Consider the following 259681-nt stretch of genomic DNA (forward strand, 5'->3'; position numbering starts at 1 on the left):
GGCTGGCACCTGCCTATGTTCTCTGCCTGGGGAAGCTGGGGAAAGTCTCAGGAAGGAGGTGAACCTTGAGTCAAGACTTGCAGGATGAGTGGGAGTGTGCCCAATGGGCACGTGGTATCCACGGTTCTTAACCTCAAGGACTTTGCCCTTCAGTGGAGACAGATGTATTCATAATCTCAGGACTTTGTGGTAGCCGCTGGGTTAGATGTACCGCCTTCAGTACGAAGGCAGGGGAGGAGGTCCCTGAGTATGACACCTTTTCAACTCAACTTAGAAAAAAGAAAGGGCACCGCCTTATTGGCATTGACAAAGCCTCTAAGCCAATCTCTTGACCCATAGGGTCTAACAGGGTGCCTTGCACGTAGCAGAATAAATCGAAGTGGAACAAAAAAATGGACTTGGACAGTGTGACACGCCTGAAGGTAGGGAGTCTTTCTGACCACACTCAAGAGTCTCTCCATGTTTTATGACATTCAATGGACCTCATCTGTCCCCCCCTCTCCCTTCCCCTCTTCTGAATGATGGTGCTGCGGGAAACTGAGTCAGGCCTGCCCTGTATTTCTCGGTTCTGTGTCGCTGGGTACTCCTATACAGTCCCAAGGTTCCAGTTGTTACCTCTGGGGAGTCACTCCCAAATCCTCGTCACCAGCTCAGGTTGGTTAATACAATTGCTCGTGAAACCTCTCTGCTTGGAAATTTCACAGGGATCTCCAATCCTGTCCAAGAGTGAATTCATCACCTTCCTTACCTCTTCCACCCCTTTCCAAGCACCCCTAGCTCTTCTTTTTTTTTTTAAAATACTTTTCTTTATTGATAAGGTATTACATATGTGTCCTTATCCCCTCCTTGCCCCTCCCCACCCCCCAGCTCTTCTTTTTATGTTCATTTTAGTAAATATTAGCCAGTCATCAAACTAAGGAACCCGAGAGTCATCCTTGGTTCTTTAATTCAATCTACAACCAAACCTTTTCAACTGCACCTCCTAAATCGAACTCAGTCCTGTTTATCTCTGCCTTGTTACCACCCACCCAGGCTACATGACCTCAGTCCTGTAGAACAACAGGGAGTATCTCACTGCCTCCCTGCATCTATTCTACTAACCCTTCTTACCGCCACTGCCTACATATTCTCCAGTGGATCCATAGTCAAGCGAGTTATCCTTTAACAATACAGACTGTGTCATCCCTCCCTAAAAACCTATGAATGCTAAACGCAATGTGGAACCCTGGGTTGCATCCTGGAACAGAGGAAGAAAACCTGTGAAACTGACTAAAGTACGGAGTTAAGAGTAATGGACCTACCCTGACAGATTTGGCTCAGTGGATAGAGCATTGGCCTTTGGACTGAAGGGTCCCAGGTTCAATTCCAGTCAAGGGCATGTACCTTGGTTGTGGGCACATCCCCAGTAGGGGGCGTGCAGGAGGCAGCTGATCGATGTTTCCCTTTCATCGATGTTTCTAATTATCCCTCTCCCTTCCTCTCTGTAAAAAATCAATAAAATGTATTTTAAAAAAAAGAGTAATGGACCAGTGTTGGTTTCTTGGTTTTGATAGATGTACCGTTATATAAAACTAGAGGCCTGGTGCACAAATTCGTGCACAGGTGGGGTCCCTAGGCCTGGCTAGCGATCAGGGCCAATCCGGGCTGACTCATGCAGTCCCGATTGGGGCTGGCCAGTGGTGGGGAGGGAGTGTGGGAGGTTGGAGGGACCGTGGGAGGCTGGCCAGCTGCGGGACGTTGGCCACTGATCATCAGGGGGTAGCTCCTGCATTGAGCATCTGCCCCCTGGTGGTTTGTGCATGTCATAGCTACCAGCTGGTCATCTGGTCCTCCGGTGGTAATGGTCACTTAGGCTTTTATATATATAGATAACTAACATTAGGAGAAATAGGTAAGTAGTATGCAGGAACATTCTGCAGTATCTTTGCAACTTTTCTGTAAATATAAAAATGTTTCAAAATTAAGTTTATTTTATAAAACCACATTAGTAGCTTTCCTCTCCCTTAGATTAGGGTCTCAAATCTGTAACATGACCAGCTTTCTCTCTCCAGCCAGACTAAACTCATTCTTTCATTTCTTCAGTGAGATAAGCTTCTTCATTGATTCCAAGTCTGGCCCATTAATAAGTGCCTGATAAAATAGACATTACATATTTACACTCAAGAGACTGAGTCTAAATTTGGAGGTTGATAGGGCTCAGGAATCTCATTTGGGTTTGCCCAAGGAGTCAGGACAGCCCAGGCAATACTTCAACTGTGTGGCACATACTTGCCTGTACTCTCCTTACTCCCCTGACTCTGCTCTGCCCTTGACCTTCTGCACCAGCCCCCCACCAGGTGCCCACTTATGGTAATGGGAGAAAGAAAAGGGTCTTCCCCCACCCACCCTGTCCCTGTCCCACCTCCCACAACCCACCCGTGGATGATTTAACAGTGGGCTTCTGGAAACGATACTGACTCCCTCCAGATATAACTGCTAGAGTTGTCCCAATGGCAGGAGTTTCAAGCCAGGTAAGAGGACACGCCAGGCTGCCAGATGGCGGGGAAGATAGGCCTGGGTGAGCAGGCTCAAGGGGAAAGCAAGCTCGAGGGGATCAAGTGTTGCCATCGTGTTCAAGAAAAGGAGTCAAATGAACCTCGTTATACATCAGAGAGCCCTGTTATAATACCCCTGTAATTACCTGGACTTGGATTTAATCTGGGACAAATCCTTCTCGTCTTATGCTTCTTCCTTCCCCTCCTCCATGTTCTATCCTTTCTCCTTCTAAGTCATCACTCTTAAAATAATGATAACAAGAAACAACTATTACTAATTACTTTAGATCATCATTTCACCCAAGACATCACACTCAGAATATTTCCCCCCGTTTTTTCAGGCGAGTAAATCCATTCCCAAGCTCGTACGCATGCAGCGGATAACAGGCAGAGCTGGGATTTGAACTCGAGTCTTTCTGGCTCTAAAACTTTTGTTCTGTTCTTCAGCAAGTGGCCTGGAGTGATTGGCTGTAAAGGTCCTATCTCTCAGTGAATGAGTGGGCCACTGGAATTTCATCTCAAGCAGGCTCTATAGGGGGAAGCTGGTGAGGGAGGGGGCAGCGAGCTAGGGACTCAGTGGGATGTTTGTGTTTGGTGCGAACAGAAACTTCATTGCCAAAATTCATCTGGGAACAACGTTCCCAGAATATTCTCTCTACCTCCACCCCCGCCACTTCCGGACGCAGATTTCTTATGCATACTCCAAAATGATAGACAGAAGAATTTAATGCATTTAATTCCTTTCCTTCCATTTACACGATCATAAATTACAAAGTATTGTCCACTTCACAAAATAAAACCATTTCCAGATAATTTTTGACAGTATCAAGAAGTACATCAGCTACAACAAACCCATCTGTATAGCTGGGAGGAACCAGGAGAGCAGGGACTCAGCAGAAGTGCTTTCCCCCCACCAAGTGCCCAGGAGTCCATCGGGGACTCGCCCGGCGACTGTGCTGCTGCCTCCTCCTTCCAACCCCCTTGTCACAGTAATTCCTCCTGGTCACTCCAAAACAACACAAGTGAGTAACTGCATCAATCATCTCAGACAATCGGAGGAAAAGACTGAAGGAGGAAAAAAGTCTGGATGTACAGTTTTTGATGTTTTAAATATTTCCCCTATGTTACAAAATATAGAAATCTTGGTGTGAAAAGCTCATGCTAAGATAAATATAACCAATCAGAACTGTAGTAATAAAATCATATTAAATTATTATCCAAACAGAGCTACTCTGATCAAAGAGGAACAAATACTCATGGAACCCAAACTCATTCATTCTTACTTTGAAAAACAGGCTTGTTTATAAAACAAAAATGAAAAGAAAACCAACAATTATTCTGCAGATTCGCTTTTCACAAATGCAGAAATGCGGCAAAAATACAATTTGGCATTAACAGACGAACTTTGAGTGCTTGCCTGCAAAGAAAAGAGGAAAAAGGCTAACTTTTTATACAGCCCAGATGCAACCAGGGTGGCCAAATGACCTGATGTAAAATGACCGTATTCTGCGTGTTCTGGGATATGCACACATGATATGGAAAGACCATGACCAATTCCAAACAGACTTGGAGACTTTACGAAATTTTTATGGGAAGAAAGCTTGTAGACGTTCCAGACCATTCTACAATTGCTATAAACATATGCCATAAGATAGCACAATGCCAAGTGCTTAACAGCAGAACGGATCAAAAGCAGGGACACCGGCGGCAGGTGAAGTTTCACTGGAAAGCACGGATAAGGACGGAGGTATGTCAAGATAATACTGCATTCATGGCAAACTTCCCCAGGGATCACAGCACAGAGGCAGGACAAGGTACACAGGGTGATAATCAATGCACTGCATTGAGTTCTATTTGCTAAAATAAAGGAACATTCTCGCAGCTAAAATAAAAATCCATTTTACAATATAAGTCTCATTTAACATTTAACATATAGAGTTGTCTTTCTTTTCGTAAGTGGGAAATGTTTAACTGTATCAAGTACCTCTATGAATGAAGTTCCCTTTCATTACTGTATAAAGGTCTACACTGGTTTTTAATAAGTTAAAGAAAGATTTATTAATCACTCTTCCGGCAAAACAGACACACACACGAGGCACGGCGAAGACCCCAGCGAGGGCTTTCTCTCACCCTCGCCCATGCTGTGCTCACGTGGAGGAAGCGAGTGTCTATGAGACACAGTAGCCGACGTGGCCATCCACTGCGGTCCAGGAAACTCCGTCATTTGTTTGGAAAATCAAGTGTAAGAAGAGTTTTTTTTATTCCTTGAGCCTTCTGAACTTCCATGGGCCTGGGGCCGTTCAGCCCATCTCCCTGGTGGGTTAAAACAAAACATCTTCGTTTTCTATTAGAATCTGCACAATCAGCTTCTGGTACCGCATGTCATGGAGGGTGGTGAGCATGCTGTCCTCCGGCGGCCTCATCAGGGTGGGCCCAAACACGATCCCCAGGTTCTCGGCGTTCATGAAATTGTCCTTTTCATTCATGGTCACCCTGCAAGGCACACACAGACACAGAGACATCCATCATCCCAACTCGTGCACATATTTTAATGCTGACGATGCACGTATGCCCCCAAGAACTTCTCTGGTTTGGAAATTTGCAAAAGAAAATTATGAGAATGACAGAAAAGCATTTTTAAAGAGAGAATTTTCTCATTGTTTGTTCTTTTTAGATTATGGACATTGCCTCAGCCAGTGCAAGTGAATTACCAAGTGAGTCTGATATAGACACAATCTTTAAAATCAGAAAAATCGATCCTTCTAACTGAAGAATGTGGGTTTGAAGGGGCGGATTGCTAGCTGACCCGCAGTGTGCGGAGGTTTTAGTCTAGGCGGGGTTCGCGGAGGCCGTGTCAGGAGGCCTGAGCTTACTTCTTCAGGTGGATCATCAGGTACCGGAGGGTCTCATAGTGGGCGGGAGGCAGCAGCATCAACACCTCGTGGACGGCTTCCAGCCTCTCGTCTGCACTGGAGATTTCTGTGAGGGTCACACAGGAGGAATGTCAGTGCAGCCCGCGACATTCAAGCTTGCAGAGATGTAAGAAGTTAGGCTACCGACAGAGGGGAAGTCTAACAAGTTCATGCAACTTCAGGCAACATTTCACTGAAAGTGATGAATTTGTTCGTGTCCTGCCTTGTCCCAGAAAGGGTTTGAGGCTGGGCACCACGTGGGCATTGCATGCCCACTGGGTGGGGGGGGGGGGGGCAGAGGCTGGCTCTCCTGGAGTCTGCAGCCTGCAGATGCTTACAATTGGCACCCGCACAGATGGGGCTTTGCCCAGCTTCTTCTCAATGGTGGATCTGCCAGAAATCTCACCACCACAAGCTTTAATTTACACCAGATCTCACTTGGTAGCGTTCCCGTAACGTTGTCTAATTAAGTCTTCCCTGGCAGGCTTCCAGAACTGAGCAACTTTATCATCGGCAAGGGTGCTGGCCGACGAGCCAAGCAACTCAGCCTGCGTTAGTGGCGCTTTCCACCAAAGTGTTGGCATGGTGAACCCTGGTGTGCAGTCCAGGCTAGGACGTGGATGAGGCACATGACCATGGGAGGAAGCACGTGTGCTCTGCTTGTTAGGTCTCTGGCAGCCACTCACAGGAAGCTCTCATGTCATTCCTCCTGTGACGGAGGGCACCCACTGCTGGAACCTTCTCTACTCAGGACCGCCAGGACCCAGGAAGAAAGGATGCTCTTACCAGGAAGCGGGGCCACAGCTCCTCTGCAAAGTGCACGAATCCCTGACTCATTACATACTTAGTAGCACTTACCTCTCAAGACGATACGTTTTTATGAAACTTCTTCAAAATGGGGCTTGGCATCTATGCCATGCATCCCAGCATCTGAACCCCTTTCTCACTACGTTCCAAGGCAAACTGTAGACCCCCTACTCCCCCCCCGCCCCCTTCACCACTGTGGTCCTCTCTCTCTCAACAACAGTGGGCCAGCGCGCCAAACATAGAATGAGCAACCGTGGGCTGACGGACGACCGAGGCTGATGCTCCATTCCTAGACCTGTGAGCCTTGCTCTCCTCTGTAAAATGGAATTGTAATATTGGCTTCATCAGGTAGATAAGATGAGACGAGAGGACACTGATGAGAGCTCCTAGCATAGCACGTGGCCTGTTGTTAATTTTGAATAGCATCAAGGGGAAAAAGTTGGGGTATGACTACAATCGATTAGCAACAGCATTCTCCCTGATGATGAAAGCAGCTAATCTCCACAGTCCTCACTGAAGATCACCTAATTTTTTCTACTGCAGACACATTCTTGCTTTCAGCGTCTAACAGAGTAGGCCTGCACAGGTTCCCGGAACAGACGGGCTGATGGGCAGAGACAGCTGCCTGGCATGTGGCTTCAGCTCAGCCGAGTTGTCCTGGTACTGGCTCCACGCAGCTGGGGCCCGGTGCCTGCTTTCCCACGAACTGAGCCATTGTGGTTAATTGCAAAGCAAGCCGCTCAGGCAATAATTTCAACAGCTCTGTGTTTGAATGCTCTTGAATTCAAAAGCATTGTACTTAAACATTTGATACGAATGAAAAATTGGTTCTTATTACTTACTTGCTGCTTCTATAAACTTGGAATAGGTGTCATAGGTGATGACAGGAATGGGTAAGTCTCTGAAATACAGTTTCAGGGCTCCAGTGATGATGTTTATGTCTGGGTAGAGGTTGGCAGATATGTCCACCTTTTCACCATCTGCAAAACAATCAATGGCCCAATTCCTAATGAGGAGCTGATCTGACCAAGTTAAAGCATGCCCAGGGAGGAAAATAAAATCCAACGAATGCTCCCTTACAGTCTCAGCTGACTACTTCCAATCACGCTGAGGTGCCGGGAGTGACACAAAGGAGTTTGGTGAGAGGGATTTTGGGTTTGAGGGTTAGTGTAGCCAGAAAGGGTAGTGAAACAGACTTACAATGGTTATTTGGGTCCCAGCTCATGGTAATTTGGTAAGTAGAAATTTAGCCCAAAATTCATATTCTGGATTGTACCCAGATTCATAGTAGAATACAGTAACAACCAAATTTATAATTAAAAAATAGTAAGTCCTTAAATAGTTCTACCAGTATTTTTTGAAGTTGGATTTGAAGATGATATACACGTAATAATTGTTGAATATCTTCAGTTTCTACTGTCTCTTTCAGGCTCATTGAAGATGCTTTTAGCTTGATTCCTCCTCCCAGTCCCTAGGACTTTATGTTGGGAAACCTTGCCCTTCCCTCATGTACAGGCAATATTATATTTCTTACCATTTTTACAATCATTCTCAAAAATCTTTGACTTTTTGTTTTACCCTTCGTCGCTCTCAGTCCAATTTAATTGGCACATACTAGAATATGTTTTTCAACAAAATCTGTTTTATTGAGAGACTATTCGCATCTTCTCTTATACAGAGAACTGAAAGGACAAATGCTTGAGCAGATTTGGTTCTGAGGATTAAAAAAGCTGAAGCCCAGAGAACAGTGAGAGTGTAGCAGGTAGGCCACACGGTCCCACTTACATATTTTACAAACTTGTACTGCGAATCTACCGTGTGCCAGGCACTTGAAGCCCCCGTGAGTCAGCGAAGAAAGGGCACACTCACTTTAACAGCTCTTGTCAGATTGGGAGTCAGGCATGCAACTCAGCAGCTCCAAGGAACTGGAAGACTGCTGTGCTGGAGACGTGGAAACAGGGAGGGGGGCAGAGGAAAGGAAATGGAACTCGTAGGTCAGCGTGGGGCGGGCGGTCAGCGAGGATTCAGGGAAGAGGAAGGACAAGCGGACACCCGGTGAAGAGGGAGTGGTTCCAGGCAGAGATGTGAGCGCATTATGGATGGACAGAGCGACGTGGGCCGAGGGGCTTGTCCATGAAAACGGGAAGGTGGGTTTCCGTGTTGCCGGGGTGCGAAGTGTACAGGGAGGAGGAACTGGCCATGAGCTTGAACAGACGGGGCGACCAGATCGTCTGAGACCATGGATACTATTCTGGGGTGTGGAGGTTCTAGCTAGCGGGCTAGGTTCCACCCCTCCTCTGGCTGCACCAGTATTCACTAGGTTATTCATTAGAAAAACAGAATTTTGGGCTCACCCAGCTTTCTGAATGAGTCCCCACAATGGGCCGTGGTGAACTGCATTTTTAAAAAGTTCCCTTAGGACTGTGTCACATGGCCTGGGGCGCATATGACACAGGCATAAGGAACAAAAGGAGTTACCTCCTGCACTTCCACTGGCTTCCCCAAACTCACTGCGTGGGGGACCCCACTCCCTCCCTTCTGCTCTCTTGTTTGGAGCTTCGGGAGAAGGAGAAGCGCCAATAGGATCCTGACATGGGGAGACAGAGCATATCCTGGTGCTACGGGAGTAACCATAAGTGTTGGGCAACCAACACAAGAATTTAATGGCACCAAATGTTGGCTGCCCATTCATTCAAGGAGTATTTTAAACTCACTTCCTTGTGTGGTCACTTGTCCACACTTAATAAAAGCACCCCCCAGAGAGGCGGAGAACAAGATTACTCCTTGGCTTCCTGAAGAACAGCTCTCAGTAGCCCCGAAACTCTGGGTTCAGCTTGAATAAAATCTGGTTCCCAAAGACAGGGCACTAAAAAGTCATCTGGCTTTCAAGCTCATGCTATGGCCAGTTAGCTCAGTAGTTAGAGTGTCAGCCCACGTACTGAAGGGTCACAGGTTCCATTCCCGGTCAAGGGCACGTACCTTACTAGTAGTTGCAGATTGGATCCCCCGCCTGGTCGGGGCTCATAAGGGAGGCAACCAATTGATGCGTTTATCTCACATTGATGTTTCTCTCTCTCTCTCTCTCTCTCCCTTCCTCCCTCCCGCCTCCCTCTGTTCCACTCACTCTTTAAAGATCAATGGAAAAAATATACTCAGGTGAGGATTAAATAAAAAAGAAGGCGCAAGCCCACCTCTATCAAATGCCATTTTGACATCCTCGATGTGTTCGGTGAACCCGGAGACCCTGTAAAGACCTTCTGACTTTAATCCTGTTAAAAAAGAGACAGACTTTAACCAGCTTCCAGCAACATCTAAGAACCACTCTAATTTCATATCTGCACTGTGTGCTCTCAGGAAATGAGCAAAATCGTCAGTGCTTTTACACCATCCACTGTTCCATCGGCACTTGGACTCGTCCGTCTCCATTTCTATGCACATGTCTTCATTTGCTGCGGGACGGTGGAGACCTCAGTGATGGGGGCGTCTTCCTGTCTGGCTTTGTAAAGCGAACCCATGTTTACGATTCTCATCCACATGATCTCCTGCCTGTTTTGTTCACCAGCCTGCTGGATGCGATTTCACTGCCTCAGGCAGCTACTTGCTTTCTCTTCCGCATCATCTTAGTCCATGTGCCACACACATCAATGGACGCAGGTGTGAGATACATATTATCCTGATTTTGTTGAAACAGCCCAATTTTATAGCCTTTTACAGTTACCAAATCCTCACAGGGAAGTAAAGTACAGCACAGGGAATATAGTAAAAAATATTGTACCCCAGCCAGCATGGCTCAGGGGTTGAGTGTCGACCTATGAACTGGGAAGTCATGGTTCGATTTCCAGTCCTGGGTTGCGGGCTCAATCCCCAGTGTGGGACATGCAGGAGGCAGCCGATCAGTGATTCTCTCTCATTATTGATGTTTCCTTCTTTCTCTCCCTCTCCCTTCCTTTCTGAAATAAATAAAAATGTTTGAAAAATATTGTAATAACTGTGTATGGTGCAGGTGTATAGGTTGATTGGGGGAATTACTTTGTAAGGTACACAAATGTCTAATCACTATGCTGTAAGCCTGAAACTAATGAAATATTGAATGTCAATTGCAATTGAAAATTTAAAAACAAACACAAATTTATAGCCTTTATATTATTTAGTCATAAATATGATAATATGTTAAATGTTTAAATATGATTAATTTAATTATATACCTTCAAATAAATGTGCCTTTTATATCTTCAATGTGCAGCGCATGATAAATGCTCGGCAAGTATATGCTGAATGCATACATGGAAGCACTGTACACATGAATAGTTTATGAATGAAACAGAAATTGATTTAGTTCGTGTGTGTGGGTACACGCATGTGCACGTGAGCCTGTGCAGACCATTTTTCCTACATCAACAGTGGAGAGTCAATTTAACGATTCTAAGAAGGTTTCCTTGGCAATAGTAAAAATCAAATCCTTATATCAAGGGGCCTTTTCCAAACCTCTGGCTTCGATTTCCCGAATGCAGATGTCCACCACCATGGGCCGCTGGGCGTTGTGCGCCTTCACCAGGGTGGTGAGGTCACAGCAGTACACCTTCTTGATCCTCTTGAGGTCCGGCTGACAGTCGTTGGGAACATGCTTGGAGCACTGCTTGTGTACGTTCAGCCCGCAGTCTGGAAACAAAGAAGCCACATTAGATGGCCCTGCCCTTTGGCCAAAGCCCAGCACAAACGACACGTTACCAAAAATAAACGGCGCAAACAGCCCAGGGTTTGCCGCATCTCCCTGGAGCGTCCACCCCACTCAGAGGTGGTCCTCTCCATCCAAGGAGTGTGAAATCTGAATGTATTCAGGAAACTCTTACATAATCCATTTGTTCTCACGAAGCTTTCTCTGCTGCTGGACTAATCTCACTGGGATAGTCCTGGTCAGTAGCCAGGTTGTTTGTATGTTTCTTTCCCTTTCGGGCCTGGGACCTCTGTGGCCACATGTGGGCTTCTGGGTGTGGCGTCTCAGAGCTAGTCGTGGCTCTTAGCGGGCACGTAGGACTTCTGCTCGGTTGTTTCTCTTGAATCCTCGATGCTCCTCTTGTGGGGGACAAGATTACTCTCTCTGCGAACCCCTTCCTGGAGAGGTGCCCGCAGTTCCCACTCTCTTCCTCCTTGTGGGCAGTGGGGGCAGGCCATTTTCCTGCCACTTGCCTCACTTTGACACCTGCGAGTGGGAATGATGCCTACCTGGGCACCAGTGGGAGTACCTGAGGGCTTACAATGCAGAACAATGCCATGAAATGTGATGATGCAAGTAATTATTTATAAAGCTCATATCAAGATCTAAAGCTGAAAAGGGGCTTTCTAGTTCACTGAATGCATTGTGAGCATGGCAAAGCCTCGAGAGCAGTTGGGATCCACTGATGGAATTTCTCAAACAATAACGGAGTCCAGTCTACATGCTGGAAAATAAAAATTTAATGTCGAAGTTGTTCACAGTTGATGTGCTGCTTATTCAAAGTGCCTTCTAATATTACTTGTCTTTCTAGGTATAAAGAAAAACAATAATAATGATATACTATATTCTAAGATATATACATTATACATATGACAAATATTATAATCAGCTACTTTGCAAAAAAAAAAAGAAGCACTTAACCACATTAAGGATTTGAGAGGATCTAAACTTTTGTAAAATCATCAAAAAATTATTTTTGAAAATCACTAGATGATCTTTATGTAATGTATACCGGCCAAGTTCTCTCTGCCTACTCTCCTTCCAAAGGCAAAACCGTTCTCATTCATTTCAGCTTCATCAACATGAGAAGGTCACCAAAGCTCAAGTGAACTTCAATAAGATTTTGATAAATTTACTTAGTAGATGTAAATTTTGGCCAACTGAACTAAATAGAATTGGTTGGTCTTCTTGCTTGGTTCCTCTTTTATAAAATGAGGATAAAATAGATCTAGTTGTAAGGTTATCATGAGGATCAGATAAGCTAATATATGTAAAGACTGGGGTGTGATGGACACCATGTGAGAATTCAATCAAAGAAATCGCAAATACGGTGATAGAAAACACAAAGATACCTGCTTAGCTGTTCTTCAATTATTTCATTATTTTTACTATATCTTTACAAACTTCATTTAAAACAATTTGGAAAAACTAGGGTAAAAGATACAATACACAAAATCCACAATTTTAACCATTTTTAAGTGTACAGTTCAGGGGTCTTAAGCACCTTTACATTGTGTGCCATCATCACCACCATCTATCTCCAAAATGTTTTTCATTTCCCCAAACGGAAACTCTGTACTCATTGAATATGAATCCCCCAGACCCTTCTTCCCCTGGCCCCTGACAACCACGTTCTACTTTCTGTCTCTGAATGTGATTACTTTAGTTACCTCACATAAGTGGAATCATACGGTATTTGTCCTTTTCTCACTGGCTTATTTCACTCAGAGTAATGTCCTCCAGGTTCATTCATATTGTAACCTATGACAGGATTTCCTATAATATTCCCTTGTATGGATAGACCACATCCTGTTTATCCATTCACCCATTGCTGGGCCGCTGCTACCTTCTGGCTATTGTGAAAAATGCCGCCCTAAACGTGGGTGTGCAATGACCTTTTTGAATGGCTGCTTTCCTCTCCATGGGGTATATAGCTAGAAGTGGAAATGCTGGCTTACATAATAATTCTATTCTCAACTTCCTTATATACTTCGTGTTAATATCTGAAGCAACAGTGTTTATGGAAAATGAAATCCTGACATTTTATTAAAATGAAGATGTTTTATAACAAATATAAAAATATTCAGGTTTTGCAAACTAATACATCTCCATATACTAAAAATGAAGTGTGTTTCATTTAAAAATGTTTAAAATATGTAAAATATGGGGAGTGGAGAGGCAGGGATTGTTCTTTTACCCTTTAATGATCAGTTTGCAGGTTTCCTGCTGCTCAGGGGAATATGAAGCTATATGGTGGCCACTGGAGAGAAACACCCTCTTATCCCCGAGAAATTTGCTGTTCAAAGCTAATCCGAATCCCAGAGTTTTGTTTTCATAATATTGACTTTGGACCAATTTCTTGCTGAAATTGGATAATACCAGCAATTAGGGATCTTTTTGGTGGGTATAAGCAGGCAGGCTGAATTCATACCACTGAGTACTTCAGATAGTCTACCACTTTGCTCAGGGGTTCAGCTGGGAGGTGCTCTGTAGCTCTCGCCTAGTCTGTTGTGTTAATGGGAGTATCTGGATCATTTCTGGAAAGACTGCTTTGAGCCTATGTTTGCTGCTTGTTTCATGGATGCGGGGCGGGGACAGATGGAGTTAACAGACACACATGAGCATCTACTTGAACCCTCCAGGCATCACTACCGGTGATTGCTGTGTCTACACTAGAAGCTAAGATTGCCTCTTTCAAGTGGAGAAAGGATTTAAAATCCCATGATCCTGTGAGCCCAAACGGACAGTATGGGGAAACAATAGATAATCATAATGTAGTGTCATTACCTTATTTTATTTTAAATGCTTCATAAGAATTCTGTTTGTAAATCTCACCCTAGCAAGGAAAATATCAGTCCTGGTGTTGGTGGAAACCCAACAGATATATCACAGGAGGCTGCTCTTGCTCCCGACCCGAACTGCTTGCCAGAAAAAGCATGGCAAGATGACTTAGGAAGCCCAGTTACACATTAATTTGGCAATTCTTTGCTATTTTTTGTTAGATGTATCTTAACAAGATGTGTTATGTGCTGCTAGCAATGTGTGTGTGTGTCCAGTTCTAGGTAGAAAAACACCTAGGGTTTCAAAACGCTTTGAAACTATGTGATATCAAATCAAGGTTTCATTGTTATCTGATGGTAGAAAAGTTCTGAGCATGGGCTCTGGCGTCAAATCAATGTTTCACGGCTTAGTATGTGGCCAAGGGCAATTAACAATCATCTGTAAGCCTCAGTTTCGTCATCTATTTAATGGGGAGAATAACTGCATCTCCCCCAAGATCTGTTGGTGAGGCTAATTGGCATGATAAAGAGAAAATGCTTAGCTCAGTGCCTGGTATGTGATCAATGTTCTCCAGGATTATTATTTTCATGCCCTTTCTTTTGTAGTAAAGTGGGGATGACAAAGAAAAGTGGTTTTTCTATCTATATGATTCCATTGGAATTAATTTTGTTTCCTTTTAAGGAATCCTGCCTATTTGGGGAGGCAGGTAGGTGCCTACAGAAGTGCATCTGCTTGCATTTTTCTTGTCTTACATAAACAAGCCATTCCTCTCCACTCTAGCAAATACCTAGATGGATGCCTCGAACCTTCCAGAAAGCTAGACTTTTGAGCTAATCTGGGCCTATTTCCAAGCTCTGGAGAGTTGCCCTCCAGCTCAACATGGTGGCACTTCATATAAATGGAAGAAGGATAAAGAAAGTTCCGTGTCTACCTGAGCACCGGACCCCTTGGGCGATGAGCCCCCACATGAAGTTGGCACAATATTCACACCAGTGCGGGCCTCGGAATGTGTGGACCTGTGATCCAAAAAGAAGAAGAGTGTCAGAAAATTCAGTCATTTGGGAGTAGATGGCCTCAGTTATGCAACAAATGCACGAAGTCAAGACACAAAGGCCTTAGTGGCATTGAGCATCCCTTGCTGGGCCTGTTCTCTCCAGGGTGGCAGAGTTGCAAATGGACCAGAGAGAACAGAGATGTGCTTTGATCTTTGAACATCCTACATGGATCTACCATGCCAAGGGCCGGAGTCTGAAAGGAATGAGGAGAAACAGCAAGATTATAGGGCCATGGCATCAGCTGAAGAATGAGACTCACCACCCAAACAAGGTACTGTGTGGACCAACACAAGGTGGCCCGAGCTGGTCGCTACAGCTGCATTAGCTCAGCTTTTGTCCTTTTGACCAAAGTGGCCTCCTGGCAGTAAAATCATAGATCATTCCAATTATGAATATAAATATAAACATTCTTTATAAAAGATCCTACTGAATATAGCTTTATATTTAAAAAAATGTCCTGACCAAGGATAGTTTAATTTCATGAAATTAAGGTAGTTGACATATTACTAGAATTCACCCCAATAACAAAAGAAACCACATCAGCATTTCAAAAATTAGAATACCAACAATCAAACACAGTTCATCAATTACTCTTAATAATAGGATTACACATGCTAGGAATAGAGGAGATTCTCCTAAAAATAGCTGATTAAAGGTATTTATGTTACACATAATATTTAAGATGGAACATTAGGATAATTTCCTTCAAAGTCAGCAAAATGATAAGGCTGCCTGCTATCAATGCTTCTCTTGAGTATTATTCTATAGAGTTTAGCCAGCATAACAAAAGAAGACAGGAAATATAATATATGATTGGAAGAAGAAATGAGGCCAAGTTTGCTTAATCAAAGAGTAATATGAAGAAATCAGCATTGCCCTGGCTGGTCTGGCTCAGTAGATAGAGCATCAGCCTGCAGACTGAAGGTCCCAGGTTCAATTCTGGTCAAGGGCACATGCTCGGGTTGTGGACTCAATCCCCAGTAAGGGGGTGTGCAGGAGGCAGCCACTCAATGATTTTCTCTCATCACTGATGTTTCTCTCTCCCTCTCCCTTCCTCTCTGAAATCAATATATATATATGTGTATATATATATATATATATATATGAAGAAATCAGCATTGCTCTATAGAAGTAACACCATTTTATTAAATAGGAAAAAGCAAAGGCTCCATTTACAACAGCAGCAACACTCTAAAATAATTAGAACATCCTATATAATAAAACCCTAATATGCAAATTGACCGAATAGCAGAACAATCAGTCACTATAATGTGCACTGACCACCAGGGGGCAGATGCTCAATACAGGAGCTGCCCCCTGGTGGTCAGTGCACTCCCACAGGGGAAGCCGGGCTCATGGCTGCTGAGTGCAGTGGCGGTGGCAGGAGCCTCTCCCGCCTCTGCGACAGCCCTAAGGACCCTTCAGGGGATGTCTGAATGCTGGCTTAGGCCCACTTAGGGGGGTGAGAGGGCACAGGCCTTTAGTGATTTAATAAATGACACTACGGACACAAATAAGGAGATATTCTATACTCATGTATGGCAATGCCCAATGTTATAAATAGGTTAATTAGCCTCCAACTGAATTGAATAAATCTATAAATCCAATGCAATTTCAGTAAAAATCTCCATTCTGTGGTGTTTTCCACAAAAGTTGACACGATGACCCTAAATTCCATACGGAAGAATAGAGAAGAAAAGAATAGCCCATGATAATTTCAAGCGAGTAGATGAACGTAGGAAAACACATCTGACCATCTAGCAAGATGTCTATAGTTACAAAAGGAAAACACCATGCAGGATGGACAAACAGGCCAGTGGATTCGAGTGGAAAGGTCAGAAACCAAGTCGCATACATAGGGAGACTGGGTATGTTTCAGAAGTGGCATTATATTAGGGGAAGGATGTCAGAGAGGCGAGTTAGTGTTATGTCATCCACCTGTCACCCTCTCATTCATCATTCACTCATTGACATGCTGACCGCCTATTTTGAACCTGGCACTGGAGAAGTCCACAAAGAAACAAAGTCAAAACAGATCAGAGGAGCCCAGACCTCCCTGCCCTCAAGGATCTCATCTACAAGAATAAATAGGCCACAGAAACAATTACCCTATGGTAGTGTCCTGGAGAGAATAACACATGCTTCTAAGAAGGCTGGGGAAAGTGATATTTGAACTGGGTTTTGAAGGATGGATAGGAGTTCACCAGGCTGGGAAACACTGAGCTGCTGGGGAAGTGATAGTGCTGACTGTGGAGGCAGAGCACTTGGGAAAACATTTCAAGAAGCGAAAACAGCGTAGCCAAAAGCCAACGGCGGTGGGCTTTATTTTTGAAAGATATTCTTTTCTTTTAGGTCATGCAAAAAAAAAAAAAAGTGACCAAATTCTTCTCTGGAATATCTCTAGTGGATAAAGAAATTGCATGGGAAATACCTCCATATCTTGGGGTCAAAACGAAAATGCAATGTTTAGAAATGAGGAGAGTAACTACCATGTTTACTACACATTGACCAAGTGAAAAACTGGCTGACTCAATGCTCAGGAAATATATGATATGCTAATCATAGATTTTCTGAAATTTCCCTTTTTGCCAATATTTAAAAAAAAGAATTAAACATCAAAATTACATTTAATGCTGATTAGCCTCACCCATAACTACCAGCATCCTTTCCCGTCAATGTATCCCCACTGCCTGCGATCTCATTTCTCCAGCCAAACAAATGCAGGCAGGCACTTCGGAATAGCAACTCGCTTCGTGTGTCCACACATTCCCCCAGAGATAAACAAAAAGGGGCGGAGGGGAATGTCAAGTTAGTTCAACATTATTTTAGGCCCACTGCCTACTTTCCCCTTTGTGATGGGCCACTGTTTGTTTTCACGGCTGATAGAGTGTCCGGTTTTCTTTTGGGTCCACAAGGACACTCTCTGAATAGTAGCCTACATGTGAATGCAGGGACACTCTCCGAACCCATGTTATTTCGGGCTGAGTTATTATGTCAACCGTTCCAACGAAACACCCCATATCTTGAAAAGTCACTAATCAGCCTTTTCCATTTGCTGAAGTTTATTGATTTTCAAGAATATCTTTTCAGAAAAAAAAGAGAGAGAACATTTTGCAAACTTTAGGGCAGAACCGAAAATACCCCAGACAGGAAGAAAATACCCTAGACAGGAAGAATGTCTGCCCAAGGCTATTATACTGGGCCTGGTCTGCCTGGAATTCAAAAACCACACCAAACAGAAGACGATGATACGCAGGAGATAAGGGATGTTGGACAAAGAGCCCAGGAATGGCCATTGCATGGAAACAAGAGCAAGAGGAATCGCCAAGGAAAAGTCTCGGCGCTGAGGAAGTCCCCCTGACATGACACTGTGTGAGAGAGCAGGGTGATACCTGTCTCACATCTGCGGGGCTGGAAGGCATAATCCCTGCTGGTTTCTATAACAAGTATGTTTCGATGGGTCAAGGCAGGGGCCGCCCCAGTGGATAATCAGCTCAGCCCAGGTTGTAGACAGAGCTGCTTATGATGTGCAGCAGTTGGGACATTCTGCTTTTTCTTCTCAGCAAACCTCCGGGTTTCTCAGCCCTGGCACTCTGGAGGTTCGGGACTGGGTAAGTCTGGGTGCACTGTAGGCTGTGTAGCGGTGACCGTGGCCTCTGCCCACCGATGTCGGCAGCAACCCTGGGCTGAAACCACCACAGATGTCTGCAGACATTGCCAAATGTGCCCCTGGGACAAAGGAACCCTGGTAGAGGACCACTGGTATAGACAGAAACCCTATCACCTCAGTCTGTCACTGTTATCATTTACATGAAAAACGAGAACTTTATTCTCTTATTTGGGTTTCAAAGGACCCTGGGTCAAAGGCAGTTTTTCCTTAGCTGCTTGATATGCACAGAGGAGGGGGCAGGAGGGGGCGGGAGGGGGCTGAGGTCACTCCCAGCTCCACGTCACTGGGTGTGGAGGTCACCCCAGCAGGTCAGGCTTTGGCCCAGGTCACTGAGGGAGGTGGAGGGAGGCAGCCTGTCGCCGTCAGAGGCGCTGGACCCCCAACCTCAGCCAAGGGTTCCTTCTGCGTTTCCCAGAATCACGTGACATTGAACTTGGGAGGAATTAGGCTAAACTTGGGACTTTTCTGTCTTGCAAGGTCAGATGAAATGCTGGCCTTGACGTGAACCTTTTCAGACGTGAGGAAACCCGCCGAGGGGCGCCAGTCGGTGGGACACAGAAGATTCCCGTGTCCCTGCGGGGCCAGCTGCGCAGACGCAGCCGAGAGCCTGTTTCTCAGCCCGGGCACCGCTGACGCCCAGATAACTCTATTCAGAAGCTCTTCTCATGCATTTAAAACAGGGTTCATTTCTAAAACATCCACGACCACACAGCTGCTGGGGAATCGCCCCATTGCCTAAAGCGACACCTTCATTTGGTAGCTAATTTCCTGTCAGGAATAGAAGGGCAACAGTACAACACTTTTTTTTTTTTTGACACTTCCCTGCTCAATACCCTCCAGCCCCCCTTTCCCACCCCCCATTGTCTGTTTCAAGTATCCTCAATCTTAGCACTATTGATATTGGGGCCAGACAACTCCTGGTGGAGGGGTCCCGCCGGGCCTGTGGCATGCTCAGTTATTGGTAAACCCAGTCATGAGAATCAGAAATGCCGGCACACAATGCCAAGGTCCCCCAGGAGCAACTCCCGCTGGGAGAGAGCCACCCAGGAGAGGACAAGGTCCCATTCTTATGTCACATCCATCTTCCTCGCACCTGGCAGTGCCTGGCGCATAGTCAGTCCTCAGTCCATATTTGATGACTAAAAGTTACATGTCTAAATAGTTTCTTCTCATCAGAACTTTCAAAGACACCCAGCTAATATGACAGCAATCACTGGTGCTGTTTTCCCCTCCCAACAAAACACAAAAAGAGTGTTCCTATGGCTGTAACATGGCAGAGTCAGACATTTTAGTCATTTCGGATAGCCTCTTTGGATTCTCTGTTCTTTGGAATAGAAAAAACTCAGTGTGAAGTTAATAACCAGGAGGGAAAGGCTATAGCCGACTTCCCCAGGCCGTCTACACGGGAGGACTCCTTCCTTCACTCACCACCTGGGCACTGAACGCCCCAGGCATCCTGGACCCCACCTGCCAGCTTACGGGGCCAGAGGGACCTGAGCAGGGCAGACACCTGCTCCAGGTCAAGCTATTCTGACTCTCCCTGGAAGCTTGGGGCTGGGGCTTTATTGCTGGTTTGGTAACATATAAACCAGGGAGTGGGTTGGCCGGGTGGCTCAGTTGTTGGAGCATCATCCCCTACACCAAAAGGTTGTGGGTTCCATTCTCGGTCAGGGCACAGACTTAGGTTTCAGGTTTGAGCCCTGGTCGGGGTGTGTACAGGAGGCAACCAATCGATGTTTCTCTCTCTCTCCCCCTTCCTCCCTCTCTCTAAAATCAACAAAAACATATCCTCAGGTGAGGATAAAAACAAACAAACCAACTAACCAACCAACCAACCAACCAACCAACCAGGGAGTTATCATCAGCCATATTCTGCACACCATATGGACTAAGGCATTTTTGTGCAGGGAGAGATCAATGAAGCTGATATCCAGAGAGCAGAGAGCAATGAAGTGGTGGGGAGGGAGGGAGGGAAGGAAATGAAGGGAGGGAGGGAGGGGGAGGAGAAGGAGAGGCCGGGTCCAGGCACACTCCTAGCTCCTGTGTCCTACCTCCTGAGTTCTGAGTGGTCCCTGGGGGTGTATGAGCCCCTCCTGCACCATAGCCTTGCATTTAGCTTATGACAGTTTCCAAGGGTTCTATTCCTTGAAAACAAGGAGTTTCTGGTCATTAAAATGGTAGGGTCAGGCTCCAGTAGGAGGCAGATAAAAAGTGGCTCTTCCTCACTGCACTTTGGGAGCAGACCCCGTGTTTTCTTCATAAAAACACAATTTCCAAGCCCATGTATGCCGGCCTCACGGCAAGTCCCTCAGTTTATATTCAAGGCGATGAGTGTGCCTTTCCTGCCAGTTGTTCCAGACTTGTTTCTGCCCAAACAGCCTTTTATGATGATTAAATGAAAGAAACAAAATAAAGCCCACAGCCATTGCTGAAGCCGATTTCTGCCTGTGCCCACGTGAGGCAGGCAGATGACGGGACGAAGGGCTGAGCATTTTGATGAGATCAAGGAGGGCGGGAGAGCGGGGTGGGCATCTGGGAGGCCAAAGTGGCTCATCCCAGAGCAAGTGATCACCAGACTGAGCAGAAGGAAAGCCAGTGCTGGGCCCAGAAACCGTAAATGAACCCCCAAACCCAAGGCGGGTGGTGGTGGTGCCGTCACTCCTGGTCACCCTCAGCCTCCTGACTGGTCCTGTCCTGGCACCTGATGGGTGGGAGGTCTGTGAGCAGGAGCACATGGCAGGGACCACCATGGGGAAGGGGTGCTGCTGGAAGCCCTATCTATCAATAGTGGGGGACATAAAAGGTAAGGTGGGCAACCACCAAACTTCTGCCTGGACAGGGCCACTCTAGAGAGTCAGCACAAAGGCAGCTGGACAAGAGGAGTAACCGGGCATGTGTGTGCCACCCCCAGTTCCCCATGAACCGAGCAGCACTGCACAGCCAGGCCCTCCGGCCAAACGGGGAAAGAGAGCTGGCCTCACGCCCCTTGATACAGTCTCCGTCTCCTTGACACAATCTGGTGACCCAGACAAGGGCTACATGTGGGGAAGGATGAAGCACAGCTAACACAGGTGCTAACACAGGTGCAACAAGCCACGGACGAGGCACTTGTGGGCGGGGAGTGAGTTATCGGCCACACGTGGGGATGGGGTGGATGGTCAGGGGTTGGGGGAACATGGGGTAAGGTTAGGGTGGAGTGGTTTGCTCTTAACCTTTAGAACTTTCTGGACCTCTGCTCTCCATCTGTATCCCATACAGGGTGTTCCTGCAGTGCCTGGTGGAGGGAGAGAATTTGGTGGAAGGAGCCAGTGATGTACACACACATGCAGGCCTGGGAAGGCTGCTAAGAACCCGAGTGGGCAGAGGAGAGACAGAGCCCCGGGTAGTGAGTCCGCTATGATTGGTTGATCATCCAGATGAGCTGCGAGCCCCTCTCTCTCCAGGATGGGGTCCTCCCTGCACCCTGTTCCCTCCTGGCTCCTTTCTGACTCTGAGTTTCCACTCCTGCCGCTTGCACTGCCTGGAATACAGGAGGAGGAAAGAGATGACGGAAAGAAGAAAGGCATGCGTGGCCAAGTCAGGATAGAAAATACGAAATACAGAGAGTGCTCAAGCTAAACACAAAAGCACAAGAGAAATGAGAGACACCAAAAGATGATAATAAAATAATGAGAGCAGCTAACTGTACTGGGTACCAGAGACCATAAGTGATATACAGGTATTCTAGAAACTTTACAATGCTCCCATTTTATAGACGAGGAAACTGAGACTAGAAGAACTAAGCCCTTGGCCAAAGCTCAAGTCACGGCCAGAGCACAGAGCTGGTCACAGCTACCCCATCACTGTGCTAAGTGGGGAAGGAAGGACAGTTAGCCAGATCTGGGGGCTCCGGGGCCTGCCAGCCTAGAGATTTTTAGTGCTCAGCCAGTAAGTATTATGAGGATAGACCACCTAAAAGCGAGCTATTCCTTTCATAGGAGAATGCCTCCTAAGTCAATCAGATGAACAGAGATGCAGACGTAGTGCGAGTAAAGTAATAGAGTGGTTTTCTGTGTATAAAACGGTTCGTTTTTGAGGAGTCTGTCAACCTCATTATTCCTTCAACAAATTCCTTCTAGGCCCAGGATGCACAAGTAACCCCAGGGAATTTAGGATTTAAAATAGCATCATCTGCATACAAGGTGGCAAAGTACAAAATTATTGCACAAAATGAGGCACAACTTGAATTTGCCTCCAAAAGGTTTGTTTCCAGAGCCGAATGGTGGCTTTTCCTAGACACGCTTCCCAACGCCAGGACAGTAGCTATGGCCTCAGGAGCAGGACTGGGGACTTTCTGGAAGAACGGAGAGGGAGTTCCCACCCTGGACCTGCTGGGTTGGGGGCTTCCATTCATCCCTCTTGATGAGGTACCTGGGGGAGCCAGGGGACCGCTTTTTAGCTGGGGGAACAGTCTTGATGGGGCAAAAATTGCTGTGGGTGAGGCATTAAGATTGGCAGATGGGAACCTCTGCGAGGAAGCCGCTAGACCAGAGTCCTGACAGGGCCTCCTGCGGCTCATTCACTGATCAGCACGACAATGTGACTACTTGTCCCTTTTACTGAGCACTTGCTTTGTGCCGTACACAGAATGCCTTCCAGTAACAACCCAAATTACAAATTATGGAAGTTTCAGGATAAAGCCTATGAGAAGTCAACATAAATAAAATGTTTGTGTTTTACGTCTTAATTTTACGCTAATTCCAAGCAGATGGCAGGGGCCTTCGATGGGAACTTTCTTCAGGTCTGTTCAGTGGCCTGTTACTAAAAAACCCTGGTTTTAGAACAGCGGTTCTCAACCTGTGGGTCGAACAACCCTTTGGGGGTCGAACGACCCTTTCACAGGGGTCGCCTAAGACCATCGGAAAACACATATATAATTACATATTGTTTTTGTGATTAATCACTATGCTTTAATTATGTTCAATTTGTAACAATGAAAATACATCCTGCATATCAGATATTTACATTACGATTCATAACAGTAGCAAAATTACAGTTGTGAAGTAGCAACGAAAATAGTTTTATGGTTGGGGGGTCACCACAACACGAAGAACTGTATTAAAGGGTCACGGCATTAGGAAGGTTGAGAACCACTGTTTTAGAAGGTTCTTCCAAAGACAATGGGGGTGGGGGGATGTGAAGAGAGGCTGAACGAGGATGGAGGGTGGGAAGGGCAAGGAGTGACAGAGGGAAGCACTGCTCCAGCTCCAGCTCCAGCCACTCATTCTTAAGGACAGTGGCACCAGCAGTACCATTGAAAGCCACAACCAACTGACACAGCCACTCAAGTGCCTGCTGCGTCTCAAAGACGCTATTTAAGCGGCGGAAGAGCACTGCTCCTGTCTGGCTCAAGCAGCCTCTCTAACAACGGGCCTGCTCCCCACTTTTACGTCTCTCAGTAGCTGTAAGTAAGAAGTCACGTGGAGCAGATACGTTTTAAGCGAACATTTAAATAGCGGTTGGTGTTTTTCAGTGATAAAGCAATTGATAGTGATCTTGTTGCCAACAGGACTATTTAAGAAAATAAGACTCAACGATCTTTTTGTTTTAAATGTCATTTCCCATTCATAGACCTAAGACTAAAACACTGAAATTAGTTTTGAAATTATCAATCAACTGTCTGTGCTCATGATGTTTTTCAGACAAGCTAAGGTCATATATATATATATATATATATATATATATATAGAGAGAGAGAGAGAGAGAGAGAGAGAGAGAGAGAGAGAGAGATAGAGAGACAGAGAGAAGCTGCCCCATGCAAACACACCATATAAGGCATAACTCCAATTGTCTCTGAAAGCCAGAAGAACTGGGATTTTCAAGAGGAAGGGAAAGAATTTGCAAGTCCAAGAGGATCCACCCTCCCACCCCACGGTAGTGAACCCACTAGATGCAAAGGATCAGGATTTCTGCCCAAAGTCAGAAAGATTCCTTCTTAAGGCAACAACATCAATGAGGGTTAAAAGATAGAAAACAGGAAAGGAAAAAAGCAAAAAGCCATAAAAGCTTTTTATACCCCAAATTAGACCTGCCACTATTCGGTGGTGGGAGAAATGTCAAGAGCCCTGCAATGCAGCTCTTCCCCCTCAGGCTCAATGCGGAGGGCTGAACTATTCCAGCCCTCATTCAGTTATAGCATGCAGAGGCCGAGCCTCTCGCTTTCCAAAAACAGAAGCACAGTGAACGCACCACAGCGACGCGAATGCAGATTTAATAGACACACATTTGTCCTCATGAAGGACCAGAGAGCAGCAGAACAGAACAGCTTTCCCGGGCCAGCTCCCACAAAGGGCTGTGCCGGTTCCAACAGCCCCCAGGCTGCTGGCCCTAAAGGAAAGGAGAGTTAAAAAAGGCAATTCACAATTAGCCACTCCTGCCTCTTTCATCCTGGGTCTCCCCGCTCTCCAGCCTCCAAATCGTCAGCCCCTTTGCTGGGGCAGAGCCTCCAAGGCCACCGGCTCTAGAAGCACCGAAAAGCAGGGCAGGCCGTCTGGCACCAGCCTCCCCCGCCACCCTTCTTGGAAATCACCCTAGGGCAAAGGAAACTAGCCATCATTTCCTGAGGGCAGGCCATGGCCACCAGGGCCGGTCTGAAACGCAGATAGCCATGTTCCCAGTCTGTAAATACACGTGGGAAAACCCAGTTGAACTCCCACCAACTCTCCGCATCTTTTTGTTCGGTCTGGGGAGCAGGATCAAGGCTGCGACCCCAGGGAGCTTGGCCAGGCGGCCGGGGTGCTGCCCGCACGCAGAGGACAAACAGAAGCGACTGGGCGGTATCGGCCGTCATCGCCTGCTGTCACAGCTGTCTGCACACAGACCGAAGGAGGGACGACAGAAGACAAAACACAGAATGTGAAACGGGCCACTGTGCCCACTTGCTCGGAGGCAGCACCGTTCTCGCGGCTACGCTGCGGGGAAAAGCACTGCCCGGTGACACCAGGTCTCAGAGGCCACCGGGGGCACACTCTGCTTTTCCTTCCCTGGACACGGCAATCTGAAGCGGGAATGGGCCCAACTCTGCAGGACTCAGTTAATGTGCACAGAGGTGTTTGCAGGCATCCCTCAAGCACAGGCGTTCTGAGGTCGCCCATGAGGTTAGATCCAAAGCAAGTAGCTACATGCGGGGAGCAAGGGGCAGCCGTCGAGTGACTTTAGCACAGGGGTGGGCAAACGTTTTGACTCGAGGGCCACAATGGGTTCTTAAACTGGACCGGAGGGCCGCAACAAAAGCATGGATGGAGTGTTTGTGTGAACTAATATAAATTCAAAGTTAGCATCATTACATAAAAGGGTACGGTCTTTTTTTTCAATAGTTTTATTCATTTCAAATGGGCCGGATCCGGCCCGCGGGCCGTAGTTTGCCCACGGCTGCTTAGCATCAGAGACTAGATGGAATCACACACTGTCCTGGTCCCTCGCCCGCTCAGAACAGAAGAAAGAAGGCAGAGGCTGGCTTACCTTAAAGTTGTGTGTCTTCTCATAGTTGAAGTGGTTGTCGTTGTGCGTGAGGGCGGCCCTCCTGACCAGGGAGGAGATCTGTGGACAGGCAAAGAGTTTGAGAGGGGGCCAGAGAAAGCCGCCCTTCACGCCCACCTTCACCCCCCAGGCCACGGCCAGCAGTTCCTGCCGCTTCCTGCCCGGCTTAGGCTTCCGAACCACTGCACACTTTTTCTCATTTTCCAGCCACAGTTCCTGGGAGAACATCGTGTGTCCCCCGTGGAGCTGGGGAGCGGGGGCTTGGGGAGCGGGGGCTAATGTTAGGCAGCAGATTTGAGGCAGCTGCCTCTGTCCCGTCTGCAGTGGCCTCGGGCATGTGACCTGGAAGGGCCGGACTGCGGGATGGAGCGGCTCTGCCTCTGAATAAGGACGGGCCTGTTTTGTGCTATTTCTTAAGGCCGACGTGTGCCTGGGACAATAGCACATTCATGTGCACAGCAACCCCCAGATGCCGCAGCCAGGCAGCCACTGAAGAATCAATGGAGGAGGCCGGGGCAGGCGGCTCTATTCCTGGGGCCACGCACACTGCCAAGGAGAGACCTCTCCTGCTTGCTAGCACATTTCATACACACACACTCACACACCACCACACACACACTCACTCTTACATACACACACTCACACACACACACACTCACACACCACCACACACACTCACTCTTACACACTCACACTCTCACACACTCACACTCTCACACATAGACATTCACACACACACATACATACTCACACACCACACACACCACACACACACATTCACACACACACTCTTACACACACACTCACACATAGACATTCACACACACGCTCACACACTCACACACACCCTCACACACACTCACACACACACACACACACTCACATAGATATTCACACACACACTCACACAAACCCTCACACACACACTCACACACACACTCACACACACACTCACACAAACCCTCACACACACACTCACACACACACACTCTCACATAGACATTCACACACACACACATATTCACACACACTCACATACACATTCACACACACACTCACATAGACATTCACACACACTCACATACACATTCACACACACTCTCACATAGACATTCACACACTTACATACTCACACACTCACACATGCACACATTTACACACAATCATGCACGCACACTTACACACACAACTGGCTCTGATGTTCAAAGCCTGAGGCTACATCTAATTATTTTGGGGCTCCGAACCCCATCCTGGGCTGAACTTTAAACCTTTAAACCTGATGATTTTTTAATTATTTGGGATCAAGCTTGAGTCTCTTTTTAAAAAGAAATCTGCTCCAGTACTTGAAAGTCCAGTTTTCATTCACATGCACGCCTTAAATTAGAGCAGTCTGAGTGAAAGTCCACTTTTCATTCACACACGCGCCTTAAATTAGAGCAGTCCGAGCAGAACGGGGCAGGGAAGAAGGCATAGCATTTCAGCTGTGAGGTTTACAGCCAGAATTTCAAAACAAGAGGTAGGATGTCTGCTCCAGGATAACCCCAGTCTCTCCTCCCGCCAGCAACAGGCAGCCCCCCCACCCACACAGACAGCATTCCTTCACCCAAACCAAAACAGCATAGCTGCTTTTCCTTGAAATAAGACGTCTTCCATGTCCATTCTGTGAGTGCACGAGCCTGAAGCCTTCCTTGCTCTTCAAAAAGCATCATCTATTTGATGGTCTCTCTTAGGGCCACGGTTTTTTGGTCCCTGATCTATCTGTCCACTAACAGAAGTGAGAAAGTCATTACGTCTTGGGAGAAGTCCTGATCTGTTGGCAAAGTTTAATGCAGCTAATGCCAGGCAATGAAATCAATGCCTTTGCAACTAGAAAGCGAGAAGAACATAGATGGCTGGACCATTACATGGATGGATGGCCCATGGATTTCAACCCTTCCTCTACTGCAACACGGCTCCATGTTCCAGCCCCTGCAAGTAGCTTTGTGGAGAGTAACAAAAGATCAATCATTTCCTATGGAAGTCTTTACTCCTGGCCATCACACTCATTCCAGCTCGGTTCAAAAGTGAACTCTCCCATTTCATCCTCTGTGACCTTCAACAACAGCCAGTGTTTACATTGAGCTATGGAGCAGAATGACTTATATTGTGCTAGACAATCTTTAGACTGTGTTGCATGCACTTACTCATTTAATTTCAGCTCATGTGTATGAGGAACTGACTTTTATTCCCACTGTTCAGATAAAGATATTGAGGCACTGAGAGGTGAAGCAATTTGCCCAAGAACATGTAGCTGGTTTAAGTGGCTGAGCCAGGAGTAGAAACCAGAACATGTGTGTCCATCACTCAAGTTCCTGAACACCAAGTCCTGGTGCCTTAGTCAGCCTGTGGTACCACATCCACCAACCTGTCCCACCAAATGCTTTATATGAAATATTGGCAAAGTCTTCCCCTCCTTACCATGCTTGCCCCGCAATGACTTAGACCCTTCATATCCCTCTGGTCCACCGGCACACACAGCACAAGAATCTCCTTAATCCAGTCACTGCTCCACGTGCTCAGAAGATGCCAATGATTCTCCATGACTTACCCATGCCCTGGACTGCCCCAATCTATCCAGCTCATCTATTTCCCTCCACCCCCTCCACAAATCCTATCAAACATCTTCTCTGACATACTCAACTTCTCACCTCAGTAGCTTGCCCTGTCCTGTAGAATATTCCAGCATCATTTCAACATGTCTACATTTTCACCAACATTCACATCCTAACTAAAGTGCCCCCTTCTCCAAAAAGACTTCTCTCACCGAAGGCAAACTCTCTCCTCTGAAGTCCCATTGGGTTTCCCCACATTTTCCTTTTTTGTGCTTATCACTTTCTATCTTCTAGAGGGGTGATCTGTAACAGGTTTGGTACCCCTGCCACACTGAGAACTCATTGTGACATGCTCTGTGTCTAATTCACCATTTTCTCCCTACAAGGGTGTCTAATAAAATTCCTTGCCATGGTAGCACTGACTAAATATAAGTTGCCAGAAAGTACCTGTACTGTATAGGAAGCCAGAGTTGTGAAGAAAGGTGTGCAAAGGTGTATGGGGTGGGATCTCCTGGCCCATCCTACAATCACCCATTGCGATGCTTTAGCTCCCAAGGACCTGAACCTCCAGGGGTCTGCCCTCCTGATGGGCTCCACTGGATTCCTTAGCCCTCTTTCCCAACTTGAGATTGCCCAATCTCAAAGGCCATCTGCCACTCACAAGATTGAGTGAAGGTATGGCACACCTTGGAAAGGCTTCTAATCCTTAGCCAACAGGCAAAAAGACACGAGGGAGGAGGGTCTCTTGCCAAACATCCACAGCTAGCAAATCAAGAGACCTTCTGATGTTGAACCATTCTGTGGAAGAACAGATTCTGTGATCTGAAAAAGGCTAATTATATGGATTCATGGTTTTAGAATCTGATAAAATAACCCTTTCAATGGAAAATGGGCCAAAGGGTCTCCTTTTCCTCTTGGTATACGGGTGGTTGAATATAAGGGGATTTAATGTTTTCTCTTGCATCACTGAGAAGAGAACAAGTAATTTTTCATTTCTCTTTGTGACAGTGATTTCTTTTTCAGATATGTGCTCAATAGAATTTACCCAAACACAGGACACATTCAGACGCGTGGAGGAACTAGACACTGTTCATTTAAAGTGTGTCTTTGCAAGGAACCAGAGTGTTGGCATTGAGAAAGCATTATTGTGAGGAGTGTGGGTGACCCCAGATCACCCTCTTACTAAAGGAAAAATGATTACAAACGTCTCTTGGTGCAAAGGTCCCTCTTCAATAACTCCACCACACAGAGCTCATCTTTCCAACCTTCTCCAGGACAGTGCCTGGGTTTCTTCTCCATCCCCCACAATGACTAATACATCTTCTTATATGCATGAACAGCTGCTAACAGTAGCTTTTCTAACAACATTTTCTATCTGACCTATCTTTAAAAATCTATACATTCATTAGATCAGGGGTGGTGAACCTTTTTTCCTGCCAAGGGCCATTTGGATTCCTGTAACATCATTTGTGGGGCCATACAAAATTATCACCTTAAAAATTAGCCTGCTATATTTGGTCAAGCATTTAGTTAACTCACCCCTAATACCTTGGCAGGGCCAGACCAAATGATTTTATGGGCCTCATATGGTCCGCAGGCCAGACATTCCCCACCCCTGCCCAACATGAAGCACATTTCCCTAGATGCTCTGTTTAAGTCAGGGAGTCTCAATTTTGGAACTATGGACATTTGGGGCCAGATGATTCCTTGCTGTGGGAGGCTGTACATTGTAGGATGTTTAGTGTCTCCCTTGCCTCTGCTCACTAGATGCCAGTAGAGCCCCCCAACTATGATAATAAAAAATCTCCCCAGACATTGGCAAATCTCTCTGCTGGGGCAAAATTGCCCCCAGGTGAGAATACCTGGGTTAGATGGATAGCACAAATATTTCCTTCTGATAAGTCAGGTATTTTATGAAGCACTTTGAATATATTAACACATTTAAGATTAATAACCCTATGAGGGGGGTACTGTTATAATTATCCCCACTTTACAGATGAGGAAATGAGAACTGAGGGTTTAATCAGTAGTTCTCAACCTTCTGGCCCTTTAAATACAGTTCCTTATGTTGTGACCCAACCATCAAATTATTTTCATTGCTACTTCATAACTGTAATGTTGCTACTGTTATGAATCGTAATGTAAATATCTGATATGCAGGATGGTCTTAGGTGACCCCTGTGAAAGGGTCGTTCGACTGTCAAAGGGGTCTCGACCCACAGGTTGAGAACCGCTGGTTTAAGTGATTTGCCTAAGGTTACATAGCTAGTATGTGGTAGGGCTGAGTTAGAACCCAGGCACAGCTAACTAATTGTATGCCCTCTTCTCCAAGAACAAGTTTCTTTAATTTTATTGTGATAAAATACACATAGCATTCACCATTTTAATCATTTTAAAGTGTACAATTCAGCAGTTTAGTGGCATTAGGTACATTCACACTCTCTAGTCCCCGAACCCATCACCCCAAATAAAACCCAGTACGCATACCCCTCCCTTCAGACCCTGGAAACCACCAACCTGCTGTCTATCTCTGGATTGGCCTATTCTGAATATGTCCTAATAAGTGGAATCACACAACATATGGCCTTTGTGTCTGGCTTCTTCCCCTTAGCATGTTTTCAAGGCCCATCCATGCTGTAGAATGCATGAATACCTCACTGCTTTTATTGCCAAAGGGTAATCCATTGTATGCATAGAACACAATGGATTTGTTCATCCGTTCAGCATGTGGGCATTTGGGCTGTTTTCACCTTTTGGCTGTTGCAAGTAGTGTTGCTAAGAACATTCTTGAACAAGTGTTTGTTTGAACACCTGCTTTCAGTTGTTTGGGGTGTACACCAAGTCTATGCTTTTAACTACCCTCTAAACTGCCTCTCATCCAAATAGCGTTCACATTAAAAAATGTCTAGGGGTTCGATGCCAGGATTATTGTCTTCCCCATCGTCAGCCTGTGCGCGGCTGGCAGGGCTGGTGTCCCTGTCTGGTTTTAAGGAGGAGACTTGCGTTCTCCCTGGCGCCTCTTCCAAGGCCTGCGCTGCTTCAGATACTTTCGGGAGCAGGTGGGGCTAGAAATAAATGGTGAAATAAACTCACCACTTCCCTCTCCCTTATAAACTAGGGGCCCAGCACGCGGAATCACGCGCGGTAGCCTGCCGCTGCTCGCAGCCCTGCCCACCCACCGCCCCGCTGCGCTCACAGCCCCGCCCACCTGCCTGCTGCTGCTTGTGGCATTCGCCACCCCGCCCACCCGCCATCCGCCTTGTGCGATTGGAGCCTATGGGCTGTGGGGGAGGGACCGAGAGGTGCCCATTGCACCTCATGGTAACTGGTCATTTGGTCGTCCTGGTTGTCATGGACACTGGAGATATATATATATATATATATATATATATATATATATATACATACATACTAGAGGCCCAGTGCACGAATTTGTACATGGGTGGGGTCTGGCCGGCCCATCCCAATTGGGGTGGGCAATCGGGGGCCGGGCCGGCCAGGGGGAGGGGCCATGAGCAGTTGGCCGCCCAGCCCTGCCCCCTGGTTGAACTCCCGGTTGAGGGGACAATTTGCATATTAGCCATTTATTATATAGGATAAGGTTTGGGATTCTATTTTCCATGGCCTCCTGCTATCCTTCTTTCTTTGATTGGAATCCTGAATCCAAGAAGGAATCAGGTAACCAGAAGGCAGTGCAAGGCTGTCAGCTGAGGACAAGGAGGCAGGGTTGGGTCCGTGGGCAGGAAGCCATGGCAAACAGAGCCAATTGGTGACTGCAAACGTGCAAAGTGCCCAGGAGAGAGAGGCAAGGGGAGAAGGAGTGAGCCTTCCCTCTGTGCTGACACTAGAACCTAGGACCCAAAGCCAAGAAGGGACCTCAGAGGTTCACCAATGGCCCCTTCTCCATCCGGCTCAGGCAGGCCCCTCTCTGGGGATCATGACATTCTGCCTGATTAGGACCAATTTCCAGAAAAGGTGATTGACCATCCATCTGCAAGTCACCTGCAGACTTCAATAAATTCTGGTTCTGCGTTTTAAGGAGGACTCATCAGTCCCTGGATGGTGTCTCTCAATGCTACACAAAGAAATCGATATCTATTCAAATACAACCTGTGAGCATGCTTCTATTCATGCCCCCCCCCTCCCCCCCGCTTTCTCAATGTGCCACTGAAACCTCCACAGATGCATAAGCCTAATGCAAAATTCCATACCATGTCCTATGGGGGCCCATGTGGCCTAGCCTCTGCCGCCTTTCCAGCCTCACCTCCCATCCCTTCCTTCCTGCCACCTTGAGGATGTATAACCAAAGCCCAGCAGTACGATTTCCACAGTATTATCTATGACCCCCGCTAGACTGCTGGCTTTATGAGCTCAGACATGGAGTGTCATAACTAAGAGCCCGGTGTCATACCTCTAACCTGGCATAAAGTAGGCGCTTACTACATTTTTTCTGAAAGAATGAGTGTCCATGGCTATGAAACACCTTGAGGTCAAAGAACCATTATAGAGCTTATCATCATGGCTAGCCATTATCTTATCAATTTACTCCTGTGAGTCTGATATAAAATCCAGGGGCCATGTCCTGTGGCATTTCCTTTTGGCCAGAGAATTGCATTTCTGATATCACAAGAGGGGAGCACTGAAAACAGGGGGAACCTGCCCCCAGGCCGGGCCTTTAGGGTCATGGCCAGGTTTGGGACTAGAATACTATGAACAATAGCACATTGTATCTATGGAGTGTGTTAATGATATATCTTTCCTCTATGAGGGAGGTCGAGCAGGTGTCTTTCTCATCTTACAGGTGAGGAACTAGGTCCTAACAGGCGTGTCCTGGGGAACGGAATCGTCTCCTGATTGTCTCTCCATGGAAATCCCTGGCGCTCGGCTGTAGTGAATGTAGTGGTGGCCGCTAACGGCCCACTGACACGAGGACCCATCCCCCCCTCTCTTCCCAGGGGACTTTTTAAAACCTTTGAAATGGGGTCCTCCCCACAGTTTGTGCATTAACTATACCTCTAGTGACTAGCGTGAGGCCAACACTAGCTTGGCACTCAGGAAAGTTTTGTGGCACTTGGAATAAACAGACCCGCTTTATTGCAGTCCCTTTGTTTTCCTTGCCACCCATCAAAATGCCTTCTAACTTTAGCCACAGTCATGAGGGCCATGTTTTCCTAGTCCCTCACTGCTCATCCCACACATACATCTGGGGCTCTGGGCTAGGTGATGAGTCTGGGATGTGTGTCCTTTCCCCAAAGCCACAGAACATTGAATCCTGCCCAGAAACACATAAAGTGCTGCAGGCATTCATTCAACCCAGAACTGTGGGGGGAAACCTGTTTTCTCCTTTTATTTTCACTCTCTGTGGATGACGCTTAAATACTTGTAATGGCTGGATATGGGTTTACTGAATGCATGCTTACTACTTATTTCAATGTCTAAAAAAATATATATTGAGAGAGGGGCAGGGTGAGTTCCATTATGGTCTTGCTGTGGGATCCGAGATCTGGCATCCCTGTCAGCAAGTGAAAAAACTGTAAATACCAAGGGAAATAAGCCCAAGTTGCTGAGTGAGAATCAAAGGGGTGGTTTTCTCAATGCTGCTAAGCCCAGCCTGTTTGATCCTATGTACCCTGAACACTTCCTTCTATTAACAAATCTTCTTTACGGGAACACCTCCCTAGTGTCTGCTACAGTCTTTGCTTGTGGTTTCCAGCCCTGAAAGAGGAGGAAGAGAACAAAGAGACACGACCGACTGCAAGCTCATTCCCATGACTGTTGAAATGAGAGAGGCCGGGTGGGAGCTGGCCATCTTTCCCGCCCTGTGCTAATTAAAGCAGAATAATCCTGGCTTGATTTGCATCCATCCAAGAAGCATCAGGTTATCAATGGCTGACCAGGCAGACTCCTAAAACCCCCGGTGACCTCCACACTTGCTGAGTCCGGGTCCAAGGAGGAGAGACCTGGTCTCTGATGGCACAGCAGGCCCAGCTACATCCAATTTCTCATTGGGGACAGATGGCCACTCTCAATCCAGAGACACAAAAGGGCCAGGTACTGGTCTTCACTGCTTCTCTGATGATTCATTTCCCTTCATCCCCAACACTCAGCATTCATCCCAACCTGAAGGGCCTGTGTGGTCTTGATAGTGGACCCAATGACCTTATTTAGAAGCAAATCATCTGATACGTCTTGGGTTGATTGGCGTAACTGTGGTCCCGCCCACCTCCTTTCTCCAGTTGTTGTATTGAGACTGACAGTGTTGGCTAACTGCTGATGTTTCTCACAGTCTGCTTAGACGTAGACACAAAAGACAATCCACGTTACGGGAAAAGACGTTTTAGGTTGTGTTAAGCACCTCACACATTTCTACGTGTGGTCGTCCGCTTTTTGTTGTTTTGTTTTTGTATGCAGTTTTTGGAAGAGCAAAACAAATTCACTTAAGTGAGAACTTTAAAAAAATCTTGGTCAAGTTTCCCAAATGCCAAGTTTAGGAAAGTATGGCAGGGTTATTTTTGAGAGGGTAGACCGTTTGTTGAGTCAAGACTCTTAAAATTGCTTTACAATTGTCTAGGTAAACACTTGTCAAACTAGGACCTGCGTAAACAATGCCAATTTTCAGGGAGCCTCAGCTATGATGAAGTTCTTGGCTGCCATTGTCTTTCTTGCCCCCTGTGCCTCTCTTCTCGGATTCCGTATTCATCTCCCTTTCTTTGTATTTTCCTTGTTATCCTGGGACTCGCCCCTTCTAGCCAAAGAGCTAGGTGCCCAAAATGACTGACTTACGGGTTTCATTACAAACGCCAGAGATCATCCATTTCTGGTTTAAGGCTCCTGACTGTATGGTAGAACCCACGTGTACTTCTCTCTGACCCCCTCTGCCACTGTCGCTCCCTCAGCTAAGAGATACCTCTGCCAGAGGCTATCACTTGCTGAACTACATTTTCTTGGCGCTCAGCAGTTTGGCGATTTGCAGAGCAGAGTGTACCAGACAGAGCCTCATGCTGCCATTCTGCAGGCCCTTTGGTCAGCAGTTGGAATAAGGTGCATCTTTATTGAAAGAAAAGCAATCAAAATGGTTTTGTCCAGCTGTTTTCTGCGTGCACACTGTTGTGCTGGTTTCTGCTCCCCATGTTTTTTTAATGCTTAGAATCTGGGGACCCCGTTTCTTTGAAAATATGCTATTCTTTGGGGGAAGCCGTGCCTCAGCACACATGGTCCCTAACACTCAAAACTCACCAAATATTTTAGAATCACACCAGCGACAAAATGGAGAAAAGTAACCCTAACGGTTATTGTGCACATACTGTGCCAGGCACATGCACCACTGTCTTGTTTATTCTGCACGGCAGTCCTGTGACATAGCATTATTATCCCCAGTTCATATGCGAGGAGACCCGGGCTAGGACAGCTCTCACTGCTCCAGCTCGCTCCACCGACACGCTGGACTTGAACACAGGATCGGCTGCCTCCATAGGTCCTACTCCTAAACTTCATGTGATGCTGCCTCCACAGATCTGTCCGCCAGCAGGCCGTCAGATTCTGAGAAAGGACCCGGCATTCACATCTTTTAATACCTTTGGCACCAAGAACCATCAAGAACACTCAAATGTTTATAAAGAAATGTGTCTGGTTTGGCCCAATCTCCCCATTTTACAAAGAGCAGCATAGGAAGTTAGTTGCCTGGGCTTTCACAGCCAGTCAGGTATAGGGCCAGGCCAAAAGGCCAATCTTTGGGCTGCAGGTCCAAGCTGTTTCCACCATGCAACACACATCTGGTCAATGTCCACCCCGCACAGGCTGCACAAGTTAGACATCATCTCCGCCCCCCTCTCTATCCCATTACAAAGTACATCAAACATAGGCAGGAAATTGGTAGGCAGTCTACATTGTTAAAAGAGTCTCAGAAAGTAATTTGCCCATGTATATCAAGAGTTTCAAAATAGTAATATCCTTTAAGATTCTGTAATTTGATTTCTAAGAATCTATCCTAAGGAAATGATCCTAAATACAGAAAGACATTCATAGCAGCATTATATCTAACATAAAAATGGAATGCATGTCCTAGCATCAGGAAGTAACTAAGTAAGTATGACGCTCATGCAGCAATAAAAAATTATGTCTGTGAAGTGCACAACTGTAATAATTACGTGGCTGTAATATGCCATGTGAAAAAAGCAAGATGCACATTTATAAATGTATTATGCTTATAAATATAGTTAAAAATCCCAACACATAGGAAATCACTGTAAAAAATAGATAAATGTCTACATTTTCTTTATTGTCCAAAATTTCTTTAATTATATTACCTTCATAATTGGAATGAGAAAAAAAGCGCAAAATTTTGCCACAGGGAAAAACATTTCCTACCTCTGGTCTGCTTCAGCTGTGCTCTATACTAGAAACTTGTTACCTTAGAGGGAAGATTAGGTAAGTTTTAAACCGAATTGGACACTGGATAAATCTAAAGTATTATAGTCTTCTGTGGTCTGTTCTCACAGCTATAATATAATTAAAGGAAATCTCAGATATGCAAAATAAGTGATTAAATAACATTATTGGAAATGAAAACTCTTAATCTAGCAAGTATTAATGAAGGATTCATTTTCTGTGGGGCCTAAAACACACCACTTTATGGCCTTTACTGATATAAATGAAAACCTTCCCAAAATGCCAAAGAGAACACTACTCCATGTAAAAACATGATTGGGGTTAAATCTCTGAAGAGATTTTAACCTTGAGCCAAAAGAAATAAAAGCTTTAAAATAAAAATACTGTTTCTATCACAATAGATTATTGTTAGTCAGAGTCAGGAGATAAAAGAATAAAGGTTTTCTCTAAATAAATTTATTCAAACCCAGAAAATTACATGTTAGCATATAAGGTATAGCTATGAGAATTGAGATTTTGTGATAGTTCAATAATGATTGGGGATAGAGGAGCTTCCATTTTAAATAACAAAAATTTTCTAGCTTAATTTTTTAAAACTTCAGTCTTTTAATAATAAAAAAGAAATATGGCTTCCTTTTTCTAGTTTGATCAATAACTGAAGGGTTACAGCCATCCCCTGAAGTGTGTGCAAGAAGTTACACTGTAGCCCTAACTGGTTTGGCTCAGTGGTTAGAGCGTTGGCCTGTGGACTCAAGGGTCCCAGGTTCGATTCTGGTCAAGGGCACGTACCTTGGTTGCAGGCACATATCCAGTAGGGAATGTGCAGGAGGCAGCTGATCGATGTTTCTCTCTCACCGATGTTTCTAACTCTCTATCCTTCTCCCTTCCTCTCTGTAAAAAATCAATAAAATATATATTTTTTTAAAAAAAGAAGCTACACTGTAGTTGGCTGTGTGCTCTTTCAGGGGAAAATGCTGTAGCTTATCAAACCCCTTGGCCATAGGGATGTCAGGTAAACTCTAAAAATGGTGAGACCTTTGTTTGCTAAGAATGCCGTGTTAAGAGTAAAGACTCTGGAGCTAAGTTGTCTGGGTTCAAATTCCTGCTCCAACCCTTCCCAGCGGAGGGACCTGCTGAGTTACTTACCCTCTTTAGGCCTCATTCCCTCCAGTGTGAAATGTGCATAGTAATAGTCGGTGCCTCTCGATAATTAAATGTGCAATTTAAGTTGTAAGTTGTAAATTGCTCAGCTCCATGCCTGGCATCATTTTATATGTATGTATGCGTATATAATTTAATGAATAAATTAACGTAACGATCATGCAGGCGATGCTTTTAAAATAAGGCCTAATCTTAGGAAGGTGTTGACAACCGAGTTTCACCAAGACTACCTTTACTTGACGTGATGTGGGGGAAAATTCTCTTTTCTGACCTGTCACAATGAAAAAACATTTAGTCATTTCAATTTGATCCGAGAGTTGAATAAGCTGGAGGCATTTTAACCACAAATGGCAGGTCTTCGGAGGCCAAGGGCAGAGCAAGCATGAGCTCACACGGAACATGTGAAATGCTGCGAAGCTGCCTCGTCTCCTGAAATATCCTCATGGTACCAAAAGGCGAAAAAAAATTAGAGGGGTGTATTTTAGGGTCTGCATAAAAAACCCCAACAGAATGAAGGAATGGGAGCTTCTAGAGGTCCTGGGATGAAGACATGGCTGGTGGCTTCAACCTGGGCTCCAGCATTGCACCCGGGAAGGAGCCTCCCAGCCTCTTGGGGGAGTGTGTGCACAGCAAGGCAGCCTGGGAACACCTGGAGAGGCACCTGTAAAATCTCCACTCCGACCTTCCTCACCTTGCCCTGGGACGGGGGAGGGCAGGAGATGAGCTCCTGGCTCCTGGGCTCCAGCAGACATTTTCGGGAGTGTGTGGAGCCGATGACACAGCTCTAAAGACAACCCACCAGCTACTTTCAGGAGTCACCCGGCCGAACTTGGCATACAATGAGTAACCATTCTCAAAGACGGTCACACCAAACCCAGCTACGGTGGTTTAGATGCACGCCTATCTCCCAATGTTTCCTAGACTTCGTAGCCCACAAAGCATGCTTCCTGCTGACCCACTTCTATACTACCACCCACTCAGGTTTCAGACTGGTGCTCCTTAAAATATTGCTCATCCCCAGTTGTTCTATGACAAGATTGAAAATTTCTCTCTATATCCCTTTCTTGAAATTACCATTTACAATACTGTTTAGAAGTATCGGCACTTTCCAGACTAAACTATACCATGGAAGGCCAATGAGGAGCTATTAGAACTAGTGTTTGGAAAACTAATACTTGACACTTAACCTTGGGATGGCTCTGAGAATTAAAACAGAAAATCCACATCGTTTGCGGTGCCAAAAACACAAGGGCCCAGTGGAGGTTAACTGTGGTTATTATTAGGGACCAGTTCTCTTTAAATAAGCTTAGCTAATGGTGCCGCTGTGCCCTCACTGGTGCACACATAAGAAGTCTGGTTGTGCCAACTGGTCTGGGCGACGCTGTGGGGAGAGGGGTGGTCATGCTGTGCTCTTTCTCTTCCACATGGCAAGCCATTCGGGGCCAGCAGAAGAGGCCACGTGAGGTGAGAAAGAGCAGGATGACCGGCCACAGGTGATGGCCTACAAGGCCCTTTGGGAACCTGGGTTGGCAGGGCAGGTGGCATGGCCTCAGAGCTCTCATGCCCAGGCGTGCACATCAGCAGAACTTGGACACAATGTGCTGTTTCTTGTGGGTCCCTCCGAGTGGCTGTGATGTCTCATGGGACAGAGCCCAGGGCGTCATCTGAACCCCAGCATTCCACACCCTGACCTCTCAGCTCCCTGGTGCCAGTTAGTCTGAAGTCCCAAGATCTCTGGGCCCTGACACAGGTCCTGGCATCCACCCACCTTGTTTCCCTAAACCCCTGATGGACAAAAAACAGTCTCTCAGCCCCAAAGGACATGTCTTAAAGAGGATGAATCCCCAGGAAACTGCCACTGCCGGGTGTCCCGAGTCCTTTTGGAAAATTGCTGCAAAGCCCCCAAACCGGCTGCCAGGATCCCAAGGAGGAGGACTCCGTCTGTGGGGCGGTGGAAGGAGAAGGGATGTCACTGCTTGGGGCTTGCCTGCCTGGTTGTAGGCAGGGCTGCACATGGTGGGGGGGTTTATGCATAGTGCCTTTGTGTCAGTTTCTCTGCACAAATAAAACACGTGAGCCCAGCCAGCGTGGCTCAGTGGTTGAGCATTGACCTATGAACCAGGAGGTCACAGTTCAATTCCTGGTCAGTGCACATGCCCGGCTTGTGGGCTCCATCCCCAGTGTGGGTCATGCAAGAGGCAGCCGATCAATGATTCTCTCTCATCATTGAAGTTTCTATCTCTCTCTCCTTCTCCCTTCCTCTCTGAAATCAATTAAAAATATATTTAAAAACACACACATGTGAAACAACGGGTATTTTTCCCATTATGAGAAAAACACTGTGCCAAGTCCAGTATTAAAATAGGTAAAATAAATGGGAACTTATAGGTATAAACATATGTATTTCTATGCTATAGGACAATAAATATAATGAACTATAGAAATGATCCCTGAAAGTATAGTCTTAGGACAATAAATATATATAATTGCCATTTATTATATGTATGCATCAGGCACTACTCCAGACACTTCATATCTCCTCTCTCCCATCCATCCATCCATCCATCCATCCACTCATCCATCCATTTATCCATTTACCGAGTCACCTCTCCATTCACCTATCTAGCCAGGTAGTCAGCCAGCCCACCATATATCCAACTACTCATCCCTTGATCTATTATTCTTCTATCTTCCCATCCATCCATCCATCCATCCATCCATCCATCCATCCATCCAACCATCCATCCATCCATCCACTTACCCACCCAACCAATCAACCAACAAATTCATGAAACAGCCAACATTAAGCGAACACCTCCTGAGTACTAGTCACTGTGCTAGGCTCTGGGCATCTAAAGCCAAATAAGAGCCAGTCCATGTTCCCTCTTCAGGCAGTTCACACACTAGGACAAGTGTCTATAGCCCAGGAAGGGCGACATGAGCAGGGCTTTGCTGTTCATTACAGTTGTATTTCACACCTCAAAGTTTCTCATGGCTACTTCATAGTCTGTTTTTCTTTTTTTTAAATCCTCACCCGAGAATATGTTTCCACTGATTTTTAGAGAGAGTGGAAGAGAGGGGGAAAGACAGAGAGAAATATCGATGTGAGAGAAACATATCCATTGGTTGACTTCTGCATGCGCCCCGACCAGGGTCCGAGCTAGGGAGAAGCCTGCAACTGAGGTATGTGCCCTTGACTGTAATTGAACACGGGACCCTTCAATAAAAGGCTGATGCTCTATCCACTGAGCCAAACCAGATAGGACCCTATTTCATAGTCTTCACTAACCTCTATGCTTGGCATTGTACTGAGAATACTACCCTTTATTGCCTCAAAATAAAGAAATTCTTCTGCTCAGTATAACTTAAATTTTGAGTTTATCTAGGAGTATGCATAGGAGCCCAGTAATCTGGGTGCTCCACCGTAAACTGGGGCCTCCTCAGAATATACTCCATTTCCTCCAATGTCATTCTTCTTTGTTCACCTCGATGACTCCTATTCTTCCTTCCCACCTCCCCTGGCCTCCTGTCCCCTTCTCCAGGAAGCTCGCCTTTGAGTCTATCTTAGCTCCAACCACTCTTTATGTAACCGTTTCCCTTTTGGCTCCCTGTGACCCTACGTTCTATGTGGCTGTGTCCGTCTTGCCCATCACTGCGTCCCTGTCTTTAGCACACTGCCTGTCTGTGCAGCACTCAGTAAACATTTCTTAGATGAATGAGTAAACTTAGGGCAGGTTCTTGGAAAATGGATATTTAAGAGGCTGCTTAACACATATGATTTTCCCTGCCATTTATTGCTTTGACCAGGCGTAGGGAGGGAGCGCATGGCTTTAGTTGCCCAATGAGAATGAGCATGATTTTTTCTACAGCACAAGGTAGAGTAAGTCAGTACCATAAAGTGGAACAACACAGTGGGCCGAGATCAATGACTGCTTCTGGTGAGCCCTCTCATCTTACAGAGGAGGAAACTGAGGCCCACAGAAGTAGAGTAGCTTGTCTCAGCAAAGCAGCGAGGAATGAAGCTTCTGGAATCCCATTTACTTCCTTCTGCTTCATCTACCTTCCACCAGCGGCCACTTGCTTCCTTCCACTGTCAGCGAATGACCCTCTCCAAAGGAGCCACACTGGAAAGGTTTGGGAATCCAAGACCAAAGCTCTAACCAAAAGTCCTGAAGCCAAGGTGATGCTCAAAAAATCATCATTGATCTTGAAAAAAACCATCAAATCATGACATTTGGAGCTGCAGGCCATCTCCCCAGAGCTTCAGATTATTACTCTTAGGCCCAAAAATACAAAGGAGAGAATAACAAGGGGGTCTCACATTTTTGAGACATTCCCCCACCACACATTAACCAGATGTTTTACTGGGTCCTGAGGCAATCACATCTCTCTGGCTGATCCACAGAGGTGTCATCTCATGAAGAACCTGGGTGGGGAGGGTGCTGGAAAAGTTGGATCTGTGGGGTTGTGGGGAGGACTAGCCAGGATCACCTCACTTGATTTATCCAGGCTGTATTCCTCTTGCAATGGAAAAAGAGCCCAGCTGGTGCGGCTCAGTGGTTGAACATCGACCTATGAACCAGGAGGTCATGGTTCAATTCCCTGTCAGGATACATGCCCGGGGTTGTGGGCTTAATCCCCAGTAGGGGGCATGCAGGTGGCAGCTGATCAATAATTCTCATCATGGATGTTTCTATCTCTCTTTCCTTCTCCCTTCCCCTCTGAAATCAGTAAAATCATATTTAAAAAAAATTCCAAATTCCATGGGAAACCAGAGTATAGTGAGAAAGAGAATTAGTGCTGCGTAAAAAAGAAAAAATAAAGATAAAAACACACAAGGGAAGAAATAGGACAACTCTTCCCCCAAACCTAAAGGTCTTTGAAAAGTCATCTGAGAATAAATTTTAAGAAAATTAAAATGTGTGGACCTGAGCTTTCCGGGGGGCTTCCGAGGGGGAGAACCTGGCCCCCGCCCCACCTCATTCCTGGCAGGCGCCTTGCTGTGGGAGAGGCTGCAGGATTCCAGAGAAAACCTGAAACCACATAAAAGGGATCAGGGAACTGGTCCCTCCTAGCTCAGTGTAACTTAATGCAACAGCAGGGCAGACGTTTCTGTGAAAGAATCCCTGTCAAATTCAAGGCAACAGAGTTTCTGGCTGGTTGAATTTCACAAAAGTGTCCCCTGGGCATGACATCTGTCCAATCCTGAATTCTGATATTTCGTCACAACCTCGGATCATTACACAAAGAACTCTGCAGATGAGATGGGCGAAGGGGAGGCCAAAGCAGAAGGACTTATCTTCCTGGGTGGATGTGTCACACCGAAAGCACGTGCCTTCACAGAGCCGAGTGACTGAGGGAAACTAAGAATTTGGATAGGAGGTATTTGATACATATTCTGATTTGATTGAAAAAAATCTCCCGCTTATCACACATATGCTTGTGTGTGTGTGTGTGTGTTTTCCCCCACCTCACTGTTGGGATCTTGGCCAAGTAAGCAGGTCCTTGAATAACGTCATTTTGTTCAATGTTTCTATATAACATCCATGAGTGAAAAAAGTCAATTTCCAGCCGGAGCCACTGTCTGCGTGGAGGGTGCAGGTTCTCCCCAGGTCTGCATGGGTTTTCTCCAGGGACTCTGGGGTCCTCCCACCTCCCAAAGATGTGCGCATTAGGTGGACTGGCCAGTCTAAATTGTCCCAACCTGAGTGAGCATGGTTGTGTGTATGTGGCTGGCCCTGTGGTGGGGGGCCTTCTGGCCAGGGTGGGGGTCCCACCTTGCACCCTGAGCTGCGAGAGAGCTCTGATCACCACTGATCCTGAACTGGGATCATCGGGTTCAAAAATCATTCTTTTACTTTTTAAAAAAAAATATATTTTATTGATTTTTTGCAGAGAGGAAGGGAGAGGAATAGAGAGTTAGAAGCATCGATGAGAGAGAAACATCAATCAGCTGCCTCCTGCACACCTCCTACTGGGGATGTGCCCACAATCAAGGTACATGCCCTTGACCGGAATCGAACCTGGGGCCCTTCAGTCCGCAGGCCGACGCTCTATCCATTGAGCAAACCGGTTAGGGCTACTTTAAAAAATTCATCTTACTTAAATGTCTGTCTAGCTCACATTTCTTTTAAGGTCTAATATTACAAGTGTTCGGAGTCTTTATTTAGAGGTTTGGTGATGTTTTAATGACCAGAAATAGGCTGTAGGAACTTGATTTTTGTTGGTGGATGGTAAGGTTGGTTTCGTTATACATCATTTCCCTTAAAGTCTCAGTTTCTAAGAAGCTATTGATGTCGTCAGGTGAGGATTTACTGTAATCTGACATAGTAGGTCCTGGCTAAGACCTCCAAAATGAGGTCTTAGCCAGGACCCCTTTCCATCTTCCAATGTTCACATTCACTCCTGGCCCTGGGACCACAGATGCCCTTGAGAAGGTAAAAGTTGGGGTAGGGAGTGGGACAAGTAACCAGATAATGACATAATATTGGAGCCATGGGAGTGCAGAGTTGGGACAAGCCACATTAGCATCCAATGTCTATTTGTGACATGTGCATGGGGTGTATGCCTTGTGCCATCGGCCACAGTGACATTCCCTTAGGAAGCTAATTATTTAGTTGTGCAACTTGCTTCACACTTGAGAGATTCAAATAGAACCAACCTAGCCCACTCTTTCTAGAATCTTCACCATCTAAAAATACATGGGGACTTATGCTCCAATTATGCAACAAAACACCCCTAATCATAGCCTGTGAAAACAGCTCCTCGCTGCATCTGCCTTTCACTGTGGACATTTGGAATTAAGCAAGAATGAGAAAACATATCGCTGCCTTTTGTAGCCCATAATAACAGGGGCCTGGGCTCCGAAAGGTCAACAGGGATCTATGAATATAACACACAGAAATTTTTTTTAAAAAGCGTGGGCAGTTAAAATTGTAGCATGATTCCTATCTGCTTGGAAAGTTTAGGCAGAGTATGTGTAAGATTTTAAAAATATGTGCTTATTCATAAACAGAGGCTGCTGAGTCACAGGCCAGCAGCGTGGTAGCACTCCAGCCCTGAGCCGGAGGTGCATCAGGGCACGGCCGCGCCATTCAGCACCGCCAGGGCCTCTCCCCGGGCCGCCCAGCCCACTTCCCATGCACCGAACTGGAACTGGGCACCACCGTGCCAGGATGCCAAGCCCTTCCGAGCTGCCCCTTTCACCACTTGGTTTCTCCTCATAATGACTTCTCGTGTTTCCTTCCTGGTCCTCACGTAAATGCTAAATAAAAGGCGAGAGAGATTCGTGGTTGTAACCCGGAGCCACCTCAGAATGGAAATTAAAATCAATTATACCCCATGTGGGTCTGATGACAGTAACATAATGTAGGATTAGCAAACACAGTCTTCTGGGAAAGAAATACACTTTGTTATGTGAATGAGCGTGACAGGGACCACTGAGTGCTTGTAGATGTTTCCAGTTCGGTTCGGAGGCCGGCTCAGGAGGGTCTGCAGGGCGTGAGGGCTGGGCAAAGAAGGCCTGTGGGGGCTGAGGGTGCGGGGAGCGGCCCTTTCCACAGAGGTGACAACCTGTTATTACGCAGCCTCCAGGACAGAGGCGGCTGCTGGTGCTGTGTGTGTGGCAGCTCCAAGGGCGGGTGTGACTTGAGGAGAGGACACTGTGCTATTATTGCTGAGCCAGGGCAGCCCGCTGGTCTGAAGGAGGCCAAGGGCAGCCGGGCAGTGCTCTGACAAGTCGTTGCTTTGCTGGAGGTCTTCTAGCCCAGGGCCCCATCTCAGGTTCCTGGGCCAGACCATCACGAGTTCTAGGCCCCTGTGTGGCTCTTCCACAGCCCAGAATAATCAATAACTGAACTGGCACTGAAAATGTCAGATGTGCCCACCTTGTGCCAAGAGCCTGTCAGGTACCCTGCAACATGAGGGTGACCAGTATCGCCTCTGTGTGATGTGGCCTGAGTGCGGAGGGACGGGGTGTGGGACACCTGTGATGCTCCAGCTCCCTGTGAGCCCGAGAAACTGCAGGCTGTGCAGTGCCCTCTGCAGCCCAGCAGGTACTTTTGACCTGAGCCTGCCCCCTCCACCTTGTCTGCATTCCTGGACCCATCTGATCTTGCCTTGCAAAAGCACCCTGCAGACCACTGATCAGTATATCACCTGGAGTGCTTGTGAGAACACAGAGTCCCGCTCCCCTCTCGGACCTAAAGGTCAGAATGGCGTGGGGAGGGGAGGCAGGAGTCTGCATGTTAAGTACATAGGCCTTGGTGGTGTTCATACAGCAAGGTTGGGACCTGGTGCCCTGGAGAGCGCGTAGCCCTCTGGTAACTCAGGGCATGAGCAGGCGCGGGAAAGTTCGCTCTCCTCAGCGACATCGCTCTCCGTCCACATGGTCCTTCCTCTCTCCCTCTGTTCCTGGCTCCACTGTCTTCCCTCTTTGCTGTCTACTATGGGCAGGGCCAGGACTATGGTGGGTGCAATGAACTGAAGAAGAATAGGAGATGGGCCTTGATTTTGAGAGGAAAATATTCCATCTAGCTGAGAACACAGGCATCTGAACAGATAATCACAAATCACTGAAAGAACTGCAGTAAAGGTAGATGCCAAGTGCACCAGGACCAGCGCAGAAGAAATGCTGCATCAGAGGGAGGCACTCCAAGATGGAGGTCAGAAAAGTCTTCAATGAAGAAGTGACATCGAGGTGGGCCTTGAAGGGCAAGAATTTGTCAGATTGAGAAAAAAAGAAAAAGACATTTAAAATGTATGACCAGAGAGAGTCTCACAAGTTTGAAATATATTTGGGGATAAGTCTGGCTTCACCCTCAACTGGTCATTACTATGTTTTGATTATGATTGGTTTTGACTATACCCGGACACCTGCAGAATAAACTCCTTCTCCCAAAGACTCTTCTTGGCTGCCCCAAGGTTTGGTTGAGAAGGGAAATGCTTAGTGGTCTTATTCTGAACACACAGCTATCGCTACTCTTCTTGATGTGGGGTGAGCCGGGGGGCTGGACAGCGAAAGGCCCCCAGAGAACGTGGCCATGAAAACTGGCTGGCCTCAGATGAGGTATCCGGTTGTCCTTTGTCTTCCCAGGGCAACATGCATTGCACAGATCCAGGAGCTATCGAGTAACACCTGCCCTGCCTCCCCACCCTCGGAGCTGCACTTGTTCACCACAGGCACGGCTTAGCTGAATGCTTGACCTTTTCAAAAGAATACTTGTAAGACGGGTATCTGAAAGTGAGCTGGGAACAATGGTACACACGCAAACACTGCACTCCCACAGCCCCTGCAGCGCTGGGAAACCACGCACGGACATTCAGTAGGACGTCAGGAAACCTGGGTTTTGCCATCAGCCAGCAGTCTTTTTCGCTGAAGACTTTTTTGACCTTGAGCTTGGGTGACTTTGGGCATGTCTATTATTTTTCTGAGCACCCTCAATTGTGACAGGAACGTCAGGATCTGATTGGCATTATTATTATTGATATTAATATTAATGCTCCATAGGTATCATCGCATCAATAGGTATCTCCTGCCACAATTCTGCATTGCTAGCAAACTGGAAATTTGTATTCAGACATTTGTGGAACATCATGAAGAAGCCATCACCTGGCTGCGTATTATAATGCCAAATATAGCATCTATATATATAATAGGGAAATATGCTAATTAACTGGGACACCGTAAAGGGTTGACTGGACAGGAGGAGGTTGCACGCACAGCATCAGGGGTGGGGCGGCAGGGGCCTCTGCACGCCTGTGCTGGGGGAGGGCCTGATCAGCAGCGGCTGTGGCTGCTTCAAGGGCCGGAGAGGGAGTGGGTGGCACCGTGCGATTTCGAATCGTGCGCTGGGCTCCTAGAATTTTAATTTCTTTAGTGGCGTACTGGGATTGGCTCAAATGTGTGCATCTCTTCCTAGCTCGACTCAATGACATCACATTGGCAGCTTGAAATCTGCCACAGTAGGAGTATTTACACCATGGACATAGGCAAATACCAGAATTCCCTCCCCTCTCTCAGAGGGAAAACATTCCTGGCTGCTAAATATTTGGCAGCACACCACAGGTTACAATGCTTCTAAAAGGATCAACAGAATTACTTTGGAAATCAAATAACATTTAAGTAGCTGTTTGGATCATGATTTTAATAAGGCTGGATGTTTGAAAATATACTGAAGTGTCTTTTAAAGTCACTTGCAAAGAACTTGTATACATAGATGCATAACCCAGGACAATTTCCATGCTGTAAAACCCACTCATGTGAAGCATCCGGTTGTGAGTTTTGACTAATGTGCACAGTCATGTACCCATTCTCGTGTGGCAGGACTTGCACTGCCTGTGCCTTTAGCAGTGAGGTGTGGCCACGTGATGTGATTTAGCCAATGAAATGAAAGTAATGGTGGGTGTCACTTGTGGGCAGAAGGGGAAGCAGCAGAGTTGTAGAAGATAAACTAGGCAAATATTCTGATGAACACAGAACATGGGTAAGAAATTAATGTTTGATGCCTTACGCCGCGGACATCTGGCGGTTGTTTGTTAATGTATCCTAACCTAAGCCATCTCCATGGAGACAGTGACGATTGCCAACAAATGACAAAGTTGGCTAAAATGTACTGCAAATAAAAAATATGACTCCCTTAGTACACGGTTCAAGGCCCTTCATGAAAAGATCTCAAACCACCTCTCTGGTTTCATTTCCAGACCTTCCCTTCCTGGACTCTTGCCATCCTGGGTATTTGAAATTCCTTGAACATATTACAACTACGACTGCCACTCACTGAGCGCCCACTATGTGCCACACGCTGTTCTTAATGCCCCACAGGTATCATCGCATCACAAGTACCACATCTTTGCTCCGTTTTCTCTACTTAGCATGCCCATCCCCTTTCTTTGTCCTAAAATACCCTACTTATCCTTTATGCTGCAGTTCAAATGTCATCTTCTGAAGGGGCCCTGACCTTCTCACAGATTAAATTAATTGCTCCACTACTAACTTCCCAGAGCACTTTGTGCAAAGTTGCTATCATGCTATTATTATGTCTACCTTGGAGTTTCCCCGACCCTGGATTATACACCTACTGTGGCACTTACACAGGTAGGAGTTCAGGCAAGGAAAAAAGAATGAGTAAAGCTGGCATTTTGGGTGGGCAAGGGCCAAGTAGAAACAAGGCTGGTTAAAGGAATCAACTGTGACTTCATTTTAGACCAAAAGGTCCAAGTGTATCTTTCAAAATGATGCAGAAGCCTCTTAAAATAGTTCCTTAGTGGACGGATCTGGATTTAGCCCGGGTAGACTCTGATCTCTCTACCAAATCTAAACCAACCACAAACCAACCTGACCGGACCTAGTTAGGTTTTAACACTGGGGTTGCAGGATGGGCTCCTTTGCCAAGATGTCACGGTGCTCCTGCGGCAGAAAGAGCAGAAGTGTCTAGAAGCGCCCTAGGTTCTCCCCCTCGATGATCTGCTTAAACAGCCATGGGGGTGGGGTCACAGCTGGAGACACTGGGCCCAAGATCCTCTTCCCATGAGACAAAGGTGCCCTCCCTCCAGGGTAACATTTCTTGGGCCTCATGGTCCCCGGGTGCTGAGAGCTTGCGATCCCAGACAATTCCTGTAAACAGCTGGCACCCTGATCCAGATTGCCTGATGCCAAAGTAGTTTCGTTATATCCACACTAAGAAAACTGCTCTCCCACTTGCCCCATGAGCAGGGAGAAAAGCAGTGGTGGGGTGGGTTCCTCCCCCGGAGCATAAATCCATCCTGCAGAGCGTGTAGCCCCAGCAGGCCTTGCCCTCTACTCTTATCCGGCTGGCCCTGGCCTTGGCAGTCTCTTCTTTTCCTCAATAATGCCTTTTTCAAGGCCCCGCTCGTATCGTGTGCTGGTGTGGAATTCACTGCTAAGCTTGGTGGACGACAGGTGCACCTCAGAATGGACCCACCTTGCACACAAATTCCCCTTTAAAAATTGAACAATAGTGTCAACAAGGTAGCATTTTGTAATCTGCAAAGGGTGTTCAGTTGCATCAATTCTCCATTTATCGCCCCCCGGCAATAATAGTGTGAGATACAGATAGCCTTGCTGGCCCTGTTTTGACAGGTGAGGAAACTGAGGCTGAGAGGGTACAATGCGTTGCCCTGGTCACACAGTGGCCTCAGGACAGACCAGGTTTCCGACTTCACACCGCCCGCTCTTGCCCTCCGGTGACACAATGCATGTGACCATCAGTGCCATCTACTCTTTCACTCTTCCCATAACACGTCTCTTAGTATTGACAATACAGCTTTATATCGAATTACATTTACACAGTAGAGAGTGTACCAGCCAACCATGGCCAGTCTTGCAGAGAAGGAGGAAACAGGATTCTCCCTCCACAAAGACTGAATGAATAAAAACACTTCCAGAAAAATCCAAGAAAAAGTCAAATCGGTTAGGTTTCCAAGTGCCAGCTGATCTAGTTGATGAAAATGCAGTGACTGTAGAGGCACATGCTAATTTCCAAAGACAGAGAAAGCAGGAGAGTATAGGGTACTGCAGGTGTAGTCCAGGTAACTGCAGGTGTACAGCAGATAGGACCAGGATGAGGCCAGTGAGGGGCAACATTTAAGGGGCACTCACTCACAGGTGCTGACCTTGCATTTGCACAATCCTAAGCATGAGCATCTCCTTAAATTTTGCACGCTTGCCCCTCCCTCATCTCCCCCAAGTGCCAGTATTGGTAGACCAAGTCTCCTTATCCCAGAGCTGATGTCTGCCAGACCCTGAGGAGCCAAGTGAAGGCTGTATCTCCAGAATGAGATCAGAAGCAAACTAGAAATAAAACAGTTACATTCAAATTGTTTGGCAGTTGAAGAACAGGCTACATCATTTGCGTGGCCCTCTGTACAATGAAAATGTGTGCCCCTTTCCAAACATTCCACCTCCTCAGTGGCACCGGGCGTGCAGCACGAGAGGCGCATAACATGTGTCTGCTGACTTAAACACCGCCTCAAAGAAGCAGCACTGAGGAGAGCACAGCTGCCAGAGGAAGAGCCACGTCTGTGCAAGAGCTGCGATTCTTCCCGGTAACCAGTTTCTGGGATGCCTTTTATTTACTAGGCCAGTGATGGCGAACCTATGACACGCGAACTCATATTTTTGGTTGATTTTTCTTTGTTAAATGGCATTTAAATATATAAAATAAATATCAAAAATATAAATCTTTGTTTTACTATGGTTGCAAATATCAAAAAATGTCTATATGTGACACGGCACCAGAGTTAAGTTAGGGTTTTTCAAAATGCTGACACACCAAGCTCAAAAGGTTCACCATCATTGTACTAGGCCTTACGGAGCTGTCAGCCAGCAAAGTGGTGTCAGCCACGGCCTCAAGTTGTCGTCTCTGATTCCACATAAGCCTTTTTCTTCTGATTGCAGGAGCCAAATTATAGCTCAAGAGAAAAACATAATTATATTCCCAAAGGCCAGGGATAGCTGCTGAAAATACCCTCACTACAAACAAAACAACAAGAAGCAAATGAAGATTACCCATGATGCATAGCTAATCCACAAAATTCTTGGAAACATGACTATATATATTGTCTTTTGTTCTCCAGTTTAAAAATATTAATTAAATATAGGTCTGCTTGTTGACAGGTACAGATAAGTCTCTCATATTTCCATAAGTATTACAATAATGTTGGTTCCTCCCAGTACATACCATGGCCACACTCCCAGACCCACATCCACATGGGTAGCCCTCCCCACCCTCTGGTAGGCTCCACAATTAAAGAGCAGAATGCATTTACCCATGTATGTTTCTGTTCACAAGGATCTTAGGAAAATTCTTGCTGACCTATTTGCATTTTGGGCTGGAGGGAAAGACTTAACTCTATCTCAGCTTCGGATTTTCTACTATTATTCAGGACTGGGAATCCTTGTTATTAAACATGACTGTGCTTTGAGACTGACAGTGAAGGATAGGGCTTTCTATCAACTGCAAGTGGCTGGAAGAGTCAGGGGCCATAGCAGAGGTGTTATCCCAGGAGCAGGAGAAAATGTCCCCAGCCATAAGGATGGTAACTGGGCAGGGGCACTCTCATCACCTTCTGTGCTTCGTGCTTGTTTCAAACACCACACACGCCTATGCTGGCCACCCTCCTACCCCTTCGTCTCACTTGCCAATAGAACCCTGATTTGATTTGGGCAGCAATGTGCCCAGACCCAGAAAATCAATCAAGACTGGTCCAAGTCAGTCCTGTCGCCCTATTCCCTTTGGTCAATGACCCGTCTACTGGAGGGTCTGAGACTGTCCTGGCCAATGAGGTGTGACGGAAAGTCTGCTGGGGAGATGGTTTCTCCTGTAAAGGGAGGACTAGAGAAGTCCCATTTTGCTATCACTTCCCTTGCCCTCTGCTTTGGGCATTGTCATGCGATGCCTGTGATGGAGTAGTGATCTGATTGTGCACTTTTGACCAGATCGAGAGGGAAGGCCACATGGTGAAGTTGGTGGAGGTGGAAGAAAAAGAGGCCGCTGGATCCATGGTGAAAACATCAGCCCCAGGCCATCCTGAAACCACCTACATTGGCTTTTCTCTTAAGGACACAATCAATGTCCTAAAGGTTGAAATCTGTTAGCTGAACTCCGTTACTTACAAAGAATTGCTGCCTTTAAACCCTAAAACAATATTAAGCTATCCATCCTATGCAATGTTTATTTCTTTTTAAACACAATAGAAATAATAAAGGGACTCTAATGAAAAAATAAATAAATAAACTGATGAACAAAATAGATCCAGAGACATAGAAGCATGGAATAGACTATTGAATCTCAGAGGGAAGGTGGGGGTGGGTGGGTGGGAGGAGATTAACCAAAGAACATGTATACATGTATGCATAACCCATGGACACAGAAATAGTGTAATAAAGGCCTGCGGCAGGGGGGAGGGAGGGCTAGAAGGGGTTAAATATTGGTCTGGTTGAGTGAGAGGTACAAAGGGGACATCTGCAATACTTTCAACAGTAAAGATTTTTGTAAAAGAAATAATAAAGGGGAGAATCCCAAAGTGGATTTACTTTCTCCTAGAAATGGTGTGCTTATATTTTAAACTGAGCTCTTAAATTAACTTCAACAAATTATAGCACAAACCATATGAAAGCGAGGTTACAGCTATGAATCATTACACAACATGCCAATTATACAAAGACCTCTACCACATGATAAACTTCACACATAGCATTAAAGCCTATCATGTTGTTACATATACATTTTCAAATTTATGTGTAATATAAACATCTGAATTTAACCTAGTCACAACAAATTTAAAACTCAAATTTCCAAAGCACGATTTTGTGTAAGCCTATGCTTATAACATAGAAACCCACACCTGAAATCTACATGTTATGTTGACCAATGTCACTCCAATCAATTTAATAAAAAGATATTAAACTGAAAAAAAATAAGCCTATGCTAATACCCACCCAAGTCCTGATCTCAAAGTTTTAGTGTTATAGAACCCAATCACATACTCCAGGCAACTAAACCCTGAGAAAGGTGTGTGTGTGTGTGTGTGTGTGTGTGTGTGTGTGTGTGTAAGAGAGAGTGTATTTGTATGTGTAACTCATGCTTTGTTCCAAAAGGTGTAAGATGGCTGAGTTATGATGTAGGTTGTCAAAGATCATCAATTTCTCAACTTATAAAGTAGATTTTGTATGAATGGTGTAAGATATCAAAGCAAAAGTCAAACTAAAACCAAACAACAAAACAAAAAGAAACTCTCAATCTAGCTCCAGCCATCCCTCTGTTTACAGAACATTTCATTGTTTAATCACCTGATTGGGTTTGGTTCTAAAAAGACTGATATCCCTGCTTTGACTTCTTTAGCCAAATGTTTTGCTCGTTCAGATAAGTTTCTGCCAACTTCTAAACTACTAAGGCAAAAAGTAGTCTCATGTTACACTTCTGACATATTTTTGAAGTTGTCTGAGTCTGTTTAGCCAAATAGTATTGCTGTTGGAAAACACTAAACTCGACATTTGTGATACGTATGTGGGACAGCGTTTTTGATGTAAGAATGGAACCTAAAAAGCATGAAATAAATGCCAGTATCACGGCCTTCCTCTCCGTTCTGCGTGCTGAAGGCCTATTATTCTGGAAACGAAGGCATTCCCTTGTGCTCCTATTTCAGTACCATGATCGTTCCCATCGCATTTTGTATAACTGAGAGCGGCGGCCTGTTGTACGGACAGGCCCAAGTCAAGAACGTGGCCTGCAAGCAGACCGAGGGAGGAGTGGAAGGAACAAGGCAAACATGTAAAAAGGAACCATACAGTGCAAGTGCCGAAGCTGACTCTGGAACATGGAAACCTTTCCTCTCGTTTTCATTTCCTTTGGTCCCACTTTCCCCAGAGTGTGTTCTCAGAACACCAGTCCTGAGAGATGCACAGCATGGAAGGGGTCTGTGGACGAATGAGGGTGGGGACCACGCAGCTCTGAGCCTTCTGGGAGAGTCCTGGCCTGCAGAACCTCACTGAGAAATCCTGCACAAAGGGAATCTATTCATCTTGGTAAAATACACATTTATTGGACCACGGGGAACAGCCTTAACATCTCATGAAAACGCTACATGATTCCAAAGGGCTTATCTGGATCAAGCAAGCAGTTTACTAATTTGTTTGATTTCTCCTTTTTGAAAGCATCAGTAAGTAGTATTTTTCCCCCCTTCAATCTGAGGAGGAAAATCCCAGCTGAGACCATTAATCTAGCAATGAAGAGTCACTTACATTATAGCCACAGCCAGAGAGAACGGCCATCTACTAGACGTGGAAACACCTTTCAGATTGGACCTGCACCACGTGGGAAATAGCACTGTCAGAGACCTCATTGTTTAGTGGATTTTGGAACTCCCTTCTAAGCGAGCAATGCCCCCGGGGCTGGGATTTTTGCACACCTGGTAGGTGCCCGCTGCTGCGCCTGAATGTACTTCACATACATCGTGTCACTTTATTATTTTTTATTTTTTAATTTTTTTCATTGTGTCACTTTAAAGGGATGCTCAGGCTGGGAAAGGTTAAATGGCCCACCCCAGGCCATGTAGACAGAAGGGACAGAGCGGGCCTGGGCAGGGAGGCCCACGCTCTTTTTAAAAAAATTAAATTGTGATTTTTTTTGCTTAATCCCTTCACCTTTTGCATCCAGCCCCCCATCCCTCTAACAGCTGTCCATGCTCTTAAGTGTACTTCTCCATCCCCACTCATCACTGCACCTTTCTTTTAAAAACAAATCAATAACAATGAGGCAGGGCTAGAATCATGTTTAAAATAAAACTATGCCCTGGCTGGTTTGGCTCAGTGGATAGAGCATCAACCTGGGGACTGAAGGGTTCCGGGTTTGATTCTGGTCAAGGGCACATGCCTAGGTTGTGGGCTCGGTTCCCAGTGGGGGGTGTGCAGGAGGCAGCCAATTAATGATTCCTTCTCATCACTGATGTTTCTATCTCTCTCTTCCTCTTCCTTCCTCTCTGAAATCAATAAAAATATATTTAAAAACAAACAAACAAACAAAAAAAAACTAACACACATATCCCCAAAGAGAAAGCCACTTCAAAAACCCTCACGTGGGAAACTAATACAAAGAGAATAGGAACTTTCACCTTTACTCAGTGATTTAAAAAGAAACTGCATATAGACATTTCAAAGGAGAACTCCACACATTCTTCTATGACAGTAGGGAATTTTATTTCCGTATGTGGCATAAAAATATACTCCGTGTTCACCAAACATTGGACTGCAACTTCTGTTTTCTGCGCATCACACAGAGCTTTGGTTAAAAAGTTTTCTCTTAGATCTTCCCTTTGAAAAGGAAAGACCAGAATGTGGGGTGGTTTTTAAATAGCTGCTTTCTTTTTCTTTCATTTTAAAAAAATTTATTGGGATGACATTGGTTCATAAAATTATGTAGGTTTCAAGGGTACAATTCCATAATACATCATCGGTACACTGTATTGTGCGTTCACCGCCCTAAATCAAAGCTGCTTTTCTTTTTAATGTGGCCTTGGTACAACAAGAGATGCTCTCATATAGACCATGGGCCAGCAGTTGGACTCACCCGCTCCGATGACTTTCCCCATCACCTTCCCACGGGGTTCAGACGCACAGCCATGTACCTGCCTTCACAGGCGTTTGCATGCAGAATACCCATACACACTTCTGAGCATTTTCTCCTCAAACAGCTATTTTTAACTTTCAGCTCACCGTCTCGGAGCCGGAAGGTTCCTGCCAAAACAAGTCGCTGGGCGACCCTCTACTCTGGAGACGAGGACATAAAGCTGGGAAGGCACCATCACCAATGAGCTTTGGTCGTCTCAGCAGTCACTTCCGAGTGGTCAGGGCGCTGGGAGCGCAGCTGCTTGAAACCCAGTGATTTTAACCATTGGACTCAGCTTCCTCTATGCACAAGCCCAGCTCTGTCTTGACTTTCACTTCCTTCCAGAGCTTTCTCTCACGTGACATATCTAAGATGCAGTAAAGCAGCCCAAGGGCAGGAAGATAGGGGGAGGGGTTAACTGAAAACTCGGGGAGCCTGCCCTTGAATAGACTGCAGACCTCCTGAACAGCCAGCCCTGAGCGCTGCTTCGGCCAGGGGTCCTCAGGCTGGCACAGCCTTGAGGGACAGCGGCAGAATGATGACTATGCATGAGAAATGAACCCAGGTGACCTTGGCTGGAAGCCCAGGAAAGGTGTTGGACCCATCGGCTTCACTACTGAGCTGTAATTTGGTAGGGGGTTCAGAACACTGTGCTGCATGCAGAATGGGGGAGATTATGTCAAACTAGCTAACCGTTAATAAACAAATCCTCAAGGTGTCTGCCCCTGACAGTTGATATGGGGTTTGCTATGGACATCACACACACACACACACACTCACTCACTCACGAATGGTGTAATAGTTACCAGTTCTTAGAAAATTTACAAAGACCTGCCACCTAGTGCCCATGTATACTATTACTCTGACAAATAGCCCTGCCTGGCCCTTCAGAATCTGGGTTCCTGCCCATCGGCATCCCTGTCCTAGACTTTACTGAACACCCATAGTGTGCTGAGTGGGTGCTGAGGACTCATATGAAATAGCTGTTAGGTGAACCATATGAAATGGCCATTTTTGTAGGTAAAAACATACAAAACTATCGAAGGTCAACAGTTTCATTTGGTTCAGTCTAAATCATTTCTATGTTTCCCACCTAATGGATTTTCCTCTAGTTCCAAAGATTACAGTAAAAATGTTACACAGACAACGAGCCACTTGGGACAATTCCTTCCTTCCTGCCACCCCAGAGGTAGGCCCTGAACGCTGGTCTTCTTTGGGCCACTCCCTTAGCCACGCCTGTTTCCTCATAAGAACAAATTAGCCAGGAGCAGAAGATGGTTAGGATCACGCCACAGAGAGACTGGGGCCTGATACTTGTACTGTTTTGTTTAGAAGCTTTTGAATTAGAGGCTGAGCAAATCCGTTTCCTTGGTCAGCGTGGGAGGGTGGGAAGGCCAGCAGCTATGAAGCTAAAGGAGTTACTAGCGGCACGACCTGCAGTTACTAGTTCTGTGGCCCTGGGCACACCACCGGGCCTCCGGGGCCTCGGTTTTCTTGCTTCCTTGCTGATAGAGAGTAGGAACCCAAAACGTAAAGATTATTACCAAGCCGAATAAAATGATGTAGGATTATAATGGATTACAAACTATGCCATGTTTGATACGTGTAAAGGTTTTTTAAGTGATAACTTTCCTAAAATCATGCAGGATTCAAAATAATAGAAGTCCCTTTATAATGAGTTGCCTCCTGTGGAATTATGATTTCTGTGATAAGTATAGCTGCCCTTACTCTGTTAAAGGCGTGCTGGATCTTGCAGGGCTCACACGTCTGTCTTATTTCTGACTCTCAATGTGAGTATTAAAGAAGGATCTATTGCAAATGACAGTGGTTTAACTTCTTTGTAATTTCTTTTTATCCCGAGGATATTTTTTTCCATTGATTTTTTTCAGAGAGAGTGGAGGGAAGGAGGAGGGGGGAGATAGAGAGAAACATTGATGTGAGAGAAACACATCGATGGGTTGCCTCCCGTTCACACCCCAACCTCGGCCAGGGATCAAACTTGAAACCGAGGTATGTGCCTTTGACCGGGAATCGAACCTTCAACCCTTCAGTCTGAGGGCCAACACTCTAACTAACCACTGAACCAGACCAGCCAGGGCTTATTATTTTTTTTAAGCCACCCAATCACCTGAGAGCAGTAAACGCTGCATTTGTAAACTTGAACGCACTCTACAGCTGGTTGGACTTTGTTAGCTCCACGAGTGGGGAGGGACTAAGTACAAAGTGAAATATTAACTTTCTGGAAACTTCAAAGTTCTGTGTAAGGAGAGACATTTCTAAGCGATCATCATAAAACCCAGCCAGACATTTCATTATTGAGGGATGAGTAATGCCAGATCTGCAACCTGTTCCAGAGGCAACGAAAACAAATCACCTCCTGGGTAGCCTTGGCAGTCTCATTTCCATGAATGTCAAAGGCAATTACTCAGAAAACAAAACCCTTTCTCTTCCCACAGCTGACCTGGGGTGGGGGGAGGGGGAGACCCACAAATTCTTGTAGATGAAGCTTTTCATTCATGAAGGTAGCAGGTGGGATTTTGACCTTTCTTTCTTAATGGTCTGCAGGTTCCCCACTTATCTCACCTGTTTCCCTGATAACCCGGGAGGTCCCTTGCTGGAACTTGGCCAGACCCAACACTGCAGATGGGGCGATGCTTCTTTCCATTTTGTTGAGAAAGGTTTCTTGGCAATATCATGAGTAGACACAGATCTGGGTTAACAGGGTTCATAGGACTCTAGTGTATATTCTCTTCATCTTAAGTAAGAGAATACAATTATCAAGAGTCTACAAACACACTTGTTCTAAGCCAGGGGGTAAGAGAGGGAGAGGTATACACAGAAGCAGTTGGGGGGCTTCCCATGTCTTCCCAGATGCTCCTTTTCCTACTCACACATCACTGTGTTAAAGGGGGACAGTGTGGCTTAGTTAACGAAAATTGAAATGAAGCCTAATCAGAATATCTGAGCCTTCTCAATCATGGGACAGGTAAGGTGAGCAGGGAGCCCAGGATAAGAGGGTGAGGGGAAGTCCTAACTAGATAAGAGGGTGAGTGAGAGGATTCAGAGTTGTTCTGATTGTAAAGACAGCAGGCATCTAAACTGAACTTGAACATTCCCATCACCCATGTTGAAAGCCAAACAGGAGTTAATTGACTAACATCACGGAGGGAGCGGGCCCCAGCGGCAGCTTCCTTAGAGGCTCAGACAAAGTCCCCGGGACTCAGTCTCTCTTCATGTCCAGGCTGCACTTTCTCTGCTCCACGTGGGAGCGAGCAGGCTTCAGCCACCCAGACTCTACTTCCCGCTGAACCCAGCCCAGCAGACAAAGGGCAAGAGGCCTCTTTCCTTGACTCACAGTGAACGTCTGTTGGTTTCATTGGCTCTGACATGACCACATCCTGGAACCAACCACAAGTGGCCAGGGCACATGACCCATGGGGTCAACCCTGAACCACAAACCAACCTCTGGTGTTACGGGACAGGTTTGACTCCACCAGAAGCACATCCACTAAAGGAGGGAGGAGAGGGAGGGAGGGGAGAGGGCTCTGAGGTCATTTCCTGAAGAGGGCACATGGGTTCTAGGGGCAAAAATGACAGGTCTTCACTGTGAGGGGATGGGGAAGTCCTAACTAGATGGACACAAAGAGGGTGGGAAGAGACTGGAGAAGTAAGCAAGGGGGTGACACCCTGTGCTGGGCCAAGAAAGGCAGACATGGGGTTCCCTACAATTGTGTCTCATCCCAGTGTTCATTGCGGCCCTGTCACCTTGAGCTTGGGGCCTGTTTCTCATCTGCATGGGGGAAGAGAGAGGCCAGGCCACTGGTACCTTATTGTACGTATACATCAGAATGGCCTGGAGAGGTATTTTCAGTCTGCAGGCTGACGCTCTATCCACTGAGCCAAACCGGTTAGGGCTGGAGAGGTATTTTCAAATGACACAGGCCCCAGGCTCAGTGCTGGCCACCCCCAGCGGGAGGTCAGGTCATAACCAGGGCCAACTGCAGTCCCTGCATGCAGACAGATCATTCAGCTCCCACAGTCAAAGGAGATAAAAGGTGGCCAAATACTTCCTCCCAAGCATCTCCCTGAAGACATGCAAACAGAAACGTCTCTAAAAAGGGTGCTTTACACCCATCAAAGGTCCAACCAGAGTGCCAGCTCACCACAAGGTGTGGTCCACCAATATTTGGGGCACCCCAATATCTTTCCAGAGAGGCCCCGAAGTCAAACTATTGTTATTAATTGCCTCTCCTACTGGTTGGCATTGCAACCGGCCTTTAAGAAAGTGCCATTTGTTATATTTTCTTCTGTGATGAAAAAGAATTACAACCACATTGACCTAAAAAGGCTATAAAAAACATTCTTCCTTTTCCCAGTGACACACCTGTGTGAGGACAGAGCATCTTCCTATACTACAAACCAAGCGATATATTAGCAGTGACTGAATACAGAAGCAGATGTGCGAATCCAGCTGTTGGCTATTAAGGGAGACACTAAAGAGATTTACACACATATAAAACAATGCCACTATCCTCAGGGATTTTTTTCATTTTGGAAAATGGACTCATTTTCCACAAAATATGTTATTTACATAAACACATGATGGATTTAATACTGTTATGTTTAAAATGATAAAAAGATATTTAATTTTTTTCTCAATTTTACTTTCTATTACATTAAATACCAGCATCTGTATATGTAAAAGCTATGTGGAGTCTCAGTCATCTTACAAGCACGAGGGGGCTCAGAGACCAAAAGGTCTGAGAACCTCTGGCCCAGAACTGCAGTGAATCAGATCAGTGGGACCATATTTATGTACAAGCAGCCAGGCTGGCAGAACTGCCCACCTGCTTATGCAAAGAATAAACTCAAACCACAAAGAGACACCCCATCGCCATGGCACAGCCTGCTCGGCGCTATAAAACCCAAGGAAGCGGGGACGATTCAATGGCTTCATTGCTGGAAATTTGTTCTTGCTCATTACTCCCACATCTGTGGTCCTTTGAGAGTCGCCAGCATGTAACTCCCTTCCCTGCCACTAGATGACACTACTCGCATAGAAGAGACCAGCAAGGACTGCGTCTCAATTTCCAGAGAGATTTTGGAGGGAAATGAACAAGGAAATCTGGCCTATCTTATTCAGACACACACTGGATGTATTAAGATAACACTCCTTTCTGTTCCACTGATAGTGGGGGACGGGCCAAAAGAGAAGCTTTCTGATCAAAGACAACTCACTTTTAATTACTCTTCTATAGGAGGGTCCTCAGCATCAGGTGCGTATCAGAATCACCTGGAGCACGTAAAATCCAGACACCCAGGCCTTATCCCAAGTCGTTAAGTCTGATTTTCAGCGGCAAGGGTGGGGGGCAGAGGGGGTGCAGTCCAGGCATCTGCATTTTTGAAAACTCCCCAGTAGATCCAGTGGGCGGCCAAGGGCGAGAATCACAGCCCTGGAAACGGTGTCACGAAGAGCCACCGGCTGGCCCCGAAGAGACACCAGCATTTCCTTGTTCTTTCACGAAAGTCTCTCTCTTACTACAGTCAATGTCCCCTGATTGCTTCAGTTTTAGCCAACAGTCTTGGAAAAGCAGCCAGGAAGAAGCCATCCGCTGACCCCATCTCGGGAAACCTGCCCCACCAGGTCCGCTCTCTCAACAGGGTTTTCTTGGAGGGCTTAGGTGACGGCAGCGGGAGGGAAAGAACGCCAGGGCCTCAGTTAGAACATAGAGGGCTCACAGAAAGAACAAAAGCATGCAAGGAGGGGGAACAGGCATCCTTAAAAGAAAATGCTCCCCCAAGTGTCCGACAGCCTTGCTTCCCCGTCCGACCTTTCCTGGAACCAGGGGTTGAGAACTTTGCAATCACCTGGGGAACCTTAAAAATCGCACCTCCTGAAGGTGGCCAGCGGGGGCTCTGATTCAATCAACCAGGAAGGGCAAACCTGGGTATTTCTTAAAAGCTCCCAGGCTGAGTCTAGCCGGCAGCCAGTCTGGGAACCTCTGACCTAACCGAAGCAGCTATTTTTCTCGCTGCATGATAAATCCCACACCATCAGGGGATACTGGTGCAAGATAACGCTCGCTTGCTCGGTAAGGCTGGTTTCATGAGCAAATGTAATCTAAGTTCAAAGCCATTCCTACAGCATTCTATCCCATTCCATTTTATGACCCGTGCGTGAGCCGGGAGATGGATGGGCAGAGCCATTACTGCACCTGTCACACTTACTAGCAAAGTTATGCTTATGGTCATTCATCCTTGACGCCTGTGAGCAGGCCGGTTATGTCGGTCACATGGTACTTCCAAGGGGCCTCCCGAGGAGCAAGTCTACAGGTTTTCCCGACCCTGTACTGCCAGGGGTCTTTTTCAGCTCCTCAAGGCTTTCTGCATGCACAAGCCGGCTCTTCTTTGGCAAAGGAATGTGGCACCTCTGCTTGGTGCAGGGCAAGGGGCAACACCAGGTCTGAATCAACTGCCCTGAGTGAAGTCCCAAAGCCTCTCCACCCCCAGGACCAAGATCCCCTCCAGCAGGACACACCGCAGAGCCTCCAGGAAGAGCTGCCTCACCATCACCTTGCATTCATGCCAAATTTGGCTTCTGAACCCAGTGACCTTGACATCTGAACAAGGCTAACACACACAGCGGGAGAACTGCTCAGCACTTCCTGCCTCGGTTACTCTCTGCCTTGCTCCCCCGCCCCGGTTCATGTTCCACCCACTGTCCAGCTTCCACTGCATCCCTGCTCCTCTCCTTTGTCCTCTGGCTTCCAGGGCCTTTGTGGGTGGGAGGTACAGGCAGGAGGTCAAAGGGTGCAAGGAAGGAAGAGTTAGACTATTTCTCCCCTGCCCCTCCCTCTTGGGTGCAGGTCAGTGGCTACAGGGCTGGAACCTTGCTTGACTGAGGGGCCCTTTTCCTGTGAGAGCCTCTCCACCTGTATGGGAGCCCCCATTCCAGCCCTCATCAGACTCTAGTAATCCCAGCATCTTCCCCCAGTCCCTTCAGCACCGGGGAGCTAACTGCTTCCACCACTGCCAGCCCTGGGGAAATCCCTATTAACCCAATTCTCTGGGAAATGCCAGTGAATGTGTGTCCATGTTCTGCTGGGCCCTGACTGCTGGGCCACCTACTCCTCTAATTGCTGTCCGAATGCACTTCCCACGTCTCAGTCATGCACACGAGAGTCCTGCATATAACTCGTGTTTCTCCAGTACCTAAACTTTCAGAGGATGTCTCAGCTGCAGGTTACTGTAAATCATTTTCCTATCCAAGCTGCTGTGACCTCTAGATGCCTTTAAAATACAGCAGACAAATGAGCTGGGTGCCTCAGTTTCCTGTTGTGCAGAACAAAGGGGCTGCACACGATAGTCTCCAAGACCCTCCTCCCCGGGCTCCAACTTCTCAGGACGCCACGGCGAGTCAGACCTCAGCTCAGGGAGGGGTGCACTGCACGGGGCGGAGGCTGCAGGAGATGCTGCCACTGCCACAGCTTCGCGGTGCATTGGAGATGCACTGTTCTCAGGGTGGCTGAGGCAATCTGCTCTGTCAATGCTCAACCACTGAGCCACACAGGCCGGGCCTGACACTTCTTTAGTGCCCCTTGCCACCTGCTGGTCCACCTCCTACCCTGGCTTGTCTGAACCAATGTTAAACCCTGTGATTCTTAGATTGCTTATAGTCCATGTTTGCAGGTCAGTATATAATCCATCTATGGAATGAACTTTGACATGCATTTCATGAAAGAAATTACACTGGGCAATGGAATTCTAATTAAACATGCCAAATGGTGGCCCTTATACATCATAATGTTTTTGAAAGATCAGATGGAGGCCTAAAACCAGGACTACAGGCTTTATTAGAGAAGAAGCACCTGCTGGGCTGTCTCGCAAGGGGAGGACAGCAGCACGTGCAGGGTGGGCATGCCTTTTGAGGGGCAGAATGGGAAGGGGTGGGGGGCTTAGTGTACTCGGCGCACACTGATTGGTGGCTTACTGCATTGTCCATATAGGACAAGGGCTTAGGGTATTTGGCAGGTGTGGATTGTTGGTCCAATGTATAGTCCATATAAGGTACCTGGTTAGTCACTCAGGTATTTCTGGGCTGCAGGTCACATCATACCCTGCCCACCAGTTGGGGGAAGGGAGGATCTATCATTCCAGGCTTTTGATAATAATAAAAAAATTGAGAGTCCGGGCAAGGGCAGGGGGCGAAGGTCTGTCTTCCGTAGCTACTTCCTGCTGAGAGGGGACATCGTCAGGGGCATCTACCCGGGGTCTCAAAGATTCCGGTGACATAGGTGTCTCTAGGTTCTGACTTCAAGGCCAGATAGATTTCTCCCACCTTCTGGTTGGCGAACGCCTGCATTCTGTTCTGCAAAGAACTAGTGAAACAGCACATGAGACAGGGCCAAAGAGCAAGATTAAAAGAACAAACACCAGTGGGCCTAATAGTGGGAGGAGCCACGGAGTAAGTGAGCCAAAGATGGCATAACCCCCTTCTAGCTGGTTACTGCGTCTGTGGTCAATCCTGTCCCAGGGGGACTTAATGTGATCTCTGACAATTCCTGATTCATTTACAAAGTAGCAGCATTCTTCCCCAAGAAAGACACAGGTACCTCCTTTTTCTGCTGTCAAGAGATCTAAAGCACGTTGGTTCTTGGGGCTACTGCTGCTAAGGAGTCTACCTGCCTTTGAAGGGATTCAAGGGAATTGCTAATGATGGAGATATCCTCTGAAAATTCAGCAGACAATTTGTGGTAGAAATGAACAGAGGAGGAAATGCCTCCTACGCCTGTTCCTACTGCAGTGAGGACTCCCGTACCACTAAGAGGGGAACAAGGGCCGCCCTTTTGTGGCGAGACCTGAGAAGACCAAGGGAGGATTCAAGTTCTCCCTCTGTTCTGATAGAAATATTGGGGGTGAGGAAGACATAAAGGTAGAGCAAGTGTGACAGGTCCTGGGGAGCACAGGTGTAGGCTGTAGCCCCACAGAGGAGAAAAATACCCAGTGGAGGGCAGGCTAAGGGAGGGGGTAAATTTATAGATTGTGCACAGTAGTAAGGTATAGTTGAGGTAGTGGTTTGAGAGGTATTTGTTAAACAGGTAGTGTTTTCCGTATTATAAAGACAGAGATGTTGTATAGGGTGCGTTGAAGTCTGGTCTAGGTAAGAGTTAAGTTAGTGGTCTAATAGGTTGGGATTGGAGTGGCTATGATGAGGGTTTGAGCCAGTGACAGACAAATCCAGCAGGATGTAGAGAAGGAGGGATTGATGTTAGAGAGTAGATGGAAAGTTGTGTTGATGAGGGTGGGCAAAGGAGTAGGTCCAAGGTTTGCAGGGCGAGAGAGAATGTCCTTTAATGGGAGAGGGATAGGTCGGGGATTAATAAAGACAATTATAGTAGAATTGATGACTCCCTCATCATCCCAAGTCCGTTTCACCTGAAAAGACCAAAAACCTTCGTTGGTGCACTCATTGCTAGCTGCCTGTAGGAGGATTATGGTGAGGAGACGAGACATATAGAAGGAATTCGAAAACCTGAGCTTCTTCCAGAGTAAAAATTGGAGGGTCCCTTGCCAGGTAAGAGCCTGTGAGGAGTGATGGGCCATCAGGCCCTGGATGGTGCCGCTGAGTCTTCTTCGGGGATGGTGGGAGGCATTTGGTGAGCCTGAGAGAGGTAGGTATTGCAGTGAAAGTGGGAGGGAATGTTAGAACGAGCTGTATCCAAGGGAAAAGAGAATAGGAAGGAAAGGAGCAGTGGAAGTCGGCGACCTGGATGGTTGGGTAAGAAGTAAGACACTGTGCTGGCTTAACTTCCTTTTTTTACTGATCCTTAATCCTTGCTGTTTTTCTGAATATTCTGGTTTAGCTTAAGAAGTGTCCAGCAACCTTGTCCTGCCAGACTTGGAGAATGAAACCTCACTTTTTTGCTCAGAGTAAAATGGCCCTTTTACGATTCTTGAAAATAGTTAATTTAGAAGCTTGCTTTCTTTCTTTCTTTCTTTCTTTCTTTCTTTCTTTCTTTCTTTCTTTCTTTCTTTCCTTCTTTCTCTCTTTCTTCATTTCTCTTTTCCTTCTCATCACATACTCAACCTTCAGAAATTTCACTTTCAGATTAGCCTTCAAACCTTCTTTCTATGTCCTTCAAAAATGCATAACCATGCCTTAGACCTTCCATTAAGTATTTCTCTTACTTTCAAGAAAGTATACATACTAAGAGCAGGCGAATTAAAACATGTCATTTAACCCAGCAATGCCCCAAAGTCTTTAAGTTAATAAATACTTTGGAAAATTACGTATAGGTACATGAGGCTGGAGAAAATGCAGGAGGAGGGAGCAGGCCGCGCAGCCTGTTCCAGGCCTCCAGCCGCTTGGATTTTAAAACAGCCGCATTTTTCCTAGAGATAACGATCTCAGCTTCTGATAATAGCTGGACTGTTGAGTCCTTTGGAAAGGGTGGAGTGGGGGAGAGTGGTGGGGTGAGAAGGCGCTGAGGTCAGGGGAGTTTTCAGAGCATTAAAGGGGTGAGAATATTGGCCTTGGGATCTAAAGGCTCAGTGAGGGGGTCCCTTCACCATGTCATGTCATAGAGAAGCTTTGCAAGAAGACTATAGTTGTGAACCCGGAGGCGAGAATACCCAGTGAGCCTGAGAAAGAAGAAAATTTCTTGTTCAGAGGAGGGGACAGTCTTAGATGAGATAAGGAGATAAGGTGTTTACAGTCCCAGGAATGGCGCGGCCTTGTGGGGTGAGACAGTGAAACTGAGGTAGGTGACTGTGGTTTGGGACAACTGGGCTTTATGAGGGAATACATGGTAGCCCCGACTGGGCACCGAGGTAGAACGGGAAAAGAGGGAATGGGGGAATTTAGTAAGATGCAGTGTAGAGATGAGGTGGCTAATGGCTGTGAGACTAATCCATCAACCCCCATAATAGAGACTAAGGAGTGGACTAGGGTCCCAGCAAATTTGGAGAGGGCAGAATAAGTGGCCCAGTGTCAATTAAAAAGGAGATCGGCTTACCTGTCGCCACAGTCGTTACCCGAGGCTCTGTCCTGTGATGTAAGTCTGTGGGGCCCTGTCAGGGCCTGGGCAGCTTCTTCGGTGGCCAGTCCCAGGAGGTCTGGGAACTCCAAACCAGATTCAGAGGGTGGCTTCGCTGGACTGGCTGAGGCCTGGACCGGAGGGCCAGATTACAGTCTGATTTCCAGTGGCCTTTCCTTCCTCACCTTGGGCAGGGCCCAGGCGGGGGTCTTGGGTTTGAGCAGGACTTGGCTCACTGTCTTTCCCTGCTGCTTTTGAGGCATGGGCCCGGAGGAGGCTTAGCCCCTGACTTACCCGCAGTTGGAGGACCGGCATTTCGTTTGGGGTTCATGAGAGCAGTGGCTAGGAGCTGGAAGGCTCCTAATGGGCCTCAGCCTTGGCCTGATCTCGTCTTTGATTTTGGATATGGGTTTCCTCGTCTCTATTATTAAAGACCTTAAAGGTTAACGAGGTCTTGAGGGGTTTGTGGAAGTTTGCTGCGCATGTCCGGGGAGTAAAGGTGGTCAGGGACTGGGGAGAAGGCGGCTGCTGGTTAAGAGGGTCTGAAGGGAAAGATCTGAGGTGTTTTTCGATTTGAGAAAGATCAGGGAGTGAAAAGGGAATGGCTACCCATATAACACCCTCCCCGCTGCGACTTTGGAGCAAAGGGAACTGGCCAGCCACCTGAATTCCGGTTGCTGGCGGTCACGGGGGGGGGGGGCGCGGAGATTCGGCAGAGAGCGCCCAAGGGAAGGCGGGTGGTTAGAGATCTCGGAAGGTAGAGCGTGGGATGCAGGGTTCTACGGCAGGCTGTAAGGTCAGAAGACAGAGAAAGGAGCTGAGAATCAGTCTGAGACGGCAAAGAGGACTCTGCGAGGAGGATCTGATGAACGGAACATGAGGAGTAAAGAGAGGGGTGAGAGCGGAGGGAAAAGGAAGCCTGTTCGTAGGGATCTCGAAAGCTTTCCCCGTCCGGTGGCAAAAATTATCTCGATCTCGGAGGATATTGGAATCAAAAGTGCCATTTTCGGGCCACTGAGAGAGTTTACATTGTGGCCAGGTAGAGCTTCTTTGGTTTGATGTAGCCAGAAAGACCAAGGGTCGAGAGATTGGCGAGAAGACACCCTAAGGGTGTGTTTCGAGGGGGTTTGGACTGAGAGGTCCCTATGACCGGAGGGAAGGGCGAGCGGAAGTTGGGGAAGGAACAAGGAGCATCCTCCTTTTCCCTCAGCCAACCTGTAGCGAGGGAGAGACGAGAAAAGGTTCCAAGGTCGTCACCCCGAGACCTTTCCCGCGGAGTAGAAGAGAATTCCCGGCCAGGTGCCTGGGCTTTCGTAGAACGCATGAAACGTGTAGCCGAGTAGACGGGAAACTCTGTAGGCCCTAATGCCCCTCCAGGTCACAGGGAGCGAGAGACTAAAAGGAGGGGGGTTGGGAAAGTCCCTGAAGCCTACCGGTGGAAGGGAAGCGACGAGATCCCCACGTGTCCTGGTGCGGCAGGGTTCAAGAGGTGTCCGGAGCGGGCCCATCAACTCAGAACCGTACCACCGAGCAGAGCCAGAGCGGGAATCAGAAGTTCGGGCCTAGGTTCGAGGATCGTCCACGCTCCCGTTCACCTCTCCCGGGTTTTGGCACCAAAATGAAAGATCAGACAGAGGACGAAAACTAGGACTACAGGCTTTATTAGAGGAGAAGCACCTGCCGGGCTGCCTCACAAGGGAAGACAGCAACACGTGCAGGGGTGGGCACGCCTTTTGAGGGGCGGAATGGGAAGGGGTGGGGGGCTTAGTGTACTTGGCACACACTGATTGGTGGCTTACTGCATGGTCCATATAGGACAAGGGCTTAGGGTATTTGGCAGGTGTGGATTGGTGGTCCAATGTATAGTCCATATAAGGTACCTGGTTAGTCACTCAGGTATTTCTGGGCTGCAGGTTACATCATACCCCGCCCACCAGTTGGGGGAAGGGAGGATCTATCAGTTTTTAAGATCAATTACAAAAAGATCAGAGAGAAAACAGATCGATATTGGCTAACTACCACCACTTTTTCTTCATTTGCACCCTCCCCATCTCTCTACCTCATCTAAGTTATTAAAGGCCAGTTCACTGCCAGCCACCTTGACAGGAGAGAAATCTGGAAACCACTCAGATCCAAGGAGTCAGGTGGTAACTTTCTGCCAATTAACGCTTAACATTCTCAGATGTACAGGGAATCTGGTCTCTCTGGATTATTTGGAAATGATCAATAAAATAAATGGGCAAACCACATTTAAGAACTCCGAAAAATGAAATGCGAGGCTGTCCGAACCGGAGAACTATTAGAAAATGTACACACGTCATTCATTAAAACCTCCAAGACGCGCCACGACGGAAGCACCCAGGGCCCCAGGCACTTCCTCGTCAATCCATTCAAGTTTCTGCCCCCGCTCTTCTAGTCACTGCCTCCATGGCAACAGTGCACTGACCTGCCCTTCAGGGAAACAACTGCTGGCAAGACTGAGGCTTTTAATAATTCCACTTGTCAATACAGATCAGAGAGAAATGGGTGTATCGGTACCAACTTACTTAACACGCCCACCAATACAATGAGTGACCCCCTGCGAGTGACCAGCCCAGTGCTCGGAGTGCCCCCTGGAAAGCCACACGTTGCATCATTAGCGTCCAAGCAAATCCACACACTGACACCTGTCCACCAAACCCTTCCCTGCGTGTGGACGTCTTTCTTCAGCATTTCCTTACCGCTTCCTGGTGGCTCATGTAAAGGGATTAGTACCCTGATTATTAATGTCCTCCAAATGTTAAAATTAATAAATACATACAAGATGATCTATATTAGGGGTGGGAACATCTGGTCCATGGGCCGTGTGAGGCCTGCGAAATCATTTGGTCTGGCCCTGCCAAGGCATTAGGGGTGAGTTAATGAAATGTTTGACCAAATACAGCAGGCTAATTTTTAAGCTGATAATTTTGTAAGACCCTTGAATGATGTTATAAATATCCAAATGGCCCCTGGCAGAAGAAGGGTTCCCCACCCCTGATAGAGTGAGGGGCGTATTTTGTCACACAAGTTTCCTTATAGAAACATCATCTAGAGAGATAGGTGTCTATTGATGGAACTTCCTTCTCAGGGGAGAAAAGGATGGAGAAATAACCCCAATACCCAAGCTCTGGACTCTCCCCCGCAGTGCGAGCTCCCACTCATCTCTCTCCCGGACACGTGCCAGTGCACAGCCTGCAGTTGTAACCAATTGCTTTCTGGGTGGCATTACTCTCTGATTCAGAAATATCAACACGGCTTCGGAGATTTATTTCACAATCCATCCTCTGATTTTTCACGGCCGGGAAGGTCAGCGCCCAGATTTTCTATTCTAAGTGACTTTGGAACAGATTTCCCAAACAGACTACGAAATGGCTCTCGCCCAGACAGGCACAGACTCTGAACGCTGGGACTCAAGTCCTCTCTGCACTCTGTTAAAAGGTAAACGATCAGAAACCCCGACATTTCCCAAGTTAATTATTTAGGAAAAAACACAGAGCACAAAATAAGCAGGTGCTTTGGAGACACTGGCGTGATCCAAAGAACATGGCAAATTACTCCCCGCCTCCCCCGGCCAGCTGCTCTACCGATGTGATTCTGGGAAGGCTCTTCAAGGTGCGCAAACTCAATTAGCAAATCAATTGAAATCACCCCCTAGCCTGCCAACAGGATGTGCTGCCCCCTCGGCCCCTGGCCCCTCCCCATGCTTCCCACTGCCAAGCCAAAGCCCACCAGCCCACCTGAGGGTCCCTTGCCTTTGGCTGACACTGGACAAGGGGGCGGTGGGGGCTCCGTTCTGGTTTAATTAAGGGTTAGCGACCACCACAAGGAGCCGCGCCAGGGTCTGCCCCCTTATTTATATGTGCCCCGTCCCAGCTCCCCTTAGAAGCTGCATCCGGCACAGACTCCGTGGGGGCTGCTGGGCGTGGCCGGCTGTCACTTTCTGTCAGTGGCAAACAGACGGACCGGGCAAAGCAGATGGTTCTGAAAGGGGCGCATCCAACAAGTCCCCACACACACCGCACGGTACCGGAGAGGAAAATCCCATCTCCCTGCCACCTCCCGCAGGAACATCCAGCTTGACTGCTCACCCGGGGGAGTTTCTATCCTCTTTCTTTGGGGCAAGAGACAGTCTGTCTTTCTAAGCTTCTGGGAGGTAGCCAGCGTCACCCACAAGGCTCACCAGTGTCAGTACAGTCTGTCGCCGAGGTAGGACCACCTTTACGAGCCGGCAGGCCCGTGGAGCGTGTGTGCACACGGTCCTCCGAGAAGCTGCCACGCACAGCACGGGTTTGGCCAGCTGGGTGCAATCTAGACGGAGCCCGTAACGCCTCTCATGCAATTAAAAGCAAGTGACTTGTCACCATGCAACATTAATGAAGGGTTTTTTCCTTTTAAATTCCAAACAAACCCACAGATAATTATTTGTGGGAGTGCTGGGACTGACTGTCTGAGTTTGAGCAAATCTCTGAACACTTCCGGGTCTCAGTTTCCTCATCTGTAAAATGGGAGGGTTGAACTGGAAGATGTCTAAGGTCCCCTTAAGCACTCACATTCTAGAGTTCTTAGGGTGGCGGTGGGTTTCCTCCGATATCTTAGCAAACCACACATACGGTCGGCCAGTCACCCGGCTTTTCAGCATAAAGACACAGACCCTGTCTCCGCCACAGGCGCCTCTTACCTTTTCAACCGTGGGGTGCTCTTCACTCGTGACGCTCGCTTTCCGGGCCTCGTTCTTCGACCGGCTCAGCCTCCTGGATACCTTCTCTCTGAGCAGTGTGGCGTATCCGATGTGCTCATAGATGGGGTTTGTGGTCATTTTGGAAATGTACTCGGAGGCTTTTGTCTCGATGTACAGTGTTATCAGACCATCTGTGACCAAGTCGTGAATGGACTCGAACCTCTTCTCGCCCACGAAGTGTTTTCCATCGTAGAAGAGCCTGTAGTTTAAGGTCTGGTTTCCAAACCTGCGAGGAGGGGGGCCAGGGGGCATCGGGACAGGGTTAGAAGTAAGACTGGTGAATAGCAGCAGCCAGCATTTTCTTTGAGCGTGTCCTATTTGCCAGGCACCGGGCTGAGCACTGGCCGTGGTTTTCCCCCCCATTGGTTATCACAGAGACCCTTGAGACAGGCACAGGCGTTCTCCCCGTTTCACTCCTGAGAGCACTGAGACTTGAAGAGATGGGGTACCTGCTGGAGCCTACATGCCTGGAAATTTAACCCCAGCTCACACACGGTGTCATTTAACCCTAGAGACCACTAAGGCCACTGGGGCCCTTATCATTCTCATTTGTAAAAGTCAGAGGGTAGCCACTGATCTACAAATATATCTTACTTACAAAGGTTCTTCATGGGAAGTAGCCATGCCCCATGCTCCCTCCCCTGTACTGCCAATTGCCTCTGCAAGGGAAGCTCCACGCCTGGCCCCGCGGTCCCCTTCCTATTTCAGCTTTGACCACCCCGCATGCCTCCCAGTCAGTCCAGCTAAGAAAACAAGGGGCTGTGTGCTGAGCTCCCTGCTTGCAGCACCACTGCCGGCGCCCCTGGGATCTCGCTTAGAGCATCCTCTCCCTTTCGGACTGGCTGTCCCCCTGGCCTTGGTCCTACATCTCACGGCTCCAGCCTGGTTCACACGGGGCCTGCAGCTCCTGCTGTAGGGCGCTGGGAAGACAGGCAAGGACTGTGCACACCCAGCACTGGGCAGCTTTGAAGTGCTTCCTCCTATGGCATCACGCACGACATGCAACTAGCCACCCCCGGTTGCAATGTGGGAGGGATCTTTCCATAGACAAACGATCTAGAAGATGGAGCACGGAACAATGGCAGGCTGGCCGGGAAGTGTCTCCATTGATACCCTTCCCTCCATGGGGAAGGTCTTCCCAACTCCAGAGTTCACAGAATGAATTTTTTGAAAGATAATCCAATTCTGAAATTGGGTGCTTTCCCCAAATCTGAGAGGCCTGCTATGAGGACAGATGACATGACATACAGGGATCTAGCTGAGGAGAGGGCGGCGAATGCATGTCAAGGGCTTTCATGCCTGTGATTTTGTGGGAAAAGGCTCTCGAGGGCTTGGCTCTAAGGGCTCGCTGGCATGGAGCATCATTAGGGCCACCAGGAGTTCTTTGGGTCCGTGTGGTTCCCAAGACAACGCCATGGACAAACTGCAAGTCTGCTCAGGAACACGCGCGCACACACGTGCGCACATGCGCACACACATGTGCATACACACACACGCACACTCATGAGGTGAAGGCTTTTGACCAGGACTGCTGGGGACCCGCTGAGCTGAAGTCTTTCTCCCTCAGCTGGCTCAGCGTTTCGGGCAGATGGCTATGGGAGCACCGACCTTCGGACAATTCTCCCATTACTGTGGGTCCAGAGCCTCGGTGTCCATCTTGCTGGTAACACCCGGGGCCCGGAGTGTGTGAGCCTCTGACACACTGCGGGTGCATTGTAAACCAAGGGAAAATAAAGCATAAGTCGGGGGGGGGGGTGTGTGTGCAATGTGATTGCTAAATAGGTTCAGAGTTTCTGCTCGGGATGACCAAAAAGTCCCGAAATGGATAGTGGAGATGCTTGCACAACATTGAAAATATCCTTAATGCCACTAATTGTACGCATGAAAAGAATTAAAATGGTCAATGTTATGCTATGTACATTTCACAGCAATTTAAACATGGGAAAGGTGAAGTCACCCGTAAGACAAGTGTGACAGTGGGCACGGTCATGCTCACCGCAGAGCTAACGTGTAGCATCCCGGCTGGCGCTGGCTCTCTCTGAGAATGTACGCGCCCTCCACGCCTCCGAGAAGCTCGTCAGCCTGCTCCCGCGAGATGATCCCGTGGAACCTGAGGGCAGAGGAGACCAGGGCGCTCTGAAGAGACCACACACAATGCATGGACCATGCAGAGATGGCTACAAAGATGACGGGGCCACCGGGATCTCTACCCCCCAGTTGGGTGACTACTGTGCATCTAGGGAAGCTGAGCAGCCACCCCTCAGCATGCACCCACACCCATCATACACATTCAGGAGGCCAAACACAATGGTCCCGCAGTCCACCTGGCTTCCTGCTGTTGCTTTTGCTCACAAGCTGAACATTGAAATGGAAACAAATGCCAGGTTATGGCTCCTTTGTTTACCAGGGGGAGTAACAGGAGAGCAATTACCAGCTTAGATCTCTGCTCCAACACAGAGACTATGTATTATCCTGATTGCAAATGAACACTATTGATTATCCACCTGCTTACTTCAGGGGAGGCTGTATGTGTGCGCGTGTGTGCGTGTTAACATTTGGTAATATTATAGGCTCATTCTCTGGAAAGGATGGCCAGCTATAATAAACATTTCTCTATTTCTCTAAATTTAAATTTTTGGAGTAATAGTTTAGTGATATGTTTGCAAAATGTTCCTTCCTGGAAAAGAGCAGGGAGAGAGGGAAGTTGGCTAGAAAGATAGTTTTGGGTTTTCCCCCAGGAATGCAAAGATTAAGTTGGGGGACAGTGCATGGTCTTGGAGCACTGCTTTTCAGTGTGCTGTGACATAGAGCCACCCTCCTGCCCTAAAGGAGGCTAGTGTCGCCAGGTCTAGCGAGAGACCTGGTGGGGTCTGTGCAGAGCTGAGCTCTGAGGGTCCCAGTGGCCCCTGCAGAGCACACGTGGGGTTGCAACTGGTGGATCAGTTCTCCAGGCTCCTGGAGCTGAGCAGCGAGATTTGGGGCCTGGATTGTGAGTGTGACCACTGGACCCTGCCAACCTCATGGGGAAGCCTCCTATGTGGCATGAGCTGGAGCCAGCAAGGGCTGGACAGACAGACAGCCTGAGCAAAGAGACCTGATACCGGGCCCCTGAGGGTGGGAGAGGGAGAGGGCAGAAGGGACCCTGGGCATCAGGAAGGTTCCCACACCAGAGTCAGAAAGGGCAAAAGCGGGTGTCACAGGAGGTTGGAGGCTGGGCTGTCCAGAACACAATCTGACCATGTGACTGACCGTGGTCTGGGTAGGGCAGGGCAGGGCAGGGGTGACCAGCACAGGACAAGGCACACACAGAGGGCTCAGGGACCTGACGCCCCTGCCCCATGTCTCTTTCAGGGGTGGAGGAATATACCGAATAGGCAGTTAACCTGAAAGTAGTAAGTTTTAATGCCCTTGACTTGATGTGTTTAAGTGATGACCAGCAGCCTATGCAGTGTCAAAACCAAATTAAATTCCATTGTTCCACAAAAGAAAATCACAGGTCTGTGAATCTGAGGACCCCATCCGTGGCTCCTCTTCCCCTTTATGCATGGAATTTAAAATACCCATGACGTGTATGTCTCACTTTGTGAAAAGAAAGTGAGGCCAGAGGCTGGAAGGAGGAGGTAAGAAGTCCACATGGTCTTGTTCACGGTTAGCTGATGGGTGTTGTACACCATCTAGAGTCCCATAGTTGCTAGCTTCCCCAAATTAGAAGGTATTAACTTACTAAAAACTTGAAGAACAAAGATAATATCTATGCACAGTGAAAAAATTCAAAAAAGTTAAAGCCACTAACAAAATAAAAATAAAATAGTACATAAATATTCTCTTTCCCTAAATGTGCCATTGTCAGCAGTTTTCGTGTGTGATTCCTTCTAAGAAAAAAAAACATACCTGTTTCTTGAATAGAGCATGTGTTACTTTTGGAATGGGACAAAAACAACAACAGAAAAGCTTTCATTTTGAAAAAAGAAAAGAAAATACAGAACCTTAAGTTCTGAAGTGAATCTCCCTCTGATACATGTTCCTTTTATGTGGTCAAGGAAATGTGCCCTGGGCCTCCTCTCACTGCAGAGCTTACAAGGTTTGGGGGTTGGGGGCTGAGAATGAGAGGGTTATTCAACAAAACTTTCCTGCAAAAGATAAAAACTGCAAAATAAATGGAGGTCCTTTTGGAATTCATGTCGGACACTGTTGCATTGGAGAAGTATGCAGAGGTTTTCATTTTCTCTTGTTTTATAAACTGTGCTTTCTGGGAGCAAAATCCAGATCAGCATATTGAAGTGGGGAAAAGGCACGCACACATCTAACAAGGCTGGGCATTAGGGATGTGAGGGACGTGGGGTGGATGAGAGCGGAGGCCGGGTTCCCGCAGGTGCTCCAGAGGGGCCGCTGAATCCCCAAGCTCGGGGAGGAGGCGCAGAAATGCAGCCGTGGCAATTAGCAAGTGGTTGGGGGCCGGTACAACTAAGAGGGCCATTCATCACGAAGAGGAAGCTCTGATGGTAAGGGGATGGAGGAAGAAGGTGTAGGATTGGTGGGGAGAGCTTGGGAGGTGGATTTGAAGGAGACTCGGCCTCCTTACGGCCTCCTCCAGTTGGACGTGGGAAGGAAGAGAGTTGATAGCCGCCCTGCTCAGCCTGTGCTGCCTGCCCTGTGAGCTACTCTCGAGGCCTCAGACTTAACCACTGAATAATGATGTTTGTTTGCTTTGCAGTGGGTTTCTGAGAGAGTAAAGCAAAACAAGACTAAAAATGAACAGGAAAATGGGAGGAAATAATGAGGGTATTAAGGCAACTTAGCTAATATAGCCAGGTCAAGGGAAATGATCATTTTGGTTTTATGAGACTGCAGGGACGTGGGGGTGACATTCCTGAGTATTGCATTTACTGGGGTGCATGAAAGATAGGAGTTCAGCCACAGTTTATGATCTTTGACACCCTAAATGTTTACATAACATTGAGATAGAAAGTGAAATAAAACACAAAGTCTCGATTATGGAAAATGCTGCCTCACGTTTCAAACACTTGCCTGGGCCTCACTGGCTGCTTCTGTGGAGAGGGGTGTACGTAGCAGGAGACACTCCCCCTCCCACATTAACAGAAGGCAAGCACCTGAGTCTTAGAAAGAAAATGCAATACAAAGGGGTCCCATTACATTTATCATTCTTATTAGACCCCTGCACAGTGGATATTTGATGAAGACCTTATATTAGAAGCTTCTTAATATTTATAGTTAAATGACATATGAATTGACTCATTACTACATTATTAAAACAAAGAATAGCATAATACATACTCTCTTCCGTAATATTTTGGTCTGTTTTCCACCTATATTAAAAAAGAAGAAAAATATTAATAATGCATTTGAATTCAAATCAGATAGATAAAAATGCTTTTCAAACAAACAAAGCTGGAGTCCTGGTCGGAATTTTATTACAGTTTTTGTTCCTAAAATTAGAGATCCATGAATCTGTGGAGTTAACCAACACATTCCCCTGTCTGGGGTAGGAAAGTTCTAGAATCATCATATCGCTCTAATCATTTAGGCTTCTTCTTCACTCAAACATAACCATCTAATAAAAGAATTTCAAAGGAAACAAAGTGGTGCTTATTTTAATATTAGGGAATTTATAAAGATATTACAAGGCTTCATTCTGAAGGATACAAGGAATATTTTTAGCATGAATAAAACATAAGCATTTATTTCAATCTTCACCCACTTGTTTCATTATGTATTTACAATAAAGATGAAGCGTGCATCTGGGTTAAAAAATAACTTTCATTTGGTCCCTTCCCATGCAAAGTCAATATTCTAACATTCTTATTTTTTCAACAAATGATTAATGACTAAAATTACTTGACACCAGAGATATAGATGCAGAGGACAAGATTTATGACTCGACCAAACATCACAAGCCTTTCAGAAAAGATTTTCCAATCACAGCATCTGCCTTGGGGTTATTAACCCAGGGAATTTTTATCTCATAGAGACTAGTCTACTTTCACAAGAACTTTGCTTTCCGATGTTCTTGGTGTTGGAGTTGGGGAGAAATGAACAGGAATTCTCATGATCAGCTTTTGTTCTTCTAGTCTAACTCCAGGGACTAGAAAACAGTGGGGCCACATTAAGTTATGAATTTCCATTGATGTTATGACGGCATACAATATGAGCCTGCAGCTGTTTTATTTATAGTTATTTCTGTCTACAGTCAAATGGGGAGGTTTTTTAAGAATTATTTTTAATCCTCACCTCATTGATTTTAGAGAGACAAGAAGGGAAAGAGAGAAACACTGGTGTGAAAGACAAACATTGACTGGTTGCCTCCCATACGCATCCTGACTAACGATCAAACTTGTAACCTTTTGATGCACCGAAGATGTTTCAACTAACTGAGCTACCTGGCCAGGGCTCATAGGTAGGGAAAGAGGTGGGATCTCAAGGTACTGTCCTACCTCCACCCCTCAAAGGATGCAGGGGACCCAAAGGGGTAGAAGGGAGCTAGAGAGAAATGGTCAGGAAAGGGGAGCAAGAAATCTGAGGGCCACATTCACAATCCTGCGTGGACAAGTTTGACTGGCATAAAACTAATCATCTGGACACTTCTAAGTAGGTGCTCACTCACCTGTGCATTTTATACTTGAAAAGCACTGAACTGAGAGGGGGGCATTCATAACTCTCAGTCTTCACAGTGTGAAGCCTGCTCAGTGTCACTTACAGAGGGAGATCTAAAACATGTCATTAACAGAAGCACGGAGTGCGAAACGGCACCTTGTTATCGGATGTATACCATGACGCTACGTAACGGAGAGCTTCTCAATATGAGCTGAACATTTTGTCATTCATATCATTCTATTGGCTTTCAAAGTTCTTTCTTCCTGTTATGATACCGTAGGTATCTGAATATAACACCTAGATGGCATAGAAGAAATTTAGTTGCAGAAAAGCCAGTGGAGGTAGACGAGGCATAATGGGCAAGATATCTCTGCATTCTTAGAGAGAAGGATTAAAATGATTCCCTATGTAGAAGGACAATTTTATTTCCATCTCTTTGGTTGAGTCATAACACACATTTGCAAATCTGGGGGTAGCTTCCAACCCATTTTTCTTCTCTATCCTATTATCTCCCCAGAAGGGAAGAGTCATCTAACCTCCCTGATGGGCAGCATGGTAGAGAGAGAGCCTACCTCTAACTGCTGGCATGCAGGTAACTAGCTAATCAATGTTGAATTTAATTGACTCTTCAGACAACAAATTGCTTTCAGTTCATTAATCCATCATAAAAACTTACTGTGTTCAGAACTCTGTGCTAAGCCCTGCAATCGTTCGTGAAGTGATGACCTCCCAAGCGTGAGAGGAAGGGTCCGAGGAGCTCAGGGGTGCTCTGCATGTGCAGCAGGAAGACATACTAAGAAATCTAATGCAGCCTCTGTCACCTCCTCCCGTGTAGGGAAGCCAATAGTTATGGTGCTTTGAAGGAGACCAAATAAGACCCTGCCTAGAGGACAGTTGGATCTAAGTGAGGGGCAAATCCGAATATGAAAACCATGAGCAGATAGAACAAGAGCATTGAATTGTGTGCGGGAGGTTACACCTAGAATATGGTCATGGAATTTGTCCCCAATGTTGCAGGAGATGTATACTAAAATATCCTTTATTTGAAATTCAAATGTACTCAGGCACCCTGTTTTTATGTCTTCTTTTCTAGGTCTGGCAACCCTTCCTAGGGGGAGATGAAAGGTAGGAAAGGGGCGAGAGGAAAAGACAGGTGTGGGCATCCATCTGACCCCTGCTCTCCTGGTTGGACTCGATCTCTTTTCCTTTTGTTGTACAGCTGTCCTTGTTAACTTAAAGAGAGAAATGCTGGCCAGGATCAAAACCAAACAATAACACTCTCCTTTTCCTAAAGTTTTTGCTCACAGGAATGGAAACAGTCTCCATCTCCACACTTCACTGAGCTTTTAACCACACAAGAGCTTAAATTGAACTACCCTAGAAAAATCATAGGCATCCACATTTTTTTTAAGGTGCCCTTAGGTGCAGACAAAACACTCAAAAATATCAATATCCAAAATATTACCAAAATGCCTTTAAAAAACTATACAACAATCTGATAAGATTTTCTGCCCGTTATAAACTATTTAAACACCAATAACATAATTGTCTAACACTTAAAGGAGTCATTCATAGGAGTTGTGTGTAGTCCACTGCTGAATAGAATAGGGATTGTTTATGCTTCTACACTGAGCATCTATATATATAAAACCCTAAGCAACTGGTCGACCAGTTGCTATGATGTGCACTGACCACTAGGGGGGGCAGATGCTCAATGCAGGAGCTGCCCCCTGGTGGTCAGTGTGCTCCCACAGCAGGAGAGCTGCTCAGCTGACCAACGGGTGCCAGACACCGTGCTCACGGCTAGCGAGAGCAGCTGTGGTGGCGCAAGCCTCTCCTGCCACTGCAGCAGCACTACTGAGCAGTATCAGGTACTGCAGGGCTGGGATGAGTGGGAGCAGCATGCAACTGGCCCAGGCTCGGGCTCCTCCCTGGCCACCTACCGCTTCGCACACTACTATATCCCTCGGGGGATGTTGGCAGTCCAACATCTCCTGGGGGTCCTGTATTATGAGAGGGCGCAGGCCAGGCTGAGGGACCACAACTGTGCATGAATCCGTGCACTGGGCCTCTAGTATACTATGATAAAAACCAACCATGAAATAATATTGCCAAAGATTTGAAAAATACTCTCTAAATTGGACCTGCATTGGTAGTGCCCCCAGGTACCAGGCCTGAACAAATACTAAGGGGCTACATCCTCAGGGGAAAAGGCAGGAAAATATGTCCAGTAGACTTAAGTATGAGGCCAATCAGAGCACTGAGATATGAGAGAGACCCTCTTCCATCTCCTGGCAGCCCTGCCACTCAGAGTGTGGCCCGGGGACCCGCCTCCAGCAGCAGGGGCGCTACCTGGGAGCTGGTCGGAAATGCTGAGTCAGCATGTCCAAGGGGTTGCGTACACACTAAAGCTTGAGCAGCTGCCACAGGAGAACTTGTCATCGCAGGTTTTCAACTGGAAGAAGGATATGGGCTAAAACTTTTTGTAAGTTGTTAGAGCAAACATTCGAGATTTGCGGTGGGGGCTGTTCTGAGAGCAAAGGCTGCCCGTGCTGACTGTTCGCAGAGCGAGGCAAAGACTATGAATGCAGAGCCCTGCTGTCAATTTAATTGCTGGGTGACCCTCAGTAGGTTATTAAACTTCTTTGCATCTCATTTTCCTCCATTTTCAATCAAACTGGAGTTATAAAAATGCGCTGCTTTAATAAGGCTGTTTTGAAGACTGGGTGAGATAATGCATATAAAAACGGTGAGGCTTGGAACACAGTCGGTAACAGGCTATCATTTATTGAGTAGCTAGTCTGTGCCAGGAATGTCCTTAGGGTTTCCCATGTTTATCTCATTTAAGCCTCCCAACAACCCTGGGGGGCACATGAGCTCTCTTATTCGACAGAGAGCCGCTAAACAATGAGCATGAGGTCACAGGACTAGCAACTGGCTTCACAACCAGCACATACCCTTTCACTCCAGGGTGCTTCTTCAGAGCAGACACCAACCCGCGCCAGCGACCTCATCGCTAGGGCACAGTGCTGCCCTTCGCTTAAATACTGGACTGTCCAAATTGTCCTGCAGCTTTCTTTGCCAGGACTGAACGCCTTAAAATCTCTTTGTGATGACTGAATTCTGTCCGTGAGTTAACAAATGAGAACCAGGGATCAATCTGCCTCTCTCAACTGTTCTCCTGTCATTTAGAAGTGCGTGTATTTCAAGCTACCTGGTTAATTTCCAATGCCTCCTTCTAATGTTAAGGACATATTCTCAGCACTTTGCAAAGCTTGAAAGAAACAGTAGGTGACAGCTGCACAGTGAGAGACAGGAAACATAATCCTTAAATGAGTTTGCTTTATAGTCAGATTATCATTGCCTAGATAAACACAAGTTCTTTTATACTCAACACAAAGACATCCAAAGAATATTGTGAGTCCTCTGTAAACAAGGTTTCCAATTATTGAAAAAACAAAGCTCTTATAATCTCTCAGCAGCTGGTATATGTTAAGTTTTTGCTTAATAGAAATAATTTTAAAATTCAATTTAGCAACCTCCTAGGCAGGGCAGCTAGACGGCTGGATTTTCTGAGCTACTGATCCAATGTAGAGAAATGGGTTTTGATGACAGGATTTGTATTGGTGATAGTGAGACGATTTCATCCAGAAAAAAAATAAGTAAATAGGGCTAATTCCGTTCTAATTAAAAATGAAAGTTCTCTATTGAAAAGGAGAGAAGGAAAGTGCAAGTGCTGAAATGTCCACTCTCCCAGTCAAAGAGCATAGTATGGGATGGAAACTGAGCAAGCTTTAAAATCTCCTGTTTCTGTTCATCTAGAACCTAAGGCCTTATTTTTTCTCGTGGCATTCCTTTAAAGCTTCCGGAATTCTGATGGGCACTGTGAGGTGAATCCCTTCCTGTCTTGATTAGGATGTATGATACAAACAAACAAAAAACCTACTGGCCAGTCTTTCTGCAATAAACCTCCTTGCAGGGTTACCCAGGGCTTTGCAAAGTTCTGTGAGTGCACACAAGTCAGGCACTTCAGTGACCTTCCAGGTCTCCCTGTCTGACCTTTGACCACTCTCCAATCTATCTTTCACACTGAGGTCGAAAAACGCAGACCTCATCACGTTGCTCCCTGCTCTAAATTGTTCACAGGCTCCTCACTGCCATGTGGTCAAATCTATTCAACTTAGTGCGTCCTTCCAGACTACCCTACCCAAAAGTGGTATTCCCTCTCCTCGGTATATCCCATCTCTCTTCTCTGGTTTGTTTTTCCCCTACTACATTTATCATCACCTGATACTACATATTTCACTTGTATGGGTGTTTTTAATCTCCCATTCAAATGGAAATTACACAAGGGCAGAGATTTTTATGTTTTGTTTACTGTTGAATCTCTAGCATTTAGAACAGAGCTGGCACACAGTAGGTGCTCAGTAAATATTTACAGAATGAATAAAAGAATGGCATACAGGGTCTTCCTAACATGGCCTTGCTTGGGCATCCAGAGTATGTCCTTAGCACACACACTCTTGGCCCCGTCACATCCTCATTCCCCAGTTCTTTATGTCCCTCATACAGGACTCCTTGTGGTTCCTGAAACACACCCTGGTCACTTAGGCCATTCTTTGGTCAGAATATTTCCCTGCATGCCATTCTAATACTTGGTCTCCAACCCATCTATGCCCAAACCTGGCAAAATCTCACTGATCTTAAACATAAGAAGTAAAATAATGCCGTTTTGGGGAAATCTTCTCTGGCCGCCTCACACCATCTTAGGGATTATTTCCTACCCTCCTGAACTTTAAAAAAGCTGAGTTAGGGCCATGATCTTACTGCAATTTGCATTGTTGGCCTTTAGGACATCTAGACGTGAGCTCCTGCAGGGATCGACTCCTCTCTTTCTGTCTCTGTTGCCCAGTGTGCAACCGTGTGGTTGGTACAGAGCTCAGTTTCATGGAAGCAATAGATTGTTTGAAAGATAGACCTGCTCATGGCCCCACATCCCCTTTCTGGGCTTACTGAAATTTCAGAGGGAGCCTCTGTGAAAATATTGGCAGTCCTGGTGCCTCATACTTGATGCTTTATGCCCCTAAGCCAGTGGTCGGCAGACTGTGGCTCAGCAAACCGTGGCTCGCGAGACACATGTGGCTCTTTGGCCCCCTGAGGGTGGCTCTTCCACAAAATACCGGCTCTTCCACAAAATACCGACTTCTGCGCATGGGCCATGAAGTTTCAATCGTACTGTCGTGCGCACCCGCACGTGGCATTTTTTGGAAGAGCCACACTCAAGGGGCCAAAGAGCCGCATGTGGCTCCCGAGCCGCGGTTTGCCGACCACAGCACTATAGGATAAAACTAGCTCCCTTCCCCGTTTCCTGCTGTCTCCAAGGAGTGAAGACTGGAGACCACAGGGAGTGACCTTGACTTGTAGTCAGTGACTCTGCTAATCAAGGTCTCCCCTATTCTCCAGCAGGTGTGGACATGGGAAACAACATAAGCCACTGGGATGCTCTAACTCTTGAATTTGCAGGAGGAACTATTAAGAGAAACGGAGTTGATTCACATGCATGGCAGAGACTAATAGTGAACTGTAATAACTGCCAATAGTTATTAAAAATTTACTATGGGCCAAGCATTGTTCTAAGCACTTTCTTCCCATATATTAATCCATTCAATCCTTGTGACTACTCAGTAGGTACAACTCGATCATACCCACTCCCAAAGGACCAACTGAGGCACAGAGCAGCAGAGTATAAAGGCAGACTCTGCCATTCTAAAGCGGGGGCCCCTAGCCATCACACCCTGCAGCCCAGAGGTGCACCCATCCTGCTTCCTGGATCCCCGGAGATGTCCTGCCTCACAAGCCCATCCCAAAGGCCCTGACTGTTCAGCTTTCCTCTCAGAGAATTTTTTTCATAACCTTCCAACCAACCTCAGACATTTTTGTTACTGTTGTTGGTTTGTGGTTTTTATTTTTGCTAAAGTTAGCCAGATTTGGTTTCTGTTGTTCACAATAGAATCCTAAGTGATATTCCCATTAAACCTTCATCTCCAGGGCCAGAGCCAGGGTGGCTGTAAGGTTTAGCATGCTCCATAGAGGATACTGACATACAACCAGGACTGGGAATAACTTTGGGCCGCAGTTCCAAAACAGGGAGAAGATGAACACCTTCCTAGGAGCTAGGCACACCATCTGAGGACCTCTTTGTGGCTTTCGATCCACTCTCACAGCAGGCTTTCAGAAACACCCAAAAGCCTCTCCAGCTGGCCCAGACCACCGCCTGGCAGCTCATGTGGACCCAGGTGTCATGGCTATGTCTTCCCTGGCACTGCCTCCTTGACTCCATGTGTTGGCTCCCAACACCCATCTCAGGCTCTCCTTGTTTGGACAACACAATTACGTGTGCTGCTCTGGCTCTGCCCTGACACTTCCTTGCCTAGCACTTTACAACCATACTCTGGCATCCTGAAGCCACAGCTCCAGGTACAATGGCTCTTTCCTCCCATCCAAGCCAAATCCCATGGAGGCCATAGTGGCCAGAGTGGCTGGTTGGCTTCCCACCAGGCAGGAGAATCAAATGGAGTCGGTCAACCTGGCCATCCTCCTGATACTTCCTACAGACAGGCACCTTATTAAAAAAAAAGAATCAAAACCAAAAATTTAATCAAATCTTTTAAGAATCAATTTTATCTTTCTATCTAACTCATATCACTGTTGTTTCAAAATATACTTTTGTACTTCCTTTGGTCTTCAGTGCAAATGAGAATCTGAGAATATTCTCCACAGGGTAAGTTTTCCTCTATTAAAAGCCATTTCTGTGCCACCTGGTTGCCTGTTCTTCTTCACACTATATAATCCTTGTTCTCTTAAACCTTTTCTAATAGAGCCTGATTTCCAGTCCTTAATTCATCTTCATTATTCTTCTTGGAAGTCTCTTTAAATTCTCCATATACCTGTTAAGCTCAAAGAGCTTGAAGTACCCAATAGAATCGAATCAAATCAAGAGAAAACTAATGTTGCTGTTAAGATTCTAGGGGACAAAAAGATTGTGTGAGTACACTCATTTAATTCTTCATTCTTGTTAGTAAATCCCTCCCTTTAAAGCTCAATGGTATCTGCGTTAAGTGATACTCTATAATTTGGAAAAAGCAATCAACGTCCATCATTCTCATTCTTCTCCCCTGTTCTTTTCTCCGTCCTCCTTCAGAAATGTACGTGTATCCAAATGTAAGTGTTCATTGTAAGTATTCAAATGTCTGTGTTCAAACTGATGAATAAAATTAATCAATCAAAAGAAAAAGAAAGAGGAACAGAATGTGGGAGGTGGTAGAAATTAAATATTGTCTGGAGAAATATTCTCAATAGTTTTTGCATTATAGCCTCCTATGGACCCTTTTTACACAATTTTTTTCTCCTCTATCTTCTCTTCCCAATGAAAAATTAATACTATAGGGAGGCTGAATATGTGTATCTGTGGTTTATACACTAAGTGAGTACTATTTTGTTGCCTGCCCCTTAGGAACCAATTCCCTTGCCTTCGGGGTAATATTGCTTCCAACGAGAACTCAAGGTCTGGAGAGATTGTCCTGGCTTTCAGAATGCTGTACCATTTATTCTTCCACCAGGAAGGAGGAAGAAATACCTTTGCCCTCTTCCTACAGATGAGAAAGCTACAATTCCTAGTGGTAAATTCACTTTCTTGTAGTCCTGCACAAGGTGAGCTGCAGAGTCAGGGTTGAAACCCAGTTTATGATGCCATAAGATCCAGAATCCTGTTCTCTATTCTTTAAAAACATTGTCTAACTTGGCAGTTCTATAACAGGCACTACCCCAGAATAATTCCCAACATGGCAATAAATAAGACTGAAAGCACCTTATTAATGTTTGTTTTTACTCTCAAATTCTTTTCCTGACAAATTATTCCTTGTTAAAGATTCTTGAGCCAGCCTTGCTGTGCTTCCAGCAGCACTGACACTGAGGCACCTTTTGGCCATTTGAGACTGTGCACCCAAGAGATGGCTTTTGTTCCCTGGGTCAGAGCACATCCTGCCATTGTTGTTGTTGTTCTTCTTTTTTTAAAAAAAATTGATTTTTAGAAAGAGAGGAAGGGAGAGTGAGAGAGAGAAACATCAATATGAGAGAGAAACATAGATCAACTACCTCCTGTCTGCCCCCTACTGGGGATTGAGTCCACAACCCAGGCATGTGCCCTGACAGGGAACTGAACCCGCAACCTTTTGGTGCATGGGATAAGACTCAACCAACTGAACCACACCAGCCAGGACCTGCAATTGCTCGTCTTACACAAACAGTCTTTGCCTTTTTTTCTTGACATTTTGTTATGATAATTTTCATCCAGCAGAAGGAATGAAAGACTTTTACAGCAAACACCCATATCCACACCACCTAGATTCTGTAACATTTACTATACTTGCTTTATGAAATAACTATTTATTCACCCCTCTAGCCACCCATTAACCCAACACTGTTTGGATGTATTTCATAGTAAATTTCAGACACAGCCCTCTTTCCCCCAAATTCGATAACATATAGGCTTTTAAAAGGAGAGTAACACCAGCCTTGTTCTTGACGTTAAAGTGAGCTTAGGTCACAAGTTCAGATGGTGTTTCCAGATAAACAGGTTCTACCCACCTCTTTAATGTCCCGCTTGTGGAGGGCTATGCCACCTTTTCCAACAGGCCACTGTTTCTTGTCAGGAAGAAAGTAACCAATTCAAAGCAGTTGAAAGAACACTTGCTTATTGTACCTGCCATGGCCTCTTTCATCAATTTATGTGTTAAACATGAAGGTCAAAGCATTTCTTAAAATGGGATCATATGCGTCCTAAATGAAAGGATTAAAATTCCCTTTTTTCCTAAGGTTTTTATAGTGTTTTGGAAAAGGTAAAAATTAAAGACCAATACTTCCAACCTATAAATGTCAGGCAGTATTCTGAGAGCTTTGCATGTATTAACTCACTCTTCAAAGTTACTTCTAGTGCAAGACTAGGGGTCAGCAAACTTCTCCTGGCAAGGGCTAGAGAGTAAACACAGGGTGGGCAAAAGTAGGTTTACAATTGTTCGTATGGAAAATCATACAATAATTAATAAACAAGGATACAAGAATAAACTGTGCTTCATGTATCAGAACTGTACACCTACTTTTGACCCATCTGGTACTTTAGACTTTGAGGACGTCTGACTCAAATACTCAACTTGCTGTGGGAGCACAAAAGCAGCCACAGACAGCATGTAAAGGAATGAGCATTGCTGTTTGAATAAAACTTTCTTCACAAAAACAGGTGGCAGGCTCTTGTTTGTCAGCGCCTGTACTGGACTAACAAAAGTTAGAGACCATTCTCAAAAATCGGTTTCAGGACGTCTTATAGTCAGCTCAGGACCGAGAGCTCGCCAATGCCTCAAAGGCCTTTTAATTGAATGGTGGGTCACATCAGCTCTCTGTGTGCCTGCCCTTCCATCTCTTGCTGTACCGGGAGAAGACCATCATTAATTTTTAATCTATGGCATAACAATGCCAACTTAAAACATCAAAATGCATGAAGGCAGGAAGCGTTGAATTCTATTGCTGCACAGCTGAGAATACTGAAATACTATAGCATCTGGCCTGTGTCCTTGAACAGTAAGGGGTTGCTGAAGCATCATTAAGCCTGGTCTCTGAGAAGTCACAGAACCCTGAGGACCACAACAGAGCAAAGGGACAACCAGGACAGTGTAATTACAGACTTGGTAGATATACCAGGGAGATACTAGAGCAGTTCATCAAATAATCAATATGTGATTACCTAGAAGGACACGAGATGCTGATGGCAACCACTATGCCTTTGCCGGGTTGTGCCAAGGCTATTTAATTTCCTTCCACAATGCAGAAGGACACTGGCCATGCAAATAAGAAGGAAGAGCTACCATTGCTAAAGCAAAGCTTGCTCTTTTGTCCAATGAGACGGAGATACGGTGTATTAGAGCTAATGTCAAGAGAGACTATGATTTGTGAAAGGATACAACCAAAGGTGATGGATTACCAATGGCTCAGTCAGTGTAGACCTGGAGACAATGAGGGGAGTGGTAGACTGAGGTAAGGATGCAGGACCAGGAGAGCACCTGGGCTGGCTTGGCTTTTATTGGCAAATTGGTCACCTATGATACTGAACTAAGGAATGCTCATGAACCACACAGATGATCTACTGAATGAAGGGACTGTCACTTGGAAAGCAGAAATATAAAGTATTCCTGTCATAATGACAATGGATCTGGTATTTTTATTAATGCCAAGAACCATTAAAAGCAACAGTAAATCTAGCAAGAATTTTTGAACAGCCACAAGATAAGGAGAGCCTCTTTAAAAAGCTGGAGTTCATTAGCGCATACACTGAATATGAACGAACATGAGTATGAATCATCTTAGAACTGAATTTGAATATTTTTGTTAATTAGTAATGCAAACATAACTCTACGAAGTGCAACGAATTGGAAGGTGGGCGTAGTAAACCAGGATAAATTAGGCGCTGACCATACTTGTACAAGGATACAGAGTTGGCCCCTGCAACATACGAGGGTGTGGGAAAGCCAGACATAGCAAAGAAGGAAAGCAAAGGCAAACTATTTGTAAAGGATGGAAAATAACATCTGGGAGGAAGTACAGCTAGAGAAATGTATGAGGTGAAGTGGGGTGAAGCCCATGAAAAGTCTAGCACAGCGCTGGGCAAACAGTAAGCATCACCAGGAGATGGTGTTTGGGTTCTTCTATCCTAGGGCATATGGAAGGGAGTAGGAAACAGAAGCAGGAGTGAGAACAGTGGTTACAACCATGGTCCTCACACTTGGACAAGTGTCAGGCGCACCCACAGGACTTCTTAACTCCCAAACTACTGGGCCCCCACTCCGAATGTGTGATTCAGCAGGTCTGTGATGGGCCAGAGAATCTGCATTTCTGACGAGTTCCCAGGCGATGTCCTTGCTGCTGGTCCCAGACTCCAGAATCACCCAGTTAGAAGCCCAGTCCTGGATTCGCTCTGGGTTTGACTCCGGCTCTACCTGTCTGGTGCTATTTGTCCCATTTTCTCTTGTAAAATGAGAGGGATAACAACCCCCACGGGACTGTTGTGAAGAACAACATAAGTAAAGCTCTTCACCCAGTACTCAAGGCACATAAGCACTCCCTATCTGTTAGCGCTCATTACAATTAAAAGGCTGATGACAAGGCGATAATTAGGCAACAACACTCAAGGTAATCATATTGTAACTGGGTTGGTCTGAGATTGCACCATTCACATTTTTTTCTGATGGAAAGTCAAGTCAAGGTTACATACAACTCTGTTTTCAAGCGTCTCAGTGCTCGGTCAGCCAGACCATGTTACCCTAGGAGACATGGCTTGCCTGGGATGAAGTGGAACCGGCTTTTATCAGCATTATTACTCAGTTACTGTTTAACCAGGTGAGTAAAAGGTGAAGCATGTCTTTAAAACCTCACCAGTGTGTGCAGGCTATCCACCTGTTTCTTTTCCTGGATGGTCCTGACCACACCCGAAATTTTACTGGACCTGACCTCTGAGTCACAGGCAGACATACTGGAGATATCAAATTGCAGTCGCGGTGAAAGTGTGGTATTTGCTTCCTGTTTGGATGTGTAAGGTTGAGCTCCTCATAACCACTTGACCACAGTCTAGACCACTCGCATCTCCTCCCCCATCAGTGAGTGATGGTGGCTTGGGTGATGGCTGTCAGAGGCCAGGTAAGGATAACAGAGCGAGTATTGTAATCCACGATTCTATTGGCTGTTCTTGTTTTTCTAAAGCAACTAACCACATAATGCATTAGTTCCTCTCTAGCAATTCTATAAAGAAATGCATACCCCATGGACACGGACAATAGGTGGTGAAGGTTTGGGGGTGGCTAGAAGAGGTCAATGGGGGGGAACAGGGGACATGTGTAATACTTACAGCAATAAAGATTTTTTTAAGAAACAGATTAAAGAAAAAAAAAAAGAAATGCACATTTTCAAGTTTCATTTCAAGAAATAAAAATCACCCAGAAAGATTAAAGAAGATTCTCAAGTACTTTTAATTATCACTGTTGAACCTCCTTCATTTTCCTTATTCTGTTTTAAGGAGAAACCGTCCACTTCTGCTTCATATTCGGTTTCAGCTTATACACGGCCCCTTGGTGGCCCTCCCACTTCAGGCTGTCTGTCCTTTGATTCAGAGCCTTTAAATTCTACAGCAGCTTGTCCTCGCCCAACCAGCATGGCTCAGTGGTTGAGCGTCGACCTATGAACCAGGAGGTTGTGCTTCTATTCCTGGTCAGGGCACATGCCCAGGGTTGGGGGCTTGAGCAGGTGGGAGCAGATCAATGATTCTACCTCATCATTGATGTTTCTACCCCTCTCTCCCTTCCTCTCCAAAATCAGTAACATATATATATATATAAAAGCAGCTTGTCCTCAAGTGCCCTTGCTCACTGTTGAAGACATCGCCTTGGATGCAAAGTCTATACTACCTTAGAAGTCGTTCAGAGTACTCCAAAGAGAGCAAATTCTTTTTTGGAGGGTTATGCATTTTGATAGGTCACAGCACTTGTCAGCAAGAAGGGAAATATAAAAGCACAAAACTTTGGAGAAAGAAAACTCATGTGTCTAAACATTTTTCCTCACACTGGCTTTACTCGCCTCCCCCTTGCGGAATAGGTCTACAGCCAAAGCAAGTCTCGCTGGGGACAAAGCCAACAGCCTGACTGCATTTGGGAGTGAGAGGACAGCCTGGGAGAAAGAATGATGGGCAAGCCTTTTATCCCAGGTTGTGTCAATATTAAGGGGGGGAAAAGAAGAGATATACTTCTTCCCAGGGAAGAAGTAGCCTTCTGCTTACTACACATGAAAGCCAATTAAAAGGCAATGGGATTGATTTTTGTTCGGGGCTTGCAGAGTCGATCTCATTACTTCAGAGACATACCGTGTCTCAATATCTAGAATTAGTAGAGTTTTCATGTTCCCCCACATGCATATTTCCTTAAAAACAGTTATTTTTAATAATTAAAAAGATAAAAGGGGAGGATTGTGAAATAGTGCAAATCTCCTCAGAATTTACTTCATTTTATTTTTTATTGACTTTATTGGAGGGACACTGGCTACTAAAATATAGGCTTCAGGTGTACAATTCTCTAATACATCATCTGTATCTTATATTGTGTGTTCGCCACCCCAAGTCAAGAGTTTATTTTAAATATGTGACTCAAAATGCACCAAGTTAATCGAGGATGATATGGTCCATCAATGCAGCTTGTTAAAACCTTCCAGACATGTCTGAAGCTACAAGACTACAAGGCCGTGGAGACTAGATACGGCAAATCAACATTTTCAAAGCATGCTAAAATGAAATGCTCTTGTAGGCTTAAAAGAACATTTTTTACAAATAAAGGTAGGAGAGAGAGAAATCAGATGATATTTAGGAAACCCAAAAACTAGAGAAAATGCACAGGAGGGGAGGCATTTAAAGTGGTCTTTTAAAAAGTGAATACAGCCCGGCTGGTTTGGCTCAGTGGTTAAGTGTTGACCCATGAACCAAGAGGTCCTGGTTTGATTCCAGGTCATGGCACATGCCTGGGTTGTGGGCTCAATTCCCAGTAGGGGGCATGCAGGAGGCAGCCAATCCATCTCTCTCTCTCATCATTGATGTTTCTATCTTTCTCTCCCTCTCCCTTCCCTTATAAAATCAATAAAAACATTTAAAAAATAAAAAGTGAATAAAAGTCACTAGGAGGTAAAATATATTACTTCAGCTTAAGATAGGCCACTATCATCTGACCTTGGCTTAACCTCTGACAATCAAGAAAAAATGCTGACCCTGCTCATGAATGCTAGCAATCTCAGTTCTACTGTTCGCTTCTGCATTAAAAAAAAAAAAAAAAAAAAAAAAAAAATTCCAAGGTAGCTTATTCTCTGGCAAGGAGGGAGCAGCGAATCTGCATAAAATGGAGAACAATTTAAAATAATCGTGCCAATTTATGTCTCTTTTCTGAAATTGCTTTGTACGATGGTCACTATAGCAATTTTAAATAAGGCAAATGATACAAAATCACTTACAGTCTCAAAAGAATTTCTGCTTACGGTATACACTCTAGGTAACTGCAGTGGAACTTGGCTTTGCATTAGCCATGCAAGTGAATCGTGACCTCTGGCCTTCCCAAAAGGCCAAACAGAAATCTAGAATATTCCAGGAAAAAATATTAGTCTGTGTTGAAGAAGCTTACCTGCCAAAAGTCCAATTCACTGGCGTACTAACAGCACTGAGTAAAATTCCGATCTGCTATTGTAATGGCTTGAGAATTCTAAATTTCTTACGTTCGTGGTCTCTATCCTTTTTTCATAATTTTACCATATAGTTTACCATACTGATTGCTCACTGCCGCCAGGCACTGTGTTCAATGCCAGTGAAGGAGGTACCCATGACTAGGACTGATGAAATCTCTGGGGCTTGTATTCTCCCAAAGAGAGATGGACAGCAACAAGTAAACAATGAAAGATGACAAGAAAGTATACAGAGGGGGGCAAAAGTAGGTTTGCAAAAGTAGGTTTGTGAGTACATGAAACACAGGGGTTTAGTCTTGTTTTATTACTTATTAATTATTGTATTGTATTTGTACATACATTTGTATATATAGGATGCCTCCAAAAATGTATACACTCACTTTGAATAATTATAAGGGGAGTGTTTATGAAAATGTATTTCATTTTCAAAGTTGAGTTATCAGCTGTTAAAGTGTGTATACTTTTTTGGGGTCACCCTGTATATTGTATTATATTATATATTGTTATTATATGTATTATATTATATAGTACCTATTGTATATACATTTGTATATACAAATTATTTATTAATTATTGTAAAATATGTAAACCTACTTTTGCCCCAATCTGTATTAGAGAGTGTATTGAATACTATAAACAAAATACACAGGGAGATATGACAGATGGCTTCTGTAGGTGCTAATGCTTATGGGGTTCAGGAGGGCCTCTGTGCTTAGGTGAAATATTATCTGAAACCTGGACATGCAGAAAACAGGACGACAGGAACTGCAGGCCGCGAGCCAGTGCAAAGGCCCTGCGTGGCAGTGCTGCGGTTTGTTTGATAAGAGCCACGGCTCGTGGGGCTGGAAGGCAGCACACTGGGAAGAATGGCATCGACAGGGCAGTAACAGGTAAAGGCAGGAGCCAGCCGTGGCTCATGGCACAGAAGACGTCTTACTTTTGTTTAAAGAGCAATGACAACTGCTTTTTAAATACACTACTGGCTTTATAGTTAGCAATGATGATTTGGACTCCTGTTTGGTGAGTGGCATGTGTGTGTGTGAATGTGGGTGGCAGGAGTGGAAGCAGAGAGATAGGGCAAGAGACTGCCGACCTGGGATAATCCAGGCAAGAAAGGAGAATGGCCCAGCCCACGTGACAGTCACAGAGATGGAGAAGAACGGGCAGATGCAAGATCTGTTTGGAGGTGAATTTGATGACTGCTAAGAGAAAAGGGGGCGGGGGAGGAAGAGGCGCCCAGGTTTCTGAAGGTAGGAGCCATGGAATGGAGTGGGGTCCTATTCTGTTTTGACCATTAGGCTAGAGAGGGCCTGTGGGGCATCTCCATGACGAGGTCGAGTAGACAGCTGGATGAGGTGCTCGGAGCCAGGGGAGAGGTCTTGGGTAGAGATGCAGACTGGGGAGAAAAGATGCTGCCCGGGTCCTGGCAGACCACCCAGACACACATGTGGTAATTAATAAAAGCTTAGGAGATGACTGATGGGTCATGACGAAAAGGGCAAGTGAACGTTGTGCACGCTGGAAGAGTCTGGCTCTTGGCAAGGAGCCCTCAGGAAACGCCAGTGGAGTGCCAGGTGCCGGGCTGCTCAGTGACTAGTAATTGACAGCGACGAGTCTCCAGAAGGCAATGGGCTGCTGTTTCAGGCGCTGACCCTCGCCGGCTGCTGGTACCTTCTGTCCCCATTCTCCGTATCTTTCCTCCTGGTGGTTTAACGCCCGACTCAGGCGTCTTGCTTTGTCCTTGATTACCACCGTTTTTGACCTCATGCTCAGAAAATACTGTCATTGCTCTGACTCTGCCGGAAGGACAGTCTCCGCACCTGTTCTTTCCAAGTTTCTGAATCTGCATGAATCATGAACACTGGGTACCTGTTAGGTGCCTGGCATGTTCTCGACACGACACATATATTCCATTTATGGCGCCCTACAAAGTCGGTGTCTGCCCTTGGGGTGGGGGGAGGGGGACCTTAATTCCTTAATCCCTCTGAAACAGAAAGTGCTTGGCTCCAGGCCAGGGGCCTAGAAGGGGCTGCAGGAAGGACTCAGAACAAGGCCTTCTGGCTGCAGCCGGCTCCCCTGCCTGGGTGTGCAGAGCTCACTGGATTTTGCCTCTGGAATCAGTCTGTACCCTCGGCTCACCGAGTCCCCAGCAAAGCCCGTTAGGTGGTTGGTAGCTGCTGCCAGCATCAAGCATCCAAGTCCGGTGGCTGGTGTCTGTACCTGGAGCGACAGTGTGTACCTCTGTGACTGCGGACTCACGTGGGGCTCTGGTGAGGGCATTTCTCACGTCCATTGGGAGATTCCTGACCACAGAGGGGCTCATGGCCTGGGGGGGTGTCAGTCATCAGAGAAACAAAGAGATGGGGGATGTTGGGGCATCCCAGCTGGGCAGGCTTGCCAGGGGCAGGAGAGAGGCCGAGGACTGAGGCGGGGAGGGGGGTTGGGGGGAGAGCAGGACTGTGTATAAAAGGAAAATGCGGGCTGGTAACAGCTAGCTAAGGGATGAGATGGCAAAGACAGGGAAAAATCCGAACTCACTGCTCGCAAGCAGCAGCCTCCATGGCTTCACGTAACTGTTCATAAAGCTTCAATCTCCCTGGCCACACGTGCGAACCGAAAGGGTTCTGTCTTCATGAGGCACATCCCCCGAGTAGGCGGGTGCATTACCAGGCAGAGGCGTTCGCTCAAACACGTCCGCAGCAGGATCAATGGTTTCCCCAACATCCAAGAAGAGGTCGTGCCTTCGCCGAAGGAGGCCATGTCCTGGGAGGCCGAGCAATCGGGGCAGGAATTGTGTGCCGTTCATGCCGCACAGGAGGACAAAAGGAACTGAAGCCACTCCTGCAGGCACTGGGCACTCATGTAAGCAGTGAGAACACTCGCCCCTCTCTAGCTGGCCCCCTGCCTGGCTGGCTGGGCCTCATGCTGCCACCCAGGAAATGCAGCCAGTGAAAGCCCATCTCAGGGTCGGTTTCCCGGCAGGAAGGGGACGCGGAATTTCTAGGGGCAAGCTGCCTAGGAACCCAGCCTCAGCCAGGCTGACTCGTTAAGGAATGACACTGATACAGGTCCACAGGGGGAAAGCTTGGTTTCAAAGACAGACAGGAGAATAAACAAGCTGCACACACCATGGCCTTCAGTCACAGCGAACGGTGGCGGCTGTGGCACACGGCTCTGCTTTGCTAAGGCGTCCACGGCATCTCCTTCTGACGCAAGTGCATCATGAAAGACATGAGGTGACCCGCAGCCCGCTGGAGGTCTGAAGCTTCAACTGAACCCAGGAGAGCTTCTGTGAAGCTATTCTGAATCCACCCATTTCCATTACACCTGCTCATAGGACTACTGATGTGGTTCCAAGGATTCTGAGAAACAAAGGAGTTCTCTCTCTCTCTCTCTCTCTCTCTCCCTCCCTCCCCCTCCCCCTCCCCCTCCCCCTCCCCCTCCCCCTCCCCCTCCCCCTCCCCCTCCCCCTCCCCCTCCCCTCCCCTCCCCTCCCTCCCTCTCCCTCTCCCTCTCCCTCTCCCTCTCCCTCTCCCTCTCCCTCTCCCTCTCCCTCTCCCTCTCCCTCTCCCTCTCTTTAATCTCCCTCTCTTTTACACACACACACACAGAGACACACACGCAGGTAAACTCTTAAATATATCTTTACTACATGCATCACAATTTTCTTCTCCTTTAATATGGCACGCAGAGTACCAACAGACAAGTTCTTTGCTGCGTTCCCAGCACCTAGATCAACGTCAGGACAGTAGGCTGCCCATATATGTTTGTTGAGTAAGCGAAGAGATGAATATTTGCTCTACCCTGTGGATTTAGAACCTACCTGGCCTTGCCTAGAGATTTTTTATTTGAACTCCCAGGAAGAGACCTTAGCTCTGTACTAAATGCACAAACATGCTTTTCATGGAGACATTTCAGCTCCTCTAGTCCCCAACACGTGGCTATATTTTTTCTGATGGAGCAATACTAGATGTGAAGTAGGACCGAAGGAATTTTTAACACCTTGTTTCTTAATTCTCCCCCAAAGCACCTTATTGAAAGCATCTCATCAAAATTTTTGTATTTATCCTCCTCTTCTCTGATTTGGTTATTACTGAATAACCAAAGGCCAACAGTCAGCAAGGTGAGTGCCAGGCCAAGGTCAGACTACCCGGTTAAGATGTACCTTCATCCTGAAGAATTCCCTAGAGGTCAGCTACTTTCCCCTCTCAGGCTATAGCCCTTGGATGCAAATTCAGATTACTTGATGAATTTTAATGCCTTTTCAACAGAAGTAAAACTTTATGTAGAAACATTTATTAACTAGTGAAAGTTGGGCGTGGGTATGGGTACCTAAGTCAGAGACGGGTTCAAAACCAGACCGGGTCAGGCTGCCACAAAGCACTGATGCTCAAGAATGAATCTCAAGAGGTTGGCCTTGGAGCCCCCACCCCATCCCCCATAGCGCAGATGTGACCCTTTTAAAGAGATCAGCTACTCTCTATATTTAACCAAAATCCCAATAACAAAAATACGCAAGGACCCGGGACCTTTGTTTGAAGGGTATTAGTCTGGTTGTTAAAGAAACTGGTCTGAATGAAAATAGAAAACAAAGCCTGAGTCTTGCCTTTCAAGTCCTGCTGGCATCCCAGGTGATAAGAGATTGAGCAGCAAAAATGAGAGGTAGGGAGAGTTCTGGGGCTGGTCAGCATTTTTATGGGTCCACATACTGCTTCAACCTCTCTCTGAGAATGAAGACACAGTCACTTTTCTTGTAGAGATTTTAAAAAAATGTCAAGTCAGTAAAACAAAGTATAAAGGTTAGTTAAATGTGGGTGTTGAGAGTACCGAGAGATTTATTATGCTCTGTCTTGTCTCTGTTGGAAGCATTCCATAATAAAACATATGATAAAGGAATCAGAATAGCAGGAACAAGGAAAACAAGCCACATGCATGTTTGGTGGGGGTGTTATAAAGGATGCTCGCTCTGCCTCTGCAACGGTCAAAAACATAAGACATTCGATTCCAAGTTAGTTAGTATTTTTAAAATAACACCTGTCTTCAAAATATAGATTAAGATGTTGCTTTTGGTGACACTGTAACAAACGTTAATAGAAACCAACTCCCAGGAAACCTGAAAGCCGTCCAATATCAACCTCGTGCTGACAATTCATCATATTTAACAAGACGTATTGGAAAGAGCCGAGTACTGACCTCCCCAGGACAAATGATCCTCTTGGGACGAGGGGCCTCTTGCTGTAACTGATACACTGCCAGAAACAACAACAGGAAAGTTAATTACAATTCGAAAACGGCAACCCATCCCAGCATGCCTTCAAAGAGTGCCACCTGAGTACGTCTCCAAAATGGCAAATATTTCAAACCAAACACACAGAGGAGACAGGCCTGCTTTTTACACTGAATAAAGTCAGATCATTTATATGGAAATTAGTCACTGGGAATGTAAACTGGCAAAATCGATTTTTTTATTCTTATCAGGCCAATTTAGTCTCCTAATTGTTACTGGCATTGTTCATTTTATGGCTTTCTTGGAAGAGTAGATAGCCACTGAAATTCTTGCGACTGTGGCAAAGATGAAATTCTACTTGTGAGTATGCCAGTAGTCAGATCCTGTAATAATAGGTTCCTGGATTTAAAGGCCCACGGCTCCTGACATACCAGGGGAAGACTGACCTTAGGCAGGAGTGTCACTCTGAAATGCTACAGGAGCGGACAAAGACACAACTGCCCCTGTGACTGAATGGAACCCCGACTCACTGCTCTCGTGAGTTTTGTTTCTGCCCTGCCTGTCCCCATGCGTTCTCATCTGTTGGACTATTTCCCACCCATTGTCACTCCTTTTCCTTGGGCTCTTTCATATCTTAAATAATAATAACGCTCACGTATCCTGTTCTAACGACAGACTTCCAGGCGTGGGCATGGAGGAAAGCGGGTAATTAAATAGAAAAGGACACTTTATCAGGCGGTTCTTTGTGATTCCTTTCCGACTGGAACGAATGCATTTCTGCCGTGCGGCTAGCCTGGTTACGTCCCTGAGAGGGAAGCTGCCCGTGCAGGTTCCACTCCCATGAACACAGAACTTGAAAACAAACACAGTTGCTATTATCTTCAGAATCTTGAGAGGGAAGAATTTAAATTTTAGGTGGAATAAATCTTTGAAAAAGTTAAAAACTCAATCATATAAAGCCCAGAAAATGTAATAACATATGCAGAAATTCCTGATTTACTCCTAGGTCCAAAAATAATATTAAATTGAAGGGCAGATGACTATGTGGAAACAATGATAGCACTGATGGGATATATGTTGTAATCATGTCTCCCCAATGCCGTCGGCTCAACGGTTACTTTCTTGCCTAATTAAGTGTAGACTACCCAACGTCAGCACAGAGAGGGACCTATCTAACCCTCTCAGAGATGTGTAATGCACCACATTTCTGAGCTTAGGTTGTCCCTTAGGAACCCACATATGGAGACAGAGCAGAGGTGGCTTCTTGGCAAAGAGAAAATGTGGGGAGGAATTGACCAAAGATACAGAACGAATAGTGGACATGCCACCACTGTCCCAGCAGGGCCCAGGCTCTCCTTAAACCATGAGAGAGGCTCCTTGATGCCTCTTGAACCAGCCCCTGCACCAGCTAGCTGCTTTTTAGGGGGATGCTGCTGTTAGTGAGTGCAGTGAGAACCAGAGGCCAGTTCCTGCAACCACAGTGCTCCTGATCCAGAGTCCTGTGTCCCCTTCTCTCCCCACTGCCAATGCCTCAGTCACGTGTGTGGGGTGTGGCTGGACAGCTATGCGAACTCCATTTTTAACGCCTCCCTTGGAGGTGACAAAGGAAGGACATCTATTACAAAGGAAGCATTTTCAGCTAAGCATGCCTTTGCAAGTCGTATCAGGACACATTTGAACATGTGCTATGGCCAGGAATCATAGTCAGCATTCTGTGGAGGCTTAGCAGATGAATGGAGAGGAAGGGAGAAGAGACAGAAACCAGCACTCTGAGTGCCTGTCATGTGTCAGGAACAATCTTTTATTAAATCTTCCTGGGAACTCAGTAAAAAGAACATGGTATCACAGCCATTCCCATTTTTAGTGAGCAAACAAGTGCAGAGAAATTAAATATTTGTCCCAGAGCATCCAGCTAACATGCATCCTTTTGATTCCAAATCGCTGGTTTGCTTTCTTACACCTCAGGGCCTTTGCCCGTGCTGTTTTCTCCACCTGGATTGCTCTTTCCGAAGATACCACATGGCTCTCACTCCCCCTCCATTCAGGCCCTCCCTGGCTCGCTGATTTGGGATAAATTTCCATCCCATCACTCTGCTCCCTTACACTGTTTTCTGTTTCTTTACAGGACTCATCACCATGAACACACTTTGTTCACTTTGTGCCTTGTCTCCCTTGACTATAGTAAGCTCTTTGAGGGCAGGGACTTTACTCAGTACCTAGAACAGTACTTGGCACATAGAAGATGCTTAATGCATATTTGATGAGCAAATGAACTGTGTCCGATGACTAACAGGTCACCATCCATGCCCTCAGGGAGGCTGACCCAGTGAGGGAGGTGTACGTGGAAAAACAAGACAGGGTGAGCCAAGTACTTTCTGAGGGCGAGGCATGGGGCTCTCCTGAAGGATTAGAGGGGTTTCTGCAGGTAGAGAACAGAGAAGGGCTTACAGGTGGAGGAAAGAGCCCTGGAAGGGAAAGGGAATGACGTGCTGATTGGTCAGTGAGAGTCCAGTGTGTCTACTGCACCAGGTGGGCAGCTGTGGGAGGAGGCCACATGGAACAGAGCCTTGCACGTCACACTAGGGAGCACAGATGGCCTTCTCTCTGCAATGGGGAGGTAGGTGGTAATGTGTTTTGAGTATGGAAGTGACATGAGCTGGTCTGTTTCTGAATAATAACAATAAGACTATTCAGTATAATAGAAGCTGCCATTTTCTGGATACCTACTATGTGCCAGACACCTTTATCTACATCTTCTCATTTAATCTTCCCAACAAACTTCCAAGATAACTGTTATTCCCTTCTCACTGATAACATAGTAGAGATGCCAAGCTTTGAACAAGTTCAAGTTCACACAGATGATATGAGGAAATCAAGACTTAAAGGCCAATTTCCAGATTCCAAGGTCTGTATTTTTTTTAGCCTCACCAGCCGTTCCTTAAGGCAGATAGTGGAGGGGTCCCAAGTGGGCTGATTGCATTAGAATCTCCAAGGAGCTGCTCTAAAAATACAGATTCCCAGAATCCATTGTCCCTGGCAATGCTCACTCTGCCAGTCTGGAACGGGGCCCCGAAATACTCTTGTTAAAGCCGTGCAGGAAATTGTGATGCACAGCCAGGAGTGGGGCCATTGCCCAGTGCCTCGCTGGGGACCTTGGAGGCAGGGAAGCAAGAGAGACAGTATTTTAGACGGACACACAGGAGATGGCGGAAGTGTGAGTTAAGCTAACACCGGTGGAAAGACAGGTGGGAAGGTGAGCTGATTGCAGAGGAGGACCGACTAGGCTTGATTACAAACGGAATGAGTGAGAGACTGAGATGCCATTAACAATCACACAGGATACGGCTGAAGGGACATTACAGTTCCTCTTCTGTGTCAACAGGCAAAGCCCGTAGCTGTGTCCTCCAGGGACCCTCTGAGATTCAATAAAGAGAAATGCTGTAGCTCACCAGTCTCACAACCAGAAATAGTCCACGCCAGGGGCAATTTTGATAGGTCCCCTGCAAACCCCTCAAGCCAGGGACGCCACCTCTCCTTCCTGGTCCCCAAGTAGCACACATCGTTAACCGATCGCCATGTCTCAGTGAGCTGGTCTCAGGACCCACAAGATCTGCTCCGTGCTGTTCCGAGCAACAGAAATGGGCAAATAGGCAAGAAGCCTGTTTGCCATCTGGATTATGTGTCTCTATAAAGATAATGAGATGGCAACCAATGGCAACGGTGGCCATATAAGATAATGGGGCCCTGAAAGCTATCTCAGCTTCGAGGGAAGTCCCCAGTCCCTCATTTTCAAGGTTAGCTATAACAAAACATCTGAGAAGAAATCTCTGAGGAATATTTCATAAAACTGATATGCCAGGTAGTTTTAAAGAGTCGTTTCTAGAATTTTCTTTGTTCAACAAATACATTTCACAAGCAAAATGCAACACTATATATCACTTCTTGGGTCATTCTATGGGCTAAGGGACAATATAATGGAATTTGCTTCTACTGCAATATTCCAATTATGTTTCAGGTACTGTCTAGCCCTGGGCCTGCTGCAGCATATGAGAGAATTCTCATATGGAATAAACTGTTTGGTAAACATGGGGGTGGTCACTGAGGAGTATGAAAGTGAAAAAGGGGATTCCTGTCTGGCCAGTGTGGCTCAGTGGCTGAGCGTCAACCTATGAACCAGGAGGTCACGATGCAATTCCCAGTCAGGGCACATGCCCAGGTTGTGGGCTCCATCCTCAGTATGAAGCATGCAGGTAGGCAACCGATCCATGATTCTCTCTCATCATTGATTTATCTATCTCCCTCTCCCTCTCCCTTCATCTCTGAAATCACTAAAAATATATAAAAAAGAAAAAGGGGATTCCTGTTCTCCAAGAAACTGGAAGTAGATTGAGAAATCCAGAGTTCACTGACAAAATGTTGTACTTTTTCTTCAATAAGAAAACTTGACTTACCCTCCTTGGGTAACTGAATTAATCCAGTCCCTGTGAATGCCAAAGGATGGCTGCTGACCTGGGTGGTGATGAAGTCCAGTCCAGACACACCGTCTCCTAAGAGACCCTGCAGGGATGTCCTCTAACTGTTACTTGTTTCTAAAGAAGGCTGTGGACCCACGAGTTGAACCTGGTCCCTTGGTTGTGACACTGAGTCCCTATCACCCTGCTCACTGCTCATCTTCCTAGTTTTCATGGAAGAAGACTCCTGGGTGTGAGTAAAAGATGGTAGATGCTTTAGATATTTTCTTAGCTCAACCCCACCTCCAGCCTACAGTGTGAAGGCCTCCTTGCCAACAGAATGCCCGGTGTTAATGGGGATGGAGTCCTTTCCTTGTCTAGTGGCACTGCAAAAAGCCCAAGGAGGCTGTGTCCACTGGAACCCGGGGCTCTCAGGTAGTAGTGTGCCCAAGAGCCTCTGTGGGGCCTGATACATCACAGATTCCTCTCCTTCTCCACTCTTCTGATTCTGGTACCTGAGGGAGGGCTGAGGAATAATGATGATAAATCTGCTCCCCAGGCAAGTCTGATGCAGGGGGGTGTGGACCAGGGTTCTGAGGTCCCAAGCTCCTTGTTAGGAAAACAGGCACATGCTGTGGCTGCTTGACCTGCTGCCCAGGAGGGTGTCCTCCAAGAGCTGTTGGCCTCAGCATCTGCCGCTTAATTGGCACTTCGTCTTTTACAAAAGAAAATCTTTCAAAGTATAGCCATGGTGGCTGGCTTTTGAACTTATCAGATTAAGGCATAGAGTTCATACCATTCTGGCTGAAAAGTTTAGAATATGCCTTTTTTTTTTTTTTTTAAAAAAAGCAAACTTGAAAATAGCTTTTCTTTTTTGAGAATTGAAACCAATAGCTTTCTTCTCAGTTACTTCATTAACATTTTGGGGTTTGGTCTTGAGAATAAAGAACTAGCTGCAGATACATGACACTTTGGGACAAGGTTATTCTTATGGAAACAGCCCAGTGATACCATTTGCTTCTAAGAAAGGGGGTAGAGGAGGCAGGAACTTAAGGGACATCATGTGACATCCTGGCAAGACCCAGTCTTATCCATACTTGTGGCCTCACAGCTCTAAGTCCACTGTCTGGCTTAAGGCAAAGATTTAATAGGCACTTGGTGAAAGAATGAATGATGTACGAGTGAATAATGAACAATCTACTCTATATAAAGTATTGAGAGCTGATTTCTGAGGTTCCCGACTCTCCTAAATTTCTAAGTCAGACAGTTGTAGTTGTCTTCCCAGCATCCATTTCCATCTTCCCTGTTTCAACAGTACTACTCCAAATTTCCCAGTCATGTGGACCATACAGGACTGGTCTCTCCCTGAGTTTGACTGGTTTAGGGCACAGAGCATACCTCACTCTGACTACAGTGATGGAGTCAGGACTGGTGCCCAGTCAATCAGGGCTGAGACTCGATTCTAATGCTTTGCTTAAAGTGTCTCTCTGCCTGCTGCTCTTAAATGGCAGTGGTCGCCCTGGTGCTGTTGGCCGCTCTCTGGGGATCACAAAGGGAGGACTATGAGTTGCGGAGCCAAACCTAGGAGAGTGGAGCCAAGAAAGGAAGAGATACACGCTGGGTCCTGGTAATATCCTCGGAGCGACGGGAACAAATCATGCCTGAAGCCGGTTTCTCTGAACTTTTTGCTAAAGTCAATCAACGTGATTGAGTTGTTACTTGCAACCAAGAGCATTGCAATCAGCATGAAAAACAGCTACTTCAAGTGGGTCATTATGAAGTAGACTAATTTTCTCCTAGGAAAAATATCGTGATTGGGGCTATGCTTCATAATAAGAATCTGATATCAAATAAGTCAATGTTATGACCCGAAACAGGTGATGGATGAAAGCAAGGATATACTACATAATTCTAGAATCATTGCAAGTCATCAACTTTTAAATCAGGTCCTATCATAAGACAAAGATGTACTGAATCCAGTAAATATATGAGAGATTTCCAAGTACTAAATAACCACCCGAGTTTAAAAAAAATATATGTGTAATGAAAAAATGTGAATTCTATAAAAAATATGCTAATGAATTTAACATTGATATTTAAAGTTAATCTCTCAAAGGATGGTTGGTGCACGTTTTAAAGAGAAAGGTTTGGTGTTTCCTGAGGTTCAGAATGTGTTTACCAAGAGGTTATTTTTTAAAAAAATGAATTTTACATTCTGATAGGTTTGTTGAACTTTCATACTAGAAAAATGATAGTTTTAGCATATTTGGAGATTAAAAAGTATCTCATGTAGTTCTACCAGGCCCTCAGATTCCTTCCCCTATTTATCCTTCAAGACCCACATGCAAATTTGGCCTCCTCTATATAGTCTTCTCTACTTGCAGGAGGTAGGGAGTAGTATATTATTATGAAAATCCATTTGCATTTTAAGTGGTTTACATCTGTCTCCCTTACTAGACTGTAAATTGGAGGAAAGTATGAACCACATTTTATTCATTGTTGGTTCCCAATACTTACTGTGACATTCAGAGGTGCTCATTGCATGTTTGCTGAAAAGATCAAATGAGTGGATGCTAATTTTGGGAGTAAGATGGAGCATGAGTTTGGGAATATTTCAGGAGAGTTAATAAGTGGTCCAACACCCAAACTCAAACAATTCATGGATCCAGGACAAATAAAAGAAAGTTCTTTTTAGTGGTGCTCTGTAGGCCTTTGGTCAATGAGTTTTGATGACATGGATGGCACCGCTGATGGCATACTCCCTTGATTTTGGAATTCTAAATCACTAGACTCCCTCAAATAGAGCCTGGATGACTAATAGTGGGGTGAAATAAAGAGGAACTTCATATATGTCATTAGCTTTATATTAATTGGCCTCAACCATCCCTTCTGCATCTAAAGTTTTATTATTCTAGCGCAAATAAAAACCTAACTTGGGTTAGATCCAAAAATCAAACTTAAAAAACACTAAAGTAAAAGTTGATATTGTGAACATGTCATTATTAACACCTCTTCTAGCTTCCTTAGGACATAGAAGTGTTTTTAAGAGCTATATTGGGTGGTCCAAGGCCTCTTAGCAAAAGGTGAAATGCAATTGAGCCAATGCCGTCTTTTCGCTTCAGTAAAGTTCTCTGCAGTGGCATTCACTCAACAAATGTCTATTGGGTAGTTAATGTTTGAAGGCAGTGTGCAAAGCACGGTAAGTCATGGAACATCCAATACCTCTCGCTACAGATATTTTGTTGATTTATTGTCAGAGCACTTCACACTCCATTAGGGAACAAACAAAAACATCCAATTACTAAGTCATTAGCACTGGCTTCTAAAAGAGAAGATCAAAATACAGAACAGTAGGTCGGAAGGGCCCTTGGAGACCCAGCGCAAGCCCTTATTTCACAGATGGAAGAACAGACTCATGTAATAACGAATGAGATGCCTGCATATATGCTGACATGAAAAGATAAAGACGAGATATTTGTGAAGTGAAACGAGCAAGTTGAAGGACACCCATTTTGACAAACGGAAGCAACAGCAGCAAAAATGCCTTAATATTGGGCATGTGCATTTCAAATATACTTGGAAGGATATGCCTTTCAAAACAGAGGGGGTCAGCTACTGGAAAGGGGAATAGAATATGGGGAGAGGGTGGTTGGTGGATGATGGGAAATTTTTATGCTTAGCTCTGTGTATTTCTGTAATGTTTGCCTGTTATGAAGCTTTGTATTGCTTTTGTAACAAATATATACATAGGTATTGCATATATGTGTGTTGTGTTGTGTGTGTGTGTGTGTGTGTGTGTGTGTGTGTGTGTGTGTGTGTATGTATATGTATCTGCATAAGATTTGAAAAAGAAAGAAAAAAGTCTTGGAAACTGGTGGGCTGTGGGTTCCACTCTGAACACCATTCCAAGGCTTTTGGTAAAACCTTTGCCATGTTACAGAACCTCCCTGAGCTGTTCCTTGTATGAATGGAACAGGGATAGTAATGGTGCCCGTTGCTTAGGGCTGCGGCGAGAACTTGGGAGTTCAGGCACGTAGCTAGTGCAGCAGCTGACCCACGGCAGGTCTCCGTGGGCAGTAGAAACAACAGCAACATCAATAACAATAGTAATAATTATGTTTTATTGCTGTCTGGAAGCAGGGCCAGAACAAGAACCTGTGTCCCTGGCTCTCCGCACAATGGGCTTCCACCTACCGCACTCCTTCCTCTCTGACAGGGGACACACTTAGCCGGGTGGATGATATCAAGGAGACAAGGAGCTTGCAGTGATGACAACTGTCTGCCTTCATGAGGGAAAGCTGCACGGTGACTGATGATCAGACAATGATCTCTTTCTAAGGAGTCACCCTTAGTGACCCAACGTTATTCTTTGCTTTCTGTTTATCTGTTTGTGGTAAATGTCATAGGGTTTTATAGCCACAAGATATTGGCCAAGAACATAATTCAAGGAACTCAACATTTACCCTTGCTGACCAAATGTGAAGAAAAAAAAAAGAAACAAAGAAGAAAGAAAGCCCTAAATCAGAGGCATCTTTTTCTAATAAGGATCCCCGAGTGGGTCGCAGGCAGTGGTCCTTGGGGGTCCTGGCCGGGGGAGAGTGCTTTTCCAGACCTCTCTGACCACTCTCTCTCCCTAACAGAAAAACAAAGGGCTTCCGGGCCGTGAGATGGGGCTGCTTGCTGCACTAAATCAGCGGCCGGAATGGCTCTCCAGGCAGGCCTGCTGCAGGGTCTGGGGAGATCCCCACTTCAGGTACTCACAGTAAGATTTCCATATCGGAGGCTGGTATTCTTCAGCATCTAGAGTAAAAGAAAAACAACCATGCGTCAGCCTGACCATCCAACTGTCAACATGTACATTCTCTGGAGGAACAACAGTGTGTCAGCAGCACTTGCACTGGGTCTCGGGGCCCCTCCACTCATTTCTAGGCAGTCCCAGGCATGAGGGACGAAGTGTGCATGGCAACCTCACGGACTCAACACCCCTTCCTTCAGATCACTTACCGTGCAGAATCAATTACTTAACCATTTTCATAGAGCCCAGTAAACCCAAAAGGGTTTTTAAAGCAATTAACTTGATTGTACCCTCCAGTCATCCTTTCAAACAGTATTTACTTAACTTGGCATAATAAACATATAATTTATCTCACAGTTTCCAATCAGACCTTTAGCCCATTTATTAAGACTTGAGGGAAGATGCAAAGTGGCAAGTATGTTAAATATTAAATCTGGGAGGTTGTGTGACTCAACCAACTCCAAAAAGATTGGGTCTGACAGCGGAGACACTGACGGTTCAATTGGAATCGCATTATCTCCTTGAATTGACTAGAAATTTCGAGAAAACCTCTCCGCCATCAGAAGTGTCAGAGCGAAAGAGTTACGACAAAATGGAGAGGATGAAATTGTTATTCACCAGCTTGAAAAACAGACAATGGAAGAAAATCTGCTTGTTCGGTTGACTCAACAGTCCCAGTGCTGACAGCTGAATTTATAATTCTGATGGAATTATTAGTGTCCCACTCCCAGAGAAGGCCGAGGTGGAACACGCTCCAGCTTAAACAGCCAGAGGGAACATCTTTCCCCAAATCAGACTGTTGAGCTGAGCTGGGGGAACCTGCCGAGTTCTCTCATTCACACCTTTAGGTAGGAAGCTCTGCCTTCATCGTCCCACCCTCCCACGGCATCCCACAACCACCCTCATGCTGTCCTTGTCCTTGTGCCACCATCACATACTAGTTTGGTGCAAAGAAACAGAACTCTGCTAACCTCAGGCATAAGATAGTTTGAGTATTTTTTCCCCTGCTGAGAAACAAATATGTTACTTACAAATAAAACCTAACTCAAGAGTGGTGAATGTTCCCCAATCCTACTCAATTACACATGGGTAGCTTCAATTAAATTCTTCCACAATTAATATCTTGTTCTCTGGGGCCCATCCTATATCACAGAGGCAACTAAATGCCTCCAAAGGTAATTTCATTCAAATAAATGTGTACTATTAGGCCTGCACTGCCAGAAACCTACAGATAGAGAAACAGCCACACACACACACACACACACACACACACACACTGCATTCCTAAGGGCTTAGGTTGTTATTCAAACTCAGTTTGCTGAATAAAAGCAAAGCTATTAATTCTTTTGTCAAAGTAAGCACAACTAAAGAGAACAGTACCTTAAAATAGTGAGCTTTTGACCTATAAAAGCAAGTAATCTTGTCCTATATGTTACATAAACCAATTTAATGGGTTATCATGAGTGTTTGTTTATAAAGAACATTCAAAGAAAATAAATTAAGTTTATAAATTGAGAATAAAAGTCTAGAACTATCCATACAATGTCACCTTACCAGAAAGCCAGATCTTATATGTTAAAATGTTGATGGCACCTTCAAAAACATTTTTCAAAGATAAAGATTAACATACACACACACACACACACACACACACACACACACACACACCAAATGACATAGGAATCTAAATCCCTGAGATATCATTTATGCAAAGCTGCAATGTCTTGTTATTTTGGATGAGATTTATACCATGAGGCAAGCACAACCCCTGACCAAGAGTGGTCAAGAATGGTCAAAACCTAGACTGCAACTTCCTGCATTTTGAGGGATGGTCCCCCAAATAAGAGATAGTTTCCTTATTCAGGGTTGAAAATACAGTTCAGATGCTCAACTTGGATTTCCTACGGTCTCCTTACCTAAAGTCATAGGTTCGGATTAGGTGACTGTCACTGCCCATTTCTGTCTTGCTGTTCTGTGAAAAACCTAGACTTTTGCTTCATCTGAAACACTGGCTCCAAACTTTCTAACTTTCCTTTAGACTGCCCCTCACGTACACAATTGTCACCTTCCAGTTGCTCTTCGTTGGCAACATATCTTAGAGGTGAAGAAAGCTGCCTATAGAGACTGGAGAACATAACGCTCCCTTGCTTAAAACCCTCTGCATCTGGAATAAAGCGCAAACATCACACTGTGGCCTACAAGGCCCTGTGCCATCTGGGCTTGGTCTACCTCTTGACTCCATTGCAGACATCTCCCCCTTTTTCATTTATCACCCAACCACTCTGCCCTTCTCTCTGTTCCTAGAACAAAAGCTCTCTGAGCCCTGCCTTTGCTCTTGTGGACCCTCCAGGTAAAATGGTCTCCAGCAGGTCTTTGCATGGCTGATGGGCTCCACTGTGTAGGGCTCAGCTCAAATGTCACCTCCGGGTGGTCCTTCCCTGTCATTTTGTGTAAAGTAGCTTCCCCCCAACCCCAGTCCCTCCCCGTCATAGCACTTATCACCAACTGAAATTACTTATTGATTTGTTGACTTGTTATTGCTGGTCTTATCCCACTATTAGACTTCATACAAGCAGGAATTTTGCCTCCTTCCCTTGTGCATGACCAGCCCTTAGGTACTTGGCATATACAAGACATTCAAAAGGTGTGTATTAAGTAAATGAATAAGCTTTCAGAGTTCAAATCTTACCTCTGACAACTAACTTGGAGCAGGTTACTTAGCTCCTTTTAAGAGTCTCCCAATACTCATCATTATAAAACAGAAAAAAATAAAAGTACTTGCCTCATAACCTATCTCTTAGGGTTATTATGGGATTAAGTGAGATCATGCATACAAAGTTTTTGGGACAGTACCTGGCAAATAGCAAGTTCTCAATGAAGTGCCACGAATGTTGTCATTGTGACATCACCCCGTGCTGGCTCTTGCCAGGTGAGCTCATGCTCTTGTCCTCGCTCCCTTGACTGCAGCCCATGACTATCTCTATTCTTGCCTCCAGGTCTGGGGCCTGTAATTAAGTTCCAGTGCTGTTGTCATGGAAGGTTTTTCTCTCCCATAAAAGAATTCACAGTCAGAGGCCATTTGTCATGCGTCAGTGGAGCAACTATAATTACCTTGGTCTTGGAGGCACGTTTCCCAAACCACTAAAGCACACTGTTAGGAGGCCTTGGTCCAGGGACCAGGCACAAGTATTTTTAACACGTTGAAACAAATCTTTCCTGCCTCCAACACCACCCCACCAACATGCACATTTGCTCCAATTTCACACAAAAATTTTCAAAAAATCTAGTTTACTCCTGGGTAGCCCGACACTTAAAAAAAAAAAAATCCTGGAATAGGTTTTCCAGACCATTTGGTTCACCTTCCTCATTTTGGCAAATAAGGAAAAGAAAATGCAGCCGATGAAGCAGCTTTCTCAAGGTCATAAAACAAGAGTAGGGAGCCCCGCCTTCCAGGTCTCCGACACATCAGTCATCCTTGCTAGGCAGGCCACCCTCATTTACATATATTGAAATCAGAAAAAAATACATGACAGATTTGTTACTCCAACTCTTGTGAAGTTTAAAAGAAAAAAAATAAAATGGAAAAAGCAAAAGAGAATTAATAGCATAGAAAATTGACATTGAGTCAAATGAATAGCCTCCCATTTGTGCTTATACCCCCATCTAATGGTTAAATTCCGGGAGGTGCAAGGCACTGGAAGTCCTGACAACATCAGGCCTGATGCTACCGGAAAAGGCATTATTTTGTTAAAATTTTGAGAGAAATGGGTAAAATGCAGAAGGAAGGAAGAGGAGGTGAATAAAGTTCCATGTTTTAAGAAAAAAAAAGATCATTAAATCCAAAAGACAGTTATACATCTTTTTAAAGAAACAATGAATGATAGGGGTTCAAAAGGCTTAGGAAAGACATTGTTTAAAAATATTGACCAATATGCATCCAAACTTTAAAAAATATGCAAACTCTTTGACTCAGCAATTCTACTCATGGGAATTCAACCTGAGGTTGTAAGGGAACACATGAACAGAGATGAGCAACGAACAAGCTGTTCATGACTGTTCTGTGTCTAACACTGGTTAGATAAGCGATCATATACTATCGCCATGAAAACGATGGTGTGGATCGGAGCTGTGTGGTTGAGAGCATGGCCTCCGGGGCTGGACTATCTAGGACCTAGTTCTGTCACTCACGAGCTGTGTGACCTCAGCAAGTGATCTCATCTCTCCATGACTCAGTGTTTTTTACCTAAAACTGAGATTTATAACACTACCCAACATATAGCATGTTGTGAGGAGAGGATGGGTTAATATATATTGAATAGTCTGGTGTCTGGCATGTAGTAAACTCTGCTATTTATATTATCAATATGTGATGGCATAGAAAAATATTCATGCTATATTAAATATTAAACAAATCAGGTCACAAAATAACTGATTACATATAATGCCATTTAAAAGAAAAGGTAAATAGTTATATACATAGAAATGAACTACGGGGCCATAAACCCCATTATTAACAGCTGCTATGTATACCTGACAGTGAAAATAAAAGAGTTCAAATGTTTTTCCTCTTTGCATTTTAAAATTTTCTGTTCAGATTATTTGTATAAAAATTAAAATGAATGAGAAATAGATTAATGGGAGTGCTAGGTAGTTTTATTTTTAATGTGCTGTCTAAATAAATTAGCGCCTTAACAATAAAATATAAAAATGCCCAACAAAAATAACTCTCATGTAACACAGGCAGTGTTAGTGCATGAAGAGCCAGGGAAGGCAAGAAGAGACGGGGTGGTTTCTGGAGCAAAATGCCATGCGTGGCTCCCTCGGCCCCTCTTGATAATTCTGTGATATAAATGTTAAAGAGAGACTCTAAGCAGGCTGGGGGCAGGATCTCCTCTCATCAAAGAGGGGGGAAAGGGAAGAAAGACAGAGGTGCTTAGAAAATGATCAAAACATTATAAAAATGGGTAACAAAACCACTCACATTAAATCATCCATAAAGAATCTGAACATAGAAAACAAAAATAAAAGTTAAGTTTAGTTCAGGTGAAAACTTGGAAGCAATCCTGAGCAAACCCTACGTGCAAAAGTGTCAACCCTGAGCAGACAGAGCTACTGTTCCGAACTGGGGGGAGGATGGAGAATTCTGGGGTCAGGACGTGGCAAAGCTCTCTAGCGTCTGAGCCCCAGAGAGAGGACAGAAGGGGCAATAGTGAGCATGTGTCCCACAGAGCATGACAAAGACCAAGAGCATGACAAAAATATCTGTTTCTTTTTAACTAAGCATAAAAGATGAGAAACAGAGAAAGCCCAACTAAAAAATGTATGCCTTAGGAAGTCCCCAACCTCAGAAAAAAAAGTACCATTAATAGATTTGCATGAATCTTTCCAGATTTTGTCCTATCAATGGCTAGAATAAAAATCTGCTAAAATGGCCTCATAATCATATACACTGTCCTGTAATTTGCTTTTAAACTGAATGATTTCTCTGGCATCTTTCCCCGTGAGTACACATAGACCTGTGTTTTGTGTTAAACTGTGGCTTGGTCTTCCCTTGTCTAAATACACCAAAATGGATTTAATTCATTTATGTAATAATTTCCAACAGAGAGACATTTAGGCAATTTTCAATTTCTGAGAATAATGCTTCAATGATACGTTACATGTGTCATATAGATTATGGGAAGCTGAACTGCTGCGTGAACCGTCTGTGGATTTTTTATTTTAAAAGCTATTGTTAAAATGGCCTTCAAAAACATGTATCAACTGAGCCTCTCAACAATGTTGAAGCATGCCTGTTGTCCAACCCCCTCCCCCGCCCCCTAACTCTGGCTATTATAAAAAAAAGTTTAATTTCTGATGGCTTTAAGACTCGACTAGCAAATGCACCGATAGACTAAGTATGCGCCTGCAGAGTGGGAGATGCATGCGCAGAGGCTCCTGGGAGTGCACGTGGAAACACATGGCCTCGGAGGAAGGTGAAAGCCCTCAGTCCCTGCAGTGTAGCGGTTGCAGCCGGAGGCTCTGTGCCTCCAGACATTTCCAGCTCCAGAAATATGTCGATTTGCTGGAACCACCTGAGGGGCAAGTGTGAAGGAATTTGGGGACTGATTAATGAAGCAAAATTAGAGAACGCGCTGTGCCACACTTGGGTAAGTGGCATCCAGACAGGAAATGCCTGTCAACATTAAGGGGAGCCGAATTCCTCCGCCTGGCTCAGCGGAGTATGACTAGATGAACGGAAAAGTACGCCAGAGCTTTGGTAACTGAGGCAAGTGAAAGATTCACCGACTTAGAGAATGATCTACCAGGGAAGCTGGCGATGCCCCATCTTGAAGGAGATTTCAAACAAAGCTGCATGGACCGCCCCAGGGGGATCATTTGGGAAACAGGTGCAAGGGCTGGGTCCCACCTCTTCCATCTCTTCTCCGGGAGAGCTGGGTCACTGCTGTCACTTTTGATTTATTGATGCACATATTTTCAAATGGGCTGCAGTTCGTGGTCTCTTTCCAGGGCAGTTGGGTGGAAAGAGGTTTTCAATCAGGCAAGGGACAGCCTCACAAAGAGGAGATGACAGTTCAGGATATGTCGGCTGATTATGGGCCCAGTGGGTTGGAATCCAAATGGAAGTGAGGAACCACAGCACGAGTAGCATGTTGCATTTATGCAGGTGCTGCAACGTGTCCTCGGCACACACATAAGCCCCAGCGTGGGTCTTCGGAAGCATGGGAGGGTTCAGAGCGTGCAGCCTGTGGCTACGGTCTTGCCAGGCCATTCCAGGCAAAGGGTGCCCCGCTGGAGGGTGAGATGATCTGGAGGTCGTCCTAACTGCGATGTTAAGGCTGTTACAGAGTGTTCTTGCCGTCACACTGGCTAAGGAATACAGAAATGTGTTCCAATGCTTGTCACCTCCACAGGTTCCCTCAAGCCCCCTGAGAAATTAGACCTCCATGCGTTCTCTTTGGAAACTGCTGCTTGAGCGAGGAATGGAGGCCTGAAGTGCATCTGACTGGGATCTCGTATCAGGGATTTCTGTAACCGCTTTAGTTTTCCGTGCAGAGACTAGTTAATAAGACACATTCCAGGAACTATGGACCAGGCTGAGCAGAGATTTTTCTGAAGGCGATGAAGCCGTTAAGGGCTTGGGCTGGGGTTTATGGTCACTAGAGGGCACTGGGGCCACATGGCATTTCTGTTCTGAGTCACTTATTCCATATGCAGAGGCATGATGAGGTTCTTCCGTCCAACAGGTATTTATTGAATAAACACAAGGAGCCAGGCCCTGGGAACACCTCAGTGAGCAAGGCAGGTAAGCTTGCTCCTCGGCCACCTCTCCCTGTCACCTCATTTGTCTCTCCTCCTGCCCACTCTGCCTCAACCACCCTGGCCTTTCTTTGGATCCTTGAATACATCCTGATCAGCCTTAGAGCTCTTGTGGTCTCTTCCCTCCGATTTCTACACGGCCTGCTGGATTGTCATCTGGATCTCAGCGTCAGTGTGCTGGCTGCTCAGAGACACTTCCTGGACCATCCACCATAAGCCGTCTCCCCAATAGCCTCCTTACCGCTTTGCAGAGCTTTTGCACTCTCTGAACTTTCAGACTATGTGCTTGTATATTTGTTTATATTTTGTCTCCCCAGGCTAGACAAAGAGCACTGACTGCAACAACCTCATCTATCTTTTTTTTCCTGATATCTGGGTCTCCCCTAGGTTACTGAGTACCTTTTATGAGTTATGCAAAGGCAACCCTTTCAGGCAGGTTCACAGCTTTGCAAGTGGACAGCACTTGTGTGTGAAGAAGATACTTCCTTTGGGAGATAGAGCCTGGAGCCAGAGCATATGGCCTGGGGAGAGAAATCCAGGCTGGGTCCTACCCCCACTCATCCCCCCAGCTGGGCACAAACAGTGCAACTGGAGTGACCCCCCCCCATTTTATTCTATTCTGTTATATAATAGGTGCTCAACAAAGAGTGGACTATTGAAAGATAGATCTCGTTCCCTGAATTAAAAATTGCATTCTATTGAGGGATATAAACAAGTAAGAAGGCAATGGGATAGCAAGAGGGTGTAGAAGAGGAGGGTTGATGACAGAACTTCCCGAAGTTTGGATAGCTGAGTGTGGTCTGGGGCAGTTAGACCCTTCCCCTGCCTTAGTCAGTTACCTCTAGCCTTGAGCAGCCTTGTCCAAAGCTCCTTTAAAAGCTGTTTCAGAGAAGTGGAGTCTAACAGCAAGGCTTGTGGTCCCCAAAGTCTGAAAAGCATAAGCAACTTCCAGTACCTATAGCACATTAAGCCTAGTCAAAGAGGTACTTTCTCACTCAGACGTCACTACAGCAGCCAATGGCAAGAGTGCTTTTGTGGGCAAATGGGCTCATGGAGCATGACTCACGGACCAACAGGTGGCCCATCAGAACTAACAGCAAGATAAAACATGGCCCTGAGAACTGGAAGGGTTTCAGCCTGCTGGCTTCAATAAAAAGACGTGTGTGTGTGTGTGTGTGTGTGTGTGTGTGTGTGTGTGTGTGTGTGTAGGTTTCAGAGTAGCTAGGAAGCAGGGGCAGATAATTAAGGGCTTACTTTTGTTCTAGAAGGAAAGGGAACTCTAAGCAAGGAGGAGGCAGCATCCAATTGTATTTTACAAAGAGCACTCCAACTGCTGTGTAAAACTGGATTGGAGAAAGAGAAAACTGGAGGGAGGGAACATGGGGAGGGGTGCCAATCGGGGAGCTGGGCAGTAACCTAGGCAGGTGATACTAGTGATCTGAACTCAAATGGAGGCAGCGGAGAGGGAGAAAATGGGATGAATTTGGAAGATGCTGAGAAGATAGAATTTGCAGGACTTGGTGATGAATTGAGTACGAACAGAGAAGGATAGGAGGTAAAATGACATATGGCTTGGATAGAAGAAGACGAATAGTTTTGGGCATCAGCAACTAGATGGATAGTGATGCTATCCACAGAAATAGGACAGACCAGAGGAGAAGCAGGTTTGGCAGATGGTGATGTACTTGGCTTTTCCCTGTTGGAAAGGAAGGTCTATGGTACGGCCAAGTGAACATACCTAAAAGGCTTAGAGTTCAGAAGAGAGATCTGGGCTGGAGATCTAGAAATGGAAGCACTAACATACAGATGGTGACTTTGCCACTAAAACAGATGACGTGGTCCAGCATGGGTTTCAGAGTGAGAAAAGAAGGCCTTTGACAGAATTCCCAAGAAACACCAACATTTAAGTGCTGAGAAGAAGAGCAGAATGAGTAGACACCAGAGCAATAAGAGAAACCATGAGCTGGGCTGACATGAAAGGCAGGGCAGGAGACAATTAAAAAGAGAGAAATGGGGAACTGTTCTAGAAGCTGTTCAAGTGAGGTAAGCATAAGGACCCACTGCTTCAGCAACAAGGAGACTTTTGATGACCTTGCAGTGGAGTGTGGGTAGAAGCCACAGCTAAATGAGATGACAGGTACATGGAAGTTGAGAAAACAAAACTTGCGAGTCTAAACAACTCTTTGGGGAGGTGTGGCAGTGACATGGAGGCGAGTAGGAGCTCTAATTTGGACATCGTTATTCCTTGCCAAACTACTTGCCTTGCCCCTGGTTGCTTACATTCCCAGGGCTGTCTCCCTGTTTTACTGGTCCAGAGTTTCTACAAAATGCCTGTTCCTCGCAGCATGATGGATAATCTCCTTCTTTATCATTCACACATTTCCTCCAATGCTATTTGTTTAAAGACAACGCACACCTACTACTTCCATTCAGCCTAGAGCGCTCTCTTCCTCCCCACCCCCTTCACCCTATTCTCCCTTCTAGCATTTGCCTGCCTCTTTACAAATTCTTTTCATCAGAAGAATGTCTTCCTGGTTCTCCTCCAGAAGCCTTTTGGGCATACATTTATTCATCCAACAAATATTTATCTAGAGCTTACAGCCTACTTGGCATCAAATATTGCAGTAGACATGGGTGTAGATATAAAGGCAAGATGCAGAATCTAACCACAAGGAATCAGTTAGGAGAGTAAATAAAGATATCAACCCATTCATTCATTCATTCATTCATTCATTCATTCATTCAACAAACACTAATGACTGCCTGCTGAACATCCCACTCCTGGCCACCTGTGCATGCGACCAGAGTATGAGGTAGAAAGAGGCATAGTATATAGCAAGGTTAGACTGGACGGAGAGGAAAGAGATTATTTTACTCAGTTATTTCTTGATAATTATTTTTTCATTCATGTCCTTCCTATAGAAGGGGATGTCTTCTTCCTTAGAGAAGACAATGTAGGTGTACCTCCAGTCAGCTCTCTACTCCTGCCACTGAGAAAAGCCCCTTTCTTCTCCTATATCTTTCTGTGTCTTGAGTCTACTGTGGGCATCTGTGTCTCAGGATATACAGGGGTTGTGGCAGGGAGAGACTACATTCTCAAGAAAGCAGCTCATAAATCATGGTCCTGGCAATGCTGCTGCTGGCAAAGAAAGGCAGACTATTTGGCTATATTGCATTCAGAGTCAAATAGAGGGAGTCCTAGTGTAGAAATAGGAGAGAAATTCCTTTCCTACCAAATTAGAAAGGAATTTTAAAGTGTCTGGTACATTACAGATATGCATTATCACTGATCTTCACAATTTTCCTGAATTGTGTCTCCACATATTCACCTATTCATCTCTCCATCCGCCCATTCATCCATACTTATCTCCACCCATCCATCAATCCACCCGTCTCCCCATCCACCCATCCACCCACCAACCCACCCATCCATTCATCCATCCACCCACTGACCTATCCATTCATTTATCCATCCATCCATCCATCCATCCACCCACCCACCCATCCATCATTTCAGGAAATATTTACATGCCAGGAACTCTGCTACATGATAAAGGTATAGCCATGAGCAGGGAAAACCAGGTCCCTGCTTTCAAGGTGTCTTCAGTCCAACAATGAAGGCAAATAAACATTAAACTAGTACAATAAACTAGGAAGTGTTATGATAGACAAAGTTCAGTGTGCTAAGGAAGCATACAGTGTAGGTTATGTAAGGCAAGTATTTTTATCTCCTAGAGATGAAAAAACTAAAACCCAAAGAGATGAAGTCATTTGCCTATGGTCACATAGTTAGTGGAAAAGTAGAAGTCAAGTCCAGATCTGGTTCGCTTCAGAACCAATTAATACCCCCCCCCCCCCCCCCGCTCCCAATGGCCTCAGTCCCACAGGGGAATCAGCAGTGCAGAAGCTAAAGGGAAATGTTTAGCTCTTTCTTTTTTCTGTTTTGCTTCAGTGATATAACATGGTTTGAACATCGTAGAAATAGCACTAGCGAAATGGGAAAACTCATGACATTATTCAGTTTTCTGCCATTTTTTTAGAACAAACAAAAGATCTCACTACCTGAACTTCCCTCCCTCCCTTCCTTCCTTCCCTCCTTCCCTTTCTTACTCTCTTCCTTAACTACCTTCTCCCTCCATCTGTCTGTCTCTCTCTCCATCCATCCATCCATCCATCCATCCATCCATCCATCCTTGTCCTTCTTCCTCAATGTTACTATGTATGAATGCTCTTCAACTTCATTATCAATAGAAATATTCAGCCCATGCCTAGGCCTGGCTTATCAACCAGGTACCAGTCTGGCAACAAAGGTAGTCTAGCTCTGTGATACATATACTTAATTCTGAGGATCAATGGTTTTAGTAAGTTCACCTAGCTAACACCCCTCCCGTCTGCCCTTGGTAATAGAGGTAACCTTTTAGTCTATGCCTGCTTTACTTGGTTTGATTTCTATTTGTTTAGGACTGCTCAGTATTGGAGGGTAGGCCCTAAACAACCCCCAATCAGAAGGCAGACTTCATTCTCCTAATGAGAAGATCACCCCAAGAATATTTTTGAATATGTACACCTTTAGGAATATTAATGAAATCAGAGATATTGACTCATAATATTTAATTCACTTACACATGCATATTTAAATTCCAGCATAAAATAATGCACACATTTAGAGATAGTGCTTTCATCACTTCACACACATTTAATGGAACAACTTGATTTAAATTCTCTATGTGTTCTCCTTCTCACTTCTGGAGTCATTTAAGACATTGTTTTCCCAAGGCACATTGTACTTGCTCCTTCCTTAGCCTTTTCAGAGCAAACATGTTTAGCCTCTGAGTACCATGCTGTCACTGAACATCTTCTCCAGCCCCAGACACGTGTTCATGTCTCAGGAGGGCAGCTGGCTAGTCACCGCCCTGCAGGTGGCCTCCACAACACAACCACCGGCTATACTGCTTCTCAGAGTGAACTTTACGTGGAATCACTATGCTGCACACCTGAAACCCACATAATATGGTATGTCAACTATACTCCAATAAAAACGTCAATCACAGAAAAACAGTCCCAAGCAGCCAATCAAACAGTTCCAAACATGTCCTGCTCCGTCGCTTACATATATGAATAAAATCAACTGTAGACACAGAGAACAAACCGAGGCCTGCCAGAGGGGAGGTGGTTACGGGACTGGGAGGGAAAGGTGAAGGGATTAAAAAGTACAAATTGGTGGTTACAGAATCGTCACAGGGGTGTAAGTACAGCACAGGAAATACAGAGAATAATATTGTAATAACTCTGTATGGTGCCAGGTGGGTATTAGACTTATGGGGGGATCACTGCATAAGTTACATAAATGTCTAACCATGCTGTAAACCTAAGACTAATATAATATTGAATATCAACTATAACTGAAAAAAAAATCAACTGTAAACTGCAAAAAAATTAATTTAAAATTAATTAATCAAATAATAAAGTGGCCTTTTAAAAGTCTGCTTAAAAAGTGCTGAAAGGAATGAGGTGGCTGGTCTAGAAAGGCCTCAAAATGCTAAGTGTTAAAAGCAAGGTGCTGCCAGCCCAGTGTTTGCAGAGTCCAGGCTGCCTGTCCCTGGCGGGGTAGGGGGTGGGGGTGAGAAGCTGGGTGCCCAGGGTCAGGAGAGGCAGGGAGACTTGGTGTCCTCTGTCCTTTTACATTATTTGAAAAAGAAAAAACTTCTAAAAGGATTGTTTACAATTACATTTCACACTTGTAATATCTGGGTTACATTTTGTAGCTTCCTTTTTAAAAAGGAATTCTATACAAGGGGGCAAAACGATCATTAATTAAGGTAATTCCAGGTCTGTTGTGCCTTTTCCAGAAAGTCGATAACTGAGGTTTGAAAATAAAGTAATTGAGAGATCCAACGATCTGAGAGATTTTGTAATAAAATAAAATTGAACATGATACCCTCCTTTCTGAAAGATAATTTGGGGCATATATCCTCAGTGCAAACACATCTGTTGGCAAGTTTTCATTACACTGTGTTCTTAGATGTTACAGGTGCAGTCACTGCGTGTAAAAGGTATTACCAATCCCTTTATACAGGTGAGCACACTGAGAAATAGTGAAGGTGTCCAGAGTCACCTAGTTAATAAGTAACAGAGATGAGTATTTACATCTAGATCTGTCCAACTCTGAAAAATCATGCTTTTTCCGTTATAAAGTTTCCCCTCTCCCACTGAGCTCTGCTACATCATGGGCCTTCATGTACATTGTCACCTGGGATCTCCAAACAGCACCCTTTCACACAGCGGTCGCCAACCTTTCGGACCTCATGGACCACCAGTGGTCTGCAGACCACCAGTTGGCGACTGCTGCTTTCACAGATATAGAACCCGAGGGCCAAAGAGAACTATACCTTTGCTCAAAGTTGGCCAGCTCACCTGTGCCCTATAAACGTAACAACATGTCATCTGGGGGAGGCTGACCTATATCACCACACATTATCACAGGGTCTCAGTACACTTGCTTCACAATGTGAAGCCTGTTTGCTTAGATCCAAGATTATATTAACTCTGCCTTCATCTAGAACCAACCTAAACCTTGCCTGTTACTGTCAGTCAAGTGCATGTTGATGGGGCTCCGTCAGGTTGTCTAGCAGGGCTGCAATGGGTGCTGAGCCTAGAGGAGCCTCAAGGTTGGCTTTCCTGTGCTCTATGGTTTCTCGTCACTTGCTTTAAAAATAGCTTCTTACCGAGAAGATATTTCTAAAGATCACAAACACATGCATTAGCAACACTTCAGACATCTCACCACCCACACACCACAAAGCAACAAAAACAGCACAGGAAGCAGGAGAAACAGGGTGAAGACTCGCCCTCACACCCATCCTTCTCGGCCTGCAAGATGCTAATTTAAAGCTCAGCATTAATCTCCGCCTTACATGTATTTATCACTTTTGTGCAGAATGCCCGAACAAACGTATGCAGGAAGGAAAGCCTTCCTGTCACGGCTGTGGCAGGGCGGTGACAGCATCAGCGGATCTACAGTTAAAGGGTTAAGAACGAGGCACACAACAAGTGGTCCCCAGGATTCCTGAAAGAGAAAGTATTTATATTACATAATAGAGCAAGAAGAATAGCCCCCTTCCTGTCCCCCGCTGTTATCTTAGTGTTTGCCTGTTCACAGCGCTCAGGACAGCCCTACCACGTGCCAGCCGGAGACTCCTACCCTCTTGCTGTTTGCACAGTGGTACATTCGTCTTCCTAATCGCAGCGTGTGAGAGTGTTCCTGCTTCCAGAATCAAAGACCAGATATTAAAACAAATCTTTCCTTAATATTATCCCCTGGCAAAGGCCGTTTGTCCTTATAACCTGTTTATCCATTTCCAGCAGCATCGTCATAAGGAGGAAGAGTATATTTAAACACCTGGGCCTCCATGAAAGATCATTTGTCAATTTCCTAATTGGCCCCTTTACAAATATTTACCCGCCACCCTATTTCTGAGCCCAGGTTAGGCGCTGGGTACACAGAGATGAGTAAGAAAGTTCTTGGTCTCAAGTAGCTCCTGCTTCTCGAGGGGATATAACTGAATGGAGTCCATGGGAGGGGTGCATGCGAGAGCTGTGGGCGCCAGAGGTGGGAGCCAGGGCCCTGGCAGAGGTGAGTGGGAAGGTGACGAGGAAGTCTGCACAGAGGAGATGACACTGGAGCTGGGCAGTGAAGGATGAGTAGGAGTTGGCTAGGCTCTGTGTTATGGGAAGGGAGAAGGAGTTGAAGGTTAAAAGAACAAACTGGGACACTGAGTTCACACAAGCATTTTGAGAAGGAGGGAGACCTTTTGGTTTGTACACTGAGCGCTTCAGACAAAAGAGTGTTTTCTCCCAGAGGCCAGCTAGTCATTTCCACCGCGAGTCTGGGCCTTGACAAAAGCCACCTTTGCCTGCCAGTAACGTACAAACATAAGAAGGACAGGCCAACTTTGAATGAAGGGCGGCTGTGATTTGTCAAGGGTGTCGGGGGCGAGCAGAGGGTCACAGGGGAGTTCTTCAAGGGCAGCCTGCCTCCTCACCTTCTCTTCTAGGCAGGAGCTGCACCCTGGCTACTCCCTGTGAGCATTCTCTGGCTTTCAGTGCAATGAAAGCAGGGGGTGAGTTCCAGAGAAAGCCTCCCCCATGACCCCACGCCCCAATGCTCCCCTGTAGCGTTCCTCTCTTCAGCACTGCTCAAAGCAGAGCTTTATACACACCAGGTGCTCAAAAAATGCTTGCTTGAGTGGCCACTATCAAAGTAGAAGAAAAAAATCAGATTCTCCTTAAGGATGTCTATTCCAGCACTGTATTTTCAGTTCAAGGTTCAAGCGAGAGGAATCAGCCACAGCGTTCGTGACCAGTCACAGGCTGGCTGGTGGGAGGAAAGGGGGAAGAACAACGGAGCACATCGGAGGTCTCCTCCCCAGCCAGGATCTGCAGAGCGCCATACCTGACATACCTACACTCTGATCCAGACCACTCACTAGTGCGCCTACAATTTGGCTGTCAGCACTCAAAGACTGGAAAAGAGGAAAGCAGCCAGAAACGACTAGACTTGGGGCCCTGAAATAACACAGGTCCTTTATCTCCAGTGCCTGGGTAGAGCACTTAGGGGCTTCCCACATCCAAGGCAGCGAGTCCTCTGGCAGGAAGCGAGTATTCCTCTGGGCACCAACAGACCACAGATACCGAACCAGTCGCTGGGTCAAGAGGCTCAGCCTTCAGCAAGAGCTGTTTGTAGGGCTTCCATATGCAACCTGTGGCTTCTTTAGAATTGGTTCTATGTTCAGAATTCAATTCATCTGTTACATGGTGATAGGCTCTCCTCACCCGCCCACCACGGAGACCGAGAAGGCTGGACTGGCTCCCTTGTTCCACTCCTGTGAGCACACTGTACTGAATAGGTGGTTCTGGAAAGCAGGCATACTCTGACTGGACCATCACTGAGAACTTTCCTGTGGAATTTTATATGCCTTTCTAAACGTATTTTATTTTATATCACCACTGTTTTTAAAGCTATTACACTCATGTATGGTAAAGGTATCTACCGATTAAGATAGCTTATTTCAGTCATAGTAAATGACCCAAGGTATCAATATTGACTTGGAGATAATATAGCCAATATGGACATAGTTATCCCCACACAGGCTCCCTGTATCCACCTACTGGGCTATTTCTGCACTGGACTTTCTCATTCCACTCTAGCCCTTTGACCCTAATCTTTACACTTAGGGGACAGTTACATGACAAACCCGCAATCTGATGGACATTCTCTAAAACCAGTTATTTCCAAATAGGATTATAAGAAGAATGTTTCTAATTCCTCACCATGGCAGTTTTGTGATGGCAAATTGCTACAACTCGATCCGTCAAAATTTTGTACATTCATCTTATGCGGTGAAATAGTGACTATGAGATGGAATACATTTATCATATGGCTTTTTAAATGGGTTTTAATTCTTCCTTATAGCAGGGTAGTCAAATCTACTGATCATCAAAAACCAGGCAATCTTCCAAATCTCAAGGACTGCCATCCCCATAGTGCAGTGTGCCTGTTGTTTTTATCTAGTCCTTTCTCCCCAGCTTGCACACTCATCTCGTGCCTGATTCTTAACCATGGTTGCTGAAAATCCAGAGGTCACTGCTATCAAGGGCCTGCCTCTGCAGCTGCTGGCTCATGGATGGGTCTGGGATAGAGCAGGGGCATAAATTGAAAAACCAGAAAGAAGTCTAGAGCTAGAGAAGAAATCAGTCAGGAAAATGCTAGTGGTAGAAATAGAACATGCTCAGTATAAGCGGTGCCAGGACTTCATGAGTTTAGAGCAGAATTCTGCCCTTAGTTCCTAAGTAGGCTACTGCCATCATGCTCATCCAACTTGTTTCCACTTTTGATTTTAAAAACTACACAAATATCATGGAAACCCAGCCAACTTAGAAGACGCCAGTCTTCTTTAGATTCTTAGATGGCATCTTTGCTTCTCAAGAGACCTCAATTTCTTCTTGATCTGCTCTTAGCTGCTTGGATCTCTTCCACTCACTGTGTCATCTCTCCTCCCAAGAATGGTCATTTTGCAAAATCAGATTCTGAGGAGGACCTTTAACTCCTTCAGCAGCAGTCCCAGCGTGAAGCCATGGAGGCTCAGGGAAGAGGGGTCAGGCCCTGGTGTGGGATGGCGGTGGAGAACGTGGACACAGAACCAGGGCGTGCCTCCTGGTCTGCTGTTGCTCTGAGTACCTGGCCAACCCCTGACCTGAGAGAAACTAGCACACACCCTTCTTTAGTTACTTTCTCTGCTTCCTATTTCCCCTACTGCCATCCGAGACATAAGCAACACCCCCACTCAGCTCTAAGAAGGGAGGGGAGAGTGGGCGCTTCTCAGCCCAGTGTGGCCCACGCTCCCTTTTAATAAACACAAAAACTCATGCTTTATCCTCACCCACATTCTGACCCTGGTGCAGAAGGAAGGCAATCTCCGGGGATAGGACCACAGCCAAGATGGAGCCTTCCCCTCTGTAAGATGGATTAGCAGTTAGCAGCTCTATTTCCTGAGTGCTGATTATGTCCCAGGCCAAGAACTTCACAGTTACAATTTCATTTCAGCCCCTCCAAAACCCCCACAGGGTGGGTATGATCATTGTCCTTACTTTAAAAAATACAAATGGAGCCTCAGGGAGAAATTTGCCCCGGACAGCCCAGCTGGTAAGAGGCCACTCTGGGGTCACAGCTGGATAGTCCCACTCCAGTACAAGGCTTCCTAACCACTACTCCCACTGGCTGTTTACTTTCTCCTCTTATGGATGTAAATCATATTGTACTATCCATAATATTTTTTCACATCGTACAAGCTGACTCGCCACCCCAATTCTGATTTCTTAGGGGGACATCCCCCGGCCAGTCCATTGAACAATCACGGTGTTGGTAACCCCGATTTTGAAGAGAAGAACTGACTCTGACACTCTGATAGGAGTGTTCTCTGCTTCTCCCAGGGGGACCCTCAGTGCATGTGTGAGGAAGTTAACTTATACAGACTACACTACTTACACTCCTTTGCACCTGGCTTCCAACTGGGTCCAGTCAACCAGAGGTGTGGGCAGGATATGAGTAGGCAGCAGATGGGACCCTCCATTGTCCCATGACTACCACTGTCCCAGCTTTTGTCCTGGGCTCTAATTGTCCCCAGACTCCAGTAATAGTTTCCTCCTGTTGCCCCTTCAGGCCCAGGAGTGGTCCTAGCTTCCCACCGTGGACAACCCCTGGGTGCTCCAGAATTTCCTGGTTCAGTTGGCCTATCCACACCTCTGGAAATAAATCCCTTCATTTCTTCTTTTCAACATCCCAGCTGAGTGTCCCTTCTCTCCCTGTCAGGACCCTGCCCAAAATCCTTTAGCATCCCCCAGGCTATAGAAGAAGGCTAAAACACCGTGAAACAAGACCTGAACAAGGCTAAGGTCATTTATTTCTGTAGAGACTTTTGACTCGCTTTTTATAAACTGGAGCCAAAAATGTTGCCCAAAGGAGAGGAGGGAGCTTGGGTATCTTCCCACAGTTTCCATAGCTCTGCCTCTGATCCCCATGGCGATGAAGAGAGGAGTTCATGCCCACAATACCAAAGAGCAAATTCCCTTCCAACGCTTCAATGTCGGTGGGTTAAATTTAGAGTAAGAATAAACATTTATGCTTGCTATGCCCCGCATCATTTCACATCTGTAACCAACTTCCATTGCTCCACCATATGCCCCTCTCAACTGACTCAGTGTAAGGACGCTCTCATCTGAGCCCTTGGTTTTTCTAAAAATAAAAACGATATCAACACTCGCCCCTTCACTCTTTGGTGATGTATTTTGAGCATAGCAAGGCCTCATATTTTATTGGGCTATTTTCCTTTTCTTCATATAATATGCATGCCACAAACCTACAATTATGGGGTTTCTAAGAATTTAAATGATACACCCTAGATACTAAATTGATTCCTTCGTTTTTCACACACATGCAAACACAACAACAAAGAACATGAGTCTGTCCCTTGAAAGTCAATCCGTGACCACGATTAAATTCCAAAACCAAGTTTCAGAAAGGTCATCTTACTTAACCCTGTATTACGTAGAATAAATGCATAAATATACATCTGAGAGGGGTACCCCCTCTTTCTGATGTTCTCCAATTGTGGGAGGGTTTCAAAGTGGTAAAAATTCCCAATTTCACTCACACAGAAATGAGCCAATCTGGCCTGGGCACTGGGATAAAGACCATTCATTCCAGTAACACAGGCTCAAATCAGGCGTTTTAAGTGTAATACCCAGGTCCTCTCATATCTCAAGAGCCCAGCACTGAAGTATTTGACTAAAGGCCATTGTGCTGAATGAGGTCAGGGTCATTTCAGAATAGAGACTGGCACGCATACTAATTTCAAGATGACTTTATGATATTCAAGGAGAATGAGTTGGAACCTACTATTTTAATAAGAAATGGGTTAGATCATGAAATGTGATCACATACATACAATCTGTTACAATTGCCTGACCAGCTACTGAGAATGAAATAAATAGAGAAGATGATGCTTACCTTCAAGGAGTTTATAGTCTGGTCAGGTGAGGGCATAGAAAGAGAATGAAAGTAGATGCTGAAAGGTGAGAAATGAGTAGTCTAGACAGTGAAAGCTCAGGGAGTTCAAAAAAGAAAGGAACCGCAATAAACTGCCATCCAGATCCCTGAAAACAAATGCTTCTTATCTGAAAAGCAACAGTTCCTGTTTTAAAATTACAAGAGGAAACTTTAAATTGCCTAATTCAATCAAACGCCATGTTTTCTTTACTACAGAGGTTTGCCGACTAAACATTATAATACTAAACATGCTTTAGAATCATCCAAACAATGATTAAATGCACTTATTTCCTGATAAGCTTCTGCAGATTAAATCCACGCTGTACATTAATTATTACCGAGCTGGCAGGAAGCACACACCATGCGGGCATAGCTGGCTTTCAGAGAAAGGAGGGAGGTGAAATTATATTCTCTTTCCTCACCTCACAGCTATTGATCTTCTTAAAGCCCTTTCAGAATGTTGAAAACGAATAATTTACGCTTAATAAGAAAAGACAAGCCCAGAGAAGATAGGTAATCAGAAAAAATGAGGAAATATCTCTGGCCGGATCCTCTTCTATTATGAAGGGCAGGCTGGCCATTTTTCTTGCCTTATCTGAAGGCTTAAGTGCCAGCGTGGGAGATGAGGAGTTAACTCTTCCTTTCGGTTTGCTGACAGCCCTCACAGTTGGCTGGACTTGCCACTATTTCATCTCATTGTGGTGCGTAGCAAATGGCCATCAGGCTGTGATGGCAGCAGAAGGCATTCTTGGGTTCCACCAGCGCTTTTCAAGGAGAGGGAGGGGCCCAGTCCCTCTCCTCTCTTTTCCCCCTTCCAGGGAATTAATCCTCCAATTCATTTTGACTTATTTGGACCTGAAAAGGAAACACTTGGATCGGCAATGAATAACCCCAAGCAGCTGTGAAGTTAGACCAGCTTCTAAAAAGACTCTGCCCTGGAACTCCTAAGCACACACACAGCTTCCCAGGTAATTCACGATTAAAGGATGGTACCCCGAGTGATGATTTAGCACCATCGGCACCATTTCTGCCTCCCAAAGAATTTAGACCTCTTTCCTCAGAAATGACAGCAGCTGCTCGCTTTATTGCAAAACTTTTCTTCCCATGAGCAGATGGCGGAATGTCTTTCTTATTTCCAATGAGGAAAACATGTCTGGACTTGTTATTTTAGGCTATTGTAAGGTTTGACCCCCAGCATAAGGCACTCGGAGAAACAATCTTGTTTACTCGAAACTCCGTTTATAGATGAGGGAGTTGATTCAGGGTCTGAACGATCCCTTTTCTGCTGCTCTTTTTATTTATTTTTTAAATTCGGTAATAGTGTATAATTTAAAATGCCAGGAAATGGCAATAAAAGGGTGGAGGTTTTTCCCCCTTTCCAGTTATTATGCTCTAATAGTAAAGTTATAATATACAAAATGAAAGCTACAGTTAGCATTTTAAATTTTTTTCCTTCAGACCACACTGTTGGCATAAAAGCCTCTTTTATACACATATCTTTGCTTATATACCCACATGTGTATCCCCCACAGAAATACAGCCCTTGTCAAACTCCCCAAAGAAATGCTTTTCCTGGGTCTCCATCTGGGTCTTTTTGGCTGTTCATCTGCTTAAGATTAAGGGGGAAGAAGAAACTTTACTCCAGAGTAAAACAAACTATCCTGTAGCCTTGTAAATCTAATCTAAAATGAGTGTATACTCAGGACAAGCAGTCTTGCCTAAAAAAGGAAGCATTTGCCTAAGCTGAATAAAGAATGACCACATAGAACATATTATTCAGACTTCTAGGGTCCTGAATAGGAAAAGGAGGGTTACTGTCAGAAAGATGAGCAGAAATGAAAATTTTGCACAAAATGAACCACCTCAGCTTGGAGTCTCAGAGAACCAGCATTACCATAGGCATCTCTGTGATTATGGGGTCTCTCTCTCTCTCTCTCTCTCTCTCTCTCTCTCTCTCTCTCTCCCTCCCTCCCTCCCTCCCTCCCTCCCTCCCTCCCTCCCTCCTTTCTTCCCTCCCTCCCTTCTTTCTGCTCAAAATTTCTGTAGAATCCTTGTCTGACAGTCAATGAAGTATTATGCTTTAGAGAGTTCATTTTCTCAGATGGGCCTGATTTTTCATTTTGTTTTTCTTACCCACTTTCTCGGGAAGGTTGAAGGAAGCACATACCTATACTCAATTTTGGGCTAAAGAATGAATAAAAAATAAGTGCAAATATCAAACTGTTAAATGAACTCTAAGCTTTACATTTCAGGGAAGAAATGTTAAATGTGTCAGGTTGTAGGTGGCATTTGAGGTCATAAACTGGTTACTAATATGCAGTATTTATGTGGTTCTCTGGGTTCCAGGGCCGCACAACCTCTAATTATGCCTTTCTCTGGACGTCCCAGTAAGTCAGCAAGGCATCATTAACCACATTTTACAGGCAAAGAATCAAGAGTTAAGGGATGAGCCTCAGGTTACAGACTAAACAGAAGGTAGAAAAGGAATCTGATAGTCTCTTAGTCGAAGCAAACATCTTGTCTAGCCTCATCTTAAAAATATCAAACAGGGACATATTGATGTAAATTGAGAACTTTTATTCCAACTTTTATTCCAACTTTTATTCCAACACCAGGAGCTTTTCTATTCGTCAGAGGCAAAACCAAAGTTACTGAAGTTGGTCCACAGCCATGGTTCTCAAATGTTAGGGTGCATCAGAATTCCCTGGAGGGCTCATTCACACACACACACACACACACACACACACACACGCACACTTCTGAGCCTCCCCTCTGGCTTTTCGGATTTAGAGGTCTGGGATGGGGCCTAAGAATTTGTATTTCTGTAAAGTTCTTGCGTGGTGCTGATGCTGGTGATCTGGGGAACTCACAGCTATGGACTTCATCTTCTACCTTGAACCACAACAGCTCCAACCCCCACCCTGGTATTATCTTCAGATTGACACTCACCTCCTGTTGGCCTGGCTTTTCAGATTCTTGATCCCTGGTCTCACTCAGTATGTCCCATAGACAGAAACAAGGCCAAGTCACCAAAGATTAAAAGCCTTGGTTTTAATAGATATCCCATTACCTTTAATCAGTTCAAGTCTTAGTCCCTCCAGTAATGCATCTGCAAAATGAGGCAAAAATAATATCTACTCCATAGGTTTAATTTAAGGGTTAATTGAGGTAACCCACTAAAGCACTGAATGCCTGGCATGGAAAAAGAGCTCATTAACAATGATCATTATTATCATTACATATTTATGCAACAAGCATTTGTTAAACATCTACTACTTTAGACTCCATGAAGGGTAATGAAGATAAAATGGCAAGTCCTGATCCCTGCTCTCAAGGAGCTTTAATATCACATTTTTTAACTAGATGGGAGCTTCAGAGTCACTTATGATAGCATGCTGTTTGGACATGTACTAAGATGCATTGATTAGTAGGAAAAAAAAAAAAAGAAAAGCAACAATAAAAACCTTTCTCGGAATGAAAGCTTATGCCAAAGACCAACAGATAAATATTGAGTTGTTCTGGTTGAACAGGGAAGGAGGAGGACAGGAAGTCCCTTTCCACACCCCTCTCCTGCTTCTCCCCAGGCTTCTGTGAGCCCTGATCATTTAAGAAACCTCAGAACTAATCATCCCTTTCTCTACAACTGAGGAAAGAAACTGAGACCCGGGGAAGTGATGTAACTTGAGCTAACGATGATGGAGAAGGTGGGATTGGATTAGGATAAAGTATCACAGGATCGTTCTGGGAATGACATTACAGGTGAATGTAAGTTGACCCAATGTTCTCATTTTATAGATAAATATACAGAGGTCTCTGAACCTATCTAGAAACTGGTCCTGGGAATATGACCCAAGGCTCCTAACTTCCAATCCACACCTCTTTATGCTGCACCTCTTCTCCCTTTAGTTCCTGCAAACATTACTCCAGGAATGGAACATTTTCCCCAAAATGAAACAAACTTTGGCCAGGACCACCGTCCCAGGAAAGTCCAATGTTTCAGCCCAGTCATAAGCAGCAGCTATAAGTGTTTTCCCTTAAAACCCACCCTACCCCTGAAACTCCTTAGGTTTAGTTAGCTTAGCAATCCTTTTCAAGGCTATTTACATTTTCATACGTGTCTCTTAAAGACGGCAAGTAGCATTTAAAAGAACTTGGTGTGGCTCCGAGCCAGGAGAACATCTAAGAAGGCCTGAGTCAATTGCCTGGTACCCATGGTGTGATGCTAACTGACACCAAAAAGAGGCACAATGTCTTTGCCGTTTTCCACTGGTTTCCTTGCCAAGGAGAACAGTCTTTGGATTGCAAAGGACAAAACAAAAAGTGCAAAAAGGAAACAATCTGAGGTGGGACATTCTGGGTATGACAGATCATCTAACTGCTCCAAATGAATTGAAATATCACTGGGGGATAAACTGCACCGTGAGGTCAGAGGAAATCTGAAAATAAGTGAACAACCTGCTGGCAGAGGTCTTTGAGGAAGGCATGTTCCGTGAGAGAAGCAAGGCATTAGGCAAACATCTCAACTTTTCAAAGAGAGAAAAGGAAAACTCTCTAAGACATAAGTGATTGAACTGAAAAGAGATTCCAGAAAGTATAAAGGGATGAACTGTAAAAGTATTGATAATGGTGGGGCCATAGGAGTTGACCCAGTCTCACTAAGAACAACTCACGTCACACTAAAGCCAGTGATTTTCCAGAATAAAGTCATAAGATGGGGATATCAGAGAAAGTGAAGCAGGCAAGAGGGGTTTCTGCAAGAATTTTGGACAAGGTTACAAAACACGGGCTAGAAACCAGATAAATAACTTGATGACTGACAACTGCAAATGGCACAAATTAGTTGATAGAAAAATATTTCTCGTCTTTATCCTAGGCAACATTTTTACTAATGGCTTAACCAAAAGCAAGAGCATTCTTATCAAAACTGTCCACGTACAAGAGATCTAATTAAATGTAACATAGTTTCAAGAAGTATGCCCTTTACCCTTTTTGGAATAAAGATCCAAGAGCTTGAATTGCCACCTGGGAAGGGTAGATAATATACTAGATGGAAAAACGTGGATTTTTAAAGATCTATATAGGCTGGCACTAAACTCAATAGAATTTCATTTAAGAAAAATAAACGTAACATTTTGCCAAGAATCATTTTGCCAAGAATTAAAGAATCAATCCAGCAGGAGGACATGTGACATAGATGCAGAGATGTCATTGGTGTAACTCCAGCAGCTGTGATAACAAAGCTACCAGAAATCTCTGATCTTAGGCTGTGCTCACAGTGCTAGGAGGCCGTCTGCTCTGGTCAGACTCCCCGGAGCATTGTGTGTATGTGTGCGTGCGTGTGCGTGTGTGTGTGTGTGTGTGTGTGTGTGTGTTTCTGGGGGCCACGCTGTACGATATTAGTGAAGAACTGCAGTGAGTCTGGAGGAGAATGAGTAGAATGAGAGTATTCCAAACCTCACTGTGTAAGACGTGGCTGAAGGAAGTGGGGTTGTGGCCATGTCTCTGAGTGGGTGCAGTGCACATCTTCAAACAGCTGAAGGGCCAGTTGTGGGCATGCCCTGGGTGCAGGCAGACCTGAGGGACAGTGCAGGGCTGTCCCTGACCACCGCAATAAAGTGAGATCACAACAAAGCAAGTCACAATCTTTTGCTGGTGGAAGGTCTTGCCTTCCATTTGTAAAAAAAGAAGACGAAGAAGAAGAAGAAAGCAACATCCGTGAAGTGCAACAAAGCAGAGAACAATGAAACGAAGTAGACCAGTAGTTTGGGGCAGCAGAGAAACAGAATCAGTGCCAGTCCGAGGAAAGCCCTGTCTAACGGTCTCCAATTCAGGAGGCAGGGAGGGCCCCATCACAGGAGGCTTTCAGGCCTGGCAGACAGTGCTTCCCAAATGGGGGCACATCTATCCCCTGACTCCAAGCTGTCCCTGACTTGAATAGTGTTAACTCAACTTTGTTTCCAGTAAATGCGCCTTTTCTGGAATGAAGCCCTGAGACTTCATACTACCTGCTGAAAGGCCTACTTCTATGAGCCATAGAACTGTATCGAAATCCCAATAAAGCCAGCTTAATGATACCTTAGCATTACAGAGAGCTTTCATCTATGGGGCTAGTGCATTTTCTCATCAATTATTGCCTTTTATCTTCAAAACACTCCCACCAGGTGAGGAGGAGGATGGAGCACGTTTTGTTTTGCCCATGCTGCAGCTGCAGAAGCTTAAGCAGATCTGCAAAGGCTATTCGGTCATGACAGGAATCGGGAATTTGAAATCTGGTCCTTCCCAGATCTCCATTTTAATGGAGATCTTTCCACACTTCCCAGATCTCCATTTTAATGGAGATCTTTCCACACCACACTTTCCACAGGGCATGGTCCCTGTTACAGAGTGCTAGAAAGCAGCAACCATCAGGGATTGACTAGAACTGTTGGTTCCAGGAAAGGCAGGGACTCACTGGTGGAGACCAGCAGAGCAGATAGGAAGCAACATGAGAAAAGCCATTTGACCCTCATTAGTGGTGAATTATGAGGAAAAGATGGTTGGATAAAACACTTATCCTCACTTTACCTCATTTTCCTCAATTACCCGAGGGGTTGCTATTTCTCTGGGATGAAAAGCAGTTCCAAAAAAAAAAAAAATGGCTTTTAACATCACAAGAAAAGATGTAGAGCTTAAGAGCATTCTACTTTATGTTTCTGCTGTGGCATTTAACACAGCATGCCTTAAATTAGATTGGCAAATGTCTCTCTGAGTAGTTTCAAGTTCTGTAAAGGAAGTGCTAACCCTTCCTTGTCCTTGTGTCGAGAGGTAGAGAAGCGGGGGTGGGATGAGCAGTCTCTGAAACTAGGGCTAGTGGTTCAAACCCTGGGTTCAAATCTCGGCTCTACCACCTTTGAAGTGTGTGACTTTGGCCAAGTTAGTCCACAGCTCTGTGCCTGGTTTCTCTCTATAAAATGGGGATCATAAGAGTACCTCCATCTTCAGAGGAGAGCTGTGGGGACTGGATCAGCTAATCTGTAAATGCCTGGTCCCTGGTACGTGCTTCATGGGTTAGCCTCATGACCATGGCACTGTCCGTACACTGCAGAGCATAGAGAGCCCTTAGCTTGGTGGTCAAAGTCAAACTGCTCTCTCTGTTCACTTGCCATAAGATGTTGGGCTGTCCACAACAGAAAGCAATATGAGGAAAGCATACATAAACGAAATGCATAGATAACCCAGGAACCTAATTTCTATAGAAACATTCCTCACTTTTCCACCAGTGAAGCTTGCACCAGATCTGTAGGAATCTCCCCTGGACTGCTTTGTAGAAAAGATGATGGTGTTTTAGAGCAATGTCTCTAGCAAGTTTTAAAAGAAGTCACTTTCTCCCGTGAGACAGAAATGTACCTAATTGCTCCCATCACTGGGTCTAATTTTAATTGATTAGATTCTGGGAAGAAGTTTGAGAAGAAGTAATGATAGAGCCATTGTGGTCCCTATGGCTTCAGCAAATGCACCCCTGCAAATAGGATGTGAGGTGGCAGGAAGAAGGTGTGCCTTCGAAGGCTGGAGGAGAGGGCTAGATGTGGACCACCCAATAGATCAAGAATTCCTGGACCTGGGAGGAGCAAATGAGGGAGCACCGGAGATAGAGAAATAGCTGTCAAGAGGAGAGAACCCCAGGGAAATGGGCAAGACTGTTTTGATAACTAGTAAAAATTACTCTTCCAATTGAGGTCTGGGATACCTGGCTGCTAGATGTTAGTGAGGAAAGTGGCCGCATTCTAGCAGTTGCTCTGTTGGTTTTGATGTTTCCTGACTATTTACTAGACTTAGCTCTTTCAAAAATGAGAATGTTTTGTAATAAAATTGCAGAAAATGTACAGTCACACATCTGTGGGGATGCCGGCCAAAAGCTACCTTGGCAAATCTTTGTGAGGATGCCCTTGTTGTTCAAAACCACAGGGTTCTGTCACCCCCTGGTTAGCAGTGTGTCTGAACCATAGGGGAGGGGAATGACAATGGATACCTCCTCTTGAGGCAAAAACTGCAAAATTCAGAGCAGTTTGGTGACTCTGGGACTCAAATCTCCGGCATGCAAAGTTCAGGCTGCTGATTGGCATGGTAGTTAAGAGCCCTGCATCTGGTCTGACACACAAAATGTGGTTCTAATGCAGCTCTATTGCTTTCTGGCTGTGACTCTAGACAAATTATTCAACTTCCCTAAGCCTCCGTTACTTCCTGTTTAATAGAGAAATCTATAGGATCTATCCACCATGGGGACTGGAAGGGTTCAGTGAGCTAAGGTGAGCAAAATGTGAGTCCCATTCCCCACTAAAATTTCTTTCATTGTTTAAACTTTTCTTAATTTATTGCCAATAATAAAAGGGGGTTGCAAGCGTTGAAAAATTGTGGAAAGCATAGCTACAAACTCAGGAGAGCCCTCAAAGAGCCACTGGGATAGATGCCAAAACCAGGGCTTAAAGCCTGCCTCGTCCACTCTTGATACTAAGCTGACTACTATTTACTTCATTCTGCCTTAGTTTCTTTCTTTAAATTTATTTTTCAATTATAGTTGACATTAATCTATGACAAAGAAGGTAAGAATATACAATGGGGTAAAGACAGTTTCTTTAATAACCAATATTGGGAAAAGTGAACAGATACACGGAAAAAAAAGAAAAGAAATGATACCACCTTCTTACACCATATACAAAAACAAACTCAAAATGGATTAAAGACTTAAATGTAAGACCTGAAACCATGAAACTCCTGAAGAAAACATTGGCAATAAACTCTTTGACGTTGGTCTTAGAAATATTTCTTTGGATATGTCTTGTAGGGCAAAGTCAACCAACTAAAAATAAACAAATGGGCCTACATCAAGCTAAAGGGCCTTCACACCACACAGGAAACCATCAACAAAACAAAAAGGCAACCTATTGAAAGGGAGAAGATATTTGTAAATGATATATCTGATAAGGGGTTAATATCCAAAACATATAAAGAACTCATATAGCTCAATATTTAAAAACAAACAATCTGATTAAAAAATGGGCAAAGGTCATGAATAGATATTTCTCCAAAGAGATCCTACAGATGGGCAATAAATCCAAGAAAAGATGCTCAATGTCACTAATCATCACTTGCTAAATATTGATTTACCCTCTATGCAGATGTAACCTAAAGCTAGGGGCTGTTGAGGTTGGGGAGGGCAGATCACACAAAGAAACTGGGCATTGCAACACTGGCTCATTCACACTGAGGAAGAAGTGACAAAGAGTTTGGTGCCATTCGGTTCCAGAATAAACAAATGCCCAGAGGAGCCATGCCCTACTGTAAACCCCAACACTGCAATATTGTGAACAGGCACCCGCAGGGACTGCAGAGAAGTGCTAAGAAGAAAGGTGTTTGTGGAAATGCAGACAGACTCAGTGCCTCTGACCTAGACTACAATATAATCTCAGGCTAACCTAGAGCTGCCAGCATTGCTCAGAAGTAAGCACCTTACATCAAACAGAGATCAATAATTTCTGCAGCTCTGTCATATCTGAGTGTCCACAAGGATGCGAAACTAGGGGATGCCTGTGAAGGCACCATCCACCATGCCTGGCCCCAGAGAATACAGAGCACACCTTCGTACCAGTAGAACAATGAGGCGACATGTAATGTCTGCAGTGACCGTGATGTTGCAGAGCTGATTTCCACTGGCACCCTCGTCCTCCTCCTCACCTCAACATACAGAAACCACCAGCGTCCACGCCGAGCCCCGCACTGGACTATCACCGTGTGATTTACCTAATAAAGTTCTTTACCTAATAAGAACTGAGGCCTGAGGCCTTTTCTTTTTGTTGGAGATTCTATTAGACTATTTCACGCACAAAGACCTACGCATTACTCCTGAGACGAACACAAGAGTTTATGGCACTGACTGGCTTTTACACTTACAGAAGTCAAACACACACATCCGTTTTCCCGCCCTAAACTATTTCCTGCTCCAGAAGCATCCTGCATTCCCTCTCCAGCCACCCTCAGCCTCACGCTCCTCCCAGGAACCTGAGGCAGAGCCCGGGGAACATGCCAGCTGTGGTGACCACTGCTGTGGGACCGCATGGAGGGGACAGGGACTTTGCAGGAGCTGAAGTCACCTCAGCACAGCCCTGACAGTCACTGGAGTCTGGCAAACCAACTTTATGAGGAAAGGACATTTTTCCTTTCTATTTCACAAGAAGATGGGATTCTTCACTGTTAATTACAGCCAGACTATTATGTTACTCACAGCTTTTATGGAAAAGTAAAAGTTCTTTGTTATGGTGCAGAATCCGCTAAATTATTAGGATTACAGAGTGGTTCACTGAACTAATGCACGTTTCTTGGCTTAATGCATGTGTAATAAAATAATAACTACTGCAAAAGTCATCAGGAAAAAAAGTAAAAGCATGTGAATGGCTATGGAACTCCTGGAGACACAGGAAGCACACGAAGCAGTGTCTGTCTCCGGGTCCTGACCTTGACCTTTTCTCTCCTCCCTACACATCCGCCCAGGATGGTCTTGCCCACCCCCTCGCCGCTATGAATTCCTCATGGCTGCCTCCAACCCAGACTTTCCAGAGGCTCTGGGAAGGAGTTGGCAAACTTCCCTGGAGAAGGCTGGAGAGAAGACATTTTAAACTTTGTGGGCCACACGGTTGCCCACACCTACTCAACTCTGCCCTTAGAGTGCCAAGGCAGCCACGGACAATGTGCAAACCGTGAGTGTGGCTGTGTTCCAATAGAACTTTATTTGTCCAAACGAAGGGAGGGCAGGGTTTGGTTTGCAGCCATAGTTTGACGACCCCTGCTCTGGACTCCAACTGCCTACTAGTCATCTCCACCTGCAAAGTCCACAGCTGCCCCCAGAGGCAATGTTGCAAGGCTAGCCACGTTCCCTTTTCCTCCCAGTCTGCTGTAGGCACACCACCAACACTCAGGTGCTCGGGGCTAACACTGGGCATCGCCACCTTCCTGGCCCTGGCATCCCTCAGTCAAGCACAAACCCTAGCAACTCTTTCACTATATCTCATATGGTCCACTGTGTTGCTGAGCACAGGGCCTGCGTCTTATTCACAGTTGTAGCTATCTCATCCTCCTTTGGTCTGACCTAATGTTTGGCTCATGCAACCGGCTCCAAAAATGTTTAGTGAATGAATGAATGAGTAAATGGATGAGTGAACTGTTATAACAACGCTAGGGGGGCGCTTTTTAGACTTCAATATGCATCCCATCACCTGTAGACTTTACTACATGCAGAGTCTGACTCAGCAGGTCTAGAGTGGGGTTTAGCATTTGTGTTTCTATCCAGTTCCCCGGATGCTGAAAGTTCCTGGTCCAAAGACCACACGTTGAGTAGCAAGGATCTAGGAAATACCCTTCGGTCCCAAAGTGCCATATCAAAGAGATTTCTTCCCTAATTTTGATGCAGATATTGGTTTCTTTACATGGTTATTTCATTGCATCATTACTTGTGCTTATTCAAGACATCAAAGAAATTAATAAAGTAGTTCATGGCGCCAAATGACTTTTAAATTTGCAGAGTTTACGCACATTTCTATTTCTATGCCTCAGACTATTTGCCGCTTCAATTACCCTCTCCTTCCCTAGCTACTCCTATCCCTGGTGCCTACTTAATTTAATTTAAACGTAACTGTGCTCGTTATCTGTATAGTGCTCTTTCTACAGATGCTCTGCCAATGCAAGGCTTTCTTATCAAGATGTGTAACTTATCATGATTGTGCAAATGTCTTAAACTAATTATTATTGTTTAGAAATTCAAAAGAACAGCCTGTTTTCCCAGAACTCTAGTACAATGACCAAATCGAAACCTATTTTCAGGCTACCTACACCCCTTTTTTACAGCAACAAAACACTTTTTTATCAGCAGAGCAAATAATTGCTTACAGAGTTCCAGGGATCACATGACCCCCCCCCCCCACACACACACACACATAACCTGGCCCCTCCTCCCTCACCCCCACAAAAGAGAATATACCAAGGTTATCTGGAGAACCTTCATACTCCATGAAAGCTGAGCTATTTGCTTTGGCAAGTTATAAGCATGACCCCAACATTGTAGCAAAAATCGCATTTCTTTGTATGAATTCAGTAAGATATCACATTGGGGCAGCCCTGGCTACATTCCACTCTGCCTGGAAACTAGCTTTCAGTATAAAGATGCCACAGTAGTCTACTTTATACCAAGTAATCTCAGCATTTTGGATAATTACACCTCCCCCAACAATTTCTAAGGATATTGAATTGCATCAGAAAATAGGTGTCATAGTGAATATGTGATTTGAACGAGGCTTTTTCACTACCAAATTATAGGAAAATGCACTATAATCAACTCATACTATATAAACTGCTCTCTCCCTATATTTATCTCCAATGAAGAGAATCAAGTTGCCTTACTTGAAATTACAGAAGAAAATGATTACAAAGGTAGGGCAATTTAATAACTGTTAACTTGTAATACCCATGTCTCTGTCCATCTGGGCTGCTCTAACAAAATATCCCAGATGGGGTGGCTTATAACCAACAGAAAGTCCTTTTCATAGTTCTAGAGGCTGCAAGTCCCAGAACAGGGTGCCAGCATGCCCAGGTGAGGTCCTCTTTTGGGCTGCAGACTTTTCATCCTGTCCTCACATAGCAGAAGGGGCTAGGGAGCTCTGTGCAGGCCTCTTTCAGAAGGGCACTAATCCTGTCCATGAGGGCTCCATCCTCGTGACCTAAACACTTCCCAAAGGCCCCACATCCTAATATCAGACACACTGGTGTTAGGATTCTAACATGTGAATTTTGGAGGACACAAATATTCAGATCATAGCAACCTGATTTTATTATATATACATATATCCAAAATCTAAATGACCAGAAAGGTCAAATAACCTGGGCTTAATAGTAATGATTTTCATTACAATTCTGGGGAACTAACAGATCCCAAATCTTCTAAATCATCAAAGAAACAGTAACACTTACAGAATTTTAGAGCTGAAAGAGATTTGCAGTTCATGTGGTCCAATGTGCACATCTGGCAGCTGTGTGCTGAGTCCCATTCATTGGGAATAACTTGCCCATTGAATGAGTAGCAGAGCAAGGCCCTGGACCCAGTTGGACTCATTCCCCCACAAATGGCCTTTGCACTACACTGATTGAATAGCGTCCAGCATAAAGTGAGAAGTTGATAAATATTTGCTGAGTGAAAAAAATGGATCATATACAACCACTCTCAAATATATCACTACCTTATCAGAATACCCCATTTTTTTGCCATCTATTTGTCATTCCCCCAGAACCTCTGATATGCCAGGCATTTCACAGGGCTGAGGCAAACCTCAGAGTAATAGGTTTATTTTATTCATTCCGAGAACTTAATTTAAGGTGATCCCATTATTGTAACCTCCTAATGCAATGTCATCGCTTATCAGCTTAATTCTGCAGACTGTATGTATGGATGACTCCCTAAAGGAATTATTTTCACCTTCAGCCTGAAGGTAGGACTCTTATGATTCAGCACGCTTCCTCCTAGGATCGAACAGGGGAGAAATTGCCATCTTTGTGTTAGCCTGCCGGGGCTGAGGAAGAGGAAGCAGGTCCAAGTATGCACACTTTGCCAGGCAATTTGGACACATTCTCTCTTTCAGATATACTCGTCACAAAGTAAAGCATTTCAGAACGATGGGAAGATCCTTGAATTAGAAGCACACATGGTTCAGGTATCTCAGCCACAATATTTGTTTTTGAGGCATCAAAAAAGTAGAAATGAGCATATGGCTTTGTTTTTTAAGAATATGATAAAAACATAATTTCATAAGAATTCAGGAAATTAAGCAATACTGTCACAACTGAATGCTAAATTACAGTAAAGTTAACTTCTATACTGCAAATGCTGGTGTTTAAAATTGTAATGAGCTCTGAGGGGATGGTGGCTTAGCAATCTCTTGCCCATGTAAACTCACAATATTGTTTTAACCAAGTGGCACTTTACGGTGAGAATGCCTGGGATTATTCCATCTCAAAACAGTTGATAAGAATCCAGAAATAAAGGGAAGTAAAGTCTTAATTCTTTATCCTTCGATGCAAGGGTGGGTAATTGGCTTTAGATTCCTCCATATCCTTCTCAGTTCACCTTAAATGATCAGCTCAAATGCTATACTTCCCGCCTAATGTAAGCTTGCACTTCTTGGAATTTTCACTCAATCATTATTCTGCATGTGTCTCATCTCCCAGACCATACCGACTTCTCCTTAGGGACAAGAATCATGATGGAGTCATCTTCATTATCCTTCTTGGCTCTCAGCTCAGGTATACTGTACATAGTAATCACTGAGAAATAATTGTTGACAGTGAGTTTTTAGAATTCTTTTCGTTGGTGTGGATATAACTTTCCAATTCCTCTTCCTACATTAACAGTTAAACTTTTTTCACTCCTCACCCGAGGATTTTTTCCATTGATTTTTAGAGAGAATGGGAGGAAGGGGAAGGGGGAGAGCAAGAGCTCACAGCTCTGAGAGCTCAACCACCAAGTCATCTGCCATACCTGCTTTGTGAAATTTCCCACTGTTCTAGCGTCCCTCTATTTCAGGGGGATCTCCCAGTTGGGGTTCACATTTGGGAGAGGCTAAAGCTTTGGATATTTCTCCTTTAACCCTTCTATTTTTTACTTTTTGTTCATCTTCACCCGAGGATATTTTTCCATTGATTTTTTAGAGAGCGTGGGAGAGAGAGGGAAAGTCAGAGAGAAACACTGCTGTGAGAGAAACACATTGATTGGTTGCCTCTTGCACATGCCCGGACCAGGGCCTGGGCCGGGGAGGAGCCTGCAACCAAGATACGTGCCCTTGACCGGAATCGAACCCGGGGCCCTTTGGTCCACAGGCCAATGCTCTATCCACTGAGCCAATCTGGCTAGGCCTTCTTAACAACTTGTTCCTGGGGGGAAATCTAAATATAAGTATTAGCCCAGCAACTGCATTTATAGGGTGTCCCCCAAGAAATGTATACATGCTTTAACAGCTGATAGCTCAATTTTGAAGATGAACTGTATATTTTAACAAACACTGCCTTTACAATTATTCAAAGTGTGTGTATACTTTTGGGGGCACTATATCTATATATCAGGAAGGCTGAGGAGCCCTGGGGCTGAGGGAAAGACTTGCTTGGCCTCGGCAGTGAGCTGGTCCTTGGTGACTTGTGAGCTGGCTCATCCTGGCACAAGTCCAACTGCAAATGGTCAGAGAGCCAAGTGGACTAACAGAGATATAGGAATACTGACTGTATTTTGGGATAGAGTTTGACAAAAAGAATATCTGCAAAAGATAATGTTCTGGACATCAGGCTGTGTAATTGCTCAAGATACAGGAAAGCCACTGATAAACGCAGAGGCTGTCCTTGGTCACACCATAGCCATTGGAATCTAGGACCTAAGGAATGAGGCATTTCCATTTGTGGAGACTGGGGTGTGGGGAGGAAAAAAATGAAGAAACAGCATATTCTGGTGGTACATTTTTAAGTTGGCGTTTTGCAAGTATAATGGGTTATTTCTATTCCTGTAAGACTCCATTTGTTTTAAAGTAATGCCATTATTTGGGAATGGTCTGAGTTTTTAACACTTCAATTGCATTTTAATAAATGAAACCCCAGAAAAATGCATTCTTCAAGCAGGAGAGGAGAATTTTTTTCGGTGTTCCCTCCTATGCAAGGGCGTAAGCAACACGGTGCTGAAGAACATGTTTTTTCCACACAGTCTTTATGACTTAGGTGACTTTAGACAATTAATCCTTTTGAAACTCTGCTTTGCTAGTAATAAAATGAAAATAATTTCCACACTGTGAGGTTGCTCTGACCTCTAAAGCTAGGCTCTCTGCTTTCTGCTGCTCCCAAATGAGATCTATCGCCCTCGGTGACATATATTTTGCTCAGATTAATTGCTCGCCACCTTTACCATACAGGTTGAAAGAGAAAATTATATTATCTCTATGAGTTTTGATCAACTGTTCAGAAATGCAAAATTGGCAAGGTAGAGGGATAAGGAAATGCAGAAGAAGAGGCAGAGATTGCAGGAGGAAGCAGCAGGGGACTCTGACACTGTTTCACAAGAGAATAGGAGGAGAAAAGCAGAAAAGTAAAAAAAATGAGCAAGAAAGAAGAAGATAAAAATGAGAGAAAAATTATATTTTCAGATTTGCATTGAAGTTTCAAAAAATATGTTTCATAGCATTGTGAAGCATGGGGCAGTCATGATTTGAACGCTGACAGTTCACTTGCACTGGCTCCGGTGCAGAGCTATGTGATGGCAAATGAAGGATTGTATTAATTTCCAGCACTGTAGTTGCCTCAAATTATACCCCAAACTGAAAATGTAATTCCGTGAGGCCCAGATACAGAAGAAGTAAAAATGTCATCTAAATAATGCCTGAATTATTTACCCAACTTGCCCTTGACATTTGTTCTAGAATCTAAGTCACCCTTCCATTCCCCATCGAGGGCAGGAATCCTGATCTGTTTCATTATTTATGTATTTCAAGTGCTTAAAAACAATGCTTGGCATTTAGCAAATGCTCAATAAAAACTTGTTGCATAAATAGTCATTCAGTCAATACTTATGATGAGATGGTTATATGCCAGCCCCCAGGCTTGGCATCCAAGAAATAAAGATACATTGACATGATCCTTCCTCGATGTGGTGGGGTAGAAGATATGTAAAAGGCCATCGGAATATAAACAGCAGCAGCAGCACATAAATATGTTAAGGGCAGAGATCCTAGAGCCACACAACCTGGGTTTGACACCATTCTTCCAGTGAGGCCTTGGATGGGTTACTTAACCTCTCTGTGCCTCTGTTTTCTCACTTGTAATGTGGGGCTATAGCCCTCAAGGGGATTTTGCAAGGATTGTATGACTTACTATAGAAGAAGCGTAAACTACCTGGTACAAAATGAGTATCAAGTTCCATAGAAAAATAATAATGAGAGAGGGGGTGGGAGGAAACTTTGGGAGGTGATGGATATGGGTATGGCCTTGGTGGTGGGATGGTTTCCCTGGAGTATACTTATTCACAGACTCATCGAGTTGTATACATTAAACATGTGCAGCTTTTACATGTCAATCATACCTCAGTCAAGAGCACTAGAGAAGTAAAACTTCTATGAGAGCATTTAGAACAAAGAGTGAGGCATAAAGATGGGTCAGTTCTGGGCAGAGAAGTGGTGACTGTTAGGAAAGACTCCAAGGGAACATGTGACCTTGTGACCTTTGAGCTGAGTCTCCTAAGATGGGTCCCCATTTGCCAGGATACGGAAAGGAGAGGACAGCACAATGAGCAGAGTGTGAACAAAGGCCTGGAGGCCTGAAGTCCCTTCAGAAGGTGACAAAGTGATGGAGATGGGAATGTGATGGAGGGAGTGGAGACCAGAGATGCTAACGACCTTCTGTTGCTTATTCCCTTCGATGAGAGGAAAAGGAGGAGAAAGGTCCAGGATGAGGATGGGGGATAGAGACAAAAAAGCAGGTCAATGAGCTTTTTTATTACATTTTAATGACTCATTTTGTTCTTTACTCTTCCATCACTGGTCATTTTTTTTTTTTTTAATAAACAAGTATTTGTTTTAACATTTAGTCATCTGATTTGTAAAATAACACTTTAGATTTTTATGTCCCTTTTCAAAAGAAATATGTTTTCATTATAGGAAGTTTTAAGAATACCATTGGACACTAAGAACAAGAGACACATTCACCTATCACGCCATTTACCACAATAACTAGCCCATTGGGATCTTTATCCTTTTCATTGTTTATATATTACTAGAGGCCCAGTGCACAAAATTCATGCACAAATAGGGTCCCTAGGCCTGGCTGGAGATGAGGGCTGATCTTTGGGGTAACTGGTGGGGCGATCGGGGGGTCCCCAGTGGCAGCCGCCTAGGCTGGCCTGCGGCTTACAGGCTAGGGGCAGCTCCTACATTGAGATCTGCCCCCTGGTGGTCAGTGCACGTCATAGCCACCAGTCGTTGGTAGTTCTGGTAGTTCTGCCATTCGGTCGATTTGCATATTGGGCTTTTATTATATAGGATAGATTTAAAAAACTTTTAATTGCAAAATGGTATCATGTGGAGTATGTTGTTTTATAGCCAGATTTTAAAAAACTAAATGTGAATATACTTATATGTCGTTTAACATTCTTCTACATGATCAATTTTAATGATGTTCAAGTACTTCATTATATGGATGTATCATAACTTATTTTTATCTGCTCCCTTATGTGACCATTTAAGTTGTTTCCATTTTTTTCTGTTACTGAACATTTCTGTTGCTACATCTTTGGTTTTAGTGTTCATGTTAATGTGTTTCATCTGCACAGTAACACTGAAATGAGGGAAGAAAAGTGAAGTGAATACACAAAGTAGTTGATGTACTTGTCACAGGAATTACCCCAAACACACACCCTTGGGCGTTCCCCCCCCCCACCCCCCCATAAATGCCTCGTGCCTGCCTGATGGGAGATGGGATGTGGTGGAGAAGCTCATTTGAGGGAGGGGCATCCTGCCTGGCTGGTGGTTCCAGGAATGGGCACTCTGGCCCCTCACTCTGCTACAGCCAACAGAGCCCAGCCACTTGAGGGCCTTGCCAGAGCAGCTCCGATGAGCCAGGTAGGGTAGGCCTCCACTGCGTCCACCTGGGGTGAGCTGGGAAACCTTGAGTTGAGTATTTGGTTTATCATCCTGGCTTATGCTTCTAGCACAGGCTCAGTCAAGAAAGGACAGAGACAATGAGAAGAAAGAGGGGAGTCAAGATAAGAATCTCAGTCATCTGAGATGGCATTCTCTGTCCCCTGGGCCACTATGAATATATTGATAGAGGAGGGTGAGGGGGCAAATGGTTTGGCTTCTGAGGTAGAGAAGGGGCAGATGAATTAGGAGGGTGTCTGAAGGGGTCTGCACCCAGCTCAGAAATATAGGAGTCAAAAAAATCAACCAAATTTAAAAAGAGCACTACTCCTCCCCAGTCTGGAGAACTGGACTTGAGCTAAATTGGGCTAAAATCAAAAGAACAGTGCCATTCCAAACACTTTTTGAATCCTCATCCAAGCCCAATTATTTTTAACTCACAGAAAGATTTTGGCTGCTTCTTTAAATATATTTTTGTAAAAGACCATGAGCTATTAGCCCTTTCTTTGCTGTAATGGTGGGCACCCTCTAGATAAAGTCTCTGCTTTCTCTTCATTCATTTGTTGGGTCATTGGCTCAGCCATTAGCACACATTGATTAACTATTATGGATTGGTAATCTACTCTGCACAGGACATGGCTTTGCCAGATATTGTGCATATATGGTCATGAGCAAAACAGACATTCCCTGTCCTTCTGCAGCTCTAGAATTGTGGGGGAAAACAGTCAACAAAGAGGCAAATAAATTATTAAGGATTAAGTGCTATAGGGAGGAAGGCACCATTCTGAGACTACCAAGGCAGACCTTCTTGGGGTAGTTACAAGAGGCATCTTTGAGAATGGGCACGACAGGACCATTAGTCACCCAAATAGTGAATTTTCCTCCTGCCACACAGGAAAGCTACATGCCCAGCCCCTCACATCTAGGTGAAGTCCCATGGGATGAGGGCACAAGTAATGCTTCCCACTTCCAGGCCTGGTCTAAACAGTCCTCCTGACATTCCTTCTTTCTCATCAGGTTAGAGCAGATGGTCCTGTGGGGGGTTCTGAGAAGGTCGAGAGAATAGAGGGGTCACGTGCTGGATTGGCTTGGTGGCCACGTGGAACATGGGGGGCGGGAGGTCCCATTCTTATCTCTGATTCATACACACACATACCAGCCACATTGGGTTGTGACCTGCGGGGCAGATACATTTTACTCCATTAATCTACGGAGAGTTGGAGTTGCAAGTGGTAGATTCTCTGACTAACAGAGGAGTACAGGATACACTAAGGCCTGAAGGATGCAAGAAGTCACCTGTTGGAAGACCTGGAATAAGAGCATTCAAGGCAGAGGAAACAGCGTGAACCAAGGGGCCAGGCAGGAAGTCTGGGAAACTGACAGTAAGCTGGAGGGGCTGGAGCCAGGTGAACAGAGAAGTAACAGGAGCTAAGGCTGTAGTGATGGGAGGGGCAGATAAGGCAGACACTTGTAGGCAGTGGCAAGGAGCTTGGATTTATTCTCCTTCCTCCACATTTTTTTTACAACTCCTCCAGCACAGTTATTTGTATGCCAGGGTATCCCGTAGCTAAGGTTCAGTGATTTATCTAAATGACCAAAATCCAGAAAGATATAGCACTAAGCATATTAGTTTCTTATTGCTGCTGTAACAAATTACCACACATTTAATTGTATAAAACAGCCCTAATTTATCCACCTTATAGTTCTGGAGGTCAAAAGTTCAAAATTAGTCTCCCTGGGCTGAAATCAAGATAGCAGCAGGGCTGGGTCCCTCCTGGAGGCTCTAGGGAAGAAAGAACCTGTGCCCTTGCCTTTTCCAGCACCTAGCGGCAGTCGGCATGCCTTGGCTCATGGCCCCTTCCTCTATCATCAAAAGCCAACAGCAGAGCATCCTCAAATCTCTCTGCGTCTCCTGCTTCCCTCTTTCACTTAACAGGGCTCTTGTGATTCCATGAGACGGAACCAGATAACCTAGGATGATCCCCCATCTGGAGGTCAGTTGATTGGCAACCTCAATTCCATCTTCAGCCTTACTCCCCCTGACCATGTCACATGTTCACAGGTTCCAGGGATGAGGATGGGAGCATCTTCAGGGGAGCTGTTATTCTGCCCACCACACTAGACATGCCACTAGTTGTGAGTTGAGGCCAACTAAGCCATAGTTATCAACCTTGTAACTCATAGACTCCTTCATTATTTTCCTGAAAACAGAATGTTTTAAAAGATTTGATTTCTAAAACAGATTGAATTCATTATGTAATTACATATAATGATTTCCATTTATATTTTTTTATTAGGCTTTTCAGAATGTATAAAAGAGGCTGCAGACCTCCCAGAAATATTTGAAGTGATTCTGGATTGAGGGCAATTAGAATGAAAGAAAACCGGGCTTCTCAAATCTCAGTTTCCTAGGTCTGGTGAAACCTGTCATTGTTCCCCCTTCGCTGAAGAGCTGATGGGGAAACAATGAGCATTGGTATGATGTACTTGGGTACACCCCACTCCTGTTGCCTCCAAGATAGGGGCTTGGGGTTGACCCCTTGAAAATATCATCACAATGAAATTATATTCTTAACACTAAGGGGCTTGGATATTACCAATCACATCTGAAACACAGGGGACTCAGTGTTACACACACGCGTCATACCTCTGGAGGGAAAAGCTCATTATTGTGTTAGAGGACAGGAATCTGGCAACGCTGCAGAATGCAAATCACGCAGAGCAATTCCACTCGAGTTCGCCTGATTACATTCCCATGTCATTCCTCAAGGATGCTAACAAAGCTACTGGGACAGGAGGGAGTTTGTAGAACTCTGACATATCAATTATCCTGGATTAAGTGGTCTGCCACACATTTAAATAATGAAGAAAACGCTTGGAAACATCACCTTGGATGCAAGATTCCCTGGAAGTTTGCTCTTGGGAGTTGAATCTGTCACGGGCCAAGACACAGCAGCTCATGTGGCATTAGATCTACCACTTTGTTCTTTCTTTTAGCACCAGGATCTCCTCTTCCCGCTAAGTCCCTGAGTTTATACTCACTTTCTTGACAATCAGCACTCTCTTTAGTGATACATCATACAGGGGTTTTGTGAATCCCCTTTTTTGTTTATTAAACACATGACCTAACCAGAATATTTGCCTTTCATTTACATGACACTGTATTCCACTTTCAGGAGGTGCTGATAATTAACCTCCCAGGAAACGCTACTTGACTACAGTTTTTAAGCCTAAAACACCCTCCCAGGAAATTGATAAAGCAATATGATGCTTTCAAATCTGCTTCTTAAGACGCAGCCAGTTTGGGGAGGAATGATTTATTGGCCCTCACTACTGACGACATCAATGAATACTTACATACCAGCTCCCTACCAAATCCTAAAGGAGGCCTAACGCACAACGGGACCCAAAGCAAATCACAGCACTGGGAACATTCTGAGATATTTGCTTGCTTGACACCGATTTTGTCTACTGATATGTGAGCATTTTGAATATGGAACACAGGAATCTAATACACAAATAAGATCCAAGTATGTGTCTAACTTGATTTGGGGAGGTGGGGCTGGAGGAGGAGGGAGAGAAAGAAGAGAGGAAGAAGAAAGAGGAGAAGAAGGGGAGAAGGAGAGGAAGAGCAGGAGGAAGGCAGAGGAGGAGGAAGGAGAGATGAGAAGTCAAGAGAGATCCATATTAAGTTCATGTACTCTCTCATTTAGAAGGACAACCTTTGGCTGTGAAGAGTTGCTTCCTGGGCAGCCCCTGTGGTTTCTACACCAGAAACCTTTATCAGATTTTACATTCTGTGCTATGCAAACCAAGTAGCTAACAATTGCTTTGATTACTCGGTCTCTAAAAATTATCCAGCTAGTGACTCAACTTCCCATTTTATCATGCCTCTAAGATTTAACACATGAAAATTTTTTTCTTACAAATCACAAGCTTTGTAATAAATCAGGGTAAGTGGCAAAACAAACAAAAAAACACACAAAATTTATCTTTGTCAGAGAAGAAACTATCCGTGCGGAAATGCTGGGTGCTGCATAAATAGTTTTTGATTTTCAGCTTATGGAAAACGAAGAGCAGATAAAGGGATGTTCTTTTGATGCCGTTCGTCCCCCATCGCCTGACAGGATTGCCTGAGAGTAAGAGCTCAAAAATATTTGTTGGATACAGACATTTTATATCTCTCTGAAACCTTAATATATGTAACTGTTATTCCGAATAAGCAAAATCCAAGGGCTATAAGCAGCTTTGTTTTTGTCTCCCATTGTCCAAACTGTAAATTTGTCCTGGTTAGGTTAATTCTTCCTTTTCCCTGAAAGAAATTTAGGGCAAACCCCATGTCTTTCAGATAGCAAGACTGTCAGCAGCTCAACTCACAAACACACAGTGTAGGAATTAATACGCTTAGTCCAGTACAATAATATACTAAACTTGATTCCTGGCTCAGGCTGCTCTGGCTGGTGCCCGAGGTAGGAGAGCCCTCTCCTCCTGCCCTTTCCTCCTTCCTTCTCCACTTGGTCCTGAGCTGTTGGGTTCCTCCAGATGGGGTGGAGGGTAGAGGGAGGTAGGAAAGGATGACTTAGGGGCTCTAATTGCAACTGTTTAAAGTTCAGTTGATCCTTGAACAACACGAGGAATTGGGGATACTGAGCCCCCCAGCACAATAAAAAATCTGAGTATAACTTTTGACTCCCCCAGAACTTAAGTACTATTAGCCTACTGCTGACTGGAAGCCTTACTGAGAACATAAATAGTTGATTAACACATATTTTCTATGATATATCTATCATATATACATATATGAAACATTTTCATGTTATATATATGTGAATATATATATGTGAATATATATGTGAATATAGTGCATCTTACAATAAAGCTAGAGAAATAAAATGCTATTAAGAAAATCATAAGGAAGAGGAAATAAATCTATAGTCTTTATTGAAGAAAAGCTGTCTATGTGTCCTCTGCCCTGACAAATTCTAAACACCCAACGCGCCCCCAAGGTGACAGTCTGAGAGCAACCTGCCCTTTCGATTTTCAAGGAGTTAGACCCCAGTCCACTGTGTCCCCCAAATGCAGAGGACGCCTATGAAACCCTCTAAGAAGGTCCAGCTGAGGCTGCTCCAGCTGGGCTTGAAGAGAGGCAGGCTCCCTTGGTATCTTTTGGGGAGGGCGTGGTTTTAGAGTCTAGCACATGGTTTGCTCCAAAATTCTAATTCTTCACCTCTTTACACCTGCAATGTAGGGGAGGGGCCAAGACACAAACAAGCTTGTGCGCATGTCTTCTTCAATCCTGTGTGGTGGTCTTCCCCAAATTCTGAAAAGCATGTTTACTGTATTGGGGACTCAGCTAACACTGAGATGAAAATGGTTCCATTTTCACACAGTATCATATATGAATATTCCATTTTACCCTAAAACATGAAAATCTTGGTTTCCGAAGTAAATTAATCCAGACAGTTATTCTTCACTTGATCACATTTTATAATTTTTCACTCTGTTGAGTTATAAGGAATCTCTCACTGAGAATACAGCTTGGCCAACCAAGCCTCTTTGAATATGGTTTGTTTTTTTTAATTTGCTCTGTCAGTTATTTTTGGTTTCTTAACTCTCAGCTATGCCTCCCATCATATACATCTCCCAGGGCCAGCAAGGGACAAGGCTGAGTCACCTGCAGCTTTGGTTTGGTTCTCTAATTTATATCCTTCACTCTCTCCCTGAACTTCTGTGAAACCATGGAGTTGAAACATTAGATTTAGGAGAATCGTTTGAAATACTAACCCCAGTGTCTTTTTGTGTGTTTGTTCTGTATTTTGTCCCTGTGCCCAGCAACCCTTGCTCATTCCATCAACTACTGCTTTCATCACTTTTGAGAGAAGGGATCACACAGCTTAAAGAAATCAATTCTTTTCTATTTCAAAATCGTGGGTCCTGGCATGAGCTGAAGATTGGAAAGAATGGGCATTAAGTAAGTAAAGGCTCTGATAAAGTTCACTGGCAGAGGGAAGCCAGCAACCAGTGGAAAGTGGTAGAAAGGTGTTGGAGGCTGGAGGGTTCCTGAGAAGTGGCCCCAGTTCCTACCCACCTCCAGGCAGAGCCCGGAGAGCAGTGGATACAGGAAAGCCTCACTTATGAGCGCAAGGCATTGCCTTTGCCTTTCAGGGAGACTTGAGGGAGAAGGGGAGATGTCAGGGTGGAGACACCCTGGTGTGCCTGGGCAGGTGACTGAGGCAGCCCCAGGTGAGCCCTCATGCCATAGCACGTCTTAAGAACAGGTGAGTGATTCCCATGCATCCCAAAGCTAACACATACATGGAGCAGTGGTAACCCGTAGCCCTAAGGAATACCATGCTTTATGCAACAAGCTTGTTTCTGTGTTTTATCAAATACTTCCACGTAAATCACATTTCAAATGAGTGTAGACAAGATGCTTACTAATTAAAGAATCTATGGAGAAAACCTTTGTTAAAGATTCCTTTTGTTATTTAAATAATTATCTGCTAATTTATCTACTTCAGAGTTTCAGGTTTTAGTGATTTTTGAAAAGGAGAAGCTCTTCATGTTTGAAAAATGAATCACTGCTTTTTTTTTAACTCTTCCAATTTGACTCATATTATTTTGTTGGCTCAAAATATTACGCTGCATCGCTCAAAATTGAGAAAGAATGTAAAAGGGCACTATTTCCCCAAGATTGTACACTCAGAAGCCAGAATCAAAGGCCCAGGGAGACTCCACACACCCTAATGAACCACCTTCTCCCTACTTCTCACCAGCTCACCTTCGTTTCTCATATTTTACTAATGGTCAATTCCTGTCTCTTCTCTTTTCAGGGTATTTCTTGCCTCACTCTCCTCTCTGGTTTCTCTAATATGCCCTAGCTCAAGTCATCATCAAGTTTTATTTGGTATATTACCTCCAGTCTCTCTCATCACTACTTACCAGCACCTTTGCTCTAAAGTGCACCCTCCTGAGCTTGACATGCAAGACCTTCCATAATCTGACCCCAATCTTTATTCCTAGTCTAATATGTGCTCTTGTCCCTCATGTGCCCCAAGTTCTAGTAAAATCTACTCCCACTGGTAGATTTACCTCCAACTCTTCTTTCCATTCTATTTTCCTTGTCTCCCCTGTTCCTCCTTCTTGGAACCTCAGATTCTCATCTGTACTCTCATGGAGAGCTATTGATTTGTCTCTTAAAATGCTTGTCACTTTCTGCTCTGTGTATCAGTTATTTGTGTTTATATCTCAGTTTCCCTGCCTAATAAAAGCTCAATGAAAATACAGGAATTTTATGGGATACCAAGAAGTATCGGCAACATCATTTCACTCTTATAAAAAGGCAGAGTTTTTAGTTTTGTGCAATAACAATAAAATACATTAAATACATGCTGTGCTTGCCGCATCCATTCTCTATTGTCTCAGGACTTCTGAAAAAGGTGACATCTCCATTTTCATTTGACATCTGATCAAAATGAAGCAAAGGTCTAGCAAGAGGCAAAACCGGTGCTGCTCTATCAGGTAAACAGGAATTCCTTAAAGTGCTCACAAAAACGAAACTCAGCCTGATTATGCACATTTACTATGGTCTCCAGGCAGCACTACCTGTGAGCTCAGGAGTGCCTTCATTTATAAGGATTATGTCAAACACAGCCTTCAGGTGAAACACAAGAGTGAGTGTATTCTCCGTGACAACAGACATCCCCAGGGATCCCTACTGGTAATGTCTTTAGGATGGATGCCCCTTCTTCTTTTTAATATATTTTATTGATTTTTTACAGAGAGGAAGGGAGAGGGATAGAGAATTAGAAACATCGATGAGAGAGAAACATCGATCAGCTGCCTCCTGCACACCCCCTACTGGGGATGTGCCCGCAACCAAGGTACATGCCCTTGACCGGAATCGAACCTGGGACCCTTCAGTCTGCAGGCCGACGCTCTATCCACTGAGCCAAACCAGTTAGGGCTATTCCCCTTCTTTTTCGTGTGTGAATACAGGAAATGGGATTTATTTGAGAACCACTATTATAGAGACCTACCACAGTAGCCTTGAAGATTCTTTCCAGGATATATGTAGAATGCTTCATGGTCTTTCTCACATCAACTGAAAAAGGAATCCATTGCAGTTGGGACACTACCTGGCCTTTAAATTTAAGACAATTCTAGAGACAGATGCCCCTTCTTAACCCACAGGGGCTATTCATGGGGCATCCCCCTGGACTTGCCTGGCTCCTGAGTGCAAATCTCGTCTCCAGTCAGGATCTTGTCACTGAGGTGAGTTTGGGCACCAGTCAAGCTAGTGGCAGAGTGTCTCCAGGAGTGTGGGCCTGTGACAAGTCACTCTGCATCTCTGCAAGGCAACCCATGGGAACCTCCCTAAATTCTGCCTCTTTAGGCAGCTGAACAGACTTGAACATTTGATCTCATCTGTCCCTCATGTTTCTAATGAAGGACGCAGACACCATAGAAAGAAGCCATTTTCTAAAGTGCACAGTGGAAAGGAACCCAGCCCTGTGGCAGGCAAATACCTGCAGGCCACGGCTGGAATCTGTTATGCAAATGCGCTCTTGGTGGTACCTTTCATCCCCTTGACAGTGTCCAACAGCCCTCTGCTGTTATACTCCACAGCACGTGGCAAAATCCAAATTATTTACCCAACATCATTGGGAATCCTTACATGTAGAGCATTGCAGGATATGCTTTAAAAACACGTTGGATACAACTAGATTTTTTTAAAGGTGATTAAACAGGAACAGACCCCTTCTTTTTGGAGTAATCCCAGCTGCAGGCTTCTCAGACCAAGTACATTTCTTCAACATGGATGATTTCTAGCATGTGGTGCTCATGGACAGCTCAGCCAAGATCATGCCAACTTTCCCTTCTCTGGGACCTCATGCCCAGTGTCTCCGACATCAGTGAGGTCTCCCACAGGACCCTGCTGGCTCCAGGCCAGCCTTTGCTAATTTGCCTAATCCTTTCTGCTGGCAAAGGCAGTGATGCCAAGGGGGCCAGAGCTGCATTAGTCAGTCATCTGCTTCTCTGGTGCTCACATCTCCTGGACTTACAACAAATATCGTGAGAAAAGGTAGGTAAGTAAGCTCAACAGCCACGTGTCACTGGGATTCATCTATGCTACCAGGTGCAAAAAAGCCTCAAGAACCCTCCCTCACCAGGGATGGACCCCCTCGTGGTTTTATCTATCTTTCTTGACTCCTGAGGTTTCCAACTGAGTAGTTTCTGATAAAGAACTGCATGGTATAGACACAATGGCATCCATAGACCCCCTCAGACTAGCACTGCTGAAGAGCGGATGTTGAAATCCAGCTCTGTGTTGTAGGACAGTCTTATGGAAGTTGCTTCCCCTATTTCCCCCTCTGCCAAACGGGACTAGGACCAAGCCACCAGCCTCGGTCTGCAGACATGCCCGAGGCGCCTGGACCAGCACCGAGCCTCTGGATTAGGTGGGAGACTTGAGTGTGCTGCACAAGTGCTTTCTCTTTGGAATGTCTAACTGGACACAAAACAAGAGGAAAAAGAAAATATCCAGCAGGAGGGGAATTTATAAGAATGACCTTGAACCTGATGAGAAAGTGTTTGTGTCTCTTTTATCACAATTCTAATTATATCGAATGCCTTCATTGTTCAAGGCATGTCTATGTGTTGAAAACACCAGAAAAGCAAAATACAATCTCTGCCCACAGTGTGCATATATGTGGTGTGTGTGTGTGCACCTGTGTGTGAATGCATTGCATTTATGAGTGTGTGTATGTGTCTGTGTACCTATGTGTGTGTATATGTGTGTGTCTCTGTGTCTCTGTGTCCACAGCTAAGTGGAGATACACTGCCACTCGCTACTGCTCACTGCGAGGATCTGGAAAAGCTTCACACACAAGTCTGTATTTGTGCTGGGTCTTGACGGGAATCAGCAAGCAGAAACAGGTGAGAAGGGATTTGGGGAGAAAGAAAAAAATACTTGGGAAAAGGCAAGGATGGGAGGTTAACACAAGGCGAGTGCAAGTACACTAATGTGCTAACGTGCATAGGGAATGTGGCCTGGTAACCTGTGAGGTTTCTACCTGAGTAGGAGGCACCAAAGACAGGCAGGCGTTTTGCATTTACCATGCCTCAGAGTCAGAATGAGCCACGTGAAACCGAGCTCTCAGTGGCTTCTCTCTGGTTCTGCCTTTGTCATTCCGTTTGGCACAAAAATGGCACCTTCTTGAAGTGCTTACAAGACAGACTCTAAGGATTATACTTGGAATTAACATTCTGGGGAAATGTTTCTGTGTATTTAGCGGGACTGGCAAAATAAAAAAGGCATTCCACCTCCCCAAACACCTTGCTTTTCCCAAGTCGGATAATCATAAGAAAACTAGAATCATTTAAACTCTATAAGGTATGAGACTCAAGCGTTCCCATTGGAGAATTCCCCAAGCACATTACTAACAAGATCGGAAACACTCATCCTTCATTCAACAAATATTTATTGAGCACCTACCAAGTCCCAGACCCTATTCTAGGCTTCGGGGATATGACAGAGAACACAACCAATAACCCCCAACTCCCATGGAGCTTGTAGTCTAGTGGATGGGAATTGATAAGAAATGAAACAAATAAGAAAAATAGTAAGCCAGATAGTAAGATATGCCATGGAGAAAAGGGGCAGGGAAAGGTCATAGGTAGCACCAGCGACATCTGGGCCAACACCTGAAGGAAGAGAGGGGTGGAGATCCGAGTAGATTCCCAGGGAGCATCTGCAGCAGAAGAAACAACAAAGTCCCTGAAATGCACCTGGCCAGGTGAGAAATCACAAGGATGCCCATGTGTCTGGAGCCGAGTGAGGGAAGCAGAGAGGAGAGAGGTGTAAGGACAGGGAAGTAGCTGAGATCAGGACCCTGAAGCAGGAGGACCAGTAGTAGAGTATAGATTGTGGGAGCAAAGAGAAGAAAGCATTTCACAGTGAAGGATGTGAGTGACCGATATCAGCAAATGCAGCTGAGAGGTCAGTTAAGGTGAGGACTGAGAATGGACTCGACGTTAATGCTGTGGAGGTTGTTGGTGATCCTGACTAGAAGTGCCAGGTGGAGGGATGAGGGCAGACGAGTGGCCACAGAGAATTCAGGGAAGGGTGGGAGGGAAAGAATGGACAACAAAGCATTTTACTGGAAAGGGAGTAGAGCAACGGAGTGGTCACTGGACGAGGAAATGCTGCCCAGAAGGGTTGTTTTATATAAGGAACTTATACAACTCAACAGCAGAAAGGCAAATCATATGATTTTAAAATGAACAAAGGACCTGATTAGAAGACATGCATGGTTTCCCAAAGAAGACATGCAAATGGCCAACAGGTGTATGAAAAAGCTCCACATCACTAGTCATCAGGGAAATGCAAATTAGAGCCACAGTGAGATAGCATCTCACACCTGTTAGAATGGCCACCATCAGAAAGACAAGAGAACAAGTGTCAGTGAGGATGTGGAAAAAGGGAACCTTTGTGCACCGTTGGTGAGAATGTAAATTCGTGCAGCTACTATGGAAAACAGAATGGAGAGTCCTCACAAAATTAAAAATAGAATTACCCTATGATCCAGCAATCCCAATTCTGGTAGATATCTGAAAAGAATGAAATCATTGTCTTGAAGACATGTCTGCCCCCCACCCCCCCGCAAATGCATTGCAGCATTATTCACCATAGCTAAGATATGGAAACCAGTGAAGTGTTCCTCGATGGTTGAATGGATAAAGAAAATGTGGTGTGTAAACACACAATGGAATATTATTCAGCCACAAGAAGGAAATCTGTGTTTGATAGCACGGATGAATCTTGAAGGCATTATGCTAAGTGAAATAAGTCAGACAGAGAACTAAAAATGCTATAGGATCTCATTTATATGTGGAATCTAAAAAAAAAAATCAAACTCATAGAAACATGAACAGCAGGGTGACCATAGTTACAATGCAGGATTGTATACTAAAATTTGCTAGGAGAGTCAATCTTAAATTTTCTCACCACACACACACAAAGGTAACTATGTAAGGTGATGGATGTGTTAACTAATAGTATTGTCATCATTTCACAACATCTATGTATATACAGTCATCATGTTGTAAATCTTAAACTTACACAATATTACTTGTCAATTATATCTCAACTAGAGGCCCGATGCATGAAATTCGTGCAAGAATAGCCCTTCCTTCCCCCAGCTGCCGGCACCAGCTTCCCTCTGGCACCTGGGACCCAGGCTTCCCTCGCAGCCCCGGCTTCATCCGGAAGGATGTCTGGTCTAATTAGCATATTATGCTTTTATTATTATAGACAATGCTGGGGGGGGGGTCTAAAAAAAAAGAAAGGCTCGTAGGAGAAAGAAGAGAGTGAGTCATGCAGGGGCTGAGGCATGAACTCTGAGGGAGGGGGGATGTGACATGAGTTTATTTGCATTTTAGAGGCTCCCTCTGGCTTTCGGGTTCAGAATACAAGGAGGTAAAGGTGGAAACAGAGCAGCCAGTGAGGAGGTTATTGCAATAATCCAGGATGGAGATGAGCTATTTCTGGGCTTTTTCAGGGACCAGAGTGGCAGCCATGGAAGTGAGAAAATGATTCGATTCTGAATATATTTTGAATACAAGTACGGAAGAGTCCATAACGCACAGGGTGCATTTATTGCAATTCCCTCCTCCCCCAATGAATACCATAAAACCAGGAGATGTTATTACAGCATTTAACCCAAACATCAATAACATGTGAGCACTCTTACTGACAACCCAGTTTTTAACTAGCAAAGACTGTTCCAGAACTGTGATGATATCAATGAATGATGCCAGGGAATACATAAAAAGCCACTGGCACCGTAAAGCATTATAGAAATGGAAGCCACAGTTAAAAGGCAGGCATCTGTGTCTGTTCCAATAAGCCAATTGTCAGGAATGAATCAATAAATCACACAGTGTGTGTGGAAAAATATTTCAAGCTCCCCAAGATCAAAGACTGGAGAGTAAAATATTAACTTGATGTCCTTTTAACTTTCTTTCCTCCGTATTTATTAGTGTTTGACCTCCCTTGAAATGAGAATTCCATTATAAGCTCTTTTGATAAATGGATCGAAAGGTTGCTCAAAATACTCCATTGTCACCAAATGTTTCCTACTCTCCAGCAAAACACTGTTAGTCTGCATTTTACAGGAACTCTCCTCAGGGTATCAAATACATGCATCTCTATTCAACACAGAGAAGAGAGCTGCCCCCTCTCTCTCCTTGGCCGACCATAGCTACAGTTGCAGACGTTCTTATGTGCATAGCAAGGTAATAGTGTTATTATAAAAAATGTCCATTCCCTGCCATCCATGAGGCCTATGTTAAACATGTTTAAACATATTTAATCCAATACTTAGGGCTTGGAACAACCAAAATACACGAGGAGACCAGTTCCTCCCCTTCAAGTGTATAACAGGAAATATTATTCACAAAACTTCCCAGAGAGTGGAGGGCAATTTCTTCTTATCTCCTCTTTCCTTATCTTAGGTTTGGCTTCAGAAGCATTTGCTGCTAATTTTTGTCACCCAGAAGTTCTGTGCCACCCTAAAGGGCATATTAATATATATATGTGTATGCATATACATTAAAGATTCCTATAAGAACCATGGCAGTGTTTGCCCAAACATCTAGAATTTAATGCTAAAGAAACAATTAAAGATGCATAATGTTTATCACAGCCTGGTTTATTAGAAAGAAAAACTGGTATCAACCTAAATATTTAACAGTAGGTGATGGTTTAAAAATGTAAGTTCCATCCCTGCAATTGAATTATGAGTAACCATTAAAAATGATGTCAAGGCCCTGACCAGTTTGGCTCAGTGGATAGAGCGTCGGCCTGTGGACTGAAAGGTCCCAGGTTCGATTCCAGTCAAGGGCATGTACCTTGGTTGCGGGCACATCCCCAGTAGGGAGTGTGCAGGAGGCAGCTGGTCGATGTTTCTCTCTCATCAATGTTTCTAACTCTCTATCCCTCTCCCTTCTTCTCTGTAAAAAATCAATAAAATATATATTTTAAAAAAATGATGTCAAGTACTTAAAGAGATGAAAATATGCTCACAGATTTTGAAAGTAAATTAATGTAAATGATCTGACCACATTTTTATAAAAAGAAACATTATATGTTTACATGTATTAGAAATATAAACATCAAAAGATATGTGTGATTATTTCTAATGTGGGATTTTCAGGGAGATTGCCTTTTTGTGCATCTGTACTTTGTTCTAATACTTTCATAGGTGTCATTTTATTACCAGTGCAATTGGAGACGTGTGAGTAAAAGTTACTGAACATGGTTCCTTGTGGCGCTCAAGTCTCATAAGAAGTCTGCCTGGCCAGACGCACCCATACGGCTCCTGACCCTGCTGCCTTCCAGACATGTGGTTGTGTCAGTGTTTAAGCCCTAATGCGGCTGAGAGAGGGCCTTCTCCATGGATCTGTGACAATCTGTTCTGCAGTCAGGCCGGCGGCATTCTTCAGACATCAGTGCAAGGCTGTGGGGACAGTAGCAGAGACTTAAGTACCCACAGAGCCACAAGGAAGGAGGCTTTAGCTATAAAGTCCGAGTGGGATACGTCATGTCAGTTGTCTTTGCATCAAAGCAACAGGGATTGTCCAGGAATAAAATGCAGCCAGAACATCTATGGGGACAGAGGGGAGGCACAAAGGGGAGACAAAGTCCCAGAAAGTGAACAAAATCCCAGCACAGATTTGGCCCAGTGAGTCTTGTGTTATAAAACAGCACAGTCGTTAGGGAATTTCCAGGTAACATCAGGAACAAGACAATCTAATGGCCCAAGCAATTTCCAAAGATTCCTTTAAATTAAGAATAAAGTCTTTAAAAAAAACCCAACAACAACTACCTTCTACTACCGTGAACTTCAAACTACTTTAAAAGCAACACTGAAAACATCAAGCGAAACGTGGATTAAGTGCATGCGCCATCTGTAAGACCTTGCTTACCACAAACTCAATTACTTGTTCCAAACTGAGATGCAGGTTTGTCTGTGTTCACTGATAGACCTGTCCAATAAATGAGAATGCCAGCCCTCAGGGGAGAAAGCCTCAGTTCTCTTTCTTAGTCACACTCCAAACTGAACCTCCAGGTAAACGCATACAGAAGCAGCTATGCTTTGCAAAGCAAAACAGGGCCAAGTCTCCAGGCGAAGCCAACCCCCAGTACCGGCTTTCATCTTCTGGGCCATCTATTTGAATAGAGAAAGCACTCGGGCATATTTGTCTTAGGAAATAGTCAGGTTTTCTCTTCGGGATAAAGTTGATTCCAAATTAGCATTTTCTCTATACCCTCGCCCTCTGCTCAGTTGTAGAATTTGCTCGGATCTGATTTTGGCCCGTGTTCCAGTTCTGAGCAGAGGGCAAAAGCATGTGTGCCTTGCTCTCCCATTAGCGCACTCATGCCTACCCTCACTCCTGCTGGCCTTGGAGAGGCCGCCAGCATCCCCCTCGGAGACATCTGTTGCCCTGCTTACACCAAGAAGCCTCCTGAGCACGTGACTGGGTCGTGCAGAAGCCGAGAAGAGCCGCCTCCAACAAGAGGCGTCTGTCCACCACCCCTCTCCCCTGTCATTTCCTCCTCTAGCCTCAGCCTCAACAAGTGGCCGAGCCTCGCACAAGCTGTCAGGGACAGATGCTACGTGAAAAGAGGAAATTGGACTCAGAGATGCTACAGCTTTTTAATTAAGTCCAACCTAAAAGCCAGATAGTGGGGCATGAAATGAAGACTTCCTTGCAAATAAGCACCACGTTTCAAAAGCAAAAATGCATTGGTTCGGGTTAGCAGGCCACGACTCAGTCACTTTCTCCAACGTTGCACTGTGTCTCATTCAATGCCCCCGATATTTCCGCGTCTGCAGTGGAAAATGAGCTTTGCATTGGAACACGGGTATCCTGAGTTTCCTTTTGTTATTTCCTTCCCGGCTGTCCCTGTGCTAGTTGGGTTGGCAGGATGAAGTGTGGCCGTACACAGCCAAATGCTCGCTCTCATCTATTCATCACTCGCCTCCTCGCTCCCTGACTCCATGAACACCCACCTCGTGCCCACTCCACGGCAAGCCTGGCTTTGCATCCCAAGAAAAAGGCAGAATAACACAGTTTCTGGCTTCCCTCTTCCCAGCTCCCCGAGCTAATTCTAGTCATTTGCTTTGTCTCTGTGTCTTTGTCTCCATTTTCGCTAGTTTACCATTTGTTTTCTATTCTGGCTCCTTATTGTTCCTCTCTGCGTGCTGCCTGCTAATTAAAGCTGAGGACAGGCCCGGGACCTCGGTGGCACTTCTCGGCTCACATGGCCAAGATCCTTCTTGATTATTAAGGACAGTGAGGACTCAGGGAGAAGACCATGCGGATTTTTACAAAGAAGAAAATAAGAAAAAGAAAAACCCAAACCCCTCAGACACAGAAGAAAAAAAGAGGCGAAACCTTGAAATATACACTCTAAATTCTAAGATAATCGCAAAATAAAGATGGATCTCATTAAGGTTTATTATTTTTCTAATTTTCTTTCCACCATTTCAGCCACAGAGAAAAGGAATTATATTATTTAAGGTGCATAAGACAGTTTTTATAGATTTCAAAATCCATAAGGAGGAAATCTCAGGTATCATGTTGCCTGTTTTACAGACCAGGAAGCGGAGAGAATGACTTGCCCAAGACCACACAGCAAGGTAGGTGCTGAGGCCAAAGGAGAGCCCTAGGTTTTCTGATTTGCTCCCCACCCCCACCCAAGCCCCAGCCAGCTACTCCCTTCCCCACCGAGTGTTTTCTATTCCTGTATATCAATATTTTAGAATATTTCATGATTTGGGGTCAAGAAGGTAAAGCATAAGCTTGCTATGAAAATCTAATTACAATGTTGAGAGTTTTCTTAGTGATCATGACATGCAGTATTTTTAAAAGATATTCTGAAAAGTAAATTTGAAACAAATGCAACCAAGAAGATGGGAAGGAGAAGGAATTAGCCTGTTCCAAGATCATACTCCCCTTTGGGGAACCGTCAGGTAAGGAATATCTGACTTGGGGGGATTATTTTTATCTTAGTCTCATTAAGGAAGACAACACTTCAAACTGAATGAGAATTTGATTTCACTGAATCTACTAGTCACAATTCTTTGGGTTAAGGGACAAAAAACACAACCCAAATTGACTAACACGAGAAGAGAATAAATACATTGTTCTTAGATTGAAATACCAAGAAGCGAGTGAATCTTATTTCCGGCATGGGTGAACGCAGAACTCAAGTGTTGGCTAAGACTGGCATGGTCCATACTGAACGCTGGGAACTGTTCTCAGCATTTCACACGCCTCACCTAATCCTCACAATGATGATGCTCACTTCACAGATAAGGAAACTGAGGTGCAGAGACCAGTTGTCCTGAGTGACCTTGTTAGTAAATGGCAGAGCATCTCAAACTCAAACAATCTGGCTTCAGAGCTACTATGACCTCCTAGCTGGGAGGTCAGGGAGTTAGACTCAACACCCCGTACCTGGACTCATGGAGATATTACATTACGTTTCTGAGGGTACCTTTATGAGTTGGATGACGGCCAGTAGATGATACAATTAGTTGGATCTGTGATGTTTAAAGGACCCACACACTGGAAGTCAGCCATCAATATAGTGCCAGAGGGCTCTGACCTCAGCCCTGTCCAGGTCCAAAATTCTGTCAATAACCCCACTGAGGGCATTTATGGCATACTGATCACATTGAGAGCGGAGGTGATGCTGGGGAGAAGAGCAATACTGTTGGATGACATAATCAGGGCCAGGCACGATATGCACCAGATCCCTGATGAGACCGAACAATGAGGAATGTTACGCCTGTGTTCAGGTTAGAATGAACACACACAAGTCTGTGACTGTGGAGACACACCTTAGCAGCCATAGGTGTAAAGAGGGAGTGTTGGTTGACTGTATCTGTGGAATGAGTCAACACGGCACTGTGGTTGCCAAAAAGCTAATTGTGGTCTCATGCTGCCCTGATGAAAAGGGAACATTTAGACTGTGGTTGGTGTTTGGCCCGCTGCATGTTATGCGAGGCAGACCACACCAAGAGCTTCATGCTTAATTCCTGACCTTATGCAGGCAACCGGAGAGGACTGACCATGACGGGGAAGGGACTGGAAACTCATTTGAGGGCATGGACATGTTTTGCCTGGAAAACAGAAGGCTCATATGAAATACGAGAACTGCCTTTAATGCTATGAGAAGCTGTCCTGTGGACGGGCTCCATGTGTTCTGCATTATCACCTGTGGCTGGACCTAGACCGACAGTGGGAATGAAAGGGGAACAGATTTTAATGTAACAGAAAGAAGACTTTCCAAAGGAATGGTCCCCAAGTGGAGTTTCAGCCATGCATCAAAGAGAGGTCAGGAGATGACAAGGGTATTGTGGAGGGAAATATAAAGATCAGGTTAGTGGTTCTCAAACTGTCTTCCTCAGGGGTTCCTCAAGGAGCGAATATAAGGAACAGAAACAGCGGAAGGAATGGGGTTCCACTGTTACTCAAGCTTCCCACTCCCACACCCCATTTCAAGCAGAGCAGCTCCCCGGAGGTTTGCACAATGGGTTTCTGCTCTGAGGGAAGGTTTATTAAGCCACTGGACTGAATAACCTCCATGGTTTCTATTCAACATGAAAGTTCTAGGAATGAATGATTTTGAGGTGTGACTTCTAAGAGGCAGACAGGGTGGTGGGGAAACGTGAGCTCTGCAACCAGAACCATAGGGTTCGAATCATGGTGTGTTAGTTTTCTATGGCCGCAGAGCAAATGAACACAGGTCAGTGGCTCAACCAACAGGCACTTACTGGTACACAGTTACGATGGGGCAGAAGCCCAGGGAGGGTGAACTGTGTCCTCTGCTCAGGGTCTCACAGACTGAAATCGAGGTGCCAGCGGATGTGTTCCCCTCTGAGCTCTGGTTTCCCTTCCAAATTGGCAGAATTCATCTCCCGGAGGCTGATGACTGAGCTCTATTTCCTTGCGAGCTATTGGCCAGGGACCCTCTCAGCTCCTAAGGCACCTCTCTGATTCTTACCACGTGACCCCCTCCACAGGCTTTCAAACAGGGCTGTTGGGCTCTTTAAGGCCAGAAAAAGAACCTCTTGCTCTGATTCTCCTTCTCCAGGGAAGGCCTGGACCCTCCCACAGAGGGCTCCCCTAATTAGGTCCAGCCCACCCCCCCAAAATCTCCCTTTGAATTAACTCAAAATCAACTGATGAGAGGCCGTACTTATATCTTCACAATCCCTTCTTCCTTACCATACAATGTAAACCTAATCAAGAAAACTGAAATCTCATCATCTTTTATTTTATTAAACCTTTACTGTTGAAAGTATTACATACGTCCCTCTTTTTCCCCCACTGACCCTTCTAGGCCCCCGCCCCAGGCCTTTATCACCCTACTGTCTGTGTCCATGGGTTATGCATATATGAATACATGGTCCTCGGTTGATATCTCCCCATCCACCCACCCACCTCCACCTTCCCTCTGAGAAGTCCTGTCCACACTGAACAGGATATGGTTCTCCAGGGTGTGTGTACACTCAGGGGCAGGAATTTGAGGACTCTCTTAGAATTCTGCCCATCACATGTAGCTTTTCCACTCATTGATTCTGATGTTGGGCAACCTGCTTGGCCTCTCTGTCCCTCAGTCACCTTATCCATAAAGTGGGGGTAGTGATGTAATTCACAGTCAGGGGTTCAGGGAGTTAATACACACAGCACAGAGGACAGGAGCCCGACACCAGGCTAGCACCCAAGGAAGATGTAAGGTATTCCTGTGCAGGTGCACACAGCATCCTGAGAGCAACCGAATCCAGTGGGGTCAGATGCCCTGCGGTCCATGTGCTCGCAGGCGGGGGCTGCTAAGTGGGTCAGATCCACAGCTTCCTGGAGAGGTGGCTTCTGCCTGCGCCCCTGCGGCCAGCTCTCCCATCCGCTGCCACTGTCACCACTTGGCTTTCATCTCCTTTGCCACTTGGGCCTCCACCACCTGCTATTATCCTTCCTTTTCTCTGTGATTTCCCCCCATCTTTTCCTCCTTTCTCTTTGGCTTCTCTCATTTATTCTCATTTTTCACACTGGCAAGATTGGCTATTATTAGCCCGATGTCTCCCCTTCAGGTCAGCTGACATTCTGTCCTGTGGTGTTGATGACACTGGTTCTTTGTTAGCATTCACTACTCATAAGCTCTTGCAAGTACTTTTTTTTTTTGGTTTGATATTTTTTTCCATTTCTGAAGTTATTAAATTTTGACTTATTTTCCCTTTAGGTTAACAATTCTCCTTTACCAGACAGATAAATCAGAAAATAATGTCTCACCTTTCAAAACAATTCAGCATCAGAATTTCCTTTTAATAGAAAAATCCCCCAGTACAGTTAAAACATTATTCATCTTCTAACAATTCGTTTGCAAAAACAATTTTCAGGAACCCTTCTGTTGCGCAATGTGTATCACTCCTGGTTCACAATCTAGTTTGCCAATGAGAACTATAATGAGAGGCTAGCAAAGGGAAAAAAGGCGAAGCAATTTCAGTCTGCCAGAGTCAACGCAAACAGCCAACACAGCTGTGGCTGTCAGCAGGATTTCAAAATGCAATACATTTTAGCCCTGTGCCCAGCACATAGTAGGTACTCAGTCGAAAATTCTTGCGTTGACTTGAGGAGATGTCTCGGTAGCAATCTGTTTAACTGAATTGAAGGTGTCTCAATAGAGACATCCATGAATCCACTTAGTCACTGTTCTGTCTTCTGCCTAACACTTCATTCTGACGTGGAATAGAGTTTTCAAAACAAACAAAAGAACCAGATGTAATGAACACAGTCCGATGCAGACGGCTCGTACAGACAAATGAGCTGACATGCAGTATCAGTTCCATCTCCAGCGCTCGCGGAAAACCAGGTGAGGTCATAGCCCCCATTCCGACCTGTTCTATCATGCTGTGTGAGCCAACAGGACCTTCTCTATCCTGCTTATGGAGGAGGCTGCGGAGGGGGTCTGAGGATCCCACCACCCGACCACCACCCCCAGTGCCCAGGCAGCAGGAGCTACCAGCTGTCACTCTCTAATATTCAACATATTGTGGCAGAGCACGTATGTGTCCCAGAAAACAGCACTGCTCCCAAAGCCATCAGGGGACATTAGACCACGAGGCACCCCGCCTCCCGCCACCTCAAAACTCATCTCTGATAAATATCTCTTAGAGGCCATGGCTGGACAGGGCTCTAAGGGGGTCACCTTTTTCATGGAACTGTCACTGTTTTCATGAAAACATCAGTTTCCACGTTTACTGCCAAACATCTGTCTTCTCTTCTAAGCTGCAAGCAACAGAGCACTGGAACCATGTCTACACCCAATGCCCAGTAGAAGGCCTTATACTCAGTAGACTGTTTGTTCAATTAATAAATGAAGGAATGAATGAATGGAGTCTTATATCCTGAATGGTAGGAGTAATGGCAAGGTTCGCAGGGAGTTTCAAAATACACTGTAGCTCATCTGGTTGCAGGTGTAATAGGTCCCTGCACTCCAGGCAACGCTGTCCTAGTCATAACTGATCCGCCAGAATGGCTGTCTGCTCTGCTGGCTCCTTGTCCATTCAGTGCTTTCAATGCTGGTGGTCCGCTGGGTTTCTGCTTTAGATCGTCTCTTCTCTTCTCCCTCACACAGTCTTTGGGTGAACTCATTCACCTCCATTGACTTAATTACCACTATGTATCATTTTTACCTCCAATCTCCCTCTTGAATTCCAGCCTCCCATACCCACAGCCTAGTGCATAACTCCAACTGTTTGTTCCTCAGATTCCTCAAACTCAACAGACCCCAAACCACTTCATCAACTTCTCTCTGAAACACCACTCCTTCTTTTATATGTTTACTAGAGGCTAGTGCACAAAATTCGTGCACTCGGGGGGTCCCTCAGCCTGGCCTGTGCCCTCTCACAGTCCAGGAGCCCTCGGGGGATGTCCGACTGATGACTTAGCGCTGCCACAGAGGCAGGAGACACTCCCGCCATCGCCACTGCACTCGCCAGCTGTGAGCCTGGCTTCTGCCTGAGGGGCGCTCCCCCTGTGGGAGCGCACTGACCACCAGGAGGCAGCTCCTGCCAGGAGCATCTGCCCCTTGGTGGTCAGTGCGCATCATAGCGACCGGTCGTTCCACCATTTGGTCAATTTGCATATTAGCCTTTTATAATATACGATAATCATCAAGAACTCCTCCTCACTCATCTTCATTATTCAGTCTATTCTGTTTCCTCAGTGTAATCATACCTTCCTACACCTTCCCATCCTAGCTTCCATATTCTTAGTTGGGATCCCTTTATTTTTACAACAACCCTGCTTCCTTCTCTGCCTCATCCCACTCTAACCGATCTTTCTGAAACAGAAACTGGGTTGTGTTAGCCTTCTACTGGCCCATATCAGCCATAAAAGTTGGAGCTGCCAGACTGGTTTACAAATCCCCCTGCCACGTCCAGACTCAGTCCCCACCCTATGAACCACCCCAGTCACACAACTCGCCACATTCCTGTGTTTGGCATGCTGGTCCCTCTACCCAGGAATGCCTTTCCTCCTGTTTTCCAGGTGCGCAACCTTGTTCAACCAACTCAGTTCTCACCTCCTGGGAGAAGCTTTCCCTGAACCTTCTACTCCAAGCTCTCTGCCCAGAGAGCTGTGTATGTGCCCCTTACAGCGCTTTTTTTTCTGATACGGTTTTGTAGTTATCTGTTTGTGAGGACAGGAGCCTTATCCTGACTAGTGAGACAAATCAGGGTCTCAATAAATGTTTGTTGAACAGATGCCTTCTGATGTGGAAACAACTAACTTAGAAAGACACTTTGTGTGCACGAACTGTTAATACCTTAGGTGCCACCTATACTAAGAGTCACCTTTCAGTCTGGCATTTTTGTGGTATCTCTACACCCCATTACCAAGGACAGTTGATAGAGGAGGGAAGATAAGAAACAAAACGCATACTTTAGTGTTTATACTTTTAGAGAATTGGGGCATCATTCCCATCACCAGGAGCATTTCAGCGGCTTTATTTTCCAGTTCCCTTTTGACTTTGCAAATATGGAATGTCTGCGACCTATGATGATTCAACTTATCATTTTTTCAGTTTATGTTGATGCAAAAGTGATACACCTTCAGTAGAAACCATACTTCAAATTTGAATTTAGATCTTGCTGGGCTAGTGATAAGAGGGACTATACTCTCCCATGATGCTGGGTGTGGGCTGTGCGCTGAAGCTCCCAGTCGGCCCGAGAATCTTGAGGGTTAACAGCCCCTACTCCACAGTGTCCTGTGTTATCAGCATTTCTGGATATTGTGTGTTGTGTTTTCGCATCCCATCATGTCTACAAAATGCCCATCTGTGGCTCCTCTTGTGGTGAGAAGAGGGAGAAGGCGATGAATCTTGAGATGAAACTCAAGGTTATTTAACTGGAGGGTAAGGCAAGTGTTCTGAGCACATTCAAAGGAGGCGAGGCTAAGCTATCGTGTTCAGCAGGTTAGGTGTGTTCAATGCATTTTCTTTTCTTTATTTTTTTACACGTTTTCAGTCTTTTAATTTGGAGTGCTAAAACATGATAATAAATTGTGATAAACATTAATTATGAAAGTAGCTGATTTTGATATTTTCAACTTACAATGGGTGTTATCAGGACGTAACCCCACCATAAATAGAGGAACATCTGTAACCACCAGCCACAATTTCAGAAATACTACATTGATATCTTATAAAAGAAAAGTAATTGATATACTGAATTCTTCAGGCCAAATGATGCCATTACTCAAGCCATAAGCACAAAGAAAGGAAGTGGGCAAGAAGGGGAAGGCTCTGGAATGAAGCAAGCCTAGGGGGCTGCCTGCAAGGGGAGGCATGCTCACACAGGGCCGTCTTCTAGCAGACAGGTGGCAGCCTTGCAGGTCCACCTATTCCTCCTAATTACAAAGGACCTGGCTGCCAGTCAAGACCGGGGGCGGCGTGGGGGGCATTTTTAACTCCTCACGGATAAGGACAAGCAAGCCAGAAAGGATCCCTGCCAAACAGGAGATGGTTCATGGCAGGATTTCAGACCCAGGGGCGAAGTGGGGTTCTCAACAAAAAAGAGCCCATTGTAGAAGCTCAGTCATAGTGACTAGGCCAACACCACTGAGCCCGCAGGAAGGCAGGGAATTGGAGGGTCTGAGGGAGCCAGGGTTCTCTCCCACAACATCGCAGAGACCAGGTCCGCAGAAGCTTGCTGAATTCTCACTGGCAATGGGCGGCATCTGTGAATGAGCTGCCTGACCTGATCAGTCCTTGGCAAACTGGGGCTCGTGAGCCCACTCGGCCAGCCACCTGTTTTCAAAAATAAAGTTTTCCTGAAACACAGCCATGCTCACTGGTTCAGGGATGGTCTAAGGCTGCTTTTGCTCTATGGAGGTAGAGCCGAGTGGTTGTGACAAAGACCATATGGCCTGCAAAGCTTAAGGATGTAATATTACGTGGACCTTGACAGGAAAAGTTTCCAACCTTTAGTCCAGAAAACGCCCAGGCTGTACCTCAGACCAACTGAAATTAGATGCTCTGGCAAGATCCGGGCGTGAGTACTCTCCCCAGGTAATTTCAGTGTGCAGCCAAGGTTGCCATCCTGATCCAGCCGCTGAGAAGCAGCTGAGCAGGTTAGAGAATAGGTTTCCATCTCAGCTGAATGAGTCACAGAGAAGGGTGGTTCAGAACTTGAGCTTTGGGGACAGGAAGGTCTAATTTGCATCCTGACTCTGCCACTTATAAGCTATCTGACCTAAACAGCCCAAGTGCTCTCTACACCTCAGTTTCTCCATCTATAAAATGGGCATAACAACACCACCTACCTCACAGGACTGATGGGAGGAAAGGGAAAAATGCAAGTAGAGTCCTCAGCATGGTGCCTGGCACTGACTGCACTCCCTAAACTGTAGCTGAAATAGGGGGTGGGCGGGAGTTGAGCTCAGAGGCTGCTGACTCCATCCTGGCTTCAAACAAGACAGAAGTTTATGTCAGAAGCTGAGCAATGACTCAAAGATGCTGCTGGGAAAAGCCACTGTGCATGTGCAGAGACCAAACTTCCAGCCTGTGTGGGCAGGTGTGTGGTCCAGGAGAGATGCCCCATGGCGACCTCTGCCCATATCTCCCCTACTCATGGGCTCCCCATTTTTGGCCCTTGCTCACATTCTGGATGCCAGAGTCCTTGCAGGACTCTAGTAGTTCCTGCTTGCTAGAGACCTGCCCACCAAACCCCAAGGCCTGCTGCTTGGATTGCACAGTGGGCTGCGGCACAGTTATGGGCGCCTGATACCTGCCTTGCAGATGCCTGCTTCCTGCCCACCTGGGTTCTGCCTCTGTGCCAGTCTGGGTTTGTACCCGGGAGGACTCTGGTCTGCTATGCACAGAAAACTTCTCCTTTGTGTAGACAAGCTGGCTTCTTCTTTTTTTCTTTTTCTTTTTTTAAATATATTTTATTGATTTTTTACAGAGAGGAAGGGAGAGAGATAGAGAATTAGAAACATCGATGAGAGAGAAACATCGATCAGCTGCCTCCTGCACATCTCCTACTGGGGATGTGCCCGCAACCCAGGTACATGCCCTTGACCGGAATCGAACCTGGGACCTTTCAGTCCGCAAGCCGACGCTCTATCCACTGAGCCAAACCGGTTTCGGCCAAGCTGGCTTCTTGAGATGCTCCAACAATATCTGTACCTTGATCATTCAATGACCAAGTGAAGGGGTGCATCCTGCCAAACCATTGTACTCCTGGCTCAGCTAATGACCCTGATTGGTCAGGGAGGGAGGTCCTTGGATTTCACCAACAAGCCTGGGTCTTGTTCAGCCTTAGTAACTTCTCCCATCGGTCTAAAGATGACTGGTCCATCAAATGCATCACCAGAGTTCTTAGGAACTCTGGCAGGGTCTTAGGAAATGACCTTCATCAGTTGATTGACCCAGGGTCATGACTCTGCATATTGGTTTACAGTTTGGGCTAGAACAAGATCAAGTTTAGTGACCAGCTCCAGAAAGCCTGGCTAATAGCATCCTAATCTTACACATGTAAGGAAGCAAGTGAGGCTTAGCACCATACCAGGCCCTTACCCATGGGGCCCTGTACCTAAAACTGGGACCACATATGATGATCTAAAATATATGGGGGGCAAGCAATGGGTAAGAGTCATCCCCTCAACACACCTAGAAAATCCAGTGACCAGCCAGTGGGATGTTCTCATTATAACAGCAATACCGGTACTAATGGCTCCCATTTATTGGGGGCTTTCAAAGTGCCAAATGGTTTCTTTATGTGCAATTTCTCATTTAATCTTTACAACCATCCTATGAATGTTGGCAGAATTAAGTTCTCTCATAGCCACACAGCTTTCAAGTGGCAGAACCGAGACCTGAACATCAGGTCTCGCTGACTCTAAAGTACCTGCTCTGTACGTTGGTTACGCAGCATCCCCAGGAAGAGCCAGTAAGCTCTGCTGTGGCATAATCTTGTTCCATCACATAGTGTTGGACTGAGACACGGAAACAATATCCATGCCCCATGGGGCTGCCCCAGCCGCTGAGAAAAACTGCCCTCGAAGGTTTAACTCATGCCTGGGCTTTCCCCTTGGGCTGGACCCCAGAGTGTGCTTTTTTCCCCAGAGTCTAAGGGTCACCTCAGAAACTCCCTATGGATTTCTGTCCCAGGCCCCTCCTCACACTGTCCCACTGGGCTGCTCCTTGGGGAGCTCTGAGTCTTGCATCTGATCCCCCCCCATCACAAAAATCCACTCTTAGCTCAACCCCTGCATTATGTTGGGTCAACAATTCTCTCACCGAAGGGACAGCCACCTCCTTTCCCCACACACTGATGTTCAAACATCATATCTTATCTAAAGAGCACAAGATATAGAATTATTTCACCTGCAGAGCACAGCATTGTGGCCTGTTGAACTCAAACTAGGATGTGTCTCCGCCCACCTCATGGACCTCCAGCCCTGCAATTACACCGGCCCAGAGTGCTGCCTGGGGAGCCAGCCTGCCTGCCCCTCGGTGAACTCTCCACCTCACTTTGCTCATCTGCAAAACTGCAAATAATAACAGCACCTCCTGCAAGGGACTGTGGCGAGACAGACAATGCATTCAATGCAAAGTACTTAGCTCAGTGATGACTCAAGAGAAACACTCCCTAGGTAATTATTATTACTAGTTGTGATTATATTGCCCTTTCTCCTCTGGTTGTTATTATACATATTCACTTAATCAAAACTAACCACCCTCCTTTCAAAGGGTGCAGAAAAGCACATGGTACTGCTCAAGGACTGAGGTTTTACACACGGAAAAACATCACAGAATAAAAAATTGACTTGTTCTGTTGACTTGCCCCCAAAGTGCATAATTTTTCATGGCCTTTCACATTTTCTCCCAGACTTGACTATACATTCTCTAACTTAATCCCCACACCAACCTGGAAAATACACTTTTGAGATGAAGAAACTGAATTTCAGAGATGTCAAATAATAATAGTTTCAGATATGTCAAGTAAGAATATAGTAATAATAATAATAATGATTAACACTTATTTTGTGCTTCCTATGTATTATACACTGTTTTAGGAAGCTTCTACGTACACCTTTCAATTTTCCAAACAACCTACGAGATAGATGTTATTGTTATGCTCATCTTTCCAGATGGGAAAGCCGAGACACAGGTTAAGTAACCATCCAAGGTGACAGGGATCAGAGAGATAATGAGAACTCCAATTCCATAGGGTGGGACCTGAGGTCCACAGCTGCGCCTTTGCGATGGTGACACTGTCCCTACTCTGCACCTCCCTCCCACATACACGCACTGCACACACACACCCTCCCCTCCACACTGGGTCATCTCCAACTCGCTATAAAACGGTCACTATAAACCTCTGTGATGGTTGCCGAATCGGCAGAGACCACCACCCTGCCGGCCTGGGGAGGCCAGTGCACCGATGCAGGTATTTTCCCAGGGGACGGGGACGGGGCTGGAGCGTTCCCAAGCCCCGGGAGAAATGATGCTCCTGCTTTAGAACAACAGACACATGTTTTGTTTCGTCTTTGAACAGCCTTGGATCTTCACATTGGCTGCAGACTGGCTGAGCCACTACCTTCCCTAGTGGGCCGAGTCCGGCGGAGCGAAGCTAGATCACAATCCCTTATAAATCATGGCTTTCCATTCATGTTCATCTTGCTAGTGTCCCTGTGGTCACTGTCTTGATTAGTGCAGGGAAAGTGGAACTACGGTTAAGTGAGACGTATCTGTACTGCCCAGGAGATCCCCGCCGCGTCAGTAAACTGCCTAGTTGCTGGTCACTTGGCAAGCGGACTTAAGCTGCCCTGGGGCCCTGGGAACACGAAGCTCAAAGAGGCTATGGGGCGGCTGCTCCTCTATTCTAAAGCTTTCAGTAATTGTGGATTGGAAAACGGAGCTCCTGCAATTTGAGGCTCCCATTTTGAAAAGCACGGAAAGGTGACTGTCTCAGGCTCTGGATTATCTCGTTTGCCAGTCAATGAGCAAGAACTTGGCCAGACTGCCCAACAGGTCACTCGGCGTCAGTCGTATCCTAGCTGGTCTCTGCGATGCTTTGTGGAATGTCCACGGGCACCTTTCAAATGGCCAGGCCTTAGAAAGGGTTATCCGCTTGGCTCAGCACCCCCACTTTTTGCTAATGCAAAGATGTTACCACACAAGATAGCCACATGCTGAACACGGAGAAAGGCAAGTTCACCCCTAGGAAAGCGTCCTCTGCATGGACCTCAGGACCCTCCTCACAAACAGCCAGAGCCGTCTCCACTCCTGTGGATCACGTTCTCTCCCATCTAACCCGCCTACGGGCAGTCGTTGCGCTCCTCCTGGACGGGGTGTAAGGTGCTCAGGGGAGAAGCTCGAGGATGAATAAGACATGCCCCCGCCCCCACCCTCCAGGAGCTGCTCATGAGCAGCAAAACGATCAGATGAGTTTTAACTCGTGTCTCTCATTTCACCCGTTTTCCAGGGGGAAATGAAAGTGTGCAATGTGGAAGAGCAAAGCCGCTAAAGAAAGCGGAGAAACAAAAACCCTAAATAATTCACAAGGCTGGAGCATCAACGTCTGAAATACAAGAATCGATGCTGTAAGAGCAGCCACTCTCTGTTTCTCTTTATAAATGCGATTTCTTAACCTCGGATTCCAAGGTTGGCCACGGCAGAGAGAACCTGATTTCCTACCAAACCAAAACCCCACCTGCCTGACCTGGTTATGCTCAGGTGCCCAGGCAGGATTCACACTCGAGGCTCTTCAGAGGCATCCAGCCGAAGGGACGCCCAGCCCAGGGGGCCTCTGCGAAGCGGAAAGGGACTTGGGGCATTTTTTAAATTGCAAGATGCTTCATCTTTAAAGGAAGCTCTCGAGCAGTGGTTCTCAGCCTTCTGGCCCTTTAAATACAGCTCCTCATGTTGTGACCCAACCATAAAATTATTTTCGTTGCTACTTCATCACTGTAATGTTGCTACTGTTATGAATCATAATGTAAATATCTGATATGCGGGATGGTCTTAGGCGACCCCTGTGAAAGGGTCTTTCGACCGCCAAAAGGGTCGCGACCCACACGTTGAGAACCGCTGCTCTAGAGTCATCAAGGTCTATGTTAAAATGGGCTGCCTACTCATTACCTGTTTATTCAACCCGGCCAAGAGCAACCCTTTCACTCCATGCAGACAACAACCAGTGCTTTAAACTTGTCTACTTGCTGCCGAGTCAGGCAGGGGCCTGTCGAGGCCAAGGTTAAATTGCACTGGATTTTTGCCCGAACCGGTTTGGCTCAGTGGTTAGAGCGTCAGCCTGCGGACTCAAGGGTCCTGGGTTCGATTCTGGTCAAGGGCATGTACCTTGGTTGCGGGCATATCCCCAGTGAAGGGTGTGCAGGAGGCGGCTGTTTCTCTCTCATCAATGTTTCTGGCTCTCTATTCCCTCTCCCTTCCTCTCTGTAAAAAAATCAATAAAATATATTTAAAAAAAAATAAATTGCACTGGATTTTAGTGCAAAGAGGAGGAGGAGGACTGAAAGAACAGTTGTTCATGAAGCGCTCTCCGAAGCTGTTTCTCCACCTCCTCCCGCTTTGCTCCACTGCCGCCCACCTCCTTCTCCCCACCTCAAGTCTATTAGTTTCTGTTCAGCAAAGTTTCGAAATTCTGGGAATTGTAGCACTTTAAGCATCTTTTATGAAGATTATCAAGATCATGTGCTTTCACATCTCCTGCACTGTGAACATTAAAAGCCCATTAACTAATTAATTATATGCTTTTAAGGATTATCTGCACATAAAATGTTAGAAAATCATGATTCCTACCACACACATAAAAATTGTATCTTTTTCTCTGAGTCATATATTCTCTCTTTTTCCCTCCCTCCCCTCCTCTCTCCTTTTCTTTCCAGTGTGTTCGAACTCCTCCCACTTCCACCTCTCTCTCTCTCTTCAGTAACCGTAATCACAGGCATGCTTTCTGGCCTTACGGTCTTACACACCTTTGAATCATTTTAAAAGTGTCCAATTTGAAAATGAAGAATATTAGCCCCTTTACTTACAAAGCAGCTTAAGGGGAGTGCATGGGCTTTTCTAGAAAACCGAGATGGATTCGGAACCCAGTGCCATGTGAACTGAAGCAGTACGAGGACCACACAGCAAGGTTATCGCGAGGATTAAATAAAACAACGCCTGTGCAGCACTTTGCTCGATGCCTGGCACATGAAAAGCACTCAGCAATGACAGCGATTATGCTTCTCCAGAAGTATTTGTGACTGAGACCATAACTCAGAAGAGGAAGAGAATTAGAACAACACACCATCCACACCAGAGACTGCTTCTTAGTCCACCTGTGCATGCTATGTAAATGGTTTGACAGTGGACCAAGCTCTTAGAGGAACTTCTCTGATCCCCAGAACAATCCTCTGAAGTGGGTAGGACAGGTGGTGCTATCCCATTTGATAAACCAGGGCATGATGGAGGGCCAGAAGGTGGAGTTTAATAGGCATTAAGTGGAACAGGACTAGTTCAAGGCCCTGAAAGAGGACTGTTTTCTCCATTTGGCTGATATACTTGGTCCTTTAATTTATGGTCCTGTGTCAGCTCAAGAACCGGACAGAATTTAAGATTAAAATGCCAAAGTCCATACCATAAAAAGCAAACCCCCGATTATCCAACTGTGGCCCGCTGAGTGAATCAAGGTGTTTCCTTCCTCCCTCAAGAAGTTCAGGCTCCAGGCCTTTCCCTGAGCAGGGCATCCCGTGTAGGGGGCGGGTCCCTGCAGATGGCTGTGGGAGGAGAGCCAAGTGTGGGGACTTGATTCCCAGCAGCCCAGCTGTTGTGCTGCCATCTGCGGCTCAGCCCCAGTTTAGCACAGAGGATTACAGGCTGGCAGCTGTCAATTATCCCAGCCAGATGACTCCCCATGGCATTGCACATCTGGAAAAGCCTTCCCTGGGGACTGGTGTAGCAGCATCCATGCATCCTCACCTCTATTATTATCTTCAAAGATACCCAGAGAGTATTATCTTCCAAATGCAAAGATTAAGAGAAAATAAAAATGCAGGAAGTAGTCAGCCATTTTTATTTTAAAAAATACTCTTTAGCCAATGCTGGTACACAGTGAGACACTATTTTTTTAAATGGCACGAAACACAAATAACATGAAAAACTATTGAATGTCTGATGGCATCATCAAATAATTTCATTTCCTTCTATGTTATCAAAATGGATGACACTCTTGAGTCAATTGCATGCACTACATATGTGTATTTCGTTTGCCAATCTTTCATTCTAGGGTTTTAACTAAGAAAAGAAAATAAAGAAAATACCTAGAAGGGCTTCTGTCCCATAACATGCATAAGAGAAATATGCAGGGAACGGGGAAGAGAAAGGTTTCATCATAAAACATGCAGCTTTCTCGATGGAAAAGAACCTTCCACAATGCGAATCAATAACTCGAGCTGCGTCCCTACATGCCCTGCTTAACTGGGACTTTGCTATAAAATCTGATTACTGTTATCAGCAGGAAGCCGGTTTGGCTGTCCTGCTTCAAGGAGAGTCATCCAAGTCACAGATCAGCCAACATGCGGGCTGGGGGAGCCTGGCACACACGCACAGAACGCTCGTGTCTCCCCGTCTGCAGGCTGGGGAGGATCCTGCGGCTTGACTCAACTCAAACTGTTCATTCAGGCATCGAATCCCAGATTCCCAGGACAGGGACACACTGACATCCAAGTCATGGGGAACTAGAGAAAATGCAAAAGGGTCCCTAATGCTGAGTGCTCGGACCCTCAGCCCTCAAGTTTCTCCCTGGAGAAAAGTAGTTTGCTTTTGTCTCCTTTAATAACCCATTGAGAAATGTGCATTTAGTGTCTAAGGTGCAGAAGGTCCTGGGTTGTTGGCACAAAGATACAGCAAAAGTATCCTAATGATATGCCAGCCAAGGGGAAATGCAGGAGGTCTGAAGGTTCTTGGTGAGAAATGCCAAAACAGTACAAGAGTTCCCAGTGCTGCCGGAACTGGGGCTGGGCAGAGCTCAAGCCAGGTAGGGACCCATCAAAGGGGAAGAAGCTACCTGGTCCATATGGAGTCCTTCCATTAAGAGATGGTCAGGACTTGAAACGGAAAATGACTTTGGCTTCTCCTCTGAAACATGGAGAAGGGCCAAACAGTCAATTTCCTGTTTTCCAAAAGAGAGTCATTGGGGCTCAGGCTGGGTTTGAGGGATGCTGCTGCTGGAGGTGAAGGCTTTCTGGAAGGATGTCTAGTTCTTGTTGGTGCTGTGGTCTGCAGGTTGGATAGGAAGGGAAGGGCGCAAGGGGAGGAGGGCAGTGCTCAGAACCAAGCTGTCAGTCGTGCTGAAGATGGGCAATAGTGGGAAGAATCGGGGAGTGGACCTGGGTTCAAAATCTAGCTCCACGCTCCCTAAGTGACCCTGAGTAAAGCAAAGTGCTTCCCAAGCCTCAGTTTCCCTAACTGTGAAATGGGGTAATGCCTGCCATGGAGGGGGCTCATAATGCATTTCAACCTTCAACACAATACCTTGCATACAAATGGTCAATAAATGTTAGATACCCCTCAACCTTGACTCTCCACAGATCACCTCTCTACACACTGAAATGGCTATTAACTGGCATCACAGGTCATGGATTTTTCCCGAACGTGCATAATTTTAAAAACTTGTCTTGTTGGTCCATCTGAAAAACAATATGGTCAACTTGAGGTTTAGCAAATATATTCTTTCTATTTCAAGGTCACAATATTGCCCGTTCAATATCTCATTGGATCATCCATTCTTTAGACACTTCTAAGGGATGGGGCAGGCGGGGGGCGGGGGGCGGGGGAGAGGGAGAGGAAAAGTTGGGAAAGAAGAAAATACTGAGTCTCCCCTCTCTGGACGAGCTTTCTGGTGAGTGCTCAGTGAGAAACACCTAACGGCAGCTGCGTTTCCTAGGAAACTCTGCTTGGAGATCCCATACTATAGGTGCATGGGACCTTGCTTTGTAGAAGACATATAGTTCTGGGCAGTATGTCACACAAACCAATGGCATGAATCATATCTCAATAGGCTCTTTTTGAGGTGACTCTTCACTCATGTGGCAGCCAAGTTTTTACCACTGAAAACCAACTTTATAAGTTGACTCAAAACCTAAGCCTTTTCCTTCTGGTGCACTCATCCACTATGGCAAAGGGTGTCCTTTGTACTTCGTCTAGTTGGCGTCAGAATTCTCCTCGGCTGTAACCCACCACCACCCGGACTGCAGGATTCTCCTTCCTGCCTGCTGGAGAGAAGGTTGGTCTACTGCCATCCTGGACCCAGAGACTCCCCCTGTCTCATTTCTCCTGCGAAGCCTCCTGCCATCTGCAGTCAAGTCCTCTGAATTCAGAGAAGGACAAGGCAGATGCATGCCTCTACTCTAACCAGAAGATTTTTACTTAGTCATCTCGTCCTTGCCCCAGGAGTCCCTACTGCCTAACCATGCCTCTTAAATCATCTACAAAGCTCTATGAGCTAATTAGCAGCCTGGTTAGCTTCACAGCCAGGATCCTTAAGGAGACAGAAGTAAAACTCAGAACAGGTCATGTTTCAAGAGATTTCAGGACAGTGAGTGTTCTGGGAATGTAAGGCTGGGAGGACATCTAGGGCCCCCATCAGCGCAGCTTTTGAGAGACATGAGTGATGAAACCAAGTGAGGGCCCAAGAGCGCCCAGCAGAAGCAGAGAGGCAGCACAGTCAGGAGGCGACTCGGAACTTCGGAGTCAGGGGAAATGGAAGGCATCGGGGTAGCGTCATGAACTCTGCAGGCAATATAGTCATGACACCTTAGAGAGGGGCAGGGGCCCAAAGAGCTGGTGGGGGAGTCCTTGAGGTTTGCCAAGGAGAGCCTATTTCATGCTGTGCTCTGTGACTCTTTTCAGCAATGTACAGGCAACGCTTGCTGAATCAGAGCAGCCTGAGTCTCCATGTGATGGGGAAACAAATGAGAGGGCTGGGCTCTGTCCCGAGTGCTTTACTTGTATTAGCTTATGTAGTTCTACGTGGATGATACCTATGTGACAGGCAAGGAAATGAGGCCCAAGCAGCTACACTAACCCCAGATCACACTGATAATTAACAGTGGGGTCTGGATTAAACGCCAGGCACTCCGGCTCTAAATTCGGAGTTCACCCCTTCACCACACATGCCACAAGGAATCCAGTCCCCTGTGTAATTTCTTGCTCACTCTTTAAATGTATCCACCCCAACTGAATGTATCTTCAGGAATTATGCTGGTACTAGAGCTTTATCAAAGATGGGGTTTTTAATTGTTTTGTCTAGGAAATGAATACTAAAGGGGGAAAGGAAAGTTATGGTCTAGTTACCATTAATTGAATTGAGCAGGCATTTGGCTTTTTCTAGGACTTTCGGCCTGAATTCTCCATAACAGCTACTTTCCACCGTCATGATTTCACTGTGTTTTGAGGGAAACTGTTTTGATGTCATTTCTCAATGGACTGAATTTGTGCTGAGAAACAACAATCTCTTTACGTAGGCCAATGATTCATTCCATCTAAATCTGTTAACAATCAACTGTCTTTTTAATACTTTAAATGTTTTCTAATTTTTTAAAATTGTGGTAACTGCACATATCATCGGTTGTACCATGTTAACCACTTTTAAGTGTGCAGTGAAGCGGCATTCAGCACATCCACACTGTCGTTCAACCATCATCACCATGTATCTCCAGGACTCTTTTCCTTTTGGGAAACTGGACATTGGACCCATTAAAATCTACGTTCTTTTTCACAAGGAAGGGTCACTTTAACAGACAAAAATAAAAGAAACAATTAGGCAAAGAAGAAAAGAGGGAGCTAAAGTCAATCCTCCCCAAAACAATTATATTCAATCAATTCTCTATACTGATTTCAAAAGAAAATGCAGATTTTTGACATCTCAACTGACAGTCTAATCCTGACATAATTCAACTCTCTCTAAGGTGGGGTGACTTATTTTAGCCTAGTAAAAGAAAGTAGTTTAAACTATTAACATGGGGTTATCCATGCCTGACAAAGCAGGGTTAACACTTCCTTTGAAATGTATTACCCCACTCGGCCCTGTGCCCAGGATTCTGATCTCAGGTTGAGCCCTGATCATTAGTAGTTCTTTAAGCTCCCAGTGAAAAGCCTCATGTGTGGCCAGGAAAGATCTTAAGAGTGTAAGGGAGTGGCAGAGGCTGAATACCAATGTGAAGCCATGGAGTGATATGCAGGAAGCAGTGGGTCTGACATCCGAGACCACTTGGAGGATGTGATGAAGCTACAGATCATCTCCAAGCAAAATGTGTCTACGCACACATGCTCACAGAGTTTACGTCTCTGCAGGGACCCAGGTCCACCAGAAGCCCATCTTCACATGCTGAGTGCAGAACACGCAGGAACAACAGGCAAGAAGGAAACCCTGGGGACCAACAACCAATAATGAGCCAGTTTAAAAAAAAAAAAAAAAAAAGAGCCAGCCCAGGAGACTGAGATGGTGCAGCCAGGGAGGTGGGAAGAAAAACAACCGAAGTCAAGGAACAGGAGAGTTTCAAGAGAAGAGTGTGGCACAGAGTCAAATGGTATAAATGGGTCAAATAATGGTGTTGGAGATGGTCTAAAAGCAGCAGGACCCATGAAACAGCCAACCATGCTCTGCGGGAGCACAGGCTGGGGGACAGACCAAAGGAGAAGTATCGGGGGCAAGGGCAGAAAGCCCAGTGGAAGCAGCCAGCTTCCTTCCCCTGTATCTGCACAGACTTATGACTTGCTTGTGACCAAAAGGCAGGAGTAACCATGAGTAGACATCATCAGAAAAAGACCAGGGCAGCAAAAGGCAAGGCAGCTTCTCCCTTGTTCAATGGAACTTTGTGCTTGGAGCTCCGAGCTCTCATGTAAGAAGTCTGTCTACTGCAAGGCTGCCATGCTGTGAGGAAGCCCAGTGCCAGTTAGTAAAACCACCCCTACATGATTTCAACTGAGCTTTCAAGTCTTCCAAGCTGAGGCCCAAACAAGGAGTAGAACAAAGTTGTCCCCTCCGTGCCTTTCTAGAATTCCTGATCCACAAAATCCATGAACCAAATAAAATGGTGGTTGTTTTATTCTACTTAAATTTGATGAGTTTTTATGGCAATAGTGGCTGTTACACTTCTCTGCTGAGTTGTCTCGGTCCAGGGTCTATATTTAATTTTCTGTGAGTAGTACACTGCTCAGACATCAGTATAGGTGATCCTAAAAAGAAAGCAACTGTCCTTTTTATCAATGACAAGATAAGGAAAAGGTTTTTTTAATCAGTCTAAAAACATAAACATTCAGGGCTAAAGATGAAGTAGTTAATTTTCCACTTAAAATATTCAGTTTATACTTGCATATTCACAATCACATATTGTATAAGATGATACATTTAGAAATATTGCCCTTTTCATTCCTACAATTTTAAAAACAATTTTATTAAACTCTTGGCATACGTCTCTGTCGACAGTATCCTGGCCATCATTAGAGTCACTTTTGAATCACTGGATAGATTTCTGGGGTGTACCATCTTCAAATCCACTTACACAATTTGAGATAAAGCACTTTGGAATCTGTATATGATAGCGTCTCTGGAAATGTTATCCCAGCCAGTGCATTTATAGAACATGAGGCCAGTTTTTATTTGATTGTCTGGAGATATGTATTCATGAGCATCACAAATAAGTGATTGCCACTTGACTACTTTTTGAAAATAACCTGAAAAGGCCTGTGCCCAATGGTATCTAATGTGCACGTCTATGAGGGCAGAGCCCCTGAATAATCACTAAAGCTGTGCAAATTTGCTTCTGTTAAAAGTCATTCCATCAGATGATCTCTGTGAGCATGCAATGCTATTTACTTTAGGTAACTTCAAGTTAATGAGTCTTGCCCAAACACTGTTTGTGGTTCAAAGCAAATAACTGAGCCATAGCTTTAGTTATGACAAAAGACTTTGTAAGGACTCAAATTTAAAACAAAGTCTTATGTCCTGAGGAATAACATTTTGAGAGAGAAAAATAATCTCTATATATTTGGATAGACGCTCTGGAAAATGCATGTGGACTGGAGGAATGATACTCATAACTTTTTAGGAAGATTGAGCTCGAGGTGGTGAGATCTCTGGGTTACAAGAGGGAAAACCTGGAGACCAAGCCCTGCTGGGAGGAAATCACAGTGCCACAGGCGGAACTAGCAGAGGTAGACATGACGGAGCTTGGCCAAATTAGGGAGGCAGTGAATATAGTGAAACACCAGCTCTACAGCCGGAAGGCCTGAGTTCACACCCCAGGCCTGTCATCAAGTAGGCTGTGTGCCCTTGAGCAAGTTACTAAACCTCTCTGAGCCACAGTTTCCTTCTCTATTAAAGAAGTGTTAAGAGAATAATGAGATGACATGTAAAACATAAGAAAAGTAAAAAGCCAGCTGGATAGAGAGTTCCTGAAGACACCTCGTCAAGGACATCTATTATTATAAGTGGTGATTGATTGGCTGTGCAGGTTGGGGAAGAGGGATCACTGTTTCCTGCAGTTTCTCTTTGAGTTTTCTTAGAACGGGTCATTTTCAGACGCATTAGGCTGCATCCTGGCCAGACCAGCCTAATGCAGCTATAATTTATGCTGAATAAAAAATGGGCTTTAAAATAACTCCTTGAGCCAATGATTCAGGAGAACCAGCTTCTGAGCAGAAGATATTGGGAAAGGAAAGTTTCCCCCCCAGGCTTCCACCATTTCTTTGAGCTGAGATCAGAAGCGGATAATGAAACCAGCCAGAGGCGTGCTGTGCTACATAAGTTCAAAACCGGAAGGTCAGAGTTAAAATATTGTAATTGTGTTCGAACAGAAAGAATGGGAAATGGCTTTTTCCCTCCTCCTGAATGTTCATGTGCTAAATAACTTCTCCTTCTTAAAGAAGAACACTTTCCATTGAGAAAGAAACACTAAAATCATGTGGGAATGAGTCATTAAATTCCAGGTTTATTACAGATAAAGTGTTCCCGCATGATCGTATGATTCTGTTAATTCTGAAATAAAGTGAAAAGTCTCCAGGGATTTGAGGTCAGGACTATGTCTCATTCACTCACCTACCACACTTCAGACACACTCATGACACTGAAATCAAGTGGTCATGTCTGATACGGCAGCATCTCTGCATCTAGAACATAACCCGGTGGGTAATGCTCACTGTAACATCACACCCAGATGTTAACAGGAGGCGCACGAAGCAGAGAATGAAAGAAAAAAAGGCACCTGTGACAAGCCAGACTGCTCTGAGAAATGTCTGCTCCAGCTGTCAGGAACTTAAACACCAAAGGAAAGGTAAATTGGATTAGGCTACATTTGGAAGAGAGTTCCAGTAAGATGCTTGGTAGCTTTTGATTGCATTTAATACCATTAAACTGAATTGGTTTCTAGAAAATGGTTTTTGCATACCGCAAGCTGCATTTATAGATTCTGTCCTTACAGACAGTATACCTGAGATGGATGCGGCCTGCAAAGAAAAAAATGATGTCACTAAATCAGTCAAATCTCCTAGAAGGCCTACAAAATGGGATAAATAAAAGGAGGGGCGGGGAATAAATCATGGCTGGGTTGGTTTGGCTTTTTTGTTTTTTTTCTATAAAAGATCCTTTCTGAGCTTGAATTATCCAGCTAGCCATCCCACTACCTCTATCACACAGCCTATAAAATACCACATAAACTGAAAAGAAAGACAAAAAGGAAGAAAAGAATAGAAAGAGGAAGCACATCCCCAACCAAGTTTCTGTTTTGTTTGTTTTCTTAAAGATCGCTCAGCTTCCTCCCTCCAGCCTCGGGCTTGGGAAGCACGAACCCCAAGTCCCTCGGTGTGGAGGCTGCTCCTTCTCCTGCTTGCCTCCTGGTTGCTCCTTCCCTCAGCCTATATTTTAGGACCCGCTGGAGGGCTCACAGGCCAGGCCATGGGCGCTGCTGCACAGCTGGCACAGGAGGCCCTCGTTTGTCATCCCTGCTTTGCTGGGATGGATGAGGCAGGCCAGGCTGTGAGGTGAGCCTGCTGGCCCTGCCTGGAGCCATACCTCTACCTACAGCTGAGCACCTGGGACAGTGCCCTTGGAAGGCAATGCAGAAGCAGGTCTCCCTCTAAACACAAGCCTCTCCCACCCCACACCCCCTCTCCCTATACATGCCAAGGAAACTGTATCTGCCCCTGCTCCTCCCCAGACTGTGCAGGCCAATCAGCAACATACTGCCCCTTTCTGGGTGCCGGCTGTGCAGACTCCTGGGGTCTGTGGGTCTGAACTCTTCACTAGGCTCCTCTGGTCTTCCAGTCCCTCCTCCAATGGCTTCAACCCTCTGTGACCTGGTGGACCAACTGCACATAGCTGCTCAAAGTGACTTCTTCGCTAGACACTGTGCATTAAGCTAGCTAAGCCACCTTCCAATCCCCTTTTCACAAACCTGCCTGGACCACAGAGATAAAGACTAAAAACTACATTTCCCAGGCTCCCTTGCAGCTACTGGACTAACATGTGACCTACACTATGAGCAGACCCATGCACATGAGATTTGTAAAAAGGAGGTGTTGAAATAGAATGCCTATTTTGTTCAGTTTGGTTTCCTATAGACCTGGCGTGTGTGATTTATCTGGGACAACGATGGCAGAGATTCCCATGTCCAGTGCCCAGTAACACCAAAGCTGAGTGTAAGTGGTGATGACAAAGGAGTTACTGCTACAACAGTCCTGATTCTTTAAAGTTCTTAGTACCTTATAATAAACAATTTTCCTCTTAAATTTGTTAGGGTGGCTTCTGTTGTTTGCAACAAACAACACTGATCAAAACAACTCCTAATCCTTATACTTTCCTTTTAATGTAGAGTATTCCCAACTTGTACTTTACAGAAGATACAGGTACCAAAACCTCACCTGAGAAATGACACATCTCACAGTTATTCTGAGTACTTTTTATATTAGCATTAGCATTGGCAGTCTCCTCCATTCATTCACTTAACAAAATCTGTTAAAGGGTGACTATGCACTCCAGTGGTTCTCAACCTTCTGGCCCTTTAAATACAGTTCCTCATGTTGTGACCCAACCATAAAATTATTTCTGTTGCTACTTCATAACTGTAATGTTGCTACTATTATGAATCGTAATGTAAATATCTGATATGCAGGATGGTCTTAGGCCAGTGGTCGGCAAACTGCGGCTCGCGAGCCACATGCGGCTCTTTGGCCCCTTGAGTGTGGCTCTTCCACAAAATACTGACTTCTGCGCATGGGCCACGAAGTTTCAATCGCACTGTACGTGCGCGCCCGCACGTGGTATTCTGTGGAAGAGCCACACTCAAGGGGCCAAAGAGCCGCATGTGGCTCGCGAGCCACAGTTTGCCGACCACTGTCTTAGGCGACCCCTGTGAAAGGGTCGTTTGACCGCCAAAGGGGTCACGACCCACAGGTTGAGAACGCTGCACTAGACACTGAGATGATTGTAGCTAACACACTAGTTCTTGACTTTGGGGAGCTTACCATCTAGTAGAAAAAGAACAGCTACATTTATTTAGCACCTACCAGTGCCAGACAATGTAATTAACATTCTAAATATTTAATGCATCTAATCCTCAAAATAACAATACGAAGTGGATGTTAGCATCCCGATTTTGCAGATGAAGATTTTGCTTAGAGAAGATCACGTGTCCATGATAAGGATTGTATTTCTGCGAAGGGCTGGACCTGGAATTCAAGCCCACAGAGCCGACTCCAGGACCTGCCTCCAATATAGACTGTTAATACCTTGCGGGAAGGAAACAATGTATTAACTGCATCTTATGGTTAGGAGGAGCCCCTCTAGTCCAATGCCAGACCTATTTCAGGATCCCTTTCTGGGCTTGTTGCTGCTGCACTGAACAAAAAGGCCCTCCATCTGTAAGGAAGCAGGGGTGTTTTATCTTAAACCACAATCCTTTGCAAAGTATCCTGCACAGTAGATACATCACAAATGTTTGTTGATTATTTTTCATATTTTTAAATTTTCCATCCTTGCCTGTAAGGAATGTGTAATGGAAATATTACTAAACTGTCAAGAAGTTTCAGGCATGCAAAAAACAAAAAAGGTAGAATCTTCATAGTAGGAAGCATTTTAAGGTTGAACAGAAACTTAGAGTTCCAAGCCTAGACTATTGCGTTCCTTGTAAAGTACTTTTATATCCTTTAATGAGTCAAGCTATAATTCATGCGGGTCTCATGTCCTTTGTATGTTCCTGAATCAGAAACTTCTGTTGGCACTGCCTGCTTCCCTGAGATGTTCACTCCTTATACTGGTGAAATATGTAACTAGGTTAGCCTCCTGTCTGTAACATTTTAAAATCAAAAGGAATTTTAACTCTCTTATAGAATTATCAAAGAAGAACCTTTTGGTCACTTAAGAATTAGGAAGAAAGCACTTCTAATCCAATAAATCTCCTATCTGATTTTGGTAATGGATCTATAATTTCATTTCTGCAGTGCAGATAAACGGACATTAAAAATGGGGCCATATCAATAAAGGTGTTGTTATAAAAGCTACAAACCGATGACTCCCAAAGTCTCCCTTTCACCTCAGAGAATGTCCTAGAACTATGCCTGGGAACAGAAACCCGAGCTAATTGATGTTTGTGCTGGTGAACAAAGCAAATATCACAGAAAAAACATTTACAGATGAACGATAAAATCATATAGAAGGCTATGTCAGTGACGTCTTGGCATTACAGATGGTTCAGAAGCCTCACGCTATCTTCTCTGGGCAAGACGGTGGAAGGAAAGAATTCTTGTACAAGGTTTAACAACCACCGAGCTACTTGTGTGTAATTTTAATCCACACCAGAGGATATGATCACTGATTTTTTTTAGAGAGAGAGAGAGGAAGGGAGAGAGAGAAACATCAATGTGAGAGAGAAACATGGATCAGTTGCCTCCCGTACGCACTACAAAGAGGGATCGAACCGGAAACCTTCTTGGTGTATGGAATGACGTTCCAACCAACGGAGCCACCCCCGGCCAGGGCTAAGTGCTACTTGTTTAAATTCACCCTTCTAAATTAAAAAAAAAAAAAATGAAGTTGATTATAGGTATTCATGCTATTATCAATACCAAGACAGTGTCCTTTTTTTCTTATAGGTTTGAAATATTACATAAGTGAATGTAATATCTATATAGTTTTACTTGATAATTTGATGGCATATCTTTCACATTTGAGCAGCTATTAACTATAAGTTGGTTCCCTGGAAGCTACAAGATACATGGGTGAATAAAATGCACTCCCTATACCCAAGGAACTTATAATCAAGCCGGGAAAGTGAATGGTTTAAAGCAGAAAGGCCACAGGACCCAGCTATGGGATGAAAATACTTTTGACTGTGGAGCTCAAGAACTCTTTGAGGAGGAAATGACATCTGACCTGGACTCTGAAGGACAGGTAGAGTTCTGGTGACGGGAGCGAGCACACCAGGATACAGGAATGGTATGATGAAGGCGCTGGTCCCCTAACCTGGCTCATCCACAGAGTCACACGGACCGGAGTTTTGCACATGACGTGTCCGGATTCCAGCCCCCAATGTGTTGGAGTGACTCCCTTGACGTGGAGCATTAGACACTATATAGTCAACAACCTCCCCCCACCCACTCCCTCCACCTCCCCCACACCACCCCAGAGATTCACTGGGCAAGGAGATGAGTGTGGGAATCTCCAGGAAACACTCCGAGCACAAGAGCCAGTCCAGGACTCCTCGCTGCGAATGAGACAGGAAGTGGTGGGAGAGGCGAGGCAGGCTGCAGGGTCAGGAGTGTGGGGACCATTGAAGATCTGCGGGTGAGTGAATAATAGGATCAGAACCAGATGCCAGGTAAAGACACCTGGCAGTGGGCCAAAAGGCAGATGTGACGGCGAGAGACTCCTGGCAGAGAATTAACTCATCGCAAGGCCAATCACGGTCATCTGGGGGAGATGCGGGGCCCGCGCTAATGTCACAACAGCAGAAATGGAGAGGGACCGATGGATGCTGGAGACCACTGTGGGAGCCTTAGCTAACGAGCTGGAGGCCTAACAGAGATACAGATGTGCAGTGAGTAACCTGACTGCAAGGCCAGTGCCCCAGGTGGTGGTTCTAGAGCTCTGGTCCCAGGCTGGACAGCAGATCTTCTTGCTGCTATCACCACTGCCTGCTCTACTACTGTCTCCAGACCACTGGACCTCACCGTCCAGGTGCCGGTCACACGCCCTCCCATCATCTGCACCAAAGTCAGATACGATGCCTGTGCTTCGCTGCGATGGACAGGCGCTGCTTTCCAGCCTCAGCCCCCTCTGGCCCCGCCCACCCCGGCTGGCCAGCTGGTCTCAGCCCTGTGCCCACAGGCCTGGGCATCGGTTCCTCCAGGCATAGATGCCTGAGCCAGGCAGAGCACACACAGGGCTCCACATGCAGCGATGCTTTCTCTATAAAAACCATGTCTTCACTAAAAGCAATAGCAACGACAACCAAGTCAGAACAGCGTCTCATTGACCGCTGAGGATTAAGAGTTGGGAAGGCTCTGGGGTTTGTTTGACTTTGGTTTTGCTTTGTTTTCCTTGGAAAGCAAAGCCCAAGAAAGGGAAAGCCGGCGGAGGAAACAATAGAACAGTGTCAGCGCTCCTGGCTCCGTGGGTCAGACTGCGATACAATGAAGGTCAAGACTGGCTACTGAAAGGTCAGGGCCTGCGATGCACCCTCCGTGGCAGGAAGGCTTTGTTTGCTGGGTTGGTTTTCTGTACCACAGCGGCTGGCAAGCTCTGTGAAGGGGCAGAACGAGCAAGTTCTGGGCCTTCCTAGGCCCTGAGCAGGCACTGCCCTGTGTAAGGGGTGCCGGGTGGGCTGTGCGCACGGGGCCCCAGAGCTGCACTTCGCAGCGGCCAGCATCCTCCTGGCAAGCTGAGCGCAGGAAGCAGGGCAGGCTGGCCTCGGGCAGAAGGCTGGGGAAGCATGTGGTCGCAGGACAAATGGGCACTTGTTCTCTGGAGAGTGTTGGCAGCCACTTTCATAAATTATGAAGAGGGAGGAAGGAGGCTGTGACAGCCGGCCCGGGTGCCTGATGCAGCCGTGAGGAGGTGCCTGTTCTGGCATCCTTGGGTGACTCCATTATTTGCATAAATAATAGCAATATTTGAACAGAAAATCCAGAACTCCACTATGCCAACTGTACTCTCTCCTGCTGTTCCCTCTTCTTGGAGTTCCCTACACACCACCCCTTTCTGAAACTCCATTCATCTTTCAGTCCAGCCAAGAGTGTGACTACCTCTATGGCACCCTCCCGGACACTCCTAGGCACGAGAGATCGCTCCTTCCTCTGGTCTGTAACAGCATGAGAGCACCCGCCGCCGTGACCCACGCATGATGCACAATGCTATATGCAAGTCAGCAAACTGCCTTTGGGCTGCAGTTTGCCTTTGAATCCACAGCACTTGCAAGCAGTGGCTCAATGGTCCCCATGGAAGACACAGAGACCACACAGCACTTACTTGTAGGAAGATCAATGAGTATAAACTGTGCCGGTGTTGGCCTTACTTTGACCCTTCACTCCTGGATGGAGGGCAGAAGCTCTGCCAGTTCCAGAAATTTACTCTGGCTTTGCAACTCCCAGCAAATAAATTCCTTTCTGAGATTCCACCCCAGCGCCTATCTCCCCCGGCCTCTCCGGGCTTCATGGACCGGGACCAGGAAGAAGATAAAAGAACTCTGGGAACCTCTCTGCTTCTGCCCAAAGCAAGAAGTAATTCTCTCCATGCAACATAAGCCCCAGACGATGATCTCATCATGGGTGTCACCACAGCCTCAGCTCCTGAAAAGCAGAGAACAGTTGTTCTAACACTGGCAGTCTTCCTCTGTCTGTTACCAAGGCCTTGCCAAATGCTAAGTAGACATTGGTTGAATTAAACAGAATTCTCTGGTCACTTTTCTTTAAATCAGCGGTTCTCAACCTGTGGGTCGCAACCCCTTTGGGGGTAGAATGACCCTTTCACGGGGGTCACCTAAGACCATTGGAAAACACATATATAATTACATCTTGTTTTTGTGATTAATCACTATGCTTTAATTATGTTCAATTTGTAACAATGAAATTGGGGGTCACCACAACATGAGGAACTGTATTAAAGGGTCGCGGCATTAGGAAGGATGAGAACCACTGCTTTAAATGTTCTTACCGCACCCTTAAGAATCTTTGTAGTAAAAAGACATGAAGTTGGCACTGATGCATCATCTTACACATGTGTATAGTGTCCATATATCAGAGGCCCAGCTTCAGTGGAGAGGCAGGAACGACTTCAAGAGGGGGAGATCTGAGATGTATTTGAAGCATGAAAAGCATTTCTAGGAGCTGAGAGGGATGGAAGTGGGGGGGCATTCCACGTGACCTGAGGAGCCTGAGCAAAGACTTAGAGATGAAACGTAGAGAGTTGCTCAGGGAACTGCCCGTCCTTGTCAGAGGCACCTCCCTGGAGGAGCAATGGCATGCACTACAGTCAGCACAGGCTCTGAAGCCAGCCATCCCTTACCAGCTGTGCGGCCTTCAACGCGTCCCTTAAACTCTCTTGGCCTCAGCATCCTCAGCAGTGAAATAGAAGTGATAACATTGCAGGGTTGTTCTGAGAATTTAGGATGTAGGCAAAGGATGTGGTAAAGAATACGCCTTAAATAAATGGAAGATGTAATGATGATGATGTTGGTGGTGGTGATGATGATGATGATGCCACAAGCTCCTTGAAAATAGAGACTTTCTTACTCTTACTTGTCCCCACCTGCCATCCTGTTTTGCTCAGATTGCACAGGTACTAAGTATGTGCTGACTTAAACGAATCTCCTTGCTACTTTATTTCTATCACTGATCCTTGGTTTTTGTTTTCCTCTTTAAAGAAATGTTTACTACAATTTTCTAGCCTAGTTAGACTTTGAAGAGCGTCTACAGACAGTGAATGAATGAAACAGACCCTGCCTATCATGGATTTCGGGCAGGGTCTGCAGGAAACTTGGCAAATGCAAGCCAGCTGGAATAGGTTGCTGAGTATTAAAGGTTCTACAGGGGAATGAGTTTTCTGAGGCTCAGAGTCCAAAAAAAAAAATGAATAGGCTTTCAATAACCAGAGAAGAGGGGAATGCTGAAGAAAAGAGATCAAGATACAAAAGTGTGGAGTATGTTTGAGAAGCCATGAGTATCTGGCCTGGCCAGTAAGTGTAGGAAATCAAAGACATGGCCTGAAAAGTAGTTTAAAGTCTGACTAACAAAGACCGCAAGGCCAAGATGAAGGTCAGTACCTGAGAGCAATGGACAGGCCATGAGTAACCTGGCCTGGGATCGCAGAAGCTGAGACCAGGAAGGTTCATATAGACCACAACCCTCTGAGAGACCAGGAAAGCAAGGACAAGGGAAGTTAACTTGCTCAAAGTTACGCTGCTCATTAGGGACAGAATAGGGATGAACATGCTAGTTTCCTAATGATTAAGCAGGAGCTGGAATACCCATCGCAAGGCGCTGACAATATGTAGCACATACACCACCTCCTTGTCCCTCACCCAAGGCAGACATTTCTAATCAATCAAGGCATTCTTACCTATTCTTTCCTACTGAGTTCAGACCTCACCTTCCTCAACACAGTCTTCTAACCTCAGACATATGTGCTGTCCCTGGAGGTGACATCCATCAGTCATCATGTTCGACTCAACCTTGCTGCCCTAATACAAGGACAGGGGGAGGGTGCTTGGAGGCTGGGTGAAAAGGGTGAAGAAATTAACAAGTACTAATTGGTGTCACAAAATAGTTACGAGGATGCAAAGCATAGCACAGGGAATATGGTCAATATAACTACGTATGTACGTAGGTACTTGAAATATCAGGAGGAATACTTTATAAAGCATATGATCATCTAACTGCAGTGCTGTACCCCTGAAACTAATACAGAATAACACTGAATGCAAACTGTAATTGAAAAACCAAATTAAAAAAAATGCTTGCTTTGAAATTCTTACAGAGAAGAACGGAAATGGCCCAGAGGACTCAGTCCCCTATGAGAGTCATGTGGTTAGTGCACCCCTCTGTGTAGGAGGTGAATTCTGTCCTTCACAGGCGCAGACATTTCGTCCCCAGCCAATGAGAGTGGTGAGCCACAGCCCCCTCGGCTCTCTGGGCTGCCCTCTCTCCCCAGCACTTTCTCTTCTCCATCAAAATTACAACCAAGAAGAAGGGGAAATCCCAGCCTCGGAAATGAGAGCACAAGAGCATAAATAAGTAAACACACCACTTAGCAAGTGGCAGGGAAAGAGGGTGTGGGAAAATAAAATAATATATTAGCCCATAGACTCCAAATCAAGCACCATTCAATGTTTCCTTTTCAGTTTAGAAACCACTAAATAAAAATGAAGGAAAAAAATCAGGAAGTCCCCTCCTTCGTGTTAACAATAGAACAATCCAGTGCACTGTTACTCAGGGCAACTTCTTTTTAAAAAGAGGCACTGAATGTTCAGGTCTCCTCGGGACCCTGCTTGGTAGTTGGACTTGGGTGCACTTTAGGCATCTAAAAATAGATCTGTGACAGCGATGAACTGCAATGAACTCCAGACAGGTAAATTCTGTGATCTTAGACAGAAAGAATATACTAGCAAGCACACCAAAAACAAACGTGGGAATTTTGGATTCTCCTCCCTCCATAGCCTGGATGCTGGGGGAATTCTTCTTTTCTCTCTGTTGGAATTTTTTCCACCCCAACAAGTGATAACACCTACTTGTGTATATCTTGCAAGTAAATGATCGGGATTATTTTAAGATCCTTGTAATTAAGGATCTGCATAACATACACAAAGTAAAATTATGTCACTTGTAAATACAAGCATGCCTCCTTTATGGTAAACTAACATATTGAAATCTGAAATTGAGATTATTTTCAGATAAAATGTCTCATTCATTTCCCAAAAGGATTCCCCATAGGATTCCTTTCAAATGAGGAGTTCTTAAGTGAGTGCATTTTAAATGATTCAACTCGGGAAACTCTGCTTTATACATAACTTTTTAGGATTACACCTGCTCCCCAAAGTGAAGTGCACACCTGCGTTAGGTAGATGACAATGGTCTCAGTGTGGAAAGTGCCAGAAATGAGATTTGTCCTATGAAAAATTAAACATAAGGCCATTAGTAGCATATTTTAAAGGTTGCTGTTTTTGTTCTTTCTCCATTGTTATGTTCATTTAAAAACGAACAAACACAGTGAATTCCATTTTCTAAAAAGTAATTTCCTCTCCTTACCATATTTTAAATATTAGTAATTGCCTGACTAGATTACAATGGAATTCTAAAATTACTAAGCCACCTCACAGAAAACACAAAATAATCTTATGTAAAATTTTTACAAGTATTTCTCAGTGATATTTATTTCTATGCTTATTTATTGATTACATAAACAATAAAGTCATTAATGAAAATGAATTTGTTTCCCTGTACATGAGAACATTTTTAACATGTATGGAAGGTTTGAAGTTCATTTCCAAAAAAAAAAAAGTTATGCTATAAAAAGACAAGCATTCACTCTGAGAGCTGCAATTACTGCTTTCCTCATAGAAATCCCATCTGATTCTTTCACTCCTTTTCTTTCCCTCTTCTTAACAAAGAAGATAAGGCAGTGCTGCAGGTTTTTTTCCAGATAACAATCAAAGAATCTCACTTCAGGATTTCAGCATTTAAACTTGAGCCTTTCATCCAAGAAGGCTCTTAACTAATGCACAATAAGCATCAAAGAGAAATACGATGCTTTCTGAACACAATGGACACTTACTCTACTTAAAGGGTCTCCCCGCTGAACCCAGCCCTCCAGAGTTCTTGAAGGAAATTATCAACAGTACTGAGAGACCCAGTCTGTTTCCACCAAGACAGATTGCTGATGGCCCAAAATGATGCAGCCACGGGCAGCACTAGCTCGGATAAACATGGCAGTGGCATCAACACCAGCAACGAGCAGGGCAGCCTTAGTTCCATGGGAAGTTCCCACTGCCCTTTGAATGGAGGCTGGGTCTCTGATCATCTGCATTTGTAACTGTTACTCCCAACAATGCCGAGGAGATGGTGTGATAAAAACACAGCAGCCCTATCTCTAGTTGCTGGACATTTGCTATCTGCCTTCTTGGGAGAAAGACCACGTGAGGGCAGATGGCGCTGTAGAAGAGTCAAGAGCAAGGACTCTAGAGGCAGCCTGCTTAGGTTCCACGCCTGCTCTGTCCTTAACTACACCAGGAGCAACAACATCGTAGGGAGGTTTTGAGAATTCGGTGAGTTATATGAACGCATCCATACATTGAGCCCTTGGGACAATGCCTTGTGGAGTAAACATCATATGAGTTTGATATTATTATTAGGTTCCATGTCATATGAATGGCATGAGGTCATGAGGCAATTGATCATGATTATATCGTGTGTTTTTTTTTAAGAAGCTCCAGATGGATGGTAGCTCTCCTCTTGGCATACATTTTGGAAGAAGAAATGGGAATGTTGTGTGCCTCTCATCCCAGATCGCACTTACCACAGCAACCCTCGGGTGAAGATGGGCCACACTGATCCCTCTTTCCTCCCCTTTGACAAAGCCCTTCAGGACTGGCCCCGGCACTCTCTCCTGCCCTGTCCCCTCCTTCCTGGCTTTGACCTTTCCATCTCAAGTCAAGCTCTTGCAATGACTAGAGTTCCTCAACTACTCGGTGCCGCTCCATCCCTCTGAAACCTTGCACATGCTATTTATTTTTCTAGAATGCTTTCTCCCAGTGGTCTACCTCTTCCTTTTTCAACACTTGCCCCAGTTATCATTGCCTCCAAAAAGCCTTTTTTTTTTTTTTTTTTTTTTTACCCTCCTGCCCTGGCCTTTGCTCTGTTGCTCTTTCACATTGTGCTGCCATTTCTTTCTTTTCACACTTGTCTCCTCTGTTGGGACTCTCTTAGGAGCAGACCGTGTTTTATTCTTTTTCTATCCACACAGCACATAGTAAAAGAACTGGCACCTTGCAAATATTCAATATGTGTAATTGTTGAAGAAACATAGAGTGGCTTCTACCTGCCCTGAGATGAACTCTCTCCCTCCGATTGTCATTCAGCTGCTATTTTGCAATCTCTTTTTACCATCAAGCACTGAGACACGGGTGCTGATTCAATAGTCTCTCCCTACCTCACCTACAAGATGGGATCAATACTCAATCTGCTTTTGAAGTGAGATACAATATCAGGAGGGAAGAGGGAAGAGGATGAAGGAGAACAGGACACAAAATATTCTTCAGCGAGGTCCTAGGGAAGGTGTCTCGTCTTCCTTTCCAGCAAAGCAGGGCCCTTAGGAGCCAGGCTCAGGGACCAATGTCCCTTGGGAACCTTCCGAGGGCGGGTGATTCATGCCTCTGCCTCCTCTCGGGGAAACTGAAGTGGACAATCCAAGAGGTTCTGTCCAGTGGCCAAACCCCAAACCCGGCCAGTCAGCGGGTCCAACAGCTCCTCGGTGGTAAAGACTGGCTGCCTGCGGACTGGATTTGGTCCCCAGATATATTATGTTTGGCCCACAGAGTCTTAAAAAATGGGTGAGTTGGTTGCCAATGTTTAAAAATTAGGAGACTGCACAGTTAAAAATCTAGATTTCTGGCTTAATTTTTAGAAGAATGGGCAACCCGGGGTCCCCCTTCCTGGAAGGAGCACCTGGTGGGAGCCAAACAGTGCTGCCCTCTGTAGGTGGGGCATGTGTTCTGCAGTTCACCACACTCCCCAATTCGCTGTTACATTAACTGCCTGGCACTGTGCAACTGAGTCTGCAACTTCCCGAAGGGGCTCAGCACGGGAATTCAAGCATTGATAGAAGGAGATGGGAGCTGGAGGAATCAGACCTGAATACAGAAAGAAGTTCAGAACCAAGGGGATAAGAGCTTTTCATAAAATCTTAGTTACTTAGGCCAAGGTAGGAGGGGGTGTGAGGATCAATGACAGGTAGAGGCTAGAATTACAGGGTTTCAAGAAGTGTGATCATGGAGACCAGAACTGAAGGCTTTATGGTATGTGTGTGTATAAATATAAATTCATATCTGCAGCCAGAACCTCTCTTCCAGACCCCATATATCCAACTGCCTACTTGACATGCTTAATGAGTGTATCAAACTGAATATGTCTACATTGAACCACTGATCCCACCCCTACTCTTCCTGCCATCACACCCATCACAGTTCAGGCACCTCCATTCATTCTTCCAGTTGTTCAGGCCAACAGCTTTGATGTCACCCTTGACCCCAGTTTCTTTCACTCCCTTCAGCAAGGCCTATTCTAGCTCCACCTTCAAAATCATGGCCCATCAGCAAGGCCTATTCTAGCTCTACCTTCAAAATCTACCCAGAATTCAACCCAGTGTCACCAGCCCCACTGCCATCTCTCTGGTCCACACCATCATTTTTCTCCTAGATTGGAATAGCCCCTGAAATGCTGCCCCTAATCCTGTCCATTTGCCCTGCAGTCCATTCTCAACACAGAGGCCAGAAGGATCCTGTGAAAATAAAAGTCGGGTCACAGCATTGCTCTGCTCAGCATCTTCCAATGACTTCCCATTCATTAGAGTGACAGAGCCCCTGCTGAGAGCTACACGCTGTCCCATGACCTGTGAGTCACCCTCTCGCACAGCCACCTCAATCTCTTACTGCCCTGCCCCCGCTCACTGGACTCCAGCCACCCTGGCCTCTCTGCTGCTCTCTGAGTGATCCAGGCATATCCCACTTCAGGGTCTTTGGATTTGCGGGTCCCCTGTCTGGGATGTTCTTCCCCTTCCCTCCACTAATCACCCCCTTCATTTCCTTCAGACTTACTAAAATGTCTCCATCCCAGGAAGGCCCTCCCTGATCAGCCCACCTTAAGTCAACCCTCCTCAACACTTTACATCCCTTCCTTGTCCAGCTTTCCTTCTCTAAACTTGACCTAGTTTTTGTTGTTGTCTGTCACTCCCAGCTGCAAGGTAAGCTCCTCAAAGACTTCTTCAATGTATCTCATTAAATACCATATGTCCAGTGCCTGGGAGAACCCTTAGCATATAGTTCAATATATATTGGATGATCAATAAATACTTGTTCAATGAATGCAGTTATAAATAGTCTACATTTTAAGATCGTACTTACCTATGATCATTCCCAGTGGAAAAAAATACTTAGTAGTCTGCCAGGCACCATTCAATTCAAGGGCAATACACATAATAGGCCTCAAGCTTTCATTTCAAAAGTCCATGTGTGAGGGAGTGACAGACTGAAATACTGGAGTAAGTTACACCACATACACAACGCCACTGTGTAGTAAAAAGACCAGCCTGTTCCTACTTCCTCTTGGCCAGGCCCCTTGGAATCATGTACAAGACACTGGAGCTAGAATTTTTCATGCACAGGATGTGTCCACTCTGCACTACACTCTGTACTACACTCTGTTCAGCCCCTCTTTTGTCACACTGGCTTCCTCTTTGCATCTTTTGCTTCTCTGGCTTTGGAACCTCCAAGGTCTGGTCCTGAGGCTTCAAGCCCCATGGCCTCATCTCCTGGCTCCCAGCTGACCTCCTGCTCCCAGGCTGGGCGGTGAGACCCACTTTCCTCTCTGCTTTAGCCTGGAGTGTAGATGTCAGACAGAAAGGAACCCGGGAAAGTTTTAGGCAAAGGTCTTTGCTTTATTGAGATGCTTTCCCAACCCTTTCTCTTTCCCACCAGATTTTTTAAGTTGTCTGGGTAACAAAAATAAAGCTTCATGATGAGCCCTAAGGATGACAACACAAAGTTCAAGTCTTTATAACAGCTTTAGGCAAACACAGGTTGAAACAGTATGTCATGTCTGTCCAATAATGCAGCATGAAGCGCACTCTAAAAGGCAATGGATGAGGAGTTACAGAAACAGTCAGGAATCTGAGGAGGAATTTACAGACCTGCAAAGGCGAGGTACAGAGCCTGGAAATCGGCCACCTTCCACCAACTCCCCGCTGAATTAGACACTGCTAATTCTAATCACATTAGAACGTTTTACATCACGTACATTAGGCAGGAAAATGGAAAGTAGGCCATCTGGGGTTATAAAGGGCTATCTGGCTCTAAAACTGGGTGGGGCTGAGGTGTTGGCATAAAAGCACTTTGGCTGTTTGGGTGCTGTCATCCTTGACACCTTGTGGAAGGCAAAATAATGGCCCCAGCGATATCCCCCATGTCCTCATCTTGATCCCTGGAATCTGTGAATACGTTACTTCAAATGGCAAAAGGGACTTTTCAGAGGATTGTGAGATGGGGAGATTATTCTGGATTACCAGGGTGGGCCCAATTTAATCTCAAGAGTCCTTAGAAGAGGGAGGCAGGAGGGTGAAAGAAAAGATGCCAGAATAGAAGCTGGGGCCAGAGTGATGCGGGCCAAGGGTCAAGCAATGGGGGCAACCTCTAGAACAGTGGTTCTCAACCTTCCTAATGCCGCAACCCTTTAATACAGTTCCTCATGTTGTGGTGACCCCCAATTTCATTGTTACAAATTGAACATAATTAAAGCATAGTGATTAATCACAAAAACAAGATGTAATTATATATGTGTTTTCCAATGGTCTTAGGCGACCCCTGTGAAAGGGTCGTTCGACCCCCAAAGGGGTCTCGACCCACAGGTTGAGAACCGCTGATCTAGAAGCTGAAAAAGGCAACAAGCTGGATTCTCCCCAAGAGCCTTCAGAAGGAACACAGTTTGGCCAACCTATAGCGTTATGACCATCGAGAACCACACGATGGTAAAAGTTAGTGCTGTTTTGAGCCACTAGATTTGTGGCATTTGTTAAAACAGCAATAGGAAAGGAGTACATGTATGTTCTCTCACTCCCACATCCCGGGCTGCAGAAAATCCTGGTGAGGAATGTCCCAGATGTTCTAGAAGCGGGCTAAGGTAGAAGATACTGTTTGTGAAATCACAGCTCACTCAGTGGCAGCACTTAATGATCTACAAAGGAGCAACCCTGCCCTTGCAAACAGCCATGTTGGCTCCTTGCCGGGACCTGGGAGCAATGCCAGCCACACCAGTGCAAGCCAGGTGTTCACTGAGTCACAAAGATGGGCTTCAAACCAGGTCTGGACAGTCATACTGGCCGCCCGTGACCATCCCACACCCCCTCTATCACTTATCCCCTCTTTTCGGGGACTTTTAAAGAACAGTCTTGATCTATTGGAAGAGAAATCCAAGCTGAGCACAGGTTTGATTCACTGGACCCAGGCTGCCGCTGTCATCCTCCCTTACCTTCTCACAGAACACCTACTCTTCCCACCACTCAGGCTCCTATTGTAGGTCTAACCTCCTGTTCTCCTCCAGGGAAAGCTAAACTCATTCAGCATAAAGTACACAGTGGCTGAGACATTTAAACCATACCACCAAGGGGCATTTACTTTCTCACAAAGATCAGAAGATTGTAAGCTCCTGGAGAACAGGGTCTACACCGAGCATCCCTCATCCTCGGTGCTCTGCCGGGAATTTAGTTGGCCTCGGATCAAAACTTATTGAATGAATGAATGAAATTCTACCAGCAGACAGAGCACCTGTGCTGTCTCTCAGCACCTCCTATGATATGGAGAGAAGTCTGTTGGCACGACTGCTCTGAAACAAACAAGACCTTGGACATAAGGCATAGTAAGAGTAACCATCATGCCAATGCTACCTTAGCTTTCCAAACACTTTTTAAATCACCAGTTTACTTACTCAAGTAATAAATCTTTCCTAAAAATGGAGAATATAAGTGCAGAAGGGCCAGGTGACTTGCCGCAGTAGATGAGAAACAGATAATAAGGTTCTAAACTTCCAACTTGACTGAAAGGGAGCCCACACTCTAAGTTTCCTTATAGCTCTGGTGAGTATTCACTGAGCCTTCGGCTACTCAGAATATCAAAGCACCAGACCACTCTGACAGGCCATAGTGAATTCTCCTAGGCCAGCCGTGGGCAAACTACGGCCTGCGGGCTGGATCCGGCCTGTTTGAAATGAATAAAACTAAAAAAAAAAAAAAAAACCGTACCCTTTTATGTAATGATGTTTACTTTGAATTTATATTAGTTCACACAAACACTCCATCCATGCTTTTGTTCCGGCCCTCCGGTCCAGTTTAAGAACCCATTGTGGCCCTCGAGTCAAAAAGTTTGCCCACCCCTGTCTAGGCTCATCACTAAAACCTTGTCACTGGCCATCTTAACAAATCCCCTGCAAACCTAGAGATATGGCCTGGGGTCAATGGAGGGCTTCAGTGTGGTATGTGGGCCCCATTCAATTTTATGTAAAACTATATTTATGAGCATCTGAGACTTTTTAAAGGAGTAAGTCTAAGAAAGGTTTAAAATTCACTGCTTTAAGAAATGATTCCAGCCATTATGTCTTGCTAACATGCAATTTCTTTTGTTTAATATATTTTTTATGGTTGATCGTATTACAGATATCTCCCATTTCTCTCCTCCCAGCCCCCTTCCCACCCCTCCAGGTCTTCACTACCCTATTGCCCGTGTCCATGGGCTAAACATATAAGTATATAAGATCTTTGGTTTATCTCTTCTCATCCCCGGCCGGAAGCCAATTCTAGCATGTTGTAATTGCAAGAGTTTCATCAAAAGGTTGATGGAACTTGGGGACTCAACAAGGGCTGAGTCACACATGTAGTCACCTGTTGGGAATGGCTGATGGCATTTCCCCAAACCTGAATAGGATACATTAAATTGATTGTTGGCTGCCAGACAGCTAAAGGGCATCTTAATCTACATGTTATTGCATCCTACTGGCCAAACACCTGAACAGCCCTAGGCTAATTCCCCCATTCTGACAATGGACTCTGTACCAAACCCTGACCCTTTGAAGTGTATATCTCTGCCTCGCCTCAGGACAAGTTGTGTTAATAAAAAGCATGGGGTCCTGAGACCCAGAGACCTTAGACCTTAGACCTTAGACCTTAGACCTTAGACCTTAGACCTTAGAACTTAGTTTCCTTTAAACTAGGCTCATCTGACCTCCAAATACCTTTCAAAATTATATTTCATCTCTGTACTCCTATTTAATCTATGCACAGCCTTCTCCAGATTTCCTGAACCCTTCTTGATGCCGGAACAAGAACCATCAGCAATCCCCCCAACCCCACATCGAGGTATGTCAGTCTGCTCCATGCCTCCATGCTTTGGGTCTTTTTTTTTTTAATATATTTTATTGATTTTTTACAGAGAGGAAGGGAGAGAGATAGAGAGTTAGAAACATCGATGAGAGAGAAACATCGATCAGCTGCCTCCTGCACATCTCTTACTGGGGATGTGCCCGCAACCCAGGTACATGCCCCTGACCGGAATCAAACCTGGGACCCCCCGGTCCGCAGACCGACGCTCTATCCACTGAGCCAAACCGGTTTTGGCCATGCTTTGTGTCTTATTTTGTTGGTCAACATGCAGTTTCTTACAATGGTGTCTCTATTTAGTGTCATTGTCTCAAACAGTTCATCTTTAGTCAGATGCTCACTATATTAGTTTCCTGTTGCTGCTCTAACAAATTACCAGTATCTGCTTGCTTAAAACCATACACATTTATTATATGACCGTTCTGAAGCTCAGAAGCCTGAACTGCGTCCCGTGGGCTAAGATCAAGGTGTTGGCAGGGACGCGTTTCTTCAGGAGGTTCTAGAGAAACAAGAGTCCATGTCCTTGCCTTTTCCAGCTTCTACGGGCAGCCAGCAACCTTCATCCCATCTGCAGCCGAGGTCCCCCTTGCTGTGTGATATGGCCTATTCACCAGTTCCTGAGATTAGGATGTGGACCTCTTTGACTGCCTACCAAGTCCTTAGTATATTCTTTGAGCATCCACATCTGTTATGAGGTTTCATAAGGGATTTCAAAGATAAACTGTGTTTCACAAAGTCCTTAGTCTTCAGGAGAAAAGAGTAAAAATGATGGTAACAGCTGCCATTGTTGAGCACCCACTATCTCGCAGGCGCCTTCCTAAAACACTGTATGACTTAACCCATTTAATCTTGCAACCACCGGGGAGTTGGGTAATATTATTACCATCATTTCAGAGAAAAGGAAACCGAGGCACAAAGAGACACTGTTTCTTGCCCAGGTCACACGACTAGTTTGGTGGCAGGATGGGGTTGAAACTCTGGGACGCAAGCTCTAAACATCCATGATTAGTTTGTTCTTTCAAATAACACTGAGGAAAATTAAAGAGAAAAGAACACTGGCTGGGTAAACAAAACAACATAAATCGCAGAAATAATGAAAACCTTCCAGCAAAAGAGGGATAATGGAAATTAAGATAAACAAGTCATAGAAAGGAATGTTAAAAAGACTGGCTCATATTATAGACACATGAGGGTAATTCCATGAAAATAAGCCATGAATAGTCATTGTCACGACTGTTCCTTTAAAATAATGCCTGTCATAAAAATGACTGATGTTTTCAGAGAATGTATAAATAACAGGTTAGAAAGAAGCCTGCAAAATTAGTGGCCTCCTGCATTCCAAGGACATTTCACAGCCCTGAAGTACGTGAGTGGACATACGCGGTTCGCTCAGATGGAAAGGGGTGGCTTCAGCGAAACCCCGACACCAGGAAGAAGGGGCACCTCTGTCCTCACACGGAAGTAAACGTCAGGTGACCCGTGGTGCCTGCAGGTGGAAAGCCAGCAAAATGCAATCCGGTCTGCAAAACCGAAGGGGGACTGCTTCCTAGCATGGAACCTGTATCTGTTGAATGCAACTCTACGGGAGGAAAAACAAAGCAAAATCAGGAGCTGGAGTAGATTGATTCTCGAAGGGAGAGAGCAGCTGCGAGGCTGGGCGTGACTTAGGAAGCATCTTTGCTGGACGCATGAAAGGGAGAGACGAAATCTGACAAGAGGAGAATAAGACCTGGTCACAGAACCAGCGAAAAGGTTAAAGAAACACAAAGGAGGTTTTTAATTTTTTGAAAGTAGCTTTTAAAGGAAGCATGGGAGGAAGGGTAAGAGAAGAGAAACGCCTATTTTAACGTTCCACCCCTCTCTAATTCTGACAATAACAAGGACAGCAGGTCCTGAATCTATTCTTTCCCTGCGACGTCCTCCTAAAATGTCCTCAGTTTACAGATCTGTTTCCAAACCCAAACATGAGCCTCCCCACCGGCCTCCACATATTTCCTGCTCCTTCCACGATCACGAGAAATGACAGGATTCAGAAACAAAGACCCTGGGGTAGGGGAGGGGAGACACATCGGTGTGGTCTGTGTAAGGGAAAGTGGCTCATGCTGCAAATGACTAACATTATTAGTAATAAAAATAGTACTTACACTGCAACAACTGAAGACACAACAAGAAACTCAATGAGTAAGACGGTCTGTGCATGATTAAAAGGTGAACAACAAGCAACGTCCAATGAGAACAGGAAACACTAAGTTTAACTAAAAATGCAGAATGTTCAAGAAGCAGCCTAGGGACTCCCTTAAATACTGCAACCAAAACTCTGAAGTGCTAATGATAGTTCCAGAGCGCTAATGCGCTCTCCAAAGAAACATCTAAAAGGCTAAAATAAGTAAGTTGGAAACCGGTGCAGTCATGACTGTCTTCCCTATTCCCCCAGCAGTGACCCTGCACGATCTTTGTGCTTGTTGAGAGCAATGGGTTATTATTGAGATACTTCTTTGTTTTTGCTGCTCCACATTTTCTCTGAGAGAAGAATTCCACATTAACACCAAATGGCGATGAGAGAAGACAGCAGAGAATATCTTCAAAGGTAGACTCCAAAAGCAAAATAATTTTGGCAAAGTAGACTACTAATTTCAGTACACCGGGAAAGGAAAACAAATGAAGAGGAGGCATGGAGATAATATTGCTCTTTGCATAGAAATACACCATTGAGCACCCTCCTGCCCCAAAGCACACACCTTTCCTCCTACTGGTGGTGGAGTTTTGCTCATTGAATCACACTCGCCTCCAGTTCTTCTGCTAACATGTAACTTGTTTGCTGTGGCCACAGAACAGAGACAATATTTAAACAGTGGACTAGAGACCCACTTCTCACTGGCCCCATGGACAACCAACTATAAGCTGAAGTTGAGTCCGTAGATATACAATGAAGGACAGAATATTTCCCTGCAAAGCAAGCACACTATTGTGCCAGACACATGCAATATAGCATATGGGAACTGATACATGCCCTCCTGCCAGGCTCATCACAAAGCAATTGACAGTGTGGTCTGCTAGAAGAGGGTTAGCAATTCCCGGCTGTGTGACCACAGGCCAGATACTTAACCTTGCTGAGCCTCATTGCTTCTCGGCCACGAAATGAGCATAATAAAAATACTATCTGGCCGCACAAGGTGTTTGAGGTACAAACTGATTACACACCTGGATGTAGTTTGTAATAGGCAAATATTGTCAGTACAATGTCCACTTTTAGGTATGATAAATAAATGTCATTACAGGAAAAGGAAAATACTTTGTAGGTAAGTCACAGAAAAGCCAAGATTGCGGAATGTTAAAAGGAGAGGGAAAAGCAAAATTTGAGCCATGTGATAGTTTTTAAATTTATGAAGAGCCTTCATTGAGCATCTAAAACAAAAATAACTGAGCTACAGGCTGGCTGGTGTAGCTCAATGGTTGAGCGTCGACCTATGAGTCAGGAGGTCATCCCGGTCAAGGCACATGCCCCGGTTTTATGCTCTTCCCCAGTAGGGGGGGCGTGCAGGAGGCAGCCGAACAATAATTCTCACCATGGATCTTTCTATCTCTCTTTCCTTCTCCCTTTCTCTCTAAAGTCAATATATATATATATATTTAAAAAAAAAAAAAAAAAAACCCTGAACTACAGATAAAAAAGAGGAATTGTGTTTACACTGTACCGTGAAGGATTTAGGTAAGTTATCCTTACAAAGAATTTTTGGTTTCTAAGAGTTGGAATACAGTGAGACAGTACAATCTTCATCCCTACAGTTCTTTGCTAACTGAGCAAATAGTTTCCTGAGACAACAGAAGTACAATCATTCCAGAAAAGAGGCAAATGAATTTCAATTGTCTGCTAAAGTCAAGCTAGCCTTACAATCACGGTGACAGTACTTAATCCTGCTGGTGATGTGAAGGCTGCGGACAACACATAAGCACATGGGGGTGGCTGGGCTCCAACACACTGCACTTACAACAACAGGTGGCAGGCTGGGTTTGGCCAGTAGGCTGTAGTTTTCTCATCCCTCATCTAAAGGTTCCTTCCAATCCTAGGATTCTAATCCCTAAAACCCAACCTCAGCAAATGCTCACAATCAATCCAAGTGAAAACCCCCACCATACTCAGTATAGTATGTCCCTGGAATGGGTGCCACCCTTTCCATCTAGATCGTGAGAATATAATAAATTGATCTTCATAATCAGCTCATTAGGATAATACATCATCGGTGCTTTTTAACTTCATAGCAAAACATACCCATGTTTACACATGTTTATGGCTGTGCCATCCAAGTGTATAACATTACAATCTGGTGCAGTGGGAAGCATATGCCATATGCTCGGCTTCGTCTTTTCTGCCAATGGGGAATGTTTTTTTAAAAAGGTAAAGATGTGCGTGGGAAGATACTCCCTTTGTCCTTTTCTATGTTAACTCTTTCGCCTCAGCCTTCTCCCTTGCCCCACCCTGCTCTTGCAGAGAGGACTAAAAAGGCCCCCCCTCCCCCAGCCTAAGGAGGAGGTCAAGACTGGACAGGGCTAGGGTGGTGGGAGCTGTAAGGGTTAAAGCTGGGTATCGATTCCACCCTTGAGTCCATGGGCCAGAGAGGAAGCACGTCACCCGGCTTGGAAATCAGGCCAGACTGGAACAGAGTGGGCGTGAAATGAGAGTTCAGGAAGGAGAACCTGGCGCCGGGGCCAGAGGCTCACTCATCTGGCTCCCTGCCGGAGCAACGTGGGTGGATTGGCCTCCCTGAAACCCGGGGTCAGAGGAGACAAACCACCCCCTTTACTACTGTGCCTGCAGCCGAATCACCGTGGACTTTGATCACGTCAAATTCTCTGCCTTGGTCTATTTATTTCCTGCTATTGCCCAGTGGGAAGGCTGTGTTTTGTTTTTTTATCTAACAAGTGAAATGAATAAAAAATTATTGGCCTACTCATTCTAAAGGTGTAACACATGCACACACACATATGTGTATGTGTATATATATATGTGTGTGTATATATATATATATATATATATATTTATGTTACATATATATACATACATACATCTATATATTTATTTTTCTGTGTACATGTTATTTTTAAGTAGCTTTTCTGTTAATTAGAAGCAATGATTTGGTTGGTACCCTGATTTTAAGCAACTTGGTATCATGTTTGTTTAGCACTTAAAAATAGAGCTGAAAACTTATTTGTTGTACAACCCGAAGCCTCAAATTTAACAATAATCTTGTTGGGTGCCAGCATCCATGGCCGAACAAAGCTTTTACAGCCTGGATATCTTCGCAGGAACCCCAGGATAAAACAAAGAAGGAGTGAGATTCTTTTGAACTTGGACTGGAGATTTTAGGCTAGTATTACTTAGGGTCATATCTGTTGCCAGTGACAGATGACAGAATTCCAACTGGTTTAGCTAAAGGAAGAAAAGCTGTGCTAGCTAACAGGCCAGGGAGAGCTTAGGCCACACTGGATTCATCTTCAGACACTGTGACTGGACTCGGCTCCCCATCTCCCAGCTCGGTGCTCACGAGGTACAGTCTATCTCATGTCCCAGGAGGTGAGTGCATGATGACTACAGTTTGTTTTATTTATTATTCTTTTAAAATTTTGTTCCTTTTTTTCAATCCTCACCCAAAGATATTATTTCCATTGATTTTTAGAGAGAATGGAAAGGAGGGGGAGAGATATACAGAGAGAAACATCGATATGAGAGGGACACATAGATTGGTTGCCTCACACATGTGCCCCGACTGGGGCCAGAACCCTTCAGTCTGAGGACCGACATCTATCCACTGAGCCACACCAGCCAGGCGAGATGACCACCATTTAAATGGTTCCAATGGGGTCATGGAACGGTTCCAATGGGGTCATGTGCCTTTCCTGGTCCATTTCCTGAAGCTCTTCTCAGCGAAGCTGGAGTCACCAGCCACCCTCAGAAATTCCAGACCTGTATGGACTGAGCGAGTTAGAAAAAGTGGGTACCCCATAAAGAAACTGGGACTTGTGCCACAAGAATTGGGAATAACTCTGGACAGTGGACAACCCTTATCAAGGAACTCAATGGCTCTTCTCTATGGAGCAAAACAACTTAATGGAGTATAAGTGGCTCCTGGTAGGAAGGAGATCACTGAGATGGGAATGTGACTCCAAGTCAGCAAAGCATGAAAACGGAAAAGTTGACGGTTTGATATGGGCTACAGAGCCCTCCCAGCCAGGCACGGGACATCACCTCCAGGAGCTCCTGCAGCCATGGAATGCTGGTGCTGTGGAGCCGATGCGGGGGCGGGGGGAGGGGGGGGCAGAATCCGCCAAAGTCACAGCCTGTGCTGATGCTACCTGAGCACCCACGCTGTGCAGTCCCAGAACATTCTAACCAGCTATCAGTGGCACGGCGGGTCCCATCACAGACCTGAGGAACCGAGATCAGGGAACTCCTATTGCTTCCTTCATAAGCACAGCATCATCGAAATGGCCTGGGCACATGCATTACAGCTTCTGAAAACTCTAAAGCCCTCTACCTACCCCCAGCTCCAGGCAGCCTTTTACAGCCTTCACTTTGTAGACGAGCAAAGACCAGTTTAAGAAATTCATTTTAGGGGAAACAAAGAAAAGAAATCGGGGTCCTCAAAATCTCCTTTCTAGCCTACAATAAAATTATCTTCTTTATGTTAGTTATTTGGGGCATACATGGGGAAAGCTAAAAGCAGTATTAAGATCTCCCGGGCTAATTCCAGAGAAAACCTGAAAAATCATCCCATAGGTTAAATTAGTCTGAATTTTATTCTGATGTGTTAATTTTTTTTTTTTTACTTTAACAGTATGGAGTGATTATTCAACTTGCTGGTTTGTTTAAGAACAGATGACATTTGAGCCAATATCTTAAAATATACAGACCCAATCCGCTTCTCAGGACCACCGTGGAGAGCTGATAAACAGGATAAGGCGCGATGACATTTTCAAGGAAAAACTAAGACAGCAACTGCCTTTACATCAGGAAATAACTGTCCATTTTTCTTTTGTAAACGTCGCATTCAATGAGCTGCTTTTCTGGCTGGCTGTTCAAATCAGTGACTCATGCTCGTGTTTCAGGCCCCCTTGCTCTGCGGGCTGGTCCATCCCAGACTTACCTAGCTGACATCATGGAAGTTTCCAAACAGTCTAACTGCTTTAGCACTTTGGTTTCTTTCCCCACTCGTCATGACAGATTTCTGAAAGATCATTTGAACATGTTAAATTTCCCTTTCTTTGTCAAAGTGTTTGGAACACTGTGGGCAATCAATTGAGAAAAGACAGCTCATTGTTCTATGTTTTTTCCCCCCACAGAGAATTTATGTCTCAAAAGATATTTTTAAAAAAGAAAGGTTATTTAATATGTCTCCCTGGCCAACCCAGAAACTGCTATAAATTCAGAATTCATTCTTGTCTGATGTTCTTAATTATAAGATAAGTAATCTTTCTACGTTAGTTTAATTTCACCTATTTATCTTCTCAAGTGGAAGGACACAGAGCAAATACCATTTGGGGAGTTTTGTTAATAAAGCCCTAATCCCATGGCTTGTAGGACATGTCTCAGAATGATGCTTTAACTATAGCAAAGCTCAGTGACTGTAACACCCACAGAGTAATTAGAACTGTCCCCCAAGTGAGGTAAGTCGCCTTTTCCAGTGATTAGTGGGGACTCCTTCAAAGGGGTCTCAGAGCTCACAGCATGTGATCAGCTTCAGTCTCCTGCCTTAAAGATGTAGCAAGGAGGCCCTGGCTGGGATGTGGTTCAGTTGGTTGGAGCATCATACCGTGCACCATAACATTGCATGTTTGATTCCTGGTCAGGGCACCTACCTAGGTTGCAGGTTTGATCCCCAGTCAGTTGGGGTGCCTACGGGAGGCAAACAATCAATGTTTCTCTTTCACATCTATGGTTCACTCTCTCTCCCTCTCCCTCTAAAATCAATTTTTAAAAAATATATGTAGCAAGGATAACCAGCTTTGCCATACTTCTGGACTAGGATTCCTATATCATGGAAAGTCGGATTAGGAAGCCAAAAGAGATGACAAACTACAACACTAATGTCCTTTAGACTCTAACTCAGTTTTTCAAAGAGAATCTTTGGAGATTTTATGCTAAACATATAGTTACATATCTCCATACAGATGGACAGCCAGAACACACACACACACAACTTTTTCATATGTTGGCATTGGTTGACTGATCTAGGAACTTAATCACAATATATAATATTGTCTTTCTTAGATCTCGTATATAAAAGTCTAGCAGCTACTTCACGATAAAGTTTGCATATTTGATAGCTAACATCTTTCTGGGCTCGTCTGCCAGGCCCAGAAACAACAAGACAAAATTATAATTAGGCCACATTTCCCCCCTCTTGATTTTGACAAATTATGGATTACTGTAAATAGTTTGTGAAGTGTGTGGTGAGAATCAGGAAAGAAGATCACATTCTTATTCCATCTGCTTTAAATCTATAAGGAGTTTGAAAAGGGCTCCGTTTCAGACTTTCCAAGCTCTGGCTTTGGCAATTCCCAGCAACGCAAAGCAATCTCGCTGTGATTGAAATTGGAGGTGTCAACCCAGGCAGGCTACAAATTGCCAGAAGAGGGGATCGCCTTGTAAATTACCTCCAAAGCCCCAATAAATTCTCCCGGATGGAAATCTGCCTTTATCCTTATTTTCTATCTCCAGGAGACAATATGTGTTTTACTCATTATGAATCATCCTCTCCATTCCTTTCTGCTAAGGCAAAGGAGAATGAGCAAAATGTACTTACAGGCTGTGCTACACGGGGCTCTGCTTATGACAGAAGATGTGTAACAAATAAGACTGTCACATGAAAAGCATGACTTGTCATGAAAAAATACTTGCCTTTGAATAGCACTTTATCAACCCTAAGACTATTTTTTTGTCTTTGTTTTTTTTTGTTGTTGTTGTTGTTGTTGCTTTGTTTTTAAGATTTTATTTATTTATTTTAAATTTATTTTTATTGTCGAAAGTATTACAGATGTATCCTTTACCCCTTGCCCATTGACCCCTTCCTTGAAGCCCTGGCCAGGTGGCTCAGTTGGTTGGAGCATCATCCTATACATCAAAAGGTGGCATTCAATTCCTGGTCAGGGCACGTAAGCAGGTTGCAGGTTGCAGGTTGGATCCCTAGTCAGGGCATCTGCAGGAAGCAACTGATAGATGTTTCTCTCTTTCTCTTTCTCTTTCTCTCTCTCTCTCTCTCTCTCTCTCTCTCTCTCTCTCTCTCTCTCTCTCTCTCTCTCTCTTCCTTCCTCTCTATTATCTATATACTAGAGGTCCAGTGCATGGTTTTGTGCACTAGTGGGGTCCCTTGGCCTGACCTGTGCCCTCTTGCAATTTGGGACCTCTTGGGGGATAGCGAAAAGCTGGTTTCACCCGATCCCCGTAGGCCAGGCCGAGGGAGCCACCGGTGCACAAATCCGTGCACTGGGCCTCTAGTATGCATATAAAATCTTTGGTTAATCTCTTCCCGCCCTCCTCCTACCCCCTTCCCTCTGATATTCATCAGTCTGTTCCATGTTTCCATGCCTGTGCATTGAGCGTCTGCCCCCTGGTGGTCAGTGCACATCATAGCTATTGGTCAAACAGTTGAATGGTCACTTGGGCTTTTATATATATAGATATAAAAGTATATAAAAATGCTTTAACTTTAAATATTCATATGGATTAGCTGTTGTAGGCATTTCAGTTACTTCTCACAATAATCTTTTTGGTAAGCAGAGAAAATACAATATGCCACAGTTTCTGCATATACTTAAAACTGAGACAAAGTCATGAAGTGACCAGGATCATAAAGTTACTAAGGACAGAAATGGCTTCCTATGGCCTATATGTCTATCTTTTTTTTATTTTATTATATTTGCTGTGTTCACACTTAGTATCACTTAATCAGAAATCATTTTATAGCTTTTCACAACTGGAACATTTCTAGTGAAAAAAGTTAAGAAGAAAGGGCTTCTTAATTGGGACAGAAATTCCACCTAATTGTTCCTCTTTCAGGTAAGTGGGCCTTAGGATGGTGTGACCTGGGGACATCTGTGGAAACTGTCTCTCCCATCATGCTTGTGTGCTGTGTCGCTACGGCAGTGGTTTTAACAGTCTGGTCAAATGTAATGAGCATTTCCTTGATGAAATGCTTCTATTCTTAAAACAGAAAAGCATTGGATTTTATTGCCTGCAGAGTCTTAGAGAATCAACTCAACAGAGTTTTAAGTCCTGGGAGTGGTATAGATACATCGCAACTGGAATTCTCATACACTGCTGGGTGGAAGTATAAACTGTAAAACTGCTTTGGAAAATTGTTTGGTGGCATCTTGTAAAGTTGAAGATACACCACATACCCCAGGAGCTAACAATTCCACATGTGGGTATCTACATAGCAGATAGTGTTCATATTGCACATACAGGAATATACATAGCAGCATGTTTTTGTAGGAGGGCCAGTTGTAAACAACCCAAGCGTCATCAGAGGCAGAATACATAAGTATATATAAATATGTAGAAATTGGATTATTCTACAACAGTGACAAAGAATGAACCACAGGTAGACATAATATATGGATGAATCTCAAGACATAATGTTGAGTAAAAGAACCTAGATAGAAAATAGTAAATAAGTAAATATTGCGTGATGCTGTGCATATAAAATACAAACAGAGATAAATTATCCTATGGCGAGAAAGCCAGAATAGAGGTTATCCTGGGAAATGGTAGAAATGCAAATCACTGTTTCACTGGAAGGCCTGAGTGGATCGGTTGCATCTATCAATAGTATTAAAACCTAACTTTATTTTATTAATCAATATTACCTAATAAATTCAAGTTAAAAACCATATCTTATCCAGCCAGTGTGGCTCAGTGGTTGAGAGTTGACCCATGAACCAGAAGGTCATGGTTTGACTCCCGGTCAAGGCACATGCCCGAGTTTCTGGCTCAGTCCCTAGCAGGAGGCAGCCAATCAATGATTCTCTCTCATCATTGATGTTTCTATCCCTCTCTCCCTTCCTCTCGCTGAAATCAATAAAAACAAACACACACAAATATCTTAATGGGATACTACCTTTCCACTGAGTTATTGTGTGATACCACCAGTCCTCAGGCCCACCTTCACAAGCATGACTTCTGCTTCTAGCATTGCTGTCATAGCACTCCCTGAGGAAGGACAAGAAGCCAGCTCCAGAGCTGAGCAGAAGGTGCTGCTTTGCTGGCAGGGCTCAGGGTGCTGGAGGCATAGGTGGCAGAGGATGTCGCTATCCCAAATCAGACTAAAACCACCCAGGGCCCTTGACAGCTTTGTTTCCCTTGAATAGTCTTTTAAAAAATAGAAGATTAAGAGGGTTAAACTACAGGCTAAGTCTAGTTATTAATATCTGCACCCCACCAGTCACTTCCATACTGTAAACAAAAATTAAATGTCTTCTAATTACAATGCTAGCTAATCAGCATGATAAGGCGTCCGGGGTATCCTGATTAAACTGCTTCGCTGCCAGTTCCTTCCAGCCCAGGCAGAGACACACATCTTCCTGCACATCTGCATTCATTCACACTCAGGCGATGGCATGCCAGCCTGCTGCCCAGGGGATGAGGCTGAGATGGCAAAGGATCAGAAGTGTATCTTTCATTCAGATATCCTTAGAATCATGCTTATAATCAAAGGAAAGTATTCCTCCTTGTTAAAGGAAGAACCAGAATTTAAGCAGTACACCCAAAGGACCCTGGGGCCTGAAAGCCATCCTGCAACCTATAACCACCCCCTCAATACTTGTATTCAAATAAAAAGCATTGTTAGGACTCTTTCATTTTGAAGATTAATTTTCTATTCTAGTGAAAACTATGATACAGCACCATTTTCAAGACATTTTCCAGCTCATGAAAGTGCCAAATGCTTTTACTTTTCCAACGCCCACCTCCCCGTGTATAAATGTTACCATTCATCCTGACTTAAGGTTTCTTTTCCATTCCGATTGAGAGGCGGATACAGAGCACTTGAACAGCCTGAGATAGGGGGCTGCTGAAGTTAAGGAATGTCCCCCGTGCAGTTAGGGGAAAACATGCTGAGTCTAACACAATTACTGTGTTGGAGAAAAGGCAAGGGTAGAGCAATAGGTCAGATAACTACTGTGGTTTGCTCTTTGCAAGGCACAGCCTGAGATAATATAAAAATAATTATACGCACAAACCAGATTTTCCAAACTGCTTATTTAGTTTTCTAGGTCAGTATAGCTGGTCAAATCCCTCTGAAAGTTAAGTTTCCCAGCTGACCGCAATGGTGAGTTCACTTACATTATTTCTGTGAAGCACTGCATATATTTAGAAGTTCACGGGACTGTGATGTTTATTCCTCGTTTTCTGAAGGGTTTTTTCCCCCCCTAATAAGTACTGGACTGGGGAGCAAGAGCAGAGAGAAAGCCATGCTACTGTAAAAGTTTATCCCCCTCTTCATTACCATATAATTAAAACTTCAGGTATATAAAATTAGTTCCAGAAGACCTAACATTGAATACACCCTAATTTGAATTTAGCATTTGCATGCTAAAATAAGTATAATTTTCATAAGAATAGCCAACTCTAGGAGAATATGCTAATTTTCCCATTGTTCCCATTTATCCTGTTCTCAATAATTTGCACCCTCCTCCCCCCCCCCCCCCGCAAAAAAAATGCAATGGTATTACTTTGCCTTTATAGAGGAAAATGTGGATGCATCCATTGGTCCTTGTGATGCTACATCAGTGGCCTCAGAAATGTAAAGCGTCCACTACCTTCAGCAGACTTGCACCAGCTGAGAGCCACACTGCTTAGCACAGGGGAGCCCCGAGTGTGTCCTGAGAGCAAAGCAGGCAGAGGCCAAAATCTCAGCCAAATGAGCCAAAAGGTGACAATAAAGCACTCTAATTGATAGCAGATCTTACTGAGCATTTCCATGAAGAGCCAAAAGACGGCTTTAGGAAACATGGTCAGTGGATTTCCAACAGGGTACATTTGTCCCATTAAGAAAAGAGTTTCCTGAAAAGTTAAAAATGGAACTCCCATTTGATCCAGTGATCCCACTTCTAGGACTATATCCCAAGAAACCAGAAACACCAATCAGAAAGGATATATGCACCCCTATGTTCATAGCAGCACAATCTACAATAGCTAAGATTTGGAAACAGCCTAAGTGCCCATCAGCAGATGAGGGGATTAAAAAACAGTGGTACATCTACACAATGGAATACTACGCCGCTATTAAAAAGAAGGAACTTTTACCATTTGCAACAGCATGGATGGAACTGGACGGCATTATGCTAAGCAAAATAAGCCAGTCGGAGAAAGATAAATATCACATGATCTCACTCATAGGTGGGATATAATGATCAACATAATTTGATGAATAAGAATAGATTGATCTAGAGACAAATGGTAGGGGAAGGGGGGTTAGAGAGCAACCAAAGGACTTATATGCATGCATATTAGCATAACCAATGGACACAGACACTGGGGTGGTGGGGGCGCTTGCCTGGGCTGGGAAGGAATGGGGGAGGGGGTCATTTGGGGAAAAAGGAGACATATGTAAAACTTTAGACAATAAAAAAAAAGAAAAGAAAAGAAAGAAAGAAAAGCCAGTGCTGTACAGTTTGTGGCAGGCTTCCAGCCTTGTCAATTACCTCCATTCTCGTACCGTCTTTGATCCTGGTGGGATTTCCAACTACCAGAGTGTGCTTTACCAATTTCCCCAACCCTAATTGTCTTTTTCTTTCACTCAGATACACGGCTGAGTCTCCGTGTCTCTGGAAATTAATCACTATTTGAGAGATTAATTGGAATTTTAAGACTATTAATTGTAATTTCCTCTTCCTCTTGCTTTTTGAATGTTGAAGGAAATCTGCAAGGTCTCTTTCAGCAACTAAAACGTCTATGAAAAATGTTCCAACCCCCCCCCCCCAAATAGCTGCTTTTCTGACAGTTTGACTCTATGGCTTGTCAGTCATTACATGGGGAGAATTACTTAGGATTAGTTATAAACTCCATCTGGGAATCAAACATAATTGGTTTACATAATAAGATTAATTATATATAACCATTAAAATGTTAAATGATATCATTTCCACTCTTCAAAAGAACTCTTTCCTATTTAGAATCAGTCACTGAAGGACGTGATAAATAATTTAAAATGAAAAGAAAAGATAGTGGCTAAAAACTCATCCCATAGGTAAGGATCCTCTGAAAGTTTCCTTTCCCCTGGAAACTGAATCTACCTCATACCACAAAGACACACTTATGTCCTATATCCCACAAAGACACACACATATCCTGACACACACACACAGTCCCAGACAGACACACAATACTCGTGATACACACAGGAACTCACAGACACACCCATATACACAGACATTCACACACACACACACACACACACACACACAATATTATTTTCCATCAAAGCAAATCCTTGCCCTGGAATAACAGAGCAAGCATTTCTAATTCCTGTTTAACCAGTAGCGAAGTTAAAATCTCCTGGCCTGGCAGAAAGGTAAAATTGTAACGCACATAGAAGAAAAAACTTTGGAAAACAAACACAGACTTATGTGTTAGTTTTAAAAATGCTTTTCTCATGGTACAGAGTTACAACTACAGGCCTGCCTCCAGGCTAAATGAAACCCTTAATCAGGACATCCGGAGGCCTCCCAGGACTGCGACATGTGCAGAACCAGAGAGAATGAGAACTGGGAGTGCTCCTTCCAGCTAGAACCACAGGCGGGAGAGGTGGACGGTGTGTGACATGTTCAGCCTCCCTTCCAGGCTTCTTGTTGGCCGTCTCCAGGCCATCCCTTGCCCCTGTGGGTAAGGACCCCCATGAACAACTTCTGGCATCTCTAAGTGGGGACAAAAGTCTCAGAAACTAGTGATCCAAAGGGGTAGTAACTCAAGGGAAGAGTTTTTTAAATTTTTTAAAATATATTTTTATTGATTTCCGAGAGGAAGGGAGAGGGAGAGATAGAAACATCAATGATGAGAGAGAATCATTGATCAGCTGCCTCCTGCTTGCCCTCCCCCCGACTGGGGATCGAGCCCACAACCCGGGCATGTGCTCAGACCAGGAATCGAACCGTGACCTCCTGATTTATAAGTTGATGCTCAACCATTGAGCCACACTGGCTGGGCTTAACAAAAGAGTTTTGAACTACAAACATTTATAACTGATAATAACTTTACAAGTTCTACAAAGTTCCACAAAGTCCACATTCACTATCAAACCTTAAACCGTAAACTCCTTTGTGGTGAGGTTCATGTCTCCATTCAGTTATTCATCCAAAAAACGTTGTTACAAAGCTGGGATGTGCAGGCCCTCTACTAGTGGCCGGTGACCTGAGGGGCGCTGTCTTTATGGGGTGATGATTGACTGGGGATAGATTCTGAACAGTAAGTCACAAGGGGTTGCTTCCTATCTCTTTATGTCCCTCCCCAGAGGCACGCATGGTGGCTGACATAAGTATGTACTCAATGTTTATGAAAAAGAGAAGGAGGAAGGAAGGAGAAAGCAAGGATGAGAGGATTAAGGCTCAGAGTATTGCCACCTTGCTTACCAATTTTTTTTACATAAAATATTTGGGTAATTCCATAATTAAGGCATACTCAACATGGATTAATATACACCATATACTCATAAAAATATTTACTTAACCTCCATCTGAAATTATGACTGAAATTAGACACATTCAGGAATGGCAATGTTTTTCGTCATGTAGCCCATCTCAAACTAGTCTCTGGTCAATAAATTGGTGGAGATGAGGGCAGATACCACAGGAAGACAAACACCACGCCCGGCTGACTGAGGATGGCAAGCTCATGAGCAGGAGGGACAAAAACTGCTCCATAAGAAGGGAGACGGATGTGAGGGCGATCTGGCTGCGACATCTGTCACCCCATTGATCGCCAGGGTTGATTCGGCTGATCTGGCTGGCTAGGCGGGTGTCCCCCTCCTCCCTCACCGATCCATGTGCGTCCCTCCCGAAGCTGCGCGCTCGGTCGAAGAGGACGACCTTCCCCCCCCCCCCCCCCCAGGAGAGGACCGGTCTTCGGTCAAGGGTATACGAGTAGCTGCGCTCCCCTGCTAGAACCTCCAAACAAGCTCTCAAGAAGGGAGACGACTTTGAAGGCTGCTGACAAGGAGCCAGTACCGTTCCAGGGAGCCTTCAGTCCCGGGACAGATGAAGCTTCCTAAAAAAGGCGGATTCCATGTGGCCAAAGGAGGTAAAACTGTAAGAGACATTTGAGGACTACTGTGTGCTGGCCCCATGGTCAGCGGCTGGGTGGTAGGAAGGTAGTGAGACCCAGACCCTTCTCTCGAGGCGCTTACGATTGATTAGTCCAGAGCTGCAGAAAGGAGGCCATATTTAAGTTGAAATGAAAGTAGGATTGAAATGACTTAGTTGTGAAAGTAAGAAAGTATTTCTTCAAAGGGGGTTTTGGCAAAGTCTAGAAAGAATGACCACAGCTCCTTTCATTAGAGCCACTTGTATTTCCCTCCTTGGAGTAACGAAGAGACACTGCAGATCAGACTAAAAAGGGGGAATTACTGCTGTGTGTGTGTGTGTGTGTGTGTGTGTGTGTGTGTGTGTGTGTGTGTGTTTGTGATGTAAAAGGTATTTCTTAGTGCAAGTCACATTCTAAAACACTGTGAACGCTGCCCAGGAGCACTGGGACCCTCTCTGGGCTGCTTAGAGTGATGACTGAGATGGGGGAGCAGCACAGGCCCCAACAGCTCTTCACATCTTCCAGACCAGGCGCCCAGAACAAATGGGGCCAAAGGTGATTGCGAGGTGAAGTGCGTGTGTGGGGAGGGAGGGTCGTTCCCTTGCAGGGAGTAGCAAGGCACCATCAATTGGCAAGAGGAAACCGGCAGAGTCAGAAACTCATAAAATTTTCAAGTCCCTCCGGGATGCTCTGGTGTGAAGTAATCATTCTACAGACAAGCAGCCAAAGTTACAAACCGATAATGCCATTTGCCCCAGGCCATCCGAACAGCAAATTCAGAGATGAAACTAGCATAGAGCTGGGTCGTAGGACTCCTGGTCCAATGATCTTTAAATAAAAGATCCTGCCATAAAAATGAAAAGCAGGGCCCTGCTCTCCGCAGCATTCTGCCTGTTCTCTTTTCAATAAGAGCCTGAGATTCTTCCTCAAATGAGATGCCAGTCATCTGTTCCACTCAGGACGTGACAATTTGAAGGCTCTCTGTTTTAAAAACAAAGAGCTGCTAATGATCACTATTTCTCCTAAATCAAAGCTTTAGACTCTCCTTGCCATAGCAACCAGGAGTGGTTGAATCATCTACTATTATCCCCTGAAACAATTTCTCAGAAACAATTCTGACACTGGGTCCAGGGATGTTGAAGTCGGTCAAAAATTAAAACCTCCCAACCTCACTGCCCTATTTTTCACGAGAGCTAAAGACTCTCTAATTTTGAGTGAATGGCTCTATGTTTTTCCGAAACCATAAAACAAAGCGCTTCGAACCCATGAAGCGCCAAGCAGTGAAAATGCACCAGGAAAAGCTGTCAGTCATTGCTTTGGACAGGAAGCAGCCATGTTTTTGCCTGGGAGTGAATATCATTACAGAGTGAGAGGGGCACAACTCTTACTAGTAGACTCTCAACTAGACTGAGTCCTTTGCCGGAGAAGCCAGGTGTCTTAGAACTCGCAGTATTTCCATCGTGGCCTTAGGGAAGCCAAGGGCTGAGGACATTCGTGTCACATTCATGATACAACTGTGGCAGGCACACTCAGCTCCTCCTTCCTCCTTCACAGAACCCTGATGCATTCAGTGTCCTCACCCCTTCAGGGACACTGACCCCACTCCCATTACAGGAAGGCAGTCATGACCACTGAGGACACCATGGGAATCCTATTCTCCCTGCCAGTGATTGGCTCACAGGTGACCATGTGACAAAACTGTGGCCAATGGGGCCAGGGGAACTCTGCTGGGGGAAGGGGCACTTCTGGGAAAGGTTTCCTCCCTCTCCACTCAGGCAGGAGGAAGACATTCCTCCTTTCCTCTTTCTAAACGTGATGCCAGGGGCTGCCGTTGTCGTCTTGACGTCAGAAAGAGAACAAGGCCCTTCCACCAAGAAGGCAGAGCCCAGAGGACTCCTGGGAAGCAGACAGAGTCTGATGCCACAGCGTATGATGTCCCTGTCTCTCACTTCTCAGGGTTTTCTATATTTGCAGCAGGAAATTAACCCATAGGACAATAGCACCCTGGAATGTTCTGGTCAGGAAGTGAGGAGGTGTGACTGTGCTATGGATGTTGGTGTCAGCAAGAGAAAAGTTGCATGAACAGCAGGTCCCAGGGACAGTGCATCTTTTGTTAGAGAAGGGGTTTTCCTGTGGCATTAGGAAGGAGGACCAAGGTATAAAATCTACACCTGGAGAGAGCTGCCAAGGCCAGCCTTGTCCACGTGTGCTGTGGTCCTAGGTGACCCAGGCAACCAGATTTCCCCCGACAGAGGACTTGGATCAGCAAATCCACTGTAACCCAAACCCACTTCCTCCTCTGGGTGCCAGGAAAATACTCCAAATGGGAGTGTAAGGAAAGGGCTCAGGAAGATGGCTCAGTGCTTGCTTTGTCCTCACATTCCCATGAATGGGCATTTACTAGTATCTGTATTGTGTGTGGGTGCTTATCTTTATTGTCCATGGAGGGAAGAAGGCAGACGATCCTTGAAGGGAAGCCAGCCATCCTATAAACGCACACAGGCCATTGATGACTGAAGTCTTCCCATGAAAGTAACCACCCAGGAACTCTGTTCCCCAAAGACACCCGTCTTTATCCCCACCAAGGCCAGATCTGCCTCCTGCCCACAGAAAGTGTATCTTGCTCTAGGAGACTCCAAACCTGGGGAAAAGACATTCTGCACCAACCACACTCTCAACACCAGTAGGTTTTTCAAAAGTGATTATTGGTTGGATTCATTATAGCAAACTGTATGTGGCTTTAGAAAACTTCATTGGTAATATTCACATTTTACATCCGATCCAATGCATTTTCCTTTACTTGGTCAGGGTAAAAGTAAATGCTATGAGAGCACCTGAGACAGCCGTACCTGCCTAGTAGCGTAGTCTTCCCACCAGAGTATTAACGGTACAATACTGTGACCGGATGTGATCCAAGGGTGTCGGCTCTTTGATTGGAAACAACAAAAGAGGCAGCAGGTGACACCCTTGGAAAGGTCTGCACATGCGTCCATCTACAGGGCATCCGAGGCAGCAGCAGACGCACACCTGTGCTAATAACACTCAGCAGCACCAGGCACCCAGCGGGAAGCTTGGTTCCCGGGTGACTTGCGTTCCATCTGAGGGCAGAAGGGTGGGGCCCAGGCCTTGAAAAGCTGCAGAGGAATCTAATTAACTAGTCATTCAAAATGCGTGACTTGCTTTGTCCGGCATCAACAGAGGAGAGCTGGGGTTCTCCTATGTTCCTTTGCTGAAGGGATGATATGGCAGCCGTTAGGGTAAATGGGGGAAGGGAGCTGATTCTGTGAGCCAGTCACAGAAATGGGGCTCTATGCGACCTTCTGAGGGCTCGGGGCTGGCAGCAGAAAAAGACAAATGTGGAAATAAAAATGGGAAGAGGAGGGGCGCCCGCACGTGTTCATCAAGATAGCTGACTGTGAAGTGCACGTGCCTGTCTGATTATAAGCATCCTGTCCAAGGACTTGATCTACGGGGGCTTTTCCTGTCTGCTCACTTCACGGCTTTTCACCTTCTCATTCCTACTGTAGCCTTTTTTTGTTGTTGTTGCCTCTTAAGTAACAGCTTTATGGAGATATATTCACATACCCTGCAATTCACCCATTTAAAAGTGTACCATTCAGTGACTTTTAGTATATTCACAGATGGGTGCAACCATCACCACAATCCATTTTAGAACAACTCATCACCCCAACAGAAACCGGTGCCCATTAGCCATCACTCGAGTTTCCCTCCAACCCTCCCAGTCCCTGGAAACATCGGATCTACTTTCTGTCTCTGTGATTTGCCTGTTCTGGACATCTCATGAAAGTGGGATCATGCACTATGCAGCCCTTTATAACTGGCTTCTTGTATTAAGCATAAAGTTTTCAGGGTTCATCCTTGCTGTCCTGTGGCCTCTATCACTTTTTAATTGTTCTCTGCAGCTCTCCTTGTTGAATGCCAGTTTTACTTCTGTTGTTCCTTGAGTGTTCACTGAAAAGAGCTTCTGGACTACAAATCTAGTTTAAGAAGTCCTGGTTCTGAGTCTCCTATTACAATGAGTACAAATAATCCATATTATCAAGGTTAGAAAAACGAACTTTCTAAAAATCATTAAAGGCATGTGGCTAATGTGAACCAGGGATGGGATCCTCACAGAACTGATTGACTTACAAGAGGTAATGGAGGGGCTATAGCGTCATTCTTACAATAGAGTGCTTGAGATGGAAACATATTCACTCACTCAACAATTTGCTACTGAGGGCCTACTGCCTGTCAGACACTATTCTGTGCCCTAGGATCAGCAATTTAATTTTAGTGATACAATTATTAAAAGAAAGAAGAAAAGGCAAGGAAATAATAAGCAGAAAGTTTGGAGTAGTGGTTACCTTTGGAAGAGGAGAATGAAAGAAGATAGGGGTGGGAAGGGAGAAGAGGACCCAGGAAGATGGAAGGGTAGGTAACAATCCTAGGTTGGGTGGTGGCTTTTCTATTATGAGTTATGTTGCTGTGCTTTGTAGCTGGCATGTATTGCAGATATTTATTTACATATATTGACTATTACATCAAATATAATTTTAAAAAGAGCCACTCCTCTGGATTAGTCAACAGTAGTGTCCCTTTGGATGAGCGACCTGTCTGGGCTAACTTAAAATGCTTATGGGGATGTGGGATGCACAGTGGATTCTTACACTGAGAAATTCAAAACTGGTGGGATTCCACTGCAGGGTTCTGAAAGGCTGATGAACAAGAGCAAGGTAGCATATTTAGGGGAGATTTTTCCAGTTATTTTAAAGAATCAGGAACTCTGAGCAATCACTCATCACCTTGGAAAGGGACCCAAGGAGCAACTAAATCAGAAGGGGAACTTCATCAGGCCCAGAGACTTTTGTTTTGTTCATAAATTTCCAAGTGTTTTGCACAGACATTATCCCAGTTGATTCTCTCAATGAGTATTATGAGGCATTTTTTGGATGAGGAAATGGACAATCAGAGATGTCCAAATAAGCTCAGCCAGTGGGTGCTGGTGTTTGGGCCAGACCTCCAACTCCCAGCGCTTGTCACACAACACCTACCTTGGAGTCCCGGGTTCAAATGAACCCACAATCATTTACAGAACCCCAAAACAAACATTAGATGGACTTCAGAGAGTTATATGTAAAGCAATAAAAAGCAACACCAGTCCACTCTAGGGGCAGAAAATGAAGGGAACTTACCACCACAAGGAGCACCAGCTTGAACTACACACAGACTCAGAAACACGCTGCCATGAAATTCCTGATGACGGATCTGCACTCGGCAACTTATGGAAAATAAGATGTCTGCAGGGCGCCTCTTTCCTGAAAGGCTGCTGCGCATTTTTACAAAATACCATTCAGCGCTATTAGAGGTTAGAATACAGACCCCAATAAGCACTGAGGCAGTTGTTACGTTCTTATGACAAATTGCATTGTCCAGTTCAAAATGCTGCCTCCCGTTTGTACCTGCCTAGGATATGCTGCTAATCTGAATCATACTATTTCTGGAGAGTTTACAGAGGCCCCATCAACAGCTTTCTCCTCCGAGGAAGATTCATATTGGGGGAGGGGAAGGGGGGAGGCGTTAGTCTGGTTGCTTGAAACAAGCACAGTGCTCGCACGTGGGCAAAGTTCAACCCTCAGGCATATGAACGTCACAAGAAGAATCATGTGCTCTGGTCACTGAGAGCACCTTCAACCCTGGACATTGATCACCCGCTCGGGAGATAACAGAGGGGACACCTGGCTTCAACTAATCACATCCCAACCAGAAACTAACAACTCACAGGGCGCTTCCTGAAGGAGACAAGATAATGTTCTCTTTGCATATGAAAGTCAGCAAAATAGGATTATTTACCCAATAAACATGGCTTAACAGTCTCCATGTCCTCAGGGACCAGCCCTGTAAAACAGAATGGCTAATTTTTCCTATAATAAAGTGAATGTGAATGAGCAACTTAAATCAATATTAGGCAGCCAAATTATGTGTATTAATATCTACACATCATTAGCATAATCCCAAGTGGGATTCTTTCATTACTAAAAGTAATGCTGGGCCTGACTTTTCATTCCCCTTGATATTAATTTATTTGTTATATATTTGCTTGGAAACAACTTTTGTTTGAAACTGAATCCACTTCTGCTTTCTGTGTATACATATACACACAAACACGCACAAACAGACACATATACCCGCCTACAGACATATACATATTCACAGCAAGAAGCCTCGGTGCAAAGACTATCAGACAAGAATTTTCTGCACAGGCAGAGAGAAAAATGTGTTCTTTCTTCTCTCAGCTTCTCTTTCCAACTTTGCAGCATTATGGCATCGCTGGCTTTTCTTGGAAGGAGGGGTGTACATAAATATAACAAGTAAATATGCAAAGTCTAGAATTATAGTGAAGCAAAATAAAAAACAAAGCACAAAACTTGCATAAACAAGAATCTGCTAAACGCCCCAACCTGTCCCTCTCGACGGTATTTCATTTCAATGTCACTGACCAGACGCAGGTAGATGAGGGACAGCACTCACTGTCCGGGACTAAAACAAAACAGGGACCTGAGATCAGGGCCTGCCAGGGTAAGTTCTGGCTGGGAAAGTGGACAGGGCTACAGCTGTGGGAGCCACTGGTCGGTGGATCTGCCGGGTCTGTGTGGTGAAGTCTGTGATGAAGGCTAGAACATTCTCTGGAATATTGTCCAGACCAGTGCTGTCTAGTACAAATATGAGTCACATGTGTAATTTTAAATATTTCTTGTAGCTACGTTAAACATTTAAAAAGATGTGAAGTTAATTTTTAGTCTTCTTTACCTAATATCTAAAAAATTGTTATCATTTCCACATATAACCAATATAATATTTGGAACTGTCCTTTGGTTTGGTTCTAAGTTTTTAACTCTGGTGTGTATTTTGCCTTGCAGCCACCTCAATTCAGGCTCACCACTTAGAGGTCTACAGAGCCCACGTGGCTACCGCACTGGACAGCACAGGTCAGGGCTCGAGGAGCATATTTAAAGGTCAATGCTACGGCCCCCACTCCAGCAGATGCTACAGAAGATTTACCCACAAAACCCCACTCCTTGCTTCCTGTTCACTTGCTGTCCCAACATTGATCTCTCAGGTTTATTCCTTAGAAGCAAAATTACTTAAGAAAAAGCACTTTAGAATGTTAGCGCGGCATTATCTGAAATCATAAGGAAGTGCTGGCTTCTGTTTCCTTGAAGAAGATAGTGGTCAGCCAGGACTGAGGATACAGAGGGCAAAGATGGAGCATCATGAAATCCAGGGACCAGGCCCCTGATGAGACAAGACTTGCATAAGGTTATCGCCCCAGTGACTCTGTGATTCATATGCCCTAAGTTTATGATCGGAGTTATGGCAATAATAATCACGTTTCTGAGTCCACTGAGCTCCGCATCCACCTCTTCCCTAACAGCTGCTTGACACTTTAAAGAAACCTTTCACGTTTCAGTGTTTGTTGCACTCAAAGATGGTAACAGAAGTTCAAGGAAGCGGCAGCTTCCTTTTCTTAGGAACTGTCATGTTCTTGCATCGTATTTGCATGCATTTCCCCCCAATTAAAGTTGCTGAAAATTCCAAAAGCTAACTTTATTTTCTAAAATCCAGTGTGCATCTGCTTTTCCCCATATGTGGGCCTTTTGCAGGAGCAAAATGCTTCTAGGCCAATGGTTAGCTGAAGGCCAAGTTGGCAGAAAATCTGATTTAAACAGTACAGTTTGGATATGCCACCTGCAACCTCAGTCCGCACATTCACAATTTTCCCATTTTCTTTATGATGTTTTGGAAGAGATACAATTGTAAGATCCAAACTTCTTCTGGGTATTTAAGGGTGAAATTACAACTCACTGGGGATTATGTAAAAAAGAAGTGGAGTGCCCATTAGGGAAACAATAGACTTTTTTTTTTTTTTTTTTACAGAGAGGAAGGGAGAGGAATAGAGAGTTAGAAACATCCATGAGAGAGAAACATGGATCAGCTGCCTCCTGCACACCCCCTACTGGGGATGTGCCCACAACCAAGGTACATGCGCTTGACCAGAATCGAACCTGGGATCCTTTAGTCCGCAAGCCAACGCTCTATCAACTGAGCCAAACCGGGTAGGGCAACAGACCTTTTTTTTAAAAAAAAATTTGAATCAACCTTTAGGACTAGAAGAGTTTATAACATTTTAATTACTCTCCCCAACATCATCCTTCAGCTGTCATTGCACAGTTTCCCTCAAGGTTATGAAAAAGAATCACTTAAAAAAAAAAAAGCTGTTTTGCAAAATTAGTAAAATATAACCTAAGCAGCACCAGGAGCAAACGCAGGAACGGGAGAACATTCTATCACATTTCTCTCCTTCGCTTATTAATTTTACATTAGTAGGGTCCCTGTCTTAGAACTGCTAACCCTGCACGCCAGTGCTGCCCAATAGCGTCGGCTGCACACTGAAGGCAATATTCTATTCCTGCTGTCTAGTTCGGCAGCCACTAGCCACATGTGCAACTGAGCACTTGAAACGTGTCTCGTGCAATTGAGGAAATGAATTGTTTTACATTTAAATAGCTACATGTGGCTTGTGGCTACCGTGCGGAACAGCGCGGCTGAATACAGTCAGGGCAGACACAAGGTCACCGGAGTCTTAGTGCCTCATTCGCACAGCAGCAGCCTTGAGGTCGAAGGCCCGTTTAAAATACAAAGCACTTTTGACTTGTATTTTGAAAATATTAAATAATTAAACAGCTTCAGGAAAGCCAGACAGGAACAAACGTCTGCAAGAAATTCTCTAAGGATGCTCTGTAGGATGAGCAGGGGAGAGAAATGGAGAATTAATGTTCTGAGGGCCTGGGTGCTAGACAACAGCTCAGCTCCGGCCCCACCAGCGCTCTGAGTGGCACTGAGCAGTTTCTGGAGCTCCTGGGCCCGGGTTCTCTGGCTTAGACACTGTTGGGATCCTGCTAAACAACCTCCACGGTCCCTCCTCCCTCCCAAGCTGCAATGCAATGCAAAGTCAATCCGGCTCAGGAGAAAAGGCCTCCTCCGGTAGGAATTGCATGTGAGCTCTCTGAACTTCTTCCATCATTTGGTTCCTTGACTTTCTCACTAAAGATATAAGCTAAAGAACATATATGCTGCCGCCTGAGGACTCAGCATCTGGGAGTGTCTGGGGATGATAACAAGACTTGATATGCTCACCCCACATGGAGTGCTGTTAACACGCCAGTGAAGATAATGAACTCAGTGCAAAGTATCACCGCTCTTTTCTTCCCTAGTTTCTCCCCACTTTCATTTAGAAAATGTTCAAATCTTTGGAAAAGTTGCAAGAATAGTGCAATAAATGCTTCACCTGGCAAGACTATTCTTAAGTCCAGATACCGCAAGCACAACCCTTCCCCCACCCCCACCCCCAGGTGTCCTCTCTGCAGAGCAATGACTTGGAACACCTCCCAGGTCCCAGCACTGGTGAGAATGAGCTTCAGTCAGGCCGAGGGAGGGTCTGAGTAACTACTAAGCGCAGCAACATAAAGCACAAGGATAGTGCTGTGTTTTCCCTGTTAACAACGCGCATGTATCTCAGCCTTCAACTTCTATGTCACAGACTTCTTACACGGAGATGGAAACAAACCCCTGTGAGGACAAAGAATGGGCCTTGATATTAGGAAGACCTTGTTCTAATCCTAGCACCTCAAATCCAAGCCCCGGGCCTCTCTGAACCTATTTCTTTATTTGCAAATGGGCATCAGGTCTACCTCAGAGACACAGTGTGAGAATTACATACCATGATGGACACAGGAAGACACGGAGCAGCCATTCAGTGCTGTTAGTTGTTTTACAGTTCATAAGCATTTTCCCAAACAGTGCTCCAGGAATGACAACCCTGGGGGATAAATCCGTCGGCTATTGCTATTTCTGGTTTATAGCAAGCAAACTGAGGTTCAGAGACGTCAAGGAAAAGAGAGAGGAAAGGGCGAGAAGTGGCATCTACTGAGGTGACATGGTGGCCAGGCCTACGGGAGGCCATGCTTCTATCACCTCTGTGAACACTCACATTGACTCCAGGAAATAGGTTATCACACCCTCAGTTTGCAGAGAGGTATTTAAGGCTCAGAGAGGCTAATGTCACCCAAACCACATAGCTAGCTAGTTGCAGGGCTTGGCTATGTATCTGGTTTAAGTGCCTATGCTAAGGGTTTAGGAGCCTTGGTTAAGGGCTCAAGGGCCCTGGTTAACGGTTGGAGGGTACTGGTTAAGGGTTTAAGGGTTCTGAGGGTTAAAGGCCTTGGTTAAGGGTTTAAATGTTCTGGCTAAAAGCTTAAGTGACCAGGTCTTCTGACTCCAAGTTTAGGGCTCTTCCTATGACCTCTAATGAAGACACATTTCAGAACGTGGGCTCTCTCACAGCTGGAGGAAGCAGACTGTTTCTCCACATCTAGTTGAATCTGCCAGGCTGCTACTGGCATCCAGCCTCTCTTCTTGGAAAAGTTCTCTCTCCAGCAGGCCCACCACGCACGGGGTGACTGGCAGCCTGCACAATGCGTAGGTGATATCAACACTCCAGGAATCTAATCAATGCAACCCCTGGCTGGAGGCGGTTACAACATTTTAAATAAGGCTATTAACTGAACACCTTTATTACAGAATGTCTATGGGAGCTTAGGCGTTGAATGATTTAAAAGAACACTATAGCCCTGGCCAGTGTGGCTCCGTTGGTTGAGCTCCATCCCATGCACTGAAAGGTCATTGGTCAGGGCACATGCCCAGGTTGCAGCTTCAGTCCATGGTAGGGGTATGTACAGGAGGCAGCTGATCGATGTTTCTCTCTCACATCAATGTTTCTCTCTCTCTTTTTCCCTCTCTAGTAAGTCAATAAAAACAGAACACTATATACTGCTGAGGTTATACTGTGAATGGGCTGAGGTTGGGTGGCTTTGATCGGCCACATTGTGGAAGCAAGGCAATGCTGTCATCAGACCAAATCGTGAAGGCTATCGTCAAAAAGTGGCCTCCACAAAGGTGTTGATTACCTGGTAATAATAAATGAGGGGAAAAGCAGGCTCTTTGCATGAGCAGCCAGTGGATGGCTCTCCCTGGGTACACAGGTGAAAAAGTTTGATCAACACTGTCATGCACACACGTCAGGTATTCATCCTCAGACCCCAGCAGACAGCCACGTGGGTCCCACAGCTGAGCAGACTGCCTGTGGGGTCAGCACACACCTGACTGGGTTCTCCTCTAGTCATGGGGACAAAATAAACCTCTGCCTTTGTTACTAACTTTGAGATGTGTGAGTGGGTTTTCTCTCACCAACCAGCCACCCTAGAGATGCAGGCATCCACCTTACCACTCTGACCAGAACCCACGTGAGAAACAGAATACCAACTTCCTCTCCCACTGCGCACATGGAAGGAGCAGCAGGGAGGTGTTGAGAGGCTTTGGAAACTATTAACAGTAAAGTAGACCAAGTGCAGGATTTATGAAAACCTGAAAATTTAGAAATCTGACCAACATAATAACAGGTGAGATAAGCAAAAGGGAAAGAGGATGGGAGAGAGGAAGGAAAAAAGGAAGGGAGAAAGGAGAAAAGAAGGAAGGAAGGAAGGAAGGAAGGAAGGAAGGAAGGAAGGAAGGAAGGAAGGGAGGGAGGGAGGGAGGGAAGGGAGGGAGAGAAGGAAGAAGGAAATTTATTTTGAAAATTAAGTGACATATTTTCAGGAGCCATGAAATGTGAATATATTCATAAGAGATAAGTGACCGGTGGGTGATAGATGCTATCAATCATATGTCCATCACCAGGTCCGTTTCTCTTTCTCTGTATCTAACTATCTTGGCAGGAATTTCTTCTGGCAGAAAACCCTTTTCCAGAACACTCCAATGTGACCCTGCTCATGTACAGGTTTTCCAAACCCAATCTCCACTTATGTTCACCACCTTGCAAAAACAGGAGACCCGCGGGGCAGCAGATGGCCCCCAGCAGGACTGACACTGGGGCCAAGCCCAGGTGGCAGCTCAGAGGACACAATATCCAGTTCCACCCTACACAGCCTGGCCTCGGAAAATACCTGCTGTTTGCGTCCCCTAAAAGTTGACCAAAACAGGTCATAGGGTTGGTGGGAGTGAAGGTAATGTGGCATTTTTGCAAAAGTACATCAGCTGGTGGGCCCTTGTCAGACACTACAAACGTGCAGCCGTGCTTAAGAAGGACTTCCTCTCCTCTGATCCTACATCCCTGGGTTCGTCAGGGTTACCTCAAATGGACAGTGAAAGTCTAATAAGTTAAAATGAGGTGTGGGAAGGTCACCAGAAAGACAGCAAGGAACAAGGATCCAAATCCGATCAAACAATTTCTCTTGGGGGGGGAGGGGGGGTGTCATTTTAGCTCTGAGTTTTTTTAAAAATATGCAGGGATTTTTGAAATCACAATTTATTTATTTTTATTTTTTGGTGTGATTTAAAATAATAAAGGTAATCAAATCTTCCAGCCACTCTAGGTGATTATGAATTCAAATTACCAGCAGTGACCACCAAAACAAAGGTAAAGAAATTGCCTTTATACATAATTGAATATTTCTGAAGAATCCAAAAGAAGACTTCTCTGTTTTATAAAAGATAACCCGTTTTGTAGTGTTAGTTACATGGAGTTTCTGGTTACACATATGTAAGTCTTGGCAGCATTCTTGTAGTTTTACCTTCTGCATCTGGGACTATGAAAGATTTGTATATGTCACTGGTTGAGGCCCTCCAATAATAAGCGATGAAAATTCCTATTTATCACCTCTACGGTCAACACCCATGTGACAGCAGAAAATAGCTTTACAGTCGGGCCTCTATATCCACGGGTGTGGAGCACTGGCTGTATGCACTGAGGTAGACCATTTTACATGAGGGATTTGAGCATCCTTGGATTTTGGTACCCACTGGGGTCCTGGAACCCATCTCCGTGGATACCAAGGGGCAACTGGATTTACCCAGCCCACATTACTGTTGCACAGAATCTGGAGAAATAACTCCCCCAGTCCATTCAAGAATCTTCTTTTCCCAATTAAGGTTTGATAACTGTACCTAATACTGATTTTTACTCTTTTTCATTCGCATTTGAAAAGTCGATGTCGATTTCATTTCTATAATACAGTCTTTGTGCTCTCAAAATCTTAACTATTTCTTATCCCAGGGCCCCTTTAATATTTAATATTTTACTTAGTTTAGTTACTTAAAAACATCTCATAGAGTCTTTATTAGTTTACTTGAGTTTTCTTTTCCTTACTATGTGCAATTATCCATTTCGTATTCACATTACTATATGCAAAATGTTCTTATTTCAATTATAAAAGCAACTATAACCCATGATGATTACGAAAACTATTTTGCAAATCAATCATTGTTTTCTTCACAGTATAATCAAAGGCTAGATTAAAGGCTTAAGGATAGAGACTTTTTTTTCTGATTTAAAAAAATAATAAAGGTAATCAAACCTTCTTGCCAATCTAGGTGATTGTGAAATTTAATTACCAGCAGTTATCTTTAAAACAAAGGCAAAGCAATTTCTTAAATTTCTGAAGAGTTCTCAAAAAAACATATTTCAAAATTAATTTTAACTTGATTATTGTATTTGTTATGTGTTGCTTTTTTTTTCTCATTCCTCCAAGGAGCAAGATTTATTCACACCAAGCATGTAGGTGCTACATTCTATGCTAAATGCTCCACGCACATTATCTCATTTAATCCCCATAATATTTCTATTAAGTGGGTCCATTTCATAAAGATGAAATGACACATGTGGGTGATGGGGTTCAACAGCAACAAGTGCGAACATTCTCAGGAAAGTCAGATAACTTTTGGGCTTAATACGGAGTAAATGATTAGATCTTTACTCTGTGCAAACACACCCAAACCTGAATCTTCCACAGCTATTTCCTTAAGAGAGGTTTAACCCATGTTATTCGAGTTCACCTCTCCACATGCTGGATACTACAGAATCAACTGTCAATTGCCCAAATATGTCCTAGGGCATCCAGAGCTGTGTCACTGACCACACTGGTGCCTGAACAGAAAGAAAACCTCCTACATCCGCAGAAATATGCAGCCTGGCAGCTCTAGGCGTGATGCTGCTTATGGGCTTATGAGCATAACTGTGCAGAGAAGAGGAACCACCAAGAAAAAAAGATCAATAGCCCTAAGAAAGGAAGTTGAAAATCAGGTCATGAACTTCATCTCCAGGCCTTTGCCTAAGCTCTTTCCTCTTCCTGAAATACCTTTCCTTTTCTCTGATTTCTGGAAAAATCCTACTCATGCTTCAAGGCCCAACTCACAGGTTATCTCCACTGACTCCTCTAAACTGAGGTCATCCTCTCTTCCCTGCTATCTCCTCCACATAATTCATTTTATCCAACTGGAATACAGATTGATATGTGCTTGTCCACCTCTAATGCTGGAAGGTGAGGGAGAGGGTCTTCATTCATCTTTCTATTCCAAACACTTGGGACAATGCCTGAAACTTTAAAGACACTTACTAAATGCTTGTTTAATGGAGCTCAGACCTCGAGAGCAAGTTTAACATGCAATACAAGAGGCAGATTTTCTGTGTGTTGGACTTATTTTGCACCCAAAGTCTAAGCTAGTGACTGCCTTTTTTTCTCATTACTCCAAGGAGCAAAACTTATTCACACCAAGCACTTGGCTGCCACACCCTGTGCTAAATGCTCCACACACATAATCTCATTTAATCCCGGCAATATTCCTCTGAAGTAGGTCCTATTACTAACATCTGCCTTCATTTATGGATGGGTAAATTGATATTTAAAGAAGTTCAATAATACCTAAAGTTACCCAACTGGTCAGTGCTGGTGCCAGAACTCAAGGACAATAATCCTAGAACTCCAGAGCGAGAAGCAATCCCAAAATTATCTTCCTCACTTAAAGCCCTTGAAGCTGAGGCTTCTGACTTACTGCCTGGCACATAGTAGGTCCTCCAAAATGGTGACTGACTGATTGATTCTGACCTTTGCCTGGGAGAACCCAGCTGCCATCATCAACAGGCTCTATTCTTTCCTGCCCAACACCTCTCACAGGTGTGAATTGCTGGCGTCCTCTGAATTATTCATGATCCACACCTTGAGAAGTGTGCTTAAAAAGAGAACTACAGTTCTCATTATTTTTCAAGACAAAATGCCTGACTAATTGGTGAATTAGATAATATAAGCTTCTGGTCCATGTCGACGCGCACCAAATAATACATCCATGCCCACTTTTTGAATTTCAGCTTTCACGTGATTCCCCAGTTTCTATTATAAAATAGTGGTAGCTGAGAAGCAAAGAGAACCATTACAAGCATCTCTAGCCTGCCTGCAAAGCAATGACCGTCACCTAAAGCTGACTCTGTGCCTCAGATCCACACGTGCTTCTGAAGGCTGAGTTAGGTTCTTCAAGAAGAGTTCTTAAGCTACATCAACACCTGAGAATTCAGATGCCATGTCACCTGTAATTCATGGCATCAGTCAATCATGACTGATTGCCTCAGGGCCCTTCCTCCATTCTTCCTTCCCTTCCAGTGGCCTGCGGCTCGCAAGCCACATGCGGCTCTTTGGCCCCTTGCGTGTGGCTCTTTCACAAAATACCGACTTCTACACATGGGCCACGAAGTTTCAATCGCACTGTACATGCGCACCCGCACGTGGTATTTTTGTGGAAGAGCCACACTCAAGGGGCCAAAGAACCGCAAGTGGCTCGCGAGCCGCGGTTTGCCGACCACGGCTAGCTAACTCTCCCTCATGAGTTGATTTTCCAAGTGGGAAGTTTTATGAGAGGGATAACCATCTGCTAATCGTGAGCCAACATCACTGTATTTTAAATTCAATGTTAGTCAACCATAATGAATTGAAAAGCAGCAGCAGTGGTTTGGGGGTCCTAAAAATAAGCTGTAGCAGTTGCTGAGTTCTCAGAATTAAAACCCTAAGTGGTCAACTTGCTGCTGCTCTTAATCAGATATGACTGCTATAACCCATTGGCTACCATGACGAGGACCCTGAACTGTAACTGTACCATAGGCCTAACAACACTGTACTTGTGGCTAGTTGGCGGTGATCAAGAATGGAAGTGCTGTTTCCCTGGAACTAAATTTGCCAAAGAAGATAACAGATGGCTTTCAGGCAATCACCTGTGGCACATCACAATTGCACCTTAGTCAAATTCACCTGGCATTTATGATTTAATTAGCCACACATCCACAGATATGGTTCTGTGATGCCTGGCTTGCTGTCTAATGCCTCCAACAAGGTGATTCTTCTTTTGAATTTAATTTTGGGGTAACAATAAAGCAACAACACACAATAGGAATTAATACATATTAATCCATTGAGCATTTCCATTGGGTCGTCGAGACCTTCTTGACCCCTGAATACTGTATCCTACACTAAATGTCTTATCAGATATCCCTTGAAGGTTTGTCATTAAAGTTTTCAGGGGCCAGAGAGGGAGAAGAATTCTACCTAATGCATCACTGTGATTTGGTTCCTGTCATACTCAGAAACCAGGGAAAGGGGGGTGGGGAGGTGCTTCTATTGATTCCTGCTCCTTTGGATTCATTAGCAATTTTTCCCTCTTCAATTAAACCTGCTGATCAACCAGAGAAAAGCTGAAAGAAGCCCTCCCTTTGCTCAGCTGCACTTGGAGGAAAAAAAAATGTATGCCTGGAAAGTAAAATTACAGAGCGTATTCCAGGAGGCCACACAGGGAAAACCTCTCTCTCTCTCTCTCTCTCTCTCTCTCTCTCTCTCTCTCTCTCTCTCTCTCTCTCTCTCACACACACACACACACACACACACACACACACACACACAGCCAGGCAAATTGTCAGTGGCTGGGCTCTGCCTCCTGTTTGCTAACTCTCTTCAATCAGGACCAAAGGACACAATCCCTTCATTACTTCCATCTCAAACCCATGCCCCAAGCGTGTGTCTCCACGGAGCTAATTTCTGAAACAAACAAAGAAAATCAAGTCTGCGAGGAGCGAGGGTTTGCTCCCCTGTGCCTTGAATGCGGGCATCCAGCTTAGTAGTGGCGCTGCCCTGCGAGCGGGTCGGGGCGCCCGGCGTCGCCCTAACCTTCCCCGCCCCGCCAGCCCCGGCTCCAGCGGCGCCAGAAAGTGAGAGCCAGCCCTCCTCCGCTCGCTTCCCCCCGCTGCCCTCCAAGCCCCCGATCGCCCGCGTCCGCAAACTAAGGGCGCCACCGCTCTCCCATCTCCGCGCTGCCAGATGTCAGCGGGCACCGAGGGTCCTGGCCACCCAAACAAGTGTCACTCCGGACGCTCGCTCTCACTCTGAGCGCGCGGGCACGGCGGCCACAGGTAGGCTCTGCCCATCCCGGGGCGCGGGCGAGGGCGAGGGCAGGGGGCGAGAGACCCAGCTCGCAGCCGCGCCCGACAGGCTGAAACTCACCAGAGGACACGGAGGAGCCGGACAGACTGGAGTTGCTGGACGCTGCCATCTCCGCGCGCCCCGCTCGTCGCTGTAGCTCAGCCCCGGTGAGGACGCAGCCTCCGCTGCCCTCGCCCGGCCGCTCCCGGCTGCCGCGGCCCCCAGCCCATGGCAAAGTCCTGGCGGCGCGCAGAGAGCACCAGCCTCTGGACTCTGCCTGCACTTCCTGCTCCACCAGATGACGCGCTGCCGCCGCCGCTATTTATTTGTGGTTTCCGTCCCTCTCGGCGCCTAAGCCCGCTGTTCTCCCGGTGTCCGGGGGTAGGTAGGTGGGAACCGAGGGAGGCCAGGAGGCGGCAGAGCGGACCGATCGTGCCTCCAGCCGAGCCCAGCTGCGGTTAGCGCTCCCCCGCGCACGGCGGGGACCAGGGCGCCCGGGTGTCCCTGAGCCGCGCCGCCAGCTCCCCGCACCCCCCCTTGCGCTCCTGCCTTCCCAGCCGCACTTCGAGCAGCCCGGGCAAGGGCGGTGGGAGACAGACAGACAGAGCGACCTCCCCCTCCTCCCTCCGCCCCAACTCCGCTCGCGCGCACACACAAAGGAAGGAGAGGAGACTGGGGAGCTGGTTCAGCTGCGGCGGGCTTGACAGCACCTGCCTCGGAGGCTGGAGGGGGAGGCTGCGGGCTGCAGGGCAGGAGGACACCGGACCAAGGAGCGGGACCCCTAGGTGCCGGGGAAGCCGCGGGGGGCGAGGGGCGAGTGTGGCTGCAGCGCGCAGAGCTGTTCCAAGGGTTTGAACGCGACCAGGAGTGGGGAGTGGGGAGAAAGTGTTAGGGTTCGCTGAGCCCCGCCAGACTAAGGAGCGGCGAGCAGGCCGGATTGGAAAAGGGTGGGGGTGGGGTGGGGGAAGGCGGGGTCACTGAGGACACGTTGTTTGGCAGAAGGGGGCCTGGGAAGCCAGGGGGACTGTGGAGCCCTCCTTCCACTCCCCTCCAAATTGTCCTTTGTTGCTCTGGGGCTGATGGTCCCAGCCCTGTAAGAAGGTAAGTTTTCTGAAACACCCTCACAACATCCAGCAAGACAACCCAGCTGCCCAAGGGCCCCAGCTTCGGATGGTGCCCGCAGGCCCACTGGGCTTTTGAGGTTGGCCTTCCAGGAAATAGACACGTTCCTAATATATCACCAGCCGCACACAAAGCCGGTGTCTCAGAGAAGGAGGCTCTCTACTTCCCCTTGCAGGGGATCCGCACAGAAGGCAGAAGCCGGGCCACAGGTCCCACTGTGCCTTTTCAGGATCAGGCCCTGCTCAGGTGTGTGTGAGAGAGACTGGAGCACACGGTGTGGCCCTTCCCCCTGCATTTAAACCTAATTTCGCTGGGAGGAAATACCATGCAGATTTAAAAAAAAAAAAAAAAAAGTCTATTTCACGCTCCCAGCAGGGTAATCAGTTCTTTCAATCCGGAAGCAACAGAAAACTGTGAAATTTGAACAGAAATTGTTAGATCAAAGGGAAGAGCAAACATTAAAGGGATGAAAGTACTCTCATTATGTAGCAAAGTGGAAAGTGTTCGCATTGGGGAAGTTCAATTTTTAAAAATCTGGTTAAAAGGACATAGTTTAAAAATGATTAGGAGAGACACAGCACAGCAGCCAGTCCCAGGGGCTCCACACCAACCACGCGCCTCACACACAGAGAGTAATAAATGTGGAATTATGCACCCTGGTCACCTTTTCTAGTTGATTTAAACTATTTTTTTTAAATTCCCTCCAGGATGCCATCCCATGTGTCTTCCCAATAAGGTTTTTGTTTGTTTTGTGTGTGTGTGTGTGTGTGTGTGTGTGTGTGTGTGTGTGTGTGTTAATGCAGCTGGATGAATAGTTGAGGGCTCATGAGCACTCTCCAGTCACTGGGGGCTGAGTCTCCCTGACCCTCATCTAATGGAACTTGAAACATCCTGCCTGGTATAAGAGACCCACGCACCCCCACTCACCCTCCCACCTGAAGTTTTCTTCTTTCTGTGCCAGGCAGCCTTCATGCAGCCTAAGCTGGAGCCAGCCATTCAAGGGACATCTGGCCCATCACAACCTTGACCTCTCTATCAGAATGGAGCTTCCTGTTTTCCCAGAGTTCTTCTCATCAAAGGCAACATCTACTTGTTGGACAAAAAAACCTACGTGTCCCTCCAGGACTTTAGATGGGGAACTATCTAACTGGGCTGCCACTGAGTTGTCACCATCTGGGTTTTGAAGACGATAACATCTGGTCTCAAACTCTGGTCCTGCCACTTATTAGCTATATGGCCTTGAGCAGGTTACTTACACTCACTGAGCCTTAGTTTCTCCACCTGCAACCAAGGCCCTCGACATAGGGCGCTGCGAAGATGAAATGAGTTGATCATGGTAAAGTCACAGTGTAACTGACAGAGTTCAGGCTCCATAAGTGACAGTAAATGGTTCACTTAACAGACAATTTGAACAACGTTTGCTTTCTCCGTTGCACCTGGAGATACCTAATCAGCAGTGACTTCTTCTATGAGGGAAAATGTCCAATCTCTGGCCCAATGTTAATACGGTATCTTTCTTGGCCCAAATTGAGCAACACGTCTCATGACTCATCTCAGAAGTCTCACAAACGGATGTCAAGTTCTGTTTCTGCAGTTTCAAGGACAATAGCTACCTTCATGGGGCTGTATAGTTGTTAGAGAACGTGCAGTGTGGCCCTGCGAAGTAGATTATTCTTATTATCCCAAAGTGACAGCTGAAGGGACAGGGCAGGGGGGCACTTGCTGTGAAGGCGCCCTGTGCCGTACAGATGTAGAATGAGACAGACCAATGTTTTCCCACTGGTTCCAAAGGCCAGGAGCAGGACGTAAAGACAACAGACAGACGTGCTGAATGGAAACGGGTGAGTGGGGAGGCTTAGCTTGTGGGAAGAGGTACAGGGGAACTCTGAAGTCCATCATTTTGAAGAACCCAGGAAAAGCTCCAGATTTCAGAACTAAACTCTGAAAGTTGATTAATCATTTGGAATGTTAAAGCTATAACCAGTGGAGAAAGCTCAGCAGGCATGATCGCTTACTAGCATTTTTCTTAGGTTTGGAGGCCTAAAGCGCTTGCTGCTCCTGCAAACATTTACTATCAGTAAATGAGCAGGAGATGGCTGGCACATGATGCTAAGCCCCTCCTCAGTAGGCTCAGGACCTGTTTGTGGACCTCCCAAAGCATTTCTCCAAGTGAAACAGTAAAAAAAAAAATAAAAATAAAAAGCTTGTGCATTTTATTCATTCATGTATGTCCTTAATTCTAGGCAATGCCTATTTTTTTTTAATTTTTAATTTTAATTTAATTTTTTTTTTTCCAATGGAAAGGGACATATTGGTACTATAAAGTTCTTAGGTGTGTTTGAAGATTTTTTAAGATATGAATACCTTCTTTCTTCAAATATTGAAAGAGTTATGGGATGAAAGAAGTTGTGCTGATAATTTGGTCCATTTTGGATTAAAAACTACAATTGGTTTCAGCTCTCATGCCAACTTAGCATTTAAGGTCTTCCCACCTTCCCTTTCCAAACCTATTTCCTGTTCTCCCCTTCGCACATGCAACCCCTTCTCACACCGTGCCCGGTCCAGCGAAGGGGGCAGCCCCCGCCTTTTCTACGTCCTCCCTGCTGGGCACCCTCCATATCATGAAAGTTCAAGTGGAAGCCACCTTCCTCGAGAATCTTCCCTGATCCCCGAGCCAGACACCAGCTCTCCTGTTGAATTCCTCTAGTCCTTTCTCTAGACCGCCCCATTGGCAGATGCTCTGTCCGGTTTGGCTGGTAAGTTTGCAACATATTGTATCTCCGTTCTCCATTAAGAGCTTCCAGGGTGCAGGGTCCTTATCTGGCCAGCCTTTGTGTTCCCTACCATGTTTGCACACAATAGGTGCTTTTAGACGGTATTTGCTGAATAGATGAGTAGACCAAGGAACAAATGACTCCATACATGGTACTCAGGGACACCGCCAATTACATGTCACATCAGTAGCTGTGACCACTCAGCCACAGAGGATGAGTGCAAAGCAGTGGATGTGTGTGTCCAGACACTTCTGCTGTTTACAACAACAACAGCTGAAATGATGAAAACCTAAGACTAAAATTTTGATGGAGTAAATGTTTGCAACCCCCACCCCACCTCCATTACCGGCTGTTACAACTCCTGTACTTCATTGTTTACAGAGCAGCTCGTATGCTACTGTAATTTGTTTATTTTTGCTTTACTGTTCCTTTGAAGTTTAAAGGCAGACATGGAAACACCGCAGGGTGTGTGGCTGCGGTGGTGGGAGCTGGGCTCCCGCGACCCTGGCACTCTGGGTGTACGTGAAGGTCATTGCTCCCCTCGGCGCTACGCACAGAATGAAATATTCCTTACTTTCAAGATTAATCCAGTGGCTGGCATGCACAGGAGACTAGTGGGGCTATTTGTCAACTAGCTTTAAATATTTTATGGCAAATACTCCCCACTCTCCCCTGAAAATTGGTCCTTTCGCCATCAATTTCTCAACATCGATATACTCTTTGTTGGAGTGAGCAGCATTTCCCTTTGTAGTTAGAGCAGTGTTTCTAAATACAAAGATGCCTAGTCCTGTTAAAGGGAAAACATTGGCTCTTTGGGGTAAGGACAGGCATACCTAGAGGCTGAAGCTCAGAAAGACTCCGTTTCCCTGGAAGTGGGGAGGCGGCCCAGGGTGGGTTTACCCAGCAGACAGCTCAGACCTGCCCAGAGCAGCCCTGCCTCTGAACAAAAGGAACCCACACCTGGGGCGCAGACAAAGGGAGGCAGCCTCAGCTACCCAAGCCCCAGTTCACATCGCCGGCTGCTGGGGGCCCCTAGTGGCCACACTTGCCGCCAGCTCAGATGCTCCTGAGTGTCCTCCCTGACACGCGGAGGGGTCAGGTCCAGGGGCATGCCCTGACTCCCATTAGGCCACTTAGCTTGCCAAGATCAGACACCCACACCCACGCACACTTAAGCCACGCAGCCAGCTACAATCTCTTTGACTTGAAAGCCGGACAGACACAGAGAGAGAAATAAAGGAGGGTATTTCTTTCTGGAGAAAAAGAAAATCAGAATCCAGAGACTTAGAGTCCAGAAACTCATTGGATGTGCTTTCTTCTGCGTAAGGCCTCTCCTGGCTTTGTTTCCTGACATTTGAGATTTCAAAAATCTCTCCCACCCTCCATGCACTAAGACATCTAGGATGAGCTAACGTGAAGTCTGCTCTGGGCAAAGTTGTGCAGTGAGTTTGTTTATTGTGTCTTCTGGGGCACCTCTGGCTTTATGCTCCTGCACGATCAAAATCTGCTTCCACGGGGGTTTGACGGATTGATCCTCTGCTGTCCGTCCATCCAGCCTCTCATTAATTCCCTCTGTGATGTTTGTTGAGCCCTGGGGAGAAGGATATGAGGAAACCACATCCTTGCCCTGTGCATCCTGTAGTCTGACCCCTTCTATCCTTCCTGGGACATATACATTTCAGCAGGGACATTGCACAGAAATGATCTCTAACTGGAAATTACAGGTAGGTATTATCCATCGGCCATCAACTTTCTTTTCATATTTTTTAAAACAAAACCTCCAAAATCAAACCTCAAAGTCTATCTCTAGATAACTAGCATCTTCTTGTGCTCAGGGTTAGCTCGTCAGCTCAGGGAACCAAGCGAATACTCTGAATGTTCTGTGCCTTCGCTTCCCAGAAAAAGGTCTGAATCATTATTTCCATCTCTTTGCCTGTGGCAGCTATGGATTCAGCAGCAAAGTAGGAATATTTTTTTTTTAATCTTTTTAAGGAGTGAGGGTAAACGGCGTTGGAGGAAAGCTAACAGACAATATCTGGGCCAATATTCTAATACAGACAACATATTTTAGCCTTTTGCAAATATAGAGTGGGGCAAACGCAGTTGTTTCCAGTTATTTGTATGAAAAATAGTGCAATAATTACTAAATAATAACAGTACAAGAATAAACTCAGTGTTTCTCATACTCCCAACTGTAAACCTACTTTTGCCCCACCCTGGATTTTAGATTTGCTTGTAAAACCAGACATGAAAAAAATGCTTTCAGGAAAGTTTACATAACTTGCTCAAGGTCACACAGCAAATAAATAATAAACTAGAATTAAACTCCATAGATACACATTAAACTTAAACATTAATCTTAGTTTCCTGCTATTTCTAGTGCGGTTACTAATACCGGGTTCACCGCATTTGTGAGGACCAAATTCAATAATAGGCATAATACAGTGTTTACCACACAGACACCCTGTTGGTGGCCCGGGGTCTCTTCCTTAGAGCAAAGCACAGTGCCCTTACCTCTGCATTTCCAGAGCAGCCCGGAAGAATAATGGTCTGACGCAAAAGTAAATTCCATCTCTACCTGCCACCCCTATGATACATCGCCTGTATGAGGCACATTAGGACATATGGAGCCTGGGCTTTGGAGACAAATTCCGGCTCAGGGTCTGACTCTGCTGCATACCATCTGGTGACCTTGGAAGAGGAGCTTAACTTCTTCTCGTCCTCAGTCTCCTTAAAACAGAGATAACACCTCATTTTTTATATAAGAGACGATGGCACAAGTGTACTCAGTAATATTAATTACAGCAAGTATTTTCTAATTGTAGAAAGTGGATGTTGCTGGGGGGAGGGGGGTCAGAATCTTCAAGGAGTTGTGTGTGGATGGAATATAAAAAGGTACGCTCGAGTTCTCGCGCCTCTCTCTCTCTCTCTCTCTCTCCCTGTCTCTCTCTCACACACACACACCACAAGATGGTATGCCTCCCGTTGATCTCGCCCAGCCTCCATGGATAAGAACCCTGGTAGAATGGGAAGTAGGACACTGTGAAAGAGTGCAGGCGGGTTACTTCATCGCTCCACCAAACCTGGCCCATGAGATAAAGGGGAGAAAACCAACATGTGGTGAGGACCACTGTGCTGTTACTTTGACCACCACTCTCAGCATACTTCCTGCCACTAGTGATACGGAAAAATCACCTTCCACATAATAATCACTCGCCATGCGCCGGACCATGCTCAGCGCTGTGCATACATGATCACACACTCAACAATCCTGGAGTGAGAATCGTGAGCTCCATTTTCCATTTGGCGAAACTGAGGCCAGGAAACTTAGGTTACATCTTAATCAAAATGCATGACAACCCTAGGGGCAGGTATTACCATCCCCACTTTATTTGGTTATGAAACAAAAAAATGAGGGAGGGTAAATAATTGATCAAGGTTACACGCATCGATTTGAACCTAGCCTTTGGCTGACTCTTCAGAACATGATAAAAGAAAATTTACCCTTTAGTTTTTGTTTGAAGTTCATTTTTTCTGCTTTTGTTTTTTTTTTTGGTAAATATTTTCCTGGTGGAGCCTTTACTTGGGTGAGGATTGATGTCTTTAAAATATATTTTCCTTTTTAAAAATGTCTTTATTGATTTTTAGAGAGAGAGGAAGGGAGAGGGAGAGAGAAACATTGATTGGTTGCCTTCCATTAATACCCCAACCAGGGATCGAACCTGCAAACCTGCCCTGACCTGAAATGGAACCAGTAACCTTTTAGTACAAGGGATGATGCTCAACCAACTGGGCCACACTGGCCAGGGTTAAATACATTTTCTTTAAATGTATTCCTACTTGAACCTAGAAGGATACTGTCATTTTCCTCACCTAAAACACAAACCTCTGCGTAGGCCAGGCTCTGGAGGGCGCACAGGACTTGTGCTCAGACTCTAAGGGCCTGAGCAGCATCAGGCATAGTGTTAGGGAGACTACAAAGGCATTTACCCAAGTGAGGGGATTCCCAGGCACCAAGAATGCTCCTGATCACAACTCCATCCTATGCAGCTTCCCGAGGCGGGACCTTCCATAAACGGAAGGGTCCCTTCTTTGTCTGATTCAAAAAGTACTGTGAACACCTCCTAGAATTTACTAAACCAAGTACCTTTTTTCACCTGAGTGAGTTCCCTCTCCCAAAGGCTGGTTTTAACACGAAGGGGAAGACCAATTCATAGGACAGGGCTATATGCCAACGTCATGCCTACAGATTACCTGGGAGTCTTGCTAAGATGCAGGTTCAGATTCAGCAGGTAGGTGTGGGGCAGGCCCCGATTCTGTATTTCTGACACCTTCCCAGGTGACACTGGTGTCGCATCACCACACTTTGCAGTAACAAGGGCTCTCACAACTCTTCCTGCACCCAAAGGCTTTCAGAAATCCCAACGGCCAGGTCACATCCCACAACAATCAAATCAGAATCTCTGTGCGTGGGAATCAAACATCAGTATTTTTTTTTAAACTCCCAGGTGACTCCAATGAGCTGCTATGGTTTGGAACCACGGATGGGAAATGTGGGGTTCAGAGAGGGGATTATACTGCTGAGGGAGTCAGCTGGGAATAGTGAGGCCTCATGCTGCCCCATCATTTTGCCAGGACTCTCTCATCACGAAGGAGAATCAAATTCTTGTCAAGACCTTTCAGAAGACTATGTAACCACAGCCACTGTGATGTGAGAAACAGACTATAATCTAACATTAGGACAGCATTTTTCAATCGGCATGGGGGTGATTCTGTTTCAAATTGTAGTCCACATTATGACTTTTAAAATATACTTCTCGGTAAACAAGCATAAACAATATGCACTTACTTTAGGGCCACTCCCATAAGAGCAGCCAGCTGTCAGGAAGGCAGATTTTTTCAGCAAATCCACTCTATCATTTCTCAATCAGAAAGAAGATTAGAAATGGGACTTTCGGCTCAGATGGGGTTGAAGGGTGATGTTTATGCCAGAGATATACTTCATGCCACAGCTACAAAAATTGCTTTGGGGAAAGAAAACCCTCAGCTGCTTATGTGTAATGAATTCATGAAAATGAAACGCTTCCCTCAGAAAGAAAGAGGTGAATGCACCTGCCTTCCACTTCCAATGGTGGTAGCAGACGGGCAAAAGGCAGTTTAGCTGACTCTTCGTGCCCAAACAATTTATCCTCATCCACATGCACTCCCACTCCTCAGGGATGACTCTAAAAAGGTGGCAAGTTAAATGAATCGACGTGTTTACAGCAGTCAGTTCAGGTATGATGGTTAATTGTATGTGTCAACTTGACTGGGCCATAGGGTGCCCACATATTTAGCAAAACATTATTCTGGGTGTTTCTGTGGGGGTGCTTTTGGACGAGATTAACATTTAAATCAGTAAACTGAGTAAAGCAGATGGCTCTACCTGATGTGGGTGGGCCCCATTCAATCAGTTGAAGGCCTGACTAGAAGAAAAAGACTGGCCCTCCCTTCAGTAAGGAAGAATTCTTCCTAACAGCCTTCAGCCTTCAGCCTTCAGCCTTCAGCCTTCAGCCTTCAGCCTTCAGCCCCTTTCCTGCCTTTGGACTGGAAATAAACCATCACTTTCCTAGGTCTCTAGCTTGCTGACTCACATTGAAGACCTGGGACTTACCACCTCCATAGCCTCCATATGCAAAAGAATATGCATGAGCCAATATATACGTGTGTGTGTGTGTGTGTGTGTGTGTGTGTGTGTGTGTGTGTGTGTGTGTCTTATTGGTTCTCTTTCACTGGAGAACTGTGACTAATTCATAAGGGTAATTTTTCACCTTTTATACTCCCCCAGGCTTTCTAATTTTTCTATAATGAGCATGTACACAGTAATCATTGAAATTAAAACTGTGTTATTAAGTGAACAACAGGAAGGATCGTGTCCTCTTACACCAAGTGTCTGTACCTCAGAGCAGGGCTGCATCTCAAACTTTAGAACTGAAACATACCTAGTGGGGAGCTGTTAAAACTGGCTCCCCCTCAGACACTCTGATTCAGGAGTTCTGGTGGTGGCGGTGAGTGTCTGCATCTCTCACAAGCTCCCAGCGATGCCACCCCACGGACCCTGCTTGGAGTGGCGAGGTCTATTATGACTCCAATAGTGACCACAGCCCCTTTCTAGGGGACTTCTGTGTTTACTCCACCAATCCAGCCCTTTGCTCACTTCTGCCATGTTTTGCTGTCATCTTTCTTCCTGTGGCTCTTGAGCAATGGGGGGATTCTGGAGGGCAGTGATGGCATTTGACTATTTTTTCACCTCCCTTCCCTAACCCCCAAAGCTTTCCTATAATAAAATGAAAAACATGTTTGTAGAATCCAACCGAGTTGAGTTGAATTTTTGAATTGACTTTTTTCTGTTTTGATACAAAAGTGAGCAAGAACAGAATGAACACAGTAGGATGCTGTCTGATATTCTCTCCGCCCTGTCGAAGGCATTTAATTTTCTATAAATCTAGCTCCAATCCCCTTCGGGACGGTATATCAAGATCCGTAATATGACATTCAGGCTTTATGGAATGTGATGATCTTGAGGAACAGTGCGTTTACTCAGTGTGTATTTATAGACATGAACGTACAGAATCATCGTGTAGAAAAAAATCTGAATGTTGAATTGACTTTTTCTGTTGATCCAAAAGTGTAATAACATTGGATAAGAATATCCTAGCGTTACACATGGGTAACATTGACTGAATGTGACATGTAGTTGAATATAATGATCTGACAACACTTGGGGAGAAGTCTGAACAATAATACAACTTTATACATTCTCATTTGATCTCCATTTTCATAACCCCTGTTTTTTTTATTCTATGTGTCATATCACACTGCCTGGCTTTTGTTTCTTTTTAAAATATTTTTATTGACTTCAGAGAGAGGAAGGGAGAGGGAGAGAGAGATTGAAACATCAATGATGAGAGAGAATCATTGATTGGCTGCATCATGCATGCCCCGTACTGGGGATCGAGCCCACAACCCAGGCATGTAGCCCTGACCAGAATCAAACCTGGGACCCTTCAGTCCACAGGCCGATGCTCTCTCTATCCACTGAGCCAAACTGGCTAGGGCCTGGCTTTTGTTTCTTAATGCTGCTTGTGATCTTGTACTATTGTCAGAACACTATCAGGTTAAAACAATTCTTTTAGGGCATTCCGAATAGAAATCTTCCCCCACTGCTGAGCTTCCTCTGCCTTCCTATTTTTCCAACTCCATCGTTACCCTCTCTTTTGCAGAGCATCCTGCCTGTCATGGTCTCAGAAGAGAAGTTCAGCTTGTCTGCATAGGCATTTGCATGTCTTCATTAAAGGAAGACAGCAAAGTGATTAATGAGTGCTATTTCTCATTTTGCAAAAGGAATATGTCCATTTTTTATATTCTGTATTCAAAGCAATGAAAGAGTCATGAGTTAGCTTAATATCCAATCATTTACAGCATTTATGTTAAGATGTTTTCTTATAAAGCAATCATGCTAACTGTAGACATGTTGGACGTAAAGGAGGGATCAGTAAAAGAAAAAAAAATCATCCATTTTCTCAGCAGCATGAATAAGTACTTTAATAATTTTTGGCATTTTTTTCTCCCTGTGGGGATGAGCAGTGTAGCAGTCTGCTTTTTGCAGTTTATGATATGTGGGAATCTGAACATACCTGTGGGAAAGCTTTGTTAGGACCTCTACCAAGAGTGGCTATCTTTGTGTGTTGAAATTATTCTACTTTAATTTTTCTATGTTGGGTAATATTTTTAAATAATTATATTTCATTTTTATAATTGTATACAATAAGAAAGCTATCTTCATTTTGGAATGAAGCTGTATGAATTATTTCCCCATGTCATTACACATTCTTAATGTGATTTTTAAGTGGCAATAAGTCAATTCGTGACCCCTCTATTAACTGAAATTTAAATTGTTCCATAGTTTTTGCTTTTTGTGAATTACACTGGAATAAGAATCCTTGCACATAAATCTGTAGGTGCCTTTCTGTTTATTTTCTCAAGCTGGCAACGGCAGCCTGAGAAAATAACATGGCAAATAAACATGGCAACAGCAGGGCCTGCAGCTGCCCAACTTGAGAGGGTACCAGATTCAGTGGATGCCACACTAGTTTTCTGTTCTGCTGGTTATCTATCAACCAAATAGCGATGTAGCTCATCTGCTCTTTATCAACTGAACTGAATATATAATTTTGATTTTTCATTTTTATGATTTCATTATTTTTCAAGTCGATTGGCTTCATTGTTCTTCATAGCTTCCTGTTCCTTCATCATAATTGTGATGGCCTCTCACAATTTTTAATCGTGATGCTGGGTATTTTCGTTATGCCCTTTCCAAACCCACCCTCCACCCTGTTGCTCCCTGCTCTGTGCCCTGAGAGGCAGATCAGCTGGACCACAGGGACAGGCGCCCTTGTCCGGACAGGTTACTGCCCTCTCCCAGGACTAGGGAATCTTTGCTTTTCATTGATGGGTGCAGCATTTGGGCCCAAGGAGTTTCTTTCACTGTCTCTCCCCAGGTCTGATGGCTTTCACTTCCATCCTTTCCCCAGAAACAGTAAAACTTTGCCTGGATACTGACTGTGGGAAGAAGGGTGTGCTGACCTTCCTACATAGGGAGATGGCTTTGCTTCCACTTCCTCAGCAGCGTTGGAGGCCAGCAGCTTTGTTGCTTTGTCCCAACAGCTTAAGGCTTCTGCTTCCCAGGAGAGGAGCATCAGGCGCAGTGCCAGTGACTCCTGCAGCCCATGCCACCAAGAGGCGCTCTCTCCAGCCTTTTCACCTTGGTGACCATGGAGAGGCGCTTGGGAGTGGGTACAAACTCCCCTTGTGTCTGGAGCCCCCAGTTATTCTAAGCCGATATACTAGTGCACACTCAGCTTTTAGGATTTTTTAAAAATGTCTTCTTCCCCACGCTGTGGCAGCCGCCTCTTCCCGCCATGCACTGCCAACAGTAAAGGAAATCATGTGTTTTGACTCTCATTGGCAGGTGACTTTTACTCCTTGAACTTCCGTTTCCTGGCCATGGGACCTCAGCTCTCAGATGAGCTCATGAAAGGGATGGTTTTGAAGAGGGACTGTCAATGTGTTATTGACAGCATCACCTCTCACTTCACAAGCACTCTGGGTTGGAGGGTGAATTACAGGGTCAGGGAAGGTACGGCCCAAGCTCAAAGCCACAGGCACTTGGCAGATGCCTTCAGAGCAATGCCAGCGGCAGGGCTCACTGCCTCTCTGGGTTCCCGCTGTCTTATTTGCTAACTGGGAGAATTTTCCTGTAAACTCTGGCATGCATTTAAAAATATGTGTGTGTGTTTTAAAATAACAACACTATCTTATCCAGCACTTTTTAGTTGATATATAACAGAAAGGCTCCTCTAGATATCTAGTAAGTCATAAGCATAAGTTGAAAAAAATGTTTTATAATGTTAAAGTTTTAATTTACCTTTTTCCTTATTAAGATGAATGATTCTTGAAGTTGTTGATTCTGATGGTTGCGTAAGTCAAAACGCAATGGTTAATGTGAAAATGGTTAATATTTTAAAAATGGAATCCATTAACGTAAAAGACTGACTTAATAATCTTTCCTCAAATACGCAAACAGTTCAAATTATCTGGAGGGTGTTAACATGAATAATTTAAAATTAATTTTCCAACTGCAATAGAAATAAAACTGATTTTGAGCATTTTCCTGGTTATTTTTAACAAAAAAAATTTTTTTTGACAAATGATAAGTGGATGGTTACATGATGACAGATAGACAGATAGATTAATAAATAGATTGTTGTTACAGTATACTAAGGTAAACTTTAGACGCCAATCTTATAACCAAAGTGAGCCTAAGGTTAGAAGTCAGAGGAGTCCTGGGCCCCAAGTCAATCAACTAGTTACAACAAACCAACTAACAGAAATCAGCCAACATGCCTACAGCGCCTGTGGTACCGAGACCTCAGTGGGACTGGATCCTGGAGAGAATGTGATTCTGAGATTTAATGATCCATGGTAAGATGTTTCATCAAAGGACTGGACATTTCAGGAATTCCTGGGTTCCATTTAGGTGGCAACGTAACCAAGCACATTATCATGATCTAGCGGACGCTGTATCTGACTGGGCTGATCTGGCTAACTAGATGCTTATCTCCTTCCTCCTCATCATTTCATGAGTTTTCCCCATGCACAGCCCATGCTGACTCCTCAGTTGAGGAGGACAACCTTCTCAGATAGAGCTGATTATTCTTTACAGTCAAGAATATAATAGGTCATAGCCAGTTTGGCTCACTGGATAGAGTGTCAGCCTGTGGACCAAAAGGTCCCAGGTTCGATTCTGGTCAAGGGCACATACCTTGGTTGCAGGCTCCTCCCCAGCCCAGGCCCACGCCCTGGTTGGGGCTTGTGCAGGAGGCAACCAATTAATGTGTTTCTCTCACATCGATGTTTCTCTCTGTCTTTCCCTCTCTCTTCCACTCTCCCTAAAAATTGGGTGAGGATTAACAAACAAAAAAAGAGTATAGGAATGGCGGGTTTCCCCCCAAGTCAGCTCTTAAGTTCCACTTGTATGTTGAAGATATGCTTGCAAGCTTCAGTTACAACTACTTTGTTCCTTAAAAATGATAGGTTCAGTAGTTGGCATTTCCCCACCCCTCTCTGGCAGGCCAAATAATGGCCCCTAAAGATATCCTTATCCTACCCGTAGACCTGGGAATACATTACTTTACATGGCCAATGGGACTTTGTGGTTGTGGTGAAGGTTATAGATCTTAGAATGGGGAGATTATCCTAGATCTGTGGTCAGCAAACTGCGGCTTGCGAGCCACATGCGGCTCTTTGGCCCCTTGCGTGTGGCTCTTCCTAAGCCTTAGGAGTACCCTAATTAAGTTAATAAAAATGTACCTACCTATATAGTTTAAGTTTAAAAAAATTGGCTCTCAAAAGAAATTTCAATCGTTATACTGTTGATATTTGGCTCTGTTGACTAATGAGTTTGCCGACCACTGTCCTAGATTATCCAAGTGGGTCCAATAAGTACTTAACATTGAAGAACCTTTCCCAGCTACGGTCAGACAAATCCCATGGAAGAAGAGGCAGGAGAGATTCAAAACAAGATAGGGACTCGACTCACTGTTGCTGACTTTGAAGATGAAAGAGGCCACAGAGCAAACACAGGCAGCCTCTAGAAGCTGAGAGTGACCATGATCAACAGCCAGCACAAAAATGAAGACCTCAGTCCTACAACCACATGGAACTGAATTCTGCCAACACACCTACATGAGGAAACAGACTCTTCCCTAGAGCCTTGAGAGAAAATGCATCCCTGTACACCCCAGGACTTTAGCTTGGTGAGACTATATCAGACTTATGATCCACAGGACTATGAAGTCACCTGTCTGTGCTGCTTAAAGCCATTTAAGGGTAATCTGTTATAGCATCACTAGGAAACTAACATCCCCCTGTTTCTATGTCTCTTATCGTTCACTGTATACTTCACTCTGTACTGATTCTACCCATGTATTCCAGTGCCTTCATGAGATCTTGTGATGGTCTCAGAAGCACCACTACAGAGGTGAACACAGGGCTAAGCAGGCCCAATCCATGTCCCTTATAAATTGCATTTGGGAGTGATAAGGATGTTGGCAGAGAGAGTACATTCTCCTCTCAAAATGGCAAACCAAAACAGGGGCCATGTAAACCTGGAGGTCTCACTATAAGAGAGAACCTGCTTGAGAATAAGGATAACTCAGATCCACCTCTACCCAGAACACGTAACCTCTAGACATTTTAGTTATCTAACTTCAAAAAACAAGAACAATCCTTTTGGTTAAGTTTGGTTTTACTCCCTGCCACTACAAAAGGCTTGGCTGGTAAAATACCAGTGTCCTTGGGTTGCCAAGAGTATTCTAGGAACTGAACATGGTGGCCTCAGGCACAGTGCCTGGGACATAATAGGCCTCATATTACTAGTTATCTTTATCTTTCAGACCTTCTCATGGAAAGGCTCCTCACTCCTGTCTCCGACTTAAACTCCTAGGACTCTGAAAGGAGCCGAGGAGCCATGGAAAATCCTGCACGAGATGAGAATGTTGATTCATGTGCTCATGAGTTACCTTTCTCATGGAAACTATCAGAGTGGAAACTTGGGAGATACCCTAGCTCCCAAGAGTGTATATTGAATTTCAGGCACCGTGATATGGCTATGGAAACAACATTTTAGACCGGGCATCCTTTTGTTGGTACCCCTTAAATTATATTTCAAATGAATATCACTTTATTCATTCAGAAGACTGGTTCTGATCACACATCTGTACCTTAAGAAAAAACCTTATAAATGTGACTGGAAAAGGATTTACACACGCTTGTTATTCTGCACTGTATGTTTACAGAATCATCTTGTGTTCCTGTCTGTTATACTACATACCCTGGAGATAATGGCATCTGAGAGAAGGAACCACATTTTTATTTTCCAAGTCAAGAAACGGCCATCTTTAAAACAGTAATATTAGCATTCTAATGTTTACTGCCTTGGATTAAGGCCTAGTCCTTCCTGGCATGTGTTTATGTGGGAAAATGGAAATGCATTCTTTAGAGACACACTCTGAATCATGTCACGTGACTGGATTTGGCTTTAACAAGTTCTATGCTCTGAATCATTTGCCTCTTGGCCAATATTTCGTTTGTGGAATTTGATTAAATAGCATCTCTGAGGCTTTTAGAGCTTGCCTTCCCTGCCCACGTGTGAAATAAATATTAAGTCTCTGACCTTACACTATGAACACAGAAGACCCCCAATAAGAACCTCAGAGCTGCATAGAGGAGGATTCTGGGTAAATTCATCCCCCTCAGTGATCCCCACCCTATTCGCTTATTCCGGGTGTGATGCTTTCTTCTGCCAAGCTCAGCCCGAGGGCTCTGAACTGGCTAATGCTGTTGGTTATTCCATTACGCATGTATTATGTTGAATGACATCCCTACAGAAAAACCAAGCCCAATTAACAGGTAGTTCTTACAGACCTGGGAGATCCCCAGGGTGCTCCTAAGGGCGTTTTGGTTTCCCCAGAGTGTGGCAGAAAGAATGTAGCACGAAGCTTATAAGGTGGTGTCAGCACCAGTTATTTCATGAGCTAGAGCAGTGCATATGGAAGCACAGAGCGATGCAATCAGGAGTCAGAACTGGGAACCAGGACCGAACAGGCAGCGCACTGTGCTCAGCACCTTTCACCTTGATTGACACACCTTGTAAACAGTCATTTCCAACAAGAGAAATGTGGGCTTGTGTGCACTAGAGCAATGGGTTGGCTGAGTCACAGAGCGGTGGAAGTCGTTTCTGCCTGATGTCAGGCATTACAGAAGGTCGCTCCGAAGCATTTCACGGAGCTTGGGAACCAAGATACTGGAGGACATACATTTGTCATGTAATGGTTTGTCTTCAAAATATTCACTAAATATGCAAAAGCCATTATGAAGTGGGGGACAAGTGACTTCAATGAGTCATCAGATTAACAACTGGAGAAAATATGGACAATATGGGGAGGGGGCCTACCATATTCAGTATCCAAAATTAATGAAAGGAAGGACAAGCCTCCAGCATCAAATAGAACACATGTTTTATTAGGGACATATATAAAAGAGACCTTGGCCTGAAGAAAGGGCTGATGGCTCATTTTAGGTGTCAATCTGAGTGGGCCAAGGGCTGCTCAGATGAAACGTTGTTTCTGCCGCGTCTGTGAAGGTGTTTCCCATTCAGATTAGCCTTTGAATCGGCGGATTCAGTAGACTGCCCTCCCCAGTGTGACTGAGCATCATCCAATCCCTTGTAAATGTGTATAAAATTCATTTTTTAAGTATGAGCTTTCTTTCTTTTTGATTCAAACTGGCCTCATCCAACACCTGACTCACCTGCCTCCTTCTCCCCTGCAGGACCACCCCCTTAATCTTTAAGCCCTCAGGACAATGGGGTTCTGATCAGCATCAAATAATCTTAGGAACAAAGCCGTGGGTGTGTTGATGAGAGAGAGAGAGAGAGAGAGAGAGAGAGAGAGAGAGAGAGAGAGAGAGAGTGAGTTTTGGTCAAACTAGAGATGACATTTAGACCTCAATTGTATTTCAGCTTCAGGCCCAGAAAAACAGTGAAACCAGATGAAGCAAACCCATGGCTGACATCAGGACCAGATGCAATGATCAGCTACCCTCACCCCAGCACTGACCAATCAAGAGAGACCAGGACCCTGACCACAACCCTAAATCCCTTGTCATCATGATTAATGATTCCCCCCTATATATCAATCCCCTGGAAGCCATCGAGGAGCCAGGTCTTTGTGCATTAGCTAACCTGTGACTCTGGGCTGGGCCACTTCCTAAAAATAGACCCTTACTTTCCTTGCTGCAAGCTCCTGTTCCTGCCTTATGGGGCTTTGATGAGCACAGGCAAACGGACCCGTTAGTCCCATGACACTTTGAAATCCTGAATAAAACAAAAGGTGGAGGAATTTGTCCCTTTGTCCCTGCCTTACTACTTGAGTTTGGGGGGGGGGGGGGGGTCTTACCTCATCTTCTCCTGCCATTGGCTCCCCTGGTTCTCAGGCCTTTGGATTTGGACTAGATTATACCAGCAGCCTCCCCTGGGTCTCAGATTTACAGATGCAGATCGTGGGATCTCAGCCTTCATAATTGCATGAGCCATCCTCATAATCTCTCCCTCTGTGACAAATTCAGAAGGCATATTAAAACCTTGTGTTTTTCCAGCCGGTGTGGCTCAGCGGTTGAATGTCGCCCCAGGAACCAAGAGGTCACGGTTCAATTCCTGGTCAGGGCACAAGCCCAGGTTGCAGGCTCCATCCCCAGTAGGGAGCATTCAGGGGAAAGCTGATTGATGCTTTTTCTCTCTCATAGAAGTTTCTATCCCTCTACCCCTCTCCCTTCCTCTCTCTCTAAAAAAAATAAAAATGTATTTTAAAAAATCTTGTGGTTGAAAATGTGCTTTTCCATAGAGTTGCTCTGGTAATGAAGATTGTAAAGAAATATGTCAGATATTAAAACAAAGAAATAGTGTCAATAGTATCACCAGCAATCAACTGTTTTTTGCTTTTTTTCAAATATATTTTTATTGATCTCAGAGAGGAAGAAAGAGGGAGAGGAAGAGAGAAACATCAATGATGAGAGAGAATCACCACCGATCAGCTGCCTCTTGCATGCCCCACACTGGGGATCCAGCCAGCAACCCAGGCATGTGCCCTGACCAGGAATCAAAATGCGACCTCATGGTTCATAGGTTGATGCTCAACTGCTGAGCCACACTGGCCAGGCCAGCAAGCAACAATTAAACAAAGTGGCTAAAAAAGCACCTTAGAGCCCTAACCGGTTTGGCTCAGTGGATAGAGCGTCGGCCTGTGGACTGAAAGGTCCCAGGTTCAATTCCAGTCAAGGGCATGTACCTTGGTTACGGTCACATCCCCAGTGGGAGGTGTGCAGGAGGCAGCTGATCAATGTTTCTATCTCATCGATGTTTCTAACTCTCTATCCCTCTTGCTTCCACTCTGTAAAAAATCAATAAAATATATATATTTTTTTAAAAAGCACATTAGACTCAGGTTCAAGAGCTCAGAGAAGCACCTCCATGCCGTGAGACTCCTCCACTCCAGTACAACCTCAGAGAATGGGCTATGGCTGGAAGTCTGGGAGCACTGGATTAGTCAAGGTCAAATACAAGGATCAAGGGGACCAACAGCTCTCATCCCTGCCAGACAACCATGGAATAAGGGCCAGGAGAGCTACAGGCAAACCACTGTGCAAATGGCAACAGGGGGAAGGGAGGAACTTTTCTGCATCAAATGTGTCAAGCAGGCCCGGAGGGACAGAGTCAGAGCTGCAAACAATGAAAGCCCTACAACATGCACACAAAACAGCAGGAACCAAAGGAGAAAAGGCAGAAAAAGCCAGTGGCTATGTGCTGGTCTTTACTCTCTGATACATTGTCAGCTACTTAATAGAACAACGAAACAAAATTTTTTAATTGACAAAAAAATCATTGCACTTAGACATTTATGTAAAAACAATATAGGACAGAATCACTCATGGAGAAGGGAGAGTTGTTTAAAATAACAATTAAAAACACCATTTTAGAGAGGCATGTAAATGGCATTGCTAAATTCTGAAAGACACAGTACACTGCATATGAATACTTTAGAAGAAGCCAACTTGATAAGAGGGTACATCTAACAAGACTGAATGACGAAATGCTCTTCCCAGATGCTTCTTTAATGGTAATATCACTGTAGTGCCTTTATCCATAGTACTGCCATATATTTTGAATTATCTACTCTTAAAAAACAACAATGCTAAAAACACAATGCATAAATTACCTAAATAGGTATGAGAGAAAGAACCATGGTCCCCCCAACCTTCCCTGAGAGCTAGATCTCCATGTGTCAGGGCAGCCATCCTTTGCTTCTCTTTCAAACAAAGTTGAGGACTGCTCTTTGCCCATTTCCACTTTTCCCATTAATATGGATATCATTTTTCTTTGCCATTTCACATTTGATACCAAAATGTAGCACTCATATTTAAGTAATAAAGATAATTCCCCTTAATTTTACTGTTGCTTTTTATTACCACACTAGAGGCCTGTTGCACGAAGAGATTCGTGCCATAGGCCTTCCCTTCCCCTGGCTGCCAGCACCAGTTTTTCTCCGGCACCTGGGACCCAGGTCTTCACTGCTCCGGCCAGAGCCTTCAGTCTTCGCTCCGCAGCTTAACCGCCATCTTTGTTGGGTAAATTTGCATACTCTCCTGATTGGCTGGTGAGCATAGCAGAGGGATGGTCAATTTACATGTTTGTCTATTATTAGGTAAGATTAATATGTCATTTTAAGTTGATGTTGATTTGTGAGAACTGTCATATAGACAAGGTCATGGCAATGATCAGTGCTTGACAAATAAGTGAATCAATGCACTGTGTTCAAGATTTGGATATGTTAGAAATTCTACAAAAATTTACAAAAATTGATGAAGTCATCATGATTCTATCCCAATGTTCTTTAAGAGAGACTTCACTTAAATAGGAAAGGAGGACAGTCTTTTGTAGAGTCCTACACACCCCAGCTCTGCCACTTATTGGTTTGTGTGCCTTAGGTAAACTGGATGGGCCTCAGTTTCCTTTTTTTTGTAAAATAAAGGGCTGGATTGGCTGATCTTTGATCCCTTGCAGCTTCAAGATCCTTTAATTCTAAATAGTTTCATCAAGCCATTCACAGATTCCACTTTCTACTTCTTTACGGGATACATTTATTGTGGGCCAAACTCTATTTTCAAAAAGGCCAAATTAATAATTTTGAATTATCTTGCTTTCTAAATTTTTAGTCTTAAGGTAGTGATCTTTGGCAGTTTGTTTATATAAAATACAGACTAAATGCATATAATAACACCATGGAACCAGGATCAATGACAGTCCATGACATATTACAAAATAAAATAGACTTTAAATGTTCTACTTTAAAAAAAAAGAATAGGTTTTCATTCCATCCAAAGCCAACTGTCAACCCAGGTAGTTTTCTAATTCCACCATCAAAAGCACATCAGTCTAGAATAATTCTCCCCACCTTCAGGACCAAATGGAATCTGTGATGTCAGGATGCTATAGAGATCTGGGGCTTAACCTTGAATGTTCCTCTAACCAGTTGTAGATCTTGGAAAACCCATTTAATCTCTTCCATGTTCAGTTTCCTCTTCTGAAAATTAAGGGAGCTGAAGAGAATGACACCCAAGGTCCAGCTCAGGTCTAAATGCTGTAACTCCTGGATTTAAAACATCTCCTTGCAGGAGTCTGCAAGAGGCTCTTCTCACCTGTTCCGGGAGGGCTCCTTATGCCCTGAAGCCCAGCAGGGCAAGAAAGCTCACAAATACTGAAGAGCCACCTAATGATTCAAATGATTTAATGGAATTTCATGTGGGCAGCTAGGTTTTCATTTTCTCTTCTAGCACATTCCCCCTGGTAAAGTGTACTTTCTAATGGAATAATAACTGCACAGGATATTTGGATTGCTGGGGGATATCTCATATGGAAATCAGGTGTAAGTCATGTTCCTCTGGTAGTTTTTATTATCAGAACAAAATAAAAGCCCCCCAAAGAATGTTTATACTTAGAATTAAGAACTGTTGGAATGTTGAAAGGATCTTCTAAGAGTTAAGCATCTGTAAATATTTAAAACAGGATGATATCACATATACTGCTTCTAATAATCTCCTTGAAGTTTGAGTAGAAGCCAAAAGAAATGAGCAAAATCCCAGGGAACACTTTGATATTAAACTGTTGACTCCATGGCCATGCCTAATAGCTCAAGTTATAACAGAGCGTTGGGGGAAATGCATAAACGGTCCCTGCAAGCACACAATCAACTCTCCACATGAAGAAATGAGTCATGTAGAGGATGCTGAAGAGGGCTTTCCCCCCTCTCTGGTAAACTTTGGTAGATTCTTTATTTACATCATCTTATTTAATCTTCTCAATAGCCCAGAGAAATAGCAATTGTTCATTGTATTACATGCTGGTAGAAATTGAGGTACCAAGAGGTTTTGTGTGAGCTATAAACTGCTTTTCCTTCAAATGCCAAAGAAATTAAAGGAAGGCAGTCCTTGCTCATAGTCATTCACTCATTCATTCATTTATCTATCTGTCCATCTATCCATCCATCCATCCATCCATCCATCCATCCATCTATCCATCCATCCATCTATCCATCCATCCATCATCCATCCACTCATTCATTCAGGAACTCCTATTTTTAACATACACTAATCTAAGGAAAACTTCCTATAAATCCAGCCCACTCCCCCTTTCTTGCTCAGTTTTCCATGGAGATGGAACTCAGAGAAGCCTTCCACTGGGTCTTTGCCTCCATTATTTGATTACCCCTCCATCTTGCCTTTTCTGGATTAAATTATAAAATTTCCTTTTTGTTTCTCTTTAGAATCATTTTCAAAAGACATCTTTTCTCATAGGAGCAGAATTGTTAATGAAAAAAAAACCCACAGTATTTTAGCAGGGAAGAGGAAAACAGAAAGATTACCATAGCGTTTTTACATTAGCACCATGACATTTCTAATACTCTACATAAAAAGATTTTTCTTTCTAGCAGCCTCCTAAGTGCCTCTTGAAAACCTCTGTGACATACTCAATAGCTACTGACTAATTTTTTCTGGCAGAAAAATGAGTTCAGTGCTACTGAAAATATGTTTCCTATCACCAGATCTGACTCAGGTCACTGCGTGGCTTCTCAGTGGTGGAAAGGAGTAGGATTTACCTTCAATGA

The 259681-nt window shown here is 45.1% G+C and overlaps 1 protein-coding gene across 1 annotated transcript; it reads right to left on the minus strand.

Annotated features, from left to right (window-relative positions):
* Positions 1 to 3247: 3247 nt before the first annotated feature.
* Positions 3248 to 236994, minus strand: CHN2 (chimerin 2). Its single transcript, XM_036327746.1, has 13 exons — positions 236548 to 236994; positions 107416 to 107454; positions 98170 to 98225; positions 77347 to 77378; positions 74048 to 74161; positions 71992 to 72277; positions 25974 to 26051; positions 14680 to 14764; positions 10739 to 10912; positions 9445 to 9522; positions 7096 to 7233; positions 5408 to 5513; positions 3248 to 5027 (listed from the first exon to the last, which is right to left on the minus strand). Exons 1-13 carry the CDS (start codon positions 236594 to 236596, stop codon positions 4856 to 4858), a joined length of 1407 nt encoding a protein of 468 aa, XP_036183639.1. The 5' UTR covers positions 236597 to 236994; the 3' UTR covers positions 3248 to 4855.
* Positions 236995 to 259681: the final 22687 nt, after the last annotated feature.

This window comes from Myotis myotis, unplaced genomic scaffold (genome assembly GCF_014108235.1).
Source record: "Myotis myotis isolate mMyoMyo1 unplaced genomic scaffold, mMyoMyo1.p scaffold_m19_p_11, whole genome shotgun sequence".
NCBI lineage: Eukaryota > Metazoa > Chordata > Mammalia > Chiroptera > Vespertilionidae > Myotis > Myotis myotis.

Coding starts and splice junctions, on each gene's coding strand:
- CHN2 (XM_036327746.1), bottom strand. CDS start 236,596: ATGGCAGCGTCCAGCAACTCCAGTCTGTCCGGCTCCTCCGTGTCCTCT. Junction 10,913..14,679: donor CCAAGGGGTCCGGTGCTCAG/GTAGACACGGAA, acceptor CTTTGTTTCCAG/ACTGCGGGCTGAACGTACAC. Junction 5,514..7,095: donor CAAGTTTATAGAAGCAGCAA/GTAAGTAATAAG, acceptor TGACCCTCACAG/AAATCTCCAGTGCAGACGAG.